Source organism: Semicossyphus pulcher, unplaced genomic scaffold (assembly GCF_022749685.1).
Source record: "Semicossyphus pulcher isolate SPU_LCO1_2020_fin unplaced genomic scaffold, fSemPul1.0.p SCAF_1, whole genome shotgun sequence".
Taxonomy (NCBI): Eukaryota; Metazoa; Chordata; class Actinopteri; order Labriformes; family Labridae; genus Semicossyphus; species Semicossyphus pulcher.
The window spans coordinates 28,080,912-28,311,689 of NW_027211603.1; the positions used below are offsets into that span (position 1 = coordinate 28,080,912).

Here is a 230,778-nt window from a genome sequence, read left to right on the forward strand (position 1 = left end):
TGCCAGCTGGCTAAACCAGACAGATGTTTATCACTGTAAAACATTCAGTAAATGAAGATGGTAAATGTGTTTCTTCATTTCTAAAAAACTCTCAAGTTTTAACAGTAGCGCTCATTACATGGTGCTGGTGCAGTGCAGTCTCACAGAAATAAATGAAATGACAACGACGTATTTACGCTGATTATGTGTTGGTGGCACATGTGAATAGATTTGAATTCCAGCTCCTGTGATTTACAGTCTGTATGAGGCTTTGAAAGGCTTTGAGTCTCTCTCCCTCTCACAGGTGCACCCAGCAGTCAGCAGCTGAACACACACACTCTCACATGAAAGTCCAGCTCTGACTTGACTCAGACCCCAACACATGTCGCACAGCGCGGCTCTGCAGTCATGTCCTCAGGCTGAGTCCATTGTGATGGATTTGGCTCTGAGGATGATGACGTGATGAAGAAGCAACAGTAAGAATGATGATTCTGATCTGTCTCAAAGCCAGACTGTGTTATTACAGGTGAGACGTTGTAAGATGCTGAGCTTTATCTGCTGTGTATCACATCCTTTCAGTGTAAAGAAGTGATTTCATCTTTAGCAGCAGCAACAGAAATTTGTTCCGTATAAATGTAACTAATAAGTAATATTTAAAAATTGTTGAATTGTAACTGTTACTTTGTTAATGAAAGTTAGAGGAGCAGATCAGTTCAACTCAGGTATCTGCCTGGTACGTATTTAGCCAGTAGCACGTTAGCTTAGCCTAGCATAAAGACCAGAATCAGGGAAAAGTTAACCTGGCTTTGTTGAGGGGTCAAAAACTGTGCCAGCCAAATCTCGCTTATTAACATGTTAGTTTAATTCATACGAAAGCTTATTGTAAAAATGAGAAGTTGCGCTGTTTTAGGAGGGTTAAATGCGGGACTATTTCTTGGGTAGTAAAAGCTTTCACTTCTTCTAATCTGGTCATCAGCATGATGCGGCCAAGAAAACGTATGAATTATTGAATTTTAAAGGACCATTTTGCCGATTTTCAACCTCAGTCCTATCATGCTATTATGGGGAGCTGATGCCATTATGATAGGAAAAAAAATGTGATTTAACTCTGTGCCTTTGGAGGACGCTATCCACACAAAACCTCCGCCAGACTAAGTAAAACGCATCATCTGGTGGAGGCCAGGGAGCTTGCTAAACTACAATTCCTCACTCTAGGACGCCCGCCCCTGATGTCATGTCTCGTTCAGAATCGTCAGGTTTGAAATGTAGACTGCAGACCTGAAGATTTTTAGACGATCCACCAGTATATTCTGTCATATTTCAGATTCTGTACCGCTCTGAGCCGTTGCCTGCAGCGAACGGGAGTATTTAATTCCTTTCAGAGGGAGGGGCGCAATGCATGCTGGGTGTTGTAGGAATGTAGAATGGGCAAAACCCAAGAGCTGTTTGTACAACCTTCACCAGCTTTGATTGACAGTGTTTTTTTAAGGGGAGAATTGCTCCTTTAAAGATGCTTCAGACCGGTTTATCTTTGAACAGAAACTAGCTGTTTCTAGTGTGTATGCTAGGCTAAGCTAACTGCCTGTTAGCTGTCTATTTGGCCTAAAGCCGTGAGCGGGGTATCAATCTTCTCATCTAATTCTTAGCATCTTCCCACAATAAAAGAAACATTTCCTTTAGGCAAGATACATAACTATACCTTACCTCAGAAACATATAGAAAGAGCTCTACCTGCAAACTTTGTCCTTAACAAAGCTATATTTGAGGTCAAACATGCCACAGTGTTCCATAAGAGCCTCAAGAAACACCACATATCTCAATAAAGTCAGAGAGCGAGAAACTAAAAGATTACAACATCAGTTTACAGAGAGAAACATGAGGTTCCCAAAGAACTTCACGTTTCAGATAAAACTTAAAGTTATTGAGTTGAACCTCGTGTAGCAAATGTTGCAACAGCACAAATCCTCCCTGATGACAACACTTTCAGTATTACTACTTCTCCTGAAATCCTGTCCCATGTCTGACCCACATCACTCATCCCAGCAGTACTTACTGTAAGTGAAAGTGTTTATACAGGCTTAGTGGGAGGGTGTGTGATGATAAATGAATAGCTGTGTGATTCAGGTGTGTTAACCCTGAACCAAGTCCTCATCAGTCAGGCCTGAGAGGGACATCCAGCTGCAGTAGCATCGAGATCCAGCCAGGCGGAGAGAGCTCTCACTTTGTGTGTGTTCAGCGATCGGTTTAATGGAGGACAAACTGTGGTTGTGTCAGGAATGCCTGCCAACACGGCCGTGACCTCCTCGGACGGGATGATTACGACTGTGGGAGAGGACGGGCCTTCTTTTTTCACAGACACTGAGGTCAGACGGGCAGATCAGAAACACCACAGAGGAAAAGGTCTGTGGCTTTAAGATGCTGCTATCAACAAGTTTTATGCACATTCAGGCTTACAAGGCTTAAAAATACCCCGTCTGACTGACCCACAGTACAAATACTGTACATTATGGAGGACCAGAAACACTAGCCTGCATCAGGATCCCTATAATGTAGCACTCCTACACACTAGAGGTTAAACCCTATCGCACTACAGGACTCAGAAATCCATAAATGTAACAGTATGATTGCACTGAGTATCCATCCTGCATCGTCACAGTGGGAGTGACAGCCCCACGCCTGGCAGTGATCTACCACTCCAGCTAAATGGGACCACATGCAGACAAAAGGCAGATATATGACAAAGAAAAAAAGTGTCTATTCCCTCTGCTGACTTTGGTTTTACACCCCGCCAGTGTGAAATGGGAGAAATGTGTAAATCTCCTCAGTGAAAGTGGGAAATAAACAGCTCTAAAAAGATAAAGTGAAACTCTGATCATGAATCAGGCTGCGCACTCGGGCTGCACCGGCACAGCTGTGTGGCCCGGGACAACATTCCTGCACGCTGGAGGTAGAACACACACAATGGGAACAACAGGATAATTCATCGTTCAGTTCACACTCGAGGGGAATGTTTTATGTCTTCACTGACTTCAGAGGTGACGTTGCCCCAAAGGGAGCAGAGACAGGGCGACTGAAGGGACTAGTTTTTCTCTCATTTGTTTGCATCCAAAGGGAAGGTCTGCTCTCTGTCCACTCAGCAGCAGGCTTCATGAGTTAATCACGGTGGTTTAATTAAATGGTCAATGTGCTTCCTAGAACCCAGAGCTGATCAGATCCACTGCATGAATAACGATGACAGGGGAGTCTAATTAGAGCCAACAGTAAATCTTAATCTCTGCATGTGAGGTCCTGCTACCACACAGTGTTCTGTTTGTGTGTGTGTGTGTGTGTGTGTGTGTGTGTGTTGGTGTGTGTGTGTGTGTTTGTGTGTGAACCTGGCAACTTCAGGGTCACACATGCAGATAGGAAATGTGTGTGTCAGTAACTCGGACTTTGTGAAATCTCAAAGTTGAAAATATTGTGGCACAATTTTTAAGTACACAAACACAAATAGTTTCGACAGCTACAAAAACTTTGACACATTTGCAAATCTTATGAGTGTACACAAGATATTTCTACAGCTGCAAAAATTCACAAACTTTCACACGCACACAAAACTAATGAATACAACTGCAGGCTGTGAAATTATTCCAATCAGGAGAGACTTCATTATGAGAAACAATTATTTATTTAACATGTTTACAAAAGAATGAGAATGTGCGATGTCTTTGGCAATTAGACCCCATCGCAGGATAGGACACCCCCCTGATGGACACTGGTGGTGGTGGTGGTGAAGGAAGGATGGATGCACGACGTGTTGAGGAATTGAATCTGAAGAGCTGAACCTGGACACCGAAGAATGGATCGGAGGTGACTGAGGTAAAGGAGGGTCGCAACGATCCACGCTGAAATGACAAACTGACAGCAGCAAAGAGGAGAACAGATTTAAAGCTCGACAGCAGCAGGATGATTGGTTGATTAAGATTGTAGCAAAATCTGGTTGGTTTAATACTTAAAGAGTAACTGCACACTTTAACATGTTTTTTGAGCTGTAATCTAAATTATATTTCTGTACTCTGATGAACCTCATCAATGCTGGTGTTGATATTGACAATTCTTACCAAATTTATAAAAATCTGCATTTCATGGGTCGGAAATGGCTCAAACACGCCATCTACGGTTTTAAATCAGCCCTGGGCCTTGCCAACCGATGGAAACGTATAGAGCCCACTGTTTCAGACAAAACCACATAATGAAATTTATTTAAAAAAAGAATGTTAATGCCCGTCAATCAGAGATGAGTGGTACACTCCCGGCCCCCGTCTTTGAGAGGGAGTCTGTGAAACCAGACTCATTTTCAAATATATCCTGATCCAGACACATCATAGAGTTTACACTCTTTTTGCTAGCACACTGGACATTAGCCTTCTAGCTAACGTTACGTTACCACTCAGACACTGCGCCCATTCTCTCTTCAGAACCAGAAATACTTGTAACAGGCTGCACGCGCAGTCAGCACATACGCACTTGCATTGCCTCGGCTCTGAAAGCTCCAGCTTCAGGCATTACTGGGGCTGGAGCCAACGGCTCGAACTGATCGTGCTCGGGACCACCACGGTCCTCCACCTCAAAAGAGCTCTCTGTGGCATATGTGCCTTGTGACTCTGTGTCGCTCTCCATTTTTCTATGGTCAGGGGAGGGGACGTCACTGAGCTGCCGGACACACCCACCCACCTCCACCCCCCTCTCAACCCCTTGCCCACTGTGAGCATTTTTCAAAATTGTGCAGTGGGCGGAGTTATGGTCAGACATGTGGGTACAGTTACACTTTAAAAGAGAAGACGTCCTAGATCAGCTGATCAGAGAGTGATATGAATGATGAATTAATGAACGAAAGGATGACATGAAACAGTCTTCCTGCTTGAACTATTTGCCCCAACAGGCAGCCCAAATAAACTTCACATCTTAAAAGGTACTGCAGCATTTAAACACTGTCATGGTACACTCACTGTTGCTTCTGAAGTGAAGATGCTTTTTCACAACCTTTACCAGCTTAAAACTACAGTAAGTACGTCCCAGATGAAGTTAACATAAAGACTGTCGTTTAAACTGCGTCTTTAATCACTACATGTTGGCTGCTCTAAATGAGGATTTACAGCCCACATTAAAATCAGACAGGTTTCCTGCTTACTGTGAGGCTTAGCACGACAATGTCCATCGTGTTTTTAAAGCAACACTAGCTCGGTTTATGAGGAATCATAAGTATGACTGGAACACGCCTTTGACCAATCAAACTGTTTGGTTGAAACTACCTGTTGTTTTACAGTTTCCTCTCCCTCGCCTTGCTAAGAGAAGAGACATGCTGGAAATATAAGACAGACCTGCAGGGTTCCCATGCTCACGACTATAACTTCCTTTATGAGGACGACCTCGCACTTGTCCCTGCAGACTCACAGGTCAAACCTCGGCGACCTGACGGAGGCACTCAGGGCCTAACTAAGATATGTGAGATGCAATATAAACAAATGTCAAACAAATTGGACTTCAGGCAACAAATAAATTCTGCAGAGTTTGACAAGGCCGCCTTTATCCTGCAGAGCAGGAGGTTTGGAGGGAAGTGCTGGTTTAAAACAGTAAAGGTAGCAGTAAGCAGGAGCAGATGGAGACAGAAGGAAAACACGTAGCGGTAAAGCCTCAAATTGCTCTGTGTAAATGTTTGCTTTTATTATTGGGCTGTCTTTACTGTTGCCTGTAAATGTGGAGTTTGGGAAGGTCGTCGTCACGGTAACACGCAGAGAGGGAGTGCAGAGGAAGTTGTGTCATTAAGAAACAATGATTTGAGCAAGTGGGGATGGATTCAAAGCTTTTGATCATGTTAATGAAAACCATGTGATGAAGAGCTGGAGAGGTGACTGTCGGTCAACAGAGGATTGTATGACTGTCTTTCTGTAGAACACACATTAAAAACAATGACTACTCCCCTGAATATCTTTACACTGTAAATCATCGTCGAGTCATGGCCTTCAGTAAATGATCTGACGTCACATCGTTATTCTTAGCTGAGAGTTTGACATGTCTGTGAATGGATTTTTCCATTCAAGAGAACTGAGACTAAACATCAGGATGGTGTTCATTTTGGTTTATTCAGAATAAGAACAGTGGCACAACAATAGTACAGTATATTAATTCTTTATTGATTCTCATCAACCAGCTACATGGTGTAAAAGGGAGATATACAGTTTTTGTGACATGACCATCCATCCATTATCTATTCCACTTATCTTCTTCAGGGTCGCGGGGGGTCTGGAGCCTATCCCAGCTGTCATTGGGCGAGAGGCGTGGTACACCTTGGACCAGTCAATCACAGGGCTGACACACAGAGACAGACAACCTTTCATGCTCAGACTCACACCTATGGCCAATTTAGAGTCACCAATGAACTAAGCTCTATTTACAGATTCTACATAGAAATGTAGAAACTTGTAGTCCGGGTACTATTGACCAATCACGTATCAGCAGGCGTGTACAGGAAAAATAGTCCGTGTGGAGAGCAAAAGCAGGCAGAACGTAATGCGCTGTAATGACATCCTGGCTCCCATCAGCGTCATCTGGCAACCATTTAGTTTCTTATTCATCTCTATAAAGAGACATCTGCAGCAAGTTCAGCAATTTGTTCCAGATCAAAAAATATAACTTGAGACAAATTTGTTTCTTTTTAGGGTTCATACCGCTGAAGTAAGCCAGAGTGCAGCTTCTTGTAACTGACCTTTAACACTGAGACTGAGACAGAAACAGATGAAAGGCGCTCCTCAGGGGGATGTAATGAAACATGAAATGACGGCGTTTCTTTTGCTGACGTATCAGGAGGGGTGAAATTCGCGTCACTTTTGATCTGAACACTCGGTCGCTAACTGGACTGTAAACAATGCAGCACATGGAAAAGGAAGTCTTGGCTGGAAGTCCTTATCTCTGACTGCTGGCTAAACCGGACATGCCCCACATGTTCACCTTTGTCCCCAGAGGCTATACAATCGTCAGACTATAGCTGATGGGTTCCGAGATTGCCAGTGAACCTAACGAGCATGTCTTTGGACTGACGGGATGAAGCCGGAGTGTTATCTACGCATGCACGGGAAAAACATGCAAACTCTACACAGAAAGGCCCCCTACGTCCGAACTGAGGTTCAAAGCAGGAACCTTAGCTGCGAGGTGACAGCACTAACCACGACAACACTGTAACCCTGTTACATAATCAATTTAATCAAATACAAAGGATTTATTATAAAAGTATAAATATAAATGTTCCAGAATGTACAAAATGATCAAATAATAGTGATTTATGTACTTTTTACGGCCTTGACTATTTGTAAGATTTTAGCAAACGTTTATTGTCCATAGTAGAAGCTACAAACTACATAATGTTATGTGTAATATTATATATTAAGAACAACTTACATATATCCTCTTATCTGTTTGTCATCATGCATGCAGAGCGGGGGCTTGGACCCTATCCATTGCACTTCCCTGGTTTTAAGTTAGAGGTCAGGGTCAGATCATTTAAGTTAAAATTAAGTTAAGGTGGGGCGCTGGTTTGGCTCGGTTGGTGGAGCGGGCGCCCCATGTACAGAGGCTACTGTCCTCAATGCACTGATCGCACGCTCGACTCCCAGCCGATCACTTTGGGCATGTCATCCCCCACTCCCCACATTTCCTGTCTATCTTCAGCTGTCCTATCAATCAAAGGCAAAAAAAACAACCAAAATAATGTTTAGAAAGTTTTTAAGTTTCAAATGTATGATATTGATAATTGCTCGGCATGATCCTCTTCAGATGTTGGTGTTTCAGTATACTTATCTATTTTCTTTTTTGCTTTCTTCGTCGTCTCTCCAGTGATACAATTTGAAATGTAGAGAATTGAAGCTCAAAGGGTGATTCAAAGGAATGATCATTTCTTTAACCTCCAGGTAAATCCGTCAGCTGCTTCAGGATTCAGATTCTGTCCATGTCGTGCCTTTCATCATCAGGCTGCTGCGTGTTTCTTATTTTATCACAAGACCGTTCTTTATGAGACAGAGAAAAGCAGAAAATCAGGGATTTTCCACCTGGGACAAACTGAGATAACATCCTCACATGACTTACGTGTGAAGTCAATTACACAAACATCACAGACAGGCCTGTTTCTGAGAGTTTAACACCTCTTAGGAGGCAGGAGTCAGCTGCTCTGTGTGTGAGCGTGTGCACCACTTTTTGACTGTACAGGAGTTGTTGAATGTCTGGGTTTATATGCAGTAAATATGTGTGTGTATAAAAGAATAGGCACATCTGTGTGGTCTGTGTCTCTGTGCAGCTTGACGTTCACCTCCCACACTGATACAGAGCACAGGCAGGAAACAAAGGGGTTAATGGATCTGGGATGTTTCAGGTCTATAGGAACATAACAATAGACACAAAGTCTGTCACAATAAGAGTCTGACTTTAAATTCAGCTTCTAGATTCAAACACTGCTCTGGGACACAGAAACATCCCCTCCGTTGTTTTCTCTTTCTTGATTCAGTATACACACGTTAGAAACTCTCAGGCTGACCCTCCTGTGCATCACATGTCGAGTCTGAAACGTTTCCCGTAACATCATTGTCACATCATCATCTGACTTCCATTATTGGTTTACTCCTATTTATTTATTTCCCCTGGCAGGCGAACAGAGGGGAGGTGACGCAGAGACAGCAGAGTCAGCCGGCTGGGAGTGGTGTGTGTGCGTCGTACATGCAGCGGGCTGTGAGGATGAGGACAACAGCTTTGCTCATGATTAGAAGAAGAGATACAGTACATGTGTAATCATATTGATTAATCCTTTGCTGAATGGTAGTATTCTCACATGCTTTTCTTTTCTAACAGAGTGTACATGATCAGAATCTGTAGGCACGGGAGCAGATTGTATCGGAAGTGTTCTAGTTTGTCGTACGTTTGTAGTTCCAGTAGTGTTGACCAATCACATATCAGCGGGCTTTGGTTGCAGGCAGGAAAAACAGTCCGTTTGGAGAGCAAAAGGGGCGGAACGCAATCCTCCGTAATCACATCCAAGCTCCGACTGACGGTCATCTGACGACGATTTAGCTTTTTGTTATATTGATCTCTATAAAGATGTCTGCATGCACATCAGGGCCTGTGTCCACTTACAGCGTTTTTTGCACAGGCAGCGCCCAAGACCTCAATTTCAGAGTGCTTCTCACAGGTGCTTCGCACTGTTGCTGGGCTACGAAAGTGGTCTGGCAGCACCTCCGCTTCCCTTGGTAGTGACTGTTTTGAATCACTCTGTATGTTTAATAGGAAATGTAACATTAGCAGCAGCTCTGGACCTGGATATTGTACCCTGGAAAAAAATGAAAGGATTAGCTTCTCCTCTGCCACTGTTGTTGACAAATTTGATATCTTAAGTCCCACCCCTTCTAAATTTTGATTGGTCGGTGAGGGAGAAGCGGAATTGACAAGCGGCAGTGGTCCGAAATTCATCTGAGGGCGCTGTGAGTGCAGCAACAAAAAACAGGTCACGCTGAGGGCAATTTTGCGCTGAAAACTCTGAACTGCTATGTTTTTGTATCGAAAATAGGCACTACCAGCAAAAATAGCGTCATTTGTAAACACAGGCTCTTATGCTAACTATCCATTCTTAAACATTGTCTCTCAACTCCAACTCCATTCTCGCTTCTTAAGATGCTAGTCGGACTGTAAACAATGCAGCGCAAGGAAAAGGAAGTCTTTGCCGGAGGTCCTTTTTCGCTAACCGCTGGCTACACCTGAAACCCTGAAGAGTTGGCTGTCGCTCTCAGAGGATATATCATCGTCAAACAATAGCTGACGGGTTCTGTGATGTCAATATCATACTTGACACTAATACAATGCTGCTCCTTAATACAGCATCACCATGCTACTCAACAAACAAATGTTAATAAGAAATGCAGGCTTTAAGTAAATATGATATATTTGGTGTTAAGTGGGCATCAGCATGAGTTATTCTTATAATACAAGTACACTCTGTTAGACCCTAAAAGAGTGGGAGAATGACACCATTAAACAAAGGGTTGATCAATATGATGCATGGACTGTATCTCTCATCTCTCTGTAGCTCGGTCTTCATATTATTAAATGCAAATTGTGTAAAATGGGAGAAAACAAAGTGAAAGTCTGTGTTCAAATAAAATATATTCAATGAGAAATCAGAGTGTACGTTCCTGTTGTGAAATCATGAACTGAAGGTGACGGTTTTAGCATTTAATTGACTCTATATCATTCATATACTATTTGTCATTTGAATTAAATGTGGTCAGAGTGCCAGTTTTCTGTTGTTTTCTGTTTCTTTCTCAGGGAAGTATCTTCAATATACGTAAATGTGGTCTTTGAAAGGTCTGAGATCCTCCGGGCTTGTAACACCACTAATAGCAGCCTTTCACAGCCTCCTCAAAGCCGTCACGAGTTCAAAAACTGTGTTTCGTGCAGAAGAGTCTGCAAGCAAACACAACAATGGAGATAGTTTGAGAAGAAAGGAGTCTCATGTGTTTTTGCTTAGCGTTGCCTGGCCCTTTGTTTACATGCAGCAGAGAGAGACACACTGAGTGCAGCTGCTCTGCAGGATTTGGGCCTCGCAGTCTTTAACACATCTTCATTGAAGCTCTCACCATCACTGTCTTGCAGCTGCAGCCTGCTCCATGCTGTCCCTCTGAATGCACAGCAGGGCGCTCTGTTGTGGTGGAGGTGTGTGTGTGTGTGTGTGTGTGTAATTGTACAGTGTGCAGTGAAACACCTGGTGTGTTTCCAGTACATTCAGACTCTTTGCTTTCTTTCATCAGCCATCATCACCTACAGTCCAACAGTGTTGGCATGAAGTGGCATATAAAAATTTTATTTGGAGCATTCAAGAATTCCCCTTTTAGCTTCATGTTAAGCTCTATAAACTAAATCCATATAGTTTATTGAGGAATGGAAAATCAAAGTGATACCTGTGGTGAGGCTGCAGCATTGCATGGAGAGTAGACTCCTTTAGGGACTGTATGAAATAATTTATAGAGGAGGGAGGGTCAGAAATTAGGGAGGGTTACATATATATTTCTTTCTTTTGTAGTTCGCCGATTTTCAACTTCAGTCCTATCATGCTATTATGGGGAGCTAATGCCATTATGGTAGGAAAAAAATGCAGTTTTGCTCTGGTGGAGGCCAGGGAGCTTGCTAAACTACACTTCCTCAATCTAGGATGCCCACCTCTGATGTCATGTCTCGTTCAAAATCGTCAGGTTTGAAATGTAGACCTGAAGATTTTTTAGACAATCCACCGGTATATTCTTGTCGTATTTCAGATTCTGTACTGCTCTGAGCCATTGTCTGCAGCGATCAATGTCCTTGACTGGAAAACGGTAGTATTTCACTCCAGCGTCTCTCGCTGGGCTGTTCATTTCAGAGGGAGGGGCGCAATGCACGCTGGGTGTCGTAGGAATGTAGAATTGGCGAAACCACGAGCTGTTTGTACAACTTTCTCCACAGCTATGGCGCCAATTTCAAATAGTATTGCTTCTATCGATTACAGAGAACACCAGCTTTGACTGACAGTGGCTTTTCCCAGGCTCCTTTAAGTAACCACCATCAAAGCAAAAACTATTGGTAAAAAAATGTATATTGATTTGGATATTGCGTAAGAAAATAAATGTGCAAAATATATGTATGATGATGGACTGTGTGGGACCCATGGTAAAAATAAAACACAATAATAATCGATGAAAATTGCATTTGCAGAACTGAGTGGTTTTGACGTGGCTCCATCTGACCCAAATACATTAGCAGTTTTAGAAAGTACTATTTCACACAGAAACTAAAAACAATTATATAAAGTTAAACGAACAAATTGGTTGCAAAGGTTATGAGACATGGGAATGATGGAAAAAAAATTGAACCTCTAGGATTGTTGGTACACCAGTTGATAGGAAGTGAAACATGGTAATTTGTCTACAGTATCTAATTCCTTATATGAATATATATATATATATATATATATATATTCCTTATGAAATATATGTTGTAGTGAGGTGGAGTGGGCCTTCAAAAACACATATGTAAGAGACTTTACATGTTTCCCCTGCATGTCTCTCACTAACACACTCCCAGCACACTGAACAGCGTCCCTGTCCTCTTCGATCCAGCCAACATTTGATCCGGGTGCCGACAGACCTGAGACCTCTGACCGCGCCGTGATTTCAGGGCGCGGAGGAACCTGAGCCCGAGGGGTTAAAGTTGTGATGTGGCAGCAGAGGGCGTGAAAGCTGCTCAAATCGTGACGGAGCGTTCATTAATCACGGTCACAGAGAGCTCCAATAAAGGCAGATCTGATATCAGCTCTGGTTCTCTGATCCTGCACCAGGTCTGTAGTGGGCTCCAGATGTGAGGGCACACACACACACGCACACGCACATGCATTGTCCTTGAACACGCATTGTCTTGCAGGAAATATCCAAAAGCTTTCACACACAAGGGATTTTGTAAACTCATGTGCTGGATTTCGCTTCAAAGAGCAGGCAGCAGGGAGTGTTTATTTTGACAGAGTGGAGCTCAATGTGGTGATATTATGTTACAGAGGAGGAGACAGCAGCTTTGATGCTATTAATTTAACGGCCGTATTGTATATGTCTCTGTGTGTGTCAACAGCAAAGTCACGTTTCCAGGTTTGCTTTAGTTCAGTTAGTTTCAGCCATGTAAAGATGTGTTACCTCGGATGTTCACAAGAGGGCGACATTCAAGCAGTTATATTAGGAAATCACGGTCAGGCCAGAAAATCTAAACAAGTCACCTTATTTACTGTAAACATGAAATGGCAAGTTGTGTTCGTTATTATATTTTATGAACAGTGATTTAAAACCTTATATACTGATAAAAAACTTTGACAGTAAAACATGTACAGTATATAGGATGGACAGTCAGTGTCATTTGGCTTATCAGTTATATACTGTAAATGTATACAGCAATTTATAAATTGGGGCCGAATTAGCTACAAATCTTTTAAGCCCACACAAATATGCCATTTAATCTCTCAGACATTTTGATTCATGTATCTTATACATCAGCATGAATGACCTCCCTGTTTAGTTAGGTTTAGTTCATTCCTTTATTTGACAGGGAGTTAGGGTTAGGGTTAGGGGCCGTGCACAACACAACTGTTGGGCCAGAGTTAGCTATATAGCTAATTTACATCTGTGGTCCCTGGGCGGGAAGATCTTAAAAAACACACAAATTACAATACAAACCATTACAAACAATACAAATTAACACATTTCACAAACAGTGCATGACATAAAAACTACATACATTGCAAATAAACCTTTGCTTCACTCCATGTTGGAGGACGGTTCCATACAAAGGTTAAAAATAATTATCCCCTCTAGTGGAAATCAAGTGTTTAACCTTGTAAACATCTCCATGTGGTGTTCTTCATGTGCTACATAACACATCAGGGACAACGTAAGCAGTCATCTCCATGGCTGGGCCTGTCTGCTTTTAAACTGCAGTGTACCAAGGACAGGCTGAACAACACATCTTCAGATCGGCAGGGTTTGTGACGTCACAAACCTAGGGAGCCAGTCTCGTTAATGGACGGGGTGAGCTATGCATATCATTATGTGTAACCTATGGCAACCACTACGGCGATGCGTGAACCAGCTGAAACCGTCATCATCAATTTTTGTAAAGTCCCTGCTGACTATTAACGTTACTACTGCTAATTACTACATTTCAAGCTAGCTAAGTTTCAACAAGTTGCCGCTAAACAATAGCAGAAACGTGCTTTGTTTTCAGGCGGAGGGGACGGTTGGAAAGTGCATAGTGGGCGGGAACAATGTAGATTCATGAATTTATTTTTTTTTAAAGATTATTTTTTTGGCCTTTGGCTTTATTTATAGGACAGCTGAAGATAGACAGGATATGTTTGGAGTAGAGAGTGGGGGATGACATGCACCAAATGATCAGCAGTCGAACCTGCGATCAGTGCGACGAGGACTGTCGTCTCTGGACATGGGGTGCCTGCTCTACCAACTGAGCTAAACAGCGCCCCAGATTCATGCATTTTTAATGAGGCAGAAGGAGGAGATGCCTTGGGAGGATTTTTACAAGGTAATTAAACGTATTTTGCAGAAAAAACTTATCAGACACAATTTATTATTTTAAGCAGAGCATTTTATATGTCTTAAAATGTAAATGGAGCTGCTCTTTAAGCTTGTGAAATCACTGATATTGGAGGCAATCGAGTTCCACTATTCTGTTGTTTTCTTAAATGTAGCAGTCCCCTGATCTTAAGCTTTCATAGGTGATGTAACTTATGAGGCTTTGGCAGTCAACAGTCAAGGTTCTCACAATGGTACAAAGCTTCTTCTCACACTGACCAGTTTCTTTTTAATCTCTGTAATCTAGATGTAAATTAGAAATACCATACTCAATGACATTTCCTGAAGAGACCACTATGATTAGCCAGTATTCAGTCATCCTGAACGGTCATACAAGTCTATATTCTAATGGGACTTTGTGTTTTAAGTTTAATAAAACTCTGTCATGTTCTTTATTTATGTGCTCATTGTCTGTGATTATGCCCTGCAGTGTTTTGCCACTTCTAACTGCATTAACTATTGATGTAAACTACACCCCGATGACAGGAGAGATCACTGACAGACCATGCTCCAGTGGCAGATTACAACCAATATACAGTGCATAGCAGATATTCAGAACTCTATCAATAAGGCTCTTTGATTATGATCTGTATGTTTCAGTTTCACTGTCCAAACTACTTGATTGTATCACTATGTCCCCACAGGTGTATCGTGCTTTCCTCAACAGAAACATTCTAATAGTAGGGTAACAAAATCAATCGTTGCATCAGTCAGTCAGTTCATGTTTTGTTTTCCCAGTGCGTAGCTTTAGAATGGATTGACGTTCATCGGGGTATAGAAGTTAGTAAAATACCAACTAAGTGTTATTACTTTGTGTGGAGGTACAGGAATCCCTGATGGTTGTGTGGGAAAATCTCTTGTGTGGTTTATTCACTGTGAAACATCAGCACACAAAGAGATCTTAGTTAGCCAATGAATCATCAACTATTCACTTAGGAACTAATGATCTCCAATGCGAGGGGGGCTGGAGCATATCATAGCTGTCATTGGGTAAAAGGTGGGGAAGTCTGGACCCTGGACTGATCGCCTGTCAATAATAGGGCTGACACATAGGCCTAAGCCTTTTTTACACTGCGGTTCCGCCGAAGCGCCATAATGACGCTCCGTCCTCGTGCCACCTTTGTCATTCTACATTGGACTGAATTCCCATTAAGATGATCATTTTTATCTCATGCAAACAAGTTATTATCTTAAGCAAAAAAGATAACTTGTAGGAACAGGCGAAATGCACACAAGATAAGATCTTTGACATTGGTGTCAGTGTCAGTTTAAAACAATCATGGTAATCCATCCAGTGGTTGTTGGGATAGTGGATGAAGGTGTGGTCCGACAGACCAGCACTAAAGCCTCACAGCTTGTTTTCATTGTAAGATTGACTTATTGTCAAAAAGCCTCCCTGTTACTTTCTTTTCAGTAAAGAGTTCTGGTCAACATTTCATCATCAGACCTCCATGACAGACAGAAGAAACTCAGTAGTGAGAACAAGCATGGGGACAGACAGTGTGTGGGAAGATGTTTTTATCTAATTGGACTTCTTCTTGTGTTCATAAAAAGTTTGTCATCTTTTTGTCACGACAGCACTGAAAATCAGTCGGTTAGAGCACGTAGGTGGCACGCCTCTGCCTCTGACTTAATGTAGTGTATGTCACGTCTCCTCTGCCCCACGACAGTGTGTGTGCTGTCTCCTCACATGAAAGCAGGTGCACAGCGACAGGCTGGAAATGTCAGAGCAGTGGCTCCAGTGAAGGCATTTGAGGCAACGCAAGACTAAAGGAGTGAGTCACGGATGCATCCAGCAGTGCGGCGTGGAAGATGATACAACTGCGTAAAACTGGAGATCATTATTTTCTAAGTCATGAGCCACATTTAATGGCTGTCAGTGATTTTTATGCTAATGTTCCACAGTAAACTAAACAAGATATTCTTATACACAACATGTTCCCACAAACACAAAGGAATAAAAGTTTGTTGGATCTTTTTAAGAGCTTTCAGAGGATTTTTTTCGCCAGGTGGACAGTCAGTCTCATGAACAGACAGGTGGAGCAGCTGTCACATTTGGATCAATAGTGACAACACGGTTCGCCTGTTTTAACAGTGGAGGTTGTTCAGGGACGGTGACTCAGGGTCTGCTGCTCACTGGACTGGACGGAGTTAGGATTCTGAGCTCTGGCTTTATTTGTCTTTCTTTTACAGGAGAGAGCACAGTGTCAGGTCCTCTCAGTGTGCAGGTTTTATAGTTTTGTGAAATTATGACAGGAAAGAACATGAAACATTGTGTTGTGATTTATTGTGCAGCATTATGCAGCACAAAGAGTATCTGCTTCTGCACCTGTTTCCTCTGTTAGAACAAAGTATGTATGTATGTGAGACCATGATGAGCAGCTTGATGAAGTTGGTACCACTGTCACATAACTGCCCTTTAATATTTTTGAGTTGTTACTGATAGCTGTATTGATGCTTAATAATCATTTACTATGCTTAATGCTTAAAAAAAGTCTTAAAGTTAATTATTAAAAGTCAGATCATTAAAAAATGCACTTCTTCAGTCACGTGTTAATAAAGTCATAAATACAAATTTTCTTAGATTATTAGAGGCCATTGGAGAAAACCTGATAGAATATTATATTTTAGCCTTGTACCTTAAAGCCCCCCTCCAGTGGAAATCCAGTGTTTAACCTTGTAAACATCTCCATGTGGTGTTCTTCAGGTGCTACAAGACATATCAGGGACAACATCAGCAGTCATCTCCATGGCTGGGCCTGTCTGCTTTTAAACTGCAGTGTACCAAGGACAGGCTGAACAACACGGTTTCAGGGGGTGACGCTATGCATATCATTATGTGTAACCTATGGCAACCACTTTGGCGATGCGCAAGCCAGCTGTAACCGTCATCGTAATATTTGCAAACTCACTACTGACTGCTAACGTTAACGTTACTACTACTAATGACTACATTTCAAGCTAGCTAAGTTTCAACAAGTTGCCACTAAACGATGGCAGAGACGTGTTTTGTTTTCGCTACAGAGGGAGCAGTTGGAAATGTGCATAGTGGACGGGGCCTATGCAGATTCGTGAATTTTTAATGAGGGAGAAGGAGGAGATGCCTTGGGAGGATTTTTAGAAGGTAATTAAATGAATTTGCAGAAAAAAATCATATCAGACACAATTTATCATTTCAAGCAGAGCATTTTATGTGTCTTAAAACATGACTGCAGCTGCTCTTTAAACCAAAGAGCTACTTTGAGTGTGATCTAACTTTTATACAACAGTTATACAAGCAGCAAATAGTAGTAAACACTAATAATCAACAACAGATTATTTTTTGCTCCACCAACTGAACTACTTCCACAACTTAACTGAAACTGAACTTTTGTTGCCGAGCAACCCAAACATTCTCCTGCACTCTGTGTCTACAGGTTACCACAGATCAGCTGTTTTTTATCATGTACATTAAAGAGTCTAAGTCTCTAAGTCTAAGTCTAATCTGTTTGTTTAATTTATCATGATCCAGTGAAATAAGAGTGTGCTTTGTGATTCAGGTACCAGCTTGATCAGTGTAGACATACACGCTCTGCTCTAATGTTAATTAACAGTATTCGGAAGGCGGAGTGATACACAGAGTGAAAAGTCCCAGAGATGTTGTTCTCTGTATCATACCTTATGGAATGCCTCTTGTCCAATCAGATTACCTGGTCTGAACTAGCTGTTGTATAAAAGATCTCAGTTGTGGATTATAATTAACCTATAAAACATACACAAATAATTGATCAACATAGCCATTAGTTAACATCATATATACCATTTGAAAACAGACAAAGGCACAAGGAAAGCCTTCTGTATACCTTTATATTGCAAAAATGCACAATTACACATACAGTGGTATGTGTGTGTTGTTTTTATGCAGTTGAGTTCATGCAGGCCCACACACAGAGACGTTACACTGCAGATAGATCAAGTGAATTAGATTTACTTATCCACCCTCTGAGAGGAGGACAGATCAGAGGAATAAAGAAAGAGAAGCATGTCTGTATCAAATGCTTCACAGCCTCATGCCAGGTCTTTATCATCATCCTTTACACTAAACAGGATGTGCTGTATTGTGCGCTTTCATGCTAACTGGATTTATTCCACAGAGGCATCTTGGGTGAACATTTCCTCAGATACACTTTAACCCAGTCAGTATTGTAAATGTAAAACATAAACCCTCATGTAGGTTGTTTTTACTTTTAATCTAGACCCTCTAGAGTAACTTCAAGCACATACTCAGCTTTTCTGGATCTCTGTTCTTGGACAGAAGTGATGGCTGAAGCCAGTCGATGGTGTAATTACCGAGTGAGGAAAGGAGAGTCTGAATGGGAAGCACGACTGGATACGATGAGTGTAATTAAGTGGGAGAATGTGTTTTCCATCCAGCTGAGCCCAAGAGATCCACATTTCTACTTTTTACACATGGCGATGATTTCTGATTCACAAGGGCCCGAGACACGACTTTATGTGGGTGTGTGCATCAGTGTGTGCACTCTGACTGTGTGTGTGTGTGTGTGTGTGTGTGTGTGTGTGTGTGGTGGGAGTCTAGTGATGTGACATGACATAAGATCACCCTAGGAGTAGGATTACATCACCTCTGGACTGCACATTTTATGTGTATTTATATCTCCCGGGGGGATGTCTCCCTGTGGACAGGAAACAATGAGTAAGAGATTAGTCAAGACAGAAACAAACGGATCAACATCGCCTTCAGGATCAGATGATTTGGATGCATTACGGGTGCAAAATCCACAATCAAGGCCCAAAGCACAGGTTTGCATATATCTCAGAAATATGATGTACATTCTGCATTAAACTGCATTTTCATTGTGCTCATTAAGTCATAGCAGCGGGACTGTTGAAGGGCTCCGCCAGCACAGAGTTTGAGTTAAAAATCTGCCTACTGTTGAGTTTTTGGCCTTCATTTTACTGAGTGCAGAGCTTCCAGTGATGAAGCAGAAAATGTCCCCATATTCTCATAAAATCACTGTAATGACTCTGCAGAGTTTAGTTATTCACTGCCTCTGGAGCAGCTCCAGTGTTTCTCTCTCAGTGACATCATCATCTCAGTCCAGCCGTGCAGCTTCAGGAGGAACTTTTTAAGCCAATTACATAAAACATTGTGCACACTTTCCTTTATTATTGAGCAATCCTTCTGTACTTTCTGTTGCTTGCTTGCTTGCTCATGTAAGTTATGGGCTTGTCAAATTGTCCCCCATGTTTGCTCAGATGCCTAGACTTTGGGGACTTCTCCTTTAGTGCCGTACTGACGCTGACATTTGTGTGTAGAGTGAAATGTCCATCCGATACAACAGTATGTTTTATGACCAATTATATGCCAAACTTATTCCCATGTAATTCATGTTTGTGCAGCTTGTTTAGACTTAACATTATCCCTCTTATTCATGTCACAGTTTTATGGCTGTGATGTGGTATTTAAAGCTCCTGTGGGGACTTTTTCGCTGGTTATGAAACAGACTGAAATTAATTCTGATGACTCTATATGAGATACAAAAGCAAACCAGACCATCAGCAGCAAGATCGATTATTTCTATATAGTAATTTGTAATGCCTGAAACTGCTGGCGGGGGGGTAGGTGTAGACGAAGCGATTAACTGCACGCTGCCTTTGTTTACATTTTCCTGGGCAAAAATTTAAAGTGAGAGATACATATGACTGTTAAAGAAAGCAGAGTGAGATTTGTTGTTAAAAACCACCACTTAAGCATGTACAGGATAAAATCAGCAAAGTGATAAGAGGTACGGCTTTGTCCACAGGGGGGATAAAAACTCTGACCTTTGTAATGCATAAAATAGAGAATAATTACTGCTTCTTTTTTGCAAAATCACTTTATTTCATATATTTTAATTTCCCTTTTTAAAAGCAAAGACATTCATAAACATCAGAGACAATACGTGCCACCAGCAGCCATCAGCAGGATCAATATACAATAAATACAAACACAACACAAACATAAAAAGTTACATTACTGTCAAAAAACTCCTAATTTGAAATTTGAAAGCTGCCAAATAAATGTCATGAAATGTTATGTGTAGTACCCACTCTACTTATTTCGAGCAGGTGTCTCAATTTCCAGATATTTAAAGTCTGAGAATTAGATTTCCATCATCTTAAGTTTAAAGTTTAATGTTGACCATTGCAGCCACCTGTCAGCACACCGGTAATCCCTACAATAAAACTATAGTATTAACATGTGTCACATGTCTAAAAGAAAACAAAAAGCTGTTTTCCCACTGAATCATTTTTTTTCTAAATTGCTTGTTTAAATTAATTTCAACTTCAAACCAAGTTGAACTGTGTTGCAGCGGTTAGCGCTAGAAGGTTCCTGGTTCGAATCCCGGTTTGTGCGTAGTGGGCCTTTCTGTGTGGAGTTTGCATGTTCACCCCCGTGCGGGCGTGGGTTCCCTCCGGGTACTCCGGCTTACTCCCACAGTCCAAAAACAAGAGTGAAATAACATGATCTAAAATTGTCTGTGAATCAGTCCAGGGTGTGTCTCACCTCTCGCCCAATGACAGCTGGGATAGGCTCTAGTCTCCCGCGACCCTGAACAGGATAAGCAGTATAGATAATGGATGAATTTATATTAAGTGACTAAATGATGACGAGAAATGTCTAAAATCGACCACATCTATTTCAGTTCTTATCTATTTTATTTTATGAAGCTCCACAGACAGAGAAAACTGATCATCCCAGCTGAGACAGACTGGTTGTTTTCTGAGCAGTTAAGTTAAGTTAACTTCATTAAGCTAACAGAGACCTCATGTTGCACAGCAAAGCAACAGGCAAACATTAAGTGGTCCTTTGTTCTCGTAGTCATCTGTTTTCAATTTTTGTTGAAAAAAGTTGTTACTATTGTAGAAAACTTTAATTATCCATGTACTGCACACCAGCAGGCCAAAAGCAGAGCACTTAAACAGTACAAGCATATTTAAACTAAGCCCTCACATGTTTCTTATACTACCAGTTGGTGGAGAACAAACCTTCGAAACCCTCATGGGAGGACAAAGTGAGACCGCTGTAATGGCCTCGCTCATATTAGTCAGGAGAGGAGTTCACAGAATGTGGACAAACACTGGCACAGTAATTCACCACAGCAAACCACGAGCAGAGTGAAAACACAGAAATGCTCTGCAACTTCTGCAACATTTCTGACATCCATCAAGTAAACATGAACATCTGTAGCCTCTGGACACAAAACATACAACACCACAACATCAGCACAACCAGAAAGACAGTGATACAGTTTGAAGAAGTCACAGTGGAAATAATCACAAAGGCAGAATAATCGTTGTTTCTCCTTCTGAAGCTCTGCAGAACTCGTGGATGTCAGACCTATATTTGTCTCTCACTAAAACAGCAGTTACTTTAATCATCTGTCTCAACTATACAAGTTTCCATCGCTACAAATATCCCAAACAGACCTTAAAAATAAGAGACTAAAAATAACTACATGGGCAGTGGAGGGACAGCAGCACAGTCATTGAGTCCTACAGCCCATCTGATTGGATGTTGTGCCAGCGAGCCGTCTCTGTCTGACCCCGGCTGCACATTTCCTTCCAGTGTCCCTGCCCCGTCTCTGAAACATCTCCACCAATCAACACACGGCCCAGAATACTGCTCTTAGTGTAGAGACGGCCCTGTGGATGCACAGAGAAGAAGTATGAAGCAGTTGCCACAGATGTCTGTCACGCATGTCTTGTTTAATGAAGTATGCTCTCTACCTGCATGACGATAAACTCGAGGGTCAGTGGTAGCTGAGTGATGTCACCGGGGGGCAGGTCAAACAGGAAGGGAGCGTTCCACACCGGGTTTGGACCGCTGGCTCCTTTAGTCTCCTTGGTACCGATTACTTTCCCATCCTGACGCAGGTTTATGACGACGTAGTGGTCTGTTGGGAAAAAAGGAGTCCATGAATAAGAATGAAAAAAGAAGCAGAAAAGCATTTTAGTGATGCACTGCAGTGTTGTGTTTTGTTTTATAAGATGTCTACACATGTTGGTCTACATCTCCATAATCCTCTCTGAACACTGTCACTGCTCCAAATCTGCACCATCACTTGCAATTAGGATTCTCTTGTAAATCCATTCGAGCATGCTAATTGGATTTGCTAAAATTAAAACACAATGTGTCACTGTCAGACCAGAATCACGCATCTGCACAGAGCACTTATTCTGAGAGATTTCAGGAACTATTTAATCCTCAGAACACAAACTGACCATAAGGCTTAGGTGCAGGCAACAAAACCATCGAAGTGTTTCCTCCTCTCCTCAGCAGCATCAACACAGCAGGGCTTTAAAGAGATGCAGTGAGATATGATACAGACAGGAGGGGAAATGACAGCGTGCTGATCACTTCCTGATCTGATTACACAGTGAGCCAGTCAGGGGTCCAGTCTGTCTGACGGTGGTGGGGACAATAAAGGAGAATACAGAGAGAGGCTGTAAACCATGAGCACTTTACATGTCAGACAGTGTGCTCATGCTGTAGCTAACAGAGAGAGCATAACAACAATATTTGGGAATTTATTGAAGAATTGCAGGCAAATTTCATGTATGTGAAAACTGCATGTAACTGGCTGATTCTGATTCTCATGGCACGTTGGAAGATACTAGAAATGTGGCCCTCCTCCTGTAGCTACTGAGAGGATGAGGTGACGGTTAACCTCAAGCATTTTTTGATTGTTTTGTTTTTGTCATGGTCTACATACATTTATCGATGACACGGGATGTGGCAAGAGATACGTGAAAAGATAAAAAATCAAAACGGTAAATGTAATGATTAATGATACATTTAAATCTTTTGTCCCAAAAATGTGTCAGTTCTTACAGAGGCTATACTCAGTATTATATATCAATACTTGGGTCATATGTCGTCATATGACTCGGGTTGTCACGATACCAGAATTTCAAACTTCAATACTAGTAAAAAAAAACTATACTCGATACCTGTTTTGATACCCGGGCAACAAAAATAGAAATCGTAGGAACAAAAAAAAGAAGGTAATTTTCTTTTTTTTTGTTTCACACAGAAAAGTCACTGAACACGTACCGGCTCATTTGACATACTGTTAATAGTAATGAAAGGCTTAATGAGCAGGATTTTCCGTATCAAAATATTCCCTCTAAATCATCATAATCCAGTGGAAGTGTGAGCTGGTGACTGCAGCCAACAGTCAGCAGGTCGGGACTACATCAAAACGTAGAAACCAGGTGACAGCGCTGTCTCTCTGCTCTCTCTCTGTCTGTCTGCAACAGACACTACAGTAACTTGTAAGCATCTCTGTGAGACGTGAAAGGGACTTCAAAAAATGTCTTAATTAGTTGTTCTGTGAATGAGAACAGTCCGCTGTGTCGTTGCTGTAAAGAGCTCAAGGTGTGACTGAGGGCAGACAGATGCATACAGTCGACTTCGGCCTATAAAAACAAAATCCTACCTTCCTGCGGGGTTGTACGGAGGTGTAGTCGTGTCAGAAAATAATGTCTTATTTCTCTTTGTCACTGCATTATGTACATTAGTAGCGCTCACTCTGTTCACCTACTGTCTATGTCACTCAACCACAACTGCTCTCTCTCTTTTGTTCGCTGCAACTTTGGGTTGTAAAATCAGGCTGAAGATCTATTGCGTTCTTTTTAGGCATCGGTACCTTTCGGTACTATTGAACGTAAAAATAACTTAGTATCGTTTTAAAACACGTGGTATCGAAAAGTACCGAAAATGTTGATCATCCCAAGTGTCACACCCTCAACTCTGTAGTGTTTTAGCTTCTTAAAGACCATTGTTGTTAGTGTGCATCTTTCCAGTTTTGGCTCACTCTTCCGTGTCTCAAAACCTTGTTTTCAGCAGCAGATGTCTGTTCTAAATAAATTAATTGACGGTCCACTACCTGCTGAGCATGAACCAGCTGGCAGACAACATTAGGGAATAGCTGGTGAACACAGCAGAGCATTTAGCAGCTGAAGAGACAAATATTTCCTTAAGGAGTTGGTGATGAGCAAAGCAGAACTAAAAGCAGAGTGAATATTGGACTAACAATCATCAGAGGTCCAGAATATGACAGAATGAAGGATCCTGTTGCTTCATAACTAAGAAATGTGTACAAGCTAATCATTTAGCTTGTTTCCGTTAGTGCACCTGTCATTTTTTGTAATGCTTCAAAGAACCTGTTTTTTTCCAGACTAGAGTCATTTTGTGAAGCTAATTCAGAAGAAGAATCTTTCACTAACTTATTCATACAGATCGAGTTCCCAAAACATAACCACAGATGTGGCACATGGGTTGTTTTCAAAGGCAGCAACCTTTTCTGTCTTTTAACCTGAGGAGCTGATGGGTCTGTAATCCTGCTGTTACATGCACCTGATCAGAAAACCTTTACACAGGTCATTTCAGGCAATGACAAACAAGCCATTTTATCTATTTGGGTGTGTACCTGGAGCCCCTGGGATCCGTGTGAGCTTGGCCAGATTCTCAGCCTTTCTGATCATCACTTTGATGCGGTTGGCCAGCGACTGGTACTGCAGCAGGATGAAGAGCTGGCCCAGAGCCCTTGGCACACACACCGAGCTCTTCCTGTGACCCAATGCCTCCTGAGAGCTCGCACTCTGAGGGTGGGAAGAAAGGGGAAACGGAGAGATAAAGAAACAATGTGGGAGATACAGGAAGAAGAAAGGAAATGTCCTCTTTCCCTCTGCAGATGTTTCCTTCAGCTTTGGGGAGAGGAATGAAATTAAACCAAGGAAAGAAACCAAGAGAACGGAGCAGATTCAAGCTGTAAAGCACTGAAATGTATGCTTGCTTCTATAGTTCTTTCAGTGAATGGACCAAGGCATTAAAACTGCACTAATCAATGTTTCAGCTCCCCCTTGATTTGCCGTGAATGAATGCCTGTCAAAGTAAAGAAATAGAGTTTCAATCTGAAGCACTCCTCATTCATGAGGCATCTTGGAATGACCCGCTCGAGGTGCTCAGCTGTGCCGAAGCTCCATCACATTTTCCATCACTTAAAGCTAATTGGTAATACGGGGTAAAGTTATACGTAGCTGTGAGGGTTTAAATTGTTTTCACCAATTTGAACATCCAATATCCTGGAATACATTCATGCACTGCGGCTCTCTGCATAAATGTGATAGCCAGTGTGTAAGCATGATGGTAATTTCCATCTGATTTCATGTCAGATCTCATTTGCTCGTATTGTTTGGGGTTCGGTGAATCATAGTCTGCTGTCATCTGTTTGCCCGCCAGCGCCTTGCTGAGGCTGAGCAGCAGAGTGTGAAGCCGATTTCATCCAACAAGTGGGTTTCGCTTCACTGCCTCTGTCTGTCACCTCAGAGAGCGTCACTCACACCGCCTTTTAGAGGGGGACGTTATCCTGCAAACACAAACCTTAGAGCTATAGCGAGAGATCTGTTTTAAACCTTTTATTCAACCTGAGTTTCTAGCTGCTACTGGTCACTTCTTAGGCCGTTTAAAAGGGGCGTCCTAATGGATACACTTTGTAATGCTCACCATTAGTTTTGGTCTTGTTTGGGTATGTGCAAATTCATCTCTTAAGGCTATTCCTTCATACACTGTGTACCAGGATTGTGATGCAGTGCTGGAGGTATTACAACTCAGAATGGAGATATTTTATTTTTTATACAACACAAAACTCCAGCCTTTATTGAGCTGTAAAGTGAAGGATGGAGGTGTTGCATTCTTCTCCAACTGTGTCTCTTCCCTGTTTCTTAAAACTGCAGAGGTAAAGCTGGTTGTGAAAAAGCTGGCTCCATCGCCGTATCTCAACCCTAAAAAAAGTTTGTTTCTTTAAATACATTCACTGATTAGTTTTATGTTAAAACAAATTAAATTCTTATCCTACTCAAAAATACATAAAAACATTGTTTAATATAGTTTTCTCACTCACTTTGCATAGACACCGCAGAGGTCTGTTTCGTGTTCCCTCCAGATATCTCGAGTTACATAAGAGACCCTCACTGACTGATTTTACAGTATGAGTCATCAGTGATCCCCAAAGCATGGAAGCCTGAGACGAGAGGAGTCATTTAAGGCTGACATTTCCCCTCGTGGTCTGACATTATCTGCACAGGAATACCTGACTGAACATCCACAGTCCATCAGCAACAACTTCCCATCAACACTAGCTGCTTAGCTCACCTGGATGTAAGAGTATCTGGCCATCAGCCACTTCAGCATAGTAAACTATATTTCCTTTAATCCTGCCTGATATATTCATTAACACGTGACTTCCTAATTTTTAAAGAGAAGATAGAATTGAGCTTGCCATTTTGTTTCATTCAAAACTTGAAAAAGATTGTTTACGTAAGAGATAATGCCCGACGATGTGTCCATTATCAGTTTTTAATGGACGACCTGAAGAGCAGAACTATTATAAAAACCTGATTATGGACACTTGAAGGGCATTATCCAATATACTTATACCACGGTCACTTGCTAAGGAAAAAAAACACAATTACATTATGTTTTTATGCAGCTTGCTATCAATATATCAAGTTTTAACCAGCCGTACATTCATTTTCCTGCTAACGCATGATGGTCTGACTAATACCTGAATAAGTCATTCCTATCCCATAGGGTTCCCATGCAATGGAAAGGTTGACCACTACTCCAGGAAATAGAACGGGTCTTAGCTACGAGGTAGCAACGGCGCAGCTCGTGGAAACGTTTGGTTCTGCTATTAGGCAGGATGCTAACGGTATGCTAAGATTCAGAGTCATTAACATTGCGAACGGTAGGCATTAAGTAAATATATTTTTACAGTATGTTACATAACAAGCATAGCTAGCTAGCTAGTCACATCATTGTACCCAAATCCAGATTAATATGTTATACAGGCGCCATCTTGTGGTGTACAGAGGATAGGGCACATAATGACTACACTCAGTGCTGTAAGTAAACGTTTTGTCTTTTTTCACCTATTAGTTTCTCCTTCTTCACCTGAGTCACAGTTGTCATAGGCTAACTTTTATGTCTACTTTTAGCTCTAGCCAGTCTTTCAGTCCACTGAAGCTGAAATAAGCTTTTTTGAGGATAAAGAAAATGAGCAATCTAAGGATAAAAGGTGAACATCTGGCAGGTCAAAGTGATCCAGAACATTATCTTAATCATAACAGTTAAAGCTCATAAAAATGTTCAGGTTTATTGCAAGTTGTGTCATCAGTTTAAATGGATTAAAGCTCTGTCATTACTGTGGGCTGTTTTCCTGCGGTTATTCTTATTTCTATAGGCCTACTCATTGGCTTTCAATAGAAAGAGTTGGCCACTAGCCGGGGATGATGTATCACTGTGACAAACAACTTAAAGCTGAAAATCAATAGCAGCGAGTCATGACCAAGCTACTTTTTCACTGTCCTTAAATTGCTGCCACGTCATGACCCTACTCCGTTAAAATGTCAAAATAAGTCATGCACTGCAGATGAAGAATCATCAATTCTCCGACTGGTTCCATTACATTGATTACAAATCCTTTTTATTTTTATTTTTTTTTACAATAAATCCATTAACTTCCTACATAAATAGATGAAGTCACTGCAGCACATCCTCCGTATCTGCACCCACTCTTTAAAGAATTATCCGGATAGCTGAGCAGCTCGCCCTGTCACAGCAAGAGCCTGCTCCACAACACAGTGACACCCGGAGGCTGAGTAAGAGGAGGGTGATAGATAGGGGAGGATGCACCATATATGGGCATTACAGGAAGGAGGTAAAAAAATAAACCTGCCTCTGAGTAAATAAAGAGAAGTTAAGCATGCAGCACGTGTCTTTGGCAAAAACTGTCTGTGTAATGTCCAGTGAAACATCAGGACCCCTCTTTTCAAAGCCTGTTATTAAAGCCCTCGGGCAGCGTTTCAGAGGGCACAGCGTGGGCGCGCTGCCAATTTGCTGCACTGTGCTTGTTTGCTCTGCAGTCACTAACAACAATGTCACCATGACTAACAACAGTGGAAAACTGGCTAATGAAAGGACTGATTAGAGGCTACATTCCTTCATGGATAAAACATGATATGTGCTATTTATACTTTAGGCCTCTGTGCAGACTCCTACTTATTTAAATCAACCGACAATGAAGACACGTGCACACACAGACATACACAATGCAGAGTCTACCTTGGTTTAATCTGCACTAAAGATCACAACAAGACCGCCCGAGAAAACTTAAAGGCCTGACCCACCATGTACCAGGTCTTTGGTTCAGACGTTTTAGTGCACTTTGTCTCTGTCTGAGGTTAAAGGTCTCTGCAATGCAATTGACTTGATCTCACAGGACCCAAAAAGACCGGAGAAAGAGCCTCATTAACAACAAGCTGCATCTAGCCAGCCAATCAAAATGCTCCCTTGACTTAGATATCTGATCTTGTTATCGATAGCTTCTTGTCATTGAAAATCAGACATTTGAGAGATTAAGTTTTTTATTTTAATGTTGAGAGTTAGCTAAGAAGATCCTTAGCACTCTTGTTTGTGTCTGTTCAATATGCAGTCAACAGCAAGTTAGCTTAGTATAAAGACTAGAAACAGCTGTCTTAGCTATTGTCTGTTTCAGAAAGTTATAGTGCACATTCAAGAAATAGTTCCAGCATGTAACACCCCAAAACCTCAAATTGGCAGGTTTACACTTAAAACATTCAAGTTATAATCTCGAAGCTCTCAGTTTCGTTTTATTTGGCGGCACCTTGTGGTGATAAACAGCAATTGCGGGTGCATACGTCCCAGATAACCAGACGCCCAAGGTTGGCTCCGGTTGTAACTCTTGATTTTCCTCGCTGACGGTCGCTTTCCTTTTTAGACTGTTTGCCTTCATCTGAGCGTCAAATTTGTTTCTTTTTCTTTGGATTTTCACTTATTCTTGAAGTTGTATCTGTAGTCATCCATCTTTTCTTTGTTTGCACAGCCATAGTAGATTACTGTTTACTCACAACATCACTGCTGGGTGATGTAAAACATGTCACTAACTGGGCGCTGCTTGTGATTTTTTCCGCGAAAGTCGCCACAGACACCCAGTCCATAATAATACCATATACTGCAAATGCAAAGGCTTTCATCAGTGGGCTCAATCACCATTGTTTTACCTCATTGTATCTGTAGTCATCCATCTTTTCTTTGTTTGTTCAGCCATAGTAGATTAGTGTTTACCCACAACACTTGCAGAGAGCGGAAAAGCAGCCGCTTAGCTCTGCCTACCCTCTCTGGCAGACCAACCACTGCTGGCTGATGGAAAACGCGTCACTGGCTTGTGATTTTTTCCGCTAAAGTTGCACCAGACGCCCAGTCCATAATACTGCAAATGCAAAGGCTTTCATCATTGTGTTTCCTCATTCGGCCTCATTCATAGATAGTGACTTAACAGACATTTTTTTAGATGGCAATGTTTTTACATTAAGGAACATATTGTGGACAGAGAAAGCCTGGCAGTTTCCAGTGTCTTGGTGCTAAGCTAAGCTAGCCGGCTGCTGGTAATAGTTTTGTATTTACTTTACTTTATTTGTTGATCATATTATCAAACTCTAAGAAAGAAGGCAAATTATAGTATTTCCCGAAATGTGGAACTATTTTTTAAACGTTTTTTTGGAAGTAGCTCATCACCAATGCTCGTCATCACTTTTTTCAGACACTTTTTCAGGGTTCTCTTGTCTTATTTTTAGCTAAGTCAGGTATGACCAGGTTCTACTTTGGTTTGTGACCTCCAATCTGAACTTTGGTTTGTTTTTAAAACAGTAAACTCTTGGCTCTTTGAAGCATAGTTGTAATGTATACATCAAATAAATGATATGACCATGTACCTTTTTCAGCTTGCTCTTTGTTGGGATGAGCTGCCTGGTGTAGGTGGTGGTGGTGTCCGGCTCCCATTCCATGTGCTCACAGGGCAGCTCCACCACACCCAGCGCAGCCTCCCTCAGGCCTGAGAAGTCTCTGCTGTAAACAGCCAGTCTCAGGGTGCAGGTGCGAAGCTCCTCCTCAGAGCCCACCTGCAGCACAAAGCTCTGGCTGTGGAGGTCTGGGCTGAGGCTGCGGCGCCGAGAGGCCACCTGCTGAGGGGAGGGGCAGAGGGGGGGAAGGCTGGCCCGCACAAACACCCCACTGCGTCTCCGACTGGCCCCCGAGAGCCCCAGGATGTTGATCGACAGGGTGCCGCAGGTGGAGGAGAAGAGCAGGGAGAAGTGCAGGAGAGGAGCCGGCTTCGAGGGGACGCAGAGAGTGTTAGAGCCGTACTGTGACTGACCCGGCTCCCCCTGCTGGGTGGAGGCTCTAGCAGCTCCGGCAGTTAGCTGGCTGCTCTCGCTGTAAAGAAAACTTTCCCCGCTCACGGTGCTGCGTCGACCCACCGCCCGACGGGACTTTGACACCAGGCTCAACTTAGTGAGGGAGGGCAGGGAGGCTCTGCCGTGAGTTGGACGCTTACTGGGTGAACAGGGAACAACAGGGGTGCTGAGGCGCCGCAAAGGAAAAGAAGAGCCAGGAGACTGCACCAGCTCAGCTGACCTGTTGGGGCTCGGGTCAAAGGGCAGAGCGGGGAGGTCGTCCTCAGAGGGAGAGGAGCTGCTTTTAGAGGAAGGGAACTCCAACACGTCTCCATCCAGCTCCTCATACTGCTGCTTAACAGGTTGCGTGCACGGAGACGGAGTCAGTGTCACAGTCACCCTCTCAGCACGGTGAGGGGACAAGTAGACTGCCTCCTTATCCTCCGAGGAAACGCTCTTCTTTCTGCGACAGCAAAGGATGCAGCCGAGGACCAGGCAGTAGCAGAACACGGCCAGACCCACAGCCAGCAGGATCTGCAGGTGAACTACACACGGAAAACAAAGAGGTCGGATTAAGGAGGAGCATGAGAAAGGGATGGAGTGAATCTGTGATAATCAGGAAACAAGCTGGAGAATAAATAGAATACAGAGAGGAAAAGAAGACAGAGAAATATGTCACACTAACAAATTAAATCAGTTTTTGCTGTGAGTGAGTGACCTGTCAAAAGAAAAAACAAATCAATTACATGAAACCAAATTCATTACATTAGATATCAGGACATCTTAGCCTGAGCATTATCTTGTTGTGTCTGCACTCTGGCCCTTGATCGGATTAAAGAGGAAATGTCTCAGGCGTATAATCATAATGCTATAAATGGTATAGTCGCAGTTGAACACATTCAATGCGTTGGTGTCAATTTTGTTGGCAATAATGAGCATTGCTCCTTTTTTATGCATGGACACATTTTTCCTAATTAAGTTTAGCACACTGATTTAAACACACACAAACAAAAACATGAAATATTGATGAGATTTTCAAAATAAAGTTCTATATGTTTTGAATACGACTGTGCTGCCGCAGTTCCTGAGACTGAATCCGTTAAAGCTGAACCCTGGTGTCCATTTAACGTCACATAATGAGGCTGTACTGGGATGAGTCATGCATCAGACACACTGCTGGATGGGGGTGAAAACAAGGCTGCAAAGCTGTGAGCTTCATCCAGTGACCATCGCAACCAGCAACAAGGCAGAGAAAGGCTTTTGTTATTATAGAAGACCATATAGCCTACTATATATTAACCCATTGTTTGTTAGGGAGGAAGCTTTGGTATTTTGTTTTGTAACTTCAGACAGGTTGTAGATTTATATGAAGGACACCTCTTGTTTGATTTGTTTAATCAGAAGCCAAACCTTTAAAAACACAAATCTCATCATGGCTGAAGGAGGGGTCAATAAGTCTAATTTCTCTCATCACAATTGACTTAAAATAAAAGCCCCCTGCATGAGGTGTATACTCAGAAAGATGCAATCACTATCAAAAACAAGTGATGAGAAGCATGTCAGCTCTGTCAGAGAGTCTGTGCAGGAGCAGCAGCTCCTTAGTCAGCCTCCATTAAGAGATTAAAGCAGCGCAGTGGTGATGTTAGCAAATAAAGGCTGGTGGAATCTCTCTGAAACATGACTCAGACTGGACGTGATCACAGACCAAATTGGGTTTTTTGAAACCTGAGCTGTGCTGAGTCAGCGTTTACTGCAGAGATCTTAAACTCCTGAAGGATGTTTCAGCCTTTATTTTGCTACTGTGGTGTGCACATCTGCTGGTGGAAACCACTTAATCATGCATCTGTGATAACAACATGGAGAATGTGGGCATGCATTTACTTTACATCGACAATCGTGACTAGGCTACAACACTGTAGTTTAACTATCTGTAAACACCGAATGGAAAAAGTTATCTTAAACAAACAGCATTGGGGACTCCTTCCAAATGAGCTGCAGCATCTCTGTCTAATTGCATTGCAAACCTCTACTCCAGCTTCCTTAAGCCTTCAACTCCAGCTCTCCCTAATGTTTAATGTCAGTTTAATTAGAGTTTAAATTAGAAATTAGCAGCATAATGATCTTTTAAAAAATCTGTTCTAAATCTTTTTTTCACCAGTTAGCTTAAACAAACCCGCCATACAGATATCATTTATTAAACAGAATTAGGAAACAAACAAGCTCAATAAGGTTTCCTACCTGGCAGAGTGTACTGCGACATGATCCCACAGTTAGATGTGTGTTTGTCAGTGTGAGCGCTGTTTATGAGCGCGCTGCTCCATCGTCAGTGCGCTGCGTCCTGAAGCCCTCAGCCAATAGCTGCATCTGGTGACTGAGCTTTTATTTTACGCACTGATTGTGCGTTAGAGGCAGAGAGGGTCCGCTGCCAACCAGAGCTGCCACTCAGTGTTTTTATATCACAATCATTACAGCACTAAAGGTCCAGCTGTAGGCTATATCTGAGGGAGAGCAAATACTACAAGAAGACACAGCGATATAGCGATAAACAGCCGTCACAAGCTAATTTTGTCAAACTTCCGCATATGTGCAACTTTCAAAATAAAATAAATTTGATACGTCTCGTGGCTTTCATCCAAAGACTGTATATGCTTTCATCGCATCAGTTATGTCAGAGACCTGTGCCAGGCCTGTCTATGAAGTCAATACATGTCATTTAATGTACCTCCAGTATCATTTCTCATGTTACAGGCCTTATTACATTCAGGTAAGACAAAAATAAGAGACTATATGCACATTATTAGGAGTTGTGCTGTGGTCAGAAAATGGGAAAGATAATGCGCTTCTTAATATTAAAAAGTAAACATTTCATCTGTTAGGCGCTTTATAGGATTCTTTAAAGATACTTTTCGAGGTTAAAATTGTTATTCTTCTTTTTGCTGAAAGAAAAGTCAGGTTGTTTGGCAAAGCTATGCTATTTTTATTTTTCTTGCTCAAGGTTTTTCTTTCTCTTGTGGAATACACTAAAAAAACGATATTTTAAAGATATGTCAAAATAATTCTGTTAAAACGATCTTTTTATGTGCTTTTATGCACATAAAAAGATCTCTTTTTAATGAACTGATTAATAAAATCTGTTGAATATCAGAAAGTAGTCAGTCCAAAAAGATCACAGGTATTCAATTTATAATGATATTACTGTAAATGTTAGAAATTAAGAAAGAAAAGCAGTTCACATGTTAGAAGCTGGGCGCAGTGAGTGTTGGAATGTTTTTTCATAGTCACAGACATTCACGTCAGAGTCATGGACTGACTAATTAATCTGTTTCTCAACAGTCGAACAGCTGGGACTAAAACATGGAAAAAGACTCATTATGTTGTGGAGGCATGAATTCCTTCCTGTCCCCGTCTTGGATCTTCCTCCCACACATCTACCAACACAAAGAGAGGGTGAGTCACACAACGCCGCACACAAAGACCACGCTTACATGCTCCACACACATGCTCCACTTACATGGTCTATATTCATGGTCCATACTGAAAGAATTCAGATCCAGTCAGAGGTTATAGATTCTTTAACAATGCGGCATCTTTTTATTCATTCTAGACACAGTCATTATCTTCAAGACTTTGCAGCAAGAAAACGTCACCGTGTTTCCACCATGTATGTTTCACAAAACAATGTAATGATCCTACAATACTGTGGTCTGAAGAGGTATGTTAAACTAGGTCACATAACCTGATAATCTACGTCAGGGGTCTCCAACCTTTTTTCATCTGAGAGCTACTTTGAAAAAGTGGCCAAGAGCTACTTCCATTACATCCCTGTAATTGGTGGCGCCCCATGTTGATTCTTTAGTTGACTGAAACGTTGGTACCGCAGATGAGGCGCACACACTTGTCCTTCACATTCATGAATAAAAACTTTCTTTCCCACTCCCTTTTTCTTGGCGTGCCCACCTTCACTGTCCATCAAAAATCTGGCTAAATAGGCTAACAGCACCGAACTCCTCACTTTAGCTCCTTTACCTGCAGCAGTCTGAAAATTCAGGACTAGCTCCTTTACGGCTGTCGTCTTACTGTTCCAACATGAGATCATATGTCCGCTGTTCATAAAGGAAAGAAAAGATTATTTTCCATAGATGTATATTAAAGCTTCTGTGAGGAACTTTAATTTTGTGCCGATCTTGATGACCCCTGTGGACAAAGCCCAACAACATTTTTCTTCGCTGATGTTTCTCCTGCTTTTAGCAGTCAAATGCAATCACCCTGAATCTGCATGCTGTGATTTGTTTCATCTGACACCGACCTCAGCCGCTTTCAAAACGTCTTTATTGAAGTTATAATCTCAAAGATTTCAGTTTCGTTCTCTTTGGTGGCACCTATGGCGATAATTATATATTGTGGGAGCACACTTCCCAGATATCGCATGTGTGACGTCCACGGTTGGCTCCGGTTGTAACTCTTGATTTTCCTCGCTGACGGTCGCTTTCCTTTCAGACTGTTTGCTTCATCTGAGCGTCCAATTTGTTTCTTTTTCTTTGGATTTTCACTTATTTTTGAAGTTGGATCTGTAGTCATCGATCTTTTCCTCATTTGTTTAGCCATAGTAGATTACTGTTTACTCGCAACACTTGCAGAGAGCGGAAAAGCAGCCGCTTAGCTCCGCCTACCCTCTCTGGCAGACTGCAAATGCAAAGGCTTTCATCAGTGGGCCATAGGCTCAATCACCATTGTGTTACCTCATTCGGCGATAGATAGAGACTTAACAGACATTTAATTAAATGAAAATCTTCAAGATTATTACTTAAAAAAAACATCTTTATCCTGATGGTCTCATTTGCTTTTGTAGGTCGTATAGATGCATTGACAGTAATCGGTTTCAGTCTGTTTCGTGACCAGCTAAAAACTCCTCACAGGAGCTTTATGGAAAGATCATCAAAGCATTTTCAAACTAATCATGTAAAGCATGAATCCTTTTACTCGCTTAGCTTTGGAAAAGCAGCTGAACCTGTACAGAGGAAAACCCTCTTCTTGAGCGTTTCATTCATCAGCTCAGTTAGCATCACTTCTATGAAAAGCTCTTTTACTTCCTGTGAGACTGAAAGGAGTCCCTGTACTAAATCATTTCATTTCCTTCACTGGCTGCAGGTTGAGGCTTGGTGTTGCATTGAGGTCTAAGAAGGAATTGAGATGGGAAAAATATACAGATACAATCCAAAATGTGTGTAAATAAGGGATCAAATAAGGTCAAACATGAAAGGGATCATTTCTAGTGAGGAGCCCACTCTAATAAACCTTGTTTTAACCTCTGACTGACAAACAGAGCTACTAGCTAGGAAGCAAAGAGGATTAATTAGAAGTGAAGAACCAGAAACTGGTGGAGACCAAAAACAGAGCTAAAATCAGAGTGAATGTTGGACTGACATGCGTCAGGTGGACAGGAATAACTCACAACACCAGTGATAATTTTCATCTGTGTGTGCTAGAAGACATTCTTAGCTAACACATCATTGTTGTCCTTACAGCTTGTTACACTGCCCCCATGTGGTGAAAATGTAACCATCTTTGAAGAAGGACATACCGTAGATTGTTCTTGAACGAGGATGACTCAGTCGCTGCACCCGGTCATGCTCTTTAACCTTCATCAGCTGAGTACAGTTTGTTCCTGATCTCTGAGAAACGACACGCCTGTTAGCCAACAGAGTGACGATCCATGAACCGTAGGCTTTGTTAGGCTATAAATATGGCCGCCCTCAGGCCAAAGGGGGTCTGAACAGAGGCCTCATGTCACAACAGATTAAATTATTTTAACACCCGCAGTCACTTTGTTTCTTTGTGTGGGTGGTCAAATATGTTAATGCAGATCAATGAGCTAAATCCTGGAATAACAGCAAATTGTTCAGACATATTTTACACTCCAGTACTCCTGGATCTATGTGGGTTGTATGTGTAGACATTTAACCAAAGATAATAGTGTATATGGTCTTATTCTGACTTCTTTATTGGCATTTTACTGGCAGGCCTTCCTGCGTGCAGCAGCGCGACTTCAACCAACCAAAAACAACACACATCACTCCACTGCTCATATCCCTCCACTGGCTCCCCGCTGCTGCTCGCATCAAATTCAAACCCTGTCGCTCGCTTACAAAACAGCAACAAAAACGGCTCCTGCCTACCTGAACGCCCTCATCCAGGTCTACACTCCCTCCCGCCCACTACGCTCTGCCAATGAAAGGAGCCTGGTACTCTCTGGTAGTCTCTAACTAGACTCTTCTCCTCAGTCCCCAGGTGGTGGAACAAGCTACCAAACTCCACTCGGTCTGCAGAGTCCCTTTCACCTTTAAGAAGAAGCTAAAGACCCAGCTCTTTATGAACACCTCCGCACTTAATGATATTGAGGATGTTGTTGATGATGATTATGATGAGTTTTCTTCACACCCTGTGCGTTGCCTCTGCTCACTGCCTGTCAGCACCAGAGTTCGATCACACCTGAAGCTGTTTGTTGGCTCTTACTGACTTCCTTCCCTCCTGTCTCGATCGTTGCTTGTTAACTCTCAGATGTTTGTCGCTTTGGACAACAGCGTCTGCTCAATGACATTTTGTAACACTGTCGTTGTAACATCTTCTTATACATATTTGCCTGAAAACAAGGGCACTTAAGATCAGAAAAAAAACTAAAATTGCAGATCTTTTGTTTTTCAGTCTGAGCAATTGTTGATGTGGTTTTGAGAGATTTAAATGCAGCTTGCTTGATATTTTGTTTTTTCACTAACACACAAGAGAAGATGCTGCTGAAGTTTTCAGAGGAGGTTTTTAATGTAACCTCCACTAAGAGCTGTATCTCTATAATCTCATCCAAACCATGGGAAACTTCTCTGCACTGAGCTTAGCAGTTTTAGAGAGGGGACGCATTCTAACTACATCAAGTTATGAATTTGACTTGTTGCAGGCAGAAATGTGCGTTACATCCGGCTGATTGCTGAAGCTTTGACAAGTTGTTGAAAGAAGTAGCACTAGTAGTAGATTGAATTATATTCACGGTGTACACATTTACAGCAATTATTTACATTTTAGACGGAAAAAAACAGCGTTAAAGATTAATAATAACATACTTTTCACTCAACTTTATCCAATGCACCCTTCGTCTCCCGCACACACAATAAATACATTTACAAATGTATTAAAATGTTACTACCTTCCAAATTTTGCACGAAGAGAACCTGAATGAGGAGCCAGAGGAGGAGGAGCAGAACGACTCCTTCGATCATCCCCTTACAGAAGAAGGAGACAACCAGCTGCCACTCAGGCTGGTCGGGGTCGTCCTCATCGACTGGACGAGGCATCATATGTTGAGGGTAAACCCCTGTAGAAAAAGTGTGGCCATATTTTAATACATTTAGAAATTAAACATGAAAGGATAGAAATGTCAACTTTGACACTAGTCTTTGTAGCATAATAACCTTTGATTTAAGCCTGCTTCAATGCTGGACAGCAGGTTAACATGGTAAAATGATATAAAGAGATGTGACTAGCACCTCCTGCAGGCTCTTTTCTCTTTGCATGCTCAGTCTCAAAGAGGAAAATCTTCACTCAAGTGAATATCTGTAAAAAACAAAGCATCATCTCTTATGCAGATTAGCTGACCTGCAGGGTACAGTCAGAGGAAAACTTGGCAGATAAAACGTTTGACTCACATGTGTTGATCATCTTCACTCCTCATCAGAGTCAGCATCCACTGGCTGATTAAACCCTAACACTAATTACTCATAATACACTCCTGTTGTTTCTTTGGTTTCATCCTGCGTTGGGTGTCGTGAGTAAGAGTTGAGTTTCAGCCACCTGCTCTGATCATAAACTGCAGTCACAGCCAGCACGTGAAGCGCTGCTGCAGCATTTACAGTACAGCTGGAAAACTTCCAGTCAGAGCTGCAGTCTGCTCCAGCTTCTGGCCAGAGACTCTCTGTCGTTGTGAGCTCAGGTTGAAAAGAAGAATCTTTGTTTTCTCTGATTTTAATACACACCAGAGAGAAATATATAAAGCCGGCAATGTTTAGATTAAGAACAGTAATATTAACAGTTTATTAGGAGTTTTAAATCATTTGTCTTGCTGGTTGTGACTGAAGGATTGATATCATCTTTGCTTTTTCTCTTACCTACACTGAAGAGACTTAGGGAAGGTAACAACTGAGAAGGAGCTAAATTACCTATACACAATTCATCAGGTTTAACATAATAAAAATATTTAAAGATGCCTCTCATATAAAAACTATATGTTAACAGAACAGTAGGTGGTGTGTTTAAGTGATGTGGGAAAAACGATAACCAACTGTTCGATTTCAGCATTAAGGTTTATATGATTTTTCTTTCTTTGAGCTTATTATAACTAATTAAATCACTATAATACACTGTCAGCTGTCTCTTAAGAGGTAAAACTTATTTTCACATCTTCATTGTTGTAAAAAAAGGAATGGTCCTCAGACCTACACCGCCATCTGCTGGATGATTAGGCAGTCTGCAGAAAAAGTTCACAAACAAGGTTAAACAAGTTTGACTGACAGGAAATATAGCCTTTTGTGCGCGATGAATTTCATTAAAAGTGCTGCTAGAAGAGAAGATGCAGGAAACGTTCACATTGTCACAATTTAGAACCACCAGTTAACATACTGATGTCTTTGAAAGGAACCCACGCAGACACAGGGAGAACATGCAAACTCCACACAGAATGGCCCACTAGGTCTGTACTTGGATTCGAACCAGGAATCTCCCAGCTGTGATGGATAAGCGCTAACCATTAACTATTTGTTTTGTTTTTCGTTTTGCTATCTTCACAGTGTATATGCTTTATTTTAATGGATCTTAAATGAAATGTAGCACACTTGGTGCAATAAATGCTCTTCTTGATAAACGATAACAGAAACGAATCGTAGATCAACATTAAAGCTAAGTGGGAAATATTAGTTTATCTGGATTTGGTTAATCCTCCTAAGATAGGCTACTAATGTGAAGATGTAATGTTTTTGTAAAGGCACTGCTTCTTTGTTTTATTTTATTTTCCGGTAAAATATCTCAGTTAGGACAATGGCCGCTGGTGTTTGATGTAATTGATTCTTTACTGGCTTTTTATTTCTGTCAGTCAGTTTGGCTATAGAAGGACAACTGACAATAATATACTGTAAGTTATAAGATCACCAGCCTCTATATGGTATTAACAAAGCAGTAAACAAAAGTAGGTTGAAATGATTACTACAGGTAGATTCTTGGAGCTGTAGCCTTAATTGCAGAAGCCTACAAATGATATTAGCCAAAGTCAGTCATCCAATGAGAGACCCGCCCCTCTCAGAGCAGATCCTGAGAGCGTTCACAGCTCAGTGTGTCTGCAGAGCCGGAGGCTGCAGATTCAGGACCGCAATTCTGGGACCGCATTTCTGGGACCCTTGTGCCACCTATTGGATGACTGTAAAAAGCAACTGATGCCGTTTTCCGCCCAAATACCACTTTTTTGTCGAACAACTTAGAGTTTTAAAGGTTTATTACACCCAAATATTAATTATAACAACAGTTTAAAGTTTTTACACCCAAATATTTATTTTTGTATAAATTTAAATAAACATGAAACTTGAGACATTGAAATGGAATCTTTATTAAAGTACAAAAACAGAACAAACAATGAAAACCATTTTTCTGAACAGAAAAATCAAACGGCATAAAATACACACTGAGCATGACAGGCGGTCACTGAAGACATCAGGCGTTCTCTCTGTCACCCCAACAAACAGGCAGAGAGACAGAGACGCAGAGACCGAAAGGAAGGAACAGAAAGAACATGTTTTTGATGTCTGACTTTTCCAGAACCATTAAAAGTTCAAATTGTAAAGTAGGTAACAGCACTACCTGTTTAATGCTTTCCTTTCCTTCCTTGATTGCCTACAAAATTCCTCCACTTCACTAAAACAGTAAGGAGGTGGGGAGGAGGGGTCATGTTACAGGCACTTTATCACTTTTTGAAGATGCACATGCCTTGTTACCCTTTTTTGTACTCCTGTTTAATACTAAATACCTTTTATAGGTTATATGTGTATATATGTGTGTACTGATTGTTATATATACTGTCTGCTGAAGAAAATCAATAAAAAGATTTATTAAAAAAAAAAAAACATTACTACTTCCTCATTGAACTTATATTGGCAGATAGCTTATTAAGATTGTATTGTTCATTTGTGTCTGTATATTAAATGACATAACAAGGTGTAGACCTGCAGAAAAGGCCGATATAAATCCTATTAAAAATTAAAAATGTGTCATCCACCAACATTACAAAAGAAAATAAAAAAGGAGTAAATTATCTGATAACACAAATTGTGGGGTAAACAGACAGTAAACAGTTTAATTGCGAGAATATTTAAACTTAATTAAACAATAAAACAAAAACATGTTTTTCCCATATCATCCAGACTATTGGTTTTATCCTCTTTTTAAGTTTATGCATAGACTGAAATTATATTTCATAGTCATTAAGTCATCACTTAGTTGGTCTTGCGAAAAATAATGCTTCAGTTTCATTAAATTAACAAATACCCCTTTCCCACCAAACAGTTCGTTTCCAGCAAGCTATCATTAACTATCAGGTGAATGTCTGCAGTGCCTTTCAGACTAATCATAGTAGTAAATATAGTCATATCATATTGAACGTATTACAGTAAAACATTAATTTCACTTTCATTTTCAGAATTGCGGTCCTGAATCTGCAGCCTCCGGCTCTGCAGACACATGCTACTCCATGCTTCTCGCTCAGTGACTAGCACAGCAGGAGACTTTACAGACGGAGAGATGTGTCTCTTACTTTTATCCGTGTATATTTTATTTCCATGCCTCTGTAGTTTGACAGAGGCGAACACAGCGCATTTACCGAGGATGATCATCCCAGACACAGGTAGGCTACGAGTTTTGACACAAAACGATGAACGTCTTGTCAAAGTGAAAGTGAAATGTTTTTGTGTGTTGGAGGAATTTCAAGGCTTTTTAGAGATAAACTTTAGACATAGGCTGGTAAAGTAGGAGCGAGGCTATTCAACATCGTGGACGCCAACCATAGACTATGGCTGCTTCCCAAGTCTTTTAAATTGCATCCATGTTCCCTTCACTTGCGTCGTTCACTTGCGTCTTAGTCCCTCCCACCAGAGATGCATGGAGAGACGCAAGGAAACCAAGAGAGGAGAGAGGAAACGAGGGAATGTTTTTTAAGAGACATGAGACGTCCTTTCCAATGAAGCGTCACGTGCTGCGACGTCCATTTGTGATGATCGCGTCAGCTGATCACCGCTGGATCAGCTGTCAGTCTGCTTTAACAGCTGTTTGTGTCTGCACACATGTGCACTGTATTCATTCTAATCAAACACACAGTAACAGTGTTTCCTCTCTGTAACCTGTTACCTGTTTAACAAACTCCTGCACATGAAGAACAGGCTGCAGTCTGTGTTCCTGCTGCAGAGCCATACGGACATTTCTTACCAGCACTATGTCTTTATATTATTTGTTCATTATTTACATTTTTGATCACAGATCATCTGATCTGAATTAATGTAGTCATTTTTACAGTTGGAGTCAACAGGGGTCCGTTTCAGGAAGCGGGTTTAGTGAAAACCCCGGGTTTGTTAACCCTGAAATGAGGGAAACCTCGGGTTTGCCGTTTCAGAAAGAGAGCTAACTTCAGCGCTGAGTTGGTTACTATAGTAACTGTGTCTGTGAACCTAACCTTGTCGGGAGCAGATTTTCTTCAGGAAACTTAGAGTTTCCCGCTGTCTCCTCCCTAGGCTATAAAACCCTCATTCGACTTCCTCATTCATTCAGCCCGTATCATGCGCGTGTTTCAGCGGTTACCGAATTTAAAAAATAAACGTTGCGTCACTGTGGTGCTCTGACCCCTTTGCAAAAGTCTTTTGTAATTATAATTAAAAAATCAAAAGACAAATCTGTGTTACAGTCATCATTTGTAGATTTTCCACCACCACTGCCGAGAGCACTCAAATAAGACAAATGAGTCATTTATTTGGTCCTCTTCATTTCCTACGAATACAAAAGCAGCCGTCAATAATTGGAAATATGTATTTTTTTTTAAAACTAACACAATTCAGTTAAATCAACTAAACAGGATTTAGGTGAGAGAACATACAGTATGTGAAATCAGCATTATGTTAGAGATAAAGCTAATGCACATTAGAACAGTTCTCTGAAGGTGCTAAAGAGGACTGTTTCGCTTAAACTAGATTGGAGGCACACAAACCAGTTCTTTAAGACATGATGCAACAAACGTGATATTTCTGTCGCAGCCAGACACAGTCTCTGTGGATGTGAGTAAAATTTGGATGTCAGAGTTAGAGCATCATCGTAGTCATAAAGATTCATTATTTTGGGACCAAGAATATCTGGACCAAATTTAAGACAGTTCAAAGTCGTCAACAAAAGAATGACATCTTGAGCTTGGCTAAAAACAGATGACGTGGTTACTGTGTACTGTATTTCAACAAGTTGTGCACAATGTTCTCACTATAGATGCTTCAATGAAGCGGATACGTTTGCCTGGAGACCATCCATCTGCGCAGATTCTTCTGGAAGGAAAGCCAGACACTGTCACAGTTTTTGGACAAAACCACCTGATTTCACTCAACTTTCAAGATCCTCAGCAGGTAGTGACTGTTTCTGACAGTGATGTACTACATAACTCACTTAAGGTAGATATCAAACTGCAGAAAGCGTGACTTTAAGATGAGTGGTGAAGTGCCCTTTTGGAGTGCTTGCATGTATTGAACTGCCCGTTTGCTTGGCCCCCTGAGGTGCTGTTGGCTGAGATGTTGACTGATTGACTTCACATTCATACAAATAAACTAAAGACAGACTTTATAGTTGGATGAATTTGCCACAGCACCAAACGTCACTAAGTTTTCGTAGTCACTCAAACTTCCAATCTACACATGTCCTCTAAATGGGCTGCAATATCACAGCCTTAAGGGAATATGATATTTTTTGGAATATAATCTTTACCCAAATTATAAAAAAACTTTAAAAAATATCAGCCCCCCCCCCCCCCCCCCCCAAAAAAAAAAAAAAACTTATTGAACTTGGTCCAAAGACTTCCTGGAAGGGTGTTTATTGCTCAAAGTGAAAACAGCATAATTCTGTGTTTTTCCAAAGTTACATTTTTAAAAAGGTCGCCTCTGAAATGGGCCGTTCAGAACAGCTGCAGGTTTCTACGTAGAACCTTGCTTTGGCTGAAAATGTAGTTTGTTGTTATTGCCCCACCAATACTGCTTTTCTTTGGGGCATCAGCTATGAACTCATGAAGTGTGAAGTTGATTGACTGACACAGTGGTTTTCAAAGTGGGGGCTGCGGCCCCCTGGGGGGGCGCTAGGGGGGCCTCAGAAAATTCGAGGGAAGATAAGAAAAAAAATGAAAAAGATAAATAAATATATTTTTTTCATTTTTTAATTTTATTTTTTTTATAACCATTTGTCCTGAACCGTACAACACGTTAACTGCCATAATCTCGGGTTCTCAAATTCAGCAGCAAATTCGGCATGACGACGTCATAACGACATCATAATCTGTGTAGACCTGGCGGTTGTTATCAAGCTGGGTGTAGCTAGCAAGCGCAAAATGGACAGGTTTTTGACAACAAATAGGCCGAAGGAGCAGACCAACAGCCCTGCCATGGAGGACTCTGCTGCAAAAAAACCTAAGAACTCATGGCCAACTAAAATCTGAAAATATGAGGCAGCATACATTAAGTATGGCTTTACAGCAATACAGAAAAATGGCCATGATTGCCCGAAATGTGTCCTCTGTCTGGAGACCCTCTCAAACGGTTTGTTGAAAAGTTTATTATTCAGTGGGAATATACAGTGCTGAAAAGATGTTCGTTAATAATTTTCTTATGCTAAACAAATGTAATAATTATTGAATAGTGAATAAAAGTAAGAAAATACATTCTAAAAGTTGATGTTTCTTTACATGGCCAGAAGCTAATACTGTTTGGGGGGCCTTGGCATGGAAAAGTTTGGGAACCCCTGGACTGACAGACCGAGGCCCAATCCCAATCTCAACCCTAAAGCCTAAGCACTGAACCGTTAATGGACTTCATGACATCAGGCATGCAGTGCTCGAGTCTGTGAGGGTTTGAGAACTGATTAGAAATGCAGAAGGTATTATTTTGAATCCTTTGAGAATATTTGACTTAAAAACCTAAACATCTCTAAAAACCACAAAAATGTTTAACTATATGTAATTTACAGATAAATCTTTTTGTGGGTCCCGTCACCTTCCATTGTCGCTGTGTTTACATTTAGGTTTTTTTGTTCAAACTTAATTGAATACTACTTCAATACACAAACATTTGTTTACATTTAGTGGGGGGCTGGGCAATCAGGTTTGTCACCAAGCTGGCTCCCACAGGAAAGTCCGCAGATTTGCGGACTCACGGAAAGTCCGCAGAAAAGTCCGTATCAGAGCCGTCATGCACTTGATGATCTGACAGTAGGACAGCACCAAGCACTCACACACTTACCGGGAACGTGCCTCAAAATCTGTGTGTCTGTCTGTGTGGAGTTTGGTGTAAGCGTGACTCCGTCCATTATTTATTAGTGCACACAAAACTATAGGGTCCGAGCATGTAGGTGACTCGGGCTTCAATAAAACTCCGCAGTCCATTCTTCGTTTTACTGTTTACTGAAGATATTTTTCTCTTGTACGAATGAATGACTCATAATACAAAAACATTTGTCAAAAAGAGGTAAGCTACAGTCAAAAACTAGTGTGCTCTCCGGGCTCCATAGCTTCAACTAAATTTCTAATACATGCTCAGACCGCATGATCGATACCTGAACCAATAGGAAGCTAGGGCTGAGCGCATTCAAATTGGTGTAAACCTAACAACCAATTAAATTACTTAAACAGTTTCTTTGTTATGTTCATTGCTAAAAGTGATTTTCCTGCATGTGTCCTTCACAGACTCCTCAACAAAGAGAGGTGTCGTGGGAAGATTGCATCGGCAGAGGATCTTCAGACAAAGTGAGCAGCTAATGAACATGACAGCAGAACATTTGGTGTGTGGGTCAGATCTGATGACAATAAAAACTTGCTCTTGTCATGTAGGATTGCAACTACAACATCACTGTGGTCCACAAGAGGAAAGATGCCGACCTGGTGTTTGTGTGTGGAACTAACGGCAGGGAAACTTTCTGCTGTGACATGGTAGGACACTGCAGAGATGCACTGGATATAATGTCAAGAAACAATAGAAAAGATTTATTCTTAAAGGTCTGCTGTGTTTCTTGCAGAATGTATCAGAGCAGTTTCCCATGTGCAGCACCACTAGAAAGGTGAAGGGCATCCAGCAAAGCATCAGGGAGTTTACCATAAAGGAAGGTGAAGCGTCTGCACTTGTGGGTGAGCTTTTGAACATACAGGAAAGTTTTCTGTCCCTGCATATGAGTCTTTGCTTTCTTTGACTCACCAGTTTCCCTTAATGATTTCTCTATTCCTCAGAGGTAAGTTTGTCTTTGCTGAACATCTGAGCACTTTTAAGCTCTGCTAACCTGCTTTACTAAATTCATCACCCTCTAATAATGTCTTCTTGTTCTTCACTAGCAATGCTTATCATGGGATTGTACTGGTGCTTCCTGCTTGTACCTACCTGTCCCTCTAGACTGTGATCAAAGTCTGTTCAGACACATGATGTCTCTCACCTGTCTCCCAGGTTTTGCCCGTCAGTAAGCAGCTTTGCATGCTAACACTGACAAGAGAAACTGTAATATGAACACATTGTTGCTGTTATAATACCATTAAAAGTTGTATTCATCGTGTTGTGTCTTTGCAGAGTCAGAGGCAGATGAAGATCTCTATATGACATACTCTGGATCTCAGATGTTTGTTGGCATCCACAAGTTTGGGACAAAATCAGTTGGACCAGCAAACCATAATAAAGGTATTTAAATGGAGATTATTCCACTTATTGTTGTTGTGCAATATGTGGAACAGCAATATTTGTAATTTGTGAATGTGAGAAGTATGTGCCACGTTGTTTACGTGTTTACTATTTCTAATTAATCATACTATGGAGGCAGCTATGTGTGCAACATTTGAGTCTAAATTTCTCCAAGGGGACATCGTATCGTATTGTAGTATATCGTACCGTACTGTATCATATCGCACTGTAATGATCATACTGTATCTTTCTCTCTTCTGTCTTCAGAGCAGCACTTTGTGGGTTTGGTGCCCATCAGACAGCCAGACAATCCTTTGCAGGATAAAGTGTTTGGATTTTACAGGGAGAAAAACCAAGACTCAGGCCTGTACAGTGGAATGTGGCTCCCCTTTGTCACCCAGGTTTGCATGGTAAGTCCTGCATAATTAAACAGCTTGCCCACAGTAACTGCTTTAAATCAAGAACTTTTAACCACCTCCATGTCATATACTAATGATAACATGTGCTTTATGAAGGAATGATTGATCATGTGGCTGCGTGTTGCTTCTAGGCAGACATTGGTGGTCCGAAGACACAAATGCAGTTTACATGGACGTCCCAGATGAACGCCAGGCTCTTCTGTGGAGACCCGGACAGCAGACAGCACTTCTCTGAGCTGGTAGATGTGGCTGCTGTTTATGCAGACCGGTGGCAGGATACCAAAGTTTATGGACTCTTCAGAAACGAATGGTACGTTTTTATTATCATTATCACTCAGGTAAAACCAGTTTGATGATGACTTGATACAGAGCTAGTTTCGATTTCATCTCAAACCTTCATGAAGTACAGTGTAATCACTCTCAAGCATGAATTGCCTTGTGTTGTTTTCCTTGGACTCTTTCCATATCAGTCACCACAAACCCTTGTGTGATGGGATTAAAGACTCTTAAGTTGACAAACAGGGCAAACTATTGTTATTTATGTATTTATTGTGCTGTGGAGACTAATGAAAAGGTAAAATGTATGAAATTTGGTGGACTAATGTAAAGTTCAGAGCAGTTCCTCTTGTTAAAGTCTGTTTGTTTTCGCAAGCATGTCTAAAATCCGCTCTGACCTCTCACCAGTTCCTTGTTGCTACAGATGTCTGTGCTGACCTCTGTGTCTCTCTCTGCAGGGGGATGAGTGCTGTATGTGTCTACACCATACATGATATTAACAAGGTCTTCACAAACTCCCCCTTTAAAGGCTACAGCACAGGGGCACAAAGAGAAAGGCCAAGACAGGTATGTGTACTTTAGATTGATCAGAGGTTAAAAATGTAGCAACTGATCTCACAAAATGATTCCTGGTAATGCTGCATTCTTTCAAACCATGTGTCAAAACATGAGTGATAAACATGAAAGAGATGGAGTTTTACTCTCAACAGTGACCAATGTTTTTGAAGCCCTTCTAGTGGCTTTAAAGTCAACACAAAACACAAAAAACTGCATTTATGTTCTTCTCTTCTCATTATGTTTTCGGGTTGTCAGTCTGTCCCATAGTCATGAACATTATATGACAAGTCCCACCCATTTTTTTTAAACTATTGGTTCGGACCCACCCACTTTTAGCATATTGAAAATCAGTGCATCTGCCGATACACGCGGTGTTAAACATGTTAAATAAACATGTTTACAGCCCGGAACAAAGAAAACCCTGTTTCGTAATGAATAGGTAATTTTACTGTTCAAGATAGCTGTATGGGGGTAGGAGGGTTCTTATAACACACCCGTTTTAATTATCAGTGTTTATCAAACCTTTATTTAAGTAAATAGGACTCAGAAGTTTCCCTGGAGAGATTACAGCGGACCGCATAAGAAGAACGTTTTCCCGAGCGAGTGGCGAGGCTACTACTTCTTTAGTCTGACAAATGAACGCCTGCTGTCAATCATCACCACAAACAGAATCTCCTCTGTGGGAAAGTTAAACTAGCTCATTCACGAGTTAATGGATCAGCCAGAGACACAGACTGTTAGCTTTGATAACTTGGCGTTTTTCAACCCCTCGCTTTTCTGCAGCTCCACCCTCTCATCCAAACTTAAAAATCCATCAAGATAACTGGCTAACAACATAATGGAACTTTGAGACACAGGCCTCAGGTCCTGGTGATTCTTCATAATAGTGGAAATGATTGGAAGATGAATGCAGTTTATTGGAGAGTACACTTTGACTATAGTTGTCCTCTACTGAACTCATTGATTTAATAACAACTGAAATTCATTTTACAGAAATTACATGCTGTGTAGCGTAAATGGGTAGCAAGATTAATAATTAATAATTGATTAATATCTAAATGTAACAATAATTCATAACTCAAAATTATAAATCATAATCGCATAAATTGGTGTAAAAGTAGAAGGAGAGTGATGGCACTCAACTTCGGCTCTCAGAGAAATCGTCGGTTTTATATTAAATAACAGAATATAGGTTTACCTTAAATTCAGTGTTCAGTGTGTCAATTTTGACAAAACAGAGAAAACTTATAATTAGTTAATTAATAACTTCAGGCTCATGGTCTCAGGGTTGCTACGAGGTTCTTGGCCATGGTGTACAGTGACTTTACCATTTCATACACACACAAATCCCATGGATCCAGGTCTTAATAAGTGAAAGGTTTATTTAGCTACTTCTAAACAGAATATTAATGAAGAAATGAGGAGGTACAGGGAATATAACGATGAACAATGAATGAATGACAACAGACCACATTGTAGATGGCATTTGTGTAGATGGCCTTTTCAGGACGGCTTTTGTCCCTCGTGCAGGTAGCAGGTAGCTGAATCATCTTCATCTTCACAACACCCTCCCCCCAAGAACTCAAAGTCCTAGAAGGTTTGAGGAACAAGAGCTACGAGAGGAAGTTTATGATCTTGGAACCAGAGGGGTCTGGTCTCGGTCTCCCTCTCTAGCCTCACCCATGACGAGAAAGTTCTGAGATTGATTTTTTTAAAAGCATTAGAATCATGATTGCATATTTCACACATTTAATTCTTCCATATATTAAAAGTTGGCCTCCATCCACTACAGAATGATACCAAACACTTGATATCAATTGTTGAATAAAACCTGTTGAAAAGGGATTAAACTATTAAACAACAAGGTGGATGGCAACGTCCGTCATGACAACAACTCGTATATACATGTACACCTTCACGTCTGCAAATGCACGGGTAAACCTTTATGCACATCAAATGAATGGATCGAATGATCGCACTAGTCCATGTGGTCTCCCTTTGTTTGGAGACAGACATGAGGAGGAGGTGTGATCAGGATGAGGAGAACTGCAGTTTCAGATTCACGTTAAAACTATTTTCACAGTATTAAAATATGTTAGCTCAGCATAACATTACTTTAAGTACATTTCAATTGCAAAAGAGAATCAGTCACTTTAGTCCTTATATTCTTTGCAGAAAGGATGTCTCTGCATGTGAGTTTCTTATCCTCTCTAGAATGTGAGAAGGGTTGTAAACTTGGAGGGATGGTTAGTACCTAAATTGACTGTTGGTACCAGCATATTTCTTGTGACAAACTGCATGTGTCTGATCCAATGATCAGAATTCAGAATTAAGGTCAAGGCGATTCACGCTACACAGCATAAAGTGATCCTCAAGTTTAAATAAACAATGAGTGGTTACTGTTGAAGATGGCTCTGAATTAGTCATCAAATCAATCATTGTACTTTTAGTTTTGTGTGATCCAACTGGGGCCAACCACTTCCTCTGGATCAATTTATAAAATATAGGCTAGCCTTAATTTGGGGGTTATGCTATAGCCAGATACTTATCAAAGTAGGCCACATATTAAAAGGCTCCAGAATACAGGAAATTACATCTACTCTGTTAAAATTTTTGTGGGGGAAGACCCCCAGACCCCCCATCAAATTGTCCTATCAACTTTATTTATGCCTCCTATACCAATGGTCTGTCCCATAGCATGAACATAACATCCTCGGATTTGGCACAAACTTCCAGTTGGACTCGAAGAACTTGATATTTGGTGAAGGTCAAAGGTTTCAAAGTAACTGTCTATCAAAATGTCCTGCAAAAACACTTTTCTGGCCATAATTGCTCCATCCTTGTTAATGTGATATCTAATCTCAGAAATGAATACTTGATCCAAGTTGGTAAAAAGTCCACTTGGACTGTTGGATTTTGTAGCTAAAGGTCAAAGTAACATCACTTCCATCCAATTCCCATGAAAGAGATATCTCAACAATGCTGGGAGGGAATTCTGTTTTTTGGATGGATCGACCCATCCGCGCTCGTTAAGTTGACATTTTTCCCTCTACCCCTCATGCATCTGATCATTCTGCTGCTTTTGAGAGGGTCAACTCACAATCAAACGCTCTGCAGAGAAACACAGAGTGTTTTTTTGTATAATCTATTCTTTAAAATATTTTCTATATCTTTTGTCTCTGATTACTGGTAGGCTAAGCTATATAACTGTGATGCTGCTATCTAAGTTTTATTTTAAAGCCGCGTATTCTCTGCGGAAAGAACTCCCTATTTTTACACCTTCAGTGGTTGTAGAAAAGACTCTCTTAAAGAAAGTAATGTGCTATTGCATCTTTGGTTTTCATTTGAATATTACTTTAAAATTTATTAGGATTTTTTTATGGCCTCTTGCCTTTATTAGATAGGACAGCTGAAGAGAGCCAGGAAATGAGAGAGTGGTGAATGACATGCACCAAATGATAGGCAGACTGGGAGTCGAACCTGCGATCAGACTGTTGCCTCTGTACGTGGGGTGACTGCTCTACTAACTGAGCTAGACCAGCACTCTGTTACTTTCAATTTTAAGTCTGCAGCCAAAACATTGATATTTAATACATACAATACATACAATACAGAGTCATTACATTTGACAAAACCATTTTTTTTATAAATTACTAACTAACCACTATTAATATTGTAAAGTGCATAACTTATGTGCAATGCGAGGACTGACAGCTTGACAGTAAAGCTTAACGCTGAGTCAGTGTGCATCCACTGCTAAAACATCTGCCTTTCTTCTTCAGTGTGTTCGTGACAGCACAGCGATCCCTTTATCCGTCCTGAAGAAGATTGAAGAGAATTCAGAGATGGAGGATTGGGTCCGGCCTGTGGACGACTCTGATCCAATATTATTTAATCCATACAGATACACTCACATCTATGTTGACCCTTCCCCGAACCAGGGCAACACTCCTCACCTGGTCCTGTTTCTGTCTCTACGTGAGTGATACAGTCAGTTGAATCTGGGAAGTGATGACCTGGAATAGTGAAGTGTACATTTGCGACATACACAGGTCGATTCCTTTAAATAGTTTATCACACTGGGGGGAAAAGCATATACACATTTAGGAGCCCCGTTCACACATACTACTGAAATGCTCTTATATAGTATAGTGAAACGTGTTCACACATACTACTGAAATGCTCTCATGTATTATAGTGAAACGTGTTCACCCGTTCCCTTCCCAGCTTGTCTCCTGGCTTCAGTGGTTCCAGCACACCTTTGATGCCTTGTCCAGTTTTATTTTGACTTCAAAAAACTCTAAAAACCTCTCTGTCGCTGTATTGTCAGGCAATGTATTGATCAAAATAAATTACAGTCGCACCCTGAGCATGCATATTCATATTTTCCCACATACATTACACACTGCATTGTGAGAGCGGGGCTAGCCCTTTCACGCCACCGGAAGCCTACTATGGACACAAATCGGAGAACGAAGTCTGAAGCAGCACGACAGGGACCAATAAACATGAACTAAAATCCAAACACAAATAATATGCAATTTAGGAAGATGCTTTATTGATAGATTATACATTATATAATGATGAGAATTAATGATGGGCTGACTTCTTTCGTTTGCAGTACTTTCTGGTGACACCAGGTGGGGCTGAAATGCTCTGTTATATTATAGTGAAACGTTTTCAGACATGCAACTGAAATGCTCTCATATAATATAGTGCCTAGGTCCGGATCCGGACTCAGCTGCCATCGTCTCTGGACCCGGACCTATTTACAGTTTTGACAAGCGCATCTATTTTAATCTGCGCAGCTTTTTTTGTCTTTGGAGTAGTGATTTGGGGGTCCAAGAAACTCACAGATCAATGCATTCGTTGTAAATCATCACATGTGACGCTACTCAGCCAATCAAATCTGTTATAATAAATCTGATAAACATCGCGACTGACCCACTGTGTGTGTGTGTGAGAATACAGATACAGACTGAAGAGCCAGCCGACAAGAGAGTTACAGAGACACAGTGGGAGAAAATAAGTGAGTTAGGGAAAAGTAGACATGGCGTGCTCTAAAAGGAGAGCAGTAGAGAAAACCGAGCTTTTAAGACTTGACAGACTCGTATATGTTCCGTGACTGTGGCGATTATTAAACGTGGACATTGTCTGACACTGTCACTCCGTTTGTCTCTGTTAACAGAGACTCCAGGCTGCAGTTTAGTTCAAACACTTCACTATCACTATTATTTATTTCATAGTCATTGCCTGTTTTAAAACTCACCATGAGAAAAAGTCAAACTGCAACCGCTTTTCGGCAAAACATAAACTAAAATATAAAGTGAATCCTCCTGTTGTGGTTAAATCTTGATAATTCTGTCAGGAGGCAGAGAGAGAGCAGCTGCAGTGAAGAGGAATGCCTCTCTCTCTTTCATTTGATTTCTGCATGGACAACATTAGACTACCATGTGAATTATGGCTCTTTAAATGCTGCTCAAATGTGAAATGTATGCTTGAAGTACCAGACATTTATTATTTGAATTAATTTGTTTTCATTTACAAACGTAAAGACACTTCCATCACAAACTGGGGCATAAAATAAAACAAAATACAGGTAATAAAGGTTTTGACACTCAAACTTACAAACACCACCCAACTTAGAAACACACACTATATTTCCCTACCAATATTGAAGTATTCATTATTATTATTGTTAAATTATGAGAGTTCCCTCCAGTTCTGTGTTAGCATTGTTGTATTTTTGTTGTAACTATTTAGCCTAATTGTATTTTGTTTATTTGCAGATGTTAAAAATGTGTTAATGTATGGTTCTGAATCATAACGCAGGTCAGACATTATGATGTGCCAGACCTTTGCCTGAGAAAAATTTCAAGTTTAATTGAGTACCCCTGCTTTAAAGGGTTACAGCTAGTTTTAAAAGTCAACCTGTGGTTATAAAAGTGTTTAATTGGATGTTGAAGTTTAAACCAAATGTGGCTGTCAGCTGCTAAACTGATGCTGCTCTTTCATTACACTGTTTGATCTAAATATGCAGAATCAATTTATCTTGAGCATCATTATACAGGTCTAAAGCTAACAAATGCAAGACTAACTTGATTTTCTGTCTTATTAACAGTCAGTCAATTCACTTTCTGGTCCCTTGTAAACACAAGTGAATATCTTGTGAAATCTGCTTCCGAACTTGTTTAACACAGGATTTTCCCTGAAACAAATGATCCCTCTCATATGATCTCTCTTCACATGCTACAGTTTGCACAAGAACTTGCTATTTCGATTCTAAGGGCGCATTCACACCTAAAATTCGTTTGTTTGGTCCCAATCGAAAACCAAAATTTTTTTTATAACACACTCGTTTTAATTATATTAATCCTGGATTTTTTAATTGGATCCTCCTGGCTGTCTGCTAGACGTCAACACAGACACAGACACTGAGCTTAACTTCACCTGTTTGTGTTGTTGGAGACTTTTGGGGATTTTTTCATTCAAAGTTTGGACAAATAATCTCTCTGTGGGATTTATGGAACTTTATGGCTGTGCAAGAAGTCTGAGCTCCAGCTTTTCGGTGAGTTAAATGCTAGTGTTATTGTATTGAAATATTTTTAGCACTAAGTAGCAGGTATACTGTGCTTCCTTTAGCTGCTTGTTAGCCTGTGCAGTGTTTATTTATTTAATCGTCAGTCAGTAAATAGGAGTCAGGAGTTGTTGGCGTTTCCTCGGAGAGATTACAGCGGACTGTAGTGATGAAGAGACCGGTTCTTTTACGTTTCCCGTTACGTGTCGGCTCGCCGCTCTCTCACCGGGCGAGCGAGCAGCGAGTCCGCTACTTCTTTAGTCTGATAACTAAACACCTGCAGTCAGTCACCGACAGAATCTCCTCCTGGGAAAGTCAAACCAGCTCATTCATGATTTATACAGTCTATGGTTCACACAGCAGCTTTTACCAGCGGACCAAAAGTTTTGATAAGTGGGTAAACTGCTCTTGGTCAGAATTTCCACATGGTTAAACAACTCCCTGAAGTAAACAAAGCAAGAGAGCACACTGATCAACTCAACATGATCGCGGACTTTAATGTTTTTATGTCGGAGATTTTTACTTTTAACCGACACCGTTTCACAGGTCGATCATTTATATTTCCTTGAGTTTTTCACTTAACAGTTTGAATACCTCCGTGTTCTCGTGCGTTTCCTCAAGCATTTGTTTGGTCAGCCCATATTACTATTTCCTCATTGCTCCCCCACGTCTGTCCTCTACTCATCTCGCTGCGTGTCTCTGCAAATGTCAGCACCCGTAAACATACTACAATGCACCATTTCATGGTTTGCTTCCTTTATTAAGTCCTACTTAAAGTCCGTTTATGTTCACACCAGAATCAAACCGGACCGTGGTTCGATTGGAAACGGACCGAGACCCGTCTTTTCTAGCGGACCATGGTCCGGTTGTTTGGTCCGCACCAGAGTTTGATTCCGGCGTTCACACCACCTAAACGAACCGCACTGAGGGGACAAACGCTCCAGGGTTCGGTTCAATCAGACTAAACCAGGCTGGGGTGAACCCGCACTAAGGTAACAGCTCATGGCTGGTTTATTAGAGCATGGAGCATGTTAATGTCATGAGTTGGGACTTTCGTTTTGACTTACATCGAGGCTCATTTGGTTGCTGCTGCTGAAAGACAGCAACATAGCTCACAGTTTATACAGATTTTATATGAAACATATCATTAGGATAAGATACGTTTTTTGTTGCCACAAAAAATTTAAAATATATGATGGACTTTTTCGGGGTTAAAGTCATTTTTATCTGTCAGGAAATATGTATTAATTTTATTAATATAATTATAATAATAAAAACTCCTCTGTTGTCTCTATCTCATTGTTTCTTGACATATCCAGGCACATTCACAAATTAATGGGATAATAGAATGACATAGGCTGGATCTATTTTATCTGTTTTGTATGGCTCATAGGTTGTGAGTGTAATTTAGTCTTTCATTTGCAAACACTTGTGCCTGATTTTGTTTAATACTGATGTGGATCTTTGTAACATCTACTGAAACCCCCAACTCTCAAAATTTGGGAATCTACCTGAAAATGTACTTCTGACAAAAGTTCTTGAGAAAATGCTGCAATTGAAGGTCAAGTTTTACTTTGCAAACACTAACAGTCTCTTTAATGAACCCTCAGCCTTTTAAAATTCTCCTCTCCTCTCCTCTCACAGTAAAGCACTGCAGGATGTGGCACAAGGGAACCCAGCCATCTGTCAAATGGTTCATAATACTGAACGAGGTATGGTGTAATTTTGGCTTTAGTCAGACCAAACAATTAAAGATGTATTTCCATTGACAGCTGAGAAGTTTGACAAACACCTATTCTAAGTATGTGACCGTGACGTCACAATGAGCTTATCCTCGGCTGAACTGCAGCCCCGATGAATGTATGATGAGCCCTTCACAGGTTATTCCTAGATTACATGAAAATGCTTTCAGATCAAAAGATCCTTGATGATCAAATCCTCTGCACACATAATTTATCAACTGCTGCAAACTGCTGCTACATGCAATGAGCACTAAACCTTCAAACCCTTCTTTATTTGTGCCTCCCTGTGACTGACCCTGTGCACTGACCCCTTTTAAATACATGTTTATGTGTAGGGGCTGTTTATAACCAGGGAGGACTGTTCATTCTCACAATCCCCTGCATTGACAGCATCTGTTGTTTGATCACACTCAGGAGGTCTGCATTGGGATAGCACCTGTCTAGGCATGATCATAATAAGAAAAAACACCATGTGCCAAAGGTTTTACATGTTTTACTGTCTGATTAGTCTGTGAGCACAGTGAGGGAGTGGACAGTGTATGTATGCTCTCATGACATCATAAGGTTTGTCACACCTAATCAACACTAAATTTCGGACACTTGAAGGACACTGACAAATCACTCATTCTCCCCTAAAACGTCTACTTCTATCCGCACGAGTTGCTTAACCCTTTAAACACTTTGTTGAAAGTGTGGGAACGTTCTATTGACGTGAGTATCAGAATCTGTCAACATATATCACTGACTCCTAATAGATAAACACTGAGGCACTTTAGTGAGAGGAAAAAGGGAGAATACCTTCATCTGTGAGACAGACACAGTAAACCGATTGTCTCAGCACCTGTCAAGGCCGCAGAGTTGAGAGGCCTCGAAAGGAGGGCATACAACCTGCACCAACATCTGTAATGAACTTTGGGTTCACTCAGGACAACTTATTCACCATTTACTTTTGTTCAAATTGGGACAATTTACAATGCACACACGTCTCTGTGATTTTTTTAATGACAGCTTTGACATTTCTTCTAAAAATCCTATTTCACTGCTGATTGTCCAATTCATAAAAAAAACAACTCATAATGAAGGATGTACCACGGGGCTCAGTTTGAGGTTCCATATTAATCACTGATATTAATAACACCCAAGAACAATCCTCGTATACTCCCATATGCTGATGATAAAGCTCTATTCTAATTCTGTGACACACTCCCCCCTTATCCAAAGCTCTACCCCTCTTTGCCTCACATGGTTAGATGATGTGCATTAGACAAAAAACACTGCAGCACACTTATTAAAATTGTTTCATGATACAAATGTGTTGTAAGAGTGATTTAACTATTTATATTACACCCATCCAACTCTCCTTATAATCTCACTTATCTTTCAGTAGTTAACGATTTAACTTTTAGTACTAACTAGTCTCATTACTGGACAAAAGTGCACCCTTTCTGTTCCTCTCAGCCCCTAGTTTGTTCCTAGAAAACTGATGTTCATCACACTTGAATACACTTTGTACTGGTGCCCAATCTCTCTAGTCTATGGTGACTTGTTAATTTCAAACTGAAGGAGGATAAAGGCACGTAGCCAAGATGTTTGCCACGCTATAATTAGAAAAGAAACCTTCTTGGTAAAATACAGCCAATGTAAATAAAAAAAATAAACATACGTCTTTAAGCTAAACAAACTTTCTTGTGTTCTTCTCTTAGTGGGTAAACATTTGGGGATGTCAGTTTCGGATAACGATAAAGGCTGCATCCCGCTCCCCTCCGAGTCCAAGTACTTCCTCCAGTGCCCGGTGTCGTCCCTTCATGCAGAATACACCTGGCATCACCCTGAGGGTTCCACCTCCTGCAGCTCGAAGGAGCAGCAGTGCCTTCTTCTGATCGACAGCATGGGTCCCAAGCAGGATGGAAATTACAAATGTGTGTCAGAGGAGAAGGGATACAGCAAGGTGGTGGCAGAGTACAGACTGAGGCTGGAGAGCAGGGCGGCAGGCCATTCATCAAGTCTACTGGTGTGGGTTTGTCTAATGGCTGCGCTGTTAGTCCTGAGTAAATAACATGATGAGTCTGAAAGGAGAGCAAAATCACTGGCATTAAACAAGCAGTTTAACAGTTGAAAAACTGAAAAAACAAAGCTTAGTATTACCTGTTGTTGAGCAGAAATGAAAACTAACATTTAGGCACGAGGCACAGCCGGGTAACTCGTTCATTATTTAAAACTCCAGACACGCGTCTGGATTGGACAGGATCTTATGTTTAGTGTTTAAGTTCTGTGTGCTGACCATAGAAAAGGTCGGCTGTACATTTTTATTTACTTATTGTTGCAGCTGGATCACATGGCTGTATTCTCCAGCTGTGCGTTATGAACACTCAACCCTTTAAACACTTTGTTGAAAGTGTGGGAACGTTCTATTGACGTGAGTATCAGAATCTGTCAACATATATCACTGACTCCTAATAGATAAACACTGAGGCACTTTAGTGAGAGGAAAAAGGGAGAATACCTTTATCTGTGAGACAGACACAGTAAACCGATTGTCTCAGCACCTGTCAAGGCCGCAGAGTTGAGAGGCCTCGAAAGGAGGGCATACAACCTGCACCAACATCTGTAATGAACTTTGGGTTCACTCAGGACAACTTATTCACCATTTACTTTTGTTCACATTGGGACAATTTACAATGCACACACGTCTCTGTGATTTTTTTAATGACAGCTTTGACATTTCTTCTAAAAATCCTATTTCACTGCTGATTGTCCAATTCATAAAAAAAAAAAACTCATAATGAAGGATGTACCACGGGGCTCAGTTTGAGGTTCCATATTAATCACTGATATTAATAACACCCAAGAACACTGGACAGTATAAATCACAAATGTATTAGGAAAGGTTATCCTTTTTTGGGCGGCTGAGTGCAGCTAACTGCTTGCAGGCTGCAGTGAGCCAAACAGAAAAGGTCCTTGTACAAGCATCAATTTTCTCAGCAATTTCAATAAATAGATGTGTTTATTATACTGAAGCGTGGTAGTCCTTTCCTGAAATTTTGAACACGTGACAGTAGTTATGTCTGAGGATTATAATAAATGTACCTCTTAGTTTCATGAGTGTGTATGTGTGTGTGTGTGTGTGTGTGTGTGTGTGTGTGTGTGTGTGTGTGTGTGTATGTGTGGGTTTCTGCGAGCATTAGAGAGAGCATGCATCAGAATGAGCGTGCACGATGGAGAGCTTGTTGTCGGTAACCAACTGTTTTTTCTAAAAAAGGATTTTTAATACTTATCATTAAACAATTATTGACCGTTTACAGGGGTCGGTTATCGGTCAGAAAAAAAAATCTAAATTACCATCCCTAGTCCCAGACTTTTATCCAATCCGATAAGTACATTATAATTTTGATGGTTAACCAGTTATGAACCGTTAAGACTGTCGGTTAATAAAAACACAAAATTCTAAATGCACATCCCTAATTTGAAGTTATCTATATCCTGTGACAAGCTGACGAATGTACTTTAAATGATGCAATATTTTATCAGCTTAATTTCATTCTAACAAAAATTCCGTTCTTTTGGGAAACTTAAGGCCATATTTTACTAAATCTTGAAATTAAACATGAAGGTATAGAAATGTTAACTTTGTAGAGCTTTGACTCAGACTCAGGCACAATGAGTTTTGTATTTAAGCCTGCTCCAGTGCTTAACATAGTAAAATGATATAAAGAGATGTAGCACCTCCTGAAGGCTCTTTTCTCTTTGCATGTCTCAAAGAGGAAAATCTATATGTTAACAGAACAGTAGGTGGTGTGTTTAAGTGATGTGGGAAAAATGATAACCAACTGTTCGATTTCAGCATTAAGGTTTATATGATTTTTCTTTCTTTGAGCTTATTATAACTAATTAAATCACTATAATACATTGTCAGCTGTCTCTTAAGAGGTAAAACTTATTTTCACATCATTCATTGTTGTAAAAAAAGGAATGGTCCTCAGACCTACACCGCCATCTGCGGGATGATTAGGCAGTCTGCAGAAAAAGTTTACAAACAAGGTTAAACAAGTAAGTTTGACTGACAGGAAATATAGCCTTTTGTGCGCGATGAATTTCACTGAAAGTGCTGCTGGAAGAGAAGATGCAGGAAACGTTCACATTGTCACAATTTAGAACCACCAGTTAACATACTGATGTCCTTGAAAGGAACCCACGCAGACACAGGGAGAACATGCAAACTCCACTACGTCTGTACTGGGATTCGAACCAGGAATCTCCCAGCTGTGATGGATAAGCGCTAACCATTAACTATTTGTTTTATTTTTCGTTTTGCTATCTTCACATTGTACAGGCTTTATTTTAATGGATCTTAAATGAAATGTAGCACACTTGCTGCAATAAATCATCTTCTTGATAAACAGAAACGAATCGTAGCTAAATGGGGAATTAGCTTATCTAAATGTGGTTAATCCTCTGCTGAGGAACAAAGGCTATTAATGTGAAGATATCCTTTGTTTGTAAAGGCACTACTTCTTTGTTTTATTTTCTTTGCCGGTAAATATCTCAGTTAGGACAATGGCCGCTGGCACTGCGGTCAAGCCAGCCGTTGTTTGCGTTTCCTTGGTCAAATCAGCCGCACCTTTTTTTCCAGTGCGCAAATGATCTAACGTTTACGGTAAACGGTAGTGAATTTGGGGCAGACTGCGGTCTCATGATCAGACCCATAGACATATATACACGTCTATGATCAGACCCATGAAACATACGATACTTTTACAGTAATTATTCCCGGTAATAAACTGAAGGTATCACGAAGGTATCCTTCCGGATTTCAAAGTAAAGGACGACGTGAGAAGAATAAGGATACCTCAACCAACTTTGATGTAGAATAAATACCTTATTTTCCATAAGTAGTCCACGATACATATACTGCTGAATTTAGTACTTCCTAGACTATTTGCATGCATAATATGAAGTACTTTTACTGAGTACTTTTCCAGTAATCCTGTGTCAAAATCCTTAACAGAGAGCAAGAATAAGGATACTTCACCCAACTTTGATGTGGATAAAAACCTTATTTTCCATGAGTAGTCCAAGATTCATATGAATGAATCTTTGTATATGAATCTTTGACTACTTATGGAAAATAAGGTTTTTATTCCACATCAAAGTTAGGCGAAATATCCTAATTCTTGTTCTCTATTAAGGATTTTGACACAGGATTACTCGAAAAGTACTCAGTAAAAGTACTCCATATTATTCATGCAAGTACTCTAGATAGTACTAAGTTCAGCAGTATATGTATCTTGAGCTACTTATGGAAAATAAGGTTTTTATTCCACATCAGAGTTGGGTGAAGTATCCTTATTCTTGCTCTCTGTTAAGGATTTTGACACAGGATTACTTGAAAAGTACTCAGTAAAAGTACTTCATATTATTCATGCAAATAGTCTAGGAAGTACTAAATTCAGCAGTATATGTATCTTGAGCTACTTATGGAAACAATGTTTTTGGGGTTTTTTCTCACGTCGTCTTTTACTTTGAAATCCAGAAGGATACCTTCGTGATACCTTCAGTTTATTACTGGGAATAATTACTGTAAAAGTATCGTATGTTTCATGGGTCTGATTGTGAGACCACAGTCTGCCCCAAATTCACTACCAGCAGCTCTTCAGAGCGGTTTCATTACGATTACCGTAAATGTTAGTGCATTTGCGCACTGGAAAAAAAAGGTGCGGCTGATTTGACCAAGGAAACGCGAACCACGGCTGGCTTGACCGCAGTCCGCTGCGTTTGATGTAATAGATTCTTTACTGGCTTTTTATTTCTGTCAGTCAGTTTGGCTATAGAAGGACAACTGACAATAATATACTGTAAGTTATAAGATCACCAGCCTCTGTATGGTATTAACAAAGCAGATGTAGCAATAAACAAAAGTAGGTAGAAATGATCACTACATGTAGATTCTTGAGCTGTAGCCTTAATTGCTGTAGCCTACGAATTAGCCAAAGTCAATCATCCAATGAGAGACCCGCCCCTCTCAGAGCAGATCCTGAAAGCGTTCACAGCTCAGTGACAAGCACAGCAGCGACTTTACAGACGGAGAGATGTGTCTCTTACTTTTATCCGTTTATATTTTATTTCCAAGCCTCTGTGGTTTGACAGAGGCGAACACAGCGCATTTACCGAGGATGATCATCCCAGACACAGGTTTGACATGTTTCGCTTTTTCTTTAACTTTAGACGTAGGCGACGAGTTTTGACTCAAAGCGATGAACGTCGTGTCAGGTTAAATGTTTAAAAGTGTGTGTGTGTGTGTGTGTGGGGGGGGGGGGGTTATGTTGGAGGAATTTCAAGGCTTTTTAGAGATAAACTTTAGACAGAGGCTGGTAAAGTAGTGAGCGACATTATACAGAACAGACCAGCTGACTGCAGTTCCGAGGGATATTATCAGTGAGAGAAGTGCAGGTCTTACACTGATAAAAATAGTTCATGAATATCTAAACTAAGTGAATACATGCCTCAGCCTGGTGTGTCTGCACAGGGATTGGCAGTTGTTGGTTGAACTGTAATTGAGTGATGGAAGAACTAATATTTATGAATTACATAATAGCATTGGGAATTACGGATCTTTAAAGGGAGCAGGATCTTATGGCTCAGTTCCTTTCCGAGAGTGGGTCATTTTTTTTCAGACTCGCAAACATGCCTGCACTATATTCTCCTGTGTCAACACACACGCATGTTTAAAATTCGCCTAAATTACGGCTAAAATTACATCAACATTTAAAAGGAAACAGCAGAATAATGTAGGAACACTTAATTAACGTCTTTGATTTGCCAATAATTAATGTTACAACTCTGTATGACTACAGACATGTCAACAAAAAAACAACAAACGTTATAATGTTGCTCACTGTCGGCACTATGACATGATTTCGCTGCATGTGATCTAGTATAGCGGAGTTACAGTTGAAAAAAGCTGCCTTTGGTAATAAGGCAGAAAGGGGAGTGGATCTAGGGCAGCCCATGAAATTTGGGTACAACTATAAAAAGAACGTCTCTCACCTACGACTCAGTTCCTGTCGCTTACAACAAAGAGCCGTTCAAAAGAATTGGATCGTTCACAAACATCTCAACACGAATACATATATTGTGAGCATAGTTTGGCCTCTGCTGGCACCCTTACAGCTAGCTTACAAACATCACGTCTCAGTATAAACTTGTAGAAGGAAATTGATGCTAATGCTGCTAGCTTACTCAAATAACAAAAAACGGTCCACAAACTACTTAAATGGCAAACCTGAGCTCATTATATATATTCATTTAACAGACAACATCACAGAGAAAAGAGGGAGCATGTCTAAAGTCTTCAATTATTAAAAGTGCCTCCTGTCGTCAACTGGGATGCTAATTGCAAGGTTATGCTAGCCGTATTGGTGGCCTCTCGGAAGTCACTGTTTGTCTAAAACAAGGTCTAAGCTTAATCCAAAAGGCAACTGGACTTGGTTGAAGTTCTTGAAGACGTTTCACCTCTCATCTAAAAGGCTTCTTCAGTTCTAACCTGTGGACGGAGCTAGAGATATGTCTCTGTAGGTCATTAGTATGCTAATAGATGTGTGTGTAATCAGGGGTGAGTAGTTAACCTGGGCCGTTGACCCAGTATCACTGAGAGTCGTTATTACCAAGTATCACGACTCTCAGTGATGCTGTAGGTCAAGGCTTCAACCAAGCCCATTTGCCTTTTGGATTAATCTTAGAATAACCATGACCTGGATGACTGAGAACCTTCACAGAGGCCAATTTGTTTTTTTGTCAGAGATGGATATAAGATATCTGTTGTGCAAACGATGATGACGACACAAAATTCCAATGTAATGTGATGCTGTACTGCAGTAAGTCTGCTAGAGGCATTATTAATCTAATTTATTAGAGGCAAAGAGCAGTTCTTTAAGACATGACGCAACAAACAAGATATTTCTGTCGCAGCCAGGCACAGTCTTACCCAGACATTGTTCCTCTCTGTAGGGTCAGGGGTAGGTCTAGACAAGACATACCATTGAATGGCTAACATGAACATGAAGAGACAGCAGTCTCAACGAGGGAACTTTGTGGACATTTGTTCTAAATGTATTTTTATTGATTTTAATTTCAAGCTTATAATGTGAAATGTCGGACTAGACCAGATATCGTTCTTAAATATTTGCTCACGAAGCAAAGTACTGGAGGAGTTCAAGCTTTGAACAGGTTTTAGTGATAGATGTTAAATTATCACCAAATTTCTCACCTATAATCCATCCAGTAGTAATCGCTCAGCCAACTCTCATGATAATCCATCCAACAGCTGTTGAGACATTTCACTAGAACAGCAAGTTTGAATGTATGTTGGTGCTGGAGAAAAAAGTCTGGGTAATTTAGGTCAATGGGATCATCGTTTTAAATTCATGAGCACATGAGCATCCAAATATTGTCTTAATCCATCACGTTGTAGATGTTGAGATATTTTAATAAATAAGTAAAACTTTGATGTCAGAGTTAGAGCATCATCGTAGTCATAAAGATTCATTATTTTGGGACCAAGAATATCTGGACCAAATTTAAGACAGTTCAAAGTCGTCCACAAAAGAATGACATCTTGAGCTTGGCTAAAAACAGATGACGTGGTTACTGTGTACTGTATTTAAACAAGCTGTGTACAATGTTCTCACTATAGACACTTCAATGATGAGGATACGTTTGCCTGGAGACCATCCATCTGCGCAGATTCTTCTGGAAGGAAAGCCAGACACTGTCACAGTTTTTGGACAAAACCACCTGATTTCACTCAACTTTCAAGATCCTCAGCAGGTAGTGAGTGTTTCTGACAGTGATGTACTACATAACTCACTTAAGGTAGATATCAAACTGCAGAAAGCGTGACTTTAAAATGAGTGGTGAAGTGCCCTTTTGGAGTGCTTGCATGTTTTGAACTGCCCGTTTGCTTGGCCCTCTGAAGTGCTGTTGGCAGAGATGTTGACTGATTGACTTCACATTCATACAAATAAACTAAAGACAGCTGCTACAGCACCAAACGTCACTAAGTTTTTGTGGTCACTCAAACTTCCAATCTACACATGTCCTCTAAATGGGCTGCAATATCACAGCCTTAAGGGAATATGATATTTTTTGGAATATAATCTTTACCCAAATTATTTGAGTATACTATGGCAAAACCCCCCACCCCCAAAAAACTTATTGAACTTGGTCCCCTTTAAAGAGATTTATGGTTTTAACTTACCTCCCAATATGTAGTTTGTTGTTATTGCCCCACCACATGGTGTTGTGGCAAAAAGTTCCACAAACTCTCTTATCTGCAACATAATTTCAATCTCCAATAGATATAGAATAGAAAATCTCTTAAAAATAGGTTATAAAACGTGGTTAAAAAACTCTTAAAAATCTTGTCAAAGTCTTCAAAAACTCAGACAAGCAAACACTAGAGACTGGCAGAATCTGATGCAAAAAGACTTTATTCCTGTATAAATACAAAGAAACAAACCCGAGTCCATCCGGATGAGACTGCCCACAGGTCAGCCGCTCGGGTCTTATATACTCTCCGCCCCTCCCTCGCTGGGCTTCAGCTTTCCCCAACACCTGTTGGAGCCCCCTCCTCGCTCTGGCTCTCTGCCCTCAGTTTGTTTCCTTTCAGTTTTGCCCGACCCATTTCCAACTTTTCCGCAGGACTCTTCCTCACTCCGGCCAATTAGGCACGTTCATGCACTGTACAACAGATAAGGGAGGGGCTGAGGGGGGACACCTGTTTTTCTTGGCCAGCTGCCCACCCTGCACCTGGTTTTTATACTGAGCCCAGCGAGTTTCTCAGCTTAGGATTCTATATTTAGAGTTTTAACACTTTAGATTATAAAAACTTATTATAAAACATTAGAATATAAACCCTTAACTATAAAACATTTGACTGTTAATCTTTAACTTTAAGACATTTGACTGTAAAACTTTACCTTTAAGGCTTTAGACTATGGGAAAGTTAACTTTAAGGCATTATAACTATAAAACTTTAACTTTAAGGCATTAAAACATTTAATTTATAAATCTTATGGGTATATAACTTCAACTCTAAAACATTTGATTATAAAGCTTCAAATTTTTTTCCAACATTCCCTCCTGTGGGACTGGAAAGTCACATACTAACAACTTTAAGTGATCATCAAGACGATTAATATCACTCATGACAAATGCATCCTTCAGGCAAAAGTTTTTTCAACAATGGCCAATTTGATCCAACTTAATACTGCATTTCTTTGGGGCATCAGCTATGAACTCATCAAGTGTGAAGTTGATCAGACAAAGTTGACGGACGGACAGACCGAGCCCCAATCCCAATCTCAACCCCAAAGCCTAAGCACTGAACCCTTAATGGTTTTAATGACGTCAGGCGTGCAGTGCGTGAGTCCGTTAGTCCGTGAGGGTTTGAGAAGTGCACAAACATCATGAATTGTCACACTGTCATGACATCAAACGTTGCCTGGAAACAACATGTGCCATTAAATTATAAGAAAAATAGCCGATCTCCAGGATGTAACTGTGTGTCTTACATTACAGTGTATGTAATATGTAATATTATAGCAAACTATCAAAGGTCAGAAAGGCGTTGTTGTTAATCCTTGGAGAATTTAACTGAAAAACAAACATCTCTAAAAACCACAAAAGTGATTAACTACATGTTGTCATTTACAGATAAACCTATTTGCTGTTCCGTCACCGTCCATGCTCGCTTTGTTTACGTTTAGATTTTTTTGTTCAAACTTTATTGAATACTACTTCAAGAACATTTAATGGGGGGACACGGAAAGTCCGCAATTTGGCATTGAAAAGTCTACATCAAAGCTGTCACGCACTTGGTGATCTGACAATGGGACATCACCAAGCACTCACGCACTTCGGACTCACGCGCAAGAAAGCGCTTCAAAGTCTGTGAGTCAGTGAGTGTGGAGATTGGGATTTGGCCAAAGATTCTCTCATTCATTGCTAAAAGTGATTTTCCTGCATGTGTCCTTCACAGACTCCTCAACAAAGAAAGGTGTCGTGGGAAGATTGCATCGGCAGAGGATCTTCACAAAAAGTGAGCAGCTAATGAACATGACAGCAGAACATTTGGTGGGTCAGATCTGATGACAATAAAAACTTGCTCTTGTCATGTAGGATTGCAACTACAACATCACTGTGGTCCACAAGAGGAAAGATGCCGACCTGGTGTTTGTGTGTGGAACTAACGGCAGGGAAACTTTCTGCTGTGACATGGTAGGACACTGCAGAGATGCACTGGATATAATGTTAAGAAACAATAAAAAAGATTTATTCTTAAAGGTCTGCTGTGTTTCTTGCAGAATGTATCAAGGCAGTTTCCCATGTGCAGCACCACTAGAAAGGTGAAGGGCATCCAGCAAAGCATCAGGGAGTTTACCATAAAGGAAGGTGAAGCGTCTGCACTTGTGGGTGAGCTTTTGAACATACAGGAAAGTTTTCTGTCCCTGCATATGAGTCTTTGCTTTCTTTGACTCACCAGTTTCCCTTAATGATTTCTCTATTCCTCAGAGGTAAGTTTGTCTTTGCTGAACATCTGAGCACTTTTAAGCTCTGCTAACCTGCTTTACTAAATTCATCACCCTCTAATAATGTCTTCTTGTTCTTCACTAGCAATGCTTATCATGGGATTGTACTGGTGCTTCCTGCTTGTACCTACCTGTCCCTCTAGACTGTGATCAAAGTCTGTTCAGACACATGATGTCTCTCACCTGTCTCCCAGGTTTTGCCCGTCAGTAAGCAGCTTTGCATGCTAACACTGACAAGAGAAACTGTAATATGAACACATTGTTGCTGTTATAATACCATTAAAAGTTGTATTCATCGTGTTGTGTCTTTGCAGAGTCAGAGGCAGATGAAGATCTCTATATGACATACTCTGGATCTCAGATGTTTGTTGGCATCCACAAGTTTGGGACAAAATCAGTTGGACCAGCAAACCATAATAAAGGTATTTAAATGGAGATTATTCCACTTATTGTTGTTGTGCAATATATGGAACAGCAATATTTGTAATTTGTGAATGTGAGAAGTATGTGCCACGTTGTTTACGTGTTTACTATTTCTAATTAATCATACTATGGAGGCAGCTATGTGTGCAACATTTGAGTCTAAATTTCTCCAAGGGGACATCGTATCGTATTGTAGTATATCGTACCGTACTGTATCATATCGCACTGTAATGATCATACTGTATCTTTCTCTCTTCTGTCTTCAGAGCAGCACTTTGTGGGTTTGGTGCCCATCAGACAGCCAGACAATCCTTTGCAGGATAAAGTGTTTGGATTTTACAGGGAGAAAAACCAAGACTCAGGCCTGTACAGTGGAATGTGGCTCCCCTTTGTCACCCAGGTTTGCATGGTAAGTCCTGCATAATTAAACAGCTTGCCCACAGTAACTGCTTTAAATCAAGAACTTTTAACCACCTCCATGTCATATACTAATGATAACATGTGCTTTATGAAGGAATGATTGATCATGTGGCTGCGTGTTGCTTCTAGGCAGACATTGGTGGTCCGAAGACACAAATGCAGTTTACATGGACGTCCCAGATGAACGCCAGGCTCTTCTGTGGAGACCCGGACAGCAGACAGCACTTCTCTGAGCTGGTAGATGTGGCTGCTGTTTATGCAGACCGGTGGCAGGATACCAAAGTTTATGGACTCTTCAGAAACGAATGGTACGTTTTTATTATCATTATCACTCAGGTAAAACCAGTTTGATGATGACTTGATACAGAGCTAGTTTCGATTTCATCTCAAACCTTCATGAAGTACAGTGTAATCACTCTCAAGCATGAATTGCCTTGTGTTGTTTTCCTTGGACTCTTTCCATATCAGTCACCACAAACCCTTGTGTGATGGGATTAAAGACTCTTAAGTTGACAAACAGGGCAAACTATTGTTATTTATGTATTTATTGTGCTGTGGAGACTAATGAAAAGGTAAAATGTATGAAATTTGGTGGACTAATGTAAAGTTCAGAGCAGTTCCTCTTGTTAAAGTCTGTTTGTTTTCGCAAGCATGTCTAAAATCCGCTCTGACCTCTCACCAGTTCCTTGTTGCTACAGATGTCTGTGCTGACCTCTGTGTCTCTCTCTGCAGGGGGATGAGTGCTGTATGTGTCTACACCATACATGATATTAACAAGGTCTTCACAAACTCCCCCTTTAAAGGCTACAGCACAGGGGCACAAAGAGAAAGGCCAAGACAGGTATGTGTACTTTAGATTGATCAGAGGTTAAAAATGTAGCAACTGATCTCACAAAATGATTCCTGGTAATGCTGCATTCTTTCAAACCATGTGTCAAAACATGAGTGATAAACATGAAAGAGATGGAGTTTTACTCTCAACAGTGACCAATGTTTTTGAAGCCCTTCTAGTGGCTTTAAAGTCAACACAAAACACAAAAAACTGCATTTATGTTCTTCTCTTCTCATTATGTTTTCGGGTTGTCAGTCTGTCCCATAGTCATGAACATTATATGACAAGTCCCACCCATTTTTTTTAAACTATTGGTTCGGACCCACCCACTTTTAGCATATTGAAAATCAGTGCATCTGCCGATACACGCGGTGTTAAACATGTTAAATAAACATGTTTACAGCCCGGAACAAAGAAAACCCTGTTTCGTAATGAATAGGTAATTTTACTGTTCAAGATAGCTGTATGGGGGTAGGAGGGTTCTTATAACACACCCGTTTTAATTATCAGTGTTTATCAAACCTTTATTTAAGTAAATAGGACTCAGAAGTTTCCCTGGAGAGATTACAGCGGACCGCATAAGAAGAACGTTTTCCCGAGCGAGTGGCGAGGCTACTACTTCTTTAGTCTGACAAATGAACGCCTGCTGTCAATCATCACCACAAACAGAATCTCCTCTGTGGGAAAGTTAAACTAGCTCATTCACGAGTTAATGGATCAGCCAGAGACACAGACTGTTAGCTTTGATAACTTGGCGTTTTTCAACCCCTCGCTTTTCTGCAGCTCCACCCTCTCATCCAAACTTAAAAATCCATCAAGATAACTGGCTAACAACATAATGGAACTTTGAGACACAGGCCTCAGGTCCTGGTGATTCTTCATAATAGTGGAAATGATTGGAAGATGAATGCAGTTTATTGGAGAGTACACTTTGACTATAGTTGTCCTCTACTGAACTCATTGATTTAATAACAACTGAAATTCATTTTACAGAAATTACATGCTGTGTAGCGTAAATGGGTAGCAAGATTAATAATTAATAATTGATTAATATCTAAATGTAACAATAATTCATAACTCAAAATTATAAATCATAATCGCATAAATTGGTGTAAAAGTAGAAGGAGAGTGATGGCACTCAACTTCGGCTCTCAGAGAAATCGTCGGTTTTATATTAAATAACAGAATATAGGTTTACCTTAAATTCAGTGTTCAGTGTGTCAATTTTGACAAAACAGAGAAATCTTATAATTAGTTAATTAATAACTTCAGGCTCATGGTCTCAGGGTTGCTACGAGGTTCTTGGCCATGGTGTACAGTGACTTTACCATTTCATACACACACAAATCCCATGGATCCAGGTCTTAATAAGTGAAAGGTTTATTTAGCTACTTCTAAACAGAATATTAATGAAGAAATGAGGAGGTACAGGGAATATAACGATGAACAATGAATGAATGACAACAGACCACATTGTAGATGGCATTTGTGTAGATGGCCTTTTCAGGACGGCTTTTGTCCCTCGTGCAGGTAGCAGGTAGCTGAATCATCTTCATCTTCACAACACCCTCCCCCCAAGAACTCAAAGTCCTAGAAGGTTTGAGGAACAAGAGCTACGAGAGGAAGTTTATGATCTTGGAACCAGAGGGGTCTGGTCTCGGTCTCCCTCTCTAGCCTCACCCATGACGAGAAAGTTCTGAGATTGATTTTTTTAAAAGCATTAGAATCATGATTGCATATTTCACACATTTAATTCTTCCATATATTAAAAGTTGGCCTCCATCCACTACAGAATGATACCAAACACTTGATATCAATTGTTGAATAAAACCTGTTGAAAAGGGATTAAACTATTAAACAACAAGGTGGATGGCAACGTCCGTCATGACAACAACTCGTATATACATGTACACCTTCACGTCTGCAAATGCACGGGTAAACCTTTATGCACATCAAATGAATGGATCGAATGATCGCACTAGTCCATGTGGTCTCCCTTTGTTTGGAGACAGACATGAGGAGGAGGTGTGATCAGGATGAGGAGAACTGCAGTTTCAGATTCACGTTAAAACTATTTTCACAGTATTAAAATATGTTAGCTCAGCATAACATTACTTTAAGTACATTTCAATTGCAAAAGAGAATCAGTCACTTTAGTCCTTATATTCTTTGCAGAAAGGATGTCTCTGCATGTGAGTTTCTTATCCTCTCTAGAATGTGAGAAGGGTTGTAAACTTGGAGGGATGGTTAGTACCTAAATTGACTGTTGGTACCAGCATATTTCTTGTGACAAACTGCATGTGTCTGATCCAATGATCAGAATTCAGAATTAAGGTCAAGGCGATTCACGCTACACAGCATAAAGTGATCCTCAAGTTTAAATAAACAATGAGTGGTTACTGTTGAAGATGGCTCTGAATTAGTCATCAAATCAATCATTGTACTTTTAGTTTTGTGTGATCCAACTGGGGCCAACCACTTCCTCTGGATCAATTTATAAAATATAGGCTAGCCTTAATTTGGGGGTTATGCTATAGCCAGATACTTATCAAAGTAGGCCACATATTAAAAGGCTCCAGAATACAGGAAATTACATCTACTCTGTTAAAATTTTTGTGGGGGAAGACCCCCAGACCCCCCATCAAATTGTCCTATCAACTTTATTTATGCCTCCTATACCAATGGTCTGTCCCATAGCATGAACATAACATCCTCGGATTTGGCACAAACTTCCAGTTGGACTCGAAGAACTTGATATTTGGTGAAGGTCAAAGGTTTCAAAGTAACTGTCTATCAAAATGTCCTGCAAAAACACTTTTCTGGCCATAATTGCTCCATCCTTGTTAATGTGATATCTAATCTCAGAAATGAATACTTGATCCAAGTTGGTAAAAAGTCCACTTGGACTGTTGGATTTTGTAGCTAAAGGTCAAAGTAACATCACTTCCATCCAATTCCCATGAAAGAGATATCTCAACAATGCTGGGAGGGAATTCTGTTTTTTGGATGGATCGACCCATCCGCGCTCGTTAAGTTGACATTTTTCCCTCTACCCCTCATGCATCTGATCATTCTGCTGCTTTTGAGAGGGTCAACTCACAATCAAACGCTCTGCAGAGAAACACAGAGTGTTTTTTTGTATAATCTATTCTTTAAAATATTTTCTATATCTTTTGTCTCTGATTACTGGTAGGCTAAGCTATATAACCGTGATGCTGCTATCTAAGTTTTATTTTAAAGCCGCGTATTCTCTGCGGAAAGAACTCCCTATTTTTACACCTTCAGTGGTTGTAGAAAAGACTCTCTTAAAGAAAGTAATGTGCTATTGCATCTTTGGTTTTCATTTGAATATTACTTTAAATTTTTTTAGGATTATTTTTATGGCTTCTTGCCTTTATTAGATAGGACAGCTGAAGAGAGCCAGGAAATGAGAGAGTGGTGAATGACATGCACCAAATGATCAGCAGACTGGGAGTCGAACCTGCGATCAGACTGTTGCCTCTGTACATGGGGTGACTGCTCTACTAACTGAGCTACACCAGCACTCTGTTACTTTCAATTTTAAGTCTGCAGCCAAAACATTAATATTTAATACATACAATACATACAATACAGAGTCATTACATTTGACAAAACCATTTATTTTTTTATAAATTACTAACTAACCACTATTAATATTGTAAAGTGCATAACTTATGTGCAATGCGAGGACTGACAGCTTGACAGTAAAGCTTAACGCTGAGTCAGTGTGCATCCACTGCTAAAACATCTGCCTTTCTTCTTCAGTGTGTTCGTGACAGCACAGCGATCCCTTTATCCGTCCTGAAGAAGATTGAAGAGAATTCAGAGATGGAGGATTGGGTCCGGCCTGTGGACGACTCTGATCCAATACTCTTTAATCGACACAGATACACTCACATCTACGTTGACCCTTCCCCGAACCAGGGCAACACTCCTCACCCGGTCCTGTTTCTGTCTCTACGTGAGTGATACAGTCAGTTGAATCTGGGAAGTAATGACCTGGAATAGTGAAGTGTACATTTGCAACATACACAGGTCGATTCCTTTAAATAGTTTATCACACTGGGGGGAAAAGCATATACACATTTAGGAGCCCCGTTCACACATACTACTGAAATGCTCTTATATAGTATAGTGAAACGTGTTCACACATACTACTGAAATGCTCTCATGTATTATAGTGAAACGTGTTCACCCGTTCCCTTCCCAGCTTGTCTCCTGGCTTCAGTGGTTCCAGCACACCTTTGATGCCTTGTCCAGTTTTATCTTTGACTTCAAAAAACTCTAAAAACCTCTCTGTCGCTGTATTGTCAGGCAATGTATTGATCAAAATAAATTACAGTCGCACCCTGAGCATGCATATTCATATTTTCCCACATACATTACACACTGCATTGTGAGAGCGGGGCTAGCCCTTTCACGCCACCGGAAGCCTACTATGGACACAAATCGGAGAACGAAGTCTGAAGCAGCACGACAGGGACCAATAAACATGAACTAAAATCCAAACACAAATAATATGCAATTTAGGAAGATGCTTTATTGATAGATTATACATTATATAATGATGAGAATTAATGATGGGCTGACTTCTTTCGTTTGCAGTACTTTCTGGTGACACCAGGTGGGGCTGAAATGCTCTGTTATATTATAGTGAAACGTTTTCAGACATGCAACTGAAATGCTCTCATATAATATAGTGCCTAGGTCCGGATCCGGACTCAGCTGCCATCGTCTCTGGACCCGGACCTATTTACAGTTTTGACAAGCGCATCTATTTTAATCTGCGCAGCTTTTTTTGTCTTTGGAGTAGTGATTTGGGGGTCCAAGAAACTCACAGATCAATGCATTTGTTGTAAATCATCACATGTGACGCTACTCAGCCAATCAAATCTGTTATAATAAATCTGATAAACATCGCGACTGACCCACTGTGTGTGTGTGTGAGAATACAGATACAGACTGAAGAGCCAGCCGACAAGAGAGTTACAGAGACACAGTGGGAGAAAATAAGTGAGTTAGGGAAAAGTAGACATGGCGTGCTCTAAAAGGAGAGCAGTAGAGAAAACCGAGCTTTTAAGACTTGACAGACTCGTATGTGTTCCGTGACTGTGGCGATTATTAAACGTGGACATTGTCTGACACTGTCACTCCGTTTGTCTCTGTTAACAGAGACTCCAGGCTGCAGTTTAGTTCAAACACTTCACTATCACTATTATTTATTTCATAGTCATTGCCTGTTTTAAAACTCACCATGAGAAAAAGTCAAACTGCAACCGCTTTTCGGCAAAACATAAACTAAAATATAAAGTGAATCCTCCTGTTGTGGTCAAATCTTGATAATTCTGTCAGGAGGCAGAGAGAGAGCAGCTGCAGTGAAGAGGAATGCCTCTCTCTCTTTCATTTGATTTCTGCATGGACAACATTAGACTACCATGTGAATTATGGCTCTTTAAATGCTGCTCAAATGTGAAATGTATGCTTGAAGTACCAGACATTTATTATTTGAATTAATTTGTTTTCATTTACAAACGTAAAGACACTTCCATCACAAACTGGGGCATAAAATAAAACAAAATACAGGTAATAAAGGTTTTGACACTCAAACTTACAAACACCACCCAACTTAGAAACACACACTATATTTCCCTACCAATATTGAAGTATTCATTATTATTATTGTTAAATTATGAGAGTTCCCTCCAGTTCTGTGTTAGCATTGTTGTATTTTTGTTGTAACTATTTAGCCTAATTGTATTTTGTTTATTTGCAGATGTTAAAAATGTGTTAATGTATGGTTCTGAATCATAACACAGGTCAGACATTATGATGTTCCGGACCTTTGCCTGAGAAAAATTTCAAGTTTAATTGAGTACCCCTGCTTTAAAGGGTTACAGCTAGTTTTAAAAGTCAACCTGTGGTTATAAAAGTGTTTAATTGGATGTTGAAGTTTAAACCAAATGTGGCTGTCAGCTGCTAAACTGATGCTGCTCTTTCATTACACTGTTTGATCTAAATATGCAGAATCAATCTATCTTGAGCATCATTATACAGGTCTATGCTCTCATTAGTTCTACAGCATATTTATTACTGTATTACTGAAGGAGATTATCTAAACTATTTTTTATCCAAACATTTGAGAGGCTCAGCTGGAAGGGTCATATGAGGTGAAGAAACATGAGGTATGAGGGTGGGAGTGGAGTGGGATGTGCTCTGGCAGGTTTGAGTATTGACTCATCACTTCCTGTCTGTGTTACTTTACAGACAATGGAGGAATCCATAAAGTGATGCAAAACCAAATGGAGACATTTGTCATCGCGGAGTACCGACCCTTTAACCACGGCACCCACCTCCTCAGCCTCACCCTTCAGCCCTCCACTGTGAGTAACTCTGCCTACACAACTATTCCTCCTACATAGACATGGAAGAGTTCATTCATAAAGCAGATTTTTTTATAGTGGTAGCTCTACATACTCACTAATGGTTTTGTATAATAAGAAGACCTCTGTGCTGTGTTCTCTTGCAGAGGAAGCTCTATGTAAACTCCAGAAATGAACTGGTCCAGTTGGATGTTGCAAATTGTGCCCAGTATGGAGACAGATGTGAGGACTGTGTGTTAGCCAGAGACCCCTACTGCGGCTGGAAAAATTCCAGCTGCGTCCCTCAGACACCGTAAGACAACCGTTTTAACATACATTTTCATTAAACGCCACATAATCGTGCTCCTCGGATCGTCCCTTTTCCTGAGTTCCTTCGGTGTGTTCAGGAGTAACACTACAAAAGTAACGCTACAAAAAGATGTATTTTATTGGTCAGAACTTATGTAGGTCACACCACATGAATGCAGGGCATGTTATTGGATGCAAAATAAAACATTGCTCTATAATCAAAACTCCACAGTGTACAACTAACACAAGTAGGTTCATTGTGTCTCTTGTTAGCCTTGTGTTGTGAGCCTTCATCAGCCTTGTGTTGTAATGTAGCATAGATAGCTACAGGGGATTCACTGCAATCTGCACCTGTGTCTTCACTTCCAGTAAGAAGCAACTCTGATGACGCTGATATAAATCATGTAACCAAAATACTAAAACACTCACCAAACAATACAGCTCTTATCTAGTCATTTGGCCTTCTGCAGTACACTTGGTCTGCTAGCAAACTTTGATTTTATACCAACCTGGAACCAACTTTGTCTTTTATTAACTTTTATTATGTGTAGGTAGGTAATGTTGTTCAAGTGTAGGTAGGTAATGTTGTTCAAGTGTAGGTAGGTAATGTCCAAGTGTACGTAGGTAATGTTCAAGTGTAGGTAGGTAATGTTGTTCAAGTGTAGGTAGGTAATGTTGTTCAAGTGTAGGTAGGTAATGTCCAAGTGTAGGTAGGTAATGTTGTTCAAGTGTAGGTAGGTAATGTTGCTCAAGTGTAGGTAGGTAATGTTGCCTCAAGTGTAGGTAGGTAATGTTGTTCAAGTGTAGGTAGGTAATGTTGCTCAAGTGTAGGTAGGTAATGTTGTTCAAGTGTAGGTAGGTAATGTTGTTCAAGTGTAGGTAGGTAATGTTGTTCTAGTGTCGGTAGGTAATGTCCAAGTGTACGTAGGTAATGTTCAAGTGTAGGTAGGTAATGTTGTTCTAGTGTCGGTAGGTAATGTTGCTCAAGTGTAGGTAGGTAATGTCCAAGTGTAGGTAGGTAATGTTCAAGTGTAGGTAGGTAATGTCCAAGTGTAGGTAGGTAATGTTGTTCTAGTGTAGGTAGGTAATGTTGATCAAGTGTAGGTAGGTAATGTTCAAGTGTACGTAGGTAATATTCTAGTGTAGGTAGGTAATGTTCAAGTGTAGGTAGGTAATGTTCAAGTGTAGGTAGGTAATGTTCAATGTTCAATGAGCAGGGAGGGAGAGACCGGAAATCTTGCAGCTTAAATAGACCGCCAATTGGGAGGAAGTGTTGTCAGGAGACTGGATTATGAAATCAGTGCAGCTCGAGTTGTCTGCCTGAACTAGCTCGCAGGCATCGCCCAATTTATTGTTTTTATTAAATGCATATTTTCCCAATCCTCTGTTGTACTGCAAAATGACTGATTTAAAGTATTTAGATGAGTATTTTAGAAGACAAGTTGTCTATATTTGTGATCACATATTTATTGTGTTATTTTTAGACAATGCTATTTTTTGCAAAATGCCTAATTTAAGTGTCACCGAGGGTGTTCAAGGCGCCTAGACTTGTTAGAACGACAAAACAATAAACCAAGGAGACTCCGTCGGGAGAACTTTTCAGAGACATCCACACCAGTCTATACCGCTTCCACCACTTCCGTTTTTCTGCCTTTCAAAATAAGAGCTCTAAACATAGACAGTAAACTGCTCAACAATATGTAATATAAACTTGGTTACAAACCAGTCTGACTAACTGCTGATCCAGCGGTGATTAGCTGACGTGCTCATCGCAAACCGACATCGCTTCACGTGACGTTTCAGATGAAAGGACGTATCATGTCTCTTATATCATATTTCCTCATTTCCTCTTTCCTCGCCTGGTTTTTCGCGTCTCTCCATGCATCTCTGGTACTAATTGGCACTTTAACCCTCTGTCACCTCGCCTGCCAGTGTGCAACTATCTTAAATGATGATGTTAAATTAAAGAAAATAAATAATAATTCATGCGTGCCGGCCGTTAGCCGCGCTCGACTCCTGGCAGTTCTGTGATTCTCCAGAACATACAGATGGCCAGTCCTCCTCTGTCTACAGCCGGTTAGGGTCATTACAAAGTCGTCGAAATGACGTCCTGGAAATTACATTGAAATTATTCACAAATAGGCTGTGATGACACTTCTTATCACGTAAAAAAAGTTATACTGGTATAATCTGAACAATATGATATGGCACAGGCATACACCAAAAACATGCTTGTTGGGTTCATTGGTGACTCTGAATTGCCCATAGAAGTAAATGTGAGCGTAAAAGTTTATCTGTCTCTATGTGTCAGCCTTGTGATTGACTTGCAACCAGTCCAGGGTGTACCCCACCTCTCGCCCAATGAAAGCTGGGAGAGGCTCCAGCCCCCCCCCCCCCCCCCCCCCCCCCGTGACCCTTGAATGGATATCCAGTACAGATAATGAATAGATGGTTTTATTTAATCATTCTTTAGCATAATAATTTCAGTGGATACTGAGCTTAAATGAGTTGGAATTCGTTTGAGATGTCTCTTATGATGTTTGTATGAATCCATATGTTTATTTACAGCATAAAATTAGTGTAGAAAGGTTGAATAATACATACTGTAGATATTTTCTAAACATCTTTGAAACACCTAAGCTAACAAATGCAAGACTAACTTGATTTTCTGTCTTATTAACAGTCAGTCAATTCACTTTCTGGTCCCTTGTAAACACAAGTGAATATCTTGTGAAATCTGCTTCCGAACTTGTTTAACACAGGATTTTCCCTGAAACAAATGATCCCTCTCATATGATCTCTCTTCACATGCTACAGTTTGCACAAGAACTTGTTATTTCGATTCTAAGGGCGCATTCACACCTAAAATTCGTTTGTTTGGTCCCAATCGAAAACCAAAATTTTTTTTATAACACACTCGTTTTAATTATATTAATCCTGGATTTTTTAATTGGATCCTCCTGGCTGTCTGCTAGACGTCAACACAGACACAGACACTGAGCTTAACTTCACCTGTTTGTGTTGTTGGAGACTTTTGGGGATTTTTTCATTCAAAGTTTGGACAAATAATCTCTCTGTGGGATTTATGGAACTTTATGGCTGTGCAAGAAGTCTGAGCTCCAGCTTTTCGGTGAGTTAAATGCTAGTGTTATTGTATTGAAATATTTTTAGCACTAAGTAGCAGGTATACTGTGCTTCCTTTAGCTGCTTGTTAGCCTGTGCAGTGTTTATTTATTTAATCGTCAGTCAGTAAATAGGAGTCAGGAGTTGTTGGCGTTTCCTCGGAGAGATTACAGCGGACTGTAGTGATGAAGAGACCGGTTCTTTTACGTTTCCCGTTACGTGTCGGCTCGCCGCTCTCTCACCGGGCGAGCGAGCAGCGAGTCCGCTACTTCTTTAGTCTGATAACTAAACACCTGCAGTCAGTCACCGACAGAATCTCCTCCTGGGAAAGTCAAACCAGCTCATTCATGATTTATACAGTCTATGGTTCACACAGCAGCTTTTACCAGCGGACCAAAAGTTTTGATAAGTGGGTAAACTGCTCTTGGTCAGAATTTCCACATGGTTAAACAACTCCCTGAAGTAAACAAAGCAAGAGAGCACACTGATTAACTCAACATGATCGCGGACTTTAATGTTTTTATGTCGGAGATTTTTACTTTTAACCGACACCGTTTCACAGGTCGATCATTTATATTTCCTTGAGTTTTTCACTTAACAGTTTGAATACCTCCGTGTTCTCGTGCGTTTCCTCAAGCATTTGTTTGGTCAGCCCATATTACTATTTCCTCATTGCTCCCCCACGTCTGTCCTCTACTCATCTCGCTGCGTGTCTCTGCAAATGTCAGCACCCGTAAACATACTACAATGCACCATTTCATGGTTTGCTTCCTTTATTAAGTCCTACTTAAAGTCCGTTTATGTTCACACCAGAATCAAACCGGACCGTGGTTCGATTGGAAACGGACCGAGACCCGTCTTTTCTAGCGGACCATGGTCCGGTTGTTTGGTCCGCACCAGAGTTTGATTCCGGCGTTCACACCACCTAAACGAACCGCACTGAGGGGACAAACGCTCCAGGGTTCGGTTCAATCAGACTAAACCAGGCTGGGGTGAACCCGCACTAAGGTAACAGCTCATGGCTGGTTTATTAGAGCATGGAGCATGTTAATGTCATGAGTTGGGACTTTCGTTTTGACTTACATCGAGGCTCATTTGGTTGCTGCTGCTGAAAGACAGCAACATAGCTCACAGTTTATACAGATTTTATATGAAACATATCATTAGGATAAGATACGTTTTTTGTTGCCACAAAAAATGTAAAATATATGATGGACTTTTTCGGGGTTAAAGTCATTTTTATCTAGCAGGAAATATGTATTAATTTTATTAATATAATTATAATAATAAAAACTCCTCTGTTGTCTCTATCTCATTGTTTCTTGACATATCCAGGCACATTCACAAATTAATGGGATAATAGAATGACATAGGCTGGATCTATTTTATCTGTTTTGTATGGCTCATAGGTTGTGAGTGTAATTTAGTCTTTCATAGTATCTTAATTTGCAAACACTTGTGCCTGATTTTGTTTAATACTGATGTGGATCTTTGTAACATCTACTGAAACCCCCAACTCTCAAAATTTGGGAATCTACCTGAAAATGTACTTCTGACAAAAGTTCTTGAGAAAATGCTGCAATTGAAGGTCAAGTTTTACTTTGCAAACACTAACAGTCTCTTTAATGAACCCTCAGCCTTTTAAAATTCTCCTCTCCTCTCCTCTCACAGTAAAGCACTGCAGGATGTGGCACAAGTGAACCCAGCCATCTGTCAAATGGTTCATAATACTGAACGAGGTATGGTGTAATTTTGGCTTTAGTCAGACCAAACAATTAAAGATGTATTTCCATTGACAGCTGAGAAGTTTGACAAACACCTATTCTAAGGATGTGACCGTGACGTCACAATGAGCTTATCCTCGGCTGAACTGCAGCCCCGATGAATGTATGATGAGCCCTTCACAGGTTATTCCTAGATTACATGAAAATGCTTTCAGATCAAAAGATCCTTGATGATCAAATCCTCTGCACACATAATTTATCAACTGCTGCAACTGCTGCTACATGCAATGAGCACTAAACCTTCAAACCCTTCTTTATTTGTGCCTCCCTGTGACTGACCCTGTGCACTGACCCCTTTTAAATACATGTTTATGTGTAGGGGCTGTTTATAACCAGGGAGGACTGTTCATTCTCACAATCCCCTGCATTGACAGCATCTGTTGTTTGATCACACTCAGGAGGTCTGCATTGGGATAGCATCTGTCTAGGACATGATCATAATAAGAAAAAACACCATGTGCCAAAGGTTTTACATGTTTTACTGTCTGATTAGTCTGTGAGCACAGTGAGTGAGTGGACAGTGTATGTATGCTCTCATGACATAATAAGGTTTGTCACACATAATCAACACTATATTTCGGACACTTGAAGGACACTGACAAATCACTCATTCTCCCCTAAAACGTCTACTTCTATCCGCACGAGTTGCTTAACTCTTTAAACACTTTGTTGAAAGTCTGGGAACGTTCTATTGACGGGAGTATCAGAATCTGTCAACATATATCACTGACTCCTAATAGATAAACACTGAGGGACTTTAGTGAGAGGAAAAAGGGAGAATACCTTCATCTGTGAGACAGACACAGTAAACCGATTGTCTCAGCACCTGTCAAGGCCGCAGAGTTGAGAGGCCTCGAAAGGAGGGCATACAACCTGCACCAACATCTGTAATGAACTTTGGGTTCACTCAGGACAACTTATTCACCATTTACTTTTGTTCAAATTGGGACAATTTACAATGCACACACGTCTCTGTGATTTTTTTAATGACAGCTTTGACATTTCTTCTAAAAATCCTATTTCACTGCTGATTGTCCAATTCATAAAAAAAAACAACTCATAATGAAGGATGTACCACGGGGCTCAGTTTGAGGTTCCATATTAATCACTGATATTAATAACACCCAAGAACAATCCTCGTATACTCCCATATGCTGATGATAAAGCTCTATTCTAATTCTGTGACACACTCCCCCCTTATCCAAAGCTCTACCCCTCTTTGCCTCACATGGTTAGATGATGTGCATTAGACAAAAAACACTGCAGCACACTTATTAAAATTGTTTCATGATACAAATGTGTTGTAAGAGTGATTTAACTATTTATATTACACCCATCCAACTCTCCTTATAATCTCACTTATCTTTCAGTAGTTAACGATTTAACTTTTAGTACTAACTAGTCTCATTACTGGACAAAAGTGCACCCTTTCTGTTCCTCTCAGCCCCTAGTTTGTTCCTAGAAAACTGATGTTCATCACACTTGAATACACTTTGTACTGGTGCCCAATCTCTCTAGTCTATGGTGACTTGTTAATTTCAAACTGAAGGAGGATAAAGGCACGTAGCCAAGATGTTTGCCACGCTATAATTAGAAAAGAAACCTTCTTGGTAAAATACAGCCAATGTAAATAAAAAAAATAAACATACGTCTTTAAGCTAAACAAACTTTCTTGTGTTCTTCTCTTAGTGGGTAAACATTTGGGGATGTCAGTTTCGGATAACGATAAAGGCTGCATCCCGCTCCACTCCGAGTCCAAGTACTTCCTCCAGTGCTCGGTGTCGTCCCTTCATGCAGAATACACCTGGCATCACCCTGAGGGTTCCACCTCCTGCAGCTCGAAGGAGCAGCAGTGCCTTCTTCTGATCGACAGCATGGGTCCCAAGCAGGATGGAAATTACAAATGTGTGTCAGAGGAGAAGGGATACAGCAAGGTGGTGGCAGAGTACAGACTGAGGCTGGAGAGCAGGGCGGCAGGCCATTCATCAAGTCTACTGGTGTGGGTTTGTCTAATGGCTGCGCTGTTAGTCCTGAGTAAATAACATGATGAGTCTGAAAGGAGAGCAAAATCACTGGCATTAAACAAGCAGTTTAACAGTTGAAAAACTGAAAAAACAAAGCTTAGTATTACCTGTTGTTGAGCAGAAATGAAAACTAACATTTAGGCACGAGGCACAGCCGGGTAACTCGTTCATTATTTAAAACTCCAGACACGCGTCTGGATCGGACAGGATCTTATGTTTAGTGTTTAAGTTCTGTGTGCTGACCATAGAAAAGGTCGGCTGTACATTTTTATTTACTTATTGTTGCAGCTGGATCACATGGCTGTATTCTCCAGCTGTGCGTTATGAACACTCAACCCTTTAAACACTTTGTTGAAAGTGTGGGAACGTTCTATTGACGTGAGTATCAGAATCTGTCAACATATATCACTGACTCCTAATAGATAAACACTGAGGCACTTTAGTGAGAGGAAAAAGGGAGAATACCTTTATCTGTGAGACAGACACAGTAAACCGATTGTCTCAGCACCTGTCAAGGCCGCAGAGTTGAGAGGCCTCGAAAGGAGGGCATACAACCTGCACCAACATCTGTAATGAACTTTGGGTTCACTCAGGACAACTTATTCACCATTTACTTTTGTTCACATTGGGACAATTTACAATGCACACACGTCTCTGTGATTTTTTTAATGACAGCTTTGACATTTCTTCTAAAAATCCTATTTCACTGCTGATTGTCCAATTCATAAAAAAAAACAACTCATAATGAAGGATGTACCACGGGGCTCAGTTTGAGGTTCCATATTAATCACTGATATTAATAACACCCAAGAACACTGGACAGTATAAATCACAAATGTATTAGGAAAGGTTATCCTTTTTTGGGCGGCTGAGTGCAGCTAACTGCTTGCAGGCTGCAGTGAGCCAAACAGAAAAGGTCCTTGTACAAGCATCAATTTTCTCAGCAATTTCAATAAATAGATGTGTTTATTGTACTGAAGCGTGGTAGTCCTTTCCTGAAATTTTGAACACGTGACAGTAGTTATGTCTGAGGATTATAATAAATGTACCTCTTAGTTTCATGAGTGTGTATGTGTGTGTGTGTGTGTGTGTGTGTGTGTGTGTGTGTGTGTGTGTGTATGTGTGGGTTTCTGCGAGCATTAGAGAGAGCATGCATCAGAATGAGCGTGCACGATGGAGAGCTTGTTGTCGGTAACCAACTGTTTTTTCTAAAAAAGGATTTTTAATACTTATCATTAAACAATTATTGACCGTTTACAGGGGTCGGTTATCGGTCAGAAAAAAAAATCTAAATTACCATCCCTAGTCCCAGACTTTTATCCAATCCGATAAGTACATTATAATTTTGATGGTTAACCAGTTATGAACCGTTAAGACTGTCGGTTAATAAAAACACAAAATTCTAAATGCACATCCCTAATTTGAAGTTATCTATATCCTGTGACAAACTGACGAATGTACTTTAAATGATGCAATATTTTATCAGCTTAATTTCATTCTAACAAAAATTCCGTTCTTTTGGGAAACTTAAGGCCATATTTTACTAAATCTTGAAATTAAACATGAAGGTATAGAAATGTTAACTTTGTAGAGCTTTGACTCAGGCTCAATGAGTTTTGTATTTAAGCCTGCTCCAGTGCTTAACATAGTAAAATGATATAAAGAGATGTAGCACCTCCTGAAGGCTCTTTTCTCTTTGCATGTCTCAAAGAGGAAAATCTATATGTTAACAGAACAGTAGGTGGTGTGTTTAAGTGATGTGGGAAAAATGATAACCAACTGTTCGATTTCAGCATTAAGGTTTATATGATTTTTCTTTCTTTGAGCTTATTATAACTAATTAAATCACTATAATACATTGTCAGCTGTCTCTTAAGAGGTAAAACTTATTTTCACATCATTCATTGTTGTAAAAAAAGGAATGGTCCTCAGACCTACACCGCCATCTGCGGGATGATTAGGCAGTCTGCAGAAAAAGTTTACAAACAAGGTTAAACAAGTAAGTTTGACTGACAGGAAATATAGCCTTTTGTGCGCGATGAATTTCACTGAAAGTGCTGCTGGAAGAGAAGATGCAGGAAACGTTCACATTGTCACAATTTAGAACCACCAGTTAACATACTGATGTCCTTGAAAGGAACCCACGCAGACACAGGGAGAACATGCAAACTCCACTACGTCTGTACTGGGATTCGAACCAGGAATCTCCCAGCTGTGATGGATAAGCGCTAACCATTAACTATTTGTTTTATTTTTCGTTTTGCTATCTTCACATTGTACAGGCTTTATTTTAATGGATCTTAAATGAAATGTAGCACACTTGCTGCAATAAATCATCTTCTTGATAAACAGAAACGAATCGTAGCTAAATGGGGAATTAGCTTATCTAAATGTGGTTAATCCTCTGCTGAGGAACAAAGGCTATTAATGTGAAGATATCCTTTGTTTGTAAAGGCACTACTTCTTTGTTTTATTTTCTTTGCCGGTAAATATCTCAGTTAGGACAATGGCCGCTGGCACTGCGGTCAAGCCAGCCGTTGTTTGCGTTTCCTTGGTCAAATCAGCCGCACCTTTTTTTCCAGTGCGCAAATGATCTAACGTTTACGGTAAACGGTAGTGAATTTGGGGCAGACTGCGGTCTCATGATCAGACCCATAGACATATATACACGTCTATGATCAGACCCATGAAACATACGATACTTTTACAGTAATTATTCCCGGTAATAAACTGAAGGTATCACGAAGGTATCCTTCCGGATTTCAAAGTAAAGGACGACGTGAGAAGAATAAGGATACCTCAACCAACTTTGATGTAGAATAAATACCTTATTTTCCATAAGTAGTCCACGATACATATACTGCTGAATTTAGTACTTCCTAGACTATTTGCATGCATAATATGAAGTACTTTTACTGAGTACTTTTCCAGTAATCCTGTGTCAAAATCCTTAACAGAGAGCAAGAATAAGGATACTTCACCCAACTTTGATGTGGATAAAAACCTTATTTTCCATGAGTAGTCCAAGATTCATATGAATGAATCTTTGTATATGAATCTTTGACTACTTATGGAAAATAAGGTTTTTATTCCACATCAAAGTTAGGCGAAATATCCTAATTCTTGTTCTCTATTAAGGATTTTGACACAGGATTACTCGAAAAGTACTCAGTAAAAGTACTCCATATTATTCATGCAAGTACTCTAGATAGTACTAAGTTCAGCAGTATATGTATCTTGAGCTACTTATGGAAAATAAGGTTTTTATTCCACATCAGAGTTGGGTGAAGTATCCTTATTCTTGCTCTCTGTTAAGGATTTTGACACAGGATTACTTGAAAAGTACTCAGTAAAAGTACTTCATATTATTCATGCAAATAGTCTAGGAAGTACTAAATTCAGCAGTATATGTATCTTGAGCTACTTATGGAAACAATGTTTTTGGGGTTTTTTCTCACGTCGTCTTTTACTTTGAAATCCAGAAGGATACCTTCGTGATACCTTCAGTTTATTACTGGGAATAATTACTGTAAAAGTATCGTATGTTTCATGGGTCTGATTGTGAGACCACAGTCTGCCCCAAATTCACTACCAGCAGCTCTTCAGAGCGGTTTCATTACGATTACCGTAAATGTTAGTGCATTTGCGCACTGGAAAAAAAAGGTGCGGCTGATTTGACCAAGGAAACGCGAACCACGGCTGGCTTGACCGCAGTCCGCTGCGTTTGATGTAATAGATTCTTTACTGGCTTTTTATTTCTGTCAGTCAGTTTGGCTATAGAAGGACAACTGACAATAATATACTGTAAGTTATAAGATCACCAGCCTCTGTATGGTATTAACAAAGCAGATGTAGCAATAAACAAAAGTAGGTAGAAATGATCACTACATGTAGATTCTTGAGCTGTAGCCTTAATTGCTGTAGCCTACGAATTAGCCAAAGTCAATCATCCAATGAGAGACCCGCCCCTCTCAGAGCAGATCCTGAAAGCGTTCACAGCTCAGTGACAAGCACAGCAGAGACTTTACAGACGGAGAGATGTGTCTCTTACTTTTATCCGTTTATATTTTATTTCCAAGCCTCTGTGGTTTGACAGAGGCGAACACAGCGCATTTACCGAGGATGATCATCCCAGACACAGGTTTGACATGTTTCGCTTTTTCTTTAACTTTAGACGTAGGCGACGAGTTTTGACTCAAAGCGATGAACGTCGTGTCAGGTTAAATGTTTAAAAGTGTGTGTGTGTGTGTGGGGGGGGGGTTATGTTGGAGGAATTTGAAGGCTTTTTAGAGATAAACTTTAGACAGAGGCTGGTAAAGTAGTGAGCGACATTATACAGAACAGACCAGCTGACTGCAGTTCCGAGGGATATTATCAGTGAGAGAAGTGCAGGTCTTACACTGATAAAAATAGTTCATGAATATCTAAACTAAGTGAATACATGTTTACACGCACGCTAAAGTTGTTAATAAGAATAGCTTCATGCCCTGTGATATTACAGACTTGAAAACATAATTTCAAATTGTAGCCCGTAGGTAATGTGGGCTTTATATTATTAAGAAACATTAACCACATGAATATTAGGGTAATGTCAACACTACCACACTGATCATTTAAAAATTATGTCCAGAGGACTAAGTGTGTGATAATCATGGCATTTTGACATTTGACATGTCACAGCAGCAAACACACAGCTGTAGTAAATAACATTAATGATGGCTGAATTCATTAAGCTGTTTTGGTGTCCGGTATTGTGCTCGTTAGCGTTATTAAGAACACCTGTGCTTTCCTGCTATAAGCCTACAGGTAAAAATGTCTGCTGTTAAAAAGTCATATAATGCATTGTGGCTTGTACATTGACACTGAGACCATTTTGCATTTTCACACGCTCACAGCGACACTGACTCAGCTATTTTTAAATTTGCTGATTAACCCACAATCTGACACTTTAAACCCTCATTTTACTGCAAGTTGACCCTCAGCAGTCCCTGTGAAAATGCTTCGTTTGTGTTTGAACAATATATGCTGCTAAAAATGAGAGCTTATAGTTGTTATGTGATAAGAAGAACAACACTGAAACTTGTTTTAATTTGGCATCAAATACATATAATGAAAATGGAAAAAACAAAAGTCAAACTGTGGCAATGATTGAAAGAACCTTTGATTGTTAAAGGAGTGAGTTCATCTTCCTCTCAGCCTGGTGTGTCTGCACAGGGATTGGCAGTTGTTGGTTGAACTGTAATTGAGTGATGGAAGAACTAATATTTATGAATTACATAATAGCATTGGGAATTACGGATCTTTAAAGGGAGCAGGATCTTATGGCTCAGTTCCTTTCCGAGAGTGGGTCATTTTTTTTCAGACTCGCAAACGTGTTTGCACTATATTCTCCTGTGTCAACACACGCATATTTAAAATTCGCCTAAATTACGGCTAAAATTACATCAACATTTAAAAGGAAACAGCAGAATAATGTAGGAACACTTAATCAACGTCTTTGATTTGCCAATAATTAATGTTACAACTCTGTATGACTACAGACATGTCAACAAAAAAACAACAAACGTTATAATGTTGCTCACTGTCGGCACTATGACATGATTTCGCTGCATGTGATCTAGTATAGCGGAGTTACAGTTGAAAAAAGCTGCCTTTGGTAATAAGGCAGAAAGGGGAGTGGATCTAGGGCAGCCCATGAAATTTGGGTACAACTATAAAAAGAACGTCTCTCACCTACGACTCAGTTCCTGTCGCTTACAACAAAGAGCCGTTCAAAAGAATTGGATCGTTCACAAACATCTCAACACGAATACATATATTGTGAGCATAGTTTGGCCTCTGCTGGCACCCTTACAGCTAGCTTACAAACAACACGTCTCAGTATAAACTTGTAGAAGGAAATTGATGCTAATGCTGCTAGCTTACTCAAATAACAAAAAACGGTCCACAAACTACTTAAATGGCAAACCTGAGCTCATTATATATATTCATTTAACAGACAACATCACAGAGAAAAGAGGGAGCATGTCTAAAGTCTTCAATTATTAAAAGTGCCTCCTGTCGTCAACTGGGATGCTAATTGCAGGGTTATGCTAGCCGTATTGGTGGCCTCTCGGAAGTCACTGTTTGTCTAAAACAAGGTCTAAGCTTAATCCAAAAGGCAGCTGGACTTGGTTGAAGTTCTTGAAGACGTTTCACCTCTCATCTAAAAGGCTTCTTCAGTTCTAACCTGTGGACGGAGCTAGAGATATGTCTCTGTAGGTCATTAGTATGCTAATAGATGTGTGTGTAATCAGGGGTGAGTAGTTAACCTGGGCCGTTGACCCAGTATCACTGAGAGTCGTTATTACCAAGTATCACGACTCTCAGTGATGCTGTAGGTCAAGGCTTCAACCGAGCCCATTTGCCTTTTGGATTAATCTTAGAATAACCATGACCTGGATGACTGAGAACCTTCACAGAGGCCAATTTGTTTTTTTGTCAGAGATGGATATAAGATATCTGTTGTGCAAACGATGATGACGACACAAAATTCCAATGTAATGTGATGCTGTACTGCAGTAAGTCTGCTAGAGGCATTATTAATCTAATTTATTAGAGGCACACAGACCAGTTCTTTAAGACATGACGCAACAAACAAGATATTTCTGTCGCAGCCAGGCACAGTCTTACCCAGACATTGTTCCTCTCTGTAGGGTCAGGGGTAGGTCTAGACAAGACATACCATTGAATGGCTAACATGAACATGAAGAGACAGCAGTCTCAACGAGGGAACTTTGTGGACATTTGTTCTAAATGTATTTTTATTGATTTTAATTTCAAGCTTATAATGTGAAATGTCGGACTAGACCAGATATCGTTCTTAAATATTTGCTCACGAAGCAAAGTACTGGAGGAGTTCAAGCTTTGAACAGGTTTTAGTGATAGATGTTAAATTATCACCAAATTTCTCACCTATAATCCATCCAGTAGTAATCGCTCAGCCAACTCTCATAATAATCCATCCAACAGCTGTTGAGACATTTCACTAGAACAGCTAGTTTGAATGTATGTTGGTGCTGGAGAAAAAAGTCTGGGTAATTTAGGTCAATGGGATCATCGTTTTAAATTCATGAGCACATGAGCATCCAAATATTGTCTTAATCCATCACGTTGTAGATGTTGAGATATTTTAATAAATAAGTAAAACTTTGATGTCAGAGTTAGAGCATCATCGTAGTCATAAAGATTCATTATTTTGGGACCAAGAATATCTGGACCAAATTTAAGACAGTTCAAAGTCGTCCACAAAAGAATGACATCTTGAGCTTGGCTAAAAACAGATGACATGGTTACTGTGTACTGTATTTAAACAAGCTGTGTACAATGTTCTCACTATAGACGCTTCAATGAAGAGGATACGTTTGCCTGGAGACCATCCATCTGCGCAGATTCTTCTGGAAGGAAAGCCAGACACTGTCACAGTTTTTGGACAAAACCACCTGATTTCACTCAACTTTCAAGATCCTCAGCAGGTAGTGAGTGTTTCTGACAGTGATGTACTACATAACTCACTTAAGGTAGATATCAAACTGCAGAAAGCGTGACTTTAAAATGAGTGGTGAAGTGCCCTTTTGGAGTGCTTGCATGTTTTGAACTGCCCGTTTGCTTGGCCCTCTGAAGTGCTGTTGGCAGAGATGTTGACTGATTGACTTCACATTCATACAAATAAACTAAAGACAGCTGCTACAGCACCAAACGTCACTAAGTTTTCGTGGTCACTCAAACTTCCAATCTACACATGTCCTCTAAATGTGGTGCAATATCACAGCCTTAAGGGAATATGATATTTTTTGGAATATAATCTTTACCCAAATTATTTGAGTATACTATGGCAAAACCCCCCACCCCCAAAAAACTTATTGAACTTGGTCCCCTTTAAAGAGATTTATGGTTTTAACTTACCTCCCAATATGTAGTTTGTTGTTATTGCCCCACCACATGGTGTTGTGGCAAAAAGTTCCACAAACTCTCTTATCTGCAACATAATTTCAATCTCCAATAGATATAGAATAGAAAATCTCTTAAAAATAGGTTATAAAACGTGGTTAAAAAACTCTTAAAAATCTTGTCAAAGTCTTCAAAAACTCAGACAAGCAAACACTAGAGACTGGCAGAATCTGATGCAAAAAGACTTTATTCCTGTATAAATACAAAGAAACAAACCCGAGTCCATCCGGATGAGACTGCCCACAGGTCAGCCGCTCGGGTCTTATATACTCTCCGCCCCTCCCTCGCTGGGCTTCAGCTTTCCCCAACACCTGTTGGAGCCCCCTCCTCGCTCTGGCTCTCTGCCCTCAGTTTGTTTCCTTTCAGTTTTGCCCGACCCATTTCCAACTTTTCCGCAGGACTCTTCCTCACTCCGGCCAATTAGGCACGTTCATGCACTGTACAACAGATAAGGGAGGGGCTGAGGGGGGACACCTGTTTTTCTTGGCCAGCTGCCCACCCTGCACCTGGTTTTTATACTGAGCCCAGCGAGTTTCTCAGCTTAGGATTCTATATTTAGAGTTTTAACACTTTAGATTATAAAAACTTATTATAAAACATTAGAATATAAACCCTTAACTATAAAACATTTGACTGTTAATCTTTAACTTTAAGACATTTGACTGTAAAACTTTACCTTTAAGGCTTTAGACTATGGGAAAGTTAACTTTAAGGCATTATAACTATAAAACTTTAACTTTAAGGCATTAAAACATTTAATTTATAAATCTTATGGGTATATAACTTCAACTCTAAAACATTTGATTATAAAGCTTCAAATTTTTTTCCAACATTCCCTCCTGTGGGACTGGAAAGTCACATACTAACAACTTTAAGTGATCATCAAGACGATTAATATCACTCATGACAAATGCATCCTTCAGGCAAAAGTTTTTTCAACAATGGCCAATTTGATCCAACTTAATACTGCATTTCTTTGGGGCATCAGCTATGAACTCATCAAGTGTGAAGTTGATCAGACAAAGTTGACGGACGGACAGACCGAGCCCCAATCCCAATCTCAACCCCAAAGCCTAAGCACTGAACCCTTAATGGTTTTAATGACGTCAGGCGTGCAGTGCGTGAGTCCGTTAGTCCGTGAGGGTTTGAGAAGTGCACAAACATCATGAATTGTCACACTGTCATGACATCAAACGTTGCCTGGAAACAACATGTGCCATTAAATTATAAGAAAAATAGCCGATCTCCAGGATGTAACTGTGTGTCTTACATTACAGTGTATGTAATATGTAATATTATAGCAAACTATCAAAGGTCAGAAAGGCGTTGTTGTTAATCCTTGGAGAATTTAACTGAAAAACAAACATCTCTAAAAACCACAAAAGTGATTAACTACATGTTGTCATTTACAGATAAACCTATTTGCTGTTCCGTCACCGTCCATGCTCGCTTTGTTTACGTTTAGATTTTTTTGTTCAAACTTTATTGAATACTACTTCAAGAACATTTAATGGGGGGACACGGAAAGTCCGCAATTTGGCATTGAAAAGTCTACATCAAAGCTGTCACGCACTTGGTGATCTGACAATGGGACATCACCAAGCACTCACGCACTTCGGACTCACGCGCAAGAAAGCGCTTCAAAGTCTGTGAGTCAGTGAGTGTGGAGATTGGGATTTGGCCAAAGATTCTCTCATTCATTGCTAAAAGTGATTTTCCTGCATGTGTCCTTCACAGACTCCTCAACAAAGAAAGGTGTCGTGGGAAGATTGCATCGGCAGAGGATCTTCACAAAAAGTGAGCAGCTAATGAACATGACAGCAGAACATTTGGTGGGTCAGATCTGATGACAATAAAAACTTGCTCTTGTCATGTAGGATTGCAACTACAACATCACTGTGGTCCACAAGAGGAAAGATGCCGACCTGGTGTTTGTGTGTGGAACTAACGGCAGGGAAACTTTCTGCTGTGACATGGTAGGACACTGCAGAGATGCACTGGATATAATGTCAAGAAACAATAAAAAAGATTTATTCTTAAAGGTCTGCTGTGTTTCTTGCAGAATGTATCAAGGCAGTTTCCCAACTGCAGCACCACTAGAAAGGTGAAGGGCATCCAGCAAAGCATCAGGGAGTTTACCATAAAGGAAGGTGAAGCGTCTGCACTTGTGGGTGAGTTTTTGAACATACAGGAAAGTTTTCTGTCCCTGCATATGAGTCTTTGCTTTCTTTGACTCACCAGTTTCCCTTAATGATTTCTCTATTCCTCAGAGGTAAGTTTGTCTTTGCTGAACATCTGAGCACTTTTGAGCACTGCTAACCTGCTTTACTAAATTCATCACCCTCTAATAATGTCTTCTTGTTCTTCACTAGCAATGCTTATCATGGGATTGTACTGGTGCTTCCTGCTTGTACCTACCTGTCCCTCTAGACTGTGATCAAAGTCTGTTCAGACACATGATGTCTCTCACCTGTCTCCCAGGTTTTGCCTATCAGTAAGCAGCTTTGCATGCTAACACTGACAAGAGAAACTGTAATATGAACATATTGTTGCTGTTATAATACCTTAAAAAGTTGTATTCATCGTGTTGTGTCTTTGCAGAGTCAGAGGCAGATGAAGATCTCTATATGACATACTCTGGATCTCAGATGTTTGTTGGCATCCACAAGTTTGGGACAAAATCAGTTGGACCAGCAAACCATAATAAAGGTATTTAAATGGAGATTATTCCACTTATTGTTGTTGTGCAATATATGGAACAGCAATATTTGTAATTTGTGAATGTGAGAAGTATGTGCCACGTTGTTTACGTGTTTACTATTTCTAATTAATCATACTATGGAGGCAGCTATGTGTGCAACATTTGAGTCTAAATTTCTCCAAGGGGACATCATATAGTATTGTAGTATATCGTACCGTACTGTATCGTATCGTACTGTAATGATCATACTGTATCTTTCTCTCTTCTGTCTTCAGAGCAGCACTTTGTGGGTTTGGTGCCCATCAGACAGCCAGACAATCCTTTGCAGGATAAAGTGTTTGGATTTTACAGGGAGAAAAACCAAGACACAGGCCTGTACAGTGGAATGTGGCTCCCCTTTGTCACCCAGGTTTGCATGGTAAGTCCTGCATAATTAAACAGCTTGCCCACAGTAACTGCTTTAAATCAAGAACTTTTAACCACCTCCATGTCATATACTAATGATAACATGTGCTTTATGAAGGAATGATTGATCATGTGGCTGCGTGTTGCTTCTAGGCAGACATTGGTGGTCCGAAGACACACATGCAGTATACATGGACGTCCCAGATGAACGCCAGGCTCTTCTGTGGAGACCCGGACAGCAGACAGCACTTCTCTGAGCTGGTAGATGTGGCTGCTGTTTATGCAGACCGGTGGCAGGATACCAAAGTTTATGGACTCTTCAGAAATGAATGGTACGTTTTTATTATCATTATCACTCAGGTAAAACCAGTTTGATGATGACTTGATACAGAGCTAGTTTCGAGTTCATCTCAAACCTTCATGACGTTCAGTGTAATCACTCTCAAGCATGAATTGCCTTGTGTTGTTTTCCTTGGACTCTTTCCAGCATCATTCAAGTCTCAGTGATGTCAGCTGAAACCCAGACTGTTGTTGTGTCTTCATATAAAAAGCAGAGTCATTATTGTGTGTTCCAATTTAACCAAACCAAAGTCACCACAAACCCTTGTGTGATGGGATTAAAGACTCTTAAGTTGACAAACAGGGCAAACTATTGTTGATTTATGTCTTTATTGTGCTGTGGAGACTAATGAAACAGAACTAGTTTCTTGCCTCACTGTGCTTCTGCTTCCTGTGCAGGCTTTTGGTGTAAAGTTGAGATCAGTTCCTCTTGCTAAATTTGTTTTCGCAAGCATGTCTAAAATCCGCTCTGACCTCTCACCAGTTCCTTGTTGCTACAGATGTCTGTGCTGACCTCTGTGTCTCTCTCTGCAGGGGGATGAGTGCTGTATGTGTCTACACCATGCACGATATTAACAAGGTCTTCACAAACTCCCCCTTTAAAGGCTACAGCACAGGGGCACAAAGAGAAAGGCCAAGACAGGTATGTGTACTTTAGATTGATCAGAGGTTAAAAATGTAGCACCTGATCTCACAAAACGATTCCTGGTAATGCTGCATTTGTTCAGAAAGTAGAAGATCTTATCATTCTTGTGTGATAAACGTGAAACAAAGTTTTTCTCTCAATAGTAACCAATGTTTTTTAAAGCCTCCTGCGAGTTTTCCACTAGCTCTACAGTCAACACAAAATAACTGCATTTATATTGCTCTCTTTTCATTATGTTTTCGGGCTCTCACAAGGGTCTGCACACACACACTCACCAACACACATGTATAGAGGCCCATAAGAGATGATTTATATTATATTATATTTGTAAAATTATATTTGTATTGGGTTGATATTTGACAGGTCCTAGTGGCCCTTGGGCTGGTTATTAACAGTTAAGCTTCTTTTGTGGCGTCTGTGAGGGACAGTAATATGATTCTGACGGTTGGTCTCTCACTCAGTCAGTGGAAGTGAAATGGAGGAAAAGCTACCTAAGAAACAAAGGAAACAGGATATAAGATGTATTTTCCAGACAGTAAGTAATCTCTATAAACAGAACAGGGTTCCGAGATTAGATTTGTATCAAAATGTTGTGTAAAAGCATTTTTCTGTTGCCCCCATCCTTGTTAATGTGATCCCTAATCTCAGAAATTAATACTTAAACCAGGTTGGTAAAAAGTCCACTTGGACTGTTGGATTTTGTAGCTAAAGGTCAAAGTAACATCACTTCCATTCAATTCCCATGAAAGAGATATCTCAACAATGCTGGGAGGGAATTCTGTTACAACTGCTTTATTTTAATGTTTTTTTATCTGATACATCGACCCATCCACGCTCCATAAGTTTACATGTTTTCCCCTCCGCCCCTCATGCACCTGATCATTCTGCTGCTGTTAGAAGAGTCAACTCACAATCAAATGCTCTGCAGAGAAACACAAAGACAGTGTTTTTTGCATAATTTATTCTATAAAATATTTGTATCAGAAAAGACTCTCTGGCAGAAAGCAATGTGCTATTTCATCCTTGGTTTGCCTTTATAAGATAGGACAGCTGAAGAGAGACAGAAGTGTGGGGAGGAGAGAGAGGGTGATGACAGCTCCAAATGATTGGAAGACTTGAATCGAACCTGCGATCAGTGCGTCGAGGACTGTGGCCTCTGTACATGGGGTGCCTGCTCTACCAACTGAGCTAAACCAGCGCCCTATATTACTTTTAATTAGATGAATGCAGCCAAACATAGAGATTTAAGACTACTTTAAGGTTATTTCACCAACTCAAAGCTAACAATAGCTATGTTTGCTAGCTGGCTACAGCTGATGAACAATGTTTGAGAGTCATTACATTTGACAAAACAGCTTTTTTTCAAAAAATAGTTACAATCTTGTACTGGAAATTTGCCTGTATTAATATTGTAAAGTGCATAGCTTATGGGCTGACAGCTTGACAGTAAAGCTTAACGCTGAGTCGGTGTGCATCCACTGCTAAAACATCTGCCTTTCTTCTTCAGTGTGTTCGTGACAGCACAGCGATCCCTTTATCCATCCTGAAGAAGATTGAAGAGAATTCAGAGATGGAGGATTGGGTCCGGCCTGTGGACGACTCTGATCCAATACTCTTTAATCGACACAGATACACTCACATCTACGTTGACCCTTCCCCGAACCAGGGCAACACTTCTCACCTGGTCCTGTTTCTGTCTCTACGTGAGTGATAGTCATTTGAATCTGGGAAGTGATGACCTGGAATAGTGAAGTGTACATTTGCGACATACACAGTTTGGTTCCTTAAATAGTTTATTACACTTGTGGGAAGCATTCAATAAACATACTTTATACACATTTAGGAGCCCTGTGCTGCAGATCTGGATACTGGTATCAAGCATCTGTTTGGAAACAAGGCCTGCAGATACTCACAGCAGAACAAGCGTGACTTATGTTAGCAAAGTGGGAACTCTGTACTGTACACCAGATTTAGCTCGACTTGGCCTTTCTACTGAGCACACAGCTTTTAGAGGCTAACATCATATCCTTCACTCCAAATGGCCTTTGGTTTGATTTGAGGTTTATTGCCATTTTGTAATAGAAATGCATCATGTGGAAATGTCAGTTTGTTTTACCTCATGACTCTTACTGACTTAGCTGGAACACATAAATCATCCTTTGACACATCAACCACAATGATTCCAAAACCATAGCTGCACATGGGAACAGATCCAACCTACCCTTGAGTCTCTGAGTGGATGTTACACATAGCTGACCTGGTTAACGTAGCATGATAGCATTAGAACTGTTCACACAGCGATACCAAGCATGGACAGTACGCCAAAGTCATCTCACAGACAATCACACTGTTATGGCTCATGGTTAACTTTCGGACAGCGTGATGGGAATTAAATATTTGAACAGTGAAGTTGAGATACAAAGAGATACAGTACTGTCTATTTCAGCTACTTAAAGTTCAAAAGTCTAGCTGTGGTTATAAAAGTGTTTTATTTGGATGTTGAAGTTTAACCAAATGTGACTGTCAGCTGCTAACTCATGCTTCTCTTTCATGACACTGTTAGAAATATGCTGAATCAGTCCATCGTGAGCATCATTATAGAGGTTGATGCTCCCATTGTAACTCAACACTGTGGAGCCCATTAAAAAAGGTTCTCACATATTTACTTCAGAACGTGTAAACCTTACTTACAGTTAATAGTACAGTAATAGATATGCTGAAGAACTTGTCTGAAGAAGAGTATCTAAACTATTTTTTATCCAAACATTTGAGAGGCTCAGCTGGATGGGTCATATGATGTGAAGAAACATGAGGTATGAGAGTGGGAGTGGAGTGGGGTGTGCTCTGGCAGGTTTGAGTATTGACTCATCACTTCCTGTCTGTGTTACTTTACAGACAATGGAGGAATCCATAAAGTGATGCAAAACCAAATGGAGACATTTGTCATCGCGGAGTACCGACCCTTTAACCACGGCACCCACCTCCTCAGCCTCACCCTGCAGCCCTCCACTGTGAGTAACACTGCCTACACAACTATTCCTCCTACATAGACATGGAAGAGTTCATTCATAAAGCAGATTTTTTTATAGTGGTAGCTCTACATACTCACTAATGGTTTTGTATAATAAGAAGACCTCTGTGCTGTGTTCTCTTGCAGAGGAAGCTCTATGTAAACTCCAGAAATGAACTGGTCCAGTTGGATGTTGCAAATTGTGCCCAGTATGGAGACAGATGTGAGGACTGTGTGTTAGCCAGAGACCCCTACTGCGGCTGGGAAAAACCCAGCTGCGTCCCTCAGACACCGTAAGACAACAGTTTACACATACATTTTCATTTCACTCATAAATGATTACATGTAGTGGCCTAATGCCGCATCACTGAGTCGGAGGTCGTTTGTCCAACTTCAGTGTGTTCAGGAGCTTTAAGTGACGCTACAAAGAAGATGTGTTGCATATTATTGGTCACACCACATGAATGCAGGGCATGTAATTGGATGCTAACTAAAACATTGCTCCATAATCAAAACCTCCACAGAGTACCACTAACACAGATGGGTTCATTGTGTCACAACAATGGTCTCTTGTTAAAGTGAATGTCACCATTCATCAGCCTTGTGTTGTAATGTAGCATAAATTGCTAAAGATGATTAACTGCGAACTGCGTCTGACTTCACTTCCAGTATGAAGCAACTCTGGTTCCCTCCAGGTACACCAGGTGTGAATATGAGCGTGAATGGTTGTCGGTCTCAGCTCTGTGATTGACTGGCGATCAGTCCAGTGTGTGCCCCAGCTCTCGCCCAATGACAGCTGGGATAGGCTCCGGCCCCCTGCGGCCCTGAACAGGATGAGTGGCAGAGTTAATGGATGGATTAGTTTAGTCATTCTTTAGCAGAATAATTTGAGTGAATAATGAGTTTAGAGGAGTTGGGATTGGTTTTAGATGTCTCTTATGATGTTTTTATGGATACGTGTCTTTATATGCAGTATGAAGAGTAGAAAGGTTGAATATACATAGATCCTTTCTAAACCTCTTTATAACACCTAAGCTGACGAATGCTTAAGGATTAAGGTAACTACAGTAACTTAATTTTCTGTCTTATAAACAGTCAGTTAATTTAATTTCTGGTCCCTTTTAAACACAAATGAATATCTTATGAACTCTGCCTCTGAATCTGTTTAACACAGGATTTTCCCTGAAACAAATGATCCCTCTCATATGATCTCTCTTCACATGCTACAGTTTGCACAAGAACTTGTTTGTGTGATTCTAAGGTAACAGCTCATGGCTGGTGGTGGAGCGTGGAACATCACATGAACGTCATGAGTTGGGACTTTCTTTTTTACTTATATCAAGGCTCATTTGATTGCTGCTGCTGAAAACCAGCAACAGACAGTAGCTCATACTTTTTACATCTCATTTGGTGTTTTTTTCAGTTTGAAGAAATGTTCCGGAAATATGTGATACAGAAAAAAAAGACCCTCCTCTCTCTTGAAGATATAAAAATAAACTTGCTTCCTGTGCAGCACCCCCGGCTGTGAGCAAAGGTCTCATCAACTCTGATGATTAAAGCTGTCGTCATAACAACAAAACTTCCTTATTTTAATCAGAACTTTTTCAATCATTGTGAATTTTTTTGCTTAAAACACAACTGTGTTCCTCTAAGAATTATACTTTGAGAGTTCTGTTACTGAGTAAAGCATACCCCTTTCCCTTTCTGTAGTAAAGTTCGCCACTGCAACAGATAAAATTTATCACAGTAGGTGGAGGAAATGAGAGTGATACTACTCATACATGAGGAGAAGATGACTAATTTAGGCCTGAGTGTGTGTGGCCAAGGGGAGGCGAGTAATATCGAGTGATAGAGCCCCTGAGAGCATGGTAAAACCTTTGATATTTGATGAACCTTTTATTATGTGGTCTTTGTGACTTCTAGTGAAAGCCCCAAACATTGAAACTATGTAAAACACATCACTGAGAACAGCACCGTATGCAGATGACTGAAATGAATGAGTAACTTTAGTTTCATGGAAGCTGTTTGGGTTTTTGTTTCTTGACATATCTAGGTGCATTCACAAATTGATGGGAAAATGGGACTGGCATGGACTGGAGGGTTTATCTATTGAGTCTGTTGTGTGTGACTTAAAGCTGGTTAAAGTTTCAAGTAATCCTAGTTTGCAAACTCAAACACTACATTTTATTTTATACTGGTGTGGAACCTTTTGACCTCTAGTGAAAAATCTCCAACTCTCAAAAGTTGATAAACATGGGAATCTACCTGAAAATGTACTTCTGAGAACAGTTCTCGAGAAAAAATGCTGCAATTAAATGTCAAGTTTTACTTTCACTTTGCAAACACTAACAGTCTCTTTAATGAACTCACAGCCTAACTCTCGTCTTCTCTCCTCTTACAGTAAAGCACTGCAGGATGTGGCACAAGGGAACCCTGCTACCTGTCAAAAAGTTGTTAATGCTGAACGAGGTATGATGTTATTTATTACCTTACTCAGACCAAACAATTAGAGATGTATTCCCATCAACAGCTGAGAAGTTTTACATACTTTATATGGTGTGATCAAACAAGAAGTTGTTCTGTAATCAGGTCATCAAAGAGCACGCAGGGCTGTTGGTTTTGTCACACTTAGCTTCTGTATTTAGATCAGTTTAACCAATGTGTTTTTGGCTCTAACACCTGTTTAAACTGGGACAGTGATGTCAAAACAAGCTTATCCTCAGCTGAACTGCAGCCCTTAGCGATGGGCTGTATACCGGTTTACCGTCACTGGTGTCACGTTCTGCCATGATATTGATTTTGCAATACCGGGATAAACACAAATGTTTTGGTTTTCGTTCACGTTTTCTATAACTTATCTACAGGAAAGGTCCATCTGATATCACACAGTGCATCTCTTCCACAGAGCACACAGAGACCTGATGCTCTGCATGCAGAGAGCGTGTGTGTCATTTGCCTGTAAACATGCGCCTGACACTGCAGTGTCGTATATGATGTCGGCAAGGATGTCTGAATCAGACACGAGTCGGCTTTTTGGTAAAGGTGTCCTCGATATTAGCGGAACCTCGCCCCGGTGCTGTTTAACGCTGTGGCCACATGAATGCAGCGTTCACGGTGCAGAGGTGTTGTGGAGTGTTTCCTTTTAGCGCCTTCACCTGCTGCACACACACGGCATGAGGTTGTGCCCTTGGCAACAGGAAGTAGGATGTGTGAGTTCCTGTCACGGGGCTGCTCACGCTGATTAAACATACTATTGAAAACTGTTAGAAACGGTAGATGAAAGTTACCCAGCTGCAGCCCACAAATCTATTTGTAGTCGCTGAACCAAGTGTGGTAAAAGTAGGAGGGGTGTAAAATAGAAAAAAAATAGACTTTAAAGTCCCAAATAATATTACGTAAAATTGATAATTGTTCATATGTACATGTAAACACATTTATATGTTCCCTTACATTGGCAATAGAGCAAAAGGAGCTAGAATCATGGTGTGAGTAGACTTCCTTTTCATTTTGTAATACCGCAATATAATACAGATACTGCCAAAAGGAAAATGAATATGAATAGATATAAATTTTAGGTCATATCGCCCACCCCTACTATAAACCTATATAAAAGACCCAGACATTTCAAGTGAAGTCAGTAGCTCTGCCCCATCAGTCCTTGCTCCATCCTATTATACTGTAACTTCTCTCTGCAGCATCTCTCTGAATCCCAAGAATCAGGTTGAATTTCCTCGAGTTTTTCTCTCAAAAGCCCCAACCCCTCACATTATAGTCATTACATCACATCTTTTATAATAAGGAACAGTACTTGTCATCTGTCTTTGCGTGTCTATTACTGATTTGATTCTTACTCTCTTATCATACCAGAAGCTTCAAATGATGTGTGTAACTTGCAAAGAAATCACTCTGCAACTTCCTAGTAGCATGCGGTATCTTTCTCCGCATGCAACGAGGTTTTGACCTCATGCAACACTCATCCAGTGAATGTTGCCCTAGATATCTCATCTATGGTACAACCTTATGCTGCAGTTTTAACAGCTTCAAACTGTCTGACAGAAATCCTATTTCACACCCCACTTTGCAATACCTTTTATTTAAAAAAAAAAACATAAGGAAGGATGTACCACAGGGCTCAGCTTGAGGTACCATATTTACAATCCTTGTATACTCCCATATGCTGATGATACAGTTCTCTATTCTTATAGTCCCCCTAATTCTGTGACACACTCATTACTCATTAAAATTGTTGCACTATACAAATATGTTGTTAGAGTGATTAACCTGTTTATATTACACCCATCCCACTCTCCTCACCATCTCACTTATCTTTCAGTAGTTGACAAGTTAACTTTTAGTAGTAACTAGCCTCACTACTGGACAAAAGTGCACCCTGGGCTTCCTGTTCCACTCAGCCACTAGTTTGCTCCTAAAAAAAATATGTTAAATGTGTTAAAAATATTTTTGTGTTTCTTGACCATGGTGACTTAATTGCAAACTGAAGGAGGATAAAGGCACGTAGCCCAGATGTTTGCTACGCTCTAATTAGAAAAGTAAACCTTCTTGGTGAAATACACCTTAAGTAAATAAAACAAAATAAACATACGTCTTTGAGCTAAACAAACTTTCTTGTGTTCTTCTCTTAGTGGGTAAACAATTGGTGATGTCAGTTTCGGTTAAAGATGATGGCAGCATCCCGCTCCCCTCCGAGTCCAAGTACTTCCTCCAGTGCCTGGTGTCGTCCCTTCATGCAGAGTACACCTGGCATCACCCTGAGGGTTCCACCTCCTGCAGCTCGAAGGAGCAGCAGTGCCTTCTTCTGATCGACAGCATGGGTCCCAAGCAGGATGGAAATTACAAATGTGTGTCAGAGGAGAAGGGATACAGCAAGGTGGTGGCAGAGTACAGACTGAGGCTGGAGAGCAGGGCGGCAGGCCATTCATCAAGTCTACTGGTGTGGGTTTGTCTAATGGCGGCGCTGTTAGTCATGAGTAAATAACATGATATTAGTATAATGGTGATAAATGACGATGTTGACTGATCGCCCCACTTTCAGTAGTGAGGGCTGAAACATTATGACCCAAACAAAAATCCTTTATTTGATTCCAATTTGTTTTTGTCAACACAAATCCAAAAAATTTCCTGTAATATATCCAAGAAAGAAAATGTTACTTTACTTGTAACATTAGTGTAAACTTCTCAACGTGTCAGACTCAGTTTAAAGTGCTGTGGTCATTGTGAAATGAAAACATTGTTTAAGGGCCTGTGTCCACTAACAGCATTCTTTGCGCTGGCAGCTCCCACAACCTCAATTTCAGAGCGCTTCCCACCGTTGTTACTGTTGCTAGCTTACGAGCTTAAATTGACTGGCAGAACTTCCGCTTCTCTTGGTAGTGACCGTTAAGTCAGTTAAATTGCTCTGTATGCTTAATATTTGCTTTTATTGAAGGAAATTCTTACAAAGAAAACATAAAAGCAATGTAAAGGTATCATGTCCTGGCATTAGCAGCAGCTCTACACCTGGAAATTGTACCCTCGAAAAAAGGAAATGATAAGCTTCTCCTCTGCCATTGTTGTTGACAAAGTTGGTATCAAAAGTCCCGCCCCTTTTTGATTTTGATTGGTCGGTGAGGGAGCAGCGGCATGGATGAGCATTGTGTTTTTGCACGCTGAGGACGCTGAGCGCTGAAAGCCCAAACTGCACTGGTCTGTTTCGAAAAAAGCTGCCAGTGGAAAAAACGCTGTTACTGGACACAGCCCCTGAATCTTGCAAACAATTTGCTTTAATAATTATAAAAATCTAAATTGCTTTAATTTATATTCTACATAATAAGCCTTCAATTTAATGTTTAAAATAGTGATTGTGATTATAATAGTAATCATTCCGTTCTTACGCCATTTCAATGCAAAACTTGTCACAGCTGGGTGCCCTGATTCATGCTTCATTCACATACAGTCACAGAGCCAAAGACTGAAGAATAAAGTTAAAAACACAACTTGTTTGGGACATCAGGAAAGTTTAACAAATACACTTAGTAAGACATTACAAAACTAGGTGTAGTGGGAAGCATCTTTTGAACCCAGTGACTCTTTAACAGATTAGATTTTTACCCAGTGATCGTGTTTCATTTCAGTTCTTTCGACATGCTATCTGCAATCGTTTCCTTTTAATGTGAAATTCCGTCCGAACAGAGGCTGCCATAGCTGAAATTTCCGATCTTGCATACTACCTCATTGCGTGATGGGCTTTAACTTACAACAGACTGTTTCTGTCCGTAACGCCGAGCTGTCCTTTTTTCAGCCATGTCTATTTATGTGTTATCTGTGAGGTGTGAATCTGATTAGAGACTGGAAAGACTGTGTTTCGTATGGTTAAATGTTTCAGCTTACACAAATATAGACAGTGTTTGTCAACCAATGACTGTATATATAGATGGATGACTCCTCTCCATCTGCTCTCACTCTGTGAAATTGAAGCCGAAATAGCCCTCGTGATGAGCGCCGCCATCTTGTGATGGTGGCGTCCTTTGGAGCCAGAGTTGCGCTGTAGAGATCAGCGGGTGGAGCCGCCGTAGCCACTTCCGCTAACCAAAACATACACTTAACTCTCAGAAAAAAAACAGCAGATCCTGCCTGGCGGCATATTTAACAGCATCTTGTGTTGGTCTGAAGCAGACGTTCACAGATATGTGAACTTCAATGACTGTAGTGCATCAAATAACTAATTAAAAATAAACTTGTCAGAAAAATGAACACTTGGACGTAAATCAGCATGATAACAACTAACTATAATGACAGAAACCATGTTTGAGAAAAATGTATTTGACTATTTTGGTTTTAAAGTTTGACTATAAAACCCAAATTAAAAAAAAGTATAGGATTTATGACCTATCCTGCAGCCAGTCAGCAGGGGGCGATAGAGATAGTTTGGCTTCACTTTTAGGGAGCTGTCATGTCATCCATGTTTATATGCAGTCTATGTTGTCAACACCAAACCCCTTCCACCTCTATGTTCTAACTCTGTTGCTTTAAGCACCTTATGTTCAGGAAGTTTTAGCACTTTATATTTTGCACAAAAGTGTTTGAATGATAGTGTGATAGTTGTTGTCTTTAAAGGGTCCTTTCACCAACGTCACAGGCATCTTTAACTTGTTATATCTTACATTCAGTGTTCTGTGTTGAGCTATGAATCTGATCCAAAAAGGTTGGATGAGTGGTTTAAACTTGCTGTTATGCAAATATAGAAAGTATCACTGAAATTTAAATTACTTTCTTGTCGCCCTTGTTTGCCTAGAGTTATTAAATTATCAGAATAATGACAAAAATATTGTTGCACTAAAAACTCTCTCAAAATCTCATTGATCTCTAAAATTAAGACTTTCCAATCTACCCAAATTACAGGCAATACAAACATGTATCCTCACTTTCAATAGCTTGCATTTAGCGGGGCCAGATCTATGTTTTAGATATCAACATCTGCATCTATGCTGAATAAGTGTACGTAAATTCAGATGTAAGGCTTTGAATATTGTCCAGATGTCTCCCTGTTGCAGATGTTCATATTTAACTGTAGAGACTCTAAGTTATTGAGTGTCTTTGAATGCAACTGCTACCTTTCCAGTGCTAGTAACCATTTTTGCTACCATGCCTGTGCAGGACTGCAGTGATTGAGCATCAAAAGTTGTTGATGTTGATGCAGTTGATTAATATATTAATATATTAATATATTAATATATTTTTAAATAAATTATTACACTGCCATGTTTTTAATGTTTTCCTAAATGATCTGTAGCATTTCACTTCTGATCTGTACATACTGCATCTTTGCAATGTTGAGATTTATTTTTATAACGTTACAAATTATAATATTATAACAAGTATTTCTTCATGTGTACAGTTCCTCTTTCATAGATGCAAATGTGTCTTCTTCCTGCAGTTTACTGTAATTGTTTTGCATTTAGCTGTAAATGAAGCGTCACACACACCTCCATGCTTCCTCAAACACTGCCAAAGGCAGCTTTCATGTTGCAGTAGTTGTAGAAACTACTGTCAAACTCTGTTCTTAACTCGCAAGAATGAAGCAGAAAATGTGTGTGTAATCTTGGACAGTGATCTTAATTTTGAAAGTTATATCAATTTAATTACTAGATCAGCCTTTTACCATCTAAAAACGTCTCAAAAGTCAGACGCTGATAATTAATACATGCATTTATAACAAGTAGGCTAGACGACTGTAATGGTCTATTCACCCTCCTCCCAAAATCAGCTGTCCAGCTTATACAATTAATTCAAAATGCGGCTGCACGAATGTTTGTGCAAAGCTTTAAACGGCTTTGCTCCTCAGTATATGACAGACATGCTTATCAGGTACAAACCAGCTAGAACTCTCTCGACCACAGGCAGCGTTTTTTTTTTTTGACCATACCACGTACACACTCCAAAGCAGGGGAGTCTGCTTTCAGTATTTATGCTCAAAGACGATTGATCGCCCTGCCTGAGGTCCTGAGATGAGCCCCAACACTGAACACTTTTAAGGGCGTTTTTTTTAATCAGTTTAAAACGTGTGTGTGTGTGTGTGCAGATGTATCTCTATGTGTGGTGAGCGTGACTTTTTTTAAATTTTATTTTCTTCTGCTCTGAATTTTGTACGATTTGGATTTTCACTTTTGTGATAATGATTGCCTGTCTAGCACATTGTGTTGCCCTGTGTATGAAATGTGTACCATAAATACAGTCTGACTTCACTTCACTTTGTGGTACAGTCGAAACAGAGAACGGTCGGATGTGAGGAAAACTTTTTCACAACTTGCATTGTGACATTTCCCTCAGAGGGGAAGCTGTCACACGATCACACATGAGAAATGTTCCTATTTAAACCGAGGTACTTCCTAAAGGCAGCTTGTCTCGTTGTAAACCCTTGAGTGACATGCTGTGGAAAAACCAAATGACAGAATTACAAGAACTAAGCCCGGAGTATTTGTTGTAAAGCAACTTGAAGAACCTGTGATGCAGAAAGCTGCTTGTGTGTGTAACACAGGAAGACCACTTACAATGATGTGAAAACGTTTCGCTGAGCGTTTTATCTCGTGTTGCAGAAAGCAGAAGCGGAGTGTGAGCACTCGATAAGGCGGCTACATATGAGTCACACCCAGAGGCCGGATGACACTCCAGAGAACAAATGAAACACACACACGAGGACATAAGATATAAAGTAAAACTTTATCATGACATACAAGTTTAAAGCCCTGAGAACCATATCTTTATATTACTAATATGAACAAAACTGAATGTGTGAAAACCACTTTGGAAAAGTGCTCCTCTTAAATACAATCAGCACAAACCAGTTTTTACAAGCATTCATGTGTTTTGTCCTATTTTTTGTTTGCTTTAATCAAAGAGAAAACTATAATATCAGTAATATCATTATTATCATGTCCATAATAATAATAACAGTACAAAAATATGCACAAACCCCACAGTTGAATTAATATACGGAGCATTGTACAAGCCAAAAACAACAACATAAAATTGATAAATGAGGTATTCGATAACCACTTGCATATGCGCCTGTTTTTACACAGATCAGGTTAGTGTTTAAACAATTTAAAACTGAATTAACTCCAAAATCATCTGAGAGACAAAAGGTTCTGCAGACTTCCAACTTCACAGCTTCCTGAGTGACGAGACCTCGCCTGCAGTTACTGACGACAAAAATACAACACCAGAACCAAAGAAGCATTCAGCCAAGTGACCGCGGCTTCGGTCAGTGCTCGTCCCTCAATGCAGCTTCAAACATCCAACATCGCAACAGTGACTGCAGCCCACTGCCCTGAGGTATTGTGGTATGACGAGGTAGGGGCGGTCTCTAATACACACACACACACACACACACACTCATACACACAGCAGGTCAGGTGGCAGGAGCCTGGAGGTCAGAGAGGTGATCAGAGTTGTTGATTTGAAGCACAGGGATCCAGCGATCGGAAAACTTTGCGGGCTGGTAATTCACTTCCTCTCTCTGATCTCTGAGCAACAAAGTGTCCTTTAACAGCAGAAGACGGCTGTGGGTGTAATGGGCAGTTGCCAGTGAACATAATGGGAGGCTAATGCCGGAGAGAACATACCCCATCAAAGTAAAGGTTTATAAATGTTTGATTGTTTGACCAAGAACGTCCTCGTACTTCGATGTAATGGACATGATGTTTGGCGCCACCTGCAGCATCTTAATTGTAATACAAGTCTATGAACTGTAGGTGCGTTACCTGCAACTCGCACTGTATGTACTGAACCTGCTTGCACACACACACTCACACAAACACACACACAAATACAAAGGCAGTGAAGCTACACTATCAAACAGTCATTGCTTAGACTAAGCAGATGAAACAGAAAGCTTGGACTTAGAAACAACAAATGTTTTAGTAACACAGCCTAAATGATAAAGCTCCTCCGTCACTAAAAACAAGGTCCACCAGGAAAAAAAAGAAAAAACAAATAAATAGCAAAACTCAGCTGTTAACAGCATTAATAACAACTGATGTCTAACGTCTGATTGAATTGCTCACCAAAATAAATGTGATTACTCTCCAAAGGATTAAACTTGAAGACTTTTTTTCCCAGCCAGCGGAGTAGTGAAACCTGCACTGGCCGGATCTCACCAGCAACTACTTTAAGGCAGCATCTACAGTTCTCACCTTTATAAAATACAGTTATGTGTCATACAGGATTGTGAAGGGTTTATCCAAAAGAACTCGCGGCGCCGTCCTCAAAGTCCTCGAACCCTCAGCTGTGATCTGCACTTTAAAAACCTGACACAGAATGGCTAAAATACAGTCTAATAAAAGCGTCAAGGCTGCCCACCGGAGATAACACTGGGCTTTGAGAGGTCTCTAAACACTTAAAATGCCTCACATTCAACACACATAAAGCTAGAAAAGTCTTTTTTAACCTTTGTGGTATTTCAAAAATGCTAAAAATGTACTTTAAAGGGAAAAAGATACCTTACAATTTGCGGGATAATCTGTCTGCTTCCAGATTATCAGGAAGTGGGTGTTCTTACTAAAGAGGCCAGACTTGTAGGCCTCTGTTCACACTGGGTGTTGTATTAAAATTATAAGTGGCCTTAAGTGTACAAGATTCAATTAGAGAGACAGCTCAGTATCTGGGCTGCTTCTCTGGATAACAAGAATTAAACATCTTTTAGGTAAAACATCACATTTTTAGTCCTTAAATCCAATTTCAACCTACTTTTTTCCTCTTTACTTTTCAATAATGAAGTCATGCCTTTAAAAGCAAAACAAGGGGACTTTACCTCACCTACAAATATTCTCTTTTGCTTTAGGGAAAAACTCAAAACCAGATTGAATGACGTTACATTTTCGCAGTCCGTAGAAGAACTGCCTCGCTGTGCGCCACAGCAGGTGTGTGCAGGATTGTACGAGGGATCAATCAAGAGGAGCGACCTGGCTAGTCTTTGGTATCTAGCTGTGCAATAACCAGAAGATTAAGGTGTTGAATCACTGGTCACATGATTGTACACATGCATATCATTTCGCCACTGCCGTGAAAGAAGACGTGTTAGCTGCGATGTAAGTTTTCGGTAATGTAAGGTTAACATGGTCGTTATTTTTTTTTTGACTCCTGCGACCTTGAAACCTGTCAACAACCCTACAAATCTACACGTGTCAGTGAGGACTATTCTTTTCCTCTTCCCTGAAAAAAATGCAGATATATATATCACTCTTCTCAGACAACAACTTGAGAAAAAAAAAAAAAAGAAAGAAAAAGAAAAACGGAAGCAAGCATAAAACACGATCTACAAGTAAATATGGGAGGAGAGAGAGAACAAGCCCGTCCTCGTTCTGTTTGTCCCCTTAAACCCAGCAGCACTGAGTCGGTGCGTTCAGGTTCAGTTCCAGTTAGGGGAGGAGTTCCACCGCGGGCCGGGGCGTCAAGTCTCGATGGCTTTGCAGCCGTATGAGGTATGTAGTGTCGCTCTCCTCTTTGGGAGAGCCTGATGAGGTACTCTTGAACAGTCATGTAGACTTGTGCATTCTTCAGGTATGACTCCTTTTTAATCCTTTAAATTAACAGTGATTCCTTGCAGTCGTCACATTGTTTCCTGAGAGAGAGAGACGCCCCCCGGAGCAGAGAGGCCTGTATGAGAACTGTCTATCGACGATGACGCAGTCAGACTGATGTGATTCTGCACTACCTCCTTTGTGCGCTACATGTTAATGGACAGCTTGTGCGGACCAGCAATAAGTTAAATTCCATCCCGTGCATTGCTAATGAGTTTGGTGAAATCACGTCCATATCAGGAGGTTTTGTACATCGTTAACCGTCCTATCGCTTTAATGGACTTCACATAATCTGAACTGAGGGCGTAGTTGTGAAATCAGGTATTTAATGTGCTGATCTACAGCGCCTGATCACTCGCCACTCTGAGTTCAGTAAGAGTTTACTGCGTGTAAGAGAAACCTGAGCGGCCCGAGTCACTACTAGGTGGGAGCTCTGTACATGAGGTTCCACTGGTGAGAGTTACCCGACTTCCCCTGATTGCAACTAGGTCAAAAAGAATACAAAAATAAAGTTGATTCAGGTTAAATATACTACAGCTCCTGAGGTAAAGACACCACTGCAGGTTACTTGATTTGAGGTATGTAAAAAGAGAAAAACTAAAAATAAAATCATTCTAAAACACAAAATCAAAAAGACAACAAAATGGCAACAAACAAACAAAATGTCCTAAGATAAAACTTTTCAAGTTCAGTTGTGACTACACCTGTCAGTGGGTTTTGGCTGAGCTGATTGTGTTTAGCATGTTGATTAGCAAGTGTGTGTGTGTGTGTGTCGCTTGTGTCTATGTGTAACTGTGTGTGTGTTTGTAGTGTACGTGTGTGTGTGTTTGTGTGTTTAATAAAATGCATAGCTGTGCGTTTGGGCACGTGTTGTCGTATAATATTCTCGGGCTCTGTGTTCATGATTGGACAGCCAAGAGGTTGACAGGGTTGATGAGGTATTTGTTGTGCAACAGTTCGTTATTCTTATCGGTTTCTCATTGTACTGTATTTTCTTTGCTGGGCCTCCCGGTGGAAGAGAGGCCTGAGGAGCAGGTACAGAGGGCAGCCGAGTTAGGGAGACCCGCTGGGGGGCTCAGCCGAGCTGGGACCCTTGGAGGAGGAGGAGGACGAGGGGCTGAGGGTCTGAGCCAGGGGTCCAGAGAAGCCAAAGCTAGAGCTGGTTCCAGCAGGAGAGGCTGAGGCAGCAGCAGCCGACACAGCGGGCCCCGGGGCCCCTCCAGACTTCTGGGCAAACAGGGTTCCTGCGGGGCAACAGGAGACATCATTACCATGGTGCCTTTATGACTACAGGGGTAAAGGTTTCATGTTTAGGTACCAAAATGACCGAAATAACCTGAGACAGAAATCACAGGTGAGAAAGTGACATATGTTAATATATGATGTGTAGGACTGAATAACCCCTCTCCGTTACAAACCTGAGTAGATTGTGCCATTGACCTCCACTGAGACAGTGATGCTGGCATTCCCATTGGTGGAGATGCTCAGAGACATGTCCTGCTGCTTCTCTTCTGAGGAAGCACAAACAACAGTGTGTAAAGGATTATTTAGTAGTAGTATTAGTAGTAGTAGTAGTAGTATTCTTGTGACATATTATTTTCTCCGGACATGTAACTGACTTAAAAACACAGGAAGTCAGATGTTGGTTCATGCGGTTCATGTGGCACATCTTGTAAAGTACACACACTGAATTTGCATCATTTCCACTCTCTCTTTAACAGCACTTGAGAAACTTGGCAGCACTGACCTCTGGTGGTGATGGTGGGGGCTCCCAGGCGCAGGTTCATGGGCATTTGGGAAGCCATGGCCAGCAGGTTGTGCTGGAAAGCCTGCTGCATCAGACGCTGCTGCTCCTCTGCCAGGCGGGCCATCTTCCTCTCCGGCCCCTCTCCTACTCCGGTCTCCAGCTTTTCTCTCAGCTGCTCCAGCGTGGCGGCTCTGGCCAAACCAGCAACCTGCTGCTGACCCAGGGCCAGGGCCATGGAGGGTCTGCCCGCCATGATGGAGGGGGTCAGATCATCTGGAAGAGAGGGAAGCAGAGGATTAGGGGAGAATTGGATCATTTTTAGTAGATACAGTTGAAACATTTAGCAAGATTTTAAAAGTTTCCAAATCAAAGAATGTTAAGGCAGCTTCTCCCACACACACAAACATGACAAACACTGACTGTCTCCTCACTACTGGAGCAGGATGAGTCCACGAGAGAGCATCAGGGAGAGGATCATCAATGTAAAAGCCAAATGCATCTATTTTGGTGCAACTAGCTCCACAGTTTTGAATGGTGTAGGATTCTGCTCATCTGCAATGAGCGCAAAAGCGGAGTGCTTGCAGGTATGCAGGCATGTAAGATGTGGAATAGATTTTTTTTTTGTTTGAAATGAAATTACTGGACAAATTTATTACAGACCAGTTTTTTGTTTGTCTTAGCCTTTAAATTCATGATTATTGTCTGGATGTAACGAATATTTCAAACCAATATGACAAAAAAGTGCTTCTTAAAGTGGTAATCTCGAAGTTCTCAGTTTCATTCTCTTTGGCGGCACCTATGGTGATAAGCGGTAATTGCGGGAGCACACTTCCAGGCAGTGTTGCATGTGTGACGTCCACGGTTGGCTCCGGTTGTAACTCTTGATTTTCCTGGCTGACGGTCGCTTTCCTTTTTAGACTGTTTGTTTTCATCTGAGCGTCAAATTTGTTTCTTTTTCTTTGGATTTTCACTTATTTTTGAAGTTGTATCTGTAGTCATCCATCTTTTCTTTGTTTGTTCAGCCATAGTAGATTACTGTTTACTCGCAACACTTGCAGAGAGCGGAAAAGCAGCCGCTTAGCTCCGCCTACCCTCTCTGGCAGACCAACCACTGCTGGCTGATGGAAAATGCTTCACTAACTGGGCGCCGCTTGTGATTTATTCTGTGAAAGTCGCCACAGACACCCAGTCTGTAATACTGCAAATGCAAAGGCTTTCATCAGTGGGCCATAGGCTCAATCACCATTGTGTTAGCTTATTCAGTGATAGATAGAGACTTAACAGACATTTATTTAAATGGATTATTACTTTAAATAAACTTTGAACGAAAACAAATTTCAATATTGAAATTGCAAATTTACAAAACATGCAGACCTCTGGAAAATATTTTTAGCAGAAGAAAAGTTAAGATTTACTGAAATTTACTCCAAACACAAGTTCCATATATTTACTCTTTAAAACTATAAATTAAGTAGTTCTCCCTCTATCCCACTTTTCAGCTGTAAAGAAAGTTTTTCTGCCACTGATGCCAAATGTTGCTAAGTACTGCTCATGGTGGATTCATGTTGGGTCTCTCTCTAAATAATATAAAAAAGGGTACGACCTAGATCTGCTCTGATTGATTATTTGAGCTGTAATAGAGAACAGAAACCACCAACACAGAATGAACTTTCCAAGTTTCTGTTCACACTCTCTAACAAGTGTTTCACTCTTTACTCTGGTGAAATGAAACCATTTTAAATAATCCAGTTGACCTCTGTGAAACTCCTTCACAGACCATTACTGGTTCCCTTTTCTTCCCACTTTGTCACTGATTTAAATAAAACCAAATCTGAGCTGGTTTCGGGTATGCAAAGCAGTTACACATCAATAGTGCCTGAGTCGGTCAAACCACGTGTCATCCTACACGACCACATAGAGACAATGACAGGTAAGACACTGCACATCACACAGGTAAAGTCAGACCATGAATACTGTCGAGGTCCTCAGCAGAGTCACATTCCAGCCACGTCAAAGTGACATCAGATAAGACAGAGGCGTAATGACAGTTATCGACAGGATCCCACTGATGTGGACGAAAGGCTTCAAAGTTCATAAAGTGCCCCCCCAGCGTGGGAACCGTGTTATTAATCAGTAGTAAAGGTGAGGGCTCTCAGCAGCCCGAGGCTAAACGTGGACTCCTAAAACACCTGGACGGACCAGACACACACGCAGGCTTTCACACCCTCACACAGTCATACAAAAACACTTAAAAGAACAAAAGCACGGTGCTGGCGGGAAAGGGAAGGAGCGGGAACTTGTTGGGAGAAGCTATTTTTACACACAATCAGCAGAAAAAGGTGCTCTGATAAAAGAATATAATATGACGTCTTTTAAATGCTTTCTAATTTAGCTAATCATAAAACAAATAGTCCTTAAATCATGTAAAAAGGAGCTTATCTGTGAGTGCATTTAACCTGTATGATTTGCATATATGAAGACTAATTGCAGTTCTTCTAAAATGCGACAGAGGGCAGTATTTCCCTATAAATACTTGAGAGTCTCAGCACACGTGTAACTGGAACACTCCAGTTCAATCCACCCAGTATAAAGAGGCCACATTCTTTGTGGTAAACATTTACCCAGTTTAATATAACCTTCATCAATCCAGAGAAGGGTTGACTTTATGTGTTTTTGTCCCAGCTACACCCGTCTTCACCCTTCATGGTCGCACACATTAAGAGCCTGTTTACTTGCAGGCCGGCTTGTTTAAAGGGAAACCCCTGCATACTTTTATATGGAATAGAGATTAGCCTCCTTTTACGCTGTGTGCGCGATATGTACAGCTGACGTTTGCACAACTATGATTACTGATTAAAAGGGTTTTTTACATCATCAGAAGTCTCTATGTCTGGTTCTCGCTCGTACATTTCCTACCTTTCTTCAGAGAGGGTCCTGGTGAGGCATGCAGGCCGTTGAGGGCTCCTGCAGCCCCTGCCCCCAGAGCTGAAAGGTGCATCTTGGGAGGTGAGAGGATGTGGGGAGCCGTGCTGGGAGAGGGAGAGAAGCGGAAGAGGCTGCTGCTGTAGCTGGGACGACGGCCCTCGCGGCGGTTACTGTCGATGGCAGCCTGAAGCTCGCCCGGGGAGCTGAGGCCTTTCCTCTCGCACTCGTATGGGTACAGGTATTTCATGTACCTTAAGAGGAAAACACACACAAAGCAGTACATCAGATCCCCACAGGAACATCCACATGGCAAGTATTTCATTTTCAGTGAGCAAGCCCAGCTTTAATAACAGCAAATAAATATTAACAACCACTTTGAGTTGGTTTAACTTTTTTAAAAACGGTATCATTTTTAACTATTCACTGTAATTTACTACAGCTTTTTAGCAGTTACAGAGCAGACAGCAGTTAAACAGTGATGGTATTAAAAATGCACACGTTAATGGAAAATGTCTGGTTAATGGAAGAAAACACAGTTAAGGGACTAAAGCAGAGAGTGTGTTTACACGTGATGCAGCTGTGAAACCTGTTTTTACAGACGGCCAATATGTAACTCCATTTCTCACCAACCTTACTGTAGAGACTGTACTGATTATAAGTTAATCAGTGACATTAGATGCTGTTACCTGGATGTAATTCATTTTATATTTAGGGCATTTTGATTGAAGGTGAATTTTGTTGTAAGAGATCAAAGTCTTTCTTTAGGTGCAAAGTATGGAAAGCGTCTTCCTTTGAGCTGCGCAAACTGATTTGCTTCAAATGTGAAGTGTTAGTTTCAGTTTTAATCAGTATTTGCGTTTATTTTAGTAAAATAAGAAAACAACACCATGAAGAAAAATCTTGTGCAGTGCGACCTGAAGCCCTTCATGCAGATTCACATATGTGAAACCCTGTTTGACACCTGGTTACATGCATACACATGTCACAAAAATCAGGTTTGTCCAGGAGAACTGCAGATGTGTTAACTGTGTTTTTATTCCAACCCCTCACCCTGAATATAGAAACTACTGTTTACACCACATCTACAATCTCAGGTTACTCCAGAAATCTGACAGTAACCCTCTTAAAAGTTACCATACATCATTTAAGGAGAAATTGTGGACTTAATCGGGGCAAAAACATGTTCAGCAATGCTACTTGCATAACAAGGGCTTTACAAGTACGCACAGTCACAGCTCTGGTATGTCTTTCATAAGGTAAAATGAACATACAGTATTGTGCATGCTGACTACATAATGGAGGAATAGCAGCAGCGGGGATCAATACGAAGCTAAGGGGAGCGTCCATTAGATAGAGCCAGCGGAGAAATGCAACACAACAGCCCAGCAACATTAAAAATACATAAAGGTTCATTAGGGCACGCTGCGAGTGGACAGGGTAGAGAGGTGTTACACCTACTGGAGGATTTCCATCAAGAGAGCCAGAGAGCTTCGGTCGAGCCTGTCCGTCAAACCCCACCTTAGTCATTGTGAACTCTGACCCAAATCACATCAATAAATCTATGGGAATCAATAGGCTCTATGTGTGATGTAATGGACGGAGGGATTGGATGTGAAGAGGGAAGGTGGCCCAGTGGAGGAAACAAACTTGCATGTGTGTAAACACGGAGGCAAGGGTTAATATTGACATCCGCACTCATACCGACACACACACGTCAACATACTCTCATACTACTACTACACAAACACACACACACCCAGTATTTATGGCATAAAGAAGGGGCTTGTTTCAGCCGAGAAGTGGCAAACTTTAAATTCTTTATTTGCTTCCAGTTAATTAAATCAGAGTTTAGTAAGACTAACATTAGAGAGACTGGGAATTTAAAGCTCCTCCAGCCAGGGGACTGGATTCTGCTGGTTGTTTTGTGACACAGGTACACAAAGACTTACTGTGTGCGCAGAGTGAAAGCTGCACTGGTGATGGAGGTGGGCAGGTTCAGTCCCTTTGTGATTTCTCTCCAGATCTTCTTGTTGATAACCTCCACCAGGCCGCCCTTCTCCGTCACCAGCTTGTACAGCATGTACAGATCCAGGACCTGCTTGGCCATGATGGGGATGCGATTGACTGGGGTTCCTGTGGAGGAGAGGAAGCAACATCAAATTAATCAATACAGTGCAAATCATATCTGTGAGTTGGATTAGCTCGGTGATGCATGATGGATGCTTTATAGTGGATGAGTTTTATTTCAAAGTGCACTTGTGTTTCACATGTGCATGCACTTAAAACATGGACGATCCCAACTGGAATGGAGGCCATATTGCTGACAGTTTGTGCATCCCTGCTAAGATAAGTTAGCACCTTACACAGAAACATTTAAAGCTGCTACAGTAAAAATGACAAAGTCTTTGTTTTGCATTAATTTATCCTCCAATCAACGCTGAAACACCCAGGATGATTCTGTGAACGCACTGATCTAGGAGCTGTCAGGATTCTGATAGGACAAAGGTGACAGGCCTGTTGCCGGCACGCCTGTTAAATTTGGCTTGAAAACATATTAGCCCAGTTAAGGCAATCTGGCTTGACCTGGAAAAGGGGATTCGCAAACAACACAAAGCAAAGCGGCTCTAGACTTTTGATACAGATGCATTAATCTTGTCAACAGCTTATCTGCAGTGGAGCTTGCAGGAAGCGCGTGGGGAGGAGGGGGAGGGAGGAGGTGGAGGAGGGGGGGGGGGTTTGCAGTATGCAACAGAATCAAAAAGTGCAATGTGCAACAGTGTAAGCATGGAGCGGGAGGAGGGGACTGGGGATTGTGACGACCTGTTAATCCATGGGAGGCGGTGGGCGGGGGGCTCCTGGATAGGCCAGTATAATGAAGCTCATTTAGAGGATTGTACCGAGTAAATCCACACCCCTCTGCTGTTAGTGCTCCCGGGCCCGGCGCAGGGGAGCCGCACAGATTTGCCCTCACAGCTAATGCCGGGCAATCCCTCAGCCCCTCCACAGGCTGCTCTTAACCTGGAATCAGACTCATTAATGACTCTGTAAAATAGCAGTGTGATCAGGCCATGAAGATTAGCCCTGATTCATTTTCTTAAGTTAGCAACATGTCTTAAAGCCATGTGCAAGGGGCCTCAGTGACACATGGACCTGTATAAGAGCTGAGATCAGGAAGGTGTGGCAGCAGCGGAGTCAGGCCGTTATGGCTCTGACCCGTTAAGCTCACTACTTAATAAGGGCTGTAATGTGAGGAGCCAAAGATTTCTCTACTGTTCTCTGTGTTTAATAACAATCACTCTTTGGTTTATCCAGGAATTTAACAGATTTATAGACGAGGAAGGTGGGACCTGTGTTTGGTTAGGGTGGGAGATGGTTGTAACCTGCTTATATACACGTCCTTATTGAGCAGTGTGTCTATACGCGGGGGGTGGGAGAGCCGCTGGGGCTGCGACATTGAACAATTGTTGTTTGCCAACACAGTTTTCTTGTTTTGCATGCAAATATTGCAACAAAAGGATTTCAGTGAGGGGTTGAATAATAAAGGCAGTAAGAGCCTATTGCTTTGTCTATGCATTCTAACAAAGACCAGCTGGCTTTAGCAGAAATACATGAATATAATATGTAAAGTTAAACAAGTCTATTAGGGTCAAATCTAATGCAAACTATTGGAAACTCACTGCTAAAACTCTATTATTGTCAAGTTTAGAATCTCGAATCGGACCAACAGAATATGAGAGTACTGTATTAGATTGTATTAGGTGGTACTGGTGCATATGAAAGAAAAATAACTTGGAACAGAAACAATCCTCGTAACCGACCTGTAACTCCTCCTCTCACCCCGTAAAATGAACGGAGCCTGAGCTCCTCTGTCTGCTGTATGTGCTTAATTTTGTACAGCTTGTTAAAGCTGCAGAAAATGCTGTTCTGGGAAAACGGCCATGTTATCTCCAGAGCCAATTAACAAAATAGCAAAACAAGGGGGCCCTCGCCAAGATGCCGGCTTCCTTTACAGTTAATTTGGATTAGCTTTGTGGAGAGCGTGAGGACGGGAAAGGAACAATGATTAAGTATTTAATGTCACGTCTGTACTCCCATTTAGTTATCCAATAAGTTGAATTAGCTGTAATCCCTTCAGAAGCATGTTATTGTTTATTTTTATACAAACATGCATTTATATACCTTTTTAAAAACAGGTTGCAATAGCTAACAGTAGTGTATAAATGTGTAGCTAATTAAACTACAACCACTTATTTAATGGAATGTTAAAAGGGTCCTGTTGTTTGGTTGATTGCAAATTTGTTTTCCCCATGTCTGTGCTGCCTTCGTAAACTAAATGCAAATAGCAGACCTTCCTCTTGGTCTCTGTGCAGCAGCAACATTTCCAGAAAACGCTGCGGATCAAAGCAGCAGGAATGCTTTGCTGCCAGCCTCGTCAGTTATTTAATGCAGCGCTGGACATCAATCCTGCATCAAACAATTAGTACAACTAAAGGGGTCAGAGATCAGCCAGGGGTTATTGATGTGTGAATTAAACTGCAGGTCAGCAGGAAGCCATGTTTTCATACTGGCCCGGACGTGAACAATGAGAGCACAACAAATGAGACACAACAGCGCTGGCCCCCATAGTGACAGGCCAGCAGTTAGTTAGGCTTTAATTCACGCCTACACTTTTATTCAGCCCTTTATCAATAGCTGCTGTCGAATCAGATCACGTTTAATGTATTTACAAGAACTATTTTCAGAGCACATCACCCACAAGGTCAGCTAAAACAGACAGAGCGTATTTCAGAGGGAAAGACTCTGTGTGGAGTGTGTGTGTATGGGAGTAAACCAAATAGCTATGTATATATCTTAAGTGAAGCAGAGGTGGTTTTGAAACCTGCAACAGCATTAATTAGTCAACACTGACATCAGGCAGGTTTCACATTTCAGCATGCCCCGACCCCGTACGAACGCACTGGGAAAGCACCTTTGATAAAACCGTAAATGACCAAAATCACATTAGCAACACTTCGGCTGTTAGCCAGAGAGTTCCCTAATTTGCGTGAATCAACGTGCCGCCTGCCTTTGGTGTCCAACATCTGCTCCGTTTCCAACCCTGGAGACATTTAGCTCTAACAGGCTTAATTAGACCGGTCCAAAACATCGCTTTTGATCACAGCAGCACAACTCCTCAGCCTCACAGTCCTCTTAATGTGCACTCCACTCTGCTGTTTCAATTGTTTTATTGCTTATTTTCCTTTAGCGAGACATCATGGTCGGCAATGACACGAGACCACTTCCTGGCCGGCCTCAGACAGGCAACCATTGGGTATTTCATCTCTCTGTAAAGCCCCGATTTGTCCACTTGGCCGCTCTGAGCCAATCTGTAATTGGCTGCAGGCTTCACCTCCCATCATCCTTTGCCCCGGACTGATTTTCCCCCAGGGACAGAGCCATCAGGAGCCTAGTGATTAATGGCACCAGGGGTCAGGGGTCGCTCTGGTGGGAAGTGCCACGGCTGAGGGCCCCTGAACCACTCCCTAAGTCCTTCCTCCAACTTCCACAGTGAACACAAGAGCCACACGGCTGGTCAGCAAACGGCTAGACTTCACTTGGTAAGAGACACAGACAGAGTCAGACGGAGGAGAACAAAGTTTGACAAATACAGGCTTTTCAGGGGCGATGCTTTAGTAGAGTTTTGTGTTATATATTTTATAGTTTGTGCATATAATGTAGACCTTTATATCCTGAAAACACGTCCTGCAAACTAATTTAAATAGAAAGTAAAGGGAAAGCTATGATTTCAGCGGCTGACATTGATCAGACCAGTGTGTGCTAATAATCACCGATACTGGCTCCGTGCTTTAAACAGATCCAACTGTGAGAGCCAGAGACAGACTGTCCATCTGAATCAAACACTGACATTTCCCACCTCACATCAAACCCGCTTTCTATCTCAGCGTGGGGAACAAAAAAAGGGAACAAGGTCATTTGATCTGACCCCTGACCTATTTTTAGTAGGAAACAGCTGTTCACATTAAAGGGCCTCTATGATAAATCAATCGGTTGCCCCTGACGCCAGTAGTGGTAAATTACATCGCTGGCTTCGCATGATGGGCATTTTTTAAATAATTAAGTGACGGAGCGACAGCCTTCCAGCGGACAACACACAGGAAATGAATTTTTTACTGAATGAGCATTGGCTGGTGTGAGGTTTCACCACCATACAGTGAAGAAAGAGAGGGGGAAAGAGAGGGAGAAGAGGAAACACCACACCAAAGCATGGTCTGTGGATGCTTTAATTCTGGTGATCATTTGAAAGTTTGACTTTTCAGACTGAGATTCTGACGCAGGAACAAGAACAGGGATGAATAATCAGTGTGAGACAGAAAAGAAAAGGCATAAAGAGAGAGTGTTAGGAGGGAAAGATGGGTGAAAAAAGGAGGGGGAGGTAGTAGCTAGCCAGCTGGAGAAAGACTGGATTACTGCTGTAAGGAAGGTGTCAGCCAAAACAAACAGCCCCTGGCCTCTTGGCAGTGTCTGAGTCCTTTCAGAGCACTCGCACCCCAGCCAGCCAGCCAGCCAGCCACACACCCACACCTTCCTCTTCCTCCACCAGCATGTCTACACACCAGATTAGATCCAACCATGGCCGCGCGTGCATTTCCTATTTATTAGGCTGCTTTCTAAAAGGTATATCTTTATTAGGGAATGTGGAACAATATTATACATTGCCAACCCGTCACAGTGTGGTCCACAGTCTGCTCAGCTGTGAGGCTACATGTGCTGCGGATAGTGCAGGGAGTGTGTTAATGTATGGAGTTGGCGCGCTCTCTTTGAGGAAACTACTTGATTTTACATTATTTCTGAATCCCCAGAAGCATTGTTTTCATATCTGATACCAATTTATCTGTGATTGGTCTATATCGGCCCGATAATAATGTATATAGGTATATATCGGTCTGGCTCTACAAGGCACAGCAGTGTATAAATCTCAACACTTTCTGAACTTTAAAGCTCGTGTGAGGAACTTTGGGTTTGTGTCGATTTTGGCGCCCCCTGTGGACAAAGCCGTACGTCTTATCTGTTTATAACAACAAATCTCATCCTGCTTCTTTAACAGTCACATGTATCTTTCACTTTAAATTTTTGCCCTGGAAAATGTAAACAAAGGCAGCGTGCAGTTAATGACTTCCTCTGACACCTACCCCCCCAACAGCAGTTTCAGGCATTAAAATAACTCTATAGAAATAATCAGTCTTGTCGCTGATGGTCTGGTTTGGTTTTGTGGGTTGTATAGAGCCGTCACAATTAATTTCAGTCTGTTTCATAACCGGTGAACAACTCCTCACAGGAGCTTTAAACAGGCCAAGAAGATGATTATTTGTTGGCAAACAAAATTATTTATGATATTTCAAGCTACCTAAAGTTCTGCTTGTTATTTACACTTCCAATTCCTTCATTCAGGAGTTGGAGTTTTTTTGGGCATGTTACATGTTCTTTTATGGTCAATATGGTATTAAAAATAAAGAATATTGTTTGTACAGGTGGTATGGTATAAAACCATTGTTATCTATCATCTATGGTATTGAATTCTACCGTAATAGTACATTATATTTTGTGTTTGCTCAACCAAAAAACCCTCCTGTTTTCATTCCTTTAAGAGCCATTGTTAGAGAAGATATTAATAATAATTAAGTGATAACAAATACCGTGAAACTGTGTTATTCTGAGACTTTTTAAACTGTTTAATGTTTTAGTGCAACATCTTTTGTTTTATGAGATGAACAACAAAGTCTACAACCAAAAAGAGAGCGTAAATAATAATAATGTTTTAATCTCTAAGGTATTTATATTTGCCGATTTAAGAACATAGCTTGATTTTTATAAAGTGTGAATCCAGAACAGCCAGAACCCGTCATTAACTCTGCACAGAGAGACACTCACAGCAGAGACAAGTGTCTGGACTGCACATGCGAGGAGTTTACTTTATGTCGGGCAGCCCCTGGCTGTTTAGTTTATATGTTCGTACGTCGGGGCAGCACATTGTCAGGACCCTGCTGTACGCGGGGGCACGTTTGTTTTATTTTTAATGCATGGCCAGGGACATAAAAGGTAAAAAAGCCTTGAGACTATGGAATTTGCTATCTTTAGTCCAGGCAGAGCCACCACTCACCCGCATGACAGACCAATTCATATCAAGTGTTAGAGATATGTACCCTCCACGTAAGGGAAGTTAAATGTAACGTAACACTTTAGATACATCGCTATTCTAAGCTGCAGCCACAGCTGGTACAGAAACAGAGACAGAAAGAGGGGGACAGTTGTAGAGTAAAGTCTAGAATACAGGATGACGGTCGATATGCTCTACAGTGTTGGCCACATAGGTTTCATTCCTGTCATGTCAATAAAATGCAATTAATGTGAATTGACAGAGGGAGAAAGGCAGAGCCAGACAAAGGGAGGGAGGCAAGACAGGAAAGAGGAAAAATGACGAGATGTCCTCTGCTAACTGGATTTCACCATGACGATAAGAGATACAAAAAAACAAGGAAATCAATCTTTTACTTGGCCTGTGGTTTGAATTAAAAAAAGCATTTAAACATATTCATCAATTTTTATCTGCTCAATTAAGTTAATGTGAATTTTAAGGTATTATTTTAATACAGAAAAACAGTTTCAGAAAACTGTCCCTATTGTGCAGCTCCACCTTGCCTTGAACATTTACAAACGCTGTTATTTACAATAGACACATTTCGAGGGCTGTTCCCCCCTCTGTGTGCTTTGGCAGTGAGTTATTCATGCTGGGACAGCAGTAAAAAAGGTGTGTAGTTAATTTGAATCTACATGTGTGCTGATCTCATGATATGATTTGTTGTGTTCTTAAACAATGGATCCTTCGCCAAGTCCTGCCCCCCTTGGTTACTGTTGCTACGCCTACAGCACGTAAATATTATGGCGTTTTCAACCCTAACAGTGAGAGATGTTCCAAGGGAAACAATAGCACATTTCTGGAAAAATAGTTGCCAAATATAAGAGAGAAGTCGACAGAAAGCTACATCCAGAGGACATAAAAATCCAGCCAAAGCTCACCGGTCCCAATGCAAGCGTCAGGCACCACAACAATTCATGTTAAGGACAATCATACAGGAACAACAATGTTCTTCCACAGCAGGGTAATGTTTAGTTATGACTCCCTATGACTTTCATTATCTAGTCAGTTTTAGCCAGTTGCTATATTATCCCACTTTTTCCTTTTGTTTAAAGCGCATCAGGATATTGCTCGCATATCATGGGCTTGATCCAAACACTGGATCTCCTAAAGGCACAACAGGAAAGCCCAACAAAATCCGGTACAAGTTTGCCACAACACTGGCACAAACCAAGAGGTATTAAAATAAAGACTGTTTCTATATCGTTGCCGGTGGCAGCGAAGGCCAGACAGGACCGCAAGCGGAGACCAGCGGACTGTCTTCCACATTTTTAACTCAACGTCCTCTTGAGTTGTTGGCTTCGGAAAAGAGAAAAATATGAACTCTGAGGATATCTGCTGTCGGACTAGCAGATTCCATATGCACAACGTTTCTGCATTTCTCCTTGTTCTGAAAGCTTGACAGGCCTCCTGCGCCTAGTTACGGTTGCTAACGCAGGATTGGACAGTGGCCGTTCAAGGTAGGGGCTTAGCGAAGGGTCAATAAAGAAAATAAATAAAAACGTTTTTACGCCTTTCCTTACTCCTACATCAGCCAACATTAGTCTCATGTCTAACCTGTATGAAGTGTTTTAAAAATGCGTGGCTCTCGGCTGGATGACATTAAATCAACATTTGTGTTTAAATTGAATAGTTTTCATTTTAACCGGATAACCAGGTAGGGGGTTTTAGTTGTCTGATGTCTGGATCTTTAGTTATCACAGAAACAAGCTGAGCCTAAATTTAACTCTGTAGTATTTCATTGATATGAGGAAGACAACAGAAATGTAGAGATTCGACTGACAAAATGCGTCTTCTCCAGTGAAGGCTGAGACGTCAGCTTTCAGGGGGAGGCCCGACAAATTTCATTATGTTCGTTATCAAACCACTACAATCTTCTCTCTTGTCTCCTCCTCACAGTTGTCCTGCAGTCTTAATATAAAGAACAAACATATGGAGGGGGAAAAGCAAACATCAGATGATGGATATGTCACTTGAAGCCATATTTACTCAAGGAACAGTGAGAGGAGCTTCATAGTAAGAATTATTACAGCGAGCAGGCGGCCAGTATATTAAAGGAGCTGTCTGTCTGTGCACTGTCAACTGCCTCAGCCTGTGGTGTAAAACATTACAAAACTGGCGAGGCTCCAAACAACAGCCAGGAGCAGTAAATCTCACTGTGCTGTTCACACACACAGGAGGCTGTCAGACTGCAAATAATGACACTACTAGAACCTGAATTACACGATTACAAGTTTGTCAAGTGCTATTAGGCGATAAATCTCTGCACTGACAAGCCTGTTACAGTTTTATATGGTGTTTAAAGAACGGTTTGCTGCTCTGTCCAGCGTGAATCTTTGACAGTTGAACACATTTGAAATGAATTAGTGACGAACAGAGAGAAAGAAAAAGAGAGCGAGAAACATGACTCCTTCTCCGTGGGTCATGAAGATGGGTCACCTGGTGGAATAGAGGGGGAGGGGGATTGAAAAGGTTGGATGGCGCGAAAAGTGAGATGGCCTCTGCAACTGTAACCCAAGTCTCCTCATTCCCCAGAGACCCGGCAGATCAACTGACTAGACCCCAATCAACACGGGCTGAGAGATGGATGAATGGACGGGCGGATGAATGGAGGGACGGACAGAGGGATGGTTGATGTCTCTTATGTTTATTATGGGTCACTGGTCTCTCAAAGTCTGAGGGAACTCAGGAACAGAGGCTGGCTGACGTCTGAAAGGTGCTAGACAGAGGAAATACAAGTTTGTGACAATTTCCCAGGATGTCTGGTCAAATTAAGAAAAATAGGTCACTTTAGAGGACAAAAAATATCATAACATATAAATACTATTAAGCCCAGACTCGCTGAGAAAATAAAGAAGCAGGCAATGCAAGATTTGTGCCATTAAATGCTGCAATTTTGTGACAGAAATTCATACAAAAGTTATGAATTAGGGGAGGGAATCGCAGGGTAACTCCCGATACGATATGTGGCCCACGATAACGATAATATCACGATACAGCTGATTTAATGCAAGAAAATCATATAATGTTACATCACAACATCAGATTACCATAAAATCTGGAATATAAATCGCACCGGATTATAAGACACAGTATGTTTATGGGCCGATCCCAGAGGAAAACAGGTTTTCTATAGCGATTTATTAATTAAAGCATGTATACAAGTTATTTCAACACTATTTCAATTTATTTTTATTTAAAACACATTCAAAACACACAAATTACAGCACACCATCTGTTTTCGCCATGTCGAGTTTGCAATCCTGCTCGCTACCAGTGCGGTACATACAGTGTATGGTGCTGCAGCTGGCGGTAGCTGGCAGCCTTCGCTAACGTCGATGGTAGTGAAGGTAGCGACTGCAACGGCCATGATTGCAGTGCATGTCAGTGACGCGAGTTCGTTACAGCACTGCAGCATATTGTTAATAGGAGACGTAGCACAATACCCACTTTTTAGATTTAAAAAAATGGATTAAAAGTGCGTCTTATACTCTGAATTTTATGGTAACTGAAGAAAACAAAATGCCCCTAAAAAAAGTAAAGTACAGGATTAATGTATTTATTTAGTTGGTTTCACAGAACTTGACACCAACTGAGTCTGTGAATTAAATTTACAAAAATACAGAAGAAATTGGGACTTTGGATTTGAAAGTTGCTGGCACATCTCGTAACTTCCTTTCACCGCTGTATGACATTATCCCACTGTCTTCTTCTTCTTCTTCTTCTTCTATCCTGCTGTCCACTTCTTCTTTGGCCAATTAATTTCCATTCACGTTCTCCTTATTCATGTCACCAGTAGTGACGCGGTGAGTCAATCTGTTTAGAACGCCTTATATTTGTAAATGAAAACATTAATACTGTATTTGGCGTCAGCCTAGCAACACTTCAATGCAAGAGGCAGGAAAACGCATCAATATTTTGTCCCACCCCTACTATGAATATAATAAAAAAAATTAACAGATGGTTGAAGAGAACCTAATGGATGTCGCCTCTTTTTCTCCCCTTCACAGGTGAAACTGATGCTCCTCTGCTCTGTTCTGTGCTCATCAAAAAGGTGAAATGTGTGCTTATCTGTTTATACATCCATCCATCAGTGCTTCAGGCAGTGTCTCCTCGTCATGATCAGGTTATGCAGCCATATCTGAAGCTACAAACCACCATCTGTGAATGTCTGTCTTCATCTAGTCGACCATTTAAACCGTGCAGGTGTCTGATGAATTTGCAGTTTACTAGCCAGAGGCCATCACTCTGAAAGGCCTGCATTCTGTACACTCACTCTATAGCAAATGACTCAGGTAGGAAAAATCTGTTTTGCGTTGTATAGACCTACTATGAGAGGGTGATTGGACAATGCTTGAGATTACAAAAATGTGTTTTTGTAATAGCTTCTACAGGCTGCATACCCCCACTCAAACCTGTTGCATTGCTCCTGCATGACACATTCATGCAGCGCGTGAACAACATTTCCCTCCCTCGTCTCATAATTCTGGTAAGGCTTGTTTTGTTCAAAGTTTTGTTTTGCCTGTGCTTATAAAAGACCTCCTTTTCTGTGAGACAGACATAATTAGGACAGCGCTTAAAAAGTGTTTCGGTTTAAATGCATCTTTCATTATGAGACAAACATCTGAAGCACATCTCCCCTACTTGTTCTAACATGCTTTGACAACTATGGTTGTGATTGGACTGAGAATACATTTTGGTGTATATGTTTATAAGCAGCTTTAGATATAAGAGGGAACAGCTGATGACAGGTAGAGGACATTTACAGTGTGTGGTTGTTGGAAGAGGGGGAGGTTAAATCTTTGTTGACATATGCAGCAGTTATAAACACTGATGATACAGGCCTGTATTGTGACTTACCGTCAGTTAGGAAAAGCTCAATAAGAGCTGTTTTATATCCCAAACTACTTAAGAACAAGCGTCCGACCATTAAAATGTGTACAGTCATTAACATTGTATCATTATAAACACGGAGTCCTGCCTCCAAAATCTGTTTTTATGCTTAAAAATGTCGATCTATTAAACCAAACACTAACTAAAGCTGTTGGTCAAATATGGCAGACGACCTCTGCTCTATATTTACGCACATCTGACTGGAAGATCAAGTGAGAGAAAAGTAACCCAATAGCTTGGCCTTGTAAACGGCTAACTCTGATCTTCGCAGAAATGTCAAGAATGTATATGTCAAAGCAACATCACAATGGCATGTTGTACGCATAATAGAGGGAGGGGCTTCGGCATCAACTATAGATTCATGTGATAAAGCTGCAGACGTCAGGCTTAAAGTTTTCTACTGGAGTAGCTGGAAACTCAGAGGCAACAGATCATAAAGAGAGAGAGAGAGAGACGGTGAGGGAAAGAGGGGTATTTAGGTCGAAGAAAGGGAAGAAAAGGGGGTGAACTAGCAGGAGCTTTGGATAAGTTAAAAGATCGAGATTAGGGCGCTGATTTAGCTCAGTTGGTAGAGCAGGCGCCCATGTACTGTCCTCAACACACTGATCGCAAGGGTCCTTACTAGAGTATATCTAACAGTTGGGTCTTATCTTAAGGGCATTTATTACAGAAGTGTCCTAACTCTCAAAAATCCTAAACTGTGAGTCCTGACTTTAGGGCGGCATATAACCTGTCCTAAATTTAAACACTGTCCCAACAATGTCAATTAAACTAGCTAAACTGAAAGATGGCTGCGACACGAGAGGTTTTTGACCAGGAGGAGGAAAACCAACTGAATGATAGAGATTACTGAAAGCAGTAATGAAAGATGTGATACATTTCTCTGATGATGCGCTAATATCCGTCTATCGAATGCCGCGGCGTATGATATTGCATTTGGTTGAACGGCGTAGACCCCAACTGGAAAGACCAACCCGTCGACATGGGCACCGCATACAGACCTAACTGCCTCTTAATTTGTTGCGTCAATTTGTCCGAAGATTTTCAAAATAAAACAGATTTTCTCTCCTCGTCTTGTTTAAAATTAAATCTCTTTTTTTGACAAACGTCCATGATGTATCTGATTGTAGCCGTCAACCTCCGCTCCCTTCGAGGCAATTTTTCAATTAAATTCAGATCACAAAAATTCAGACTGAACTAAATGATTGTCGATAGGGATAATTACAATAATAAGACAGCCTAAGTTAGGACTTAGAAGATAAGATGAAGCAGAGCATTAAACATGGGACTTTTGAGATCAGATAGGACTGGCAGTTAGGGTTGTGATCACGTGGCGCATGTCATCCCCCACTTTCTCCGCACCACATTTCTTGTCTCTCTTCAGCTCTCCTCTAAATAAAGCCAAACGCAAATAATCTTTAAAAAACATCAAGATTAGATGCAACACTCCCTTTTTAGTGGAAATGAGGTCATCTGTGGTCAGCACTGGTGACGCCTCACTGGTCAGACTGGGATTGCTGGTTTGAAGTAGGTGGCAGTGATGTCTTCACTGGCAGGTGCAACACTGAGGGTCTCTCTTTCCCTTTATAACACAGCTAACTGCTCCAATCAATGGACACCCGGATTGACAGATAAAGCCATCAGCTGACGAGCCCCATTTGGACCCCAGCACCGCTAATCAATACGGGAGACATCAGCTGCTATAAGCCGAGGAGACAGAGAGAGGGGATATGTTGAAACAGGCGGAGACTGTGGGGGGTTGTGCACTCATCTTGAAAATTTTAACTCCCATCAATGCTAATTACTTTTGGCTTTAGGAATCCATGACAGTGAGTCATACGTTCACCTTTCAGGGATCCAGAGGATGCTCTTGATGCAGAGGGATGTGAAATGGAGGTCAACAGCAGAGAATGATTTAATTCTGTTGTTTGGAAGACGACTGTATAAAGAAAATCCTTCCAAGAAGTGGTCTTTATTTACACAAAATAGTTCTTAATCCCTACATAGGAGCTCTTAATACATTTTGGGGCGTTACACAACACAGCGAGACGTCAGTCGAGAGGATTGTGACACCGTTTACTACAGCAAGAGTCAAGTTGCAGAAAATGAAAACTCATCTCTGTGTACTCATCTGTCATAACTTAAATATTGCTTTTATGTACTTATGTATCCCAAACCACATTAACTACAACGCCATCCACAACAAGGCAGTAACACTGTGCATCTGTGTGTTTCATGTCCATTCCTTCCCTCAAATCAAGCGTCTTGTTTTCCATTAGGCCCCTCAGCACTCAGATCGGCGTTACTCTGTGTGGCTTATGCAACACTGCTGCAGAGCTGGAAGTGAGCTCAGGGCTATTGTACTGGTGTAGGGCTCCTCTGGGGGCTGTAATGTGTTTCATACCATCCATCACAGGGGTGTGGAGGCCAGGAAGCTTTGCTTTAAGAGCACACACAGGACGCAGATGGAGAAGCAAGGCACGCAGATATGCAGAGATAGCACAAGTTTGGGAAATTTGTTGATCACAGGAGAGCTTAGTGTGGGAACGACTTAACAAAGCCCGCGCAAGAAAATACATAAATATACTGGAGCGGAAAATACATCACATGAAAGGTGCAGGTGTGGAAACATTGGCAAATTTATACCAAGGGTGTGCTCAGTATACCTTTGTTTTATAGGTCAGCTTTGATTCTACTTCTGTCTGTTTTTCTATCAACATTGTTTAATCATTAAAGAGTTAAACCCTGTTAAATTCCTTCACACTATTTCCTCGTGTAGAAAAGCTTTTCTCTGAAGCTAAATGTCTTCTTGTCTTAGGCTGTTTTCTCTTTATGCCTTTCACAAACTTCCTCCAACTAAGACAACATCATTTGATTGCCACATTTGTTTTTCAGGGTATTTGCAAATGTATTCCACAGACGACAAATCAAGATACACGGCTGAGCTGAGCCGCCTGTGTTATTTTTACCCTGACCGATGACCTTGCTGGGAAGCATGAATCTGCCTGCACTCGTCGTCCTCTTCCCTGCTCATTTACGTATGAGCCTGGTGATTAAGAATCTCCCAGCTCTGCAGCTTAGAGACTCAAATCCCTGTACAGTATGGTCGTAATTAAAGATGGACAACACAGTGGCAATCCTTGGCTGGGGAACAGTCTGGCAGAGGAAATAACAGGGAGGCAGCGCGGACTGGGGGTTGGGACGAGGAGACAGAGGGAGGAAGAGACACAAAGAGCCGTCTTGGTGGGCAAGAAACAAACAAAACAAAAAAATAAAAAGTCCAAAGATTTTAATCTAACGTCGCCCAACACACCCACACACACGCACACACACACAACATCAGGAAAACTACTATTTCCTTTTGTTTTTGAAGGAAGAGATGAGCGTAACCACCATAAATGTGCTCACTCCCTGAAGGCCGGGCTGTAATTTGCCAGCAGACGGGTGGAGTTTACCAGAGGCAAAGATAATCTCAGCCTTTAAATACACCAGCACAGTCACCACAAGATGTTTAATCATGAATGCAAAGGAAAATGTGTCCAATAAGAATAGTTTGGGCTCCTCTTCTGGAGTCTCTCTTGGGGTAATGATTAGAAAGCAGCGGTTTGAATCTGTGTATCATTTAGGTCCCCACCCTTTCCTGAGAGTAGGGGCCCTTTGCTGCCGCTACTGGTCTTTTAGTGCTCTCGCCTGATTATCTTTCTGCCTGGATGGCGAGCTCGGTCAGCTCCAGCCCACTGTCAGGGCCTTCAAAGGGACATGAAAGAGCGCGTCCTCGTTTCTACACAGGCCGGACGATGCCTCCCTTAACCTCCCCTCTGTCACCCTGGCACCCCGTCTCCTACTGTGGTCTGCACGTTCATCCTTCATGCTCTCTTTTCACACATAGAGACACGCGGCGGTCACTCCCTTGTCTGCTGTCCATCAGCGTTGCCCTATCAAAAAGGTTGGTCCCCACTTATTTGGAGATCATTAATCATCCCGTGTAGGACAGGAGGCCCCTTAATCCAGCCCCTCCTCCCCCCTCTGGCCTCACCAAACAGGCCACAGCGCAGCCCTCCACCCCTATCCCCCATGGTGTTATCAAATTTCAGTGGTTGTAACTGTAGCACAATAAACAGAGGGGGGAGGAGACTGGGTGGGGGTAAGGGAGGGAGGAAGGGGATGAAGATGTAAAGACAGAAAGAAAGACTAAATGTAATTTCCTAATGCCCCTTTATGGTTGCGTGCTGTGTAAAACGGCTTCAAAGGTCTGGAAAATTGCATCCACTTTGAGAATTGCGTCTCAAAACAGGAAGTAGTTGAAATAACTGATCACTGAAAACTATTTAAACTACAACTCAAATGAAAATACCTCCCCTAAACTCCAACACTCGCATCTAAAACGGACAAATGTGCCCACAAAGCCCCGTGTTTTTGTTGTTAACCCGACCAGGTGCTGCCACTTTCCAGAAGTTGTGGGGTGTTACCTAAAAGGAAAATGAGGCCGTATCAAAGAGCCGGAGAATGTTCCTATTGTAGTGTGGTGTTTGTACAGAGGTCCCGCCTGTTACGAGGGCCAGCGTGAGGCTGACCGGGGGAGTAATATAATGCATACATGGATCCCCCAGAGCCCATTCATGGTGTAATTGGTGTGGACAGAGCTCTCGGTCTCAGGGTTACAGTTAGGGAACTTCCTCTAATGTCCTGCTGGGAGGCCACTCTTCCCACACCGCAGATACTGCAAGAAATATACAGCTGAAGACGCACATAAAGGTCTTACTTTCCTTCAAAGTGGCATGGACAGGAGCTACCTGAATTTGCTTTTCAGGGCTTTTTAAATAAAAACAGCCCTTCTCATGTTGTCCGTTGAACATGTCTGCTGCTATAACTTCTGAAGGACAAACAAGACATTAAATTAGTGACTTCTCATTTTGATTACAGGCCAAACAGAAGCCCATAGATACCATTTTGCTATTTATATAAACATCACTGGCAGCTACATTGAAGATTAACAGGCAGCAGAGCCATGGCCACTGGGTTGAACTGTGGAGCTGCAGCCGAGCGACACATCTTCATTATAATCATTACCGTCTCCCTTTCCTTTCCTTCCCTCCTACTCCTTCCTCTAATTCTATGCATCCTTCTCCAGCCCCATCAAGACCACTGCAGCATAATGGCACAGACAAGTCCGGCTTACCACTTTATTACTATTAGCAGGCCTAAATCTAATACGTGGGGATTTTCCCCTAAAATAACTCTGAAGCAGCGATAGCGCACCATGTGGTCCCTCTTAAGCTGAATCTACACTTCACATTAAGAGTGTCACACCGGGGTGGACGTAGCCTGCGCTGACCGCGACGTGTGGGGTTTTCTAGCCGGAGAAGGGGCTAAAACACTTGTCTCTCTCCCCCCGCTGCCCCCTCCCCCCTGATTTCACAGAACAGGAGCCTCTCTCTCTCTCTCTCTCTCTGGCTCTGTCCATCACAGCCTGTGGCCATTAATCATCTCAAGTGGACAGCGCTGACAGGCAGTTGGCTGCATCACTCTCTTATTTTCTTCTTCTTTTTTTTCTTTATCGCGCACCCGCAGCTCCCGCAGCCTCACTTACTGCTCCCCCACCCTCGATTATCTCCTCACAACCTCACCTCCTACCCCCCCCCCCCCCCCCCCCCCCCCCCCCCCAAACAAGAAAGTGGCCGGGTGTCAAAACAAAACAAACATTCACCCATCTGCTTAATCGAAAACCTTTGAGGTGGTTAATGGCGTCAAGACAGCGTCAAAGCTTTTCTCTGCGTTCCCAGCGGGGGTGAAACAGCGAAACCTGTTATGGATATGATGAACGATGATGTCGGCGTAACTCGGAGGCTAATATCCTCCACCTACGCACTTCCAACATGAGCACACCGAGTGCATTTACATGACATTTACATGTGAAGGCATTAGCTGAGGCTTTTATTTGCAGAATGAAAGGAGGTTATTCAGAAGCATAACGCTGAGCTTTTTCTTCATAACAAGCACAAAATAGTCCGGAGGTTAAATGTGAACTGGTGTCGGAGTCGTCAGCAGAGAAATAGGCCCATGGAAGTAAAGGTAGAGAGGTTGAGTATGTGCATTTTCTCTGATGCAGAGCCCATCAATGGGCCCCTTTACGCACAGACAGGATTTAGGACAGCTGCTAAAATTCCTCAACCATTAACACACACACACACACACACACACACACACACACGTGCCTGTTTTTAAGCGCAGGGGCAGGAAATGGGAATCCCTCGTAAGTTTTCCTTCCGCTGTTGCTTTCCTCTCAAGGCCTTGAGGCCCCACGACGAGGTGGGAAAAGCACTTCACCATTTGTCTCCCTCCACGCAGAGATTCCTCTGGATTTCACTTAACCTCGCAATCTGCTCCTCAAAACGAGGCGGCCTTTTATAACCTCCCCGCGCGTAAGGCATTTCCTCGCATCACGAGCTGTTACTCCGACCCTTCTTCCACATAGTGCCATTAAATCAAAAAGGCTTTTTGAGGAGTCTTTCATTAGAAAAAGAGCGCAATAATCTTGACCCTGTATGTATGAAGTGAAATGGAAGGAGGGGTAAATGCACAGTAATTAGAGGGTGCCAACAACAAGAGCTTAGCGTAGCTTGCTCTTCATCTCATATAGTCTTGGCACTAAGAGTAAAAAGGGAATCCAGCCAAGCAATTTGTTCCCTGTGATTAAGATTCTTGTTTGAGAGACAGCAGAGGTCAGCCAAGTGCCTCTCGTCTTAAAGGGAGGGGTGAAGAGCTCATACTAGAGTAGCTGAAATTATACCCTACACTGTACAATGCTAGCATCAGGTCTCTGATGCCAACAGCAACATCCTTGTCATATCCTGCATCCCTGCTTAAAGCGCCGTGCAGCCAAAGATGTTTGATTCTCATCTTTCCTCGTCTCCGAATACAGAAACCTTCTTCCACTTCCCCCCAGCTATTCTTTTTCCTCTGCCTCACACTTGTCTATTATAGATGAGCACTCAGGAGACACTGTTATATTTGTTACAACTGTTGTCGACCACTGACCCTTGCACTCCCTCACTTGTTGTGATGCTGATACAGGAACTCGATCCGTGCAAGCCGATTCAAGTTGCACTCACTATAATTCACGTTGGGGATGTAATTCAGCCAAACAAGTGAAGTAAATGTTAATGAAGGAGATTCTCATTGTCAGATTTAAGATGCGAGTGGAGCTTACGAGCCTCTGCAGGTGAGGTTGGCCTCTGCAATGCCTGTTTTTAAATCCTGTTTTAGCTCACTATGAAAGTTGCCCATCTAATTTTTTTCACAGGTTTTTGTGCTTTTGTCTTATAATTGGTTTTATTCTGTTTATTTCATCACTTTGCCGATGGATGGTTTGACTTAAAAACAAAGTTATAATTTTGCTCATTTTGTTTCGATCATAACACAATAATTGGACGAAAAAGGAGACGTGATTTCCCCTCATGGTTAACCAATTTTCTGGCCTTAAGTAGACGCAAATTTAGTGAAAATAGTGTGACGTGGCGCAGCGTAATCAGCCAGTTATCTGCTGTCAGGTTGCATTTTAGTCACTTTGATGGATTTCTCTGTCTGACCAGCGTGAGTAAAGGGTCAGCCAACCACTCCCGCCGTCTGCCACTGGACAGAGATGCTAACAGGGCCCTGACAGATCCTGTCCCTCCCTCTCCCTGACGCAGCTTAATTCATCACCCTCCAAACAAGACCTCTGGGTGCTCAGCCAAGACCAGACAACCAGAAGCTGCTGTCCGGGTGGATGTGCGCTCGCCAACATATGAGTAAACACACAATGACGTCGATGCACATGGACCAGTCTACGAAAATGTGCGCACCATCATCATCCATCACAGTCTGACAAAACAAACCACGCATCATATACACACATGCATACATATGGTATCACCCATCACAGCCTGTGACAAAACACAATGAAGTATGAAGCACACACACACACACACACACTCACAGACCTGCATCACCCATCACGGCCTGCCAAAACATAATGTAAAGTATGCACCTCTGTAATAACATTGTGATTCACCTTGGGAGGTATTGCACAAGCCATGCAACTTGCTTGGTAACAGATTTGTCTGATAAAAGCCTAAGTCCATTAGCTGCACTGGTTACAGAGGTCTTGCAGGCGGTGTCAAAGCAGCACGCGGTCAGCTGAGCCTCCCCGTCTGTTGGCCAACTAGATAAGTCAGGCCGCTGCCAGATCCTCTTGGCTCTGATGCTGCAGAACCACAGGATCAACAGAGACAGGTCTCACCTGCTGACCCCTTAAGGCCTTTACTCTGGGGAGGGGAATTAGTAAAGGATTTCTTAGCCAGTGAGAGTTACAGCATGTTTTTTGAGTTGATCAGTGACATAGCGCACTTGACAACCTGGTGACACAAATGCAAATGCCCCGTGAAGACTGAAGCCACAAAGGAGAGACGTATTAAAACAACAGCAGATCAAATAAATAGTTTCTGCTGTCAGCCTCACACCAATCAATCTGTAGTGAAATTCCAGATGCTCTGTAAAAAACAGCAGCCCCCTCCTCACACCGAGACAGGAAATGACTCTAAAGAAATGGAAGTGGTGTGGTATTTGTTTTTCCACATAGGCAGAGGGTGGGAAATCAACTCGGGCCAATGTCACGTTTGTGGCAAAGAGATCATTTCTATAGGCTTTGAAACAATGCAGATGCTTTGAGAGGTAAGAAAGCACAAGGGTGTTGATTTACACTTACAATTCATACCGACTTGGGGACACGTTTGTGGAAAATTCATTTGAGTCTCGCTTCTTAATCCCAAATGAATCTCCAAGTGTACCACTGAATCTGACTCAGGTAAAAGTGATATGTGACGTGGTGAGCTGAAGTGAAAAAGCAGCTGCTGCTTCATATAATGTGCGTGTCTAGGGAGAACGCTTACCTCTCTTTTGCATGAAGGTGAAGAGGTCATCCAAAAACTCCTTCCTTTTGGGGTCACTGTCCAGTTCATACAGCTGAAGGAGAAAAAGACGCTTATAAGGGCTACAGTGCACAAATTTGTCAGATCTATCCAACAAATACAACCCATATTTCCTCCTGTGTGTCGGGCACTGTTGGCTCTAGATGTTTGACCCATTTAGAACGTAACATTTTCACTGTAAGTACAGAAGTTTGGCCGTCAAGCCTCAGTAAAGGCTTGTTTTTTTGTGTGCCTTTTTCCCTTCGTTTCAGTTGGCTACAGATTCTTCTAATTTGTGTTTTACCGGACACTAGACCAAAGGCCAAGTGTTTGGTTACTTAAATAAAGCTTCTACATACCTGTTTATGTCACATTTTCATAATTTAGCTGCACAGGATTTTAATTAAATCAAGATTTGAGGTGATAAAGCTGCAATTAAACAACTGTACTTTTAGTTTCTGCAGCCCTGCCTGTCATTTCCGCTCACACAGGCCCAAACATTAATGCACGTCAACGGCCAACTGACCATCGTCTGTTATCTTTCTAGTGTGCTCAAGTGCAACTTTTTGAGAGATGCCACAAAAAACTAGACTTTTTACAGTTTCCACTAGTTTGACTTTCATGAAATTACTGTTATTCTGTAATTGGTGCAATGGTTTAATATTTTTATGACCTCTCTTGATCAGACTCTCAGTATACTCACCTTAGCAAAGTCTCTTGAGGCCTCTCCTCTTCCTCTGCTACTGTCGGCCTCATCAGCCCAGCCTGCGCTCCCGTTCTACAACACACACACAAGGGAACAACAAAAAGAGAGAAATATGGTAAACAAGAAGAAAAATGGAAACAACCACAGACAGAGAGGATCCAGTTTGTAGTAGTCTTATATGAGCCATGAGTCTTTGCAAAGCAACACGATTATCTCTGTTAATGAGATTATTCTTTTAGTCATTTGCCTTAATTTAATTGTGATAGCAGAGATACAGAGAGGAACAGGGAAAAAAGAGAAAAAGGCCATGTTATGTATCTATAGGTCGGTGGTCAGATCTGAGCAGGGGATGTCTGTTTCCACATTTCTAATTCTTAAGAGGGCTTTGACCTCCAATTCATCTCCTAAAATGTGTGAATCTGCTTGTTTTCAGGCTGCCTGGAGGTCAAAGGTTCATGTCGGGGCTAAAAAAACGTGGTAAACTCTGAGCTAGTTTCAACAACTGCCAACATTCTGCAACACAAACACATGAAAACTAATATATACTCAAACTCCAAGAGTGCATTTTTCCAGGGGTTGGAGGAGTAACCTCTGGAGTTATTGTGCCCCTGAGCTCCTGTGTCCCCCTCCCCCTTCATCCTCAAACATCTCCATTTGACCTAAACCATCTGCATCTGGGCCTGCCCTGCCCCCACCTATGTCTTCCGACCCAGCTGGATACAAGGGCCCCCCATCCTTCAATCTTAACGCAGCTGTGACGGGTGGCCAAGTTCATGGAGTGTAGCTGGCTGTCAGGAGGGGCCAGGGGAGGGTGGGTTGGTCAGTAGCCCTAGTGCTACACACACATGTGTGTAAAGACTGATCACTGCTGTGTGTATGTTTGTGAGTGCAGGGGGGGGAGGGGGGGCAATGGCCCCACAAGACGGGAAGGAAGGAAAATAGGGGCAGAAAGGGGTGCACGGTATGTGCCGACCAGGAATGTCTCCTAAAGACAAAACCTATAAAAGCATCAGGAATCAAAACAAGATCCGTTCGGAGGGGGACGTTAATAGCTGCAGCCCAGGGTCTAGTTTCAAACAGGAGCCCATTGGTCAGTGGCAATTACAAGGCCTGAAACGAGAGCTGGCAGGGCAAAGGTTGTCAAGGCCCCTGAGAGCAAGTCATTTTCACCCTCTCACTCTCTGGACGTGTAACGCTTGTCAACATTCATGCTCTCTAAACAAATACGCATCAGCCATCAACTTGCAAAGCCGCTGCAGAAGTTTCAGAGGTAAAATCATGAGGACCTTTGTTACAAGATACCGACGACGGTGAACAGCTTAGACCCTCTCTTACACATAAAACAATAAACCCCCACCTTATAAATGAACCTTCATAAGTTTGGAAATTAACCTGAATATTACCAACACTGATAAATGTAAACCGAGTTATGTTTCTTCTTAAATTAGCATAAAGGTTCAGTTTCAAAAAGCTACATTTCCACGATGGAAAACATTTTGAGTCCGATGTTCCCTTTTCAAAGACATACTAGCAGATGTTTCTCTCAAAATACTATTATACATTTTCAAGAAAGCATTATTCGATCACGCTGGCTCCTAAGCAGATCTCTTGTGCAGCTCACGTCTTATCAAAAATTCCCTGTCAACTAACATTATCTATAGTATGTCAGAGAGATTACAGAGGGATCATCATGTGACAGTAAATATACAGTATGGTACATTTAGAGGCCTTATAGACCTTTGCACACAATCTGACCACTTCTGTTAACCTTTAACCATTATAAATGATTATAACAGAAGATAATTCAGATTACAGACATGTATAATCTCACATGCCTGCTCTCACATGAAAAAACTTTGCATTCAGCAGCTTTTAGACGTGCTGCATGTTCCCTATTCAACGGCCCAGAGGTCGACGCTGTGTAATCGGACTGTTACCAAACAAGGAGCTGTAAAGCTAAACGGGGGGGGAAAAGTTTTCAGCTCGTCAGCCTGTGAGCACAGCTGAGCTCACAAATAAATGCAATTCAACTCTTATGTAAAGAATATTAATGCCATTATTTAAATAGTAAGTAATCCCTGTTTGTGAATGCCTTAGCTGATAAACCCCTGAAATCCATTAGAGTCAGATAATGTGTTACAACACCAGTACAACCTGTGTGTATTCATCCTGGAAACACCGAGTTATATTTAGTTTTCAGTGATTGATAATGTCTCATACATCCTAACTCTGAACAGATGCTCTTAACAAAAGTAAATAACTGGTCCGTCCAGCTCTCCGGAGTCAGATCAAAGAGCAGCCAGGAGCTGCTGGGTTACTGGCCTTGGATTTGTTAGGTGGACACAAATTTGTTTACACACAAAGCATAAGCACACGAACACACACACTCACACACTCAGGCCTCCCAGAGGGTCACTCTGTGTTATGGAAGCTCAGGGGTCAAGGTGTTCCTGACTTACAGAACAAAGGTCTAAAGTGACAGGACACCTCTGTCTAGTCAGGAGCTGGCTCTCCATCCATCTGTCCTGAGGCACTTTTTCAGTCTGCAGATAAGAGGCCGGAGGGGAAACACTGTAACTTAAAAAAAGGCAAAATACTGGACAAAAGCCTTTTACTTAAATTAATGAACAAACTCCTAAATGTTCGATAAGAGAAGTGGATTGAAATGCACACAAGCTACTTTTTTCTGATCATTTAAATTCACACTTTGGCTTCTAGCTTCATCCTCTCCTTTTCTGACCACATTTTCTGAGCCGTCAGTAATAAACGCATGTCTGAGAAAAAAACCTGATAAGATAAGATAATAAGATAAGATGGGATAACTGGGAAACATGCAAACAACATGCCTTTAATAGACAGCTGAAGAGAGTCGGGGTTGACATGCACCACATGATCGGCAGACCGGGAGTCGAACCTGTGATCAGTGCATTGAGGAGTGTAGCCTCTGTACGCGGGGCACCTGTTCTAGCAACTGAGCAAAAGCAGCAAATCTAGTTGTTTTAATACTGCACAATCTACAAAGAGTCCTCACACTGTAACAGATCACCCTCCAAACAACCATCGGTTGCATTTACACATTTTAAAGCTCCTGTGAGGAACTTTTGGTTTGTGTTGATGTTGGCGCCCCCTGTGGACAAAGCCGTAACTCTCATCACTTTGCTGATTTTGTCCTGTACATGCTTAAGTGGTGGTTTTTAACAACAAATCTCATCCTGCTTTCTTTAACATATGTATCTCTCACTTTAATTTTTTGCTCTGGAAAATGTAAAGAAAGGCAGCGTGCAGTTAATCGCTTCGTCTGACACCTACCCCCCTGGCAGCAGTTTCAGGCATTAAAAATAACTATATAGAAATAATCAATTTTGTCGCTGATGGTCTGGTTTGGTTCTGTAGGTCATATAAAGGCATCAGGATTCATTTCAGTCTGTTTCATAACCAGTGAAAAACTCCTCACAGGAGCTTTAAATGAAACAACAGACTCACTACTGCAGCATCACTGACTTGACTGTGGAGCGCTCTCTTGTCCGGGAAAATGTCCATTACTCATTTTGATCAGCAGTAAAGTGTAGAGAAAAGTGAGGCTGAATGTTTGCTGTGAGAAAGAGTTTGGTAAAGATAAAAGCAAGCGGATTTGCTAACTAATGTTTAAAGTTATCAATAAATAACTACAACAACAAATTCTGCCGTCCACTCTCATAAGCACAAATAAGTCCACATGCATGTATAAAAAATCCTGTGTGTCTGTAGGCGTTTCAAAAAAAGCAGTAGTGATTGAAACGTGGAGCCGTTAACCCCGAATAGACATGTTGGCTCTTGAATTGGGACCTTGGTCAGCTGAGGAATGTTAACACTATGTTGCTTTTTGTCAAGTTAGAGTGGATACTGATGTTTTGGGACCACTCCTTATGATCAGTCACCTCAGCCCCTTCATCACGCGCAGCGCTCCACCCAGAATGACTTCTTTAAAACGAGAGATTCCCACACCCAACCTGCAATTAGACGGCTCGGCCTGTCTGATATCATTTAGAGACGTTTCAGGCATATGTCTTTATGTTTGTGTATTATAAGAGCTTCTGCTTAACGTGTATTTCAGCCATGGTTATAGCCCGAAGTATGAGAGTGCATTTATATAAACTGCAATTCAATTACCTCAAATTGGATTATAATATTCAAACGGATACGTCTATGCATGTGTATCCCCTGTACATGCTTATGAGTGTGTGTTTAGGATGAACAGAAGCTTTCATACGTTTAAGCCGCCCGTGTTTCCCCTCCGTCTCTCTCTCATGCTGTTAGCGGGTTTACTGGCCAGGCAGCGGGTGGCCTAATCACATTATGGCCATACGTGACCGACTGGCGCAGCGCCAAATCAGGGATAAGAATAAGGTCGATGACCAGAAGTGAGCTAGAGCTGGTCATCGCTGGGGGCTGCGTCTCTGTACCTGTCAAAGTTCTCTCTGGGAGGAGATTGCACCGTGGGGCTCTTAGTGTAAACACTTTACTTGGTTTCCTGGAGAGTTTGTAACAGGGCTTATCTTAAACTTGGCTTATATTAGATCTTTCTGAGGTAAACTGAATTTTGAGTTGCAGTTGTGAAATCCAAATACTAAGAATATGCACCCACGTGACGCTTTGTGGTACATTACAGCGGACATCCTCCCATCTGCAACAAGTTGACATTCTTTGCATATCCCTCCATCTGCATCGGACAAACTACGCGACACACGTGGATGAATGGCTGGAGGGGTAATTCTACGCAGCCATTATAGAAAGATGTCTGGAGTACAGCCACCATTTTAGTGAGGCCAGGCATGCCGGAACAAGAAGGGTTAATGGCTGCTGCTTGGGGAGTGGGGGATGGATGGCATTGATTGCTCAGGATGTTGACAGCACTTCTCCAATTTGATAGTGGGGCTGTTATTAGATGAAGAGGCTTGTTCTTAATAAAAGCATCATGTGATTTGGCTTCACTGCTCTTCAAGTCGGAGGCTGGGTCGGCTCGAGTAGCAGCCGCGGACTGCAGGAAGTGTTCATTGTGTTAAGACACACTTTGGGAATCATCTCAGGATTATGAAAGCAAAAACCAGATCAAGTGAATTTCCACACATGCTCGGACAAAGGTCAGCAGCCATACTGTACAGGCAGCGCCACGCATACGTGAAGTAGGTCACTCTCACACTAAAGATAACAGGCTGGATCGCTCAGGCTGGTGGGGCTGCAGGATGACACCATGTGAAATGTGGAGTAGACCTAGAAACAGTTGTTGTTTTGGAGCCTGTCAGTGTGATCCTACAGACTAAACAAGGCTTAATGAAGAGAGGCACATGTCTCTGCCATATTAGAGCCCTGTTAGCCCTGAGCCATGCCCCTAACCCCTGTCTTTGCACTCCCAGCTACTGTCATGGCTCGCTGTGTCCCACCCTGCACAGCTCCACGCTGCAGACCGAGTCCCCTGGGCCACAGTCATTGAACAGGAGGCCCAGATCAATAGCCCTGGATGTGCAAACACAGGGAAGTCCCCCAGCCCCCTCCGGACGCAATCTCACAGCACACGTCAATACTCATCATCCTCAGTCATCTACCGCCACGCCAGGGAAACTGAGATGAGGGCAGGATCGCGGCTACCAGGGCGACCTAACCCCTTTCCACCTCAAACAGACACCCTAACTCTGAGTCTCCATGGGAAACCCTCATCAAACTGTTATCTACAAAAATAAACACAGAGTAAACAGCCACGCCCATCCGCCATTTAAACAGAATACATGAACATACATGGAAAATCACTATAGCAACCCCGGGCAATAAAACAAGTGTTACAAAACGTCACTGTGCTCTCAGTGCGAGCTCTGCCAGAGGAGGCTTCACCCACATTCCTGTACACCAGTAACAGGACCTCACAATAACAGGAGAGCCCCTCTCATCCCACAGGTACTCTTAACATCTCATTCCCGCACTAATCTTTTTTAGCCAAATTGCTGCCTGTCAAAACAGTGCAGCGAGGGAAATCTTTTAAACAGCAGCAGTAATTTAATCACAATCAAGGCCTCCAGCAGAAAACCGGATCGCAGCCTGCAGATAAATGACAAGTAGCCTGAATAGAGGATACACACTTACACTTTCACATTTAGTACATTAAAGGGCTGTTAAGACTAATCAGGATGGCACGTTTGTCTTCATCTGAAATGTAGCGTGTAAAGTCAGTGAGCTGAGGTAGATGAAGAGACAGCTATTTGTGTTGTACATCTTTCTGCAAGGAGGCTTATTCCTTATTAAATGTACAGTAGGAGCCCCGTGCCTTTAGTGTAAGTCCATCTGCGATGTCGCCTCACGCTCTCAAAGAAAGCGAATCTGCTTCCTCTCAGCATGCCTGTAAAAACGAGCATTGCGGGGGGGCAGCAATCTCTAATCCAAATCAAATAATTGAGGCCTTGATCCCACAGCGGGACTCCAGGAATCATTCATAGCTCCTCTTACCCGCGGGGAGGGGGTGATGGGTCAGGGGGCCGGTGTGCTGGGAGGTGGGCTGAGCGGATGGCGTCCTTTATCTGGTAACTACTGTAAAAGATCTCATGGTGAGCTGCCCATACGCTACCGCCAACAAAGGCTCTGGCTAATCGGGTTTCCATGTGCGAGAAGAGGGAAGTAAATCTCACTGCCACTTGGGAGCATATGGTGGAGCTCCTACTTACAAACCCATCCAGTACGGATCCTCTGCTCTCATTAAGAATTACTATGAAGCATAAGAGAGGTCACATATCACATGAGAGCAGCCCGGCAGCAGAAAACAGGACCCTGGGGCATGCCTGCCTCCGAGCGTCCGGTCTTGTTTATAGCATGGAGAGATTTCTGGCTTTTGAGGGAGCAGACAAAGTGGCAGGGACAAGGGGCTAAACGTCCAGGGGCCGAACGTGTCGCTACCTGCCCCGGCCTCAGCGGTGCTGCACCTCTAAAGAGGCTACTGAAAAGTAGGCCTCCAGGCAAGACCACCCCTCCCTCCATTAATCACTCCAATTACAAAGCTGAAAAAGAGAAACAGAGGAAAAAAAGACAGAGAGGGGGGGGCATGGAAAGAAAGACAGAAGGAAAATAGGCAGGCAGACACACAAGACAAACTTACACACTTATCAACACACTTTTTCAGCCTGTCCAATCTCACACCCAGAGAGCGAAACAGAGAGAGCACACACTGTAACCAAGAAGAAAGACCTCCGTCTGGAAGAAAGGGGAGGATCTGCATATTTAGTTCTTGGATAAACATGTCTGTTGGTGACCAGCAAGTCTGGTTTGCCAAATAAACTGACTGCATTTGTTCAGCTCCGGCCCTTTCACCAAGACACCACATTCCACAGGCAGAGGCCCCCTCCCCCATTACACTAGCTGGCCCCTTTCGCTGCCTCACATAAATGCAACGTTTATAGGCTGGTGTGGCCAGAAGTTCACACTCATTGGTTCAAAGACCCTTTCACAGGCAGAGCAAACATTTTAGTGAATCACATCTGTGCCACCACATACAGTACTCCACCAGTTAACCCTTTCCTGCAGGGCTTCAGGCCCATTAGAAGCTAGACCTCTGAGGCTACAGTACCAGACTAAACTATGCACAGACTTTCACGGGCCCCCCTCTGCACCCCTTCACTTATAATTTGATTTGAAGCTATTATTTTCGCGCTGTGAAGTGTACAGTGACTTTAAGTTGTCTTCAATATGCTAATCGTCTTACAAAGACACATTCATATCTCTAAAAGAATTGTACAATAAAACCACATTTTTTGGGGCCTCTTGTAATCAAGGCCGCTTTAAACAAGAAGCTATAAAGCTGCATTCAGGTCAAAGCTGCTATTAGCCGTTTCTTCTGGGTTGAAAGCTTTGGTTAAAAATACCTAGCATATCTCACATCTTTCAAAGAGCTAGCATCCACTTCACCCCCATGCTAATGGCAGCTGGAGACATCACACAGACCTGATAGGCCTTTATATTCGTTCTCATTACACTGACAGCACTGGGAACTTGATACATTCACAATCAACAAAAAACCTTCACCACCATTAGGACACATCACATCTAATTACATATGAAATGACAGAGGTCACAACGCCTGCAGTCAGATGGGTAAATGCCTTCTTTGTGTGGCGTATGGCGGTGGGTATGGAGGTACCAGGGGAGGCTGGAAACCAGTCACATAATTCTCAGGATTTCCTCCATCAGAGGAGTCACTGTTATGACTATCTCTCTGAATCTGCAGTATCAAATGTTCAAACCATAAGCGCAATTCACAGCTTTCCGTGGAGTCTAATCGATAGGGAGCGATTTCTCTGTTCGGAGCCAGAGGTATCTGTTTCCTCTCAGCTAGCGTTAAGTGTGCAGGGGCATTCCACCTCTGACAGGCCAGTGCCCCCCAGGGACGCGGGCTGGGATGGTGCGGCCCGTCACGCATCTGGAGCTCATCTCCAGGGTCCGGCGAGCCACTACATCTCTACTGGACACGGCAAAGACAGCGAAGAGAGCGACCAAATCATAGCAAAATCAAGTTAATGTGGGAATCATTGAACCAATATGGAAGAAAACACTTCGAGTGAGTCATTACTGGGAAGTCATTGAAACCTTACGCAACAGAATTAGCAGGGCACAAATTTAGCACCAGTGACCATCCAAATGCTCATCTAGATTTGCTTTACTTAGCAGCCCAAAAAAACAAGAGTAATCTTCAAAGTTGCAGGTAATGTTTAAACAATTACTAGCCACCTTAGTTATTAGTAAGCAGCAATCAAGTTCACTGATATAGATCCAAAAAACTAATATTTCATTAATCTTATATTGTTCATTTAAACTTTGTAACTTGACAGTGCAGTTGTATGTGCAAAGTAAATATTATGGGCCATGGTTAATTAGTACTATACATGATGTTTGGATCACGCAGGCAGCTAATGGTAGCTAATTAGCAAAGGAAATAAGCTCTTCTAATTCTTTACACCGGAGTATAAGCCTCCTATATTTGACCACTGGCCCTGAGGAGTGTATTAACCATCCATATGTCCACCAGATATCACCGTCGGTATTTTCCTGGTGGCTACGTTAGCTTCACCTGACAGGCCACTTAAAACAAAGCTGCAACTTCGAAAATGTTGATGGGTCAGTTTTAAATACTGAAAGAGATCAGCCGCAGCTTCACCTTATATTGTGCAATCCCCGTTGGTGGAAACATGCCGCCTCACAGGCTCTGACGTGGTGCTTTTTTCAGTGGAAACTACTCGGAAACAATGTGGTGCCACATTTGCTTTGGCGGTTTCATACATATTCTTAATGGCGATTAATCATTAACATCCTAAGCTATATAAAAGTATAACCTAGTATTAGCCTACCAAACCAAGTATAGAAACACAGATCATGTTACATAGTCCGGCAGCCATCTCACTGCATGAGCGTGTTTGGAGGAAATTATGTTTGGCAGGTAAATTATTATGTTTAGTCAAACTAGATATTTCAATTGTTGACATCCTCGAGATAGAGAAGCCACTTAAATGCAGTCCATAAACAGACATCACAGAGGTCCGGTGCATGCGATCAGATTAGATAAAACTGTAATGATTCTCATGGGGAAATTGGCCGGTTGCAGCAGCAGGGAATATGATACAGATAAGGGAGCAAACAGAATGTACAGAATGTAATAGAGCAGCAGCAAACGCACATACTGAGAATAGTACAACCAATAAATGCAAAGACATACTGAGTTTCCAATGACAGATTTACAGGTAAGCAGGTGTTTGCACAGTGCGTGGCTCACAGTCAGTCACCTATATTTAATTCAGCTCCTATGGTGCACAGCTAGCGGATATGTTATTACAGCTACAACCAACTCTGATGGCTCTCTTAAGCGCATGCAGCTCTGTTTAGTGATCTAAATGTCCTTCACATATTTAGATGTATTCTCACTCATGTAAAGTGCACATGCATTTCTTAACGTGTGATTTTAAAGGTTAGTTAATTATGAACAACTGTCTCAAATGCATTAGATTTAGTTTTAATTTCACTCTATCAATCATTAAGTTAATGTCGCTAACACTTCTCTCAAACAAAAGATCTGACCACACGTCCTCCCGCCGCTGAAAGAGCTTCCTCAGGTTTTCTAATCACATTTATTTAGGGCAGGAAAACCTGAGATGTCTTTGTTTGACCAGATGGCGGGCTAATCAAGGCTGACTCCGCTGGGGGTTGGGGCATCCCAAATCTGCCACAATCATTATTGAGCCATGCTCCCCATTAATATGCTGATGTTTGTAAGGAAAGAGCTCACGATCTTATAAACAAAGTATAAACCGCAGACCTAGAGGATCAAACTCTGACGGGGGGAGGCTCCGTAGCATTGCTGCTGTCACATAATAAAGTGCAGAGGAAACATTCGACACTTCAGGCTCCATCACAAGGAAGGAAACCAAACAATGGAGCAATGTTTCTAACAGCTTCCTCAAGCTGCAACATATAGTTCTTATAATAACCTACATGCACCGGAGCCCCCCATGTTAATAATTCAATTTTCTGTGCCACTCTTTAATCATTTACTAACGTGGCTTTTGAAATTATTGACTGCAGTTCACATGGTCCATAGTACTATTCAGCATGTGATTGTCTATTAACCAGATCAGCTACAGGTCAGAACATGATGGGTTTTTTAATCCTTGCAGATGGGGAATTCAAAAATGTTTGTGCTGCTGACGCCTGAACAATAAAAGGATCATGTTATCATTGCAAATCAAGGGTACAGCCTGAGGTAGTTCTTGCATGTTTATAACATGCAGCAACATGCTGCATTGAATCATTTCAGCCCTGGAAATATGACTGTAATCTGTCCGTTTGTTCAGCTTGTTTAATTTCTTTGTGCACATTTTATACTTTTTGTAATCAAGAAAAGTGCTTAAATCTGCAAAAAAGGATATCATATTGTTTAACATACCTCTGCTCTCCAATCTGCTGTGTCAATGAAGCCCTATATGACAAACAGGACTTTGCTCATGCTAGAGAGAATAATGTTTCCCCCTATATTAAGCTATACGCTTGCACAACATCTAGGATTCCTCGTTTGTGGCTTTCGCAGACACACTGGTGACTGTTTCTTTTTTGTGATGACAATGATTCAGGAAGTGAGCGGCTCAGGAGGATGCACCGCCCTGCATGTAGAATGTAAATGTTGGAAGCCGAGCTGTGAACACATTGCTTTTAGTGTAATGTGACGTTTCCTGGGCTGCAGCCAAGAGCTCTTTTTTCTTCCTTCCTCCTCCGCCGGTAGCTCCCTCTTACAAGCACACGATTACGCTCAGCTTGTGTTTGAAGACTTGGCAGACAAACAACCTGGCCGCATGCTACTATAAACTACATGGGATTTTGGCAGACAGCGCGATGACTGTGCAGACTGAAAAGCAGGCTGGCTGGAGTGAAAGGAAAGCCTCCTCTGCATTGCTTTGTGGAAGGTCCCAGCCAGCTGCTGTGTTTACCCAAGGGCCTTGACACAGTGGCCCAGTTAGCACCTCCAGGCCCCTGACACCAGCCTGGAGCTCAGCCAACGCAGCAGCAGCAGAAGACAGCCAAGAAACCCACTAACAATAGACGACTCTCACTCTTCACCTCCACACCTCCTCACTGAGTGGCCTTTCTACAAGGAGCAACACAGAGGCCAGAAACCATTATCTTTTGTCTCCGACTGCAATCCAACTGTTGGAGAAGGCTGTGGCTGCAGCAAAGACATTCTCACCAACGTCTCTTATATAACACAGCAACTTTTGTAACCACTTTCATCTTTGGATAGGGACGTTTTTTATTTGATTGATATCAGCAACATAAAAGCCACTTGTGTCCAATCTGCACTTAAAATGCTAGAGCCTCCAAATAAATCACTTAGACAAAAAGTCAGAAATCTTAGCATCTTCACCAAGAGGATCTCTTTATCTATTAGGAAACATCACTCTTTATCTACCTCATCAAAAGTCTACATTATTTGCTAAGGAGGGACAGCCAAAGGCGGATTATCCTGCAGGTCAACCTCCTGTTTCAATATGCTCAGCAGGTGAAATTTACCAACTTCCACCAAAAGCATCAACACAGTTAATAAAGGCCTTTTCTTAAATTTCATCACAGTACTCAGACAAAGAACTTTATCTTTTACACTGCCGGTTCAAGGCGGGATTATTACGCCCCTTTATTTTGCCTTGTCCTTAATGTAAAACGTGCGGTGGCGGAAGGTTGGGGCCAAGTCGGTTCTGCCTCTGAGCCAGAATCGGAGGTAGTAACAGAGGCATAACAGAGGCAAAACAGTGTCGGTGTAAATGGCGGAGCTAGCAGGGCACCGCGTGTATGTGAAGCTTGTGAAGCCTTTTAATTTCGTAACACTGGAGCGCAATGTGAAGACACACACTGGGGCGGCTTCATGCCGGCGTTACTTGATTCAATGTAAAATAGCAAAGACGTGAAGATGCTGTGTCAGAACCGCTCTGTTTGTAACTGTGTAAAGCACTTTGAATTGCTCTATGTATGAATGGTGCTTTCTAAATAAACTTGCCTAAAAAGGGCTTAAATGAAGCTGTTGTAAAATGTGAACATTACAACTATACAAATCCTTGTAAAGGCCTGAGACAGTAAAGTTACCTGCAATCAGTGTGTCGTACCTCCATTCCTTTGTTGATACCAACTGAAATGTGTCAGTGAGTATTGAGAAAAGTCAACTAACAAAAGCTGAAGCTTGAAACAATTACAGACAATTTATGTTTAGACACAGTTCTTGGTTTCAGTGTTGTATTTTTGAGGATTTACACGTCTTTCACAAGATCAAAGAGAAGTTTAAAAAAGAGTACAGTTTAGTTTCAGTCCCAGAATGCAGGTATTACACTGACATTAAAAGACTTGGAAAGTTACCACGCTCAAATCAGAAGAGATGACATCACACCTTTAAATACTAAAACATTTGTTTATCAAATCATTTAAGAAGCTGGTGAAACTCAGGAACAGGTTTAGCGCGACACGTCTTCATGCTGGAAGTCTCAGCTGGGATGTGTTTTACATTTTATATGGCTCATTAAATTCCCTTTTAAATACAAAGTGCATGCTGAGTGTGGATCATGTGAGCAGCGGTGCAAAGACAGACTGAAAGTTAAATACACAGTATATAAGAGATCACACACGGTACAAGGACAACAGGACCTCACATTCTGTGCCAAGGGTCACTGCAGCACGCAGTGTGAACAGTAGTCTGTACACATGTGTACTTTATATGTCACTATATGCAGCCAGCCTATATAAAACCCAAGGAGACTTTGCTCAACAGTGTCATATGACCTTGGCTCTATTTCACTGCAGCTGCCAAAGGGTGGACGTCTTTGTTTCATTTGGCTATTCCCCGTGCTGTGTTTGCCTTCATTAAAGAGCAGGTGTTGAGATATGCTGAGTGGGAGTGGTTGTAAGGGACGAATGGAGCCACGAATGGTGTGGGGAGGGGGCTTGTGGTTTCACTACCAACTGATCAAATTACAGCAGGCATCAGTAGCTCAGTTTCCATAAGAAGCAAGGAAGTCAATCCTCCAGGGTCGATTTGGGAAGAAAAAAAAGTGTGACAGCTCTAATGGACGTTCACCATTTGCATGTAAATGTGAGAACTTTTGCCTTTCAATTCAATCAAATGGACACAAGCAGAGTGGGCCTCAGCGGCGATGCGCATGAGGGGTCATCCAAAAAGTGATTTGCATGATGTTGCAGGAGCGATGACTTCAGTTGAAAGGCAGACACCTCTGACACAAAGGAGAGAAGACCTTGTGCTCAGGTAGCCACACTTAGCAAAGCGACATGAAATGGTCTGTTGAGAAAAGCAAAACAAACGTCCTCCTTATGCTAAACCGCCTGCCTCGCTGCGAGTGAAGAGGGGTCTAAATGGGAGCATAAAATAGGGGCGTGTCCTTTAAATTATATCCTCAATATATCCCCCTACTTACTGAATCTTAATATCACAATACAGTGAACTTTAACCCCTGTACTGTGACAGGATTGTACCACTTAGTGTTCGTCCAGTACAAAGCCCAATAGTATGGATAGCTTCTAAAGGGCACAACTTTACGCAAACATGTCAGCAATGCAAATCTCTAGAGCAAACAGATAATGACACCACAGAGGAAATGAGCATTTCACCATCATAACAGCTCTTTCTCTGCAAATGGTAAAGACACAAAGCTTATTTTGAAACACAGTTTGCATTTTAAAAAAGAGTTAGGCCCCAGTTTTTTCCACCCATGGCATCTGTGTGGCTTATATGTCACCCATATTAACAGTGTGGGGTGAAAATGTAAGTGTTATTGTTAATCATTCCTCATTTTGATGGACCCCCTCATGGATTAAGCTCTTTGTATCCATGAATGAATTACCAGACGCGCAGTCTTGATTCAGTGGTTTTATGTGCGTGGATGGCAGAGTCATCATGACAGACTAGACACTGCCAATTACCCCCGTGTTTGACTAGGCCCTGCTGTGTCCGAGGTGTGGGGACTGGACCCTCCACGGGAAGTCTCCTCCCGTCTGCCAGCAGCAGATGTGCCCTTTGGGACTCAGACAAATAAAAAAAGTGTTTCTGCCTGCACCAGCGAGCCCTCCCATCCAGCTCCTCCCATTCAGGCCCTTTGGCTTTTTTCTTTTACAGCCCCTGCGACACTGAGTGAAATGAATTGAAAGATCACCAATCAGGGCCCTGACTATGACACGGACAAGCACCCACCCACCCCCACCAAGCCCCCCCCCCCCCCCCCCCCCCCCCCCCCCCCCCCCCAGCCCCCCCCCCCCCCCCCCAGCCCCCCCCCGTCTCTTGTTGGAGCCCCCGGTGGGAATGTTCACTGTTTGAAGAGTTAACTCTTTAATTCCGTCTGGAATGTTTCCTCTGGGTGGGGCAGTGTAGTGTGCTGAACCAGACCACTAACCCTTCCACTGCATCTCCTCCCCCTCTCCCTCCCCCCTTCATCTCCCTACTAAATTCAATACCTCTATTTCTGGGCAGGGGGAATCGTCCACACTTGGCTGTTAAGAGCAGGTCAGCACAAAATGAGACTTGAGCCTGTGCCAGCACGATTACACCTTGACTACAGCGCACTAATCCAGTAAATCTGAAAAACTCCACTGGCATGTGAAAAATGTCCCACCCACACTCACATTTTAGGGTCTTTAATAGATGTTTGCCATCCACACCGACGTACCAAAAACCGCTGGGAAATTGTTAAAATCTGGCAGCAGTGTACAGATCCCGATACAGAGGTTACGATTCAATATGTCCCATTACATTCTGATACGCAAAGGGACATAAAGTGACTTATGTTTCTGTAGGGAAACTGTCCGACTATACAGACCACACTAACATATGCATTTAAATTTAGTAAAAACGGAAACCTCACATCTTTAAAAGGCAATTACAAAAGTAGAATCTCCCTGTGACATTCAAACAGCTTAGCAAAACCTTTAGTGCGACTTTAGCAACAGAATACAGAGTTTCTGAGAGATGTGGATTAATACAGTTAACACTAGGGGCGGGACAAAGTATCATTATATCGCCATCCTGACTCGTGCAATAGAAGTATCGATAAGGCTGGCGCCAAATATCGATATTTTAATTTACAAATATTTCACTGTGATTTTGACTCACCGCCCCACTGCTTCAAGACTCCTCGCGGTGACGCTTATGATGTGAATGAGGGTAACAGGAACAGAAATTCTTGGCCAAAGAAGTTAATCAGATATCGTGTTGTATCATTGCATGATATGTCAATTATCTCAGAATCGCTGTTATTGTTAGCGTGGCCACATATCGCGTATCATGACTTACCCTGTAGTAGTAAACAAAAAAAACATTACATCCCAATACTGACGTGTATTTATATTTTCTTACACCCCAAACTGCGACACTACTGTGTGATAATGAGGATTTTGCAGATTAACATTTGGTGTAATGCCAAAGGTGTCAAATGCTTAGTGGGGATTAGAGGCCACACCTTTTAAACTGCTGTAGCATAATGTGCTCACAGGCTAAGCTATGTGGAGAGATATTGTGATAATGAATGTTAAAAAAATGTAGGACTCCTTGTTCTAAGTATTACTTAGTTGGCTCTTTAATGTCTTTATTGATAGTAGGACAGTGGATAGTGTTGGAAACACACTGGGACGAGGGTGGGAGTTGACCCCGGGGCCGCTGCAGCAAGGACTGTAGCCTGTATTCATGCCCGCCGATTTAACGCCGTTATGTTACTTTTTTTAAATACAATGGAAAATTTAAATTAAGTTACATGTTCCACTATTACCTATCCACCAACTCTCTGGAAACTGGAAGTGAAGAATATAATTACACAGACTAATTGTGCAGTTATTCCCTTATTTGTCTCCATACTGACGCAAAGCACAGTCATAACAGTCGTGCTACATGAAGCACAGAGCAGCATCAATCAGAAAAATGCCAATAAGAAAGGGAATCCAGAGCTAAAAGCCCAGCCGCCTCCATCCAACCCAACCAGCCATGGTTGGCTTTTAATGAGGCAGAGCAGCGTTCACACAGCACTGAACTACAAACATAAACTGAAAAATATCACAGCAACGCACCATATCAATGAATGTGTAAACACTGCACCGTACGTTAGGCTGTTAAACAAAGGCTGGACTTCAAAACCCTTCTTGTGAAGAGTTCAGCACTTAGAAGAGTGTTAAATAATAAAGTCCTTTTCTCAAGCAGATCACTAAAGACACATTAATTGAAGCATTTGAAAACCTGATTGTCACACAATTAACAATAAAATGTAAACATTTTAATCTTTTAAGCAAACAGTAAAAGAACACACCAGGTTTAAAATGTAAAACATGAAACAGCACTTTAAAAGAAAAGGCAGGTCAGCCAAAATGTTGATGGGAATTCCTCCTCAATGAGATTAAACCGAAGCTTAAATTGGACACCGTTAATCGGCCCTAATCTATTGTGTTGTAGCTAAGGGGACAATTTGGGAAATTAGGTTAAGCATTTAGTGTTCTGGCAATTCATCACAAAGGCCAATAGTAATATGATTTTGTAGTCATGAAGTCATCCAGACGACAGAGGACATGGAGGGGAATTGATTCACATTCACAAGATGAAACGATGAAGAACAATTGTAAAGACTGAATCCAGGAGGGGGTTCAAGTTTTTTCTTACCAATCACAAGAGATGAAAGAATCCACCTGAATGTTATATTAGTCAACACTAATGTGGAGCCTTGCCAACACACATCCTTCACAATCAGAGAGCTGATATATAGAACAGCCTTTATAGCAACGTCTATATTGTAGCAGTAACTAGTGTTGTTATAACTCCTGCTTGGTTCAGGTGCACAGCTTTACACTAAGGGGGCCATTAGGGACCCGGGCCCGGATCCGAGTACACTTGACCCCAAAGTCCGGTTCAATGTGTACCGTACTCGAGCATGGGTCGTTGATCCGTTCCCGGGTCCACTTGAAAAGGTGGTCTCGAATACAGTTCATGTGTACTCAGGTATGGTACGCATCAGGTGTGAAAGCTAACCTTAGAAAACCACAGAAGTGGACTGCTTTTTATAATGTCTCCTCCGAAATCAGCGTATGCACGCAGCACCGCCGATCTCATCCTCTGAACCGCACAGCCAGGGCTGATGCCGTAGGAATGTAGGTGAGAGGGTCGTCCTGGAGATTTTCTCCCAAAGCAATGTGCTAAACAAGAACTGATGTCCTGCCTTGTTGTACAGATAACTTAGATTCTTAATGCTGGGTAAGGTCTGAACATGTAGTTATATTGATATGAATGTCTGGTTGTGAGTGTTTCAATGTTCAAACAGGTCTAACACGTTAAAGTCAAGCCTCTTGTTGTGAACGTGCTCAGCAACATGTTTTAATGGCCGTCAGCCTCCCTCATTATTTCTAATCTGAATGACCTCCATTTGCAGGCGGTTTGAACAAACTGGGGTCAGACGGTAATTCCATCCTTATTACATCAGCATTACAGGAAGTCCAGTGAACGGAATAAGACTAAGTACACCATTTGAAACCCACTGATAGTTATGGCATGTCCGACATCAATGTAACATTAAGAAAGTAGAAACCAGGTCAGGTTGGCGTGTGCAGCGTGCGCACCAGGCACTGAGGCCTCCTGGCTCCCACTGAGACACCGCTGACACACGTGGCGATAGTATTGTACGTTTCTCACACATCCAGCGGCTTCCCAACAACCCTGCAGCGATCGCCTGACAGACCAGCCAAGAGCTGTTCCACATTCCTCTGTCAAAATGAGTCCAACTTGAGTCCATTTGCTGAATACAATGTCCTCCTCATCTATCATAAATGAACCATAAACGAGGCCAAACATTCCTGCCTCTAAAAGCTCACACACAATCCTTATTGATCTCTGCGCTGCTGCAGCCATGCAGCTCCCCACTTCCTGGCTGATGTGTTGCTGGGGCGACAGTTAAATTATGCAACAGCGCTGGCTCAACAGACAGGCTTCAGTGCCTGAGCAGCAGCAGAAGACGGGATCAAGGGTGGCAAAAGCAGGCTGGGATCAGCGGCAACAGATGTCCGATCACCCCCAGAAAACAGATTTGGACTTCTGTGATCTGCTTGCCCTGGTTGGCTAACGCTTTTCCTGAGTCAAATATATCCCGCTCTGCTTTTGCAACGCTTTATTTCTGGAATAATTACACAACAACAATGTGCAGCTAATCCAGGTTTGGAGCATTTGCAGAATAAATCTCTGTTGTGGCTAAAATGTCAATCTACAAATCCAATCAGGCTGCAGGGGGTAATTACACAGACTCTTGTAACTGAACCAGCTAAAAACATTACATTAAACATTTATAATAAAGTCTTATCCTGACTGCCAGACACAATGAAGGAGACAACCTAATTGTGTAATGAGAATAATCCTTTATATAATTTTCTTCATTAAATGTTGGTTTATCGCTACACAAGAGCACCAACAACCAGAGACACCACTGCTATAGCCTAAAATAACACAAACGACTGCTGTATACTACCCAGCAGATACGATTGCTTTCATTTTCAGGTTACACCCTTTGTAACACATGAACAAATAAATACAAAGAATGAATCCCAGTAAACTATTTTTATTATCTAGTTTGCCTGTCGGCTAAATGAACACATCTCTCTCTCTCACGCAGCAGACGTTAACTTTAAACGTGAAACTGTTGAATTCAGCGTTTAAAACTTCTAATTCCTATGTCTATGTTTGTTTTGTAGAGAAGGAGTACTCTGCGCACAATTCGGCTGCTGTTAAAAATGTTGTGAACAACGAACACTAAAGGAATCCTAACCGTAAAATAGCTAACGTTAGCGGCAGCTCGGCTCGCACTCCCTCCGTACGTACTCTGCTGAAACACCAGGGAAACACGTGAAACTGCTCTTTCAGTGTAGCTCTGACTAACGCCACACTTTTTGCTATGGTTGTTTGGGGTCTTCACTTGATAAACAACCCGAATCTTCACCGTTCAAAACAGTAGTTGCAGGTAGAAGCCATAGTACATCCAAGATGGCAGCAAAGATCTGAGGAGCAGGGAAGAATAACTCATGTCTCCTGAATCAAGGGGCCAATGTATTATGGGGTTGGATTAGTGCACTGACCGGCGTACTGGCCCGATCCTGCAGTTTAGGTTGTATCAGAGGCGTTTCTAAAAGTGATATTGGTGTCACAACCCAATAAGGAAGCCTTAACATGTGGGCATCCATCTGTCAGCTTGAGGCCTGGTTTGATGGCTGTGAAACACTCCTTAAACGTCTTCATCAGCTCTCTTCTATGACGTGCAGCCCTGTCATCTCTCCTCCTCTGTGATCACAGCAAATGTGGACAAGCTCTGCTGACTGCCTCCACTGTGTCTCAGGAACAAACATTAAACTTGTAAATCCAAAGAACAAAAGCCCCTGCACTCACACACCACCTGTGACACACCACGAAATATCACTCACTATCAACACACCATTCAGCTGATGCAGCTGAAGCAGCTGAAGCAACGTCACCAGTGGTGGGACATAAGACACAATTTGTGTTCTGCGAACATGATTAAAACTCCATTAATCACAGGGGGATTATCACAAGGAACCGAGGGGTCTGTGGACATGTGTGTGTGTGTGTGTGTGTGTGTGTGTGAGCAGAAGGGGTTGGGGGGGTGGATTACAGGGGTCATGCAGCCTCTGTCCCACTGCGGCGGAGGCCATAGAACTGAGGCCAGCCTGCTGCCCGCCCCTGCTCTCTCTCACCACGCGTCGCCTTTGTCCATCCCCTTGTTTGACAATTATTTACTCTGCCGTTTAGGACAGGGCTGAGGTCACCACACATACATCACTGACATGAAAACACTGGTTACCCGTGCCTGTCCACCCCCATCTGACCTGTATGGGCCCTTAGCACTCATATACACTGAAAACACGGAGGATTACAGTACTACGAGGCGGACCAAGCAAATAGTTGTCAGTCAAGTGTTGCTGCTGGGCGAGGCTTTGATATATAACAGAACATTACTTTGTTACGACATGTATATGTATGTCCTGGTTGTCTGTTCTCATTCTGCAGTATGTGACTCACGTTACACCCATCTTATCACAGAACATACTGTCATCTCGATCTATGCTTGAAAAGATGATTAACAAATGGACATATTACTAGGGCTGTCCCCTGGCTCATCGCTGCTAACTTATTCCTGCTAGCTGCTAACTGCTCGCTAACTAACTACCTAGTGAAGAATGAGACGTCATGATGCCATAACATTAAACTCGGACTTTCCTCGGCAAAAGATATTCTTGGACGAGTAATCTAAGTTATTATACAACTAATTGTTGCCATTAAAGATATACATTTAAATCACCCAAGTGTATGTTTTGTGAGCCATTAGAAAATAAGAGCTGTAGCTGTTTAAGTATTTATTCACTGTACTATATTAAAGAGATACAAATGTACAGATTTAGTCAGAATGACGTCTAAAATATACATTTTACAAGCAGTCACACAAAAAGGGGCCACATGTTAACGACAATGCTAACGGCAAAAGCAGTATTGATTCTGAATGTGTCGAAAAACAAGCTAGGAGACTAAATTCTGTCTGGCTTCTGTCCTATGAACAGTAGTTTGGACACAGCAGGTTTCTTTAGGCTGTTTCAGGTAGTTTTAGCCTTCCTGTTAGCTGCTAACTACCGAACTGGCTAGCTAACAGACTAGTTAAATGGTTAGTTTTAAAAGTGGGGATGTACGAGGTAGTGATCATTAGTGAGTCTACAACGTACAGCAGAAAACAGTCGGCCCGGCCCCTGTGCCGAGTAACAACACGGAAGCTACGCTATGAACCGCTGTACACAGGCTCAGGAGAAATACGTACTCTAGCCACTTTAAAAGTCCATAAGTTAAAAAAACCCCGGCCCTCTCCTTCAGTTTATGACGTAAATGTAATTGTTTGAAAATATTAATTTTGCAACTGCACACATGAAGCGCCTTTTAATGACAATGCTAATGGTGACAGCTGTAAAAGCATCTCTCAGAACTTGCTGACTACAGTAACTAAACTACGCATGGAAACATAAGATAAGATACGGTAACATAGAACTTTATTAATCCCAAGGGACATTATAGTGGCAGATAGCTCCAAACATGCGTCCCTGTGTGGAGTTTGAGGGTTTTTTTCCTGCTCCTAACTGACCAATGAAAACTTGTCCGCTGAGAATCTTTTGGTTTGGTCGACTATTCAAGTTAGCCCTAATTCTCAATCCTTTTTGTCTCTCTGTTGGCTGCTCTGGACAAAATCAGCAACCAAATACTTTCCGCCACAGCTCAAGAGCATGTCAGTATCTGTGTCAGAGACTGCTTTGAGTAAGAGCCTTTACCAAGTAGGATGGGCTAAAGGAAATGTAAATGTTAATGTAAATGGCCCTCTGTATATTTGTCTCTTTTAGCTCGCCATCTAATCTCCCTTCTGTCAGTGCTTTTAGGAGATAATAAATGTCCCCTCATTATTACAGAGGTCGGTATTTGTGGTATCCGGCTCGTCTCTGGCCTCTGGAAGACAATGACATCAAAAAAAAAACACAGATCCCCTGCCTCCACTCACTGTACCCCTCCCCCTACAGCGGTGCAACCTGAAACTGCCTGAAGAGATGAGCCGTCATTAAATACTGCAGAGCTGACATAATGACAGGAAAGATAAAAGAGAGGAAACAAAAAAAGGCCAGACCAATTCTCGTCCCATAATGCCTCCCCCAACCCCCAGGCCCAGCCCGCCCCTCCTAATAAAAGACACCAGGCCACAGATAGGGCACTGGTCAGCTACAACTTTGCTGCTGTGATCTTCTGTTCTGACAACGCTCACACAAAGCCAGGGCCACCTCGCACAATAATACTACTCCACTGTTTCTGACACCTCTGCAAACAATGCAGTGAAACTCCAGCAGTGTTCACATCAAACAGAGACAAGTTTTTAATCATCTCAAGAGGTAATAATAATTAGAAATACGACCACTGCTCCTCCTCCTCTTATCTTTATGTTTCAGCCTTCCCTAAATTTGGAAATGTGGTCCACCATTCATGGAAGCACCATTCAAAGACATTGGTCTTTAAATAGACAGTAATAAAATCCAGACACATGATAGTCCAGCACCCTCAGCCCACTGATCAAGCTCAGATATGTCCTCTGTCACTGCCCACTCTTGTGCAACGAGGGCTTTTTATATCGCTCGCAGGCTGCTGAGCTCTCTGTAACTTGCCATTTCCCAAGCTGCGATGCTAAACCACATGTAGCTCGGCTCGACTCCCAGTTGGCATTCCAGCGTCCTGTAACACCGTGCTGAGGCAATATTTACCTTCAAGGGAAAGTGCACTTGGCACACAGCCGAAACTCTTGGGATGGCGGGGGTGTGACGGCGGGTTGTACTACATCTAACCTTCCCACCCACCCAAAATCCTCATGCTGACCCGGCCAACCACCCACAGTCTCACAGCGGCAGCCCTGCCCCGCCTGACTCCGCTACCTGGAGCCGAGCCAAACCAGAGCCTGAGCCAAGCGCCAAGAGGGACAGGGAACAAGAGACACACACACACACACACACAGAGTGAGAGAAGCAGTGAGTGTGAACACATTGCGCCCCAATCTGGCTCGCTGCCAGGACTCACTTAGGAGGATTTTTAGCCACAAAAGCCAATCAGCGGTCAGCCATCCACAGAGATTTGAAGTGTCTCACAAAGATACAGCTGGAGAGGTTTGTCCAACAGTCAAGATTAAGCAGTCACTCACAGCAGGGGGCTGTACTGAGATATCAAACACAACACTCAACAGGAGAGGGTGGACTGTGAAGGGCCTTTCTCCCTCGGGTCACAATGAGCAAGTGTTATTCTTGAGCTCTGTGCTGAGTCACTACATTTAAGCGAGGATAGGAACATTTTTACGACTGATAAGGACTGCAGGTTGATGTAATTAAGGAAACAAGTAATCCTGGTTTTATACACCTGGCAGGAATACGGTTTTGGCTCGAGGGGAAATGTTTGAAAGACATAGCTGCAAAAAGACAGAAAGAGGAATTAATCTAATAAGGAGCAGAGGCAGGGGACTAACCTGTCTGAAGTGATCATCAAAGCCCCAGTCGGCTTGTCCGTTAGGAGAGGTAGCAGAGTGAGGCCCAGCCGGAGAGAGACCTTCGTCGGGTTCCTGCTTCACCCTGATAGGTGGGGATGCAACCCTCTGGGGGGCCGATGCAGAGTAACTGCCGTACGGACGTGCCGGGATGCGGGAGGCGCTCTGCTGCAAAGCGAGGGTCTGCTTGCGGAGGAACTCCAGACCGCTGGCACTTCCCTCATCCTCATCACTGCCCTCGTCCCCCTCCATCATCTCATTATCGTCGTCATCATCCCCAGAATCCCGGCCTCTGTCCTCGTCATCCTCTCTTTCCGAGTCCACACTGCTCTGATTGGACATCCGGGGAGGTAGCCCGACACACGGGTGCCCTACAGGCAGGCCTTTGCCCATGAAGCTGGCCCCGGAGGCTCGCGCTGCCGCCAGGATGGCCTGCTGGGCAGCAACTTGCTGAGCATACATGATGTGGGCCTCTCGCAGCTTCCTCTCCTTGCGCTCCATTTCCAGTCGGGCCTGCTGCTGGCGCTGGAGCTGCTCCATTACTGCCTCCAGCTTCATCCCCCCTGTAGAGGTGCTCTGAGGAAAGGCCACACCAGGCTCCTGAGACATGCTGGGCTGTGAGAGGAGCAGAAAGTGTCACAAATATCCTACTACATACTGAAATTAAATCACCTGCGTGTAAGACATGAGTAAGATCTTGCATCCCCCCCAAAATAATCAAAGCTACAATGCAAACCAGTGAGTCAAACTGAACACTGACACACACAAAAATATAGAAGTTAGTCATGAAGTAAAAACGTGCGCTCACATTAGTCAATACTTGACTCAGGGACTGAGAACATTTTGGAACCGTCAGCATCACAATAATGAATATGACTGATATTTGCTGATGTAATAAACACTGTGTATAAATTCGTAAACTCCTTGTGGCTTTAGCTCTCAACTTTCAGGACTACATCTTCACCTCAGCATGTGTAAAAGCAGAAACAATGTAGCAGGAAAGTTTAGCAACACTGTAACCAAAGAGATACAATAGGGATGCCCAATATTATCGGCACGTTATCCGTATCCGTCTATTATGGCTTGAAAATGACATATCGGCATCAGCAGATATGACATTTTTCTGATATTTTCCGCCAATAAAACAATGCTTGTATTATGCCTAAATGCTCGATGATTCCTTAAAAAAGCTTAACAAATTTTACAGTTTTATTTGAAAGAAAATGTTACAAACAAATAAATATGGCATTTTGTACATAACCTAAGTACTTTTCTTAAATCGCCCAGTGAATGTGTACATTTTAAAAGCACTGTATTATGTTATTTCTGCATCTGCCAGTGGCCCACTATAAGAGTAGACATATCAATTCCACTACAGGGGAGACTTGATGTTCTCTGCAATAAGGTGGAAAAAACCATGGGCCTAATAAATATCAGTATCGAAATCGGCAATCAGCAAAAAGGGTTGGAAAAAATCGGCATATTGGATATCGGCAAAGAAATCCAATATTGTGCATCCCTACAATGTAACGTTTAATAGACATAGATATAGGTAGACACCCACACAGATATCATAGCCAAATGTTAAATCAAAAATCCCTACAGCAATGATTAAATCAGTTTTAATTGTTAACATTAAATATTACTTGACTTCTTGTCGTCGTACACGTAGCCTACAGTGGTTTCTCATTACGCAATATATTACACTTTGTATTAAAGCAAGGGCTGAATAATGGGCCCCAACTACTGCGTTTTTGTAAAGACAGTAAAACGGTCATTGGTATTGCTAGTTGTAGTGTTCAAACTAGTTAACCCGAGAATGAGACAAACTGCTTCTAAACAGCCTTCAGCACAAACTTTAGTGTTAAAGGAAAAAGAGGATAAGTTGACCTTTAGTCACCTTAGACTAAAAAATAAGTTTAACTGTACAAATATGTGCACCTTTTCCGCATTTAGCGAGCTGCCACATCCTCAAAATACGTGGATAACGAAAGCGTGAAAGGTTGCTGTTTAAACAAGATAAACTACACAACTAACAGTATGCATTTAGCTAAAGACGAATTACAGTTGACTTAAGACTGTAAAATAAGTAAAAAGTCACCTACCATAGAGGTCAAATTAACTCTGAGAGTTTTTCTTCTTTTCTTATGGAAAGTGTAGCGTGAACGTAATGCTCGCGTGCTCTTTCCGTAAATAAAACGCGGTCAGACTGCGATGTTTTAGCTCGTTACAGATCACAGACATGAAGAGGGACGCCAATCAGGACCACGACTCACCATTTGTGCCTTACTGCTGCCTGAATTGTCCACCATCCCTCCTTCCTTGGCTTTATCCTCCTTCTTCTTCCCTCGTTTCTGGCACTCGTTCAAACACTTGTAAACACACACACGCGCGCGCGCACGAGGGCAGAAATACTGTGCATGCACGTTCGATTCACTCCGACTGATCCGCCGCCAGCAGAAAGGCGCTGTAATCGCTCTTCAGGGCGACCTTTCTAAATGTGGCAGTGTTTCTGTCTTTCTTTCCCCACTGATTTTCCTGATTTTCTTCTTTAATAGAGAGGGGGACGCCTGGAAAATGGCCAGATCTCATATCTCGCAGAGCGCTGAGGTAACTCCCTTCAGTCGTTTTTTTCCTCCCCTTCAATTGACACCCCCCGCATGGCGCACAACAGCATTTAGGCCCGCCCAGCCACAGCAACAAGTCTCACAGCCTTTTAGTTTCATGACACTCTTATTAAGTAGTTTTACCTGTAATTTAGTCCATTCTTTATCAATATACATTTCTTAATTACTATATTATATTAATTAAAGGGCTAGGAGACTAAATGTGTATGGCGGCGTCTAAGCTTCTACGCCACATAATCTCAATAAAAAGATTAAAGCCAAAGTGCTTTTCACAGCTTTCAAATCATGGAATGTCAAAGAAATTTATCAACACAATCTACTGACTTGTAATCATACATTAATTGTTTATTGACATAGATGCTATCACTGAAAATACATGCAATTTAAAGTTAGACATTGCGGTTTTGATTTCCCAGTGGAGACCAGTGTTCTGTATTCCAAACACAGGTTGCACAAGATCACATCTTGTCTGCTTGCTAATGAATATGAAGTATGATTCAACATTTAAATGAAATACAGCAAAATCCTCATGGTAAAGTGCTAAACATGTAAGTGGTATAGTGTTGCATTAAGCAGCATAGCTCCATGCTGCCCCCTTGTGGCAACAAGTATATTTATAATGTAAAAGTGACTTACAGTATATCAAACACAAACAGTAGGTTTTACTTTTTTTTTTTTAATACCATCTCATAATAAAAAAGCTTTATTGACACACTATCTTCTTGCTCAATTTTTTATACACAAACTAAAGACCTACCTTTTTAGTCTGGCTTTTAACTGAATTTTACTTTAATATGAAAAATAAATAAATAGTTATTTATATAATGTATAATTTATCATCTTATTTAGCGTTTTGTTATTTTATTATTATTTTATGTTTATGGATAACCTTTTGATGTTTTATGGTCTTCATTATTTTCTCCATTTTATTTAGCTATTTTGAGTCTCAACATTTTAATCCTACCTCCAGTGTTTCTTCATTATGAATTCATGATAGTGTTTCCTCAATTTCGTCAGTTCCTGGTTTTTTTTAGCTCTGTGTTTAAACATTTAACATTTATTTAGCCTTGTGTAAGAATTTAGGGGCTGGGGATTGTTTTTATTTATTTTCTGTCTTTGTAAAGCACTTTGTGCTACATTTTAAATGTATGAAAAGTGCTATACAAATAAAGTCCGATTCATTGAACAGAAAAGTATTTGTCGTGATAAGAAGCACAGTCATACACATGAAAGTATAGATAATAGTTTATTTAATATTGTAAACCAATGAACAATACAATCAAATAAAAAAAGACTAGTGTTTACCGATATAAAATAACTTTATAAGTTATTGCATTTAGCACTCAATAACACTAAATCATCACAATGCTGTATAACAAGCAGATTGTCCCAACAGTTGCATAGTACAGGCGAGTCAAGTGTACTTGCTACTGACCACTGGTGTCAAGTGCAATATTAGTGTAAATAAAAACATGGTGCAGAGCAAGGTCCCGAGTCAACGCACTTTAAATCCAGCTGTTACATTTAAAGCCTCACACTTGTATCAAGTGACTCACACTTAATGTTAAATGAATGATCAGCGTTCATTTCAAAATCTCCCACAGTACAACCGTGTGGTGCTGTCAGGAGATTGTGTACATCACTTGTGTTAATAATGCAACATTTTCAACATTTCCTCTCTACTTCCTGAATCCGTGACTTTATCTCGATTCTGTGATGGCGAAATCAAGGTTTGGACAATTTCTTGCACAAAATGTCACCGTTTCCAGTCTTTAACTTCTGCATGGTGGTCAAGTGATCTGCTTTACTTATAGGACTGAGAGTTACTTCTTGTAACAACTAACACCACAGCATGAGAAGTAACAGTGTGGTCTGCAGGGAGGTATCCTGACATAAAACCTTTATGCACGTCCACAGTTGTGCAATTTTCATTTATTTTACAGATGTATGTGAAGGGCAAATTACTCTTGAGTTGCACACTGACATACACACACAAAATAAAATCCTCCAAAGAAAGTGATCACTGTTACTTGTTCTGATACTGAACCTTTTTTTGTCAATGCAGTTTCATAATAAAAAACAAAAGAAAATCGAGGCTGTAACACGGGTGAAAAGATACTTTTCTTAAAGTGGTAAAGAAAATAACTTGTTTTTAAGATGGACTGCCATTTTCAGAAAAAAGAACGCAAAGTTGTAACTGATGTTTGTTAACATCATTTACAAATAACAAAAGGTAGATAAATACCTCAATCCATCTGTAAATCTGTTTTTAACCTGTAACAACTATTGTTTAGGTGTCCCCAACAAAAATACTCACAAATAAATAACGACACTAATGTGCTCTCATCACACGTTATGATCCATCCATCTTTAGGAGTTATTTTAAAGCTAATATCCATCTTGGCAAAAAAAAAAAAGGAAAAAGGAAGGAAATCAATATAAATTCTATAAATAATAGTTAAAGAATATCAATAAAAAATAAATTGCACACATATTTAACCACACAAACAAATAGATATCCATCATATGCTTTCCTGTCTACAGTCTCTGTAAAGCTTTTTTAAAAGTGGCAGACGTTGGTATCTGGAATGTAACTTCTTTCTACGACACAAAGACGAAGTCCAATCTAATCAAATGGAACTGGTTCTTCTATCAAAGCGCTTCAGTAACTCATCTGCTTACATTCTGTGCCTTATTCAGCAGTGTAACACTGATGTGTGAAGGGACTTCTTTTTCAAACAGCAGACAACTTTTCCTTTTCTCTCAGTCACTCATCTTCTGCAGGCAGAGCAGAGTAAGTCCCTCTCTGTATGAAGCTTAATGACAACTTATAAAATGTTACAAACTCTTCTGTCTTCTCAGACAGTAAAACACATGTATCAGTAAAAGATCATCCTAAACTGAGCTTATCTTTTACACTTCACTTAGTTGTTTGAGACAACATGTACTGACTATTTTCAAATCAGCCTTAAAGAAATAATGTTTCACTCAAACATTAAACCTCCTATTTCTATTCAGTGCTATGCATTTGTTTTTAGTTCAAAAGGGTTTCATGTTTTGCACAAGACATCTTGTTTTGGAATGAAACTCACGTGTCATTTTGAGAACCAATGAAGAAAACAAACCAGAAACACACCAGGTAATGCAACACTAGTCGGGGAATGTCAACTGTTAATTGAGATGCCTTCATATCGTAGTTAGTAGGAACTGGAAAATTAGATTTTGCCAAAGGTCTAAAACACAACACACCACAAAGTGTCATGCTTGGAGGGCCGCAGCCTCGTCCACCAGAGCAGAAGAATAAAGTAGTCGGCTCTCCAACAAGTACATACTGCCTCACAAATGATGACTTACTCCGTTACTCTTTTTGGACAAGTGGCATAGTAAGCATTTCATGTAGTTCTATAAAAAGAAAAAATAGAAATAAAAAATATGTCAAGCTTTGGGCTCACAGTGGATAAGGCTTGTTCTTATGTCCCTCCGTGTTTTCATGTTGCTCGAGATATCTCGGTGCAGGCGGTCCTGCATGAGCAGGAGTTTGGCTTCACAGCTGGAAGTCCTCAGGCAGCACAGCAGTAGAGCTGGGTCAGAAAGAAGGCCTCAGGCACCAGTGACTAAAGTCAGGGACAGGAACTGGAGCTAGGCCTTTGTGAAGTTCAATTCCATGCACAGGTATCACTGCATGGAGCAGGACGGGCCCTCGGAGCAGCAGCACACGGAGGAGCCCATGGCTTTGGGCGGAATCAGGTCCAGGTCCTCGTCGTCGGGGATCTCGTCCAGACGGTAGCCGTCCTGAAGCAGCTGCTTGCTTAAATCAGGATGGACCTGGAGAGTAAAGAGAAAGACATCTTTAACACAGCCACACAGAGAAAAGAGGCGAACCCTGGAACACATCTCACTCAGTCGAATCAGCTTATACAGACCCTCGTTGCTATGAAACAACTAAAATAAATGTTTTTGCTACCTCTTCCCTCTGCAAATGGGCAAAATCAGGTAACCTTGAAAACTGAGAACAAGAAAGATCTCATTATTAACATGCATAATGTTCTTTATGGACCTAAATTATATGCTGTGATTTTTTTGTCACCTTTGTCCTATTAATTCACACTGTAGACATATTTGGCTACGATTGGTGCCTATGAGTCTGTCACCCCCCATGAACTAACTCTAGAAGAACAACAAATCTCTGTATGTATGTCAGCTATGATGAAAATTCTACAGTTCCTCAACAGCAATGCAAGAAAACAAGTAAGTCTGAGTTTAAGCTTTGCTAAGAGGCGGGGTCAACAACCCCGGCTACATATCAGAGCTCAACAAACAGCCTGAAGCCTCTCAGTGTGTGAGAGTAAAAACAACAATGGTAAGGTCAAAAATAAAACACATCCTCTGCCTACATCCTCAGGCAGTCCGTATACATTGTTCCTATAATATGTATGAATGCACACAAACACAGACAAGATCTGGCCCAATTCTAATTGTTCTATTTTTGACAGCTTCTTTTATCTGAGTTAGGGACAAACTGGTTACTTTAACCCCAGTCCTGTGTACTCATAGGAAAAAGTGTATCATACCCCACAAATGAAATAACTGTCCAGTTTGTGCAGACAGATTTTATTCTCTCCATTGGTTTTGCAAGGTGAAGGACATGTGCTTTCAAAGTGAAGCTCATAACTGTATGTGCTTAACTTAACAAATAAAAAAATAAAACGTGTGTGTTACTGAGAGACTGCACAATATCACAAAGATAGAAAAAGGACAAAATGAAAATGTATGAACTGGCCAACACGACATTTCTGCACACCCACACAGCTACAGTCACCCAGCCGGTTTGACTGTCTCTGTGTTTCCTCTAAATGTTTCCTCTAAATGTTCCCTCCAAATTCATGGGATGTATGAGGATTATTAAAGGACTGCAGCTATTATTGGGATCTTTATAAATGAGTCATTTTAGTCATTAAGTCATTTATCCATTTGTTTCCTTTGTGCGTATGTGTGTGTGTAGGGGGAGTTAGGGGGGATTTGGCATGAGGCGCTTTGTGTTGCATGCACTTTATGAAAAAGTTCTATACAAATCTAGTCTGATTGATTAAGATATTTGAGATTCAGAGAGCATCAAAACCATAGTGAAGAAAGTTAACTCACCTCAGCTGAAGAGTATCCTGAGGAGTACTGCTCAAAATCGATCTCTTCATCACTGTAAGGACAAGTAGGACAGGTTCTGTCACTCAGGTAAACAACTTAAATGTGTCCATTGGAAACATATGAAGCGATGCTACAGGTGGTAAAATGTCACAATTATAAATGGAACTGGCAACATGATTTTATGGCTATAATTTAAGACAGTGACATTAACTTTGAAAATGACACATAACTAATTATTCTGTAATTACACCTGATTGTATAGATTCTTTTTGAACTGAAACTAGAAGAAACATTGGGACAAATTCTGCTGATACACCACGATGAACCTATGCATGTTTTCTTATCAGCCCAACCCCACAGCTAAGACTCATACAATCAATAAAGTGATTACTAATACACTGAATGATCATTTTACAACATCGTTTTGTGAGAAAATAAAATAACTTTTCAGGAATTAAATAATCTGTTTTATATGTGTGAAAAAAACAGGAAAAGTGTCAATATTTTTATATTTTGGATACCACATGTTTAAATCTATATGATCTGTTTATTTCACATTCAATAGTATAAAAAAGTATGAATGCTTAAAAAAGTGATATACAATCAGATTTTCAACCAAAGGTGCTGCCACAGAAAGAGAGAGCAGTGGTGTTCAAGCGACCAGGCAGTAAGGGAAGAGAGAGGGCGATTATCTAGAACTCTGGTTCTCAACTGGTGGGTTGGGACCCAAAAGTGGGTCGTGGCGCCGCTTTTAGTGGGTCACAGATGTGTGCCTGAAAAATAAAAGTTGTGGCCAAAAATCTTTGCTGTGCTTTTATTTTGAAGAACGTGGGTATCCTTTGACGTGGGTGCAGTATTAGTGTAGTTCAGTCACACTCCATGTATCCACTGATTGGGTAATCCCAGCTATCTCTACATTTACATTCTTGAAACTTAATGAGCCCTACAGAAGTTGCATCTATGTTGCACTTTTTCAGTTTATTTCTGTTGAAAAAAGGCTGTGAATTGAATAAATTCTAGAGGAAAATGTTCTTCTTCTGCCCTGCCTCAGACAGAGAGAAAGTTAAGGAGAGAGGGAGAGAGAGAGAGAGATGCTGGCTGGGGGCATGACAGGGATTATTTTAAATGAGTTTATACATTCTGTGAAGGAAAATCCAACTCATTATGCCTTTAAGTACGATTAACAGGGTTGTAAATGTGTTGGTCTGTGTTGTGTGACTTTTCCTGTACCAGCAACGTGTGCAGGTTCGTATCGAGAATGTTTTTAACCAGTACTGTAAGTCATCAGCATGAGTTATGGAAAGTTTAAAAATCTGGTATCCTGACAACCCTACTGCATAAAGAATTTATTGAGTTACTTAATCACCTGTATACCTGGTGTAACCTTACCTGTCTGAGTCCAGTGCAATCAAACTGTCCTCAGCGTGCTGACTCAAAGCAGCGTAGCCCTTGTTATACTTCACCGTCCTGAAAGCAAAACCAGAAACTGTAAAACAAGCATCTCCTCCTCTACTGTTCGCCGATTTACAAATAAGCAGCTTCCACCTTCCTCGTCGTGTCTCCTCTCCTTACCTCTTAGCTCCTTGTCGGGGCTGATGGATCACCGGTGGTCCTGGTGAGAGGGCTTTCTTCTTCAGTGCTTTCCTCGCCATCTCCCGGTGTTTCTCTAACAATAATAAGAGCCAAGTTTGTGTTGAGTAGGCTTGACTGGATGATGGTCAAAGCAAAAACTCATGTAAGAAGTTATTGTGCAAAAAACACGACATCTTTAAAAAAGAAAACTCTTATCGCAGTCTAAAACTTGAGATTTATGAAGCCTTTTCTCAGCAACACAGTTTCAGCAAGTGGAAGGTTTTTGAGAATGACGTTGTGTTATAACCAGATCTATTGCATAAAAATGAGTGATGATTAGTTGATATTTTGGCAGTTATGTTTAATATTCAATAAATTTGAAAGACTGACAAGCCAATTTGGTATTATAAAATAGCATGGCCTTCATGACATCTTCTTGTGTACAGAAGGGAAAAGGCATAGTAAAAAACAGGATTACATTTAAATTCAATGTATTGCTAAAATGCGGGTATGCCCATTTTAGTGTCTTTTTTCAGGGCTGTGTTATGATGGTCAAAGCAAACCTGAACAGTCTGCAAAAATTGTTACTGTTTAAGACCGATAAAAACCTTTGTAGGAGCTTGCAATTATTTCAAAACAAGACTTCAACTTTGTGCATCTGAACATGTGCTGGTTACATGTGTGTATGTTAGACCTATAATTTGCCTCCTACTAGGAATACTAACAGGAGCTCTGGAGCTCTCCTACATCATAAAGGAGATAGGAGGACGTATATTACTCCTCTGTCTAAGTAAAACAAACCATGCATCATTTTCCTGCTGGAGAGAGGTAGAGGATGAAAAAACAGGCCGTCTCTCCAATCTTACATGACAGAGACTTAATATGGTAACTATACTGTGCATCTGTGCTGAAATCCTCCATGTGCATAACATTTTCCTGGATTAATATTGGTATGTGCAGTTACGCAAGGTCTTTTTTTTTTTGGTGCAGAATGAATGTTGGAAATACAACTGCCGAGACAGCTTACAGTTAATCTGTTCTGATCTACTTAACAAAGAGATATCAGGACCTTAAGAGTGACAGATGTAGGTAATTAACTGCATACCTAAAACTTGATTATAAAGACTGATTTCTATACTCACTCTGCCTGATACAGACTTACTAATGAACTAATGAAAATAAACATTATGAAAAGACCCCTTACCTACAGACATAAATTATGTTTATACCACTGGTTATGGTGAGAAAGAAAGTGCTTACGCAGTTTGAGGTGGATTGCTGGAGCTCTGGACATGATGTAAGGTCCTCTTTTCTCCACGGGTCTAATTCCTCCATCCGTGGTCTTAGGTCTTGTGCCGCTACTGGGCCCCTGAGGTTGTAGAAATTAAGAAAATAATATTCCTTTTAATCCGTTAAGTAAATTACCAGACAATAATACAATAACTAAATAATAATATGTTAATGACAAAAGACAAGTTTTGTTTTAAAAATGTTTTTTAAACAAACTAATTTAGATCTTTTTCTTAGTTAGCTTAAGTCCGTCTCAGGCGGTAAACCGTCAAAATTCACCAGCTACATGCAATTTTGGAAATCGAAAACTCCTCAGAATTTTCCCAGCATCCCCTTCGGCATACAGGAAGAGACAATCAATTTGTACGTGTTTATAAGCCTATTATTCATGTAAACCGTAGTAATTTAAAGTCTAAATTAACAGTGTCTAACGACAGAGCGCTAACTTTCTTGACACTCATTGAATAAGCATTTCCTATGAAGAACAACTGTCACAAATCACCGGCTATGCTAGTTAGCTAGCCTCCCACTTTCTATATACAAGCTAACGTTAGCTGGCACAGCTTTAGCTGACATTACCGACAAAACTTGTGGCTCCGGCAGAGCTTCCAGCAGGGTGTCCTTCTCTGGCTCCTCCATGATGTCGTTCATCATCTTGGCGTTTGTTGTCACAAATTACCACGCAACACAGTCATGATGACGTCCCACCGGTGCGGGACTTTGTTGTTTTCTTCAGGTAGGCACTTCTGTTAGGCAGATATGCTATTATGCTAGCAGTGACCAATGTTGCCAACTTCTTCTTCTTCTTCTTTGAGTCTTAATGGCGGTCGGCAAACCAGCTTAAGGGTGCATTACCGCCACCTACTGGACTGGAGTGTGGAGCAGTAGATTGGCAGGAAACAAAAAAGAAAATTAAATTCTCTCTATTATTCCGGTTTCTCTTAAGTACTTGACTAGAAGACTGCGAACTTTACATGAAGTTTTTCCTAACAGATTCCCCAATTTAATATTGCGTTTTTCCTTATTTAAATTCCCTTCTATGCTCATCATACCCTTTGCAATCTATTAGTACATGTTGGACAGTTTCCAGTTTATTACAGTATATGCATAGTCCAGTAGGGCCCTTGTTTATATGGCTTGTTTGATTTAATCCTGTGTGTCCAATTCTCAGAAGTGTAATGATCATCTCCTCCCTTGGGTTCCTGCTCCGCATTCCACCAATGCCTACGTGTTTTTGAATACTGTAAAGATGTCTTCCTGTTTCACTTAGCTCCCAATGTTCTTGCCAGGTATATAGTGTATGATCTTTTATGATGGTTTTAATTTCTGATTCATTTAATGGTATTTGTATGTCTTTATAATGACTGTTTCGCCAGTATGTCTGCCTTCTCATTTCCTTCCACCCCTACATGAGCAGGCACCCGAAGGAAGGAGATATCCAATCCTCTATGATGTAGCCTGAGTAGCACATGAAAAATATCATATATAATATCCTGTCTACATGACGACCTTCCGGATTTTATGCTTGAAAGGGCTGACAAACTATCAGAAGCAGTTATGGCACTAGACTGGTTATTTTCTTCCACCCATTGTACTGCTAACAATGTTCCTAGTAACTCAGCTGTGTACACTGAAAGGTGGTCGGATAGCAGCACCTATATGCACAGTCTCCGGTTCTTTTGAACCATCTATAAATATGAATAACTTGTGTTTGTGTTGGTCAATATAGTTCTGTACTATTATCCATTTTTGTATCAGTTTAGGTTTGTCTTTTAATTTTTTCTGCAGACTTGTATCTATGGATGGCATAATGAATCTCCACAGAGGAATAGTTGATGATGGAACAGTGGGGCTTACCTTTAAATTACTTAGGCCTACATTCTGTGCCTTAGAATTTCCTATCCATCCAGAACTGTACAATCTGGACTCATTATGCTCCAAGTTTCGACCCCTGACCCAGATCGCCCCGTCATCAGCATAAAGTGATTTTCCGATATTTTGCTCCACCTGTTCAGAAATGTCATTAATCATGGTGTTAAATAACAGCGGACTGCACACACTACCCTGTGGTGTTCCATTTTCCACTGAATATTTATTGGAATACTCTGAACCCACTCTAACTTCTATTGTCCTCCCAAACAGGAAATCTAACACCCAGTTATACATCTTGCCATTTACACCTCATTTTTTAAGTTTGATAAGAAGTCCCTCTTTCCATAGCAAGTCATATGCTTTTTCAACATCAAAAAACACGGCAATCACCATTTCTTTATTGATTTGGGCTTTTCTGACTGCTGCTTCCAGTTATAAGACAGAGTCCATTGTCCCTCGCCCTTTACGAAATCCACTTTGATATGTAGAAAAAAGATTTTTACTCTCTAGATAGTGTGTTAGTCTCTCTCAGTTTGAGCCTGGATCTGCCTTCGTCACCCCGCCACTTTGTAAATAGCCTTGGCCTACCAACACAGTAAGTGCATGTGGTATCTGATGTACAGAAAGTTTTATTTTGGTTATGTCCCTGTGACAAATTTGGATAAAACCATGTCATCTTAAAAACTGCAATACAGTTTAACACAGCGCCATGGTCTTGTTATGCAAAGTAATTTCTAATACAAAAGGTCTATTGAACACTGAAGGTCGAACTGGATTAAAGATTAAATGCACTCTGTAGTTATGCCATGTTGTTGAATGTAACCATGTTGTCCCCAATGACAGTCTATGGTTGTTCCTTATTGGTAAACCAGTTTTGAAAAAGACCATTAAACTCAGTAGTTATCAAACTACAAAATTAAGTAAGAAAAAGTGGGGAAACAATGAAATTCCAATGACGTTATGATTATTTTATATATAATTCATACTAAGAATAGTAACAGTAATTATTTAACACTACCATGACTGGCCTCTTGCATGCTTTTTGTTGACTGTTTAATTGTATTTTTATAAAGTCAATAATACTACTCGACAAACTATATTGTTGAAAAATGCACAACGCTTGAGTGAGATTTTAGGCCTCTTGGCGCCATCTGGTGGATAACAAAAGAGCTCAGCGAAAACCAAAAAAAATCTTTGGGAATAAGATTGGTACAGAGCACACAAAGAATATTTCACCATTTACTCACCACCGTTATAAGAAAAATATAGGATGTAATAATATAATGATTATAATATAATTCAGACTTTCTGCTTCATATTTTTTTATTTATTGTATATATAACGTAAAACTTATCATGTTATAACATGATAACTTCTATTGTGATAACATGAAACTGATGTTTGATTTCGATAGTCCGGAATTGTATTGCTGCCACGCTGAAATAAAAAAAGGATCAATACCTAGTTATAACAATAAACGTTCCATGGTTATAATGTGATACTGATTCTTTTTTAAAATTCTGGTGTGACAGCAATACGCCTCCGTACAATGTTTTACTTTTCACTTTAACATTTTCTAATAGTTCTGACTTTTTATCTGATGACTTACATGGCTTTTTATTTAATTTAATTCTTCTACTGGTAAAAATTGCCTTCGACAGATTCATACCAATTACATAAAAACATCTTAAAAGTACAGTTCCAAATATGATTCTAAATTACTCTATTGGCTGTACCTACTGCTACTGCGACTAAATTACTTGGATACTAATGAGGCCCGGATGTAGATTTCCTCACAGCTTATATATCTCTGCAAGGTGGTCTTTTGTTGTGCTATTGCTATTCACTAAAACAGACTTGAATTGGCTGTAGCTTGCTGAAAGTCTTTCACAACAAACATTTTGACTTTTAAAAGAAAAGCAAGCAAATGTGCGACTACTAACATTAACAATGGCTACATTTCAAGTAGCTACATAACTATGCCTTGCCAGACGCATGCATAAAAGCAGGGAACTACTAAATTAAATACCAACATTTATGATATTATCTACACCTATGCTTATTTGGCTATGATGACTAAAATGTCTGCACTATAGATCTAAATCTACAATAATCTACCAGAAAAAAGAACATACACACACACTCTTAAATTATTGGTTTTCTTTATTAGGTCCACCATTTTGTACACAACAGGACAGCATGGATTTAATCAACAATATAGACATATATGACAGGAGAGAATCAGGAGAGCTCATCTCTTTATGTATCAAATGACCTGAGGAAAGAGGGATACAGGACAGTGTCAGCTACAAGCAGTTTACATGCAATATAATTCATCATCTACTGCATTAGTGTAAGTCAGAACACACATATAGGGTCTGAGGCAGCTTCAGTAATTACAAGAAATGTAGAATCTAAAGCATTCCAGAGTTGCTTTGAGTAGTATGTTACAGTGAAGTCTCACCTTGACAGTTTATAACTTGTCCATTCCCAGCTCTTCAGGTGTTGAGATCCCCAATTCTGACAGGGTGGGCTTCAGCTCTTGCATCAGGTAAGGATAGATCTCTTTGTGGGGTCCTGCCTTGTCCTGCATAACACACAAAATGTCAACAACAAACCAGGAAAACACTGATGAAAGTTTTTTCTTTTTCTATCATTTATCATCATCATTATAAGTTTGTGCTATATGGTTTAACCATTGGTCCTTTTTACACAAACCATGTTACAACAAAAACTCCTATGTGGATGTCTTTAATCGTTTCCTGCACTAAACTGAAGTCAAGAGTTTGTCTTTGTCACTTAAGTATTCCTCACTCAAGCTCTTCCTTAGTCCAGAGTCCAAACTCCCCAGTGCAGCAAAACGGATAATGGCAAACACCCAGTGAAGCTGTGAAGGGATGCTTTCTCACCTTAACGGCCTCAAGGATGCGGATGGCCGTGGCCAGGTCATTCAGTCTCCGGCAAGCTCTAAGTGCTGAATCCAGGATCTTGGCCTCAGGTACCAGGTCATACCCAATCAGGGTGTTCATGCCTTTAGATTAAAATAATTGGAAAAGGCCATATTACTTAAGTAAGTAATTACTTAGAGGAATAAGTAATAATAATAAGAGCAAATGCTAAGAATAAGAAAGTGAAAAAACTTTTTGATTGACTGTTCAACCCATACATTACTTGCAGGTTGCTATAGGTGGTTCTGGTATATCAAACCAGAGTACCACCACTGCTGGACAACATGGGAAATTATGACGACCAAAAACTAAACACTGTTCTGACATTTTGACTTAGGCCATGTCTACACGTACACGGGTATTATATTTTTGCCTCCTTCATTTCCAAAAAAACCCCCCTGTCCACACAAGCATGGTTATAAAAAATCCCTGTCCAAATTAAAATGCAAAAACACAACAGAAACGCTGTCACGAGAATGCCACACCAACAGGCAGCGATATAACCCGGTCATGCAAAGAAGAAGAAGAAGAATCGCGGCCAAAAACTCTCAAACTCAAAACTCTGAGAAAATCTATCCCGACGCCTTTGTTCCTCAATGTAGTAGACAAGTAACTGTACATATATGTGTAAACGCGTAAAAAGTCCTGTTAAGCAGGACTCGTCCAGGACAAGGACAAATTATTAGAATATGAAAAGGATTAAGTGTGTACATGGTCACCTTTCCTCAGTTCCCAGGCATCTATGTCAGGTTTGCTGAAGTAAGTCACCCAACGGGCATCAAACTCTTCATCTGTCTCCACTACGCCATGAGAGTAACATCTGGAGGCCAGTGGAGCTGGAAGAAAAGAGATTACTGTGAAATTTCTAAAAACTAGTGATGATACAAAAACATTCTGTTAGTTAAAAAAACAAAAAAAAACAATCTTAAATAGCAATTCAAACTGTAAAATGTTGAATGAAATGATATATCTTATTGAACAAGTAACCAAGATTATTAGTTCTTCCATACTTGACTTTTCAAAACAAAGCACCCAATGCGTTCATAACAATGAAAGAGAAATATCATACGCATTCATGTTTTCAAATGACTAAGTGAGCAAGGAGAGATTTAAAAGAGACAAGCATGGAATATGACTTCTTTTAAAAGTGTTTTTACATTTATCTTTCCTTGTTAGAACTGTTCTGAAAATAGAAAAAGACAATATTGTGGGCCATTGTCTTATTACAGATATTCAGTCTAAATATACATTTCGACTGCACACCGAACACTTCCTTTTACAAAGCTCCATCACAAAATGATACAATTACATGTAGAATAGAGTCTCTCTTTGAAAACATGCACAAAAGTGGTTATTTAAGCACTTAAAAAAACTTAATTAAAACAAGGTCACACCAAAACATTTTCAGCTACACCACCGTCATCAGGGTGGTTGATGCTGTAGGTTTGTAAAGTACATTTAGTTGTAAGCTGGGTAAAACACAGGTTTGTAAATGTGTGCTGATATATGAGGGTTGTTTCAGTTTACAACAATACCCTGAGTGTTTAGTCATGTGACATTCCGGCCTCTCTGCATTGGCTACCACTGCAAGCTAGAGCCAATTTTAAGGTTCTTCTTTTAACCTATAAGACCTTGCATGGACTTGCACCACCTTACCTATCCAAGCTGATTAAACCATACACTCACCGGCCACTTCATTAGGTACACCTGAAAAATCTAATGCAGTTCAATGCAACAGACTGCCATGGATTCTACTTTTATGAAGTTTAGTTTTTGTTGACTTTTGTTTTGTTGAGAGTCAGAAGTGTGTAAATTCCATTATGTTTATTACTGAGGCCACAGTTAAAGGTGGTGTTGTACTGAAGTAAATCATATTGAGATGTGTCTCTGACTTTTTGTCCTCCCTATTTACATACATGAGGAAGCCAGAGTATCAGAGACACCTCTGAATATAATGCAGCTCAGTACAGCCCCACCACCAATTATGACCTTTATGCTGAAATATCATTGAATTAACACCTTTATGACAGCTTAGCAAAAAGCCTGTACATTACAGGCAACATAAAAGCAAATCTTATTGTCCTATGTATTTCCCTTTAACATCAATGCTTTTAATGTTTCTTTTCTTTTTTATTTCTTTTTTTAGCTTGCTGTATGTTTGTCCTATGTATACTTTTTAAATTGTAAAGTGTATTGGGACCTTGTTGCATGGTGATTTTGCACTTTAAAGAAAAATGCATTGACTGATTTTACAATACATCTCATTTAACAAATTGAGATGCAAAAAAAGACAAAAAGATAACAATATATATATTTTACATGTTTTTGAAACCATATCTCCTCTCATACACCAATAATGTAATAATATTTCTATTTAAGTACTGATATAATTATTATGCATTACCTCCTAACAACATTACTTTTGAAACAAACAGAAGTGAAGAAGTGACATTTCCATAGACTGTAAGCGAACAGATGAAGCCCCAACTAAGGAAGTACTTGACAGGTCACGTGGACGTATATCAGTACCATAACGGGTAAAAAAAAAAGTATGTTATTCAAGAGCGCCATAGTAAAATGTGTAAATTATAATAAATATATGTTTATATACATGATAGACTATGTGGTTTGAGTGAGACATGTCAACGTGTTGAATCCGCTGCGTACGACCTGCGCTGACTGACCCTCTTGAACGAACTAAGGAGGGTCATCACAAGGTCGTGGCTTTTTAACTAAATTTCATTTCGCGCCTCTTCATTTGAAATTCTCTATGAATGGTGGAATTAAAGACATATAATAAATTGAGGGGCCACACAGAGAGCTAACCATGAATACACTTCAATGTCACCCTACGTTAGCTTCTACACATATAACCAGCTGTAGCTAAGCTAGGCAGCTAGCCGAGCTAGCTGACTGAAGACATCTTTCATACAGAGGCTGTTTGATTTCCGGGCAGATGAACAGCGGGCAGTCGAACAGCGGGCAGTCCTACCTGAGTAGCAGGGTCGTGACCGAGCTAGACTCCGGGCCCCTGTGGCTGACAGTCGGAAAACGGCTCGGAACATGGTACCGCAATGGGTGCTAACTGTCCTGTGAGCTAGCTAAGGAGGGAGTCTAGTCTGGACGGACAATCACGATAGAGGCGGCTTATGATCACGTGACTGACGGAGATAGCCGAAGGTTTTTACGTCCAAGCTGCTGATTGGTCTTTGAGTTGACCTCAAATACTCCTGCTGTAAATGTTATGGATTAACAAATTGCACAAGCAATTTAACCTTCTAAAAACGTTTTATCAAACCTATTTACCCCGTTGTCTTCTACTCAATTATGCAGAAGTACCATAAATGTGTTATGTGCATTATTATACAGTAAAATGTTTTTTTCTACAAAGAAATACAACGGAAAAGTCAACGTCAACACTATAGCATAGGCTAATCTTCAGGCTCATCTTCAAAGCACGTATCATGATCACTATACACCTTGATCTTTATTGGTTGGTCCTTGCCTCTATCATATTTATTCAGCTTGGATATTGCTTTAGGTTACTTTTTAAGTGTTCAATAATGTTATTTATATCGTATAGTCAGAAAGGTGGGCAAATAAAGAGGTTTGCAGCCCCTAGACTATAAATGGCTTCCAGTTGGGGCCTTCATCTCTCACTTTATTATTAATACTCCAAGTGTTGGTTTACCTATTTATTTCAGAGAATAGTTAATTAAAGAGACAGATGCTAAAATATCTTAGCTTTTTGCCCTTATGTGAGTCGTGTCCCTATAAAACTAGATCCTATACTTCCCATATGCAACTTGATAGCATCTTTTTTTAGACCCTCCCTGCCTGATAAACAACCAGATCTTTCAAAGTCAACGTGCCTGGTTTGTAACTGCTACACTTTTTGAGGCCAAATTTCAGATTACATTGTCAGTGTTATTTTCTCAGACTTTACTGTGACATTTTCAGCTGCACATAAACTTGGCAGTATTCCTCATGATGAGAAAAAAGTTAACTTTATGTGTGCCCCTTTAACCCCACAGCCAAGATTAAACAAGAAAATGCTGTACCTAGACGTTTAACACCAGCAGGGGGAGCTCTTGGTTTAAAAATACACCCTTGTGCCCTCAGCGCCACTTTTTCATTTATTGGTTCAACAACATACTGTATAATACTCGCGCGTGAGAAGCTGTAGGTCTGCCAGATTCCTTAACGAAACGTTATTTTGAGGGGAAAATCATTTTGTTTATAATAAACTACAATGGACCATATTTGTTTATTAACTTGGATGATAAGATTCATCCATTTATTTTACTTTGTGTGTATTCAAACACTTGACATGCATGTACAGGGGCTGTAACCAAGGTATAGCGGATTACTCTGTTGTGTGTATCTGATGTTCGTGTGTGTGTGTGTGTGTGTGTGTGTGTGTGTGTGTGTGTGTGTGAGTGTTCTTAGTGACGTGGTAAACTCTAATCCGGCCTAAGCCCAGGGCACCACAGTAGATGTCCATTAGTGTAATGTGCTGCTGCACATCATTCCTTCCCTGTCTCTTTCTCTCTCTATCATGTCTGTCTTTGTTTATATACCATGCCCTTCACGCTGCACTGTAGTTTTTTAAATATCTGTGTTGATATTGTATATTTTAACAGTTTAACTCCAGTTTTATAACAGTTTACTGTTGGTGGGGATAAGCTCTGTGACCTCTGACTTTCCTGTGGGAGGGACTTAGAGAGGAACACATTTTCTTAAATTTGCTGGTCATAATAGACGATTAAATCACGCACGTTACTTTATACATTGTAGAATTTTAAACAATAATATGACCTGCAAAGAAGTCTTAATAGGGTAAAAAAATCTACCGTGATTGGAACTATTTGTTCTTATATAAAGCCTGGTCATGTGACGGTGTGAGGAGGAGGATGACAGAAGCCCCCTGTCATCTGTGTGTGTCAGTGAAGTAAATTACTGTCAACACAGAGAGATCAATATCCTTAAAATGATCAAATTCAACATGAGATATTACTTGAAAGAGGGGCATATTTGAGTGAAGACTGTAAAACATTTTTTTGATTTCAATCACAGGCCTTGTGTTTCTAATTGATCCCTATGTTCTTTTCACCTGATTAATGCGCTCTTCTCTAGTAGCAAAAAACTCATTCTGACCACTACAGGTTTTTACATCCATTTTACATCCAAGCAAAAGTGGGTAACAGGAGTACTTTAAATCTATAGTTATGGTTTTCTTGCTGTAATTCTTGCATTTATAATTTGCTGCTCGGGTTTTGATGGATTTGAAACTGCATGTTTTTGGATAGCAGCATCAGCTTAATGCTTAAACTATCATTAATGTGACCAACCTTAGGATGATACTGAGTGCAGTAAAAGCAAGTCTTGAATTCTCTTTGCAGTTTAAATAAAATAATTCAGCTTGTGCCAGCGTTACAATAGCATAAGATTATCCATATCGTACGGTGAGCCCTAATACAAAAACTGCATTTAGTCCTTTCTTACTCCCTGATTTCCTCCCCTTTCGAATGGGTGACCAGAGTGTGAATGATCCTTTAAACCATGCCTGTCTTTGCTTTGCTCAATCTGCTGAGTACACAGGAACACAATTCATAAAAATAGAAAGTAAGCTGAGTTTGGTTCTACAGTTATGATGGTTTTATTGGCATTTTCCAAGGTTTTAATTTACAGTGATGATCACAGTCTGGAAAGGTAAAGATACATGAAACAAAAACAGTGGCACTATTGCAGATAAATATGGGCCTCTCCTCTGTGTGGCCTACATATGTAGCATGCGGTTGCCGTATTAGGATATTTTTGCCTGGATAAATTAATTATTCAGTGTCTTCTAGCAGCGGATGGACATGCATAACACACTTAATGCAGGACTTTATATTGCACAGGGTTGAATAGTGGGTAAGGAAGTCTAGCCTGGTGTGTGAAGAGGTGGTTGACCCTCCTGTAATTTCGCCTGACAGTTGAAACGGTTACTGATGAACTTTGACCTCCACCTACTTTTAATATCTATCACAAGGTTAGCCGTTATGGTTAATGCCCAATGGTCCCTTCAACAATGCTGTTCAGACCATAAACAGATGCACATGTTTTTGCACACATACTCAGCCTTATGAGATAGAATTAAAACAATTAATTAAATATTCATCCCTTGCTTTGAATGGTTAGATTTAGCTCCCTGAGGAAAAGGTATGTATATTATACAATCATCATCAAATTGTGTTAATACTGCTCCATCTATAGAGTTGGTAAGATACACTAACATCAGGATCAATATGCCATGTTTTCATCCACATGGCTCAAATGCTTCATCCATGGTTTAATATGCTTTTTATTCTACAATAAATCACTTGTCAACAAGCTGTGAGGGCTGTATGCTCACTATATTTACTGCAAATCACTGTGGCCTTATCATGTAGCATCACAACATCTTAACTGATGAACACAGAGTGTGTCTTACATGGACGACAGTAGAATACTGACATAGGGGAAGGACATCTTGGAACAAGGTGTACATAAAGTTTATATTACACACAGACTTAAAAAAAAGAGTGATGAAGAAAACAGGACAAATGATCTAGATCATGAAGCCATTTAAGAAGCACTATGTACAGTGTGGACAGTTTGAGTGGACGATGTGTGACAGATCTATAATTTATTAACAAAATCAAAAGAGCAACATCACAGAACATCACTGACAACAAGGGGAGCGGGAGGGGGGGGGGGGGGGTGATGGGCAGAATCGAGAAGAGGGCAGAGGGATGTATGATATGTGCATGTGTGCAAACCTCTACAAGTTTCACAATAAAAGCATGGTTTTGCAGCGCCTGCTGTCGAGCATAGGAAGTGGGCGCTGGCCGTTGGTGTTGGGGGCTGGGTTTGGTTGGTGTTGTTATTTTTAGGGTGATTGGGGTTAAATAGGGATGAAAGCACTTTTTGCAGCAATTTAGCCACTGCCCAACATCTTTGTAGCACGCTGGTTGGCCTCGTCAATCCGGGTCTTGTTGGATTCAGCCTGAAGGAGAAAAGCATTGGTTACACATGTCAGCAAGTAGACGGTTAGAAAATGTAGCGATGATCAAGGCTGTTAAAATAAATTTGTGTTTGTTTTAACATGGCTAATAGTCTGAATATGCAGGGTGATTATGTCAGCTGGAAAATTGCCTTAGTTGTAGATCACTATGCAGTTAGCCGTGCAAAGTTAGCACAATGCTTAGAATCAAGTTTGAAATAAACAGGAATAATCCTTTAATGAAGACATACGTACTGAATTAATGCACCAAGTGCACAATTGGGAGGCCTAACACCCAGATTTTGTTCAATAGGATCTGAAACAGCTTTCCTCCATTACTGTGTCAAACCCAGGCTAAATCTGCTCCAGATAAGCACAGCTGCATCCGCTGCTTCATGGCCTAATGCGGAGCATGTAATCCATGCTAAATATCAGCTAAATGCTCCATAGATTAGCTGCCATGTTGTCCCAATTTGTTGCTTTTTATATATTTACATTACCCACAGTTCTGATATAACATTTTCGGAGCTTTCCTACCTTCTTCCACATGCAATAACAATAGTGAACATGTATATTCTCCTTGATCCTCACTTTGTGGTCCATAAGCAGTTCAGTCTTAGTTCCCTACTGATAAAGTTTTGAAGCTTCACACTTCTAAATATAAACTCAGTCTGCACTGTTTGTCCACCTTGTATAAAGCGTTACTTTGCCACTCCCCCAACAAGGAGAGTTATTTCCATAAACAACTGAAATTGACTTGTTTCCGTCAGTAAGTATGAATTATGAGGGGTGAAGATGCATCTGCATCAAAGTCATGCCATTCTGTAGAAATAAAACATCTTCTCCCACCATTCCCATCTTATATTCTCCATGTACAAGTCATCGTACGGTACCTTGTCCATGATCCTATCGATCTGGCGGTTCTGGGTGTCGATCTCCTGGCCCATGTCCAGGGCCATGTGACGCAGATTCCCGATGATCCCGCCCACCTGCTCAAGGTTCTCATCCATCTCGTTCTCCCGGGCGTCATCCGTTACCCTGAAACACACAGTGAGGGGAAGCAGGAATGGTTATTGGCTAAAGATTATATGGCAGCTACTGTTGTGATTCACTACATTGTGCGGGAAAGCATACGCCTCATGTATACAGTGTAATAAAATTAAATCCAATGTTCTCTTGTGAACACATTAATCACAACGTCCTTCGAATTCATATATTGGGACATAATAGGGGGAGAGGATTACTGGTTTAAATGTGTCTGCCAAATCTCTGTGAAGTTTCAGCACCATGGACAGCACTGAGCATCAATCTGTGACAGTCCTGCTTTCCAAGGAGGAGGAAGACATTTCGATACTTCTCTAGTAATCTCTAGTCACAGATTCTACACAGAAATGTTAAATTTGTTGGCAGGGATGTGGATTTTACGGATGGCAAGTGCTCTGGTTTCCTTTGTACGACGCTTGTCGTCCGAGTAATATTGACCAATCATGTTTCAGCAGGCTGCGGTGTATTCAGGAAAAACAGTCTGTGAGGAGAGCAAGAGCAGGCGGAACTTAATGTGCCATTATGACACCCTAGCTCCCATCACCGGCTATCCGACGATGAGCGTTTAGATTTCCTGACTTCCTCGAATGCATCAAAAATGATTGATCTGGCCTCCGTTCAACAAACGAGCATTTTAAAGGAAGTTTCTTCTCTTCTTGAGGACAGACCTGACAAAGCTTCCTTTTGACTTTTTACAAATCTGCATCAAGATGTTGAAATTTCAACAAAGGTAAGTTAAAGTAAATCAAGAAAAATGGGTTCTTTAAACAATGCAGCACACGGAAAAGGAAGTCTTGACTGGAAGTCGTTTATCACTAACTGCTTGCCGCTGAACCAGGACATGCCCAACATGTTCACAGTTGTCCAAATAGAATCCGAGATTGCTTCTCTAGGACCCATGAGGCTAGAGCCATATGTCATAGTGTAACTTAAGTGGCCTATTTTCAACCAGAGGAATCAGGACCCAACACTCTCTAGAAGTCCATTAAATAGATCTGATGATTAAAACAACGCTCTGATACATAAAAAACAAACAAAATGTTGTAATTTCTGATGGGCTGCCCTCTTATTGAGGCCTTTTCGTGCAGCAGTTTAGGTTTCTAACTTCTATTTAGAGTAAAAAGGTTTTGAGTTGAAGACCATCTCCTTTCAATCCTCTGATGCTACACTGCATAGTCGTCAGGGTTCACAAGCAAAAAAGGCTGTAAAACTCATATCCCTCTAGTATCTGTCTAAATTTGTTGCTCCAACTCTTCATTTTTTTCTACATTGCTTTCAGTGAAAACTGACCCATCTCTACAGATGTTGCAGAATGTGTCCTGTTTCTTCTACACAAACCATCCATCTGTGAGCCTCTAAACATAGCAGCAAATAGCATGAAAACAGGGATCAGCAACCCACATCCATTATGAGTAAAATGTCAAAATGGCAACCTATTCCAGGATAAGTCCTATATAATTTTCTATAATTATGGATGTTCATCGTACACGCACACAAACACACACAATCTCGCACAAGCACTTATGCAGACACACAGAACCGAGAAAGCACGCCACCTACACACACACACACACACACACACAAACACACACTTACCTGCGGATGAAGCCCCCACTGATGGCCATCTGTTCGCGTTCGTCCATCACTCGAGCACCGGGCTGGCTGTTCACCACTCCATCCTGGTTCACTCCCCAGGCCTGGCCCCCGCCCTTAATCCTACCACACATACATCTCAGTCAGGGCCGGTGTAACTGCTGCAGTGTGCGCTTGTGTGTGGATGTGTTTGTATGTGTATATACTTATTTATGTGTATGTGTGTGTGCTTATTTTGACTTGTTTATTTGTTGTGAATGTAGCCAGGACTGTGGGTGTGTGCATTTAAGTGTATGCCTATCAGTATGTGTGTGTGCTCTGGAGTGTGTATGTGTATGTGTATGTAGGTGCATGTTTTCTAGCTGTTCAATATTAAAACATATACATTAATATATGTTTCAAATGCATAGGTAATATAGTGTCCAGCCAATTAGCCTACTAAAAGCAACATGCCAGCCACGTATGTTAATAAACACATACATGCTTTTGCAATCTGTTGGTTAATAATTGATCTAACGTGCAGATCAATTGAATTCGGTTACAATAAGCTCGTACAGTATGTGCATTGTGTTCCTTTAAGGAACCATTTTCCACAAGCACATACAGAAGAGCACAAACACAGAACATAACAACGAGACTCCAGACAAAAACACAGACATGTAAACATGCAGACTGAGAGGACATGCAGGGCAGAAACATAGAACATGACTCAGGAAGGGGAAACACATAGAGAGGAGCAGAGTCAGACACATGCTGTATCTATAAAAAGAAAGCTGAACAGTTAGATCAGTTGTGAAAACCAAACCCCCCTTAAAAAACAGTGATCACTTTGCATGCAAGACCAAGTAAAACAGGAAGTGTGATGAGCCCTTCATTTCATCTGGATGGATACATCTGTGTGATACACTGTATACAGTCAAATAGGCACATGTAATTCCGAGCGTTGTTTTATTTTGCTTAGAGTATCTGATGAGAGGAGGCCGCCACTGAGGACAACACAAGGCAATACTCCATGCATCGCTGTTGTCTTGAGGTGGTGAACCAAACGCATCAGCTGCTCCAGACAGTTAATAACAACAAGCGAGAATTATTTCTCTTATGCTATTTGACCCAGGGCTGCCATATAAAGAGGCGAGATCAGAAGGAACACATGACATAACCACAGGGTTACGTAACAAGTGGTTTATGAGAGGGAGGACCAGAGAGCTATAGAATAGACAAGAACTGAACCCAAAACAATCACGTATGGAAGCGACAACCCCGCTATACCCTCATACAGAAAACAAAAAGTGGCTATGTTCAAAAAAAAAAAATGACACCAGCTCCTACAAAATGACAGCTGTGGTGCAAACAAAGCAGATTAGTTACATGTGCTACTGTCAAGATCCAGTTCAGCCCTGTTGTGGGGAAAAAAAGAAAATGACGTTGTTAAAACGTCTAATTATTTTTTTTTATAATAAACATTCACACACAGTGTGAAGGGGATTTGTTTCTGTTAAAGCCCTTCCTCAAAAACACAAAAAACAGCACATCTAACACCTGACTTTACACATACAGTAGTGTAAATCATTAAGGCATAACTTCATTCATCCCCTAAAAAAGTGTCCTTCTTTAAACCCAACAAAAATACCCAGTACATCCCTTTATTTCTTAGATAGTCAGCCCCTTGTGTTTTCTATAGCTCTGAGATAGACAGCTGTATACAGTTGGTGTTTTGGTCCCAGAGTATAGTTTAGTATAGTGTGCTCAGACATGACTCAGTGGCCATAGTTTGGCTGTTTAGGGAACAGATCACACAGGAGTTTGGCAAAACTGGCATTGAGAGTCCACCTTCATATTAAAATTTTAAATACTAAGAATCATATTTAAGAGCTTTAATGTTAGTACAAAGGTAGCACTGGTGTTATGTGTGCTCAAGTTTGCCTCACTCTTGTATGATATTGTATGTAGGACAGTCCTGGGGGAGGAGAGATGGGGACCAGTTGATACAACATCAGTTGTCTTATGCTGGTGTATTTTTTACTGCAAGTGTTGGTTTATGAAATTACCACACTGAACTGTTAAATAGGGGTGAAATAATATGTTGCACCCCCTTCAAATGTTCAACTGCAGTATGGAGAACAACCTGACCCATATTAAAAGCGGTATATGATTCCTTACAGAGATTGCGGATATTTGACCTTAACATTGAAAGATACACCCCTAACCTCATTGCTGCTGCAGAGGCCTCGCCCCCAAAAGTCACAGACATGCACTGCATTGTATGCTAAATATGAGGCTATCACCAGATGATCGCTAGCTTAGCTTAGCACAAAAGACAGAAACATGGGGAAACAGCTAGCCTGATTCTGTTCTGAGGGTTACAAAAAGCTCACTAAGTGACATGTTATATCTTGTTTGTTCATTTATAGTCTGGCAAATATATGAACACAACCTTATAGTTTTTAATATATTTAACAAAAAAGATGTAACTTGTTCATCTGTGAGCTTTAGTGGTTATTAGTGTAGGTGGATTTCGTTAGCGTTGAACAGAGCCAGACTAGCTGTTTTCCCTTTTCTCCAGTCTTTTGGTAAGCTAGGCTAGCTGGTCGCTAGCTCTAGCCACATACTTAGTGTGCTGACATAAGAGTGGTATCAATCTTCAGCAAGAAAAGTGTATAAATATATATTCTAAAATGTCTTACAATGATTCTGATCTGCTTAACACATCAGTAGTGCAATATCCTGTACTGTCCTGTGTGTCATGTATTTGTAAATACAAACATTTATGGTTCCCATGATGGCAGAAACATTTTAAAATTGTAAAAGTAGTTTAGTGGGAAAGGCAACTAGTTGATGTATTCTTTGGTTGGACTTTGAACGCAGCATGAGGCGCCATGCTGCTGGGTGTTAGGGCAGGGGGGCATGGTAGGGTGGGGTTTAGGAGGGTGGGGGGTGTCTTGGCCCAGATCCCCGGTGACGCTGCTACCTGCTGGAAGAGAACCTCTCATCCAATGTTTAATGAAGGGCTTCTGAGGACATCAGCCATGGAGGCCAATAAAGTGCATCAGACATGTTGTGCAGGTGTGTGTAGTTTATGCATGCACACGATCTTTCAACCTCTCCCACGCACGCATGCAGTGCTGGTGCCTGTTCAGAGTGTGTGTTGACGTGGCTATGGGCCTGACTGCTCACACCACAGTTCAGCATGCTCTATTCACCAGAAGCAGGCTCACGGATAGAGAGGCAGGAAGGCAGGCACTGAAACACATGCAGTCAGGCGACACAGGCAGCACCTACTTGTTACAGGGACATGAACATAGACCACAGAACTGTCCTAGATTGTTCAAATTCTTTTCTGCATCCTTCATGTCCTTATTGATTTGGTCCATCCCCTCCTCGATGCGCTCCAGTTGCTCTGATTACCAACACATTGTCATTTTTCCCAGCAAAAGAACGAAAGCACATGAGAAGAGAAGAGAGGAGGAAGAAGTCGCCGGGGGAGGGAAGGGAGGGGAGTAGAGAGGGGAGACAAAGGAGAAAAGACAAAAAAAGACATTGACTGTGACAAGAGAGACATCAGACGTCACCACTACCACCACCAGCACTGGACAGGCAAGAGCTCGGGGCTCCTGGCCGGTACCTACTTTTTAATACATGGGCAAATCAGACCACAGCATTGTCCTATATCTTTTAAATCTTTCTCGGCCTCCTTCAGGTCTGCGTTCACCTTGTTCATGCCCTCCTCCACACGATCAAGTTGTTCTGGTGAGGACAAAGGCATGAGAGGAGTGAAATGCTTTGATTTTGGAGGGCTGGCGCGCTACGCTAAAGTGCAGGAGGCAGAATGTTTTGGCTCGATGCAGAAGGCAAAGCAGGCGGCAAGCTTTAAAGTTGCTGGGTATTTATAGATGACACAATGTGAGCTACTGGCCTGCGTGTGATTGTTTTCCCTTGAATTCTTCCCGGTTTTGTTTCCTACCTCCATCCAAAGCGACATACTGCTGTTCTCTGTTAGTGTTTCATGAATGTGATGAAAAGCATCATTCAGTGGCCCCTGCTTCCTGCAGACTGAGATGGTCACAGAGCTATAAAAAGCTCTGATTCAAGGTCAGCTCCTCTCTCTGCCTGGTTAATGGTTATAGGACAGGATAGCTGTAATCTCCATCAGAGGACAGGGGCATTTTGTCTGCCAGGAAAAACTCCTCAGGTTTGATTAGTCACATTGAACTAAAGAGGACACAGATGATCATAAAACACAGGCTAAAGATCTATCGAAACATGTGATCCACAACCGAGGTCTGTTGTCAAAGAAATCCTGCTGCTGCTTAGAATCTATGGGAGCTGGTTTCACTGGACATAATATAAGTGATTCTGAGTGTCTTGGATGTAGATACATCTGGCCATATATGTTTTTATTATGTTGATGTTTTTATGTGTTCTTTTAAATTCTTTATGTTGCCTTGTAACTGTCCTTCTGCCTATCTTGGCCAGGACACTCTTTAAAAAGAGATTTTACACACTCTACATTGGCTGGGTCCAATATTTGGCGTGCCCCTTCCGTTGAGGGTCTGCCCCTCCCTCCACCATACCCTCACATCATCGGCAGTGTAGCTCCGTTTAGCAACCCCTAGTATGGCTCCTAAACCCCCCACCCTGCAACCCCAACCCCCTTACAAATCACCTTCCTCATAGCAACAAACACCCACACTATACTAAATGTGCATTCACACACGGAACCCTATAATTTCACTGTCTACTTTCTCAAGGCCATCGAACAGAACGTTTTCTTCCTTTGTTCCCATCTGCTCCTTTTTCCTCTCTGGTCCTTTTCACCTGACTTAGTTTTCTGTTTTTCTTAGAAGAGGCAGATCTTACAGCTAAGAGAGCGGATCAGCAGAAGGGATTAAGATGTTTTCAACCACCTGTAAGGTAGAAATCTTCCACTTATATGTGTGAGAGGAGTCAAACGACAAATACCTTCACACGACAACTAAATGGCCTGCAGCAGAAATAATCCCGGGCAGAGTCAGGGATCGAGGAGAGGAGGAACGTGAGGGTGAGAGAAAGGTATTGTTTATCTCTTCAGCCCTGGACAGCCAGGCCATACTTAACTACCCCTCCCCTCTGATGGAGGATTACAGTGTGAGGGCCTCTGTTCCCTCCTCCTCTCGCAGTCACTCACCTGATCTTATCGATTGGAAAGTAGAATGATTGAAATCAACAAAGAATGAGTACAAAGGGCCTTTTTCACAGCCGACATTATGATTTGTTACAGTAGGATGAGCACAGGTGTTACTGACAACATTAAATCATGTCTGTTCTGTCACAGTGAGCCAGCAAGCATGCATCAGGACAATACTAGCACCCTGAAACTGAGGCAGCCATCTTTAATTTGAATGTTTTTACACCTGTGGTTTATCATACTGTGACAGAAGTCACAAGTCATAGCAAACAACAGTTACTTCAGACCAAGTGATCTGATTGGACAACAGGCATTCCTTGAGTGCTGATATAGAGAACAACATCACTGGGACTTTTCCCTCTGTGTATCACTCCGCCTCAGCCAGGTGTTCTGAATACTGTTAATTAACATCACAACAGACCGTGTATGTCTACATTAATGAAGCTGCTACCTCTGAATCACACAACAGACTCTTATTTCACGGGTTGATGATAAATTGAAACAGATAAATGTACGTGATACAAAGTAGCTGCTCTGTGGTAACCATAGACACAAACGAAGTAGCAGAGTGCAGGAGAATGTTTGGGTTGCTTAGCAACAACAGTCCAGTTTCAGTTAAGTGGAGGAACTAGTTGAGTTGGTGGAGCAAAAAATAATCTGTTGTTGATTGTTACTGTTAACTACCATTTGCTGCTTGTATAACTGTTGTATAAAAGATTATCTATGGCCTCTTGCCTACGAACGAGCTGTGCTGATATTCATTACATCACTGCCTCATGTATGATATTGATTAAATATTTCCATTTTTCATACTATGTCTGGAACATAGGGGATCAAATAAAATAAAATGAAGAAACTTCCAGTCCCTAAAAGTGAGAGCAAGGATCTTAAGATTCTTGCTTAAATCTATTTAGTTTTAAATTCTGGGTCAATTTTGACTTGATTAAGAAACTGTGGCACAGTGTTTTAGTCTTAAATGCACTGACAGAGTGCATTGATTTTTACCTCTGAATAGATTCTTCCTCATGGTAACAGGGACCAAGGGCCATAGGTACTGTAGTACATTAAGCTCTCTGCCACGCCACAATGATGGCAAAAAATAATGGGAATTTAAATAAATAAAACTGGTGGCGATAACATAAGCCTTTGTTACATTGTTTCGGAGAATACTTTGTTTCTATGTAAAATGTACATTAAGTATATTCTTAAAGAAAAATACTCCATATAGAACTGTCCAATCCAATCTTAAGCTGTACTTTCAACCTCTTTTATTTACTGCCAGTATCTTGAGATGAAAATAATGGCAAATGAGACACTCGTATGTACAACTGAGTACCTGGAAAATATACAGTGTAGTTGGTTTACAGTGTGTAATTAAATCTATTTTTAAGTGTAACAGAAGAAAAATAGAGTCACATGAGGAAGTGGCAAGTCAAAAGGAAAATTGAAAGCTACGACTTACAGTTATTAGTTTTAGGCCATTAACTTCTATCATTGCAAACAACTGCACTCACACACTCCACATTTTCAACCTGCAGGAGATACAATAAAACCAATGTGTTGTGCTTGTAGCTAAAACGATGCTATTTGCGACTCGGGCTCACTGAGGCAGAGCTGCAATCCATCAGCCCTGACTGAGGTGTAATTCAGGTCAACATGCATGTAACAGCCAAGCAGGAAAGCACTCATTAGCTGCAGCGAGACCTCCACCGCAGGTAATACATCACTGCAAGAAATGACAAATCTCCTCCTATGTTCGACCTGCGTGTGTGCGTGCATGTTTGTGTGTAAAGGGCAGGAGGATTAGATTCAAGATAGTTTACAGCCCAACAAGACTTTATTAATTACCACAGGCTTGGAAAGCCGTTAGTTATGAGTCTTTTCCTTTGTATAGCAATGTAAGAGGGAATTCTGATGTATATAAACATGACATTAAGCTTGTTTAGTTCAGTAGCCTCTCTAAATAAGAAAGAGGATATAGAAGGATTGAAGACAAGAAAAAGCTTCATCATTTGTGTAACCAAATGATCACCAGGAAAAGGAGAAGAAGAACGAAGAGGTCAGGACAGAAAAGTGAAAGGAGAGAGCAGGGGCTGCTGGGAAAGAAGAAGAAGGAGAGAAAGACATAAAGAGAGAGAAGCAGATGGGGGATCAGGTTAAGAGGACATTTGCTGAGAGGCAGAGGTAATTTAAATCTGTGAATTGATTGCTGTCCTGTGCTAACAGCAGTGAGCTGTGCACTGTGGCAGCCGTTACTCTGGGGGGGAAGGAGACAGCAGGAGAAGAAGAGACAGAGGGGAAACAGGCTATATGTTCCTCTGACAGGCTAATTAGGCTGCTCTTTCAGGCATGGAGCTGAGCACAAGGCTTTGGTAATACACACACACACATCATCTGCATATAGTATGAGCGGACGCTCCTCTACACAGAGTAAATGTGCAGGTACAAAGAGTTGAAAGAACTCCCTCCGAGTCTTTAAAACAGTCGGATCAGAGCAAAGACACACACATGTTCAGCTTCAGTGTGTTTCTTATGTCGCTGTCTGTATCGAATCTGTGCAGGTCTAAACAAGACTTTCAGAGTAAAAGACAACGTTTTAGCTGTAGCATCAAACAAACTTTGTAGCCCTTTTCTCGTACTCTGTTCATGTGTATCTTCTGTTTGTTCTATAACCACACAGCCACAGCTCAGAGTACCCAGCACTGCGGGCTTTTACCAATATTTTACGCATTTTATCTCAGATTTTGTGTTAACGTAGGAGTGGAGGAAGGCTGTAATTAGGTGCATTAGAACATTACATTACAGGGTTCTTTATCTGAAGGGAAAAATGTTACGGGTAACTAAATCTCTTCATGCAGCTCTTCATGAAATACTTTAATACAGAATTCTCTTGCCTAATTCACTGAGACCCTATGTCCCTGTTAACGGTCTAATTGAATACATTTGATTAAACAGTAATAATTTTACTCCCATCCTACATTCGTTTATACACCAGGAGCCAGTTGCACCATCTATTTGTAAGTTCAAGCTGAGCCAAATATAATGTTAGTGATGCATATATTTCCACTTGGTTCACCTGGTTGCTCTACACAAACTAGCTCTTACAACTGGATTAGTTTTTACCTAATATTTACACAAACAAACTCCCAGGTGTAACCTGTGTTGCTTACTCAACCAGAGTTGGCTGGGCCAGTGTACAGGGTCGGGCTAACTGCAGAGATTGAAGAGTAAAACCGTTGCTTGGAAAATAAGGTTTTAATTATGCAACATAGTTGGAAATTAGTAACTGATTTAAGAGCTATCACACAAACCAAGTAAAGGATTTATAACCTACTTGTATAACCAAGTGCAGTGAACTATTTAACTGATTTAATGTGGTGCAGAACTACTTACATTTTAACATGATTTAAAAAGCATGCAAGCAATTAAGCATAACACTGTGCAAAAGACAGTTTTAAAAATAATTGTTGATATAAATACAGCAGAGGTCTAGATATCCTATTTTTATTTAATAATATGGATCCATCTATGTTTATCAGACCCCAACATAACTTGAGCAACTTCCTGTCCTGTCCTAACGCAGTGTTCCTGTAATTCTTAAAGGCAGAGGTAGAGAGGATGTGGAGGATAGGAGATTGTTAGTGTGGACATGTGTTTGTCATTACCAGCCAAATTGATCAGTCTTTCCCCTCAGAGAAAGAATAATGCTGAGGTATATATAGTACCAGCTGACCCCTGACCTCTCAGTTGGTCAGTCAGTCAGGTATCCTGGAAAACATGGCAACCAGGTATCAGAGAGCACGGTTATAACATTGTTCTTTCTGTTTTAAAGTAATTTATGTCATTATTACTGGTCAAATCACTAAACATATAGCTCAAATGTTATCAGTTAGTTAAACTCAATATACAGTATATTGCTGTGACAAGCAGCGAGCATAAAGTGCAGTAATTAGGAGGCGAAGCAGGAGGCTTGCTCAACAGTCTCATCCAGTATAATCAATTAGCCACATTAGCTCAGACTGCAGCTGAGGTTACGTTAAAGACCTGGCAAAAGCTCAGAAAGACATAAACTTTCTTCTGCTTAAGTAATTATAAAACCATAAAGGTCATTTTTATGTATTGTAAATTTCATGGGGACTTATTAGTGTTATACAGGACGTACTGCTGATGTAGACTCTCCCATTATAGAGCACGAAATAGCAGCGAGAGAGAATCGATAGCGGAGCAGATTTAAAGTAAAGACAGGTGTCAGACAGAGAGTGTTTAGTGTTCTCTCCCTATAACTTACCTCCCTGCTCATCCAACATGACCAGAGTCCTGATGCCGGCATCTTTACTCTAACAGACACACAGACAGAAAGAGAGAGAAGAGGAGAAGATGGGGAAAAAAGAGGAATAAATGTGACAGATCAGTGAAGGCCAACAGAGCAGAACAGAGCAGAGCTATCAGGACAGCAGAGAGGGTCAAACTACAATTTGAAATCATGGAGTTTGATTGATCATGTCTGACGCAAGAGAAAAAGCTTGACTTTGACATTTTGGAAAACCATTTTCTTTTCAAAGATTAAACAGAGGATCAATACCTTTCGATAATGCTGTTTCTATCTGTGTGTGAAATATGAAGCTAGAGCCAGCAATCGTTAGCTTAGGTTGGCACAAAGTAGCATAATCAACCTACCTGCACCTCTTAAGCTAAATTTTTAAATAGCAACCTGTTTTTCTTAGTTTGCTTTTTGTATAGAAAGATTTTTAAAAAGAATATAGCATGTTAATTATACCACTTTCCCACAAAAATTATTGCGTTGACGCAGGTTTTTCAGACCCGCTAAAAGATGCCGATTGTCTCTTTTCCCATTGCCAGTGGAGTATACTGCTTTCAGTCTCTTTTCTGCTGCGTCACCGTCTGACGTCACAAATGCGCCGGAGACAGGGTTAGTAAACAGTGAAGATGTTACGGTGGTTAGGTCTTTATTGTATCTATTACTCATTCAGTCTGTTTATCAAACTTGGTGGCGACAAATTTGGAACGATGTTCGAGCCCTGCTCGGACAGAGACGGGCGGAATTTGTAGCTGAGATGACGAGGAGTCGCAGAAGTTACCGATGGAGCATAGTATCACGCCGGAAAGGGGGCAGAGATTAGCGTGTTTTGTGTTCCCATCAATGCCGAGGGGGAAAGTCTACAATCGGCATTCAGACCTGGGTCAAATGACTCTGTAGTAGATCTGGGTCTGAATGCCGATTGTAGCCTTTACCACTAAGCAAAAAAGCTGTGGGTTAGTGGGCGTTCGTGGGTTTTTTGACCAGTGGATTTTTTGACCAGTGGGATAAGTGCTAGGCTAGGCTAACCACCGGCTCGCTCTTCCTTCGTATTCAATACACAGATACGAGAGTGGCGGGAATCTTGTCGTTAAATGTTCAACCAGGCAGTTTGGGATTTTGAAAACAGTACTTTCAGTAGATTTCAACTACTATATTTGACCCAAGAATGGAGCAAAGTCAAAGAAAAAAACTCTTCATGCAGGGGAAATATACACTTCTCATCATGAGAATCTTATTGTGAAAAAGTATTTTAGATAATGGATGGTAGATGTAGTATGCCCCTTTTGTGTGTCGGGGCTATGGTGCACTAAAGGAAACACTTTAGGAGCTTCACTTGCCCCTGATAAGTAAACATGTGAAACAAAAACATATCCAAGGACCACTTATTCTCTCAGTGGGTAAACTACCTGTCAAGTTTATTCTAACAGCCGTGTTTTAAAGCATGTCTCATATAGACCTACATCAAAACAGTCAGCATGAGGCATGAAACAAAACTGCAAACCTCCTAAAGCCTCTGAGAAAATAAGAAGAACAAATATATTCATGCTTGTTGCGGCACAGATTCCCTGGATAAACTGGTCCACCAAATGGCATGTGCTATATTCGTAATGCTCACTGTGCTGGTACCAGAGATTTGTTGACAAAGCTCCAGTAATGTTACATTCTGATTTGGCTTACAGAGCTGGCACTCGCTCAAACACACATCACACACACCAACATGAACAGTCACACAGACTGAGACGCTGTTATTTCTCTGTGCATGCATAAGCCCGGCTCCATCACACTTCAGTAAGCACACAATAAGCACATTATTAACCACTGTGCACACAATAAAAACAACAGCTTTGTGCTCTGCCTGAGCCCGAGGCTTCCTCTGACGGATATTAAAGACCAAAGGCCGTTCAGTTCATGCGTCAGATACTTTGGATCAAAGTGTGCTCTGACCTTCTTGGAGCAGTGATAGATAGAGAGCAGCGCTGGAGGCCAGTTAGACATGCAACTGATATTATCATCAATCAGACCAACTGTCAAAGAGATCTGCCCGTGGCCGTGGATCTGTACCAGTGAGGAGTTAAATTGTTCATCAGTGAGCGCTCGGAAAGTTTCTCTGGATGGAAATCAAATTACAAAGAGGAAATCGGTTTATTTAGATGATCCTGGTGGAAAAAATAAATGATAATTAAATAATCCTCAACAAAGAAGCTTCAGCAGAGCTAATGTGTGCAAATACTTCTGCTTAAAACCCACATGATTCCTGTTCCTGCTTGTTTACCGGGAAAATCACAGACAAGAGAGGGCGGTCATGGCTCCTGAACTACAGGACAGGATATCTGACCACGCCAACTGGCACAGTCTGATGGGATGACCTCACATCTCTCTGTATGGCCAGTTAAACAGCACACACAGACTATCAGGTCTAGTTCTGCTCTGATACAGTGAGTCAGACAGGTTTTAGCAGTTCCTCCCAAAATAATCATCTGCCCAGGAAATGAACATGAAAGGTGATGACATCTTTTCAAGAGATTAATCGAGATGAATATTTTAAACTCTTCTTTCTTACTTTCTTTGTTTCTATTCTTAGAGGCAGCGCTTCTGTGAAGCTACCTTGATTAAAAATGTGAGTGTTGAGCACATTTAGTTGGCTAATAAGGTAGTGGATAAATGTTTTGTGTTGCTTAAATGCTTACATAATCTTTGTCACTGTGCCAGGCATGAACAACGTAAGTAAAACTTAAAGGCAATACATTACAAAGTAGAGTAATAACTGAGGGAAAGAAGAAAAGACCAAAGACAAAGAAGTAGAGTGAGAGGTGTGTTGACATGAAGTCCTCAGGAGCTAGCTATTGATTTTTCATTGAGACATCCACTCTGCCGCCTCCTGGAATCTATGCTAATTCAGTCACCGCGCAAACAGTGACTGAACGTCTACCTGCTGCCCTGCTATCGTTCAAACTGGACCTGATGTATGTCTGATCGACACAAATACATGATACAGTTTGGAATTAAATAGGAATCACAAGATCAGTTGATTGATAAACAATGTCAATTTATATCATCACTTATTCCTGGCAACAAATAATGACAGTGGGATGTGATATTTATGCTTTTTGCGGTCTATAATTTAGTTTAAAAAGCTTTTACAACTGTTTGAATTGTAACACACAATCTGTATTTAGGCCTACTTTGAAAAGAGATTCATTTTAGTTCAACTGTTTGTCAATAGTCTCTTATTTGTCTTCAAGGTTATGTGCTTCATTAGCTTTTATTAGCTTAAAATGTCAGTTCAACATTTTCTGACAAATACCCTCAAATGCTCTCTTGCCAAGAGTTAAATGAAAATATTGATACATCTTCATATCTTTGATATAGAGATTAATGACAGCTTTTCACCAATTAGCTTAGCTTAGCATAAAGACTGTAAATCAGAGGAAACTTCGATCCTGGCTTTGTTTGAAGGTATTTAAATCAACCTACCAGCACCTCTAAAGCTCCCTCATCAACACATTTGTTTAATATGTGCAAAAACCCCCACATTTCTGTCTATGTATAAGGGGCAGGTTTGGCTTAGTGGTCGAGTCGGTCGTGTTTCAATCGGAAGGTTGGTGGTTCAATCCCCAGCTCCCTCAGCCTACATGTCGAAGTGTTCTTTGACCACGACACTGAAATTGCTCCCAGTAGCATAGCCATAGGAGCCACTTGGGCACTTTACGTAGCAGCCTTTGCTATCTGTGTGTGAATGGGTTAATGTGACATGTAGAGTAAAAACAGCTTTGAGTGGTCGCAAGACTAGAAAAGCGCTATATAAGTACAGTCCATTTACCATCATGAAGTCATCAGACAACAAGAGTTACCCCAGGAACAATCACATCATCATTTTGTTTTTAAATCAACCAAATAACCAAATAAGATATGAAATGATAAGTTTAAGAGCGTGTGATAGGAGGATTACCTTACCTTTACTCAGAGTTATGCTAGCTGTTGCTAAGCTAATTTACCAGCTGCTGGCGTATGCTCATATCTGCTGTACAGCTGTATAAATCGTATGATGTCATTCTCAGCAAGAAAGCCAGTCTATGTTAACATAAAGTGTAAAATTACAGCGTTGAGGTATCTAGAGATTTCATCCCCCAGAGAATCACATTCAAACTATCAGCTTTGTATCTAAAGTGTCGCTACACAACAACTAAACATCCCTCACAATATTACCTCCTGTTGTTATATCTTGTTTGAGCTGAGAACCACGTAGTATCTCCCATCTTCAGGGAAACAAGGTTGTAAGACTCCAGCAGTGGCTTAAATAACTTGCTGAGGTCTTTATTTTCTCATCTCTGCATCATCACAGTGGTTTCCAGTCTTATCACTGCCTGCATGAATGTAATATCACATCCATCTTGTGTAATGTATCTCTGACTTTAGGCCTGACACTGCTCCTCAATCAGATCCTGTTTCTCTGCTCTCTACCTCTCTTCTACACTCTCCTCATCCCATTCCTCTTCTCTTTTTTTGTTCATTTTTGTCGTCCATTTTTTATATATTTATCTCGCTGAGCCGCTTTTATCAGGTTTCACTCTGAGCCACCGCCTAGTGTCTCATTTCTGTGCGCTGCAGCTCGGTGTGAAGATAACAGTTTTCATAAGAGCTTCAGTATCGCTCGATCTCTGCTGGTAAAAGCTTTTCAGAAAATGTAGGAAAGGTGTTGCCCTACAGAGTCCAGTTCATTACACTGCATCTCTATACATTTTAGATACTGCAAATGGGATTGATGCTGCTGATCCATAGATCTTTCTCTGCTGTTTTAGTCAGCAGTTAATCACAACTCAATGAAAATGTATATTTAAAAAAGTGGTAACCATTTCTTATTAGCTTCTTACAGAGGCAACAAAGCTACTGAAATAAAAATATAACATCTGAGATATTTATTTGCTGGCACCATATTTATGAACTAGCCCTTTAAGTGTCAGTGTTTCATGAGATAGATATGCCACCCTTACATTTGTCTTTTAAACAGAAAGCTATGGCAAGCTGCTGGTTCACCAAGCTTAGCATACAGACTGCAAACACTGGCTCTGTCCAAAGCACCTGCTAACCAGCAGAATATGTTGTCAGATTGAGAAACAGAATATAAATGTGGATATTTGAGCTTCAGACTTGCCAATAATTGGATTTTGTTGCCAAAGTACTGAGCCAAGCTAGCTGTTTCCCCCTGGATCCAGTCTGTGCACTAAGCTAAGCTAGGAGTCTGCTAGCTATAGCTACATATTTAGCTTGTTTAGCTCAGCAGATATGGGTATTAAAGGAAACTATTTCTGCTATAAACATAATTCTCCAACACTGTCATGTTTACCTTACATTACGGCTATGCTGTGCTGTGTTTCAAGACATATTAGCAGAAGCGGCTCATTTCAATGTTAACAAAGCTCTCAGTTGTGAGGTTTTATGCCTCTAAAACTGTCTCTCTTTCTTTTTGTGAAAAGTTTTGTGATGGTAGGAGAAACACTTTGACATTTCCTGCTACCTTACAAAATAAAGGTCATGTCATACACTGGTCCAGAGAATGAATTATGGGTCACATATTTGCACGAGACAAGGACACAATGGATCACTTACTGTGAGTGTTTATACAGTCTGACCCCTGACATTATTATACAGTCTTTATGGACATCACAGTGTCAGAGGCACAGTCATGTTTCCAGGAAACAATGCCCTTGACTGTTTCATGGCTTTTATATGTCAGTTATTCATGTCAGTAACTCATGTGCTCTTTAAAACTGTTTATAAAAACAAATGAACATAAGGAACACAAGGAAACACTCTGAAGCCACAGAAAATCAATAAAAATGTATTATGATTTTGATTTCCCTGTGTTACTCTCTAATGTAAGTTAATGCATTGCAAATGACAAACCATGCATAAGGATATTATGATTAGGTATTAGACTGATGGGTTAAACCACAGGGACTTGCATGTGCTCAAAATAAGAGTTAGCGCTCATCTGTGGATCATTAACATTTTAACATAAAGAGTTAAGACAGTCAGAGTCACAGCTGCAGAGCCGTAACAGTGTGGGTGTAATCCTTAAAGGATCATCTGACAGAAGAGTTTAAGAAAAGAGGAGAGAAGGTTTAAGGAGGGAAGGGTTTGATTTATCCTCCGAGGTTATTTTATCTGTCTTTCGCTTTTCTGATAAGGACACTTTTATTTTACAACAAGATGGCATTACTCTAATTGTGTCATAAATCTTCATTATTATTTCAAGGGCTCAGTGTGCCACCAAAACAACAGGACAAAACCCAGACAGTCACAAGGGTTTGCTCGCATTCTAACTGTGATGTTTTTAGTCTTTGTAATCTCTGGCATCACTCATGGTAGGGATATTTTTTCCCTCTAAGTTTCACTCAAAGATAAAGTGTGTTTTGATTATTTATATTATTATAAGTTAAAATTAGCAAGCTTCAAATGATATTATCAGCGCAAAGTCATATAAATACTTGAACAAACACACTCTGGCATACAGATAAAACATGTCAGCTGGCAGGAGATGATTTATGTGAAATAAGGGTAAAAAGCAAAACAACGTGCTTTTCTTCCTTGTCTTTCCCCACATTTACTGCCTGCCTCTAGCTGCCAACAGACCTACGAAAAATAATCTTAAAGACCAGCTCCAGTGAAAATTAAATGTTTAACCTTGTAAACATCTCCATGTGGTGTCCTTCATGTGCTACAAGACATATCAGGGACAACATCAGCAGTCATCTCCATGGCTGGGCCTGTCTGCTTTTAAACTGCAGTGTACCAAGGACAGGCTGAACAACACATTTTCAGATTGGCAGGTTTGAGACGTCACAAACCTAAGGAGCCAATCCCGTTAATGGACGGGGTGACACTATGCATATCATTACGTGTAACCTATGGCAACCACTACGGCGATGTGCGAGCCAGCTGTAACCGTCATCGTCCATTTTTGCAAACTCACTACTGACTACTAATGTTAACATTACTACTACTAATTAATATATTTCAAGCTAGCTAAGTTTCAAGAAGTTGCCAATAAACGACGGCAGAGACGTGTTTTGTTTTCGCGACGGAGTGGCCGGTTGAAAAAGTGCATAGTGGGCGGGGCCTATGCAGATTTGTGAATTTTTCATGAGGAGGAAGGAGGAGATGCCTTTGGAGGATTTTTACAAGGTAATTAAACGAATTTTGCAGAAAAAACATATCAAACAAATCATATTCAAGCAGAGCATTTTATGTGTCTTAAAACATGACTGGAGCTGGCCTTTAAAATAATAATGAAAACAAAGATGAGAGTGATGATGAAGATGAAGAAGGCTTTTTTAGAGCAACAAAAAAACAAAAAAGAAAATGTATTGATTAAAACTACTTTCTATGCGTGATAGAAATATGGATGTAAGATGCTTAAAGGAACACCCTGGGCCTGGTTACAAGCTGCTTACTAGACACCAAACAGATGCCCAAAGTTAAAGTGGTAGCAAGACATCCAGTCTGTTTGTTTGTTTCGCTTCCATTATTTCTCCCTCTCTCTCTTAAGTCTTCTTTAAATGTTGACTGAATTACAATAAGTGGTAATGGTGGTCCAGGGCAGGATAAATTAAAATGCCATCACTGTCCTTCATGAAGAAAACAAAGAGGATCAAATCTCATTGCAGAAGCATATTATTGAGTGTGTTTATCAGACATGGTTTTAGGACTCAGAATCAGATCTGTACAGGGCTGAGCAGGCAGGTATCAGTGATCTCAGATTGATCACAGGACGAGTGTGCTCTCCGCTCTGACTGCTCTCCTCTGATTCAATTAGTCTAAGTACACTATAAGCCCTTGTAAAACAGAGGTCGTGCAGGGTTAGCACATGCTCACAGTTTACTAGACGGAAAGGTGCACTGTGTGGTCAGAGACATTTTTGACCTCTATTTTGTTGTCTTTGTGCCTGAAGGTCCACTACTTGTAACGTATGGATCCATAAAACCTGATGAATGAAAGTCAGTGTTTACTTTTGACCTTCAAAAACATCGAGTCCCTTTACAGATTATTTGTAAGAAGAATATTCAGTCCATATAAAAACACAGGGATAGTTTTGTTACATCTTCTGCTGTTGAGTCTCATCTATAATCCATGCTGCTTTATTGCTACAGTCTATATTGAGCCCGTTTCTCTGGGGAGATGCTAAGTGAGAGGGATAAAGAGCATGTTGTCAGCGAGAGAGACGAAGAGAAGCTAAAACATGACACAGTCGCCGTTTGTCTTTGGTTTCAACTCAAGATCCACCGTCTGGGGGCATCACAGAGAAACACACTGTGTGCTCACAAACCACAGCACATTTCACAGGCTCACAGCTGAATTGAACAAATGGCATTCCCTTGGCATTATCTTCAAATGTCAAATATGCTGCTCCAGCCAGGGAAAAGGCTCGTTCATGGAGCAGGTTACTTGTTCAGGTCAGCCTCAGGTCTGCCTCTGTCCCTCATGGCTCTGTCTTATTAGGACACAGTGGCTGGTCCGGGGGTTAGAGCAGGGACATGTATCTGAAGCTAATGGCAGAGACTAGAGGCTTAACATGAAGCTAAGGCAAGTAAAAAGAGCATCAGCAGCTTAGAAATACTTCCAACTAGTGCTAACATTTTCCTGGCATGCTGACACAGTGTCCTGCCTCGAATACACCTGGATCCTCAGCCCACCATTAGGTTTCTTTATACGGTCACTGTGTTTGTTGTTGTCACTGTCAGACACCAGGCAATGATCTCGTTTACTCGAACATTTGGCTTTGACTCACAATAACAGTATGAGCAACATAACGGCCCACTGTTTCAAACAAACTACGCCACTGAAACTCGGCTCCATCTGGAAAAAGATATTTTAACAAGTTGCAGTGGGAAAAAAAGGTGTTGTGGATTTATCCCAGCTTAAGACGAGCTTTTTGGGCTGAAAAACTTATCTCAACAATATCATGAAATGAAACCAAATACCATCTAGGATTTGATTAGTAAACTAAACATAGTGTTTATCTTAAATATTGCATTTTCCAGCTCTTTGGCTGGATTAAAGTTAAATTGATTTCTGATACTATTCCAGTTTTAATTAAATAAAATAATAATATATATTTTTTTATTTATTAAAAATAATAAATTAAATTACGACAGGAGTTCCTTGCATATTCACATCACAAATGATCTGTTGAAAGTGTTAACTGTTAACTAATACTGCTACCCCCACAACATACAGCTCAGTATAAAAATGAAGAGACCTCTCCAAATGTTCCTTAAATCAGCATCTCCCTCTACATCATGGCCCGCCCAATCAGATCTGAACCCCATGAAAACCTCCTGAATGTGATCAAGAGGAAGATGGATGGCCATCGAACAAAGATAAGCAGCTCCAAGAGAGGCCTACCGTCATGTGACAGACTGGTGGAGAGCATGCAGAGATGCATGAATGCTTAAAACATCTGTATTCTGCTGTTTAAACATGAAAATGGAACTTGTTTTCTTTGCATTATTTGAGCTCTGAAAAACATATTTTTTTGCATCATTTGGTTTTCTTAACCAGTCGTCATTTTCTGCAAATAAAAGACCTAAACGAGAATATTGGATTTGAAGGTAGAAAGATGTTTTTTTACAATAAAACTAAAGATCATTTTACTCATATGAAAACGTATAAATAGTAAGATCCAGTAATAATTCACTATCTGGATAGTATATAGGAATATAAAAAACATGTCAAATATCATGATATATATTTCTATCATGACAGTACATATTCACTGACGCAAGACTTTGTGTGTAATTGTTATATCACACATAAAGGAGTGTCTAACACTTCTCTGTCTGAAGAGCATGCTTGTTAAAAGTTAACTCAACGTATTTCTGACTGTTTTCCCAGAAATGTCCTTCAAATGTTCTCAGTCTACTATGAAAGTTGTTTGGTTAGGACATAAAGGTTTGTTCACTCACATGGTAAATCCTGCTGTATACAATTTGTGTTTCACCTTTCAAATCTCAGCTAATAAATCAGCTGTGACTGTTCACTCGAGCTTAACTCACTTCTCTTCTATAGTGTTCAGGTTGAGGATGCAGACTGAATGAACTGAATGACCAGATGTACCCAAGAGAAACTCTTTCACCTAAAAAGTACCTCACACATAAAGTTGAGGAACATCTAAGTATACATATAAATTCTCTAAAGCCCAGCATGGCTCCTTCTGACTTATATAGCACGAGACCGGTGTTGGTAAATGTCAACAACTAAAAACACAAAACTAAACATTATTTGAGTTATAAATTGAATGTTCCCTCTCTGCTGTGTCTGATGATCATGTGATGTGTGTCATTTGATCTTTGGACTTACCTCCTCGACCAGAGCCAGCATACGCCGAGTGCTCTCCAAAGACTGCAGGGAGGCAAAGAGAGGAGAAATGATTAGCTGAGGGTCCACAAGAGAGTGAATACTGTCACACATCATGTAACATATAACATAATACAAATATACAATATGATATACGTACATAATCATGAGAAAAAAAAACTCATGATCAAAAAAAAGTGTGTTAATATAAAATGTTTGAGACACATTTTGCAGCAGAAGAAAAGTAATAAGCTTTATTTAAATGTGCAGACAGACAAATGACTGAAAGTCGTATAATTAGCCTTCATTATTCTTCTTCTCTCCTCTGATCCCGGGATTAATTATCTAATTCCTTCCTTTTGATTGCTAACTTTCTATCCTCAGCAGGGTTCCTCTGACTCTGATTTCTTAAACCAAACACTTTTTCATTCCCAATCCTCATTTCACCCTCTCTCCTTTCTTATCTCCTCATCTCCTGCATCTGCCTCTCTCCTCCCTGTTCCTCCATCCATCCCTCCCTACCTTCCTTATCCCTCCCTTCCCTTCCCTCCCATCACTTCCACGGAGCCTCTCGGCCTTGCATTATCTGCTCATGAATGTTTAATAAGGCCATTTGAGCTGCTCCATTATTCTGCAGCACAGAATTATCTGCTCTTCCTGAGCTCCTCTCAACTCATTAAAAAGGGCAAAGTTCTCCCTTTCCTTAAAAACGGCACAGTCCTGATGAGAGAGACTTAGAGAACAAGTTACTAAAACAAGCGAGGGTCATATTAAAGCAGCTTTGTCTGTCAGCCTGGAGGCTTTGAAGGTTTATTTATGTCCTCATAAAGAACAGGTCACTGTTTTCATGTCAAAAATATAAATCTGTTTTGACTGTCGACCAAGTTTTTCAAAAAAGCGCTCACAATTTATTTTTTCAATTTTTCTGTTGTTAAGTATTCTGCTACAAAGGCAGGCTGATTAACACTGGATTCTCTTTAAGTTTGTCAAATGCAGTTGATGAGAACTGTATAGAGATGATTATTGGAAAAACATAGCAGATAAACTACACCTAATTCTTAACGTTAAACGTTAAACAGACACACAAGGGAGAGGGACGCTTTCTGCCTCGCTTTTTTTCGCCCTCTGCGTCTCGTGTTTTTGAGAAAACACTCTGAGCGCCTCGAGTTGAAAAAACTTCAACTCAAAGCGTTTTTTCTCATTGTCCAATCGGATGAAAGGAGAGGCGGGCCTTCTGTCAGTTTACAATATAACGGTTAGGTTAATGACAGCAAGAAAAAATATATTGCTGAAATGGATAGACTGCAAACCTCCAACAATAGCTGGTTATCTTTAATATCATACCTATGGAATGACTGATATACAGGTCTAAGTGTATGATTAATGTATTCTGTAATATCTGGTCCCCATTCTTAGAATATATTGTTACTAGACTGGCAGCCATTGTAATGAAGGGTCAAAGTTAGGAATACATGACTGATTTGCTATGGAGTTGTATGGATGCTTAAGTGTCAGTGATGCTGTCCTGTGCAGGATTGTAAGACTTGAACAGTGTCCGATGTATTTATTTATTTATTTATTTATCTATATAATTTTATTTTAGAACTCTGTTTATGATGCGTAACATGGCCTCCCCCTGTTTTGTTTGTTGTTGTTCTGTTACTGTTGGGTTAACTTTGTACTTTTTGTATTGTTTGTACTGGTCTGTATTTGTCTGTGTGTTTCTGATGTCATACTGCTTATAGGGACGTACAAAACTTTGACACTGTCTGATGGAGAGGTGATCTCCCTCTATGTTTCTTTTATTTGTCACATTAGCCCGCCTTTTGATACTGTCTAATCTGTTATCGGCCTGTTTTGTACCTATCTGCATATCAGAAAAGTTCACTAAAGATATTGAAGAGACTAGGTCAAAACCTAGTAGGCTATGTGGCTGACCGCATCAGGTCAATGTGCGCTTTTCGCTGCGGACGTAGGTGAGGACAGCAGACGAGCAGCGGAGGAGCAACCCCGCCTACTCCCCGAACAAAGTATCCAGAACTGTATAGAGAGAGAGTTGCGTCAGTGGAGGTTCAATATGCTCCATGATCCGCCATTGCAATGTCGCAACTCTCTTTCTCTACGGCTCTGAAAGTACCGTCACTCAGTCAGTCAGTCAGTCAGTCAGTCAGTCACATACAGACCCATGTGAAGGGTCAACTAAAGACTAACCACCTGGGTATCAACCTGCTTTCTGAAAGTCTAAAATAAAATTGAGTTAGGAAAAATACCAATTTCAACATGTTCACATTGATTGCATTACAGATACTCTGTCTGTGCATTCACCTTCTCCATTTAACTCAGTAACTGTGGAGTCCTATTGTACTGTGGTTGCAGACAAACTGAACTGAAAACTGACTTGAATTGAGAACAATGAATGAATTTACATGTAAGCATGTTTTTCCAGGTGTAAAGAAGTGTGTATGTGTCTTCAACTTTACCTCATCGGCTATCTGGTCTGCGCGTGTCTGCAGGTCGGCCAGCTCATTGCGCATGTCTGATTCGTCTGCCATGATGACTGTTGAACTTTGACCTCAAGCAAGAAAGACTGGGAGGGAGAAAAACACAGATAGAGAGAGAGGTTAGTACACAAAACATACTGTGAAATAAAGCTGTATGAAAAACTATATGACCTGAAATGTAAGAAAGATTGTAGGAGCTTTAGCTGGTATTTAGACATATTCAGAATACATCCCAAAATTACACAAAGCATAGAGCAGCGTTGGTGGGCTAATGTACTCAAACTCCAGGGTAACATATTGTTCTACAGAGTGGAAGCCATCTGTCCCCAACACCTTAAAAGATGCACCACATTGGCTTAAAACAATGGATCCAATAATATCTGCTGATCAATCATATCACAAATGTATTATGAAGGCAGCGCATCTTTAATATGTCATATCTGTGGCTGCTTGTGATGACTTGTGATGTCACAAAGCTGCTGATGTCCAGTCAGGTTCAGTTTGTCCCCATGTGTTCATCAGGAGGTTGGAGAGGTTGCTCTATAGCAGCAGGGTCGCACGTTTAATCGCTTTAAGTTCTCCGAGTTCCTTTGAAGGTTCCTGTAAAAGTTCCTGCAGTCAAATGTAAAATATGGTTGCTGAAAGTGCTCAAAGTCTGATTTTGGTCAAACTGGATCATATTTTATGCAGAAATGGTTTCTGATGGACAGAGAGTTTCACTAACGTAAATTCTGCTGCTAAGTGAAGCTGCTGTTAGCTACCTATCAGCTGGCTTTGCCCTGTGTGGGAACCAGTGAAGTGATCGTATAAACTCCTCTAACTAGCACAGGAGCTTCAGGCCGCCACGCTATGAGGTCGAAGTTGTTGGGCCTCGGGCTAGGCGACTCTCAGCAGGGAATTATGGCATAGTTTGATGACAGGAAGTAACATTGATGTTACAGTAGCCAAAGGGTTTACAGTCGCTCAGATCTGGAATCTGACTTCTGGGATGACAAAGACACAGAGGAGATGGTGATCGGAGTGAGTGGGATGTTGGGCATCAAGTGGTGCCCACCTCTAGAGGCTAGAGGGAGGGTTTCGGCAAACGACATCGCTACTGTATTCCCCGTCACAAAGTGACCACTGTTGGTCATAGGGGCTGTGTTCGTACCCAGCCTGCTATGTCTCTCTACTTCAGGCTTGAAACCATTGTCCTCCCAGCAGCCCTTAGCTCCTCACACAGCACCAGTTTAGCTCAGCAGTTAAAATGGCGCATCCCCAGTTAGAGGCTACAGCCCTCGATGCGGCGGCCCTGGGTTTGACTCCCACCCTCGGCAACTCGTCAGCGCTCTCTCTTCCCCTGTTTCAGACACTTTCCACTGTCCTCTCTTTCAATAAAGGCATAAAAAAAAAGTTCCACCAAAATCCAGTTCCACTTAGCGCTCCTTCCGTGTGATGACTGGATGTGCAGCGTTTGCGTCTGTTGCATCTGTTTTCTGGGTTGGTGTGTTTTTGACTTTGCATTGTTTATGTATTTGCAGTGTGTTTTTTCATTTGCAGCACTTCTCTGTTGGTGTATTTGTTTAGGACCTTTGTGTGTGTTTTGCAATTGGCTATATGTCAGTATTTGCAGCCCAGTTCTCCTCATGAAAACCTCGTCGTCCACCATAATAAATGCCTGCGTCATACATGCTCAGTCAACAGTACAGAAAAAGACCATCAACACAAGAGATGAAACAATGTTTGCAGATTTTAAGATTAAAAAAGGGCACCAGCTGTTGACTGGGCTTAAGTGAAGTGCAACATTTTTATTTCGTAACCACAAGTGATGCATAATTTACTGTTAAAACACTCGGGGTAAATAGGTCCTGCTTGTGTTTACTGCCGCAGACACACAGCACGCAACAAACACAAACCATTGCTGCTACACACTCTCTGTGATCAAGCCTCGACCCTGCTGACCCTGAACTTCCTCCTCAGGGATCAACAGTGAATCAAAATGAAGGAATGAGGAGGAGCTCCATCACTCTTACTGTTTGAAGAAAAAGTATCGGGACAGAGACAGGGGTCTATTTTTGTTCCTCTGACGCGCTGCCAGACAGTATTTCATACAGCCACACACACACAGCGGAGGTATGGTCTATGAAATATGTATGTGGCTGTTACTCTGCAGGCTGACAGAGCTACATGCTGCTGCTGGTCGGGGTGAAGCAGCAGAAAGCTTTTAATGAGGCAAATAATCTGATCTGGACCAATCACGTCTCATCTGTGCATCTAATGTGCTTTTGTTTCTATTAATCATTTTTGAAGAGTTTTCCTGCTAATGTGGCTCATCGCTGATATAAATTTAACCACTCAGCAGCTTTCAGCTCGGCGATCATTAAAGCTTTATGTAATCTAATCTGCTGAAATATACAGTGCAGCCGTGGGACCGAGGGAGCGCTGAGTTTATGACTCCATCAGGCGCGGTCTCTGCAGGAGGGGACTTTAAGTCACTGTAACATTGCTGAGGTGTATGTAAAGTTATTTTTAAAGCACTTTAAATCATTTAGCTTTCCTATGACCAAGTAAAAATAGCAAAAAAAATCAGGGGGGAAGTTAGTTCTCTGCTCAGACCCGAGGCATCCATCAACAGTCCCTGTCAGAAGGTCTCTGAGGTGAACATAAACACAGGGTAGGTACGAGTCACAGCTGGATGTTTGATAAAGCATCTCCTCGCTCTGCACCGCCTCCTGTCTGTCCGTCTGTGCCCCCATCCCGGCGGAGTCGTCAGGACGGTTAATAATTGAACATGTGCCGGGAAGAGAGATGGAGGGTGGAAAAAAAGGAAGCCATTTCAAAGTGCTCCTCTCATTTTTTTATGCCCTCCCTCCCTCCCTCTCTCTCTCTCTCTCTCTATGTGTGTGTGTGTGTTTGTCTATGCCTGGTACACAGTTGCACTTTAAAATATTTATGTTGACATTTTACTTTTTAGCCATTCGGCTACTGCTGTAATCCAGAGCTCCTTACAATGAGTGAATCAGCAGAACAAGCTGCAGTTCATAGATCAGAGACATTACAGGTGAATCAGACAGAGGATTTAAGGTATGAGAGATACAAACTAAAGTTCAGTGTGATGGTTTACTGAGTAGACAGGACTTTGTAAAGTTTTAAATAACTGCTGAGATACATGAACGATGATGACAGCTTGTCCACCCTGCCTTGACAGAGATTCAATCAATTAAAATAATATGTTAATTTATTCAAATTATTTTCTGATCTCGCTGCTCCATTTTAGAAAACTGGATGTGAAGTTTCAAGATGGCAACATACCAGGACGATTCATCACTGCCATGCTCACTTTATGCCCACTTGTTGACAACTTAGCTGTGGTTCTCATTAGCGACAGTAAATAATGCTACACTGATTGATGTGTCCTCTGTACATCATATTATATCTGTTATATCACAGTACTTATCAGATGCATGATATTAGCTACCCCTTGAGCTGGCATATGAGATACAGGAAGTCAGATTCGGATAGAGACGGATAACTGTGATTATGAAAGATTTTAAAGTCACTCTTCACTCGTGCTCAGTAACGGGGCTTAGCAGGCGACCAAGCCGCTACACCAAAACATCTGTAAACACACAGCATGGTGTAGATTACTTTTATAAAATGTTAGTACAGATAGTCAGATAATCAATACGTTTGTGATTTTATTTGGTCTCCATGATGCATCTTAACACTGTATTTTATACCCTTTCCCAGTTAGAGCGTTGACATAAGTTTTTCAGACCCGGGAAGAGGGCTAATAAATGCTGATTGTCTCCGTTCCCATTGCCAGTGGAGTATACTCCTGTCGGTCTCTTTTCTGCTGTTTTCTGACGTCACACACACGCCGGAAACAGGGGTGACTGTTCCTCTCGGATCAGAAGAAGCTCTGCCACCTCACTGTCTTGACAGTGTTGCTGCATCTTGCACCAAACAAAGAACAACTTGCAGTTGTTCTTCTGTATTTAGCGACAGCGGCTGGAACTTCAATGCCCGTCATAGCATCGCCCCGGAAAGGGGGTGGAGATTATCATGTTGACCCGGGTTTTGTGTTCCCATCATTGCCGATCGGAGCCGAGGCGATAATTACCCGGGTCTGAATGCTGATTGTAGCCTTTCCCACTAAGCAGAAAAGCCGGGTGCTTTACTGTACTCTAAGTGCTGCCACTACCACATCCCTGATTAGATGATCATCACCTTTCACCTTAGATCATCTGCCCCCACCAATCAATCTCTCTGCTCCTCCCTGAAACACCCCATCCATCTCTACTTCCTACAAAGCTCTCACTCTGGCTAATGAACTACAGAGATACCTCACCTGACATCATTTAAACACCAGTTTGGTTGCAGATTAATTTGCTGTTGTAAACACCATGTCCCAAATCCTACAGGAGTCCAGGTGAGGTTAGACAAATGAATGACTGATAATGTTGTTGATAATGGGAACATGTTTATAATGATGCTAGTTCATGATCCCTAAAGTAATCAGAAATTAATCCTGATTGGAACATGAATTTGAGAACCAATGTAGCCCCAGACTGGCCAAAAATGAAGCTAAATGGTTAAGTTGTTAGGATTCATTCTCTTGTAACCATAGTTGTGTCCTAATTCAGGGGCTGCATCCTTCGAGGGACGTATTTGAAGCCCTGCTGCGTCACAGTGGCTGATCAAAGGCTGTCCCATTTCGAAGGCTCCTTCAGATACAGCCAACAAATGCGTCCTCCTTTTACCAGATCCATCGGTGCGTCCTTCGCGGCCCAACGTATCCTGAGATTCGTTGAGCGCCAATTCAAACAAGATGGTGGACTCTTAAAAGACCGAGCAAATGTAAAAGTTTTGGTTTCAACTGAATCGAATAGCTAGCATAAGTTATGATTGCTAGTTAGCCTGCCAGATACCTTTGCTAGTCAACAGAAGTAGTGTTTGGTAACGCAAGGGTAAGGGCAGGAACAGCAGGTGACGCACACAGGAAGTCCTCTGTACCGTCTCATTTCAGTTCGGCCTTAGCGGTCTACACAGGGTACATATGATTCATCCTTCGTAGACTGGGTCCTTTGAAGGATGCAGCCCCTGAATTGAGACAGGTCATGAATACAGCTCATGAATCTCTGCATACAATCTCATCACAATTTATCCAGTAGTTGTTAAGGTATTTCAGACTAATGCTCTGGACCAACGGACAGGCACTGTTTGGACATAAAGTGTCTAAAAGGTCAGCTTGGCTTAGCATCAGCTAAAATAACCCCCACTGTCCAGCACGCGCCCAGTTTGATTTGACACAGCACTACACAATCCAAGTACCTCTCATTCTTAAAGAAGCCTATTGATTTTTACATAGAACGCCAATTAATTTAATTGCAACTTTAATTGTTAAAATGGCCCAAAGAGAAAAACAAAACTGACTTGTCCGCAGCACTTTCCATCCCAATCACTTTTTAAATATTAAACATGACACTTAAACTGCTTCCTGTCTTCACTCTGTCAGCATTTTTCTCCCTCCCCCTCCTCCTCCTCTTCTGTCCACCCCTCTCTGAAAGTCACTTCCTCTTTAACATGCTTAACATGTTTCATAGACAGACTACAGTGGAGCTGACATAACACAAGGTCCGCCCGTCCCCATCCCCCACCTGCGGCCCTGCTGGCTGTCAATCGTCTCGACTGACGGCTGCTGTAAGGCCTGAACTGCAGGGCTCAGCCTGCAGAGAGATTAAAGTCAGCGGGGAAAGAGGATTTACTCTGCACTGTTTTCTCTCCTCTCGCTCACACACTCTCTCCTCTGACTCTGCCTCCTCTCTCCTGCTTTCTTTGTTTCACTTCTTCTCCTCTCTATGAATATTTACAGTTTATGTCCAGGAAAAAGAAAGAGGGAGACAATTTAATAATGCCCCTTAATAATAAATGTCTCATCTGCAGCAAAAATTGTCAAATAATTTGCAAATCACAGCAGGTGATTTCCAGCCGGTATTAAGGCTGGATGAGAAGTTATTATGTCTGAAATTTAGCCAATTACAGAAACTACGATAACATCGACAGAACAAGGACAGAAAACATCTTAAAAATGGTGAACAGACAAGTTATTTCTAGAAGTGCAGAGCACAAACACCACAACAATGCTCCTCATCAAACACAGAGTGAGCATGAGGCATGATGGGAGAATATTGACTTAAATGGAGACATTAAAAGGGCATCAATGAATTATTGATCAGATTATTAAGCTGTTAAAGGGAGATGTGGAAACAGGATGAGAGCCAGGACACGACCTCAACAAGCACAGAGGGGAGGAGAGTAAACACAGGAGCATGTTCACAGTTTATTGTGACTAAAACAAGGTAGAAATTCTTAAGGTTTAAACTTCCCGTTTGTCTCAATGACACAAACCACGTCTGTCGTTTTGATGCGTCTCTTTTGTCCTGAATATGTCTGCGTTGATGTTCTCGTCTGTCTCTGTTTGCCCACAAAGCCACCAGCAACATCTGACCAGGTAGGTGTGTTTCATCTGAACAGAGCAGCATACAGTTCTGGCTCCAGAAGGGGACTGGATTAGCACTGTCATAGGCTGACATGATTAACACACAGCTTCAATCGCGGAAGAATTCAATGAAAAGCTATTTCAGGAAACAAAGAAAAATCCTGTCAAACCATACAAATGGAAAATTCCACTTTGAAAACCCTCAAAACCGCAGCTGAGAAGACAAGCACGTCTTTGTAGGAGCAAGACGCTGTTAGAGCTGTCGGAGAGGAAGGAGCCATGCTGCGGAGACGAGGCTTTTACTTTGAAAGCACTTCACCGGAGGGATGCATTAAACAGTTATTGACATGAATTAACAAATCCAGCACTAATAAATCCCCGATCTACCAAAATCTCAGGCTGATGACTGCAAGGGACGTCCATGAGAAACTACAAGAACCATGTCTAAATTTCAATCGAAGAGTTTATCTGTAGGTTTGGGTCCTTTAAACATCAACCTAAGAAGAAAACTATAAAGATTTGAAATAACAGATTCAAGAGATGTAATAAAAATGCTAATTAACACATATTTTTCCTTTGTATGGATGAATGGAAACACCTTGGGTTTAAAGCAGCCTGGATGAAGGATAAATGTGCATTTCTACAATGATTCAGGATAAAAGAGATGAAGTTGTTTAGTATCCTTCACCGCGGCAGACTGTCAGCCTGTCGTGATAAACTGCCTCTAACCGAGAGGCTGCTATCAATCAAGCGCCGTGTTCGGTTGAGATAAACAATGTTTGTGTAGGAAGTAGGACATCAGGAAACTCAGAGTGAGGGAAACCAGGTCAGCCTGCCAGTTGTTCAGTTAAATGTTTCTCACGGGTTTATAGAAGCACTAACCTAAATCTGAGGGATTTTTAGGATATCTGGTTCACTTTTTCTCTCGCTTTCATGCGTTTGTGTTTTGCGGATTAGTCAGAGAGGCGGTGGGAAATGAGACGGTGGGCACAGTGTGACTGAAAATTAGCATTGCTATTCCTGTAATGAATTTGTTTGTGTAATTGCAGGACAGCTGGTCATGTAGAAAGTGTAACCTGGGCAGTGCAGGGGGTAACAATACACGTTACAGGACATGCATGAAGCAGCAATAACGATAGCTACTTGTTCTGTTTCTTGCACAAACTGCAGCAGTGAAGCACAAGAACACTGAAGCTAAGTGAGGTGGTGATTTTAAACAAAGCAGGGAAACATTTAACGTCCTCTTATTCCCTCAGTCCCTCCTCTATTTGCACCAGACTTGACCTCGCCTCTTTCATCTTCCTTCTGTAAAATTACAGTAGCTAAAGCAGGCGGCAGCTTAAAACTTCATAATTATGTCTTTATAATAATCTGTAATTATGACACGGACGTGCCACCAATGCTCACTTTGTCCATTAAAGCTGAAAGTGAAGGAGACTGCAGACCCACCGTGTCAGATCATTAAAAGCAGTCTGTTCAAGGACAAGAAGGAGAGCAGCAGCAGGGCAGACAGGGGTGTGTGTGTGTGTGTGTGTGTGTGTGTGTCAGTATGGGTGGGTCCAACATGTTACCACATCAAAGCAGAACCATGTTTCATTATTCACTGAACGAGCCAAGTCAACATTATTAATGCAACAGCAGTGAGTGAGTGTGTGTGACAGCCTGAGTACATACAGCACGTACTGTACAGTGTGTGTGTGTGTGTGTGTTCAGGAGATACATTTGTCTGTGTATGCACATGTGGCTGTTCAAATGGAGCCCTCCGTTATCATTGTAGCTGTTAGTCTTTGATTACATTTTGTATTTCCAAAGATTTTTCTGATTTGGTGTAATAATAGGACGCGGCTATAGCTCTGTTTTCACTCTGTCATTACAAACATGCTTCACACACATAGGCCAGAAATACACACATGCACAAACAGGACCCTATGGACATGCATTAATGGAGAGATGTCAGAGTGAGGGGGCTGCACATGGACATGCGCCCAGAGCAGTTGGGGGGCTTGTTGCCTTGCTCAAGGGCACCTCCACAGAGCCCAGGAATGGAACAGGCTACCGGCGCCAATTCCATACTAGGTCCGTACCGGGACTCGAACCCCCCTCCAGTTCCCAAGCCAAGTCCCTACAGACTGAGCAACCGTCTACCTCAAAGAACTGAGTTAACATGGATGTTAGGAAGCAAGAACCAATCTTATCCAAGCAAAACCTTGGATTTGAAGTGTTTGGCCTTTTACTCTTTATGTCCAGCGTGTTACTGATATGATCATTCGTGGCTTAATGCACCCAAACTGATGCCGTTGTCAAAATCATAACTAGACCAGCATGCAAGTGTACCAGGGTCCAAGCTCCTGACACTAATATACTGTATATTTAGGCAGCATGGAATAAAGAAAGTGACAAACTTAAAAATTGTCTTAGTGTACACTTTCAACATGCTGAAATGTGTAAGCTTTCTAACTCCTGCACTGCTCTGATTTCTTTCCGCTCTATGCTGCTTTCAATATACTTAAATAGATCACACAGATGCAGTTGTGTAACGCTGCAGTTCTTACTCTGAAAAAACACTTCTCCTGGTGCCAGGAGGCTCTGGTTAAGATGGAAAGGCTGATATCCTTCATTAAGTACATGTAAACACACACAAACACGCTCACACGCTCCTGCATGCTCCTCTGTACTCACTGATGCCTTGTCAGTCAATTTTAACCTGCGTGGTCAGGACCGAGCTGAGCAATATATACATAATCAGACCTGTCACACAGACTCAGGAGGGTAAAGTACCTGCTGACACTTCATATACAACATCATCAAGTCCCAGACAACCTTCGTATTATATTAGGTGCATCCACACAACAGTGATGGTGCAGGATTTTTTGCAGTGTTTCACTTCCTGTGGCTCAGGTTTCCTTTTTTGTTTTCATGTCCTTTAACGTCTCTTTGACAAAATCATCCATCAAACCGAACTGCTCTTTCACTTTATCCACAATGTGACCACGTTTGATTTTAACCCGTCTCCTTGGAATTACATTTACGTAGTAAAACATTTTGGATATTAATAAAAATAATCCCAACCAGTAATCGTTGCCTGGATTATGTTCAGAGGCAATGTTTTTTTTGAATGAAGAGCTACATTCATGCACAATGCTGGAGTTAAAGTGAGGTTGTTGTGGTGGATGTTAGCAGCCAAACAGAGCACTCTGACACCAGAGGCCAGGGTTAGCAATAAGAGTCCTGTCTGCGGTTTGGTTTAGGCAACAAAAGCAGATAAAGGTTAGAAACAGATGGTTGTTATAGCCAATTGTTCACATGCTGCTTCTAAAGCCATTTCTCTGACTTAATACAATCTTTCCTGACCTAAACAAAGAGCTGTCATTGGCTAAAAATAACGGAGTAAATGTTAAAAAAACAGAATATTCTCTGTTAATCGTATCCATCTTCTAACAAGCAGGCGAAACTCCATTCACACACGCAAATGTGACCTGAAGGCTAATGAAAGTAGAGTTAAACACTGCGGGTATGACTTGGACCAAATGAGGCTGGAGCACTGACCTTTACACTGCTACGGCTTGTTGTTTCTTACAACCCTGAGGACTTGAAGCGTATGCAGAAACCATTGAGGACTAATACGTTTTATTACACGTCTATTAACAATAAAATGTATTGATTCAGCCATATATTTTATGTCCATTACAAGTAGGTGAAATATGTCTTATTCAGTGCAGCCTTCACACACTCCAACCAGCTGTAGCGCTCGTACTGTAGCTCCGTGCTGACCTATAAGCAGTGAGCACATATGTCAAGATGTGACCGGGCCACAGAGCATGATGGGAGCCTGGGGGCTAAACTATTCAGACAGTACGACCAGCACTTCATGCCTGACTGATAATACACCATACATCTTCCCACAAATGCGTGGACTTGGAGTACACTAACGTCCTTTGTCAGTCGAACACACATGCACACCAAAGCAACTTCAACATCCTCACTAGTGTTTATTAAAGCAAATGAATATATTATGAATATTTACCAGTAAGACTAAAAACAAAAACTATAAAAAGTGTTCAACTTTGTGGCGCATAATATGCGCCTACAGTCGATCAGTGACCTGTCACGGTCCTGAGTGCATCAAAGAACAAATCTGGATGCAAAAAAATCTGCTCACATATTTTATCACGTTTTTATCACGTTTAACATCAAAACAAGACGGCAAAAGTAATGTAAATTATTTGTTGCCTAGATTGAATCGGTCGTGATTAAAACTACTTCAAACAGGCTTATCTGAAGATAACTGCATAGAAAGACTCTCTCCTTTAAAAGAAATCAACAGTAGTAGTTGGAGAAGTAGGCAATGTGCGTTATAGGTGGATTTAAAGACCCTCTCCAGTGAAAATCCAGTGTCTAACCTTGTAAACATCTAGTGTGGTGTTCTTCATGTGCTACAAGACATATCAGGGACAACATCAGCATCATCTCCATGGCTGGGCTTGTCTGCTTTTAAACTGCAGTGTACCAAGGACAGGCAGAACAACACGTTTTCAGAATGGCAGGTTTGAGACGTCACAAAACTGAGGAGCCAATCCCGTTAATGGATGGGTGACGCTATGCATATCATTATGTGTAACCTATGGCAACCACTTCGGCGATGCGCGAGCCAGCTGTAACGTCATCGTCAATTTTGCAAACTCACTGCTGACTACTAACGTTAACATTACTACTAGTAATTACTACATTTCAAGCTAGCTAAGTTTCAACAAGTTGTCACTAAATGACAGCAGAGACGTGTTTTGTTTTCAGCTGTAATTTTACGAAAGGAGAAACGTAGCGCATAGTGGGTGGGGACTATACAGAGTCTGGAAACCTTAATGAGGGAGAAGGAGGAGATGCCTTTGGAGGATTTTTACAAGGTATTTAAACGTGTTTTGTAGAAAAAACATATCAGACACAATTTCTTATTTCAAGCAGAACATTTTATGTGTCTTAAAACATGACTGGAGCTGCTCTTTAAATAGAAAATCACCACCACATAAAAAAATGTCCATGTCTGGGCTTTGACTTATTTCATTATTTCACATCGACTCCTTTAATATTTAAGGTAGAAAGGTAAAACTAAACTTTTTAGTCCACACTGAATTTTTAAGATGCTTTTAAATTCAAAGCAGGACGGACGTAAGATGTTCAAAGAACAGCTCTATAAGGAGGATGACCATAACAGTTGAATATAAACTGAACAAAAGCTCATACAGTGCTGGTTTTCTGCCCACAGAAACGCCTGCCGTGACAATATGGCCCCAACGAATTAAAACATTCCCTATGGAGAGCCAGGAAGGACACACACAGAGAAATCTGCTGCGGAAAATCACTGAGGACAAATGCCTGAGCGGGTCACTTTTTGTGCCGTTTTGAAGTGAAATGCCAACAAAATAGACACTTGATGATTATAATCTGTGAAACACTTGCCTATAATTCGCAAAAAAACTTTGCACTTCCTTTATTTTCCTGAATGACAGGCCTTCGGGGTGTATTGTATGGCTAAGCCTTTCTGAAACGACATTATTCCCCACAATGACTGCCTGCAGCTGCCGTTATGTGAGCAGAGGAACAAGGTCAGAACCCGACCACCTGGCAGCCAGAGTAAAAATGTACCATTAACCCTGCCCGGCTCTGTTTTTAACACCTCTGCTGTGACGCAGGATTACAAAACACAATGAAAAAATGGTTCCCAGCGTTCGGCCATGTTTGTCTCAGCTGAGCAGGATGATGGAGCAGATTGCGTTTCCTGCATTTCCTCGTTATATAATCCAAAGGAGGACGGAAAGATATGGCAGGCGGGGTTTGATGGAGAGAGGCAGATTAGACGGGGAGATAGACATGTGTGGTGGGAAAGAAGAACACTTCACAACAGTTTAAGAAACAGTTTCAGCTCTATCAGGCGGACAGAGTAGATTCTCTTTTAAGTGACGCATCTAGCATCTGCACAACCTTCTAACGATTGGTCAACTTTTACTGAATGTCAACATGTTTATAAATGAGATCGACTGAATGATGTGCGGGCGCTCAGATACTGTATGCAGAGGGAAAGATGGTGGTGTGGGACGTACAGGAGATTCAAAGCAATCATCTGTGGCCTGCAGGGATAATCACTGCAAAGCCCCACTGTCCCATTCACTGAGGATAAAACCCACTGGATTAATCTGTAGGCCTACACACACACACACACACACACACACATAGAGAGATGCAACACAACACTTACATAACACACGGACCACTCTCCCTCGCTCTCCTCTACTTTCCCTCCCTCATACGTGCTTTCCCTTTTCTTTCACTTTGGCACACACACGACATAACATGCACACACACACACTCGCCATCACCCTCTCCTCTCCTACTGCTTACACACATTCAAACGGACACCTGTCAACATGCTGCTCTGTAAATGCTGTTCACCTTTACACTCACACATACATTGTGTGACAAGCACACACAGGACAGTACATAATTAGAGAGATATCAAATGTGGCGTACGGGAAGAAGACAGACGCATGTACACACAATTAACAAGGACATAACTGCCTGTGAGGGACATGAAGACCATCTGTTCATCGAAATATTGATGGATATGGTCGGAAAGAAAACAAACGTTAACAAACGTTAAAGACTTTAAGCTCGCTTTAATGGTAGAGAGGCTGCAGAGCATCCCTGCAGGGAAGAGCTACTGTACATGAGGAGTCAGGTTACGACAGATCAGCCATGTCATCCTGATCAATAAGAGGGGGCATATCACAAACATCTGAAATGATCCGTTTGTCTGAGGAGCTTCAGGATCAGAATACATAGACGTGTGTGTCTCTGTCTCTATGAAGGGAAAGTCAGCTTTGTCAGGGCAGGACATCATGTTTACATTCCTCTAAACTGTACTGTGTGAATTACGTTATCATGTCGTGTAACTGTGTCGTTGTTGTTTTGAAAATGTGCAACACTTTTAAAGTTTGTTATTTATGAGTTAGTTTTGTTGGTGACTCTAAATTGCCCATAGGTGAGAATGTGAGCGTGAAAGATTGTCTGTCTCTATGTATCAGCCAATGACTGTATATAGATGGACGACGTGTCTCCATCTGCTCCCACTGTAAGAAAGTGATGCCAAATTAGCCCCTGTGATAGGCGCTGCCATCTTGCGATGGTGACATCATTTGGAGCTGCGCAGTAGAGATCAGCGGGTGATCTGTTTACCAGCAGAACAGCTTCTTTGTGTTTGTCTGAGGTTAACGTTCACAGATATGGAAACTGCAATAACTGTGGTTATTGTTTTAGTGACGTTTCCTCTCGCGGTTTGTCCTCTACTCTACTAATCCGGAACAGATCGGCTGCAGGAGCCGTATTTGTCAACAGAGCTGTCAATCACCATTTTTACAGCATCAAATAACTAATTAAAAATAAACTTGTCAGAAAAATGAACACTTGGACGTAAATCAGCATGATAAGAACTAACTATAATGACAGAAACCATGTTTGAGAAACATTTATTTGACGTGTATTTTGATTTTATAGTTTGACTCATGTCCCATCTGTTAACATGGAGGAGGCGGGCTTTAAGACCTATACTGCAGCCAGTCAGCAGGGGGTGATAGAGAGGGTTTGGCTTCACTTTTAGGGAGCTGTCATGTCGTCCATCTTTTTATACAGTCTACGGGGTCGGCCCTGTGATTGACTGGCGATCATCAGGGTGTACCCTCTCTCTCACACAATGACAGCTGGGATCGGCTCCAGCCCCCCGTGAACATCTACAGATTAGGGGTATAGTAATGTTTGAATTATGAAAAGGATGCTTTGCTTTAATTTTAGCTTCCAGAATACAAGTGCTTAATGTGCCCTGTAGAGTTTCCTCATTACCAAACACTATAACGCATTATGCTGTGTCCTTAAGGTCTAATGCATTTCCTGTCTAATAATCATTTGCAATTTGCCAATTTTTGGAAATATTTCAAAATGCATTGTTATCATCCGTGTTAACTGGCTCATTGTTTCCTTCTTCACTGCCTTTGTTGGTATATTACTATGTTTTGGGGGAATCAGTGAAAAAGACGGCAGGAAAGGACCCTCATTTTCTTGTAACTGCGTCATCATGCAGGTGCAAGATACAAACAAAAAGGGGACAAAACTTTTCAAAGAATGGCTTCAAAGCACTAAAGGAGGGCAAAAGTAACAAAGAGGAACTTGTATTAAGTTTCCAAAGATTAGACAAAGTCATTCTTTGCAAGTTACGACAAAGTCCACACCTCTGCAAACATCAGAGAGGATTTAACTCTTACTGTGTGGGAGGGCTTAAAACATCCTGCAGGGCTTCTTAAAACATCTGCCCCTCACAGACAAGATGGAATTAACTACCACTGACAAAGTGTGACATTATCAACAAGTCCTTTTTAAAGAGCGACGTGTCATCCAAACATCAGCAGGTTTGAAGAGTAAAAGCACAAAACAAATCTGTACATGAACATCGCAGAGGGAACAAAGACGGCAGCAGCTTGCAAAGAGCAAACTGTGAATGTGATCCTCGGCTCATTTTGTAGCGGAGAAATAATAAGTGAGCAACATGCAGTGAAAAGAAGACTGTCATCACTGTGCATTCTTGAATATTACTGCTTTCTCCCAGCTGGCATTTTTCAAGCAGATTAAATTCAACATGAGCGCGGTACAAAAAGAACAAGATGAATAAATAACAAGGGGATAAATTAAACAGTGTGAGTGCGCTTTTAAAGGGACAAGAGAGACAGTGTGTGACTGTGTATTTTTCCACGGATGCAGCAGGAGCGGGGCTGGAGGCAGCTGGTAATTTCTCACCTTTCTGTGGGCAGGGTGATGGATGGGTGAGTGATGGGTGCTGAGGGGAGGCGAGAGGGGGAGGAGGGGTACGACGGCGTTGTGCAAGTCTAGGCAGGAAGCATTTTCTCACCAGGAAACTGATTATCTGTGCACCCTGGGTTCATGATCATCATTTCTCTGCACAGAAGAATAAGTGATAAGCAGCTGTTTCTCCTGTAGCCTGAGGCCAGGTGTGTCTCCAAACACTCCAAGAGCTTGTCACCGCTTTATCAGCAGTTTAAAGTGCCTGATAGAGGAGACTAACTCATCAGCCGCAGCCAGACGTCACATAATTCAATAATCTTTATATTATACTTACTATTTTTTCCCTACACAACCAGTTAAATGCTTTATGATTGATATTTGTCGTCTTTATAAAATCATTTCTGTTAAACTGAAGCAGAAACTCAAGATATTTATTGTTACTTTTACTTTCTACTTCAGTCGAACTATTGGATTGTAGACTATTGTATGAGTTTTGGTTGGCTAAAATATCAGTGTTTCCTCATTCCCAGCCCTAACTGAAATATCTTTGTGTTTCCTCCTGGTTACAAATAACAGCCGGCTGTCAAACAAAGAGAACACACCAGGTTGATCTGCTTATGGGTCTGCCTGAGCTCTTCGTCCTCGCTGACATTAACACAGGTACAACGGCAGGACAGGAAAGGGAGGGACAAAGGTTTGTATAATTCCTGGAATAGAAGTACAGTTTATTTCTATAATAAATTTCAGTACTAATTTCTTGTAACAAGTCATTTAACAAGATTATAAGTTCTCAAGTGATGTTCCAATGGTTTTGTAGGATAATAATAATTACTTAATTTGTATAGCATAGCCTACCATAAGTAAGGAACAAAAATAGCTTTTTTATTGATGGCATAAAACAAAAACAATTTTTATTAACCAAGTATGAATTATAATCACAAAAAAGCAATCATCTGAAGGGGAAAAATACTGTGCCTTACAGAGTCAGATCCGTATCTATATCTTCCTGTTTCATTGAGGCAGACTCTTGGGGAGCAAAACATCACTTCAACATCACAGCAACCAGAGCGAGCTGACGTCAATATTAAGGCAGAGGTCAGACCTCTGGAAACGTCTCAGGCAGAAACAGCCTCCTCCATCACATCACCGCTGGGGGCGAGTTGTGACTCCTCCTTTGGGAAAAACCTTTCAAAACAATGTCCATCTGAATTTTCATCCAAATACAGCCTATACTTAAATGTGCCAACACAGAGGAAATCATTTCATTTGTTCCCACGCACTTCCACTTGTAGGAGGTAACCTATTTTCATGACACACACACGGTTACCTTGACGCGCGTGAAGTGACCTGCTTGCTTCTGCCTTGTTTCACAACCACATAACATTTCTACACAATACTGAAAACTGGAGGGCTTTTAACCCACTTCTTTTTGGAAAAATGAATACTTTTAGATATATTTAAATACTACTGCTCTGAATGCAAGTCCAAGTGTGTTTTGCCCGCGTGAGCTCATTGCGAGTGCCTGTCCGCGAGCTCCGGAGCTGTCCGCGGTGCTGAACCACATCCATCCTCGCAGAAGTCTTTTAAACCGCGAGTAAAACCCTCCGCCTCACATACAAGCCTTCAGAAACACGAGAAACACAATCACAGAGGCTGCTTTAAGCTCTAATTTAATCCTTACAACTAACTTTAATCTTGTAATGTGTTTAAGACGGGGGCTCCCAGCCAAACACTGCTTCAGTTAATGCAGAAAAACGCCACAAAGTTTGTCAACAGTGATTACAAACACCTGACAATCTTACAGTTGCTGGATAAAACTTTAACGACGTAGCATACATAAACCCCGAGTATATAAGCTGCCAGAGTCTTACTTTAAAAGCCACATATTTTAGAGTTGATTAAACTGTAATTAATGTTGTTTAACAGTGTACCCAATAGTAAAACAAACAAATAGGCGAAACCTACCTTTTTAGCGTTGTTCTGCTCTTCTTCTTATTTTGCTATATTTGTTTGATTCAGGATGAAAATGTCCGTCCGTGCTGCCGCTCCACTCAACGGGACTGTCCCCGGTAGAAGCACACCGCCCTCCTCCTCTCCAATTGTAAAGCGCGGAGGATTCCGATATCACACACTTCCTGTTTAGATTTACAAAATAAAATATGAAACTGTTAGCTTGCTCGTTACAAGTTTAACTTTTTTTTAAAAAGCCTATAAAGGTGTTTTGGTAACACAGCACCATTGAAGAGAGTCTACCAAGGGATACTGTAGAAAAACGATGCCTCTATGAGCCGACGTTAGCCTTCTCCGACTCCATTTCTAACCATTACACCAACTTCAGCTTCCGTTATGTGGACGTTAGCCTTACTCAACACCTACTTGGTTATATTTTTGAAAAGCAAGCCAAGGCTTTTTAACCTCCAATTGAAGTTAAAAAGTTATAGTAAACAAAAAAACAACAACCCATGAACAAAAACGTCCCTCCCCACACCCCCAACAACAGTTCCGCTCTAATCAGTGCAGGTGATTAATTAATGATGAAAGGGAATCACTGGCCTAACGGATTTATGTGATAAACTTTGTCGGATTTTAATAATTAAGAGGATTTGACATATTGCTGTGAGTAAAAAGTTAGAATTATATTATCGATGGACTATTACAACGTACTAAGGGCAAATGCTGTAAAAATCTAATATTTTAAGGCCTTATGGTTGTTTTTGTGCTTGTTATTCCTACGAAATTCACATGCAATATATCATTATGTTTCCGACACCACTTAATGTAGATTTTCTTTTTCAATAACATACACAATTTATTATCTTTGGTCGCTTTTAATTTGATGGTTAAGTCACCTAACTTCCTGTCTTACTACGTTCAATTTGTTGGCACTCACAAAATGGCCGCGCCCTCTGACGTCAGAGGGAGTGGATGAAATGTTTTTATTTTCACTTTACTGAAAACAAACAATCAAACAAGCATTTAAAGTCAAACAAAAGCGAATTATTCTTGAATTGCACATGAAAGACAATAAGATAAAGACAAAGTGTCTTTTAAAAATGCGATGGGTTAACTTACAATAGACATTTTGAATAGATACAAGGACTACTTTCAGGACAGACATCTAAAGAAAAATAACATATGTGGCTTTGCATTAAATCGTGCAGCACTCTTTTATTTCCTTCAGATCTTTACATTCATCTGTGCAGAAGATCCTACTGGTACGCTTCAAGGGGCACAGGATCTGCAGGTAGCATCTGACATACCGTGATGTGCACTCACTCATGCACACACAAACACACACACACCCACGCACACACCATCATCACTTAGTCGTCCTCATTTCATTTCAGACACTGACCCACTGATGGCATGTTAAAAGATTTGTAGTTGTGCTGCCATCTGTGTCTTCTCTTCTAATTCATCTCAATTTAATTCAGTCCAACTGTATATTATCTTTTGCCAATTTCTGCAACAGACAGCAGAATAACATCCCTCCCTGTGTACACAGGCATGTGTGCACGTACTGTACATAAGTGTGCACAGTTCAGTGACAGAAAGGCTTTTTGAGATTCTCCTCAGTGTATAAAGATGTTTGCCCAAGGAGTCCTTCACTTTATATAACCATACGATTTTGCACAGCCCAAAGGCATGAGACATGAATACTGAAGACTACCAAAATACAATGTAAGAAGCCTACAAAAGTAAGAAATGCTGCAGGGACTCACTGCGTCACATCAGTTAAACCACATCAATGTTAACATACGACCAGACTTGCAGCAACACTACAGTCTTTTTGATGGAGGCAGACTACATTATGGAGCTACAGTAGGTGTGTCTAAATCACTACATGCAAATTTAGAGCACTGTTATCCAGCTTTACTTATTAATGTTCTTATGCAACATATCTCCCAGTTGGTCCCTCATCGTCACAGTCACAAGCCTACCTCTAACTATTTCATTATTTTGGCATCATTATTTAGCAAGACAATTTAAAGTCACATGTTTCTGTTAGGTGCTCTGTTTTAATTCAGTGCAGGCGTATCCAGGTAAACTCAAAGCACGATAGACTGACTACGGGTGATTTTAGAGTCACCAATGAACCTAACGAGCATGTCTTTGGACTGTGGGAGCCGGAGTACCTGGAGAAAACCCACATATGCACGGGGAGAACATGCAGACTCCACACAGAGAGGCCCCCTACGTCTGAACCGAGATTCAAACTAGGAACCTTCTAGCTGTGAGGCGACAGCGCTAACCATTGCAGCACCATGCAGCCCTAATAGAAGAACAATATTATAATGAGTTATATGCTAAACTTATATTGCGCCAGATGATGAATGTAAGCATAGTGCATGATATTAAATATGATCATACATGACGAGGGTAAAAAGTAATATTGCACAAGATAGTGAATGTAAAACAGTGACCTAATTCCATATAACATTTCTAGCCTTAAAGGACATCTTTAGATTATTTATACCTGCAGATCGTGCATAGGCTAAAAGTCTACATCCTACAGTAAGGTAAAATAAAAGGATGATTCTTGGGGGGAAAAGAAACCGCCTGCAGGAGGTCAAAGGTCAGAGACCCAGTTCTTTAATGACTTCTGTGAGTCCAGAAAGATCAAGTCAGAGAGGTCATGTAAGACAGAGAGAGACATGCTGGGAACAGACGAAGAGCTGGGGGATATGTTATCATCAGTCTCCTCCTCCTCCTCCTCCTCCTCTCTGTCTATCTGCAGCTGTGGCTCACCTCACCTTCACCTGTCAGTCCACACATTTGACTGATGAATGCTGCAGGGAAACATGGCTGCTCTTTGCTTCTTCCTGCTTACTCTTCAGTCTCCATCACCCCATCCTTAGAAAACCAACCTTTTACAGACTTTTTTTGATCAATGGTGGATCTAATCTTTACCAGGACAATGGATCGGACCTTGAAATGTGTGTTTCAGATCATTATTTAATTGAATAAACCATTAAAGACCCTTCTCCAAAGCCTATGATCTAATAGCACCAGTGTGACAACAATCATCTGTTTGGCTGCCAGAGAAGCAGCACTGATTTCTCTCCTCGGGTGTTGTGCATTCAAGATGACTCTGAGTGAAAATGTATGCCCAACACAGCACACACATTAAAACAGACATTAATTTAAGAGTAGCTTCTTTCAGTGATGAATGAACTGTAATTATGAGTTCTTAAAAATGAGCTCACCAGTAGAGAACTGTAAGTATTATCAGATATTAACACGTCTCACAAATGGCAGAACATTCAGAGAACTGGGTAAAAGCGACTGAAACAGGTGATAAAAAGTAAAAATATGGACACTACTCTGAATAATAAATCAGTATTCATAACGTGACATTTCAGTCTGTTATCTACAGTAGGCTGAACAACACTCAGTCAGCTGTTGCTCAGCCTATTAATCCCCACCCCCCTCCCCTCCTCTGTCCTGCCTGAGTCACCACAGGAAATTACTGTGCTGTTGCATGATGGATCCAAATGCCACACAGTGTCTCATCATATGAGCTCCACTCAGAGTTACGTACAGGTTAGCACAGTGTGTAGTGTGCAATTAGTTCAGTTAGGCCACTTTATCAGCCCCAGTGCATATCCGATTACGATAACCCTGTTCTTCATATTCTTCTACATGTTCTCTGTGTCTACTTGCTTTAAAAACCATTAAATGTTTGTGATTAATTAGTTTGTGTCATTTAAGATATTTGTTACAGTCAACATCCAAATCCGTCAAAACGTTGTCAGTGTTGCCAGGATATTTTACAACAGTTCTACGTTTACGCACGAGTCCAGAGAAGCTCAACTACTTCGGAAAAAGTAGAAATATAATTTACCTATTCAAATGCATCTCTCACACCTGGACACCGTGTGCTGCGACGACCTGAAAAATAATTAGCAAGCCAGCTTAGATGTAAAAAAATAATAATAATAATAATAATAAATTAAAGAAAATGCTAAGCTACATGGTTGAAATAGGTAGCAATTAGCTAAACGTCATGAATAAACAGTCTAAATAGCAACATGTCATGTGAGGGATGGAAAGTTCAATACCTTACCTAAAAGTTGTGGAAAAAAAACAGGTGCTTGAAACAGGTCGCTAAAAGTAATGTCTGAAATTGTTAGCTTAAAGTAGTAAAAAAAAAAGGCCAAATGGATCAAAAGCTAAAATATGGGCGCAGGTTTGGCTCAGCGGTTTAATCGGCTGCCCATGTTTACAGGCTGCAGTCCTCAACGCGGCGGCCACGGGTGCGACTCTTACCCTCGGCCCCCTGCCGCGTGTCATCCCTCAACACTAACTACTATCGTCTCTAAACGCCGCTAAAACAATGGTTCAACAGTATTGATAGCCTACATCATGGTTGCAATTTGTAGTAAAGGGTAAAATGTTTGATTGAGCTATACGTAGTCTAAAGATAGTAACATTAAACATTATAGATTATTTATCTACAAGTCTAAATGACTGAAACATGATGCCACAATTAAATATCCAGACTGTATAATGGCATCCAACATTCTAAAGATGATAGTGCAGAATATATAAACAAAGGGTGAGAAAGAGAAGTTGGCAGAGATTATGCCAGCTACAGTGGATTTCAACAGGGTCAAACCAATGACGAATGAAGTTTTGCTGGAAGAATGTTGTGAGATTTTTTGCTACACCCATCCAGAAACAAGACCAGGGCAGCGGTGATGCCTGCTGGAGACTCTGTGGGACCAATGGAGACGATCACTTACATATTTTCTGGAACTGCCAGGTCATTAGAAGTTATTGGGAAGAGATACATAAACATATAAAGAATGTGTTTGGTGTAAACATCTCTTTTAAATGTGAAACTGTATACTTGGGTGATGTGTTGTTCGAAAATTGGAACAGTAACGACAAAAAATTACTAGTTAAAG

At 41.2% G+C, this 230,778-nt stretch overlaps 8 protein-coding genes across 9 annotated transcripts; 3 read left to right on the plus strand and 5 right to left on the minus strand.

Moving 5' to 3' along the window:
* Positions 1-20,057: 20,057 nt before the first annotated feature.
* Positions 20,058-32,712, minus strand: LOC138592474 (synaptotagmin-4). The gene is made up of 5 exons (XM_069663294.1): positions 32,691-32,712; positions 29,994-30,997; positions 24,629-24,800; positions 21,924-22,090; positions 20,058-21,839 (listed from the first exon to the last, which is right to left on the minus strand). The coding sequence occupies exons 1-5, from the start codon at positions 32,710-32,712 to the stop codon at positions 21,690-21,692; spliced, it is 1,515 nt and encodes a 504-aa protein (XP_069519395.1). The 3' UTR covers positions 20,058-21,689.
* Positions 32,713-41,313: 8,601 nt separating this feature from the next.
* On the plus strand, positions 41,314-58,974 carry LOC138589134 (semaphorin-7A-like). The gene is made up of 12 exons (XM_069659362.1): positions 41,314-41,382; positions 43,002-43,138; positions 45,454-45,513; positions 45,598-45,696; positions 45,783-45,891; positions 46,322-46,429; positions 46,697-46,839; positions 46,980-47,158; positions 47,583-47,691; positions 51,465-51,667; positions 55,904-55,971; positions 57,705-58,974. Exons 1-12 carry the CDS (start codon positions 41,364-41,366, stop codon positions 58,055-58,057), a joined length of 1,587 nt encoding a protein of 528 aa, XP_069515463.1. The 5' UTR covers positions 41,314-41,363; the 3' UTR covers positions 58,058-58,974.
* Positions 58,975-62,064: 3,090 nt separating this feature from the next.
* LOC138588546 (semaphorin-7A-like) lies at positions 62,065-83,855 on the plus strand. 2 transcript variants are annotated; one of them, XM_069658740.1, is made up of 14 exons: positions 62,065-62,190; positions 64,691-64,827; positions 67,037-67,096; positions 67,177-67,275; positions 67,362-67,470; positions 67,901-68,008; positions 68,276-68,418; positions 68,559-68,737; positions 69,162-69,270; positions 73,048-73,243; positions 75,547-75,662; positions 75,809-75,954; positions 80,745-80,812; positions 82,547-83,855. In XM_069658740.1, the coding sequence occupies exons 1-14, from the start codon at positions 62,088-62,090 to the stop codon at positions 82,897-82,899; spliced, it is 1,926 nt and encodes a 641-aa protein (XP_069514841.1). In that variant the 5' UTR covers positions 62,065-62,087; the 3' UTR covers positions 82,900-83,855. The 2 variants fall into 2 exon arrangements, with proteins under 2 accessions (XP_069514841.1, XP_069514850.1); XM_069658749.1 differs by having other exon boundaries at positions 64,691-64,824.
* Positions 83,856-86,904: 3,049 nt separating this feature from the next.
* LOC138589237 (semaphorin-7A-like) lies at positions 86,905-106,712 on the plus strand. The gene is made up of 14 exons (XM_069659471.1): positions 86,905-87,022; positions 90,262-90,398; positions 92,608-92,667; positions 92,748-92,846; positions 92,933-93,041; positions 93,472-93,579; positions 93,847-93,989; positions 94,130-94,308; positions 94,850-94,958; positions 96,469-96,664; positions 97,857-97,972; positions 98,119-98,264; positions 100,373-100,440; positions 102,615-106,712. Exons 1-14 carry the CDS (start codon positions 86,920-86,922, stop codon positions 102,965-102,967), a joined length of 1,926 nt encoding a protein of 641 aa, XP_069515572.1. The 5' UTR covers positions 86,905-86,919; the 3' UTR covers positions 102,968-106,712.
* A 3,729-nt stretch (positions 106,713-110,441) lies between these two features.
* Positions 110,442-163,704, minus strand: LOC138593447 (AT-rich interactive domain-containing protein 3B-like). The gene is made up of 9 exons (XM_069664460.1): positions 163,365-163,704; positions 161,071-161,703; positions 137,459-137,533; positions 136,738-136,810; positions 116,670-116,853; positions 114,712-114,971; positions 111,796-112,080; positions 111,467-111,556; positions 110,442-111,292 (listed from the first exon to the last, which is right to left on the minus strand). Exons 1-9 carry the CDS (start codon positions 163,398-163,400, stop codon positions 111,102-111,104), a joined length of 1,827 nt encoding a protein of 608 aa, XP_069520561.1. The 5' UTR covers positions 163,401-163,704; the 3' UTR covers positions 110,442-111,101.
* Positions 163,705-164,974: 1,270 nt separating this feature from the next.
* fam219b (family with sequence similarity 219 member B) lies at positions 164,975-172,503 on the minus strand. The gene is made up of 6 exons (XM_069658616.1): positions 172,299-172,503; positions 171,690-171,798; positions 170,430-170,523; positions 170,247-170,324; positions 168,858-168,909; positions 164,975-167,540 (listed from the first exon to the last, which is right to left on the minus strand). Exons 1-6 carry the CDS (start codon positions 172,371-172,373, stop codon positions 167,391-167,393), a joined length of 558 nt encoding a protein of 185 aa, XP_069514717.1. The 5' UTR covers positions 172,374-172,503; the 3' UTR covers positions 164,975-167,390.
* Positions 172,504-175,736: 3,233 nt separating this feature from the next.
* Positions 175,737-179,671, minus strand: LOC138589430 (cytochrome c oxidase subunit 5A, mitochondrial-like). The gene is made up of 5 exons (XM_069659697.1): positions 179,532-179,671; positions 177,259-177,375; positions 176,501-176,622; positions 176,056-176,178; positions 175,737-175,866 (listed from the first exon to the last, which is right to left on the minus strand). Exons 1-4 carry the CDS (start codon positions 179,602-179,604, stop codon positions 176,065-176,067), a joined length of 426 nt encoding a protein of 141 aa, XP_069515798.1. The 5' UTR covers positions 179,605-179,671; the 3' UTR covers positions 175,737-175,866; positions 176,056-176,064.
* Positions 179,672-182,174: 2,503 nt separating this feature from the next.
* On the minus strand, positions 182,175-225,940 carry LOC138588653 (synaptosomal-associated protein 25-A-like). The gene is made up of 8 exons (XM_069658888.1): positions 225,833-225,940; positions 208,525-208,631; positions 206,048-206,089; positions 195,656-195,704; positions 189,483-189,600; positions 186,207-186,326; positions 184,460-184,604; positions 182,175-183,569 (listed from the first exon to the last, which is right to left on the minus strand). The coding sequence occupies exons 2-8, from the start codon at positions 208,594-208,596 to the stop codon at positions 183,501-183,503; spliced, it is 615 nt and encodes a 204-aa protein (XP_069514989.1). The 5' UTR covers positions 208,597-208,631; positions 225,833-225,940; the 3' UTR covers positions 182,175-183,500.
* Between the last annotated feature and the right edge of the window lie 4,838 nt (positions 225,941-230,778).

Bases quoted from the DNA above. Each gene is read 5' to 3' on its own strand.
- LOC138592474 (XM_069663294.1), bottom strand. From the start codon at position 32,712: ATGTCGCAGTACACTCTGCCAG. The intron at 30,998-32,690 runs GTAGGAAACCTT...TTCCGTGTGTAG, and splicing joins GTCGCAGTACACTCTGCCAG to TTCACCTGCAGATCCTGCTG. The intron at 21,840-21,923 runs GTAGAGAGCATA...GTGCATCCACAG, and splicing joins TCGAGTTTATCGTCATGCAG to GGCCGTCTCTACACTAAGAG.
- LOC138589134 (XM_069659362.1), top strand. The intron at 46,840-46,979 runs GTAAGTCCTGCA...TGTTGCTTCTAG, and splicing joins TTGTCACCCAGGTTTGCATG to GCAGACATTGGTGGTCCGAA. The intron at 47,692-51,464 runs GTATGTGTACTT...TTTCTTCTTCAG, and splicing joins AAAGAGAAAGGCCAAGACAG to TGTGTTCGTGACAGCACAGC.
- LOC138588546 (XM_069658740.1), top strand. From the start codon at position 62,088: ATGTGTCTCTTACTTTTATCCGTTTATATTTTATTTCCAAGCCTCTGT. The intron at 62,191-64,690 runs GTTTGACATGTT...TTCTCACTATAG, and splicing joins GATGATCATCCCAGACACAG to ACACTTCAATGATGAGGATA. The intron at 67,097-67,176 runs GTGAGCAGCTAA...CTTGTCATGTAG, and splicing joins GCAGAGGATCTTCACAAAAA to GATTGCAACTACAACATCAC.
- LOC138589237 (XM_069659471.1), top strand. From the start codon at position 86,920: ATGTGTCTCTTACTTTTATCCGTTTATATTTTATTTCCAAGCCTCTGT. The intron at 93,990-94,129 runs GTAAGTCCTGCA...TGTTGCTTCTAG, and splicing joins TTGTCACCCAGGTTTGCATG to GCAGACATTGGTGGTCCGAA. The intron at 94,309-94,849 runs GTACGTTTTTAT...CTCTCTCTGCAG, and splicing joins GGACTCTTCAGAAATGAATG to GGGGATGAGTGCTGTATGTG.
- LOC138593447 (XM_069664460.1), bottom strand. From the start codon at position 163,400: ATGGTGGACAATTCAGGCAGCAGTAAGGCACAAATG. The intron at 161,704-163,364 runs GTGAGTCGTGGT...CTCCTCTCACAG, and splicing joins GCAGCAGTAAGGCACAAATG to CCCAGCATGTCTCAGGAGCC. The intron at 112,081-114,711 runs GTAGGAAATGTA...ATCCTCTGCTTC, and splicing joins AGGACCCTCTCTGAAGAAAG to CCTCTCTTCCAGATGATCTG.
- fam219b (XM_069658616.1), bottom strand. From the start codon at position 172,373: ATGATGAACGACATCATGGAGGAGCCAGAGAAGGACACCCTGCTGGAA. The intron at 171,799-172,298 runs GTAATGTCAGCT...CTACAACCTCAG, and splicing joins CGGAGCCACAAGTTTTGTCG to GGGCCCAGTAGCGGCACAAG. The intron at 170,524-171,689 runs GTAAGCACTTTC...TATTATTGTTAG, and splicing joins AGCAATCCACCTCAAACTGC to AGAAACACCGGGAGATGGCG.
- LOC138589430 (XM_069659697.1), bottom strand. From the start codon at position 179,604: ATGTTCCGAGCCGTTTTCCGACTGTCAGCCACAGGGGCCCGGAGTCTA. The intron at 177,376-179,531 runs GTAGGACTGCCC...CTTTTCTTCCAG, and splicing joins GTCACGACCCTGCTACTCAG to CTCCACTGGCCTCCAGATGT. The intron at 176,623-177,258 runs GTGACCATGTAC...TTTAATCTAAAG, and splicing joins TGCCTGGGAACTGAGGAAAG to GCATGAACACCCTGATTGGG.
- LOC138588653 (XM_069658888.1), bottom strand. From the start codon at position 208,596: ATGGCAGACGAATCAGACATGCGCAATGAGCTGGCCGACCTGCAGACA. The intron at 206,090-208,524 runs GTAAAGTTGAAG...GCCTCCCTGCAG, and splicing joins CAGACCAGATAGCCGATGAG to TCTTTGGAGAGCACTCGGCG. The intron at 195,705-206,047 runs GTAAGTCCAAAG...TGTGTCTGTTAG, and splicing joins TGCTGGCTCTGGTCGAGGAG to AGTAAAGATGCCGGCATCAG.